We start from the raw sequence: 284,523 nt of genomic DNA, 5'->3' as shown, positions 1-284,523 counted from the left end.
GTGTACAAACTTCAGTCCATCAGTTAGTATGCTAACAAAGGGTGCCAAAAGTGATATTGTACAGATCACAGTAAAAACACCAAAACATTACCAAAATGCTAGTGGAGAGGGGAGATTTCCCCAAAATAACACTTCTGAATCCTGAGTGCATCTGAGAATATAACAATGAATGCTCTATTATGAGGCCCAGAAGTTCTCTACAGAGGCCACAAAGTTCCAAATATAGATGGACCTTTATCTGATATTGTACCCTCGAACTATTTAGTGGTCATTAAAAGTCTATATAAAGTTTTACATTTAGCACAAAGCACTACAGTTCCAAGCTGCTTGTGATGTAACAAATGAGCCAGACATACGGTACATTTTCTTTGAACCAAAAGCAAACATTGTAACAGATGTTACTTTGCACGTATACCTACACTATCAGTGTGTTTCTACACACTGGGAGTGTCAGCTTGACATGTCTGCAACGCTTGTCCGGACAAATAGAACAAAGACAATCTTCTAAATAAAGGGGCAGCTGGGTTCGAAACATCCCACTAATCTTTGCGGGGATTTAGCCGCCTGGAAACACAACACCAGGTTAAATGTGTGCGGATTTGCAGTGTCATATATAGACCCTCATCACTCGCCATGGCAGCAAACACAGACGGCGAAAACGACAGCTAGCAGGATCATCATCGTCAAGAGTGATTCAATGAGGTGACAAATCACCATGCTAACCCGTAGAAAAAATGCTCGGGGATGAAGCAGACTGTCTAGTGTCCAAATTAGGTATCAAAATACACAATTATTGCTTGACAAAATATAGATTTATTTAATTTTAAAAAAAGTATCTCTAGATGCAAAATGTGCAACCTCTTCAAGATGGATCAGCTATTTTGTAATCCAAATATTTTATGATACAAAAAGAAAAATAGTGATCTCAAGGCATCACCGGCAGATCATAGCGATCAGATTTTCTGATGTCATTCCCAACGCTGACCTTCGCTGTATGCCATCATCACTAAAGTCAAGAGTGGTTAATCGCTGTTAATGCTAAATACGTAAAAACAGTTTTTATGTTTTAGTATTAACAGTGGTTAACGTATTTTTACATTTGCCTATACACTTTTTACCACATTATTTATTTTTCTATTATTTGTATTTGCATTATTTCCTTACATTTTATTATTACAAATTGAAGGGTTCCTGTTCTGCTGTGTTCGTATGGAAGTGAAATTGCTATGCTGTGATGTCATAATGTTTTTTGTGTGTGTGTGTTTTTTTTTTTTTTTTTTACATAAGACAGTCCTTTAAAATCGAAGTTTTCTGGATTACAGTCGATAGATGACATGTTTTCCAGGATGAAGCCTAACCTTTTTTCTTAAAATCCCTTACACTTACTCTGGTATAAATTTCTTTATTGTCCAACTGAGTCAGAATTTCCCCATCAACTACATCCGGTGCGTGTTGGCAGACGACCAGTCATTTCTTACTTTTTCCTCTAATATTTGGGTCTCTCATGTGTCTCACATGTGAGACAACAAATGTCACATGGGAAAGACGGTCTGTAAATATGAGCCGGTACCTCCCTGTTTAAACAATTATTGTGCCAAGCCCTGCCTCCTGCATGCAGCGTAGTAAGTGTAAGTCTTAAAAGGCATGTGAGATGAACTGCAGCGCTGTCCTGTTGAAAAAGCCAAAGTCATTACCACACAGACGAGGGCCTTCAGTTTATGTTCCATAACCCCGAAAGTTGTCGCTGGATCAATAAATTCTGAGATTCTTTTTTTTGTGATCAACTAAGTTATTCTAGCGTTCATTCCTCATGACTCTCATAAGAGAATAGCCACTGTGTTATTATGTCTTTGAGAGGCTGTCTTGTGTACAGCATTATTGGATTATACAGTATAATAAACCAAATGATGTGCTGTGCTTCCTCATGTTGGATTCATTTTGGTTTGGAAAAATCATTAAGCTTGCTTGCTTTTTTTTATGTTTGGTAGGCTCCATGGGGAGATAAGTAGGAGTGTATCGGCAGTAGGCACGGGCCGGTTACCGGTTTCAAAACGTCACGGTTTGGAAACAGCTAAAATAGTCCGCCATACCGTCCTACGGTATGAGAGAAAGTGGAGGTCCAGCGGGGCCACCATGGGGAAATACTTTGCCATGTCCTCTGTTATTCCTCACAGTTGAAACTGGGTTTTAGTGTGCTGAAACCATGGGCATGAGATGCCAAAAGTCGTGCAACTTAACCGTAGCTAGCATAGCTAGCAGTGACATTAGCTGCCTGGTTCGCATCACGCGGCGCCGGTGTGACAAGACGTGAGCCCTAGTAGTTTTGCATCACGTAGCGTGTGGATTTAGTGTGTATTTCACATGGCTTTGCAGCTATCGAACTAATGTGTAACTAAACACATAGCGCTATGAAAGTACATTTTCGACATCTTAATATTAAAATCATAACCCAATAAGTCATTGTTTAATCACTTGCTGAGTAAACAAACACGTATTGACACTACACATAGCAGCTTAAACCATACAGTAAATAACAAAATACAGCATTATTAGGTGACAGCATTGTACTCATGTGAAAGATTCCTTCAAAGGGGTGCACATTTAGAAGATTTACGCCATGAACAAAAGGTTTCCTTGTTTTAAGCATGCGCAGTTGTGCTCGTTATCCCACCAGTACTGCTGCGCTGTTGTCGGTCGACATATTACTCGCGCTGACGGTCACCAAATGTGGAGGTGTGATTCAGAAGTCGAGGGTACGTGGTATGCACTGTTTACTCTCCGCTGAACAACAAGCAACAACCGCTTAGCAACAGTTGCTAACAACGATCACAACACCCGGAAGCGGAAGTGAAACTTCGTGACGCAAGCAAATGAATAAAAACTCAGCAAAGTACACAATCCCACAATTCCAAAACAATTGTGGACAAGTTGTGACCTGCACATTCACCACGCTATGAAATAATAATAACATTCTGACTTTTAAAAACTTTGCCACCGCAGACTGCATTTTATTAATTTAGAAAGTTTGTTTTTTCTTCCGTCATGTTCTGTCACATTGTCTAAAAATTGCTGTTCAACAGAAAAGTATTTTTCCTCTTCCTTTCAATAAAGATATTTCAAAATAACACATTTTATAGACGTCATTATAACACCGTGAAACTGTGATATCTTTGCTCAAGGTGCCCAAGGTTATCATATCGTCGGAATCGACAGATATAAAGTGTACTCAACCTGATTAATTATGGGCACCTTAAAACATTCCTGCTCCACTTGCTAAGCTGGTCCCTTCTCTCGTGGGGGAGGGAGCTCAAAATGATTCCTTCCTCTCCATCAGATACAGTTGCTGTTTTGAGACCTTCGCTTTGGCGCCAAATTCGACTGCCGGGATCTATTTCAACCAAAGACTTCTTCTGGATGATCACGTTGGATCTTGGATGACCCACAGAAATTCCAGCACAATTGGTTGCTGGGGCATAAATGATTGAAGGTCCAAAAAGTGATGACGGGGTCCGTCTTTCCTGACCTTTCCAGCCAGACTCTTTGGCAGCACAAGTACGCGCCGAGCTGAAGCATCAGGAGAGACCTTCGCCATGCCCATGACAGCTGCAGTTTTATCCCCTTGGACTGCACAGCTGAGCCGGTCGACGAGGCTTATAATGGGAGGGGGTCACCGTGGGCCAGATGAATGGCTCCGCACTGAATGGACAGCGTGTTGAGACAACTGATCCTGGCTGCTGGTGGCAGGTACAACAGCTTCCAGATTTTGTCAAAGAAATATTGTATTGCGGTCAAACGTAGTTGCTGTTGACACGGGCGCCACTAAGAACTCTGGGCCCCATGAAAAGAAATCACCTTGCCCCTAGCTGTTGTCACCACATCTCTAGAACCTTAACTGATCCAACAAGAGCTGAAGGTGTGCAAATGTCTTGCTTTTTATTGTTCAATACTAGCAGTGTGATATTTCCTGCTAGCGAGTTGTCCACGCAACCGTCTGCATGCAGTGTGGTATAGGATTCACTATTTGATGCTAAAGACCAGAGCAGATATGCTAAAGGCCGTCTTTTACAGTCATTTTAATTGTAAAATTCCAAAAATGTTTTTAACATTCACTGGGACAGGGAGGGGTAAAGTCACGGGCAGTGTTGCCAGCACGGTGACTTTGTCGCTAAATCTGCCGACGTTCCCAACCCTCTTGGCGACATATTTTCTCAAAAGCGACGAGCGACAAATTGAGCAACTTTTTCTGGCATCATTGGAGAGTTTTCTGGTGTCTGTTTGTAGTTCTAAACATAATTAAGGTGTTTTTACGTCTCACTTTTCTGTCTTTCCGACGAGGCTATGCTTTTGCCTACAGCATCGCTTACATCATATGCAAATAATATGCAAATTAGCCAAGGCATCATGCAGCTGCTTCTAGCGACTTCTAGGACAGCCAATAGCTACGTTTCTCACGAGGAGCTGGCATGAGCTGGTTTTGGGGAGACAGGGCTGCTGCTGATTTAATAACACATGCTCAACTTGACCTGCGCTGATTAAATGTTGCTTTAATAAGGAGTGAGATGGACGCCAGCGGTTCCCAAACTTTTTACAGTGGCTTATCCCTTCAGGCATTTCACCTGCACGCTGCACCCTTAAAAAACATAGACCTCTTTATCTTCATGAACTTGAAATACCGAGCATAATTAATGGGTTCATTCATTTTATAGTAATTCCTGGTCAAAATGTTGTATTTTGCATGGTTGCATTTTTGATCAGGTTTGACACGAGCACTGATAACTAGCTAAGTAATCATCCTACGTACCTTTTATTCCCGTCTGATGTTGGCTTCCTTACGTTTGAATGGCTTCAATTCGAGCATCACATTTTTTGTCCGCTCATGATGACTGTGGTTTAAGTCTGCATGTTGATATAACATCAAATTGAAGGGGAAGGTTTAATAATCATGATAAAGAAGTATCTGAAGTACAAAAATACATACAAGCAACGATAAAGCCTCATTTTCGGGGGAATCCCCGCTCACAGTGAGAGCTGGTTTTCCCCGCCGATTGGAACACCAGTATAAACTAGTGAATGCCTGAAATGCAGAACTGTAAATTTACTGGGGCCCCTGGCAGCCATGGACCTTTGGAATTGTCCTAACTTCTCCCCTCTTTATGGTGCCCCTGGTTGTTGGACCTCACACTCCCCATTAAACACCAAGCCCCTTCCTTTAGGTTCTATGGACACTGCAAAGCATCAATCTAGGTCAAAGGTGGAGATCACAGCTTGGTTAAACATGTTAAACACACAAAAACCCTCGTGATCGCTTTTGACCTTGAAGTTAAGATCTCGCCTACGGTCAAAGTTCATTAGTAACTCAGTGAAAACGTTTTCAAAACAAACCGTATTGAATCACACCTCAAATCTATCATTACTGTGTCAACACGCCTCCGTCACGTCAGTACAGCGTATCATTAAAAATACCCTGTCGGTTTCCTGTTTACCAGAAACCACATGAACATACAGTATGCATGGGAATGATGCCCCATGCCACTTAAAGGCACAGTAATCCAATCTGTTACTAGTCATGTTCTCCCGAACAAACACAATATGTTTCTCTGTCTACTGTTTAACCGCATGTCATCAGACTTAAATTAGCCAAATGGAGACAAAGAACAGAACATCCTGTTTGTCAGGGGTGCAAACGTCACTCAGATTTGTTGTTGTTTTTTATTCGGTTTATTTGGCTCGTGGTAGATGGCTAACAATGCAGTGTTTTATTTATAGCATTAGTAGATCTTTAAATATATTTGTAATAAAAAAACTGCCCACTCGACTCGATTTGTGCTTTCGCACCACACACGTCCGAGCAGCATTTGTGGCCCCTGCTTTGCCACCGTCACGCATGCTGCAACAGAAAGGAGACTTCATGACAATAATACGATTTAAATTTAATTCAAATAGAAAGATTGACCCATCCTTGATTGATGAAATAATCGAGTAACCACGAACTATATCTGAAATACGCCATGTGCCTCACTATGTGGCGGTCGAATAATGATAACGTGACAGGATGCAAAATGTTGATGTGATTCACGTTAACAAGTCTTGTAAAGTATGACCGTTTTTTGTACAGTTTGGAATTTTCAAGCATCGTATTTCATCAAATAGTGCTCGGCTGCGGGGCGCTTATTTACTCGGCTGTAAACGTTTACTTAAGAAGGAGGAGAAATTACGACTTTATTCTCATGAGATTAAAATGTTCTCGTAAAGCGACTTTTTAAATCTCGTAAAATGGCAATTTTATTCTCAAAGGATCGCAACTTTATTCGCATCACCTGACGACTTTTTTCGTAGCATTATGACTTAATTCTTGTGGACAATTTTTTTATTCTTGGAAAGTTGGAACTTTTTTTTCCCTCAGTAAAATAAACCTTTTCCTGAAATTATGACTTTTTAGTAACACTGCAGTTTGATTCTTGTGTACGTGTTTTTTGACACTTTGTGTACTTTTTATTCTGGTATTCTGGTATTTTATTCTGTCAGGTTCATTTTATATTAAAAATTATATATTAAAGAAAATATATAAAATATATATATAATATATTATATAAAATATATTATTATATTATATATTATATATAATATATATATAATATAATATATATAAAAATATATATATATATTTTTTTTATTTTTATTTTTTTTTGCTTTTGTTTTTTTTAAGGAAAGGGGAGGAGAAAAAAATAAAGTAAAAAAAAAAACTGTTTCTTTATTCATATTTAATTTATATATACATTTTTTTTCTTGGTCTTACTGTCATCTTTTATGTATTAGTATCCTGATTATCACAGAAAACAAGACATGGAACGCAGGAAGTGAATAACAAGTGTTGTACTAGATGTGGAATAGACGGGGGGTAGGATTAAATAAGCTTTGCTTCTTCCTACTCCTTTTGGACATGTGGAACTGTGAAAGGATGATTCATGAGATGTATTCCATTGGAACCTTCATGTTCAAATAAACTAAACCAAACCAAACCAAACCAAAATTACACAATACATCTTTGTTCTTGCAAATGTATAAATGTATTCTCATACGATTGGAACTTTTTGTCGTAATGTTGGAAGGTAATTCTTGTCACATTACTCCCACATTGCAACAGTATGACTTTATTCTCATCAAACTGCAGCTGTTTCGCAACATTACAACTTAAGTCTGGCGTAGAATTTTTTGGAATTCTTGTAAAAATTACAATTTTTATTCTCATAAAATTCAGAACTTTATTCCTGTAAATTTTTTTCTCTGAATATGACTTTTTCCTAACATTATGACTTTATTATTGTATACATTTTTTGGTATTATTCCCCCAACATTACCACTTTATTCACATCAGGTCATGATTTTTTTTTTCTGGAAAAACAGTTTCGATGTATAAATACAAGTTTTCTCACCATATCACAACATTTTCGGTAACATTACGACTTTACTCTTCCATATTGCCCTAATACTCCTTCGTACGAAATATCTGCATATTAGCATGTTGCTGCGCTGCCATGCCATGCCATGCAAGGTGCTAATGCTATTGAGCAGTAGCCATAACAAGAGTCAGCGTTGGTTCAAAAGAGTAACGCATGCAAAGACTCCCCTCATTTTTTTCTCCCCCCCCCCCATACAAACTAATCTCTTCATGGTTGTGCCACAAATAGAGCACTCGGGGCTTAGTGAAGCACTGCTGACGTGTTTCTCGCTGGAGGGAGTCCAGGGACCATTGGGTCAGGAAAAACCTGAGAGAGAGCGAGGCTTTGGATGAAAGAACGATGCGCTCTGTGTGTGTGCGTCTGTGTGTGTGTGTGTGTGAGGGGGAAGAAAATAGCGCTAGAATTTGGCACCATGCGGGTGTCCGTCATCAGCACGTCTGGATACAATATCCAGTACGACGGAGGTTTGGGATTGTATGCGTCTTCCCCAGCGAGTAGAAGTATGAGACACGCGAGTGGCCGGGGAAGACAATCGTCTTGGACACGTGACCCTTCTACACAACAAATATTGTGATGTTATGTAACTTGTGTTTGTGTCAGTCACTCCTGAGCGGGTTGGGGGAAACCAAACAAAAAATATGCCATTAAATTAACGGGAGGTAATGAACGGCATGATGTGGTGGTCAACATAAACCCCCCATGAGTGACCGTAAAAGGCTACGTGGTGAGTGAGTGAATGGGGAGCCTCCGGGGTTATCTCTGAGAAGCACTGCTTTATTTATAGAGCTAAAAAAAACACCCACCCTTTTTAATGTTGCCCCTCCTCCATTTTCAATTAGCCCCTCATGGGTGGAGTAACGCAATCAGGGGTGACTACTACTGATCTCCCGAAGAGTATCGCCTCAGTCTGATCCAGACTCCGCACAGGCGCAAACTCCTCACACAGGAAGGTAAGACCAGACTGCGTTCAACTATCCATCCACCATCATCCTTCCTCCCAATCCATTCTTTCACCAACCCCCCACTTGCCATCTTCCCATCTCCAGAGTTCTCCTCACCTTTCCACCCACCTTCTCCTCCACCAAACATCCCAAAAGAGGCTGCAGGCCCGCAGGCTGCAGCCTCTTTGGCTCTTCTATCCTAAATGCACGCCCAATGAGCCTCGAGACCGTCTCCATTCCACCTTGATTTATTTCCGTTTCAGCTCCTGATGGCGTCACGGTTGTCTTTGGTGGTACTAATGATGCCTGGTGACCGATCCAGGATGTAGTCATATTCAGCTGGGATAGGCTCCGTCTTTTAACAAGACTGAACAGGATAAAAAAAGCTTAGAAAAGAAATAGCTGAGTGATTCAATTGATTGAAAGCATGGCATTGTTGAGCTGCACAGACATGCATACTGGACGGAAACAGTTCATTTCCTGGATTTGGAAGGTTTTTGCAACATTAAATTGTTGGTCGGCTGAAAATATTGTTTAACTCTGCTCATTGGCATGAGCCAATTCCTTAAAATGCTTCCCAGCTGGTACGAGAAGTAAAAAGTCTGACAACATTGATGTGTGACTGACGTTTCATTTATTCATTGCATTTTCTTCATTGGGTGCGTTCGGCTCGGATGACTGGCAGTAGTATTAACACTATACTGCAAGTACCACCTCAAACGAGTATCACCACCCCCATCATCACCATGTCGGTTCAGGAGTGCGGCTTGTGGAGGTGAATAGTCAAATAATAAATAGTAATGCTTCAGCAAAGGAAAATGCCATTTGAATTCCAGGGAATCTTAGGTTGATACATTTCAATGTTTATTTCATACATATTTCTAATATCATTTTATGTTGTTTTTTTTAATCTGGTCTTCTTGGCTGCCACTACCATGCCGGAGGTACCGTTACGCAGTTCCAGAATCAGCACATGACACCGTAGCATCGAAATAGTTCTTGCTACGCACCTTTTTTCTAGCATATTCTCCGTCTCTACCTTCCATCTCTCCATCCTAACCCAACCGGTCAAGGCAGCCCCACAGGGACTCTCGGGTCTATTCCAGATTCTTTTCTTTAAAAAGGGAATTATCCCTCGCCTCTGTCGCCAGCGGGCCTGCCCCAAGCGGGGTTCCATTCAGAATACAGTCGGATGTTTGATGTATTCTCTTGGCCGCCGGTTTTCAACCTGTGGTACGAGCACCACGGGTGGTACGTGGGCTTCATTTCGTGGCACTCAGGAACACCGAAGGTCTTTTTTTTTTTCTTTTTCTCAATACATATTTCATATTTAACTAACGTCATACACCACAAACCAATTACCTGCGGGTACAAGTCACATATTCGAAACTGAGGTAGCAAAAACGGTGGCACATGCAACATTTCAGGTGATGTGTGGTGTAAAAAGTTTGGGCACTGTTGATGTACATGTGGATTTCATTTATTTGTTGCCTTTTCTTTAGGTTTCTCACATAAATATGCAAGAATCCTTGTTAGCAGCAGCACCACACCACAGTGTTACTTCCATCAGTGATACAATTCTCGTTATACGGCTTTTTCCCTTTTTGTTGTCTCTTCCTGATGAGCGATGTGCAGTTAATCTCATGGGAGTTTTTCCTTGCCTCCTTCTTTGACGTACGAGGAGCGTGGTTCTAGACCTGCTGATCTTGAAATGCTCAGTAAAAAGTCCTGAAAAGATAGCTGCCATCTTTGCAAAAAGATAGCACGGTTATTTGCAGGGACGGGTTGGGGGGGCGGGGGAGTCTTGCTCCTCCGGCCAGTATCTGGGAAAACAGCTGCAGCGGCATGTTGGGCTCGGTCGAGATTGTATTATGTGGCAGTTCAAATGAGCGCGTTTTTATTTTTAGGGGGCAGATAAACCCTTATATAAGCTAGGTGAGTCACGGCGGCAGAAACAGACAATGGGGGAATGTGGGTGGGCACAGTCGGGGTCGGAAAGATTAAACCTTTGAGTTTTGAGCCTAATAAGAAATGTCAAAAGGAGTGGGACATATCTGGAATGGACATTTGGAAACATAGTGAAGAGTTTTGGACGGGAAACAACCGGGGGTTGGGGGGTCTTGCTATGCAGACTGCAGACTTCAATCAGCTGCAGCAGTGGGCAGCCATTATCATGATTATGAATATTATTATAAGCGACCACGTCTATGTACACACACTGACAGGGGATACCGTGGTGCTGACAGCTGGAGGCCAGGTGATGGATGCGTACAGTAGCAGGGTGACGCTTGGTATGCACACATCTCCCGCCTCTCAAAACCCCCCCCTCACACGTCAACTAGACTGATAGGTGGTATTTATAGCCTCCTCATTTGGCGACTTAGAAACCTGCTGCAAGATGGAGGAATGATGTCGCACTTTCAAGCATGCTAAACATGTACAGTAGTGTTCGTACTTTTTGGCCAGGACTCTAGCTGTGCATCATCGATAGCAACAATTCACCTGTGTGCTGTCTTTCTGGTGTCATGTGATCAGCTGCGAGCCAAAATGACAGAGCGCTACGACTGCCACTACTGCAAGGAGTCCCTGTTTGGGAAGAAGTACGTCCTGCGAGAGGAGAATCCTTACTGTGTGAAATGTTACGAAAGCCTGTACTCCAACACCTGCGAGGACTGCAAGAAGTCCATTGGCTGCAATACCAGAGTGAGCGCGCACTCATACACGCACACACACACGCACACACACACACACACACACACATTGCGACAAAGAGCGCCGTACTAACCAGACGGCCCTTATACAGGGCGAGGGATCAGTGGGAGAAGTTATTGATGATAATAAGGGTTGGGCATTGTTTGAATTTGAACGATTCCAGTTCCGATTCCAACTCCTCGTTTCGAATCCGGTTCCTAAGGATTCTCGATTTCGATCCTAAGGAACTTCGATTCTGATGCTTTCAAAAGGGTCCTAAAGGTCTGCGTGGTTTCAATGAGGACGCGTTTAATGAAATGTCTGCTATTTTTATTTTTATGACACCCTTATTTTGTTAAAGGGATAGTTCGGATTTTGTGGCATGAAGCTGTAAGACGTCCCCATCAGCAGTGTAGTGCATCAACGGTGACTTACCCCCCCCCCACTCGTCTCATGAGCCAAGTTTTGGTTGGACCACGGTGATGAGGAACGCAATTCTGGTAAGTTGGTGGGGGCCACTTAAGTCGAGAGTTTGGCTTCTCAAAAAGAGTGATACATTTGCATCACAAAAATGCCTCCTTGAAAAAAAAAAAAACGGACCTCACAATCGCTCGCCATTACTTTCTCCCCCATCGTATCACCATGCGCCGTCGCCTGTCCATTGCTGTGCACGTGTTCCAGTGTTTACATGCGTGGATGAAGGCCGCAGTGCGATGAATCTTGAACGCATCTTGTTTTGAGAAGCCGAACTCTTTACTTAAGTGGCCCCCACCAACTAACCGGAACTGCGTTCCTCATCACCAAAATCCGACCAGATCTCATCTCACGGGACAAAGTGGGGGGGTATGCACTACACTGCTGATGGGGATGTCATCCAGCTTCATGTAAAAAAAAAACAACTATCCTTTTAACACAAGTAAACAGGATATAGCCCACAGCGCTCTTATTTTGAAGGCCGGAAGTGTGTTGCGTGAGTTGAGGAGGTCTCTTGACTGTTGCTAACAAGAGACGGACTGTGCAAATGATAAACATGCCGTATCTCCTTCCTTTTATTCACACCAAACCTCCACATCAGCTAGCATCCCGAAACCCCAGCTTACATTAGCATCAGACGTCATTCATCGCTTGGCTTCCCTGCTTCTGATTGCTTCCAGGAAGTCTGACACAGCACGTCGTTATTTCTACACCATGAACGCGTGAACATGAATCATGTTGGTCGCGCATCCTCCTTTGCATGATATCATTGTGTTGCAAACGGTGCACTGAGCCGACCGCTTTTTTTTAGGAGGTTAAGACAAACTTTTTAGGCACTTCTTCGTCACTGCTGCTCGCTGGCGTCTACTTCAAGTGCGCATTGAGACTTGGAATCAAAAGACAAACATTTGAACGACCCCGGGAGGATGGGAATGTTAGTCCCGGTTCCCATCGATGCCCAACCCTACATAAGTAGAACACTCTGATACGTATATGTATGTGGGAAATGCTAATCAATTTCAAAAATTGTGCTGGGTATAAATTTTAGGGTTAAACAGTTGGTGCTTCAATGAGTTCCCTGTGAAAGCGTTTAAATGAGTCACACCATGCCCACATGCGTGAAATATATTATTTCTATGTTGACTTGCTATCTTTGATCTGGAAATTAAAGAGGATAAGGTCAAACACTGAAAGTAAGTGTTATGAAATATTTCAAAGGCTAGTTTCGATTTTTTTAATATGACAAAAAGTTTACTAACACTTTTTCTCAATACCAAAACTGCGTTCTCAAAATTGTGAGAGATATGACTAATTTTTATATGTAAAAAAAAAAACGTCATCTTATATTTGTTGTCTTATATTTGCAAATTTAAAGGTCCTGGCAATGAATGAAGCAGCCATCAAACAACTATCCAGCAGCTAAGAAATATATCAAATAAAACATCATTACAATAGTTTGATGGGCCATCTTACGTGCATTCAGGCCAGTACTGCATGCAAGAATAAAAGATACACAGCGCTCCCTGCTGGAGCACCACCACCTGCAATGAGTGTACATATGCGCTCCCTCCTTGTCTCTGGCCAAGCATCTCTGTCCATTTTAGGACTTGTCTTACAAAGACCGCCACTGGCATGAGGAGTGCTTTAAGTGCTTCCAGTGCAAGCGCTCGCTGGTGGACAAGCCGTTCTCCACCAAGGATGAGCAGCTTCTGTGCACCGAGTGCTACTCCAACGAATACTCCTCCAAGTGCCACGAGTGCAAGAAAACAATCATGCCAGGTAGGGAACCCCTCAGACCGTCCGTGAAAGCTCCATTCTTTGTCTGACCTTCGCTCTCTGTGTGCGTGGCCTGCGAAGGCTCCAGGAAGATGGAGCACAAGGGCAACAGCTGGCATGAGACCTGCTTCACTTGCCAGAGGTGTCAGCAGCCCATCGGCACCAAGAGCTTCATCCCCAAGGACAACCACAACTTTTGTGTGCCCTGCTATGAGAAGCAGTTTGCCATGCAGTGTGTGCACTGCAAGAAGGTAGGGGGCGCCGAAAGGATGTTCAGCAATAAAGTTGGCACTTTGTGGTTCAAATCTCGCAGCTTCACTCCATCACGGTATTTCAAAAATATATCATCAATAATCATGCTGTTTCGTGGTGGAATATTGTCCTCTTCTTAGTCAAAACAAATGCATATTTAAGCAAAGGTTGTGTATTTTTTTGCCTAAACGAAGCATGTTCAAGCATAAAAATGGCTAAAATACAAAGAGGAGGCGCTAAGACGTTGAGGATACGTAGTATTGTACACTGGTCACTAGGTGTCAGTAATGTTACTGTCGTGTTCGGTGACACACAGGCATGAAACAAGAGGCTTTTTTTTTGCAGGTTTGAATGATCTCACAAGAAGCCCGATAATCTCGAAGAAACATTCCTGATAAAAACACGGGCTACTGTTGCGGCCGTGACCCATGCCAGGCTGGAACTCGACTCTGAACCCCCATTGTCACTTTCTGTCCACCCCACACTCAGCTCCCCTGGGGAACATTTACAGTAACACACAAGAGCACGAGTCTTTTTCATGTCTTAAATGGCTTATTTACTCTTTTTATGTCTACTGTATTGGGTAATACGAGTGTAAAGGTGACTGTAGGGGTGTTAGCTCATGTCTAGAGGGCTCTAATGTTAAAAAAACATATTTGGAAGGTCCTAAACAGGTTTTCTATATTCTAACTATGAAAATATTTCATTTAGAAATAAGGAATCCTACTTTGCGGAAATGTGCTCATCACAGTCGCATGCACAACCAATCAACCGCGATAAACAAAGGATTACTGTAGACTGTACACACAAATATATTCATATTTTATACATGTTTCAAGCTAATTGTATGAAACATGACGCTCTCTACTGCAAGTCGTTTAGCAGCTAATGTCAACCGGGCCACACCCACTCGGGCACAGCTTTTTATCGTTTGTTAAAATATGTTTTCACGTGGCAACAAAAAAAAACTGTCGACTGCTGTGTTATGAAATATTTGACTTTTCTTACGCATTTTTCCATTCTTTTTTAATTTTTTAAATAAAAGTTCAATTTCATGCATTTCCTCAAAATTGGGAAGGATATGAGGAATTTTCAAATGGCAAAAAAACCCAATGAAGATGGTGAATTTTTTGTATTACTTAAAAAAAAATATATAAATGTTTTATTATATTTTTTGCCAACTGTGGTAGAGGCACGGCAGCTTGAGAAAAATAAAGAAAAATTCAGAAACGCCTAATAATTACTATATCACCACATTGTTGTGTAAAAAATATTTATTTATTTTTTTACACTTTTATGAGACAGACCGTTGTGGGACCTAAGGGTGTTTTAATTACTGTTCTACTCCAGCCCATCACTACTGGCGGGGTGACCTACCGTGACCAGCCCTGGCACAAGGATTGCTTCCTGTGCACGAGCTGCAAGCAGCAGCTGTCTGGACAGAGGTTCACCTCCAGAGATGACTTTGCCTACTGCCTCAACTGCTTCTGCAACCTCTACGCCAAGAAGTGTGCCTCCTGCACCACACCCATCAGCGGTAAAGAATTCCCTCTTTTTAAATGGTCAAATTTGGACTTCAGTAGCAAACGGGTGGAAAAATCCCAGTATTTTGGAGGAAAATTGTCCATGTTTGTCTTCTAAGACAACCTGAACAGTCCAGTTGCGATCAATTCAGCGCCCTGAGAATCATTTTCCAGTACATCCCCATGCTTTGTCATAGAATGCTTCCATTCTTGGGCTTTGTGTGTCCGTGTGTCAGGTCTGGGAGGCAGCAAGTACATTTCCTTTGAGGAGCGCCAGTGGCACAATGACTGCTTCAACTGTAAGAAGTGCTCCGTGTCCTTGGTCGGCCGCGGCTTCCTCACCGAGCGCGACGACATCCTTTGCCCAGAGTGTGGCAAGGACATCTGAAGCAGATGAAAGCCAATCAAAACATCCGATTGATCAGCCATGCTAGAGCACAAACTGTAGTGTCTTTTACGCCCTTATAAGCGGTGACTGTACGTTGTTGTACACCACAGCTACTATTTTTGACTTTGGAATGTTAAAATGCTAACAGACTGCAGTACTTGCATGAATGTAGAGGACATGTTTGCAGATATATTGTTACCCAATCTACATATATGCACATTGTATGCGTCTTTAACTTGACTAACTCCTGTATTGTGCATGGATTCGCTTCTGTGGAACTCTGGTGTAAACTGTAGATGTGCATGGATTCTTCTAGCATAAATAAAAGCTGCACACATTCACCACAGGAATCCATCTTATTTATCAATTAAATTCATTTATTTTGTAACCTGAATGACGTGGAGTGCCTGACGAAGTGGAAAGGAAAACGTAGCTCTCTGTGAGCAAGTCGTCACATTTCGCCTCTCATCCCAGCATATGGTATGTTGCACAACACAGCAGCATCAGAGCCAATGTTGTAATAGCGCTGAGCAGCATACAGTTCAGCTAGCATTAATATTGCTGATGAGCTCAATGTAAAAAAAAAAAACAGTACTGCAACAAAACCAATATTTTAAAAGCGCAAGCAGAGGTAGATAAAGTTGCTGGATGCGAACACTCATGGTACTTCAAATGCAGCTACTGCTTTCTTGTGGAGGTAATTTAAACAAACATCGGGAGGTTGCCTACAGCCGCAGCTGTTGCCGGTGTTATTTAACCTGCCGCTAATCAGAGAACTCAGCGGTTGTTTTCTTTTGTGAGCAAGCCAACTGAATAGAAATGCTAACTGGAACATTTACAGTAACAACAAAGTTTAGATCTTCTATACACAAGAAGGGTCTCACAAGTTTGTTTGCAGATTTTTTTCCCGCAGTTGTAAGACGGACTTGCAGGCCTATCAAATCAGTCATCCGTCATCCAGGGGCCGAAGCTGGCCCGTGTGCAACGAGCTGAATACACCTGGTTAGGATTGCCACTCATTTGAAACAGATAAGTTGAGGAGTATTATTCGACTGATTCCATACTGCAATAAAAGCAACAGTAGTGATCATTTGAATTGACACACTTTATTTATAAAAGCAGCAGGTACAAATAGAATATTGCCATCTCCGATTTGGAAAAGATCCCAAGTCAAAAGACCACAAAAACTAAAAACAGGGACCAACTTTTAAAGTTCATGTTTTCTGTCTGTTTTATATCCATTCATCTCTGTGATGTACTTTGCTTCATTGATATCGTATGCACTATATAGTACAAAAAACATTTATAACCAGTTAACCTCACTGAGGTTGAAGTAGAAAGAAAATGAATTAAGTGAACAGGTTTTCGTTCTAGAAAAGACGATACACACCTGAAAGTAAAGTTTGTATGACTGTAAACGGCTACTAAACGCTTGCTAGCCTTGTATAAAACACTTTATTTGAGAAAATACTGTGATGGGAGCACAACACTTAGCGTTGCTTTGAAAGGATTGCTGATGCTCTCTGCAGGGTTCCTACGGATTTGACTTTTTCCAGACTCACTAAATAGATCCCAATTAATCGATGTCTAATCAACATTAATCCACAACTATTTTGATATTTGATTAATCGTTTTCTTTATTTTAAAATGTAAATATCCTCTGATTTGAGCCTCTCAAATGTGAATACGTATTTCATCCATGAAAGCAGACGTATTACCTTTGTGTCTTCGGCAAAACAAGATAATTACACACTTTGGAAAATGGTCATCAACGTTTTTGCCTCTTTTCTGATATGTCGTGGACCAAACCATGGCTGCAGCTATCGAATATTTCAGTAACCGAGTATTCAACTGAAAAGTAATCGGGGAAAACACATTTTTGCTTGTTTAAATACGCAAGAGAAAATCAGACATTTCACAATTGCTTTATTTTTTTAGACAATTAACAGTTGTATTTCTTAAATTCACCTTGTGCATGGGTACGAACTGTATTTATCCACTATGCTCAGTACGCACGTGTCTTGGACTATCATGTTTGTTTGTTTGTAGATACATGTATCCATCCGAGACCGTATTGATTTACTGGAAAAGGAGAGAAATAGTCATTTGTTAATTGACATTAGTAAGACTAAATGACATATTACACTATGTTGATGGCTGTGCCATTTATGAACTATAAACTCAGCCCGGCTGGCTAGAAATAGGACACATATACTGTATATATATATATATTTTTTTATAAGATTTTGAGTTTTTGCTGTGATCAAACTAAAATTAAGACCCCTACTGTAGTGGAACACAGTAGGATATTTTATCCACCAACCAAACGAGTGAGACACACACTTCCTTGTTCCATTAGACAGCATTGTCTGCTAGAAATCACCAACTACTAATTAATGAGCTAAAATGCTTTTATTTTCCTTCTTCTTTACTCAAACGCTGTCTTTTTGCAGATGAAATAAACCCTGTATGAAGTCATGTTACCGTCGTAATAAACTGGCCACACGTTCGACAGCCATAGTTAAGAGAAAGCTAGGACCTAGCCTTCCACACGGCTAACGTTATGTTAGTAGGGTGCATTAACGTTATGAGCGTTAATGTCATTGAATTGCGCTACGTTAAATTTACTTTGTCGCGGGTCTTCCGCGTCATTCTGGGTGTCTCCGGAGATGATGCAACATCGAAGATGTGCTTTTGTGCTATGTAAGTGCCCCCTCACGTCGAATAACCGTCAGTGTTCAACTTGCAGCTTAGCCTGAAATGCTCCCGCACTTCCACATTTTGTGTTGTTTTCCTTCTCTTTCATTGCCTTGTCGTTTTCTCCCGCCTCGTCAATCTTCCTGCTCCTTCAACTAAAACAGTCGCTTCTTCTCCGTGGGTGACGTAAGTGCGTGAGTGATTCCTCAAAGCAGTACTAAAATGTCCTCTATTGTTTTTTGTAATCAAAGTAGTGTAATTACTCAAGGAATCGTTTCAACCCAGACCAAACCACTAACTGTTTGTGTTGGTTCATGTTGATTTTGTCCATCTAGGGCCCAACCGATTACTCAGTCAATCAAAAATAACAAGCTTCAGATGAATTGACTAAGAAAATAATCGTTAGTTGCATGTAAATAAATTATGAAATGAATAGTGTGTTTTCATGATTGGGAATAGGGATGCCACTCTGTCAGCATACTGGATCATTTCCAGGACATTACAGCTACGTAGGTACTGTAGCTCATACGAAGGGTTGGAGGAGGATGGCCATTCAACTTGTTTAACTTATCTTCTCCAATGTTTTCCAGGATGTGTCGCCCACTGTGTGACACAAAAATCTTAGCTGTCCTAGCAAGCGCCTGAGAAAAACATTTATTCATTTTCTATGCTGCCTCTCCTCACTAGGGTCACAGGGGCTTGCTGGAGTCTATCCCAGCTGACTTTGGGCGAGAGGCGGGGTACACCCTGGACTGGTCATCAGCCAATCGCAGGACACATACAGACGACGACCATTCACACACGCATTTACACCTTAGAAAAACAAATAAATCATTTTTTTTTTTTTTTTAAGTTATTCATAATTTTATCTTTTACAAAACAGACCAGTGGTAACAGTCTTGGAATCATGAATTTTTTCCATACTTGAGTTTCCATTTGCCATACTTTTCCAGACCTGGAAATGAGTAAAATCAAATTCCATACTTTTCCATACTTGCGAAGGACGCCTCTCTCTGTTTCTTTAATGAGTAGGGGTCAGAGGTCACGGCCAAGTCACATGCTGGATCTTTTTCTTCACATCTGGAGACTTCAGAACACCCTGAAGATAAGGAGAAGAAACATGGAGGTTGAAAAATGATACTGCACGGGCGTATTACGAATAAAAGGTGCCACATTTCAATAGTCGAGAGGAGCAATGCAAGGTAACGTAGCAGACTGCAGTATATTATTTGAGTTTTTATATTTTTTCATTGTACGTTTCTTAAAAGTAAAGTTAAAACCCATCTTGTCTCATCCTAGTAGACCCACTCTTGTGTATGGTCTCATCTCGCGACACCCCAACTGATAGCCCATAATGACATTAAATGAAATATTTAATTTAATATTATTACGTTTTCTGTCGCCCTATCAAGATATTATCGTTATTGTGAGCCATGTATTGCAAATCGTATCGCATCGTGAGGTATCCTGAGATTCTCAGCCCTCGTTAAAAAGTCACATTTGCAAAATAAGGGACCTACCGGTATGTCAAATTGTGTGAAGGAATTTGCAATAGTGTAAAAACGTCTGATTCCTACCGAGCTGTTTGCCTCCCGTTTGAGGCTTGTTGTGTCAGTGCTGCGTGAAGAGATCAGGCTGGAAGAGGAAGCTGATGATGTCGTTGATGATGATGATGACGATGATGAACTTCCAGGAAGTCTGCGTATAGGGTTGGACAAGTTTACAGCCGGGGGAGGTTTTAGTCTATCGGTCACTCCTGAAGACACTGTGGCCGTCTCCGCTTTCTTTGGTTGTAGTAATCCAGAGGAATTCAAGTGGTCCCTAGAGGCAACAACACATTGAGAAGTAACATAACTTAGCAAAAATAGTAAGAATATAATCAGTGACATGCAGTCAGCAGAGGCTCATGATGCCTTCCGATGAAAAAAAAAATAATAAAAATACAGTGGTGTGGAAAAAATTGTTTGCCTCCTTACTGATTTCCTTTGTTTTTTTTGCTTGTCACACTTAAACGTTGTGTTACTTAAATGTTGTGTTGTCACTGACTAATATTTAGTCTTTGAAAGTCTTTCATACATTTTTAAATTTTCATTCAGTTATCAATTATTAGTAAATAGTTGCTTCCAACTATTTACTAATCCGGCAGTGTGGATGTGACTTCTCAACCTGCCAAAAAAAACACTCCGGTGTAATAAATTGTGGCATTTTTCTTCATCGTAGATTGACAAACTAGGCCCCCCGCCCAAAGGTAGAAATAGCCCTGCTCACCTTTCTGCCCTCGCGTTAGGCGGTGTCAATTTCCCTCGGGCTTTCGCCATCCTCTTTCCCCATCGATTGTTGGGCAACGTCCGCTGGGGTCGGGGGATAACATGTCGTATGTAGAGGTCTACGAGTTGGTCCCGACCCCCACAATCTCTGGTGCTGACCCTTTTCTGCAGCAGAAACAAGGATAGATAACCCAACAGAGTCGACATAGTATGCGAACATCATAGCCTATTTCCTCTACATATTTTATGAAAATACACCCTAAATGTGTATTTTGGAAATATATGACTCACCTCACTTAAAATGAGCTGGAGGAAATCATGAGATAGCAACTCAGGGTGCAATAACACATCCACTTCTGAGGCAGAAGTAGTTTTCTTGGCTAACTCACTGGAGGCCGCCATGTTTGCTATTCCCCAACATATTCTTCTTCTTCTTCTTCGTTTTCTTCTTCGTTTAACGGTGGATGCAAACTATGTACAGCAATACCGCCACCCTCCGGATGTAAGTTATCTCAATGGCTTACAGGCTATATCAATACAGACATTTGGAATTTTAAGGAGGAAGGAAAAGAATACATGCATACATACAAATAAAAATATATTATACTCCGTTAAGTTTGGTGGCTTTTAAAATTCTAACAGATACTTTATGACCATGCACTGATGATTTACTTAGGATGTCTTTTATGCTAAATGTCTCTCCCATATCCATGTCCCATTTTACTCTTCATTTCTTTCTCTGTCAAGCGGTTTGGAAAATGGATGGATGGGTAGAGTGGCCACGAGTCATCTCCATTGACGTGAACACCAGTCTTTCGTATCTCAGCAACAATCTATTCATACCGCGTGACCTTAATTCTGTTTACATTGTGGAAAAAATTGAGAACCCCCGCAAGACCATTGTTTTAAAAATTGTGTTTATTTATCTTTTTTTTTTTAATCCTTGTGTGATTATGATTATGGATGCAAATATGTTTACTCACTCACTAATCAAATGTCTGAGAACATCACTGGACAACAATAGCATTTCCCCCCCATCGTTCTCAGAAGAAACATGGCTGACCTAATGATCACCACTAGGGATGGGCATTTTATTCCATTCATTAATAATAATTGTTAAGAATTTGGTCTGTTGTGTAAAACGGATTAATCATGTCTTCTTGAAGCAGTTGAGCAGTACTTGGCTGCTACTGATTGGTTGCTGAGAACAATGATGGGACTTTTGGCTACCTCCACAAACACTTCTGCTATGACATAACCCCTGCCCTTCTCCTTTTTCTGCTCAATACAACGTTGGCATGGAAACAGGGGTTCAAAACATCCAGAGAGGAATCCTCCCGACGCATCAAAAATCACCGTTAATTGAAATGGTTGGCCTTTAATAATTCTGTCATTTGTGTGGAATTGATTGTTGATTAATCGCATCTTCATGAGGCAATTTTGTCAAAATGGAGTGCACCGCTTGGCTGCAACCAGCAGAGGCACTGCTGATTCCGTCTCAGCTGGTTTGACGTGTAAAGAATGACGGCATGACATCAGATATGCGCTACAGTACATCCATGAAGACTTCTGCTGTGGCACAACTTCTCCTTTCCTCCTCACTCTGCTCATTAAACACTGTCATCGAAACAGGAGTGCAGAACATTCAGTGAAAATTTCTCGACAACAATAATTCATTCATCTACTGCTCATAATTCTGTGAGTCTTGTGGAATTGGTTGTTGTTTGTTTATGGCCTCTGACAGCAATTGAGTGGACGATGGCGTGCGCTACTGCAACCAGCAGCGGCGCTGTTGGTTCAGTTGTACCAGGTTGGCTGTCTCATGATAGGACAATATGTCTACAGTAACTACTATGTCTAACTGTCTAACTACATCCACGCAGACCTTCGCTGTGGCAATATTGTTCCGCTCGATACGATACAGGCATAGAAATAGGAGTCCAGGACATTCAGAGAGGGATTCAATAATGAATTGTTAATTTTCCGCATAGTAGATTCAGGACTTTTTGTGAAATGCCCATCCCAGTCACCACTGAGACCCACTGTTGATAAACGGAGTCAAAAACAACACATCACCAATGATGGAAATATCACAAGCGGGAGGGAGAAAGTTGGCATGGGCGACATGTGGTGGTTTTCACTGTCAGGTTAAAGACAATCAGGAGCCATCTTGTGTCTTTCACACAGCAGACTGTGTCTCGCTGCAGATGTAAATGTTGCTGGGTCGCACCCTCCTTCTGCTCCGTCCCGCCACCCTCGGGCACAGGCGGCAGCTCTTCGGGACGAACTCCTGACAGGCCTCTCGGAACTTTCGGATCCTCCAGCAGTAGATGATGGGGTTGAAAACTGTCTTCAAGTAGCTGAGCCACAGGGCGCCTATGCTGATGGGATAGAAGGCCGGGCTGTAGTAGAAGCGGCGGCTGAAGACGGCCAGCAGGCTCACCACAGTGTACGGCAGCCAGCATGCCGAGAAGCCCACAAAGAGGATGAGGATGGTGGTGAAGGCCCTGGTCTTGAAGCTCATGTCCACTTTAATGTGGGGGTGTCTCTGCAGCCCGATGAGTCTCCTTTTGCTGACCTGGTTGAGAGCCGGCAGGCAAGAGGGCTCGCTGCCGTGGCTGTGGACGCGCAGGGTATTGTGGCGTACCGTGTTGAGGATGCACAAGTAAGAGTAGAGCATGACGGAAAAGGGAGCAAAGAAGACCGCCGCCGCTAAGAGGACAGCATAGGCTCGGTCAGCCGCGGACTCACTGTAACCCAGAACGCACTGCGGTGCCCAGGCGTCCCCTATGTCCGCAGCGCCTGTCCTCCAGCCCACGACAGAGGGCAAGGAGATGCATAAACTCAACAGCCATGAACCTCCAATCAAGACCTTAGCTCTGTGTGGCGTCAATTTATCCTGGCGCTGTACGATGATGAGGAAGCGATCCACGCTGATGATGAGGAGTATGGACACGCCCTCCAAGACAAAGAGCCAGTAGAGCATGATGGAGGCACGGCAGAATCCAGTCCCGAGGCTCCAGTCGCTGCTCCCTAGTGTGGCGGCAGTGAAGGGCATGCAGAGGAGCGACAGCATGATGTCCGAGAAGGCCAGGGTGGCGAGGAGGAGGTTGATGGCAGAGCGCATGGCCGGCTTCTGGTAGACAATCAGGCACACGATGGAGTTGCCCAGGAAACCGATGGTGATCATGAAGATCATGACGGCAGCCAAAGTCACACGCAACGTGACTGATATGAGAGGAGCCCCGGCATCGGATGGGGGGCTTTTTGCCGTTTCAATGACGTCATCCGGCTCCATGAGGTCGCACCCCTCCAACAGGCTTTCATTGCAAAAATCCATGACGGTGCTTTACCCGAGGATATTGGCGCGGAAGAGATATTTGATCACCGTCAAAGGCTGCTGCCATCTGAAACATAAACATAGCATGTATTGCACTCACATTCACGTTATCAGGCAGGTGACACCAGTCAATGACGAGAAATTTCATAGCCTGCTGTAATTTACTGACAAGGGCTGACATTGTTCTTTGAAAAGCATGTATCTCCACATTTTTGTTGATTCCCACAGCACATTAAAAAAAAAAACAGAAAAATGACCTTTGCAAAAAATAAAGTACAAATTGCAAGAAGTGTTTAGCCTCATAATTTGAATTGTAAAACAATGACAAAATAATATGAAAGAACAAAATAATGACTGCCTTATGAGGGGTTAAATATCAACAGCAACTTACATATTGCTACAATTAACGCCTCTATTCAACCACAGTCTCCAGTGATTGTCGGGTGCGTGGTCTACAAAAGCAAACACGTCTCTAATTAGTTCCGGGTCAAAAGACATTGGCATAAGCAACCTCCTGATGTCGTTTTTCATTAATTCCGCAAGATGATCTACATTTTAAGTATTACGAGATGTCAACATCTAACAGCTTTATCTACCTCTACATGTTCTTTAAAATGTCACGTGCGCTACCCAACTCATACGTGTTACACTTGCCGTACCGTTGTTACCAATGAACTCCTCAGCGGTAATGTTGGCTGCGCTGTTTGCCTCTTACTCCTGTTACAACGTTGTTTTTGTTGCGGCTGTGTTTGTGCAATACACTTGTTCATAAATGACCATGTGATCAAAGTGAAATCCGTTCCGCCTCAATTCTACTGTCCCAAAGTGAGAGGTGTGCGAGGTCCACCCAAGTCGCCAAATAAAGTTCCCTGTCCAGTAGCGCAGTGGTTCCCAACCAGTGGTATGCGAGCAAATTGCAGCAGCTATGCGGAAACATTTCATTCCCAAGATGATCAGTAAATATTCTCAGGCAGGTTCACATTAAGCCGGACGATAAAATGGAACGCGTGCACTACAACTAGTTTCCCCAGGGAGGCAATAACCTGCGGCACAGCTGCGCCAAGATGATAACAGTCGTGTTACATTCTACTTTTTGAGAATTATCTCTTACAAGAAAGGTTGGTAAACACTGCAGTAGAGTGACATCACAACTAACTCTAACTTAGCATTTACCAAAAATAGTACAACCCCAACCAGCCACCGAAAACGACAGCAGAGCTATCGAGCACAATTATATCAAGGAGAGTGCAGGCTGAAGGTACCAGAGTCTACTTACAAATGCAGGCACATTCAGGCCTGCGTGTAGTTGATGATTAACAAGTGCGCACTTACACCACCACCATTGATCTGACTATATGTACTAAGCATATTATTATGTTTGTTGACTGCACCGCTTTATACTATATATACTGTAGTGTCCACATCAGCACACGTTTAAGGTCATTTAACCCACAAAAATTCTAATAGGATGTGAACAACAGGGCTGAGTGAGCATGGTCTCTGGCTTGAGGGGATGTATGGCTTGTTGCATGTCCCTCAGCCATACGGGAATGACTGCAGTATATTCCTGAGGGTTCTAATCTGCAGCTATTTATTTCATATCCCGTACTAGGATATAGGCCGAAGGTATTGTCTGCAAAACTGTGACTCCATGCATGTATCGGTATTATGTAATACATGAATCACTATTGCATTTATTTCTGAGTGTGCACAAGGAGGCCGCATCTATCTATATACATTCAAACTATATGAGGAATAGTGCTTTTTTTAGCAGTGGTTCATCAACGGGGGTGCCATTCTTTCACATAACCGAGAGCGCTGCATAGTTTTGCTCGCTGTTGCTATGGCAACAAGGGGTTAGTGGCTCCATGGCAACAAGCATCTATAGCTCTGTCCTCCTTGAAGAAATATATTCTCTCTAGCATACGAAATACTGCAATGTTTTGTTTTACACACAAGGTCACCTGATCTTTATTTGAATATTACAATTCTAGATACAATTCTAGATCTAAAGACAGCACACTTGTTATGTGACATTACTTTTAAATTATATTATATCATAATAAACTGACATAAATTGACACATTAGATGTAAATTGAATTAAACATGCATGGGGATTAAATGAAATGTAGCCAAAATCATAGGTTCTAATCATTTTTTTAATACTGAAACAGTGCCTTCAACATTGCTCGTGTTTATTTATCAGAATAATAATTAGAATCATAATTCTGATTCTGTTTGTATCATTTCGCCTGTCATCGAGCAGACGTGATAGCAGTTCAATGGAGAAATCCAATGGACCCACCTTGCAGCTCACACATTTGGAGCATCATACTGGCATCAGCATTCTGGTCTCACGTCGCCCCCATCACGCGTGATACCTTCACGGGTTCCCCTCATCCGCCACAGCATGGCATGCCACAACATATAGAAGCTAATAACTAAAATAGAAATCAATATCGATTTGAATATTCCATAGCGGACTCGGTCGTCACTGTGCCGCCTGGAGACGCCGTAATGACGCCACAAGAAGCAGGTGGAAGCGATTTAAAGGAGCAGTACGTTTGTCATCAAAACAAAAAACAAGAGAGAAAGAAAATGTTCTTCAACATTTGATTTGATTATATATTGTATTCACCATCATACATTTGCATGTGTATGGAAAACACGAAATTGTAAATAAATGAAATGTGCCTTTCCAAAAATACTAAAACTCAGTTTTGATTGACACAGTCAAATTAATTTCTATTGAACAGTATGTATATTATCGTGATGGTATTGTGAAGTAGTATTGGTTTATTTAGATGTGTATTTTATTGTTTAAGTGAAAATAATGATTTTAAAATAATATTGTACACAATATACACTGTAATTACCATTACTAAAAAAAAAACAACTGAAAAAAATAGGGGCAGTTCAAAACAACACTGTATACTACTACTTATACCACTACCACTACTACTACTACTAATACTTTTCTACATTTCCGAGCTTATCTTAAAAATATACATTGTTTTTTTGTAAAGACATTGCTCTATAGTGTACTGTCACATAGTGAGGCGTCCAAAAAAAAAAGAGTAGTAGTAGTAGGAGTAGTAGTAGTAGTAGTAGTAGCAGCAGCAGCAGCAGCAGCAGCAGCAGCAGCAGCAGCAGCAGCAGTAGTAGTAGTAGTAGCAGTAGCAGTAGTAGTAGTAGTGGCAGTAGCAGTAGCAACAACACATTTCCTAAAGTAACACACTCTATATAGTTTGTCCACAAGATGGCAGCATTTCACCATATATTTTGTTATTTTTGTTATTTGAACGTGCCCGCCTTGGTTCCACTCCACTGATCCGACACCGGCATGCACATCACGTCCACCGGCACCCAACACTGGCAAAGAATTAATTTCTTTTATTCAGCACATCTGCCGGGACGCCGCCACTCCATCAATTCCGCTAAAAAGCAAACAAACCCGCATGAAAAATGTTCCTCTTGTTCAATCAGAATATCGAGAGAGAGCAGCACAAGGAATAGAGAGTTACATTTAGCGCACAACAGTAAACAGCTAATACCGAGCCTTGTATTGACACTGCTATGACTCCTCCGGCTGTGCGGTTCTGAGTCTCAGTTGTGGCTCAATGAGGAAGGGGCCACGTGTTAATCAGTGGTAGGACACTCTCGGTGGTTAACTAATCTGTGCAAAGTGAAAATAATTAACACCACACATTTGGGAATGTGCAGACCTCCGTGGAACCTGACTTCGACGTGTCTCTAAGTGTAGCTAGCTAATAAAACTATCGAAAATGCAACACTTAACATAAATGATGAACGGTTCGTTAGGTAAACCTGCACAGTTTAATTCAGGGGTCAATTTACAAAATAAAAATATGATGCAACTATCAAATCTTTTTTTTCTGGGTTAAATCCTTTTGGGAAGCTCGTAGATGGGTTTCTTTGTTTTGTGTTTAGATTACAGCTGTAATCTAGTTAGAACCAAAATTAGAACCAAACCAAGAGCGGCATCACACACACAGCAACAGAATCACTGTCGTAATCAACCTGCTCAGCCAGCATTAACACGGCTGATGAGTTCAAGCGGAACATGCATAAGTTTCACACCAACAGCCGAGCAGCAACATTTTAAAGTCCATTTAAAGTGACCCTCATTGGGGTCGCGTGGGTATGCTGGAGCCTATCCCAGCTGCCTTCGGGCGAGAGGCGGGATACACCCTGGACTGGTTGCCAGCCAATCGCAGGGCACCATTCATACTCACGAACAACTTAGCCTCCAATGAAGCTAACATGCACGTTTTTGGAATGTGGGAGGAAACCGGAGTACCTGGAGAAAACCCACGCATGCACGGGGAGAACATGCAAACGGCACACAGGGATGCCCAAGGGAGATTCGAACCCTCGATCTCCTGACAGTGTGGCCAACATGCTAACCACAAGGCCACAGTGTGGCCGTTGACCACTCTTGATAGAAATTCAAATTAAGCTATACAATAAGCCCTCTTTCATCGCGGGTAATTGGTTCCAGAATGGTGAAGTGAATTTCTGCGAAGTAGGATTCTGTCTTTACAAATGGAATATTTTCGTATTTATGGCATAGAAAACATGTTTACAATGTTTTTTTTAACATTATTAAAGCCCTCTAGACATGAAATAACAGCCATATAGTCACCTTTGCATTCGTATTACCCAAAATAGTAGCTATAATCACAGACAATAAGGCATTTCATGAGCCAGTGCTTGTGTGTCTGGAGCTAGAGCTCGTCTGAACAAACAATTACTGACACCTAGTGACCAATGTAGAATACTACATTCACAATTTGAATGCGTCTTCTTAATGGTATTTATTTTATTTGTATTTTAGTTCATTTAGCCATTTTTATGCTTGAAAATGCAAACGTTAGGCAAAAAAACTACATACAATTTGCTTAAATTTGCATCTTTTTTTGCTAATAATGGCTTCACTCAACCACGAAACAGCATGATTGATTATTAATTCACGTATGTTTAAAAAACTGTGAAAGAATGAAGCTGCAAACTTTGAACTGGAAGGTGGCAAAACCAGGATGTTGCCTACAGCCATAACTGCTAATGCCAATGTATTTTGACCGGGCGCTAATTAGAAACCCGGGCGGGTATTTACTTCTGTAGACCATGCACCTGGCCACCAAAGGAGAGTGGGCAGTAAACTGAATAGAGGGAAACAACGATAAAGTTAGCAAAGATGTTTATTTTCATATCTCCGTATGAGTTAGCATGACATTTTAAGTGAAATATTAACATACTGTGTTTTTTTTTGTTGTTTTTTTACTTCTCTGTGGCCTCAGCCTCAACCTTTGACTTGCTTTGTTGGCACTCTCCACAACTTAGTAATTAGTCATTTTTGTTTTCACTTTGTTGCGATGACGACAATAAACAAATGCTGCCATCATCCATTGTCTACGCCTCTGCCCGGTGTCGCCTCTGCTAAATGACTTTCAGTGTTTTAGCTTTACAAAATACTACAGTATAGAAAGTAAACTGAGATATACTTTAGAGTGGTCCATATAGATCCTGTATACTAGTATACATTTACTATCCACTGAGAATGACTTATCCATTACTGTCAGACAAGTAGCGATGTGTAACACCACTGATTTGCTTTCCCGTCCGAGTAAAAGGAAGTGACGTTGGGGGTTCCCAGTTGAGTTTTTGCTTGTCGTGGGTTATGGCCGCAACAGTAGCCTGTGTTATTATTGTTAATATTGTTATTGTGCCTGTTGTGAGATCATTTACACCTGCAATAAAAGCTTGTTGTCTTACTGAACAGTTATTGACACCTATGACTAATGTGGAATACTACATTCACAATTTCAAACATCATCTGATTGGCTTATGTTTGTATTGTAGTTCATTTAGCCATTTTTATTCTTGAAAATGCTTAATTTTGGCAAAATGTACATACAATTTGCTTAAATAGCCATTTTTGACTAACAACAGCCTGTATTCAACCACAAAACAGCATAATTCATTAATTAATATATGTTTGAAAAACTGCAATAGAATGAAGCCGTGAAATTTGAACCACAATGTGGTGAGGGACGACCGTACCTCTTTCATAAACAAAGATATGTCTTATGTCTGACGTTATAATAAGGTCCAGACTATCAACCTTGACAAACAAAGAATATAAATGTTTTAACTGCTTTAACGTCATTGTGAATTGTAAATTATCGCATTTCTCCGCCACAGGACACACAGAAATGATCTTCTGCTATTTAGCTAGTTTTGCATCCTAAATGCGTGTTTGTGGACGGTGATTGGAGCATAAGCAACGCTTTTTGCATGCGGGTGAAATTTTAACATTTCAGCATGTCATTTTTGTGCTCTAGGCAGCAAAGTGTATTATTAGTATCAACATTTTAACATTTCCTGCTTACATTATGTTTGTATTTTTTACTCCTTTGTTTAATTGTTTTTTGACTGTGCCCCCAGGCTGCACTTTGGACACCCCTGCTGTAGTATAATGTCCAAGGAAAGCAGACATCCGTGGAACTGCAGCAACACAGTACATGTTTCATGATGATTTAACGTGTGAGTTTATCTGCTTACTGCAATTCAGGTCTGAGTTGAGTCACAAACAAATAAACCCCGCACATGAATACAGCACATTTCTCAGAACAATAAAGAATAAATTATGGTAGGATTCAATAAACTCTGTTTCTTCCTGTACTCCTTTTCGGACAGTTGAATTGTGCAAGTGTTAACGTGTGATGTGCTCGTGTGTCATTTTGTGAAGCATGCTTGAGATATGATTAGCAGTGGTTAATATCATCAAAACCCCTCCGTGTGTGTTCAATAATGATGTCGTCATCTTTCATGTTATGTCCAGTTTATTAAATAAATCATTGCTTCACTGAAAATAAGCATGAGAAGGAAATAAATAGTGCAAACCATCAGACAATACACACTTCACTTGTACATGTAGAGGGAAGGGCTATGACTTTTTTAAAGCATGTTTTAATCATGAAAAATGAATACTGGAACACTTGCTTGAATCGTCATCTACGGGCACGAACACAATCGTAAGAAACACCGTGAAGGGGGAGAAATTCATTATTGCTTTCTGGAACAAGGCAGTGCTAAATGAAATCAAGTCAGTGTCTTAATTATGTTTTAAGAAAAGAATGCATAAAACTTGACCTTGACCTGCTGCTTTGAAATGACAACACGCACACACACCACGTTCTAGTGGATAACAGGACACGCACCGAAGTTCATCCTAAAGCTAGTGACACGAAGACGAAAAAAGTTTGTGGTGGTGGTGCCTTCACGTGTCGCTGTACATCCTCTTGCAGTCAATGGAGGGTGACGGGGTGTCGGCGCCCATGCTGCCCACCTGCGAGTACGTGTTGTCCGGGCTGCGCGGAAGCCCCGGCGGCGTCATGCGTTTCTCCTTCTGCCTGCGGTTGCAGAACCAGACGCGCACCACCTCCTTCTCGAGCTGCAGCGTGTCCGCCAGGCTGTTGATCTCCTGCGCGGACGGCTTGGGGCACTTGAGGAAGTGGCTCTCCAGCGCGCCCTTGACGCTCACCTCAATGGACGTGCGCTTCTTCCTCTTGCGCCCCTGCGTCGCTATCTTGTCGATGCTGGCGGGACTGCCGGTGCTGGAGTCTGCCTCCTCCAGCCACTTATTGAGCAGCGGCTTCAGCTTGCACATGTTCTTGAAGCTCAGTTGCAGCGCCTCGAACCTGCAGATGGTGGTCTGTGAGAAGACGTTACCGTAGAGGGTGCCCAAGGCCAGACCCACGTCCGCCTGGGTGAATCCCAGCTTGATGCGACGCTGCTTGAACTGCTTGGCAAAGTGCTCCAAGTCATCCGAGGTCGGCGTGTCCTCATCCGAATGCGCCTCTTGGTGGTGATGGTGATGATGCTGGTGCTGATGGTGCTGGTGAGCATGATGATGATGGTGATGGGGATGGTGGTGATGATGAGGGTGCTCCAGCTCAGGGGAGTCCCCACGCACCAGCGCACCGGGGTGCATGAGGCTCTGGGTGCTGAGCATCCCGTTGACAGTGAAGGCAGCAGACTGGGAGTAAACGAGGTTCTGCTGCTGCTGCTGCTGGTGGTGCTGCTGCTGACCCTCACTAATGCTGATGGCTCCCCCCCAGCCTCCAGGGTGCGCTTGATGGCCCCCCAAATGAGAGCTCCTGTGGTGCAGAGCAGCCGAGTGGAGGTCCTCCCTCCCTCCACCACCGCCTCTCTTCACGTCCTGGGGCTGAGAGCTGGTCGGCCACGGAGCACCGGCCTCCGCAGCAGCGGCTGCCGCCGCCGCTGCCGCTGCTGCTGCGGCTGCAGCGTGAGGTAGCGACGTGACCCACTGGTGAGCATGACTTAGCATGTGCCCCCCGTTGCTCGACACCATGGTGGCCCCTTGCATGAAGTCACTCTGAACCATTTTGACCGAGGGGTCCCCCCTGAACGCACTGGAAGACACCGAGGTCACTGCAGCGTTGGCCGGCTGAATGCCACCGACTCTTCGGTCAGCGTGCGAGACCGGGCCGGATAAAATCCTGCTGCTGGCAAGGTACGGACTGGAGGTGGCTGTAGCCATCCCCCAAATCATAAATTTTGACTTCTTGTTTCTTGATATTAACTTTAAAATCCCGTTTAACTCGAATTCACTCACAGCATCTGCGCACAAACTGTGCTCAAAAGCAGTCCAGAGAGAAAAGCAGCCAGAAAAATATGACTAAAACCGTGCAGAAAACGGAAGTTAACAGTTTAACAACAAGTTTAGCCAGTCGTAAATAATCCACAGAACAAATCCGTGCCAGCCTGGAATTGTTTTGCGTGCGTAAAAGATACCCCTTTTTTTCCTCTAATTTATGAAATGGTAGCTGTTAAAAATTCTCTTGTGATGTCCCGGCGCATCCTCCACGGAGCGAAGGAGGCGAACATGTGTTTACACTGTGTCCACCACCGAGCTTCCCTCTCCCATCTCCGGCCAATTAGGAGCAAATAAATCCTCAGAGCCCTCTCTGATTGGGCGTTCAGCCTGAGAGGAGCGTCTTTGCTAGTGTGTGCTAGCGCGTGTGTGTGCTTGCTTGTGTGTGTGTTAGAGAGAGAGGCACTAACGTTGTTAACGTCATACGAATGAAAAGTGTGATAGTATATGCTGACTCCATACAATATTCACTTTAATCCGATGATAAACACCAATAAATATACTATAACCATCAGAGCGGTATTACTTTAACCTGTGTGTTATCGTAGCTGTAGCATCAAATAAGTAGTTAAATAAAGTTATCAAAGTGCAGTGGAACCTCGGTTTTTGAACGATGTCCAATGATTCGGTTTTTGAAGAAAACCTTTGCCAAAAACCTTTGGTTTTTGTATACAGTCTCGGTTAGCGCACAATATTGTGCATAACAAACTGTTGCTGAGATACCCTTTGGTACGTTGCTGTACATTTTGCTTGTTTATTCAGACATCTTGGATCACACACTCAACACCACTCATACTTTACACAATACTACTCGTTTAAAACAATACTACTAGTTTACACAATACTACAGCATCCTGTAAGACACATTCATTTGGCAGTGACCTTGTGTGCTTTTTTTTTTTTTTTTTTTTTTAATTAAGTAAGACTGCTAAATAACCCGCCATGGAGCCAAAGAGAGCTGCGAGTGGCAGCAATTTGATACAGAAAGTGAGAAGCACTATTGAATTCAAGAAAGAACTCGTCGCAATGCACGAAGATGGCGTCCACGTGGCCGTCTCGCCAGGATGCACAGGAAGTTTCATTGCGGCAAAGAAAGAAGAAATCAAGGAAGCGAATGCAGTGCAAGGGTCCAAGGTGTTAATGAAACAAGAGAACACAAACCTTTGAAGATGTTCGTTGCATACTGTCGTGCTGTCACGACAGGGTGGCCTGATGTGCCGTAAAGCGGCGTTTTGCTTGCCGTAAGCACTTATAGCACGTGTGTGTGACTGCATCAGTTGATGTAAATAAAGACACGCGAGCTCACCGTCGCTGGTAAAATTTATGTTAAATGTTAATTCATGAATTTGATTCATCATTTATTATTATTTTGCATTTTCATGCATGTAAGAGTACAATTATTCTTTATAAAGTGTGCTTTCTGGTAATATTTTTGGGTGTCTCGAACAGATTCATTGGATTTACATGATTTCTTATGGGAAAATGTAGTTTTCATACAGTTTGGTTTTCCACGGACCATTTGGAACGGATTACTAACAAAAAATGTGGCACCATTCCAAACACTTTTATGGATGATGAATTATGATAACGTTCCAAAGGCAGAAATGAATTGAGACCTTTACAAAGCAGCATATCATATCATATCCATCCCCAGGTACCATATTAGAAATATGTCCCCGACGGGCTGTGAACAGCATATTTAATTGAGAGCAGTCTTATTGGACACTTAGAGAGTTTGTGGCAATGCCAGGACATCAATCTTGCAGAAAAATATACTCACATGTTTCTGGGCTGAGAAAAAGAATCTCCTGAATGATTGGAACATTTCTTCCTTACAGGCACATGTAAATATACCCCCTAGTGGCTGGGGGCAGCATAGCGGTAACATCAGAGCAATATACAACAAACAAATTAAGAATTGCCAAGAATTGTCAATTGAGTGAATTGATTATAGTCAGGTAGTCTAAAATTGAGTACACTACTTGACTGCAACCAGAACACGCGCTGTTGACTCTCAACTAGTTTGTATTGCATTATTTTTATATTAATACAATGCTGGATTTGACTTAATTTAAAAAAAATCTTCTTAAAAATAAAAATGAATCGATTAAAATATGTAAATGTTCAAATAATCACTCAAGATAATTTATTGAGCAACCATCCTATTGTGAGACATACTGTATTTCCTGCCTTTCTCTCCATGATATTCTTCAGGAAAAAGACTCAAAATATTTTGAGACAGATGAGTTTAAGGGTATGCAGAATAATAAAAAAAAAAACTCTTTTTGACGCACACTATCAAAGGAGTGAATGTTCATTTCCCAGCATTCCCACAATGAGTAAGTATCTATACAGTACTGATAGCATAATAGCTGGAACCTCTCTCTATAGGATCCCCAGCTTTGGATACAAATAGGGTGTGTACGCCTTTTGCATGTTAATGCGCTCTGCCTCTCAAGTGGTAAAGAAAGAACTGTATGACAGTGGGGCGCAAAAAAAGTCTGCCGCCGTGGACTTTCCAAGCCAAATTTCTTGAGAGTTGCATTACCGGGTCACCTTACGGATGGTCATACCAAATACTTTCTCCCACTTGTTTGCCTCAGTTTTGATCTCAGACAACCAGAAGCAGCACATATCGCAGGTGCTGTTCATGTTCTACGGGGTCTTGGGTCCACTTTACAAAGGGACTGATAGACTTTGCTTTGTTGTAAAACCTTGTTTTCAGCTCTATAAAAATGCACATTTGTTCATGGCGTCAATAGAAGCATTGAAGTTCATCTCATGTAGACACAAATAACTGGGATCCAATAGGAAAGCTTTATCAAAAAGTCTGCTTATGCAAAAATAATAACGCTCAGTTTGCATGCACTACCTTATACTAGGTGTGTGCAAATAAATTACATTAATAGACTCGCTAATTGAAATCATTTGAATTTATTCCATTTTTGTAAGTGGACACTGTAATTCCTGTAAATGAAATTAACACAAAATTGCAAAACTAGAAATACTGTAATATTGTTGTGCAACGTTGTTTCCATGGGGATTGTACCACCCTTTTACATGAAAATAAAGAAATGCAGGATATACTGTACACTCTAAGAAACAATAATTCCACTCTAAAAGTACACATTTTAGAATTGTTAAGTATAATTAGGTACATGTATATATTCTGTGAATTTTTTTCAAAATATTTTTCATAGCCCGATTTGGCGTTTCTGCCCATTCAAGTCTTTTTCATTTCCATTTATTTATATAATCACAAAACAAGTTTAACAGCAATTACAAGCATATAGTATGATAACAAATACATAAATTTACGTGCATTTTTATGGTTGTACAACTACAAGACAAATAAATGTCTATTTCATCGCATACGACACGATTATGTCAGTGCTTGAAAAGGACAAATTGGCAAATTTGTATAAAGCAGTGAATTGCTAATAATGTCCCGTAAAAGGTCAGTTATTAATATCAAGAATGCTGCAGTTTATAAATGAAAATGTAACTAAAAATACTTTTTAAAAAAATCCTGTTTTGTTGTGCTTAATTGGTTCCAGACTCGACCGTGATAAGTGAAAGTACGACTCCTTCTTTATAAATGGAACATTTTCGTAGTTATCTAATAAATAAATCTACTAAATACGACAAAATGTAAAAATCATTAGTCCTCTAGACATGAAATTACACCCATATAGTCACCTTTACATTTGTATTACCCAATATAGTAGATATAATCAGAGAAAATAAGCCATTTAAAACATAAATAAGAATAGTGCTTGTGTGTGTTGCAATAAATGTCTTCCCGATATGTGAACAGGAAGTGACATCAGGGGTTCAGAGTTGCGTGTTAGCTGGATTACGTCCACTACGGTAGCCTGTGTTGTTATTATTAGGATTATTATGTTATTATCATTATTGCTGTCTTATGTAAACCTGCAATAAAAGCACCAATCAAGTCTGGTGCTTGTTTCACCTAACAATTACTGACCCAGTGTCCTATGTAGAATACATTCACACTTTTCATGCAGCTTCTTAATTCCTTGTATTTGTATTTTCGTTCATTTAGCCATTTTAATGCTTGACAATGCTTAATTTGGGAAAAATACACTTAACATTTGCTTCAATATGCATTTTTTTTTTTACTAATAATAGACCGTATTCACCCACAAAATAGCATGATTTATGAATTAACATATGTTAGGAAAACCGTCATGGAGCAAAGTGTCAAAATTTGAACGGCAATGTGGCCAGGGGCGACAGTATAAAAGTATTTTATCTTACACTACATTTGCAAATTTTGCAGTACATTTAATTAATTAAATAAATAAAAGGTTCTAAACCGCTGAATCAACTAAAACAACAGTTGTGAAGTGCATGTGCCAGGGTTGTCCAAACCTTTGAGGGCCACATATAGAAAAACGAAAGAATGCAGAGGGCTACTTGACACACTTTGAACATTAAAGATTCCAATCCGGTGTAGGTCAGCATATGCTAAGCTACAGTATCTGAAAAACATTCACATCTTAGCTTTGTGTTATATAGTAGGTGACAAAACAAATGAGTGTAATATTTACACTATCTATAACATATTGACTTAATAATGAATTAATTTTATTTTTAGAATATGCTGAGGGATTTTTTTAAATTATTAACTAGCTGCGTATGAATATCCCTGGTGTAGTTTGCATTTGCTTTTTACAAGAAGTCTGCATAGTTAAATATTCACCAAAAATCACTCAAACAATTTTCATCTACCTACTTTGCAATTCTTCAACCTGAATGATTGATTGCGCTGTGAAAGTGTCCAAATAACAACTAACTTGTTAAAAAAATCTGTATAATAAAAATACATTTAAAAAAAAAAAACAGCATGGCTCGGCTGAGTCCAAAAGCAACAGAGCACGTTTCAAGTCCAGCGGCACAACGTGGAGGACGCCAGATGAGCGTGGAGGGACGCAGTAATGTTTTGCATGTGTTGTGTGGCTGCTCGTCTTATTTGTTATTCATGAAGGAAGCTGGGTGAAGAGGCCGTCATCTTATGATGCACATTTCCCTCTCCTTCTTTCAGCCATGTGTTTTAGTTGCAGTGACTTTGGCTGTTCAGCTGTGTGCTGGAAGCATGACACTAGCAGCTAATTGGAAAACACTGTTTCTACTGAATCATCCTCTAATCATTTCAACTCTCTCGTCCTTTCCCTCTCTCTTCAATCGTCACTATGCAGATTGGCCACTGTTTATATCTCCGAGCTATATATTTATTTGGGGGGTAGACTTTTGAAATATGCAAAGCAAAGGAGGAAAGGCCAGCCTCCCGTCCAAAAAACCTGTATTTTTCCTGTTTATGGGTACGTCTAAATAACATGTAAACAATAACCAGACATAACAAAATATTACGGGGGCGATCATTACAGTAGCTGAAATTTATAAAAACCTAACTTTCAGACACGTTAGGAGTGCCACTCATTAGTTGTGTGAATACTGAAGTGCATTCACACATACTGTATGTTATTCCGCACCAAAATTGTTCAATTCATGATTTTTATTTCACCCTATTTTTTGATGCTCAACTACCACAGCTCAGCTTCAACTCTTCAGCATTCACACAGTCATTTGAGCAGTAATTGCCTTCTGTAGTTATGTAATATTACACTAATAACATGAATTATGTTTTATTTATTCACAATTTTTACATTGACTCAGCCAACTATCTCTTGCAAAAAAAGTTGCAACTTTCACCTTCTTTCTTCCATCTGAACGGCAAGCATTTTTTGCTGTTTTTGGTTGAATGTGTTTACTTCTGGTTGGTTGTATCGTATTTGTCTGTGTGGAGATTGTTCTTGCAAGAATTAAGTGGGATATCCCACAAAAATGAACTGTGTTTAGCAGAAACCTAACATAGTCTCAGCAGTACCTCATGATTTTACCCACAAGTACTTTTAAAAATGATACGGTCACTGTAAATGTGTACTCCATTTTGTTTTGTTTTGTCCTGATTATTATTTTTTTATTTCGATTGACTGTTGCATTTGTTTGTGTGGAGCACAAGGATTTAGTAGGACGTCCCGCATAAATGAACCGTATTCAGTAGAAACCTGAAATCTCTAGAGCAAGTTTTTAATCTTAATGTGGAGTCTATTGCTGCAAGAATTTAGTAGAATATACCACACAAATTAACTGTAATTCATAGCGCTTCATGATTTTATTAAAAAAATGCACAAAATTTTTTTTTTAAATCTGTTCCTGGCATTATTTGCAAACGCGTACGCTCTGTAGTTGTTTCTTTCGGGGCAATTTTTAAGATTTTGTTTGATTGTATTACATTTGTGTGACAATCCTCACAATAATTTAGCAGGATATCCCACAAAAATGAACTGTAATTAGTAGAAAAATGACATATTCTTAGCGCTACTTTAAAAAAGCTTTGTGAGTTAATTCACAAATCTTGCAAAAATGCGTCTTTTGGATGCTATTGCCACTCTCGGCGTTTGCTGTTTGTTTATGCTGAGCAATTTCTGAAAATTTAGCTTGATTGTTTTTAAATATGTTAGTGTGGATGCTGTTGTCCCAATCATTCAGTGGGATATCCCACATAAATGAACTGTAATTAGTACAAAACTCAGAAAAACAAGAAAGTATTTTGCGTGCTATTGCCACGGTTACCGCCATTATTAGTAAAGACGTATGCTGTTTTTTTTGTTTGTTTGTGACACTATTATTATTATTCCTTTGACTTACGTTTCAGTGGGGATTGTTCTCACAAGAATTTAGCAGGATGCCCCACAAAAATGAACTGAAAATAGTCGAAAACTGACATATTCCTAAAGCAACTTTGAATGAAGCGTTTATTGCCACAAGAATTTTTCGAGTATCCTGCAAAAATGAACAGTAATTGCAATAAAGCGCTCACATTTTTAAAGCCACAGCGAACTCTAATGTCCAACGATTTGCAGCTCCAAAAATGATATCGTCTTGTAGTGTGTTTTCGCTTTGGAATGCAAAAATCCCTGAAATGATCTAGAGTTTAAAGCTGGAAATTATGGAAAAATATGCTAACGTGTACAGCCAAATATAATTTTATATATTGGAATTATAGTATATGTTTTGGTTATAGTGTGTTCGTAGCGCTTTTAACTTTTTGTACTTGTAATGTGCATGTGTGCATGTGTGTGTGTTTGTGTGTGTGAGTGTATGTTAGCAGCCAATAACCAAAATAGTGTCATTGTGTCTTACAATGTGGGGTTATACCTACGTACAGTACAGTATATGTTGCATGCTTAGCTTTACAGCGTGAACTTTACTGAAGACCGCAGAGGGAACTCCCGGGTTTCGTCTGTTAATTCCCCCCGCTTTTAGCGTCATCCCGCCATTCTGATCGTGAGTGTGTTTGACCTTCAGCTGCAGAGCTCCTTCACAGCGTGAGTCCCTACCCACAACCCCCTCCCGCTGGGCTCTTTAAATCAGAAGCAGGCCCAGTCGCGGAGCTCCAGAGATGAGCTCAGCGGGACTAGTCGAGCTCAGGATGGAGGGTACGGTGGAATGGGTCAAAATAGATGCAAATGCCAAGTCCTTATTTGCAGAAAATGCTGCACAAATACTACAAGATGATAAAAATGCAGCATTTCGCTGTGTATTTTACACATTTGTCGGTTTTCCTCAGACCTCATAGAGCACACAAAGTACAATTTCCAACTAAAACCTGTCATATTGTTTTTATGTTTCATCATTAACAGTGGCTAACTTCTTTTTGCGCTTCTACACATGTGACTTTGAACAGTTACGAATAGTGACAGTTTGACCCTGGAACAGATTGCAGTGGAACCTCGGTTAGGGTACAATATGGCACGCATCTTGTGGTGTTATTAATACTACTGCGTGAGTCCAACTGCATTTGTTTTTTATCACAAGATGTGATAAGCGGCCTGTTAGCGTGGAACCCAGAACTGGAAGTCACTGTCCCTCAGCTCCGTCGCCTGCCTATGATGTCATCAGCAGTTGACTCATTACTAACTAACACAGTTACGTCATGGATTCTGCTTTTCTTATTGATCACGGCTGCAAAATAACCCATAATGAGGCCAGTGCCAGCACTCAAAACATGCAAGCTGTGCGGATCTTTGCGCGCCGCTGCCTCATCGCCGTGTTTTTCCACAATCTAGTCATTTATATAAATATGCATTTCAAATTGTTTTCTGCATGAAAAACTATAATCGTAAAAAATTATAAAAAGTTTTTTGTTAACATTTTTGAGTGTCCAGAACGGATTAATTAGGTTTGCATGATTTCTTATGGGAAACATTTATTCATTTGGGTATGGGTTTGAGTCGGACCGTCTGGAATGGATTAATGACGCTAACAGAGGTTCTAGTGTAGCTAGAGAGTTAGAGGACAGGCAAAAAAAGGGGCGGGGTGTGGGGGTGCAATCATGTTTGCTAATGAGGAACAATTGTCAATTACATGCCAGTGCTGGGTTGGAAGTAATGACACCCAATGGACAGATGTATGGCACCAACACATTCACTAGTACCCCCTCATTATGCATGAAAGGCGGGAGTTAATGCATCAAAATTGCGACCATCAATTCCCAGAGATAATTTGAGAAGGCCCAAATGGACAAGAAAAAGCAAGGAGGATATTCACAGGGACATGCAAGATGCAGACAGAACTTTCACTCTACTGCATGTCTGTACCTGTCAGGTGTTTATTAACATAATGGTGGAACCAAAGGATGGAAAGAACGGCGGCTTAGAAGTCTGCATGAATATTGATGCTGACCTGGTAGAATTCAAGGAGGTGAGAGCAACATCTGGGCCATCATAGAAGTTGAGTGCAGACCTCCTCCAAGGCCGAACTCTACTTCCCAAAAGTGGACTCCTCACTTGTAGCTTAGCGGCTAATTAAATACTGCGCATTAGAGAAAAAGACAAATATGCAGTCAAGATGTTTGTAAACTTTACCTACTCTTAATTGTGGTCAATACAGTTCCAGGCGCTACAAATGTCATTGACAGTCATGTGAAAAATGTAGGACACCCCATGGCCGAATATACATGGAAGCTGGACAGGAAGTTATGTTGAAATCACATTGTGACTCCATCCTTCTCTAATGACTGCTTATCCACATTTCCTCCTCTTGCCATCTCTCACTTAACTAGCATCAGCGTGTGACAGAGAAATGTAGTTCAGGAAATACCTGCAGCTCTGCAGCTCATGCCCGCAGACAACTGCAGGCCTGTATAGCAGGGTAGAGCAGACGGCCAAGTCAAACAGCAGGTGTCCCCCAGGGGCCAGGCGGTCTGGCGCACTCAGCGCCTTTCATGAATGGACGGGATTCTCTGTGAAGCTCCCCACTGAGGTCCGTGTGGTTATAAAGGCCCTCTGTAGTTCACATGGTTCCTCAGGTGAGTTCCTTCAGGGTTAAAAAAAAAAGGAAGCCATAGATAGCAGAATATTAAGTGAGCTCTGGTATGCTTGGTGGCATTTGGAATCATCATCATCATGGTGTGTTGTCACAATGAGACATAAAATACATGGAAGTCCCTTGTGTTGCGTTTGTTTTTTTTATTAGTAGCCGCACACTGAAAAGCAACCAAAATAATACTAGTTTTCCAATATATGCCCATCACGACAGACTAGCATGGATGACATGAGCATAGCAACATAGGTTGTGCCTATAGTGTGTCTATCTTCTCTAGTTGTCCACAGATCTCTGCCAATGTTGTGTCCAGTGTATCTTCCTTCTTGTGCAACACAGCGAGTCCAATGTCCATCCATCCATCCATCCATCCATCCATCCATCCATCCATCCATCCATCCATCCATCCATCCATCCATCCATCCATCCATTCATTTTCTTCCGCTTATCTGGGTCCGGGTCGTGGGGGCAGCAGTCTCAGTAGGGAAGTCCAGACTTCCCGGTCCCTGGACACCTCGTCCAGTTCCACCGGGAGGACATCAGTACCCTCCAGTACCCTAAACCCTAACTACGCCAACCCTCATATCGATGCCATTTATTTAGTCTGTTCATGGTTTGATTAAGTGGCAGCAGCACTGCAACACTCATTTGATGCAAGAATAACAACATAGTGTAGATAGCAGGATAATGCTTCTCTTTGTCTGCAGCTTTGTGCAAATTTTAGGTTCAATGTTGTTTTTTCTTCCTCCTGTGTTCAGCAAGGCATACCAACAATCATGGACTGTCTTGAATATATACGTTTATTTACATAAACTTACGACTATGCAATGTGAAGTAAACGTGTAACACCAACTAGCCTGACTTGTATCTACTCCTTCCACAATTTGATCATATTGTATTTGTCGGTTGGGTTTAGCACATTTTACTTCAAAATTAAATTAGGATTTTTTCAAAAATATTCCTATCATCACCAACCCAAAGCAGAACGAATATGTTGAGGCACACTACGTGCAGGAAAGACAATACAGTTCCCGGTAGGTTACTTTAACGCCTGCCTGGTGTGGTCCCCCACTTAATGTGTACTGCATGACACCACACCTGATGGAAGCCCTGAGCTTTATCCAAGGATCAACGCCTCATGTCAGGTCCTCGCTGTCTTCGTTTGACTTGACCAATCTACGAGGACCCTGCTGCTCACCTTCCACCATGAGGCCGGCCGGAGCCCAAAGTGCGAGCGGCACACAAGCATGATGAGAGACGACCTTGGCATGCAGGCGGTGGAAAAAAAAAACAAAACACACGGTCCGATTCATCGTCTTTCTTTGATGTGCATCATCAAAGAGCATCCTCCTGCTCTACTCCTTGGACCAAAGGCTACTGTTGTTTTTGTTGTTGTTATTGATATTGTTTTCCAGCTGTACCATACAAAGGAGTCTGACCATGACTCTGATGCTAAAGCGGAGATGGAGAGGGTGTTTTAATTAGCTGCATAATAGATCAGAGGGGCTCAGAGGGGGTTAGAGTAGGTAGCAGCCGACATCAAAACACGGTGTGAGCGCATGTTTTTCTCAAGCCATGACCTCTCTCCGTACATCAGCAGCTTCAACATACAACATGGAAAAGTTCTGCCACAAGATTAGGAGATCAAACCTATGGGGGCGAAATTTAATTGATGCTTTAATTGAGAAGAAGCAAAACATCTATCCATCCACCCGACTACGGAAAACTACTTTTTGGGAAAATAAGGGGAAGAAAAGTGTTCTCATTTTTCAGTTTTTAGTTTTTCCTCCAAAGGGAACCATAAAAAAAAAATCCAATCCAATCCCTCAGTACATCCATCCATTTTCTATGCCACTTATCCTCATTAGGGTTGCGGGGATATGCCCAGCTGGCTTCGGGCGAGCGGCGGGGTACACTCTGGACTGGTCGCCAGCCAATCGCAGGGTACATATAGACAAACAACCATTCACACTCACATTCATACCTATGGACAATTTAGAGTCTCCAATGAAGCTAACATGCATGCTTTTGGAATGTGGGAGGAAACCGGAGTACCCGGAGAAAACCCACACACGCACGGGGAGAACATGCAAACTCCACAGAGATTTGAACCCAGATCTTCCCAATCTCGTGACTGTGTGGCCAACATGCTAACCACTCGGCCACCGTGCGGCACCATACAGCACATGTGTAAATAAATAAATAAATAAATAGAAAAACACAAATAAAAAAACTAAAACTAGGATCCTCACCCAAGTCTGTCAAAAAAAAAAGTTTAAAGAATGATGTGGTAAAAATTGTTATAAAAATTAATTGCTTGGCAAAAAATGTGGAGCCTACCTGAGTAATGATGATTTGATGCTTTTGTAACCTTAAGCCATATTGCTCCACTTTACTGTAAATGCTAACATTAGGATAGTGACATACACACAATTACAGGTGTTATTTCAGTTTACCTTTCCACCCTTTCAGAAGAGTGCGTTTGCATTTAGTAATCGTCACTGAAAGACAATGTAAAAAAGGAAATATTTTAGCGATTAATGCTAATGCTAAAAACAATTCCAATTCACCATAAGGCAGATGTAAATATGCAGATGCAATCATGAGTCGTTGAGCCACATTAGGGCCAAAGTGTTGGACTGAATGGACTGGAACTTATGTCAGCATACAAGCAGAAAATTGGCAAAAAGTGACCTGTGGTCTTTGAAGTTCAATCCAAAAAGTGTACTTGCTAGAGGCCGTGCAACAAAAAAAAGACTTGTTTACCTTTGCTCCCCTTCTCAGAGGAAGAAGAGTGGGGAAGGTGGGGGGGATTCATTAGCGGCTGTGTAAATCAATCTGCTTCTCCTTAAAGACCTGTCAATTTGCGCCTGATGTCTGGCAGCCTGACACCACTCACTGGATATTTAACTTGAAAGCCAATTAATCATCATGATTAATTCACTGACAAACCACACGGAACCATTCAACTTAACCTTACGGAACAAGAACAAGGGAGAAGTCTCATAGCTTCTGTATAATACAATACAATACGCAAAATCTGAAACGCATTCACACGTGGTTCAATTCTATGGTCTGGACCAAAAATAAAAATAAGATACTTGGTGCACAATTTAGTGTGGTTCAAGCATTTGCGTCAAAGAGTAATCAGGGACCAAAGACTGCACAGTAAAGAACATACGCATAAAGTAAGGACTTGATTGAAAAAAAAAGTGATTTTCATTGATTATTCGCTGTGCTGGAATAAAAATAGGATACTTGGAAGTGTGAATATATATTCTCACTCAGCATCATTATCTTCCTTGAAGTGTGCTGAGTGATGAGAGAGGACGTTTTGTTAGCTCTAAAAGAAAAGATGTCATCCCTGCTAATCGTTCAATCATCAAACAGTACTTCTTAATTCATAGAAGCAAGTGGAATTTCATCCACTCTCTTAGTGCTCTGCTACAGTCCATATTTGACAATTCCACACCTTGTCATGTACACCCAGTGGTAATATTCCATGCAAACACAAGCATAACTGCTCCCAGTTCATACATCCCAGTGGAAAGTTATGAATTTCATAAAGTCAAAGACTAATAGTTAAATATACTGCACTGTATTTGCTTGGACCACTGTTTTACTCAACTTAGCCACTCTAACTGTACGCTGTCATCCATAACCTTTTTAAATGGTTTATACAGTAACTTTAGTAACATGCAAGAACCATTATGACCACAATGGAAATATATATTACAGTTAATAAATAACAAGAATTCCATCAATTATGTGGAAATGTAAAATAATCAATAATCTTAAAGCAATTGAGGCAAAATGAAGTGTCCTACCAGGAGTGGACTGGGACAAAAATTCAGCCGTGGACTTCTTGGTTCAGACTGACACCCAACCTGACCCCACATTATGAGCCTCATCTGGTTTATAAAAAAATGGTCTAGAGTTGGGTTAAAACCTGCTCCTTCTGCCTTGACTTGGAGCAACATGTACCATTAAACCAACACAGCGAGTGGAATTAGAATTATTATTTCGGGACACCTCCTCGCACTGACTCAACGCTGCATGCACGTGTCACGGCAGCGATGCGTATCCTTTGTGCATATGGCCCCCTTGCACAAAATGGGGTCATTTCGCGGGGCCCTACGTACAGCTCTTGTTCTGCGCATAGGGACGGGTGGCTCTGACTGCTCTGTTGTGTTGTGTCATGCAGGGAACATGCATGCAGAGAACCAACCCACGGTAACCCGTAGTTAACAAGGCAAGGCGCAGCAAAAATAGCAAAAAATAAAAGTAACTTTTGCTCTTTCCAGGCAGACATGCCAAAAATACAAACTTAAGTTGAATAATTATAGTGCTGGTTAATACGAGTCAGTGAGGAAATAGTAGCTCTTTCTTTGCAGTAGCCAATCACAACAAGTGCACTCACAACAAGCTTGTCAACCCATTGCACATTGCAGGAGGTTGTTATATATAACGGTATAACAATGTAACAGTCTGACTAATGGTGTTATATTACTAAGAACACATTACTAACAAAACTAAATTCACTACACACAACTTAACACTCAAACGGTGTACGTGACAAATATAAAAATGTACCAATATGAGTTTCAAATGAAAAAAACAACTCTTTTAAAGTTGTCCCATAATCCATTGCGTCTGAGCAACCCATTCATTGGGGCGCTGCAATGATGTCAACCTCCCTCTGGGCTCTGTGTCATCTGGCACCCTCTAGTGGACAGAGGCAGCATTGGAGCGCCATCCATCATTTTTTATGCTGCTTGTCCTCCAATGAACTACTCTTCCAGCACTAATGCATTATGGGTAGATTTTAAAATAGCTGCTGTTTGTTATTTTAAACTTGTGTTGGTACTTGTATATTTCCTAGGTGCCTTTCGAGTGTTAAGTTGCTGTGTGATGAGTTTAATGTTGTTTATAAGATGACACCGTGAGTCAGACTGTTGTATTGAGCACTGACCTCCTACAATTTGCAGTGGGTTGACAATCTCGTTGTGAGTTTTTTCATAGGTCATGATGAGCTCCTGTCAAATAAAGAGCTGACTGGTCCTCACAGGTGCGGCTTATACATCGAAATTTATGGTACTTTTGATCTCCTTGCAAAAAAACACTTTTAAAATGTTGTTTATTACACATAATATAAAAGGTGAAATAATAGACTAGAATAAAAATATATTAAATAAAAACTTAAATAAAATAAATTGAAATGTAAATTGAACCTATACTTAAAAATACAATTAAGAAATGATTTAAAAATAAAACAATTTTTTTTTTTTTTTTTAAAAAGACCCCCTCCAATGAGCTCACCATATAGGAAGGGCCAAAGGGGTCGGGTGCCGAGTGAACTGGGGGGGCAGCTGAAAGCGAGAACCTTGACGAAGAAGAAGCTAGCGCTTGTGAATGTTGAAAGTTACTTCTCTGGTAGGGAAGGAGCCTAAGCTGGTGCACAAGGCGGAGAAGTTCCGGCTAGATATAGTCAGACACACCTCGATGCACGCCAAGGGCTCTGGAACCAGTCCTCTCGAGAAGGGTTGGACGTTATTCTACTCTGGACTTGCCAGCAGTGAGAGACGACGGGCAGGAGTGGCAATCCTTGTTGCTCATCGGCTCAAGGTCTGTACGTTGAAGTTTAACCCGGTGAACGGGAGGGTAGTCTCCCTCTGCCTTCAGGTGGGGGGACGGGGCCTGACTACGATCTGCGCTTATGCGACAAACAACAGTTCTGAGTACCCGGCCTTTTTGGATTCCCTAGAGGGAGTATTGGAGAATGCTCCCTTGGGGGATTCACTTGTTCTGTTGAGAGACTTCAGTGCTCACTTTGGCAGCGACAGCAAGACCTGCAGAGGTGTGATTGACCGGAATGGCCCCCCTGATCTGAACCCGAACAATGCTTTGTAATTGGACTTCTGTGCTTGTCACAGATTGTCCATAACGAACACCATGTGCATGCACCATCAACATAAGGGTGTCCACATGTGTACTTGGCCCCAGGACACCCTGCGCCGCAATTTGATGATCAACTTTGTGGTTGTGTTGTCAGACTTGGGATCTCCACCTGGTGGTGAGTTGGCTCTGATGGTGGGGGAGGATGCCAGTCACATCTGGCAGGCCCAAACATATTCTGAGGGTCTGCAGGGAACGTCTGGCTGAACCTCCCGTCAGAAGGAGTCTCAACTCCCACCTCCGGGAGAGCTTTAACCATGTTCTGAGGGAGGCAGCAGACACTGAATCCGAGTGGGCCATGTTCCGTGCCTCAACTGTCGAGGCAGCTGATCGGAGCTGTGGCTGTAAGGTGGTCAGCAGAGGTGGGAGCAAGTCAGTGTTTTGCAAGTCTCAAGTAAGTCTCATGCCTTTAATCTCAAATCTCAAGTACAGACGTCAAAGGCTTTACATTTTTGAGCCCTTACAAGTCATAAGATCTGCTCAGTATCTCCCAAGTAAAATGCCATTTTAACAATGTAACAATATATTGAATTTGGCAAATGCATTAAATGCATTTTGAATTGTTTTATTTTTTATATCAAATAAACCTTGTGTGACAAGACTTAGTCACAAAAAAGAGTGCTGATAAGCAGTCAGGATTTATGTACTTAAACAAACATTGGATGTTAATTAATGAAATGACATAATAACGATCACATTAGTAACTAATGTGATCGTTATTATGTAAAATTATGTAAAACGTTCTTATGTAAAATGTGTCCCCATGATTAGTTGAATACTTTGAGTGGGGACACATTTTACTCAACACATTCACTGAAAATTTCAAGTACTTCCAAGTCATCAGACTAAAGTCCGAGTCAGTTCCCAGGTCATTGATGTCAAGTCCTAGTCAGCTTGCAATAATACTGATAATATTGTCAAGTTGCCTCCAAGTCATGAAAATTGTGACTTGAGTCTGACATGAGTCCAAGTCACGTGACTATTCTATGTCTATTCAGGGGCTCTGGAGGTGATAGTCTGCTGGATAGTTGAATCTCGGATTCAGAAGGAGTAGTGAGGTTTTCTTCCTGGTCATGGACCTGTGGACAGGATCCCTGAGGGTGCATGGGAGTTTGCCAAACCAGTCTACATGTGTTTTGTGGACTTGGAAAAGGCATTCAACCGTGTTCCTTGAGGAATCCTGTGGGGAGTACTATGGGAATATGGGGTACCGGATCACTTAATTTGGGAAGTTCGCTCCCTGTATGACCGGTATCAGAGCTTGGTCTGCTTTTCTGGCAATAAGTCAGACTCGTTTCCAGTGACGGTTGGACTCTGTCAGGGCTGCCCTTTGTCACCAATTCTGTTCATAACCGTTATGGACAGAATTTCAGAGCGTTGAGGCGATCCGGTTTGATAGCTACAGTTTTGGGGCTCTGCTATTTGCAGATGATGTGGTTATGCTGGCTTCATCGAGCTGTGATCTACAGCTCTCACTGGATCAGCTGAGTTTGAAGTGACTGGGATGAGAATGAGCACCTCCAAGTCAGAGTCCATGGTCCTCGTCCAGAAAAGGGTAGAGTGGCATCTCCAGGTCGGGGATGAGATCCTGCCCCAAGTGGGGGAGGTCAAGTACCTCGGGGTCTTGTTCATGAGTGAGGGAAAAATGGAAATCAACATCGACTGGCAGATTGTTGCGTCATCTCTGGATCGGTCCGGTGTGGTGAAGAGGGAGCTGAGTCGAAAGGCAAAGTTCTCAATTTACATTTCTACCCTCACCTATGGTCATGAGCTTTGGGGTAGTGACCGGAAGGACAAGGTCGCAAGTACAAGCACCCAAAATGGGTTCTTTTAGGGTGGCTGGGCTCTCCCTTAGAGATAAGGTAAGAAGCACTGTCATTCGGAGAAACTCATAATAGAGTTGCTGCTCCGCACTGAGAGAAGCCAGATGAGGTGGCTCATGCATCTGGTTAGGATGCCTCCCGGACGCCTCTCTGGGGAGGTGTTCAGGGCACGTCCGACCGGTGGGAGGCCGGGGGGAAGACCCAGGGCATGTTGGAGAGACTATGAACGTCTCAGGATCCGGCAGGAGGAGCAGTCCGGGAGAGGGAAACCTGGGCTTCTCGTTTTAGGCTGCTGCCCCCGCCCTCTGACCTTGGATAAGTGGAAGAAGATGGATGGATGGCTGAATTGAAAAAAAAAATTTAACAATTATTAAAAAATAAAATGAAACAATTATTTAAAAAATAAAATTGTAAAATTATTTTTAAATAAAATTAAAACAAAATAAGCATCTTACTATTGTAATCTGCAAAAATTAGATTCCCAGAATTAAATAAATACAAAATCCTGTCCAAGCCTGTTTCGTGTTTGTCCATTTCGCGCTTGTCCTAATCCATTCAGCGCCATTGGAGAAAGGCTGACTCAACAAAGAAATAAAGTCAAAGGTTGAATGATTCATGGCCACCGATGGCTGACTGAAGACTTCCTGTCGTGTACAGGCCGTTCAGCAAAAGCAAGTCTGCGAGGACATAAGCAGACGATCAATCAATCAATCATATTATCTCTGACGGGAGATTTCCACTGAGAGGAACATTTAGTTGCTGTCTAATCACTTTCAAGGCGACGAATGATCACTGTCACTGCAGAGTGACGATAGACGCTGACAGCTGACTCTGCACTTTACACTCTGCCTGTGCACCAAAGGAGATACTTTTTTGTGTGAATGTGTTTGTGGGCTGCGGCAGTGCAGGTGCACGTTAGTGGTCATATAAATTCATCAATTTGCATCAAAAGTAGCACTAGACATAATTCGGATGAGAAAAAGGTGAAATGGAGACCACCAGGGTCTCCAATTAGCGCTGTCCAAAAACATTAGCGTTAGCAGCTATAGTTATAGTTATAGTAGGCAACCTCCTGATGTACGTATTTTTTATTAATGTCACAAGATGGTGATGCTCATAAACAGGCGATACAGTAGGGACACATTCCTGTTATAATATCATCAAAATGTCCATTTTGCTTAATACGGGACTTCATCACTGAGCCAAACTTTGTACCTTCATGTCGTTCGCGGTGCTAGCGTGGGCTTCAACTTGAAGACCAGCACATAAAAGCAACCCTCCACGTGAGCTCCTATCGGATCTTAATTAAAAAGCCTTGCATATTATTTGCTGTAACAAAAGGACATTTGGAAGTGGGGGGGGGTCATTTAAATCCAATTAGACCTGTGCTGATGCCTCGGGAGATGAGAGAGTAATTTGCTGTTTGAACATGAAAGTCTTTGTTCGGGGGCTACAATAGACGGAGCAAGAAGGGCCGACCTATGTGAAGAGTTCTTACACACTCTTAACATGACCATGTGTAGCAAGTGAAAGTTTATTTGGGTAAAAACTTGACTAACTCGCACTTCATTACCGATTCTGCTTTAAAATGTTGGCAGCAGCTCTTCCCTCAAACTAATGAACACATTACGCTTATTTTACTGTGATGCCACTGGATGCGTTTCATGAATAAACACTGTTAAAACCGCACTGCAAAATAAGACAAATACTGAAATATGCAATACACGTTATAGAAAAATGTCATATTTATTTAAGACATTTTGTCTCAACACACTACTCATTAAAAAAAAATGACCAATCATCAACAAATCATGACTTTCAACAGCAACAATACAATTTGGAAAGGTGCACAAACATCTAAAAGCAAATTAAAGTGCAAAGTATGAAAATATACATTATAAAGTGGATACAAATAGCTTTTTTTAATGTACCACTGGTCGCTTCTTATGATTATTTTGCTGCATCTTGACGACAAGTGGTTTTCCTGAGCCCTAAGGTGTGACATTAGATTAGAAGTATTAAAGGAAGTCACCTTACCCCCTCCCCAAACACATACAAACACAACATAAATAGTGTTGAACAGTCATTGCAAATTGCATATTTACAGTCCGAAGCCCAAACCTGGAAATAAGTCCAGAACACGGACAAACTGAACTAACAAGCTTTGTTGCTCTGTGGAGCACAGCATTGATGAGGTCTTACTCGTGCATTGATAGCCAAATATCAGCAGAAAAAATGATACTAATATGATTTGATATCTCATTTTTATGCCATTATCAGCCCGCCAATATTATTAGACATCTCTATTTATTAGTTAACTTTTTGCACGTCATTATGTCTCCCAAGCGGCAGTGCGCCAAAGAAAAAATGAAATCACCATGGAAGTGAAAATGAACAGCAGTGAGCACAAATGAATGGAGAAGTTTCTGATACACAACCAACACCAGCCCACACTGTTCTACCAGATTTCAACCATGTGCTCCAGATGGAACAAGTGATCAGTTCAGAGGCTGCTTGAGACCACAAAAACACCAATAGCCCAGCACAGAGGTATCAAAAAGGTTAAGAGCTGTAAGAAACTCTCTGCGACTACTGAGCTGGCAAACGAGGCAATCAAGCGACATTGCAGAGGAGAACATCTTAACCTAACCGAGATCAATCATCTCCTGTATGCAGCGGCTGTTGCAGGTGAGCAACAGCCCGACAAGCTTACAAAGTGTAATCCTGGTTAAGTTTCCAAATGGAAACAACACATCCATCAGCCAAAAGACAACCTGATAGGCCAACTAGCCATTTTACAACAGCTGCCCAAAGGAGTTGCTGCAAAGTTCCATTCTCAGGCAACTTAAATCTTTAGAGCAGGGGTGTCAAACTTGTGCCATGGAGGGCTGAGACACTGCAGGTTTTCTTTCCAGCCAGTCACTAAAGCAGGTGATTTTAATGATCAACACCTTCAGTTTGAGGGAAGGAGCTCATCAATTAAATCACCTGCTGAAGAAACTGGTTGGAGAGAAAACCTGCAGCGTCTCGGCCCTCCAGGGCTTGAGTTTGACACATGTGCTTTAGAGTGTGGCCGATGGGATCAGACCAGCTCGTGCAACTCATCCAAACATTGCAGTACACGCCCAGCATCTGAGGAGGTTTGAAAAAAAAAAAAGCAGGCCGTACCACCAGAACAAACTCTTCTTTGAGAAGCAAAGATCCTGTACAAAACGACTGAACACTTGAGCAAAGCAGTGTGTCTGAGCCCCCTGGCAAGCAGTGGCTGAGCCTCTGGAGAGGCATTTGTTTTAGAATATTTTTAGAGGATCGTGTTCAGTCGGCACACAGAATGACACAGACACATCAAGGTATTTTAGCCTAAACAAGGGCGTATTTATTTAAGCATCAACACACAAGATATATGATTGCAGCGAAAAAGCCTCTTACCTACGCCAACAGGGTGGAGAGCCAACACCCGTGGAAGAGTTCGCATCAATCGGCTGGGCGTTCGATCACAACCCGCAGCAGACTCCGTCTAGGTGTTTTCGCTCTCCCCTCTTTATACCAGTCTGTTCGTGCGAGCGTGAGAACGGGGTGGCCGGCCCCGAAACTCAGGCATTCGCACGCAGAGTTACTATTTTTTAACAAGCACCTGGTAGGCAAGGTCAGCAGATATACAGTGGGAAGTGAATATTCAGAACAACATAAACCCTTTCTCACATTCGTATCAAGCACCTGGTAGGCAAGGTCAGCAGATATACAGTGGGAAGTGAATATTCAGAACAACACAAACCCTTTCTCATATTCGTATCAAGACAATAATAAGATACAGTGGGAAGTGAATATTCAGAACAACACAAACCCTTTCTCACATTCGTATCCTGGGAAATGAATGTTCAGAACAACACAAACCCATCACCCTTTCACATTCCACTCTTGATGTTCTGAACATCATTTTCCTCAATTCATAAAATCTTCATTATTCATCATGTTCCCCTCCCAATTATTCCAATTAACCAGATCGTGTTGCACCCTCTCAAGTAAATCCGCCCGTGTGTCAGACAAATTCACCCCACATCATATTCCCCGCAACATGAAAATTCCAAACATAAATATCCGGTCCCCCGCTTTCCACAATTACCTCAATTTTGGTAAGCCCAAAAGGGGCATCGCTTTCACACAGCAATTCGCATACTACTACCACTGATTAAAAATTATTCTCTCAAGCTGTCTTTTAGCTCGTCTAACATACAAGCAAGTGAATACGTTACATAAGGTTAATATAATTAAGCATCCTGCCAAAATAAACAAGGGTGGCAGTATGGTTTTCCTGGCAGTTACAGACATTCCAGATAAAATATCCCACCAATGATGGGCGGAACTCTGCTGCACTAGCCTCGCTACATGTTTCACTTCATCCCCAGCTATTAATGTGGACACCCACAACCGCGTGACATTGTACCTATGTCTTTGTATCAGATCCTTCAATTCTGTGGACCGGTCCAATGCGCATTTGAACCGGTCCAGAGACACAGTCCAGGGGTGGCGCAAAACCTCCCACTGCACCGCTGACAATCTGGACTCCTGGGAGTAATTGGTGAGATAGTACGTTTGATTATTCCAATGCCACAGGTGTACATCATTAAGACAGCCAACGAATGGAGCTGAAGGTAACTGTGGGTGTTGTCTCATGGTAGCTACGCATAGGTATTGTGGCCCTACCTGCCATAGCATGTCTCGTGGTGTCTCAACACTCCAATCACATAATGTTACCTGACTATCACTCAAACATAGATTAGCGTGACCCATCTCTAAAGTACATACCATCCCTTGATCAGTTTTATCACATAAATCAGTGTCATAAGTCGTATTTGTTGCGGCTTCAAACCACTCTCCACTCACATGCAGATAATGATATCCATGTATTGATATTACCGGAAGTACTTCATATCGGCATACAGTTTTCACTTGAGTTACATTGTATTGATACCAATAACCTTTGCATTGGGTGTTATTGCAAACAGTTTGTTCCGGAAATAGTTGGAGCCATAGTTTCTGACTAATATTCCAAGTATTTCTCCACTGATGATAATTCCCTGTATAAACTCCAGTTATAAACCTTTCCTTCTGAATGCGTGCATGTAACATTTGCATATTGCAAGCAGTCCAATTGGCAATTTGGGTCAGATTCATTAAGGAGCGATAAGTTTTGTTAAACATAGTCAATTGCCAATTGTACTGATGCGTCCATAAATTGACATTACTCAATTGTGTACCTATCCCGTTAGGTAACCACTCCCCAACTTGGTGTAACGCCCGTGATGTATACTGTCCAGTGGTCGACAGCACTGTACGCGTGACCTCCCCGTCGATGGTGTTGGACACCCCCAACACCGTTCCAGTCCCTCCAAGCAGCGTGTCATACCACTCTCGACGTCGTCGATGACATGTTGGGAGATTTGGAAACTTGATTGTCCATGACACCACAGTCCTCTGAGTAGCTTGGGCCATTCGGACGTGAAGAGTTTGTGCCAGGCATGTGTAACAGACGTAGATGTTACAGTCACTGGTGATGTTGGCCATCAGACATGCTTGACCTGCCGGACAGCTCACGTGGTCCTGCACTCGTTCCAGGTCGTTTCTTGGGTTGTTCCCCAATAGTGGGCCACCATGACACCAAGAGCAAGGAGGCGCTTGACCAAAGAGCCGGCACCACCAGGTCCGCGGTCCCCAGCCATCTTGTCGATGTCGAGCCCTCCTTGGCACTCCAGTAAAGCGTTTCCAGTTGATCATTTACCTGCACAAAGAAGCCCAGTTGGACATAGCATCCTACACTTTCTAATCTTCCCTTAAGTAACATTTTGACACAGGTACATTGACCCATTTCTCCTGTCCTGAATACATGACACTCACGGTAGCATCATTTCCCTGTGCTATAATTTCAGCGGGTTGTGGAGGACCATCCCGCTGCTTCACCCACACTTTAGCTCCCACCTTATCTGTTGAACCAAAACCTTTAGTACTTCTAAAAGTAACAACCTCAGGTGGAGTAATCTCCTGTACTGGGGTCATATTGCATGGTTTAATTATTAACTGTGCAATTTTGTCATCCTTTTGTACAACCACGGGTTGTTCCCCCATAATCTACAAAGTACCCCAATTTCTCCTTATCTTTTATTGTTTTAGTAATCTCCTCCTGACCCCCACGGATTCTATATTGTTTCATGGAGATTAACGTCGTCGCTTCAGGTATGGGGAATGGTGCCATGTGCACTTTTCCCACCAAAACAGACTTTATTTTCCTAAGATCTCCAAACATAAACTTCCCGTGTCTTAAATGCAAAGTCATTCCTGTCAAAATGTCCATTCCCACTATCCACTCCTTTATGGGAGTGACTACAATGGTATACTTTTTAATGGGCGTTTGTCCGATTTTTGGTGGTAGTGTTATACTTTTACACTACTTGTCCCCCAATTCCCGTTAGGGGCACGATTTTTCCTTTAATTTTGTCCGGATTTCCACTAATCAACGAGGCCTCAGCCCCTGTGTCCACCAACGCTGTTACCTTTTGTACAGATTTCTTCCAATAAATTTCTAATTCTACATGAGGCCGTATATCCGTGGCGGACCAGGTAGTCTTAAGGACTTGGGCTTGGCCTTCATCCTATTCATCCTCCTCCTCAAACTTAACTCGCCTCTTCTTCCCTTTGTTTATATCTCGACAAAATCAGAGTCCCTCATCTTGTGTAAAGTCCTCCTTAATCAACCGCTGTTCCTGCACCTCAAGCACAGGCTCCATCACAGGCCGCCCGTGTTCTCCTATCACAGGCTGCCCCTGTGCGTCCACCATCTGCCTCATATCTGCTATGCCTTGCACCTGATGTCGTCGTGTAACAGGTTGCATTTTCTTAAATTGCTTTAATGATGGATAAATACTTCGAACCGGGGGCGGATCGGGGAGAGGTCCCAACCTCTCGTCTGGGTCATCTCCCCATATGTCCCCATCCCAACCCCCGGGATCCCAATCTTCACTCATCCCGGCCACAAAGGAGCGAACTTGCTTCGCATCAACTTTACGGGATGAACGATTTTGGGCGGCACAAATCAATTGCGACAGGCACATAACGGTCTTATCCATTATGCACTGCATTCGCCTTAACTCTTTTTCCTTATCCTGCAGCTGCTTGGTCTGTTGCGCCGTCTGAGCGTTGGCCTTCGCCACCGCTAGATTACGCTCCTTCCATGCCTCTGCACAGATCCACAAACTCTCCTGTGTTCCCCTCAAGGGTGCCTCCTCGTTATATTCAACCTTGTTCAACATTCGTAACAGCGCCTCCGCGCTTGCTACAGGGATATCGCCAGCCCACGGCCCAGGGCGTCCCCCGCGTTGTCGTAAGACGGCGCCTATCCCTTTCACCTCGTCAGGGGCTACCCACCCTGACGACACTTCCTCCATGGTGAGGACATCTGTATTCTTCACTTTTCTCATACAGCACAAAGCCATTCTGCATGCAGCTGAACGTGATCCTGCCGACAACGCCAAAAATGTTTTAGAATATTTTTAGAGGATCGTGTTCAGTCGGCACACAGAATGACACAGACACATCAAGGTATTTTAGCCTAAACAAGGGCGTATTTATTTAAGCATCAACACACAAGATATATGATTGCAGCGAAAAAGCCTCTTACCTACGCCAACAGGGTGGAGAGCCAACACCCGTGGAAGAGTTCGCATCAATCGGCTGGGCGTTCGATCACAACCCGCAGCAGACTCCGTCTAGGTGTTTTCGCTCTCCCCTCTTTATACCAGTCTGTTCGTGCGAGCGTGAGAACGGGGTGGCCGGCCCCGAAACTCAGGCATTCGCACGCAGAGTTACTATTTTTTAACAAGCACCTGGTAGGCAAGGTCAGCAGATATACAGTGGGAAGTGAATATTCAGAACAACATAAACCCTTTCTCACATTCGTATCAAGCACCTGGTAGGCAAGGTCAGCAGATATACAGTGGGAAGTGAATATTCAGAACAACACAAACCCTTTCTCATATTCGTATCAAGACAATAATAAGATACAGTGGGAAGTGAATATTCAGAACAACACAAACCCTTTCTCACATTCGTATCCTGGGAAATGAATGTTCAGAACAACACAAACCCATCACCCTTTCACAGCATTCTATCAAATGAAGTGGAGCACAACAGGAGCACGACCTGGACTGAGACCGAGACTAAGAAGTTCGCTAGCAGTCGTTCTGCATGAAATGAAAGCTCATGTTATTATAAGACTAATACCATTAGGCCGCTAATTGTAACATCACTACCACTGACCAACTTGCATCCTATTAGATGTAATTGCCTTCACATTCATTTGAATTATCTTAAGCTCCCCCCCTTCTTTTTTCTTTTTTACAAGATATTTATTTGACTCAAGCAGGCGTCACATCTGGCTCCATTCTTGGGCACGCATGACGAAGGTCGAAGGTCATCTTTCTGGCTTTAGGCCAAAGTCGAGATGGCAGAGGTCAGCGTCTTGACACGTCAGCCTCATCCCGCCCTTGGCCTTCAGCTGATCAATGAGAGCATGCTCTCTGCTTGCCTCAGCCAAACAATCAATTACATCTAGTGTGGTCTCCGACGCAGAGCTAGCTGCTAACTTTAGCCTTACCTTACACTACGCTTTGAAAGGACCAGTAGAAGAAAAAACGTGGGTCTACAGTATTGCTAGGTTTCAACCATATGACCTCGAGGCAGCTCCGGTGAGCAGACGGGGAGCAAGCATAAGCTACCGCCACATACACACTCAGTATGTACCATCCATCCATCTTCCATGCCGCTTATCCTCACTAGGACCGTGGGCATGCTGGAGCCTATCCCAGCTGAGAGCAAGAGGCGGGGTACAACCTGGACTGGTCGCCTACCAATCACAGGGCACATATAGACAAACAACCATTCACACTTACATTCATACTTATGGACAATTTAGAGTCGCTAATGAAGCTAACATGCATGTTTTTGGAATGTGGGAGGAAACCGGAGTACCCAGAGAAAACCCGCGCACGCACGGGAGAACATGCAAACTCCACACAGAAATGCCCAACGGCAATTTGAACCCAGATCTTCCCGATCTCCTTACTGTGTAGCCAACATGCTAACCACTAGGACCAGGACAGCAACAGCTGGTTAGCAAACGCAGAAAAAGTTTGCGTCTCTGCATTTCCTGAACTTTTTTCCCGTTATGATGGACTGTCTTAGTAATCGTGTTTTGCAGTATATACTGTATATTGGAACGATTTCCACATGCGAGAACGGTGCATTTATCCAGTATTTTTGCTCTGATTTTACATGAGTTCTAGTTACGAATACGCTTGTTTGCCCCGAATCTCTTGGAAGCGGAACTGCCAAAAAACGGATGTGACGTCACATTAAACTCAGCAGTTGTGTTTTCCAGCAATTGTCTTCGCAGTCCTTCCACAGCAATTATACACATGACTACACAAAGAACTCTAGCAGTGTTTATCACCAGCCAAGGAGCATCAGGACACACGAGTCCACAAGTCAAAACTGAATATTGCTCTGTTCTTTTAGGCTGCGTTCACACTTGTGGTTCAGTACCCTAGTCCGGACCAAAAAAAAACCAAAAACGCTGGCATTTTTGTTGCGACCAAAGGCTTAGCAGTAAAGAACATATAAAGTAAGGGCTTGTTTGGGCAGCTTTCGCAACTAATGATGAACAGCCTACAGTATTTCAGTTTAATGGTTGTTTGCAGTAAATTGCTTACTCCAAAAAAAATTGTCTCACTCTCATTTCTTCTTTTTGTATTTTGAAGCTCTACTTAGAATGTCCTTAAGATCCAACAGTGCAAAATGTCCAGACCCTCCTGCTTGCTTGACATTCTTTGACTTCGGATCAACAGTCGCAATAAAAGGGGCTGTTGTAATTAGGACTGTCCCGATCCGATATTGATATCAGATATTGGGCCGATATCAGCAACAAAACCCATCTGCATCTCAAATCTCCAATAGTGTAGTCGATTCTAGACTCCGCCCCTGCATGTCCATCGTCTATCCAGTGACCGGATGGAGCCCATGTTATCACAGCAATAGTGTTTGCTAGCGTGTTAACAAAGTAGCAAGGGGCAGGAGTAATGTCAGCTGTGTGGCAGTAAAAAGACGTAGCTGAGCGCAAAATTTTTATCATGCACAAGTTTCCGGCAATGGCACAGAACTGGGGAAGTTTACTATGTCGAACCTCATCGTGTTTATGAAGTGGCATCACACGGGAAACTCCCACGGCAAAACGTCTTCAACTATAACAGAAAAGAGCGACCCCGGGTCTGTGGTGAGTAACGTCGACTTTAAGCGCTTCATTGAACACCTCGGACATCACTATATTACACCTATCTGCCACAGCGTTGTGGATAAAAGTATTCCCCACATGCATAAAGAAGTACATGGGTGAGTTTTTCTCATACCTACTGTTGCGGACTATTGTTCTTTGTGTAATATCACTTGATCTAGCCTTTACCAACATTCCACACTACAAAGTACGTTCTACATGTATTATTATGTGTTATTCGTGCTTTGCCAACATTCCACACCTCAAAATGAATAATCAAATTATGTATGATTTGTGTTTCGGCCGATAGTCAAGGCTGCAATATCGCGATCATATTGGAAAAGAAAAAGTTGTATCAGGACACCGCTTGTAGAAATTATTAGATTAGATTCAGCTCCAGAACACTCCACTTCTCTCTTCAATTGCCATTGTTCACTGGCGAAACAATTCCGATTCAAACTCTAAATTTGCCCCACATACTGCCTCACACTTAAATCATAAAATGTACAGGTACTTAGCGCTAAAGAATGGAGATGTAAGTTGATCGATAGAATCGGAGTCACATTGTAGCCAGTCACAGCACGCAGCTATGGTGCGTTCAAGGATCGGCGAACAACGTACGAAATCTCAATACTTGACAAAAGAAATCAGTCAAGCGTAAAGACATAATTTTGGGTATTTTTGACAAAAAATATTGTAATTTGCGGGGCTGTAAACGCTGAATTTGAATCCACTGTATAACATGGGCCCTTTAAGATGTACGAGCAATACAGTCATGTAAATATGGAAACCTCTGACTTGGCTTAGGTTTACCTTTACTTAATCCTGGCTATGGAAAATGCTACCACTTTATGAACATGTGTTCTTGTATCTTAACCAACTAGGTAATTAGCGAGCACAAATGCATACTTCTAAAAAAAAAATCAAATGCGAATCGTATGTAAATGTTAAACATCCTCTGTGCGCGCGTGATTATTCATGTCTCTCGGAAGACTTGATTAAATATTCCTTATACCCTCAGAGCGGCGGAACAAATGAACCACGGCGGCGTCCTAACAGGAGCTGACACTTCTTTTAAATAATGTTTATTTATCACCGGTAACATTTAACCAGCCCTTTGCGTAGTGGTGCCTCTGGCTTGTGATCGCCGTTTCTTCAAGCTTTTACTCACTAAAACTTTGGAGAACTTTTTTTTACAAGGGTGAAATAAGGAAAAGGAGTCTTCTTGAGTTTCTTGGACTTCTCCCACTATCAGGTAGCCATACATGTGAAGTCAGTTGCAAGAGTTAAAGGTATAAAGGCAAGCTAGATTACTGTACGATAAGTATAAATGAATACATGAATACGTGAGCGTTCACCATCTGCATGGAGATACATTATTCACCGTGTCCCCCTCGTTCTCGGCCTCCATGCTAGGGATATCATTATACTTCAATTAATACAAAGTATACTTTTACCATTGCAAAACTCAGCGCAGGATCTTACTTTCAGAGAATGTCAGCACCACTCGGGGTCAAAGGTATAATTTTGTGCGTGGAAAGCCGTATATAAAAAGCACACAGCAGCAGACGGTGATGCCAGATGAGCGGGAAGCCTCCGACGTTGGAATAACCTCCTGTTTGGAGGGGAAGGTCAGCAAAAGAGGATTTTTAAAGGAGGAATCTGCAGGTTTGTGTTGATTAAGAGCTTGTTTTGTAGACTTTTATGGATTCTATTGCATGTATTCTCTTGAATGTTACTTTTTTAGTGTATCAAGGCATGTGTTTTAACTCTGATGTGTTAGATTTTGTATAACCTTGAGCCACGGAGAGGGTTCAGCTCCTTGTCAGTGTTGTTTGCGTAAGCAGCAGCAGCGTAGGAAGTAACTTTACCCACACGTCACCTACATTACTGACCAGGCGATGTGACTCAAATGTCAGGACCGGTGTAGTTCAATTGTTAATAATAGGCCCCCCGTATTTGCTTTGCAATCATTTAAAAGCCTAATACGTCATTTTCATAAATGTGGCTCTAATGAAGTCTCTTATGAATACACATGAAGAGCAACAGACAAAGGGAGCACGAGTCATTTGAATAGTTACATTAGAGTTGTACATAATTCCTCTCTATTAAATATGGTAAGCTGCTTTAGTTTTTATAAAGGCATCTATACGCAGCGACATGCGTAAGACAAGCGGATATGACAGTGCCCTTTTGTTTAAATGGCATTAATAAACATCACAATCGGCCGCTTTGGGCTTTTTGGGTTCAACTCGGTGGAAGATCTTAGCTAACATATTAATTTAACTTTAGACTGTTTATCTCAGTTTGTTATTACTAATTTCCTATATAAAGCACGTTACATTTTATATTATAATATATTTAATGCACAAGTTATTTCATTGTTAGTTATTGGCTGTAAGAACATAAATGCTTATACACAGAGTTATAAAGAACAACTCTTGAAATAATATGTCATTGTTTACTGTACTTGTTTTGTATTAAATCAAACAAAAATAGTAGGCTTTAAAAAAAAATCTGACCGATTTTCCAAAATGTATGTGGAAACAGCAAGCTATTTTTAATGACACTTTGTATGTACTGTACTGTATTTAAATCATATCTCCCAGATTTAAGCATACAAAAAAATAGAATACAATCATTTTTGAAATAGTCTATTGGTGCGGCAAATATTTTTGATAAATACATGAGAACATTTGGTAATAGATAAAGAAATCATGAAAAAACCATTGGCATAACTTCACAGCCGTATTAAATCCACAATTCATTTGTAAATTATATTTCATAACTAGATAACCAAGGGCTTTTTTTGTTGTACAAAATTCAACTATAGAAAATTAATAATTAATTACATCATTTAACTTCACTATTTAACATGAAATCTACTATTTTTAAATAAATATATGACCAATTGAATATTTTGCAACAAATAAGAAAACAATGACAAACACACCAGAAAATACAAATAATTTAACAGCTATAAGTACATCCAATTCTCTAATTAATTATGAAATATATTGTGGATAATCATATGACCACAACAATATTTGTAATGAAGTTCAATATTTTGCTTACTTAGGTTGTGGTAAGTAAATTGTAATGGTTTATCTGTTTCGGACATTTCGAACATCATGTTTACACTCTTTACAATTCAACATATCTGAAAAGGAGTAGGAAGAAGCAGGTTTTATTCGAACCTAACTAGATGAATGAAAGTCATTATAAATGATATCAGACAGTATGGTTCTTAGAGTTCTTCTCCTTCTGAGTAGATGAAATATTTAATAGACGTGAAATATATGTTTGAGAAATATATGACCAACAGAATATTTTGTAAAACATAAGTAAATAACAAAACAATTATAAACTTTAAAAGAGTCGGATGATTTAAAAGCATGATTAAATATTGACTACACAAAATAAGCAAATGAGACGATGTCATCTAGTTTCGGATGCTTGCTGTTTAGACATACATAGTTTAAGGCCGCATAAGAAATGATATGCAAGAGGTGTATTTGAATATTCATGACAGAATCCATCAGCTGTTTGGACTGCGGCATTAATTCATTGCCCAAGGTGAGGCTGCACCCAAATAAGGACGACGGGGCACTAATGCTGCCTTATCGCCCCCCAAAACTGTTTGTAAGAAGTGAGAACTGCGTAACATTGTGTGCTTCTTTCAAACAACTTGGCTAAAACTGCATTTAACGTGACAACAAAGTAAGCTGTCAACTCTTTTTTGCAGCAAAACAGCCCCTCACTTTTAAATGAGGCAAGTTTTTTTGGGAGAATGGGGGTGCTGTTGTTGAGCATTTGTGGCTAAATATTAAGAAGTGAATGAATATGCAAGCGAAAAGCCGGTTGAAGAGTCCCAATCAACTCCTACACTAAAAGAGAAAGACATTAGCATGCCTTTGAAACAAGAGACCTTGACTATGAACAAGAGCCATCCATGCACACTTTGGAATGTCATTTATATGCACAAAGTGAAGCATGAGGCCAGAGGATGTGAGGGTGCATGGGGGGAGGGGGGGTGTCGAATGCAGGTGGAGTTCTCAATGGCTGAAATGGAAGTTTGAACACATCAAGGAGTTGCTGTGAACTTCAACACTGTGCAAAAAGGACACAAAGGCATAACGTACAGCAAAAAGCATGTCTCTATACAACGTGTCAGGTTACTTTTTGTCAAGTTTTAAAATCTACTTTTTGTTAAGTTTTTAAGTTTACTTTTTTATCTCAGAAACTTAAAGGAAAATTGAACTTTTGGGGGGAATTTTGCCCATCATGCACGACCCTTATGTGAGACAGAAACACACGTCTTTCTCTTTTCTGTGAGTTCTAACGATCTAAAAACAGATAAAAAGAGACAGCTCGTTAATGCACATAATGGGACACACCTATTTCACCTACAAAGACCGTGATTACAACACCTCCAAAACTAACATGGTTTTATGGTTTTATACACATGCTGTGACCATGTAGTAACAGCTACACTCATGATAACATGTAATACTTACAGCATTTTGCTGTACTTTGGCTGTTTTAAGCATTCCTGCAACTTCCTTCCTGGGCACATTGACTTCACATGGCAACACAGAAATGAACGCCTACACCTAACATTTACTTTCCCAAAAACAAAAACACAGCAGCAGTGGCAGCAGCTCCAAAATGTTGCATTACCTTTCGGTGGTGGCCAGAGGCATTGTGAGCGTGGCGCTGACACACTGCCAGTGAGTGTGCGGTGAAGCTAGCTGCTAGCCGGCTAGTAGCTAGCCAGTGTGGTGTGGTGAGGTGTCACTATGCCACTAAAGTAGTTCTTTGGCGTAACAATGTTAATAACAATAACAATATCGCTGTAGCTTGGTTAATAAGGTTAAATGGTTCATATGCTTGGTTACATTGTGCAAATGGAGCGTTGTTGGTGGTCTTTGGAGGTTTTTCAGAAGGCGGAGTAGGTGTGTCCCGTTACATGCATTCTTTTTATTTGTTTTTATATCTTTAGAACGCACAGAAAAGACAAAGACGTGTGTTCGTGTCTCACATAAGGATTGTGGATGGGCAAAATAAAAAAAAAATACAATTACAAAATAAAAGGGGGAGGGAGTCACAAAATTAAAAAAAATAAATTAGATTTTGATTGTCAGATGAAGATATAATAATAATAATCACAAAATAAAAACAAACAAAATGGAAACATTCTTAAAAATATGAGAAAAACTGATAAAGAGAAAGAAAACAAAATTTAAAAAAGTAAAAATGACTTTTATTGGTTACGCACAAAAAACAGGTGCCAAATGAAACCTTTTGACTCATATTTGTTTTTCAGATCATAATTTAAAAACTCAAGGGGAAAAAAAATCCACATACTTTCATATCAATGTCTTTGAATGCATCTTTTGAATGCATTATGTTTGTATGTTAGTTCATTTGGACGTTTTTGTGCTTGAAAATGCTAAATTTACGCAAAAAATATGTGACATTTGCTTAAATATGAATATGTTTTGACTAATAACAGGCCGTATCCAACCACAAAACATGATTTGTTAATATTAATATATGATTATTATATTAGTAATACATTTTTGAAACAACGCAAAATTCAAAGTGCGAAGTGGCGAGGGACGCCTGTGTTCCATTTTTTCCACATTTCATTTTTTCAATGTTTTTTATTTAACTTACAAAGACATTGTTCACGATAGTTTGAAAAACACAAAGAGCGACTTCTCTGTTCAATGGACGGAAGGAAAACAATTTCAATAAAGCGACAATGCCACTCATCGTTTTACACAACTGAACGAAAAGGTGGCAAAATTCAGAACAAAGCAAAAATGTACTTTCATTTGTATTTCAGATATAAACAAACAGCTGACACCTGCTTTTCACTGGACACTGGTATGCTGACAGTTTATCTGCACATTTGATCTCTTCTTTTGCACTAATTAAAGTGTTGATTTCCACATGCTTGTTGATGACCAGAGTTTCTTTTTTGGGGAGGAGTTCTGTGTGGGGGGGGTCCATGCGTGCCCTCGTGCTCCTCTCTCTGAATTATGCATGGTGATTACATGATGATGGAGTTCTCTGAATTGTAAATCCCCACAATTATACAGCCCATTGTCTATTCATTATTTCAGAACCAATGGGGAATTATGTTAAACTATCTCCAAAGAGGACGGCGGCGTGTAATGTGACTTGCCATACTGTTCATGCAATGCAAATACTTAGTGTGTTTGCCGAGAGTTGAACGTACGATGGTATTTAAATGGAGGCTGACCTGTGTGTGCGTCGTGTTGGATTAGGACACATTTGAAAGATGAGTTATGATAACTGCGAACGCACCAGGCGACGAGTGTATCATCCTGGAGTCAAACCTTACAAATGTATGCTGTTTTAAGTTAATCAGGACACAGGTCTACAGGTCTGTTCAATACATTCGTATTCTGTGAAGTAAGCAGGACAGATTTCTCTTTATGAAATATACTTAATTTATACTGTTAATTTTATGGTTTGCACTAAAAAAAATACTTTACTGAACAAGTCAATCTAAATAAGGCAAAAAAAAAAGCCCAATAAGGATCTTATAGGCAGGTAAGATAATCCAATATATGTTTTATTTATAAAAAATATATATTTTGTAGAGGAAGTGTTTTTTCTCTTTGACAACTAAACGTGATAAGTAGTGTGTGAGTTTTCATTGACAAGACGAGACTGGACGAAAACACCAGTAACAACATCAAATTAAAGGCACAAAACGAATGCAGACCCACTATCCACCAGCACAAGCCTGGAGTTTGTTTTTCAGAAAGAAGATTATTACGTTGCTGTTTGATGTGTGTGGTTAAAGGCAGTGCGCGAACATGAATTAACTTGAGGTTGTGCACCAACAAATTAGCACTCAATAATGTCATCTAAAACTTACCTTGATGTATTCCCAAATAGTACCAGGATTTGGGACCAAGTATAAGGTGAAAGAAAAACGGAAAAAATACAGTATAGTAGTCTATCTGTGCAGCATGGGAGAAAGTTATGTAAAGGGATATCAATTTAGGAAATATGGGCCATTCTTTTATTCAAAAAATAATATACATTTAAAAATTCCCCCCGTTTTACATGTTTAATGCGAGCCGCGCTTTGTCCCATTTGTTTAACGGTCCTTGAATGCACCATGCAACTTCATCCCACACTGTACTGACTATACTGTATTTTTACCCTTTTTCTTTCACTTCATATTTGGTCCCAAATGCTGATACCATGTGGGAATGCATAAAGGTAACATTTGCTGACTTTATAGAGTGGTAATGTGCATATTTGTTCGGTACCCAACCTCCCTGAAAAACAATAACATTGAAAGTCCATGCTCATACTTGTGGATGGTGGGTCTATATTCATTTCTTGCCTTTACTGCTTTTAATTTGATGTTGTCTCTATCATAGTTTTACACAATACATAATACAAAAGATAAATTAGATCGCTATAAAGGACATACGTTTTACTGATTTTCTTTCCCGGTGACTAGCTAGTCAGCAGCTATGGCGACATTGACATAAGCCCCTAACAGTTGTCCTCGGCTATGCCCGCGTTAAATAGCAGCTTGTACTCAAATTTCATCTCGCAGTTCAAAGCAAAAACATTAGTCGAGAGACGACTCGCATATAAAAAAAACACTCGTTAGTTGGTACACTCGTATGCCAAGATACCACTGCATGGATGACAATAAAAAAATACCGGCAATGCTTGAGTACCTTCTTGCAGCTCACCTTCTCTCTAGCAGGTCGACGTAGTCCGTGACAATTCAAATCTCAGCGACAGTAGATACAAATAACTTTGGTCGTGTTGCGAGAGCCATCTGCCAGGACTTTGAAGCTAAATTTACCAATCAAAATACTCTTTTCTGAGTCCATTTCTGCTCAACATTTTTTCCCGCTTGTGGCTCTATTGCCACAGATACTTCCTCAAACTATGGTGTAGGAAGAGGGTCAAACAGGATGTGCGCAGGTTAATCGAATATTAAAAAAAATAGTGCCGTTAAACGAAATCTCCATTAACGCGTCATTAAAGCCTTAACTTTGACAGCTCTAATAATAACACTGTTTTGAAATACATTTCAACCTTTTTACAAAATAAAAAAATCATGTAACCATCACAGTGGACCCCTGCAACTTTTAATTTTGGTCACCTCGGTGGAAAAACTTTGGACACCCCTGATTTCAACTGTAGATACAACACTTTTAAAAAATAACTACTATAAATGCTCCAATTAAAGCCTCTATTCAGTTAACCACAACGTCCGCTATTGTCGCCGGGCGCATGGTCTACAAAAGAAACGAACCACCAGAGTCTCTAATTAGGTAAAAGAATACTGGCTTTATCAACTGCATTTGAAGTATCATTAGCTTCATCTACCTCTGCAAGCGCTTTAAAATGTCGGTTGCGCTACTCAGCTGTTGGTTTGAAAATCATGCGTGTTCCACTTGCCATAGGGTTGTTTAAAATAAACTCATCAGCGGTATTAATGCTGTCTGAATAGTGTGTTCCTTGCCACCACATTTCTGTTGTTACCAGGTTGTGCAATATACTGTACTTAAATGACCACGCGGTCAAAGAAAGCTACCTTCTTTTCACATTGTCATGCACTACAAATCATTATTAAAGTTGAAAAACTGGGTTGTTGAATATGAGTTTTCACATTGCAGAAATATCAGCCTCTGTCCAAGTAACATGCCAATTAACGTCTTTGGGCTTTAGGTAAACAAATGCTCAGGCTATAATTAGAGCACTTACGCCAAAGTCCAGTATTTTAGCGCTTGACTAGTCAGAGTTTTAAGTCATATGTTATGACTGTTAAAATGTGTGAAAAATGTAAAAAGAATTTAACAGCTGTTAATATTAAGATGTACAACATAGCAAAAAAGGAGCATTAATACATTAATACCGGTGATGACTTCATTGTAAACAGTACGGTAAGTGTAACTAACACACATGAGTTTCACCAAAAACTGAGTAGCAACATTTTAAAGCACATGCAGAGGTAGATAAAGGTAGATGCCGACCAAAATAGATGCTGACCACTCATTGTACTTCCAAAGCAGCTACTGTCACCTTGTGGAGTTGACAGAAACTACATCAGGAGGTTGCCTGTAGTCCCAGATTACAGTTACTACAGTAATGGTGTTACTTTTTTTAATCCTTTGCTGAAGTCTCACCATGCATGTCGATATCCCTGACCTTCAAGTTTTGCTTGCACTGTATTGTAAACTACTGTATGAGTCTTCATGCTTGCCATCCCTCCTCGTGTGTTTCATCATCTCATCCTCTATTCTCCTCCTCGCATCCTTCAGGTCGCCTCTGCCACCGTCTTGCACAGGTATTTGTTTAGGAATCTCTCGGTGGAAATTACACTCCATCTCCGGTGCTCCCTATCAACACACAATTATCACGGGCAATCATGCAGAACAGTGTTCAATTCAGCTGGAACTCCCGCTCTGATGACATTACCAAGTCGAAGGCTGCATGCTAGCTCCACACCTGCATTAAAAGCTGCTGGGTAGTGGCACTTTCTTTTTTTCATCTTATTTGGATTTCATTCAAACCAGGAAGTCAACCAGATAAGAAATAGCATTCCTGGGAGACTGCAGGTAGAGCCCGGACTAATCATGTGATCTTATCTTACTTATATTATCCTTGGTAGCCTTATTGTGTTGTCACTTCTCTCTACTATATGCTACTATACGTTTCGACTGCACATCCTTTATGTAAGTGGAGCTGTTAATGTCCATTTGTGCAGGTGTATAAAAAATATAGTAAAAAGAGGCACATGAGAGTCAATGTCATTTCCATCCCAAATCAAATGCCCCACTCAGGAGGTAAAATCTGTTTGCTTTTTCTGATTTTTTATTTTTATCTGATGAACAAAAGTTTAAAAGAGTTTAAAAGTTTAAAAACAAAGTTTTTTTAAATTTTTTTCACATTTTTTTCATTTTGAAAACACAAAAATGTGTGTTTGTTTTTAGTCTTTGGTCTTGGGTCTTTCTCTGAATTTTGTGAGTTGTTTCTTTTTTGTGAAGAACATTGTTTTGTCAATGTTGTTTTTTCTGAATTTAATTTTGTCTTTTTATGTAAAAAAAAAAACAACCAACAAATTGTTTTTCTATCTTACAAAAAAATGTTAAATGCTGTTTTTTATTTTTAGTTTTTTTCTTTTTATCTGAAAAAGGGTTGTTTTTCTTTTATTTTGTTGTTTTTTTTAAATACAAAAAACAACAACAAAATACATATTTATATATTTTTTAATAAGTTAAATAAACAGAAACAGTTCACAAAATTAAATCCAAAATTTAAAACAAGTAGTTTTTTTTCTGGGAAAAAAACTCCCCCAAAATAAAATGTAAAAAGTTATCTTTGTTTATCAAATGAAAACGCTTTAAACCCCTCTTCCCCGCATAATTCCTTAAAACAAAAGTGGATGTTCTTTATTTTTCACACAAAGAAACAATTTTCCAAAATGTATATTTTGAAGGTGTGAATCCCCATTTGTGCAGGCAATCTCGCTGCACTGAGTTATGTATTTCTGAGTTATGTATTTTTAAGAAGTGCATTATTAAGCTGAAAGAGAGGCACACAGTTGATTGAGACGCATGAGATACAACGACGGAAGAGTCCATTGACGTTCTGCATCAAATGCTCCATTCATGAGTGAAATTACCATCCGTCTGTCAGCCAGGAGGTGTGAATTCTTTCATCTTCTTCTCAGGCTGCCTCTCAACTTGTGATGAGATGAATAACACCACATGCACTCCACATGGAGGCTGCATAAGCAAAATAGGACTCCTGCCTCTTTAGAAGAAAGATTTGTGTGGCTCAAAACTGCTCTCTTGTGGCGCTTTGGGGAAATGGTTGCAGAGAAAAGATGCTAACCACAGGAATATACAGTACATGTTGTTAAATTAATACTGATTTACATCCAGGTTTTTCAAAGTTTTCAACCATTTTCTTGTAAGAAATTCTGTAAAGTGAGCTGTGATAAAGCCTTTATTAACTGTACATTTTAACATTTTTAACATGACAGAACAACAAAGATAGTTAACTACTACATATCAAACGTTAAATAAAACCAAAAGTAAAACCACTCACCCTTTGAAGATGCCTGACTAATGGGGAGGGAGAGTGTTTGCAGAGTCATCCTGACACCATGGGGGCCCAACACAATATAGGCGTTACTGGACGTGGTGATGCGTGGAACGCCAAAGTTTTGTTTGACTTTTGAGGCACATTTTGCTTTTTTCCCTAATTGTACCACTTCTGAGACATTCGACTTTGCTAGTTCCGTTATAGAATATAAAAACACACACACACATGCTAATATTGAGACTAATGTAATGTAACGGGGTTTTAGCCCTTTTACAAATGTTGTAATGTCGTTGTGGTATTGCATTGTGATGTTATTCATTTGATATAATTACACAAAATACGTGAGTTTGAAAAATACCCGATGTATTCTCCTTTCTGCTGTGTAACTATGTGGAATGTTAATGACAGCTACACTAATCAATGTGACGCCCCCCCACAATGAGTTTGGGTCTAGGATCGTTGTTTGTGCTGATTTCGGCAGGTACTGCAATAAAAGAGTGCAACTGCGAAGCAACTCTGGTGTGCGTCATCAAGCAAACCTGACACAACGCAGAGGAAAACACCGGCGGTTACATTTAGATGCAGTCATTAGTTATCAGTTATTGTAGGGTGCGATGATGACTGATGCGGTACTGTGCAAAAGTCTTGGGCCACCTCTAGAGTTCTTGTTGTGACTTTTTTTTGTTACAGCAGCAGGAAAAAATATAAATATTTTTTATGAACAGAGCGAGGCCACTGCATTTTGGTGAGGATCTGGGTTAAGGTGAATTCATAATGCATTCATACCGCCGCCTGTTAGTCACCTTCCATGAACCAGGAAGCAGCCTCAACATTAGTGAATGCTTGCTATTGCTCTTGAGTGAAATTCTAGTTACCGTAAATGCTCAAATGAATGCCTCAATTTCAATAACCACATAGTCTCCTGTAGTCGCAGAGTGTATCATAACAGAAGGGCTCTCTAATGACATTAGAAGGTGTGTCTGTAATTTTTATACTATGCTTGTTACACTTGCTGTACTGGTGTTTACAATAAACGAATTATTACAGCATTGGTAATAATAAATGATCACGTGGTCACTGAGCACCAAATCATTATTAAAGTTGAAAAATTAAGTTGTTACGCAGAATGAGTTTTGTTTTATCGCCTGCATCTAAAAATGCTTTATTCTCTTTGCAGTTTAGTTAAATAAACACCCCGGCGGCGGTTAGAGCATTTACAGTACACTAGTCCAGCATATGGTACATACGGTATAGCATTGCTCAAACAACACATCTAATGGTGTCCTCGAAGACTTTAACATCTCCATGTGTGTTTCCCTTATGATTTCAGTTAGTGGTAGTGGATCTTAATGGTTCGGCCAATGAGGAGGAAGAGGAGGCCAGCCAGGAGAGAGAAGAAGATGCCAACAGGAGCAAACATGAAGGAGAGGCCATAGTTGAGGGTCAAGTGAAAGTTTGAACACACGACGGTGCGCTGGTATTCCAGGTAGACATCCACCACGTCCAGCATCTCAATCCAAAGCACGAACATCACCACCACGCACAGCAGGAAGAAACCTGGGAGGACATGAATTATGATATTTGTATCATATCAACAAAAAGAGTCATTGAGTCATTTTACCTGATGCCAGGAAGAGGCCACCACCCGTTTTGTACAAGCAGTGGTTGGCAAAGGGAGCTGCGCAGATGATGATGAAGCCGCCAAGAATCACAGCTGCCACGCCAATGAGCATGAAGATGCTCCAGAAGCCTCTGTAGACTAAATACAACTGTGAGCCATGGAATTATCATCATCAACAAGGCCAGGTACACTGAGACACTCACTTATGGCAGATTCATAAGCTGTGGCGTTGTGGGTGTGATGGGACACCGGGAATGGGAAGAGGTAGGAGTGCATGCATACTTTGAAGTGTGGCTGGTTGGCTGAAGAGAAAACAATATTATTCATCAATCATAGCATAAAAACATGTTTTCTGTCATGTTTTCTTAGTGCTGTAGCCTTCCAGCATTTAAAATTCCACAGCTCCTCACAAGGTTCTCCTTCACAGTGCTGGAGGGGCCACCATCCAAGTCCGCATAAAATAGCGTCATATGACACAGCTGCCCAAAGACTCACACGTGTGGGATTCTAGCACCATAGTGTTGAGGGGGTTTTTTTCAGTTAAAAAATAGAAGTCATTTGAATTAAACAGAAGTGCTGCTGAGGCCAGAAATAAGAGAAAATAGTCTCAGCCATGCTTTTTAAAAAATGTGTTCAAGCAATGCTTCATGTGAATTACTTCATTAGAATTACCCGTCCATCCGTTTTCTATGCTTATCGTGGGTAAGCTGGAGCCTATCCCAGCTGACACGCGAGACTGGACTGATGACATGTTTTTTCCCTTTGAACAACAGCAACGTTTTAGACAATATGTTCCTTATTTTTTTGGTTTCCTCAAGTTTTTGGTTTCTTACTTTGTCCATCTTCCCAAACTCCATTTTTACCCCTTTCATAATTTTAGAATAAATAATTGGAGGCTAACTAGTTACCTCAGTATGCTGTGGCCATCTCGTGTCCCTGCAGTGATCCCGTAGCCTGCGCATTAGCAATATGGTGTAAAAAAAGAATAATGGGAGTGTAAAGGTGACTATAGGGGTGTGATTTCACCTCTAGGGGGCTGTAATAATGGTAAAAAAAAACATGTTTAGAAGGTCATAAATGGATTTTCAATGCTCTAACTACAATAATATTCCATTTATTAATATTGAATCCTACTTTGCGGGAATTCACTTATTATCTGGAATTAATGACCTTCTATTTAAATCCAAAATATTTGTTAATACTGTATATATATGTGATTTTACCTTGAATCATTAAAAATGTCATTTTTTCACTGAACAACCATTTTCTCATTGATATGCCAAATGTCCTGACAGAAATAACCCATTTGCCCTGGCTCACTTACTGAACCAAAGCTTCCATAGCAGGTCATCATCCTGCGCGTTGCCCCCAAAGGAACACCTCCAGAAGAAGCCCTCGTGGTACAGGGTGACCTCACTAGTGGCATTCTGCACTGTTGTGTCTCCAGGCTGCAAGAGAAAAGGAAATTAATCATCAACTGTTGTGGGTTCTGTTAAGTCTTCAATTGTAATCGCAATTAGAATTAGGGTGATGACAGGCAGTGTCACCATGGTGGCCATGAGGGACAACCTCAGTGGAGTCAAAGGTTGAGCAGAGCATGGCTCCTGCTGCTGACCTCGTGCTCACACATGGTCACTATTTTTACCTCAGAGCCACAAATAAATCTGATTTATTGATGGATTAGTAAAAAAACAGATATCCAGCCATTTTTCTTCTATACACTGTAAAACACTACTGACCGTTTTAGTTACGTCAAATTAATCATTCTTGTTAACTCAAAGAGCTCTGACAAGTTTTGTATTTTAAACTTGAGTTTGCACCATTTCTGAAGTTAAACTTAAGTTTATGCGTGGTGTTAACGTCAGGTTGATCAGGGTGCGTTCACTTAACTAGAATAAGTCATGATTTAAAGCAAAGGGGGACTGCTGTGCTTTGTGGATGGGTAATATGAAGCGCTACCTGATAACAACCTGTGAATCAAGTAATGTTCTCATCCAGTTGGACTAAGACATTCATGAAGGGCTCAAAGGGACATTTGGTTTTCGGCTTTCCCCCTCGGCTGTCTGGTGTTCGGTCGCTTGTTTGAGTCATTTGTATGTCTTTTTGCACCACCAATTCCGCAGGCTATGACGCGGGAGACTGTGTTCGGCAAGTTGCCATTCCGGACGACAACATCGATCTAACATCGTTTAAAAGGTAATCAATCGATTGCATCGATGCTAGGATGTAAGGCGTTGGGTTTAAGTACGTCAGGTTTTATTTGGATGTGTGTGTTTTTTTAGCACTTTTAATGATAAAGACGTTAAACGTTACTCGATTCAGTTTGCCTGTCTGTGACGTCATCCATTTTGTGGAAACACCTTGGCTTTTGCAAAGAGGGAGACTTTCTAAATAAGTCGTTTGTAGGATATGTAAAGGTCAAGTAAAATACCACAGCAACACGACAAATCTATGCAACCACCTGCCAGGGCGCCACGGGATTTCACACAACGCTGACCGTCCAGGCACCTCTTGCAGTCGCAAGTAGCAGGTAAACCTACTGATAATTTAACCTGAACAAATGTTGGTTGCACTTTATTTTTTATATTAATGTTGTATTTTTATTATTTTTATGTTGAAAACAAAAGTAAAACAGGTAAAGGCAGGTAAACCTACTGTCAATTCACCGCTGAAGAGATGTTAGTTGCACTTTATTTTGATATTAATATTGTGTTATTTTATGTTGGAAAAAGAGAAACAGAAGTAGCAGGTAAACCTACTGTTGAAATGTTGGCTGCACTTACTGCACTTTTATTGAAAATGTATTGAATATTGAAAATGAGAGCAGAAAAGGTTAACCTCCTGTTAAATCAACCTGAAGTGATGGTTGCACTTTATTCAAATAGAACTAACATACTAACATGGGTGCAGGATATCAAACAAGCAACTTGTAGAAGATTTGTCTATGTAAAGTACAGTACATAGGCTCATGTTAGGTGGATATTTGAGTTGTGCTACTGTATTAGCACTCGTATACTTTGTTTGCTGCCTCAATGTTGATGTAAGCTATTTTTTATGACGCCCTTATTTTATTACAAGTAAACAGGATACAGCCCACAGCGCTCTTACTCTGAAGGCCGGAGGTGACTTGTGTGGGTTGAGACAGTATCTTGACTGTTGCTAAACGAGACTAGCTGTGCAAATTAATACAAATGAATACTTATTGTAGTTGTAGCTCCCGTCCTTTATTTACACCGAACTTCCACATCAGTGGGCATCCTGAAACCCTCGGTTACATTGGCATGAGACGGGGGTCATTTATTGTTTGCCGATTGCAGGGCGAATTAAAATGACATACAATCATTTTATTTCTATACATTAATTTAATTAAAAACATTTTATAAATACTCAATTATGATAAAACTCTCATATTTAACAATATGTGGTTATAGTTCACATTGCTGACAGCTTACAACTGTGCTACATCATAGTGGTGGGGGGGGGGATATTAGAAACATTAGAAATATTAAAAACATATATTAAATATTAAAAGCTAATTAAAAATGTACAACCTCAATCACAGTGTTCAAAATATTCACAAATATGGTTAACAATAATAATGATAATTGCACACCGCTGTATTAGAGCTCATCAGGTCGTCCAGGTGTTCCTAATGGTTTGCATGTTGAGTGAGTGTTCCATTGAGTAACGAATAGCAGCAACTGTGCATTTAGTGTACAGCATTTGGCCATCTTTATTTAGATATAACAGAAAGCAACAAGTTGGACTCACTCATGTTGCTCTGTGTAAAGCTCGTCAGTGATATTTAATCCGGCCATCATGCCACACATGGGACCACTGGTATTTTGTTTTGGTGTCTCCACATATAGCTGCACACACTTTAGTCCAATGTGCACTTCATCTCCTAGCAGAAACAACTGTTTCAGTTGAAACAGCCTTCTGCTTCTCCACCTACCTCTAACGTGGTGTCAGTCTTAGGATCACAGTTCTCCGCGGCCAGCAGCCAGTAATCTGTTCCAAACGAGAGGAGGACAAAGACGACTGCCAGGGCCCCAAAAAGTCCTGCAAAAAACAACGCCACGCTTAGCTTCATGGCTGGTGTGGAGGAATGAGCAGCTCGTCTCTAGGAGTGGACACCTATAGGACAATACTGACACACGGGTGTGCATCCAACACAGGAGCTGTCCCTCTTGTCAAGCTGCTCTACATATGACTGGGGTTGAGGTTGTTGCACATGACTCCTCTGGAACCCCCCACCTTCCACCACCCACCCAAAAAGCCTGTGGGCTATTTTTGAGGTCTGACTGACTTCGACTGACTAGTGCGGGAGTGTGCAGGGATGGGATTCTGGCTGAAATAAGTAGCAGCAACTGGACACCCAGTGTGGCACGGGAATGTCAGGGTGTGAGACAAACAGGACGCAATACTGAGCAGCATAGCACACGCAGTAATGCAGATGGTCACTTTTGTCTACATGGTATTGAGTCATCTTTTGATGTGCATTTACGTTGAAAAAGCACATGACGCCGTGAACCAGCGGCTCTGCTGGCTTGCTAGCGTGTAAGAGGCATATTTAGCAGTGAACCTATACATAGGTGCCAAGCTAATTTACACACTGATGTCACCCCATGCAGGCCACAGAGCAACCCCACCCATATGCTCACTGTTTGTATTTGAAAAATGAATAATTCAATATTTCACTTTAAAACACACTTTATTCACAAGTTTCAAAGTTTTGTGGTTATAAATTCCTAAAATATCACAGAGTGTTTAAAGTTGACAACAATCGGGATGAAACTTAATGTAAAGTACTGATCTGGTTACTATCTTAAAGGTGCTATACTGCAGGGGTCACCAACGTTTTTCCTTGTGAGAGCTACTTTTACAAAATGAAAATGGCCAAGAGCGACTCATTTTTGTAACATTTATTTTCACAGTTTATTTTAAACCCAAACAAAGCGAATATGCTTGTTTTACCAGAACATTAACAAAATGCTGGTGTCCACAACTCACATTTTGTATTTCAGAATGCATTTCTTTCTACTGTTCTTTCATTATTAACTGAAAACCTGAATGAAAAGCAGGCTTGCGGGCACCTCGTGTGGTCGTGGGGGGCACCACGTTGGTGACCCCTGCTATACTGTACTGTATATCCCGCCTTGGCTACAAATGACACATTTTTCACCAAAAAATATAAGAACACCACCCCCAGCAAGTATATGTTATCAGTAGTGGTTTCACAGAACAGGTTGTCTGGAAAATTAAACTGAATGTCCCCAAAAGGTAGAGTGGCGTTCATGGCACGTGCTCGCAGTGTACATACATTCTCAGAGATGGTTTTCACAATTAGCAGTCATGTTTGAGCAGGAAGATGGCGGGATATAGTACGTTTGAATGCTAGCACCCCTATTTCAGTATCTAACCATGACAGCATTTAACACAAGACTGTATATTAAATTTTTTTTACAAAGACAATTGTTGTTTCTGTTTTGTATGACATTGTTTTGGCCAGTAGGTGGTGCTACATTCTCACCCCACAACAACATCCAAAGAAATGCAGGCCTCACTTGCCTCAGTTAAAGACACTGGGCAAAAACGGCCTGCATGGCAGAGTTCCAAGACGAAAACCACTGTTGAACAAAAACTATGTTAAGGCTTGTCTCAATTTTGCCAGAAAACATCTTGATGATCCTCCAGACCTTTGGGAAAATACTCTTGTTGTCTGACGAGACAAAAGTTGAACTTTTTGGAAGGAGTGTGTCCCATTACATCTGGCATAAATGTAATGCCGCATTTCAGAAAAAGAACATCATAGCAAAGGCAAAATATGGTGGTTGTTTGGTGGGTTTAGTTTAATTTGAACATGCATGAAGGTTACAATGGATTACATCTCATGAATCATCCTTTCACAGTTCCACATGTCCAAAAGGAGTAGGAAGAAGCAAAGCTTATTTAATCCTACCCCCATCCATTCCACATCTTGTACAGTACATATTATTGGTGATAAATGGATAAATGGAGCCATGAATTTTGCTGTCTACCAAAAAATCCTGAAGGAGCAGCCATCTGTTGGTGACCTCAAGCTGAAACGTTTGGCAGAATTACAACAATTTGCAAAGATGAGGGGGCCAAAATTCCTCCACAGTGCTGTAAGAGACTCATTGCAAGTTATCACAAACACTTGATTGCAGTTGTTGCTGCTAAGAGGGGCCCATCCAGTTGTTAGGTTTAGGGGGCAATCACTTTTTCACACTGGGCCATGTAGGTTTGGATTTACAGTATTTTCTCCTTTAATAACAAAAAGTTTAATTTAAAAACTGCATTTTGTGTTCAATTGTTTTGCCATTAACTAATATTTAAGCTTGTTTGATGATCTGAAACATTTAAGCGTGACAAACATGCAAAAAAAAAAAAATTAGGAAGGGGGTAAACCATTCACACCACTGTATATCCCAGCTGACTTTGGGCGAGAGGCGCCAGCCAATCTTTTTGTATTACATATATATGGGCAAACAACCATTCACATTCACATTCATACCTACTGACAATTTAGAGACTCCAATTGACCTAACTTGCATACTTTTTTAAATTTGGGAGGAAGCCATGGAGTGTTGTCATTTAAATTACTTTTATAATTTTAGAATATTAATTATTGATGTTTAAAAAAAATAATTATAATGTTTTTTCTATTTCTATAGATAATGGCTGTACTTTAACTTACTTTTTTATTTTTTGAATATTAATTATTGTTGTTACAAAAACTAATGTTAATATGGTTTTATAGCAAAAAAGCTAACTATAGTAATTTAATCGACTTTTATATTGTTGGAATATAATTATTGAGGTTTAAAAAAGTTAAAGCAAGACGGATTTAATGTAACGATTAATATTCATCCTTGCTTAAATGAAATGCATTTGTTTGCGAATGAAAAGACTTCCGCCTTTTTGGTGACGTCTCTGGGCGATACCAACAGTCCCCGCAATACGGGGGTGAGTCGGACCGCTCTCATCAGGGGTTTCACACTTTAAAGAACAAACCAGGACACCTTCGTCTCACTGAGTGAACATAGTTTACACCGCTGTAAACGCCGCTTCTTTTTCAGCGTATCTCTCTTTAAAAGTTGCTAAAACCGTATACCTTATATTTGCACCCCCTTTTCTGAGCGACCTCCGCCGGTTTTGAGTCGTGTTTGGGTCATCGGCTTCGAGTCGCTTCCGTGTTGCCGGCAGGCGTGCGGTGACAACGGGAGGATGAACAACCATAAATGTAACACTTTGAATCATAGAACCAGGGGACGGGCGAGGATTATTCAGTGTATCTATGTGGTTGGCTTCATGGTGAGTAAAGTACAATGAGCGCTTTGTGGACGCACACTTAACCAGTCTGGCTTGTTCAGTAATGACTGGGAAAAGTGCAACTTGACTTATTATGATAACAGTATGCGTGGACACGAGTCAATACCACTCGGTGAAACAAACGGCGTTAAAAGTGTACTTTAGGCACTGTGTGAATAGGCATGGTCACCCTGACCAGCAAGGTCATACTATATATTGTGCATATTACAGGTTGTCATGGAAACGCACACTCAAAGCATCACTGTCACTAAAATGTGTTGCAAAGTGGTGCTGGCTCTCCCTTGTTTGACGTAATCATTCAATGTCATTCTGCAGTTAATCTTTGGCTGAACTTTCAAATGCAGGCCTGCACAGTTTGTGCTCATTTGACTAAAAGTGGTGAAGTAAGGCAGAGATGGGTCCCTGCAGACGCTAGCACTGATAAACAGAGTTGAAAAGATTTAATGAGTTTCCGTGAGGCTTCAATCAAGAGTTTGGTAGCAGTTTCTCTGATATCAGCAATGTGGCCAGGATGAATGGAAACATGGCCGTGCTTGTTTTTCCCCAAAGAATGACAATTTGCCTGTGTTTAATAGTATATTTAAAATTGACGCTTTAAAGGAGCAAAATGATGAAAAGGATCGGATTATATCATAAATAATGTGCAAGATTGATGATTTGCAACGGAACACATGTATGAAGTATATGATTGTGTTTGGGCTCCACGTTACACCAGGGCAGCTGATAACAGAGGAGGAGAACAAGATAATGTTGTATCAACAAAGCAACAGGTGGCCAATTTTGGTGGATTTGGAAGTCAACAACATCTCTACATCCATTCCAATGTATGGCAAAAATAAGAGCACGACACTTTTCATCATCATAGTTCACCAGTAAAAAAAACAGGCGACACTGCTAAAGCAGGGAAGCAAGCTGAACGGAACACACATACATCAGTCACCAGCTGACAAAAATGCAACACTGTCATTGCCAAAAAAGGAAAAGACTCACAAAGACTTGACGCAGCCAGCTTGAAGGCATTAACAATCGATAATAACAACTCTGCAATAACAACGCAAATTATGCCAAATTCTTCCCAACTGTTCCAAACTGTTGCCAAAGACACAGAGCGAGATCTCTTCAACACCATTTCCTGTTTCGCCATAAGTTCTGTCTTGAATTCAATAGTTTTCTCACCTCAGTGACCCAAAATTGAGCCAAAGAAAGTTGCAAGTGCCAACATTCTGATAAAGAAGGTGAGAAACACAAAGGAATTCAAGAAGCATCTCATGACAAGATAGGAAGGTGGTTTTGAAGAGGAATGTGTTCATCTTGCTGCCACATCAAGTCTTTGGGAACAGGCACATCTTCAGTGAAAATAAAAGTAACCTTAGATGTTCATTTATCCCTTTAATTCGACATTTATATGTATTTAAAATAGTTTTAGACAGGTAAAACTATAATTATAAAACTACAAAAATGTGTTTTGTGTTAACATTTTTGAGAGTCACCCACTGATGACATCATAGACGGGCGACTTCGGGTTCCATTTTGTTAGCAAGCAAACCAAGGCAAAATTTTGACATACATTTTTGACATAACCGAAAAACACACAAAGCGGGGCGGTCACGAAGAGAGGTTCCACGGTAATCTGTTAAAGAAAGCTGAAAAAAAGTTTTTTTTAGTTTTACAGTTATATTTTTATATGCAGAAAACAGCTCAAAATGCATTTACAGGATGAATGAAAAGAATAAATGAACATTTAACTTGGATTGAAGACATGGCTGTTGGCAAAGACGACGATAGGGCAGCGAGATCCACTTGGACGCCACCTTTGTGTTTTGCCAGTTATTTCTTGAATTCAGTAGTGTTCCTTATCAAAATGCTGACTTGCTACTTTCTTTGGCTCCACTGTGGGTTATTTTATAGTCGTGATCAAAAGAAAAGCAGAGGCTTGTGGCGTAACTGCGTTAGTTTGCAAAGAACTACAGCGTCAACCGATGATGACATCATAGACAGGTGACGGCGCTGACTCCACTTCCAAAGCATTTATATTTTCTCAGTGTCTTGGCTTTACTTGTCTTTACTTTAATGTCTCCACTTATTCAAACTTATTTCTTTTCTATTTATTATTGACAATTTATTCCTACACTCCACTTTTATTTTGCTCCTTTTTTTTTATCTTATTCATCTATCCAATCCTTAGTTATCCATCCAGTTTATTCTCTCCTTATTGAAGTTATTTATCCATTGCTACATATCCTCTATTCTTTTCTCTTTAATTACAAAATGATGGTGACAGTAAAACATAGGGAATTGTCTCTTTAGCCACGTAGTAGCAATGAGCAGCCAGGAGATAAGTTCGGCTCACGATAAGTTACTTTTCCTGTTCTACAGTCATTATCACGCTTCCTCTTCGGCAATCACGGGCATTGCAAAAAAAAACAACAACAAAAACACACATACTTGTGACGTTAATCCTCGTTGAGCTGAAGTCTCGCGGTGACACACGGTGATGATGACGATGATTGTTTGTTCTTGTAGGACTTGTTTGGGGTGAGCATGATCATCCCGCTGCTGAGTCATCACGTCAAATCTTTGGGAGCCAGTCCTACCGTTGCTGGTATTGTAGGTAAGACATTCATACATTCACAGTGATGTAGCTAAAACATGTAGCAAGCTTTTTCTCTTCTCAAGGGACAATACTATAGAAAGTAAACTTGGATATACTTCAATGTAGTCCGTGTACATCTCGTATGGCAGTATAGATTTACTATCAACCAGGGCTGTCTTGGAATGATAGACTATTGGACGATTTGATTTGGAGGAGTCTGATTCAACTTTTAACAATGAAAATGGGCCTCATTAACGAACCGTTCTCAAGAACCAATTTGCTCTGAAGTCCTTACAAAGATTGTGGCATTCTTGAATATTTTCTTATCTAGGATCTGTTCTTTGGTAGGAACAAATCTTATGAACACTGATGAGTACCCTTACGTACATTTCAGCGCCGCATGTTGGCACACTGGTTGTGTAGTCTGCTTTTGTGCAGCTCATTAAAATACGATTTTACAGTGATTGTGCCAACTATCCATCCATCTTCTATTCCGCTTGTCCTCCGCTTGTCGCAGGGGTATGCTGGAGTCTAGACTAACAACCATGCACACTCACATTCATACCTATGGACAATGTAGAGTCTCCAATTAACCTAACATGCATGTTTTTGGAGAAAACCAACGCGCCCACGGGGAGAACATGCAAACTCCACACAGAGATGCCCAAATGGAGATTCGAACCCAGGTCTTCCCGGCCCCCTGACAGACCTCCTCCACTAGCACACCGTGCGCTGTGATATGGTGTTTTTTTGCATTTTATTTTTTTGTACCCTTTATTTTAAATTAAATGAAGTGCACCAACACTTCAACATCAATCAAGTGACTGCACTACATCGCTATGAAGTGTGGTGTGCCACTTCCCCCTCAGCCACTACACCACCAGGATGTGCGTCCTGACACAATGATGGCACCAGACCGCAGGCTCACTGTTCAAGTGTGGGCGCAATTACTTGCCCGTTTGCGAATAAAGTTGCATTATTACAATTTGAATGTAACAGTCTGATTTCTTAAACTAAGTGTATCACTTAAAAAGTGAGGTCAGGCCGCTTTCTGTATACATCTTGTATTTTTTAAACTTGTCATTGATTTCTTTAAGAATATATATATATATATATATATATATATATATACACACACACACACACACACACACACACACATACACAGACCTGACCAAAATCTTAAGACCAGTTGAAAAATTGCTAGAATTTACATTTTGCACATTTGGGTTTTTATTGTCTAAATAGCTGGCAACACAAGGGAGTACACCTCACAGTGAACATGTCCACGTTGGGTCCAAAGAGTCGATATTTAGTGTGAGTGCCATTGTTATCTAGCACTGCCTTAATCCTCTTGGGCATGGGATTCACCAGAGCTGCACAGGTTGTGAATGGAATCCTCTTCCACTCCTCCATGATGACATCACTGGTGGAGCTAGTGGATTTCCTCCACTTTCCTTCCTTCTACTTGAGGATGTCCCACAATTGGGTTCAGGTCTGCAGGAGACGTACTTGGTCACTCCATCTCCTTCAGCTTCCTCATCAAGGCCGTCTTTCCATCTTGGAGGTATGTTTCAGAATCAGATTGTCACTCTACATGTTGGAATTCATCTTTCCCCCAATAAACCACAGTTGCTGGCAGCACTCATGCAGCCTCAAACCATGACTGTGCCACCACCATGCTATTGGTACTCACTTCTGTTGCCACTTATTTAGACAATAACGTCAGTGTTGGCTCATTGTCAGTGTACAGTAAATGTGTACTGCTATCCAAGCTGTAAACTACTACTCTAAAGTTGACTTTCTATGTTCTTGTCCCTCGAGAAGATACACTGTCTTAAAAACGCTGCTCACTTTTTTGGATTTATTGTAAATGAACTAGTAAAACACAAATAAAACAATAAAGTAGTATCTTTCATGTGTATTTTATTTGTTGTGGGCCGTCTTATTGTATTATTCTTTACTGCCTTTTCTTACACAGCATTCAGTATAATTTAGCTAAACTGGTGACTTCTCAACTCCTAGGATCCACATATGGCGTCTTGCAGCTGTTCTCAAGCACAGTCGTAGTAAGTATCAACCTTTTTTTTTTTTAGTGTGTGTGCGTCAGCTTAACCAGACATGGTCCCAGTTTGCCCCCAAAATGGTTGCACACGCTGTCATCTGCAGTGTTTCACGACAACAATAAACAGAGGTCGAAGGATGACTGGGGTCACACGATGCACATGCACACTCCACTTTAGTGGCCGCGTGCTAGTCAGCCTTCCATGCACGGAATACACATTTTTCTTGGCTTTCTTTGACTTGTAAAACCTGGAAAAAAAGACACCGGTTAAGTAGAAGTATGGTGTACATCTGATGGGAGATTCTCAGCACCTCACCCATCAGCTTTCGACATGCACGCCGTAATTCTCTTCTGTGGGGTCATGCGACCAATTAGGCAAGATAAGGAGGCGTCTGTTGGGCCAGCGGAATCTGGATAAATGTAGAAGAGTTGGTCCTAATTACATTATTTCATCAGCTGTCTGTGTGTGTGCGTGTGTGCGTGTGTGAGAGAGAGAGGAACAGGGTGAAAATCCAATCAAGCATGTACGACAGTTGCTTTATAGGAAATGTAGGGTCTCCCGTCAAAGACCTTATCCACGTTTCTTCGTCTTTCTCAATTGTACCTGATCACACACATGTCAAATGTGCACACGTGAGCGTACACTTGAAGGCCACAGCGTGACGTCCGGTGCAAGAGTCAAGCATGCCTTTTAAAAGCTAACAAAATAGCGCTTTGTAGAGCGCAAACCCAGCAGGATTCCTTATTTATAAATGGAATATTTCCGTAGTTACAGCCTAGGAAACCTGTTTAAGACCTTCTAAATATGGTTTATAGCAGTGGTTCCCAAACGTTTTACAGTCCCTTCAGACCCCTTCAGACGTTTGACCTGAAGCCACGTACCCCCCCACTCATGCACACTAAAAAACATAAACGTTTTTATCTGAATTAACTTGAAATAGTGAATAATCCGTTGTTTAACACATTTTATAGTAATTCCGGGTCAAAAATGTGTATTTTGCATGGTCACATTTTGATCAAGTTTGACATGAGCACTGATCAACAGATACGTAATCATCCTACATATCGTTTATTCCCGTCTGATGTTGGCATCCTTCCGTTTGAATGAATCACTTTTTTTGTCCACTGACGATGGCTATGCTTTTAATCTGCATGTTCATTTAACACCAAATTGAAGGGCAAAGTTTAACAATCACGATAAAGTAGTATCTGAAGTACAAAAATACCTGCAACCAACGATAAAGCCTCATTTTCAGGGGAATCCCCACTCAGGGACAGGCTTTCACCGCTGCGCCGTGCGGGGATTGGAACACCAATATAAACGAAATGTTCTAGGTTAATAATTCACAAAATAATTCTAGAACTGGCAACATTGAAACTGTACTTTATTTACGCAGAACATTTCCATTCAAACAGTTTGGTCATTTCTTATTAGATAGAAGCATTGCGTCTCATTTGAGCTACTAGTAGCTGTTGAGGTAGCGCTTGGAGACCACTTGTTTGGAGTTCATACTTGAGAGTAGTCAGTGTACAACCGGTATAGAAAGTGTCATGTCCATCGTGATGTCCCTTGAGAGTATTTGCTTTGTTTAGTCAACTTCATCATACATGACTTTGAACTTTTTGAGTTTATTTCGTTTTTGTCACGTGAAGGCTAAAATGAAGCATATTTTTCCTGAAATCCTGTGCGTGATGTTGAAACATTGATAAGAAGTTCATCAAATCACAATCTGCTCAACTCAATTGTTAGTGTTTTACTAGTTTTCAGGACACATGGAGTCCTTTATTTGAACATGTCTTTCAGCGTTTTTGGTTGTTTGCTAATTCTGGCCATGCACCAAGCATACAGGTACTGTTAGCCAGCGTCTGTCTCATGTGTAGTTACCTATGAAATCTGTCTTATTTGTTCCCAAATAACATTTACATATGATATACATATAATTGTTGGGATTATCAGGGCAGCTGGAGTGACGTGGTGGGTCGTCGTCAGTCTCTGTTGACGTGCTTGCTGCTCAGCGCTCTGGGCTACAGTCTCCTGGGAACCTCCACCAGCATCGCTTTGTTCGTGCTCTCGCGGATCCCTGTAGGTAAGACAGGATCACTTCCTCGATATCAAGGGTTCTTAACGTTTTTGACCTCGGGGGGGCCCAAACTGTCCTGTGCAAAGTGGCCCGAGGCCCATTCAACACTGTCGCTTTGATATGTATTCAGTTTGTATTCAAACCCACTTCGAGTTTAACAAGCAAAACGCCAAACACATGTCAAAGATCCTCTACTTTCAGGAGCACTCTGCTGGTTTTAAGGACGAGTCAAAGATTCATCAGGGGTGCTCATACTTTCTCAGCCTGTCAGCTACTTTTAAATTGACCAAGCCCCAAAGATCTACCTCCTTCCCCTTCTAAATACTAATGAGTAGTATTTCACAACTTCAAGGTTTACAGGTGATCAAAGTAGTTGATATCATTCAATAATTCACAGTTCAATTCAGTATGGCAGTAAAGGTCATGACACTTAATTCTCCAATAGTTGTGTCCGTAACCTGAGTAGTATGTCAGTGAAAATAGCGAAGTAGCCTTTATTATACGTACAGGTCATGTACGACGTCCAGTTAGCATTTGCTATGAAACAAAGAAACGAAAATGATGATGCAAAAGACAATGCAGCCCAAGTCAAGCCCAAGTCAACATACTGGGCACATCTTCCAATTAATCATGAAATCATAGTTTCACAAACGGAAGGGTAGAAAACACACATTTCTATAGTGGAGTTCAGGACGCAAAGTCACCAAACAATTTCTTTCTTTTTTTTTTTTTTACATGCGTAGCCTCTTATCAGTAAACATAACTTTTGTTATGATATCGGCATCTGAATCACTTTCATCAAATAATAAAGATGAAAGTCGCATCCCCATGTGTAGCTTGAGAAATACCGTATGTTCACCACTTAATCTTAGCCGTGGGGGCGCCACAGCAAATCAGGAGGGGAGCTTAATGCCATCTGACTGATGTCACATGACATTTACAAAGTGACGTTTCTGCGATCACCCCAAACTACCTTCCCGACCGACGAAATGGGCGCCCCTGCTTTGTCTGAAAGAGCGCTCTCAGCGCTAGTCAAAGATCCTCTAAATAACAGGAGCACTCTGCTGTTTTTGTTTTTAAGGACCTACGTTAAAAACACTCTACAGCAGTGATCCCCAACCCCCGGGCTACGGTACTGTTTTATTTTGAAAAGCGGCCAGATTCTCTCTGTTCCATCCGTCTCGATTGACGCACGTCCATTGTGGGTGTGCTAACTTTGTCTCATGCCGCACAGATAGACTACCACTGTATTTTTACCATTTTTCTTTCACCTCATATTTGGTGTCAAATGCTGATACTATGTGGGAATGCATAAAGGTAAGTTTGGATGACTTATTGAGTGCTAATGTGTACATTTGTCTCAAGTTAATTCATGCTAGCACACTGCCTTGTACCACACACGTCAAACAGCCATGTAATAATAATAACAGCCACGTGATAATAATAACAGCCATGTGATAATAATAACAGCCATGTAATGATAATAACAGCCATGTGATAATAATAACAGCCATGTAATAATAATAACAGCCATGTGATAATAACAGCCATGTAATAATAGTAACAGCCATGTAATAATAAAAACAGCCATGTGATAATAATAACAGCCATGTAATAATAATAACAGCCATGTGATAATAACAGCCATGTAATAATAAAAACAGCCATGTGATAATAATAACAGCCATGTAATAATAATAACAGCCATGTGATAATAACAGCCATGTAATAATAATAACAGCCATGTGATAATAATAACAGCCATGTAATAATAATAACAGCCATGGAATAATAATAACAGCCATGTAATGATAATAACAGCCATGTAATAATAAAAACAGCCATGTAATAATAATAACAGCCATGGAATAATAATAACAGCCATGTGATAATAATAACAGCCATGTAATAATAATAACAGCCATGTGATAATAACAGCCATGTAATAATAATAACAGCCATGTGATAATAATAACAGCCATGTAATAATAATAACAGCCATGGAATAATAATAACAGCCATGTAATGATAATAACAGCCATGTAATAATAAAAACAGCCATGTGATAATAATAACAGCCATGTAATAATAATAACAGCCATGTGATAATAATAACAGCCATGTGATAATAACAGCCATGTAATAATAAAAACAGCCATGTGATAATAATAACAGCCATGTAATAATAATAACAGCCATGTGATAATAACAGCCATGTAATAATAGTAACAGCCATGTAATAATAAAAACAGCCATGTGATAATAATAACAGCCATGTGATAATAATAACAGCCATGTAATGATAATAACAGCCATGTAATAATAATAACAGCCATGTGATAATAACAGCCATGTAATGATAATAACAGCCATGTAATAATAAAAACAGCCATGTAATAATAATAACAGCCATGTGATAATAAAAACAGCCATGTGATAATAATAACAGCCATGTGATAATAACAGCCATGGAATAATAATAACAGCCATGTAATAATAAAAACAGCCATGTGATAATAATAACAGCCATGTGATAATAAAAACAGCCATGTGATAATAATAACAGCCATGTGATAATAACAGCCATGGAATAATAATAACAGCCATGTAATAATAAAAACAGCCATGTGATAATAATAACAGCCATGTGATAATAAAAACAGCCATGTGATAATAATAACAGCCATGTAATAATAAAAACAGCCATGTGATAATAATAACAGCCATGTGATAATAAAAACAGCCATGTGATGATAATAACAGCCATGTGATAATAACAGCCATGGAATAATAATAACAGCCATGTAATAATAATAACAGCCATGTAATAATAATAACAGCCATGTGATAATAATAACAGCCATGTGATAATAACAGCCATGTAATGATAATAACAGCCATGTAATAATAAAAACAGCCATGTGATAATAATAACAGCCATGTGATAATAAAAACAGCCATGTGATAATAATAACAGCCATGTGATAATAACAGCCATGGAATAATAATAACAGCCATGTAATGATAATAACAGCCATGTAATAATAATAACAGCCATGTGATAATAATAACAGCCATGTGATAATAACAGCCATGTAATAATAATAACAGCCATGTGATAATAATAACAGCCATGTAATAATGATGGGTCGGCATTCAGATGTTGTTCATGTCTTCGTTTTCCACAATACATAATAAATAAGATAAATTAGATCGCTGTAACGTACGAACCTAAGCAACCACACACTGGTGGGCATCATGAAAAACATTCTCACCTTCACCACAATACTGAAATAGTTGAAATTGTCGTCATTTGTTCACATGTAGAGAAATATTAGCAGACACACACACATGCTTTGGAAACATTTATTTTATTTTATTTGTCACCAAACGATCAGTGCAACACAACATATGCACAGCAGACATACTTACATTGGAGTGAACTCAAATATGCTCACCAAAAAACAATCAACTGAAAAAGAAAATGGCAGAAAATATGTACTTGGAAAAAAAGGCAAGAAAACCACAACGCCTCGTCTACATCGCAGGCAATATCTTCCCTTGGCAGACATGGCGGTAAAGAAGCACCTTGACTGCCTTATCCGTCCCTAAATGGCACCCACATGGATATCGTCACATGCCTCTTCCTTACACTGAACGACACACATGCGCATTAAAGGCTGCCAGGCGTGTTGCTTCGAGCACCATGCCCAAAAGAACTCACCTTTGGTCGTTTCATCGTGCTTTCATGGCTACTTCCTCATGGACGAGCTAACAAGTAAGCATTGAGCTGTTGGGCAGGCCGTGTGGTGCATGTGCGCATATTTCAGGTTGTTGTTTCTTATGCAGAGAACCGGCGCATTTAAAAAGTTACATTGATTTTAAAAATTGCATTTTGAACTACAAAATGCGTGTAAAATGTGTTTAGACATTTGGAGGCTTGAGAAGAGGTTTTACTCTCTGTGGGTCACTTTATGAATTTGTGCTATGCAAGTCATTTTAGTGTGTTAGCAACTGGAAAAAACTTAAATTGTCCCCGTTTTGTCTCAGGGTTGTTCAAGCACTCGCTGTCCATCTGCAGAGCTCTGCTCTCCGACCTGGCGTCCGAGGCGGAGCGCCCCCTGGTGATGGGACACTTCAACGCTGCCTCCAGCGTGGGCTTCATTCTGGGCCCCATGGTGGGCGGCTACCTCACGGAGCACGAGGGCGGCTTCTACACCTCGGCCTTCGTTTGCGCCGCCATCTTCCTCGTCAATGCAGGTGGGCGACTGGATGGGCTTTGACATAATCTACTGTACACATGCTAATAATCGTGTCTTACCAGGTCTCGTATGGATGCTTCCATGGAGGGACATCCTTCTTCACTGTAATGGAACTAGCAAGTTTGTAAGCAATGGGTCCTCTGCAAATAGCCACGCCCCCGCACACACAGACCCCACCCTAGAAGTGCAAAGGAAACTGGCTGGGGATGGCCGGTGGTGGCAGGAGGCGTCCTCGCTGCAGCCCGCCTGGAGACAGCTGGCCTCCGTGGGGTCCCGGATTCGCATGGTGGCCTCATCCGACATGTGGGACCTCTTCCTGGTGCGCCTGCTGATGGCCGTCGCCATCATGCTCTACTACAGCAACTTCTCCCTTGCAATGGAGGAGCGCTTCTCTCTCAAGCCCAAGACCACGGGCTACCTCATCAGCTACAGCAGCACGCTGGGGGCACTGGCAGGCTTCCTGGTGGGGCCCGTCACCAAGCTGTACGGTAACAACATGGCCGCCCTGCTGCTTCACTCCACGCTCCTCACCTGCCTCCTCATCTTCCTGTACGCCGCCGCCCCCAGCGTGTGGCAGGTGCTGCTCACCTCCACCTTCTTTGCCATCTCCACCACCATCGGGCGCACCAGCATCACAGACCTGGAGCTGCAGAGGGGAGGGGTGCGGGCCAGCGGGACCCTGATCGGAGCAGGACAGTCGGTGACCGCCGTGGGTCGCGTGCTCGCTCCTCTTCTCTCGGGCGTCACCCAGGAGTTCAGCCCCTGCGGCCCCCCCAGCTTAGGGGTGCTGCTGGCTCTGGCGGCGGTAGGCGTGCTCCTCGTTAGGATCCCCAAATGGAACAAGAAGTCAACTAAACTGGCGTGAAAAGTCAATGGACACTGCGCCGAACTCTTCCTGCTGTGGACTTGCATTTTATTATTTAAAACTTTTGTATCATTCTTATTGTGTTTTTTAAAAGGTGTCTTCTAAGCACCCCTAATGGCTCAGGATGACATCACTGAATCTGCAACACAATCAATAAATGGGTTTTTCTATCTAATACATATTAGTATTATATTGACGCACACAAAATCAATAGCTTTGGTACAGAATTGTGGCTAGCAGAGCAAAATCGAAGAAGCACTCTGGCAATTGACCTTTGACCCCAGATAACTAGCAATACATTCAAAAGCAATAGCCTTCTCAAGTGGCACAGATTTTTTAAAATTACCTTTGAGATGCTCTCAGCTAGGGCCGCACGGTGGTCCAGTGGTTAGCATCCGGGTAAATTGTCCATAGGTATGAATGTGAGTGTGAATGGTTGTTTGTCTATATGTGCCCTGCCATTAGCTGGCCACCAGTCCAGGGTGTACCCCGCCTGTTGCCCCAAGTCAGCTGGGATAGGCTCTAGCATCTCCCCCGCGACCCTAATGAGAAGCGGAACAGAAAACGGATGGATGATACTTTGCTATAGTGCATCATATTCAAAATCAATGGCTGTGGTACAGCAGAGAGTTATGACATCATGTCCTAAAAACTTCATACTATACGTCTTATATGGCTTAAAAAACATCATGCTGTGCATCATGTCCTATCCTATCATGTCCTATACGTCATATCCTAAAAAAAAATACTTTTCATAATGTCAAAAGTCATGCTATACACGTGTCTAAAAAAAAAAAAAGATAATTTACATCATGTCCTGAAAAACATCATACTATAAGTCATGTCCTAAAAAATGTCATGCCCTAAATATAGAAACTTTACATCACGCCCTAAAAGAAGTCCTACTGTACCCACGCTTTAAAAAACAATGTACCTCTACCGACTATACGTACATCATGTCCAAAGAGACACCATACGTCATATCCTTAAAAACTACCTGTATTGAAAATCGTGACTGGTTAAGAGTGCTAGCAGTGAGCATGTACTAATTTGACCTTTGACCTCCACTACCTGGCAATGTGTGATACGATTAACAAAAAAAAAAAAGAGAGAGAGAGGGTTCCTGCTTGAATTAAAAACATTGTTTACTTGTATAAAGAACAAAGAGTGACAATAGAAAAGTTGACATGATAAAAATCCTAGCGGCTGATCAAGATATTGATCTGAAATTGATTAGACCATCAGTCTTCATGTGGCTCACAACAAGTCTAGTCTTTATGTCTTCTTCACGTTCCACTGAGGTCTCCTGAGCAGAGGGTTTCGTGACGTGTTGTCTCGAGGTTCTGCAGCCCAGCTCGGCGGTGCAGAGGAGCTGTTGTCGTCATTTTCAGAGGGGTCGGGCAGGCGGCGAGGAGCATGTAGGCGTGGTTCGCTGGACGAGGAATGGCTTCTGGGTAAGACACGGTCCTGTGCGCTTCTCCGCGTCTGTCTTTCATCCAGGATGTCCACAGAGGGTACCTCCTCCAGGGTGTCCAGCCTGCGCAGAGGAACCGCGGCCGTAGATGAGGAGTGTGTGGGCGGTGTGAACCGAGAGCGTCTGGCGGGAAAGGACACCTCTGACATGGTCTCATCTGGAAAGAAAACAAGAAGACATATGTTCAATTTTACCTTCAATACTTGTTTTTAAAGCAACTTTTACATTTCACCTTGCCTTTTATGCTTCAAGTACAAACAAAACGACACATTTACTGTACATTTCAGTGAACACAAGCAAACTTAAATACAGTAAGAAAAAAGGGTAAATGATTACTGGACCTACAAACTCTTTCATGCATTTATTATTACCTCTGCAAAGCATGAGCGTGACAATAATAATGAATGGAAAAACTCATATACCGTAATAAAGAAAAAATATAACGTCCCCATAGCGATAACTCAAGAATAGTACATTTCACTTCTGGGGATTAATTAATTATACAAAAGATATTTAAACAAAATCATTTCATCTAATTTAGTAAGTTTCCTTTTGTCTTTATTTCTGCACTATGCTGGGCCACAGCAGATGGCTCCCTCCCTTCTATACTGGTTCTCCTGGGAGTAGTGATGTGGAAGTAGTAATGCTATTGGATGAGGACAGATCAAAAGGTACATTTGGTCAAATCAGAGTCCTTCTCACCTCAACTACAGTTAAATCTAAAGAAAGAAACCATCCGTATCATATTCTTTATTTTCAGGATTATTTACATTTTAGATTGTCAAAACTCTGAATGAACATAAATTAAAACATAACCTAACTGAGATTAATTGAGATCTATCCATCTGGAAAAGTTTATAAAGCCGTTTCTAAAACTTTGGGACCCCAGCAAACCACAGTGAGAGCCACTATCCACAACATGGAAAAGTGGTGAACTTTTCCCTTCCCCGAATAATAAAAAGTGTCATTCAAAAACTGCATTTTGTGTTCATTTGTGTTGTCATTGACTAATATTTACATTTGTTTGATCTGAAAGATTTAAGTGTGACAAAAAAAAAAAAAAAGAAATCAGGATGGGGGCAAACACTTGTATGTACACGTGTGCGTATAAAATTCCCTTCTATTACAAAAAAGTGGAATAGTAAAATACATTGAAAAAAGTACATTTGATTTAATTACACTATTTTTTTCTCATTAAGAAATTAGGATTTTCTTCCTAGGAAAGTATTACATATCACAAAAGAGAATTTACCCTCTGTGAGATTAATAAAGTAGATAATAGTTCATGGAATTCAAGAAATTATAAGGGAATAATAAAGTATTATATAATAAGTTTTTTTGTTTTTTTTAAAAAGAGCTTTTATGTATATATTTTTTATTCTGTCTTTTTTTAAGATTTTGCTTTTGTCTCCAAAAGGCCCAAAGCCAATTTGACAGTGACAACACGGCCAAATAAAATAATACCGAGTAATAAAGAGTAAAATGAAGTAAAAGTAAGTAGATAGTAGTAGCAGTATTTGACGTGAACTATGAAGGCACACATTTACGAAAAACAAAAGATGACACAAAGGAACAATTTACCTGTGTAGCTCCATCTCCCAGGTGGCAGGCTGGTGTCTAGGCTCCTCCCAGCAGGAAGTGAGAAGTACTTGTGAGATTTGGGCGCTACCTTCAAAAGCCACAAAGATGGTTTTAAAGACCTTTTCGCCCACTTCCGGGACATGCGTGCTTACCGTGGTCTGGAAGCTTCCGGGGCGGAGGCTGCGTCGGATGCTGGAGTGACGTCTGATGAGAATCTCTTTGGTGCGGCTGTCATTGGGCAGCGCGTGCTTGCTTGTGTATGAGACAGTCTGATGGATGAAGACAACATGAAACCTTTTTTACATTGTCTGCATCTTATCACACCCGCCACCACTAAAACAAACGCGCCCTGTACAACAAATGTCCATTTATAGAGACGGACTTCAAAACTACAGGTGTTAAGTCATATGATTGCCCACCAGATGGCGCCGTTTCTCCCTTTCGTCGCTGTGTATATACTGTATGTGATCGATTTTTAATTGCCAAATCATTCCTTTCAGTGTGTGCCTGACTTCCTGTTCCTCTGTCATTATACCTGCCTAGTGGCACTGATTATGAAGTCTGACTACCAACAACTGCTTTCACAAACCTGCGGTGTCACCAAGCAAAAAAAAAAAAAAAGATATATTTTAGCGGTCCCATATACTGAATATATTTGTGTGCTTTTTAGCACACACACACACACACACACACACACACACACACACACACACACACACACACACACACACACACACACACACACACACACACACACACACACACACTCCTTTATTTGCCTGCATGCCAGTTGGTGCTTATGAAAAACATATTTCTGCAAACTTGTGAGAAAAACAAAATAATGACATGACTGAAAGTATTTTAAATATGGAGGAATTTTCTCCAGTAAGACAAAAGGCAGACAAAATGCAAGTATTTACATTTTTGTTATGCAGAATTATTTGAAACACTTGAATACCCTTATGATAATATTTATGATTTGTATTATTATTACTATTATATACTTTTAAAAAGTACACCATACTGGTACATAAGTATTCAAACTGTTTCAAGCAGTTACAAAAGTCTCAAAAAAGGGATCGTAACGTACCACAATCATTTTCTGTAGCTACTTTTTTTTTTACTGCAGTATTGAAATGCGTGCATGATAGAGGGTTCTAATAGTATAATAAAAGAAAAAAAGGGCTTACCCGCTGCCTGATCTTGTACATGTTCTTGGCCAGAATGTCGTGCATGCTCCTCAGGTCGGCAGCCAAGAACCTCTTCTTAGGTTTAACAGGGCCTTTCTTCTCCTCACTGCAATACATTGAAGACTCATGAGTCCTCCAGAGTACACAGACACGAAGAAAAAAAAGATGTCAAAATTCGTCATACTGCAGGGAGCCGATGGACGGTGCAGCGCTGATGTCGCCAGACACCGTGTCCAGAATCTCCATGGCGTTCTGCAGCTCCAGCTTCTTGTACAGCGCCACGATGCTGGACTCTGCCCGGTTGTCTCGGATGAGGATACGACGCATGATGCGATTGTTGAACTTCATGAACCTGACGGCAAAAGTCACGTTAGCTTCTGGAATGAGTCGGCATCCTTTCTTTTTTTTTAATATGCTGGAGTATAAAATATAGTATAAAAATCTCCTTTTAAATCTACAAACAAAAACGTTTCTTTGATTTTGTGAAAAAGTACAAAGCCGGCCAGTTAAATTAGCATCATACGTCTTGCACATTTAAATAAATAACAAATAAAATCCATTAAATTATCCAATAAATCCAATAAACCACATTTAAAAATACAATCAAATACACAAACAACATGCACAGGTTATTAATCAGCTATGAATAATATTGTTAAATTAATAAAATACAATCAAAACAAGCAATGTGGAAATAATAAATTAAATGAAAAATATTTATTTTAAAAATTGTGTTTTGTTTTAATCTGAAAAATATTTTTTTGTGAATTTTACATAAGAGGAAGAAAAAGACAAATTAAAATTACTAACAAACAACTAAACACTTTTTATACTGTAAACATTTTCATGGCAACATTTTCATGTATTTTAACGTTTTAATCATGACAACAAAAAAAGTCAAATGAATGTACTGTATGTTTTATTATTATTGTTAAATATACTGTACAAATAAATGCATATTATATGAATATATAAATATATAATATGTGAAATATGAGTACAGTACTAAGTAAAATATTTAAGTTAAATTCTTGATACTTATGTTCAATACTTAAGTTGAATGTCACACGTTTTGTTCTGGTAAAAAAAAAAAAAAAACAAACAAACAAGTGGTATAAGATGTTACAATTCAGAGGCAGTATTATTGTTTTGGTTTTGCAAGCAACGTGTCCACCATCAATGACTAGTTTGGTCCATTTCTACGGGTAATTTCCAGTAAAAGAGCCCACCACTGATGAGGAACTTTATGCAAAAGGCAAAAGACAAAAACCAGTCTGGCAGCTGAACATGACACCTCTGTCCAAACTTCCCACAGGGGCAGACAATAGCAGAAACCATTCAATAAAAGCCACCAAAAGAGGAAAAGCATCTGCCAGTAAGTTTCACTCGTGTGTGTCCACTAAATGAGACTCACTTGTCCTTCCAGTAGAAATGACTCCACTGTCCACAGAGGTCCTCAATGCCAGCGATGGTGTGCTCCATGAGCTGACAGCAGAGACAGAACAGTTCAATACAATAGAAAACAACAACACAACTGTAAGCTACGCCGTACCCTGCAGTGGATTTCAACATTGATGGTCTCCAGATTGCGGTTGGTTCTGCGCACATTGATAAACTCGATCAGAGGCCGGATGCTGATGCCCTGCAAGCAATTTTTGTATATTATATTATTTCTGGCATTCATTTTCTTTCATTTGTTGTGATTCTTTACATCCAAATGATTCATAAATAACTTTAGTCAGTTAGGTTGTTCAGTCCGCTTCACTGAGCACCCAAGTAGGACAGCAACCCACACACAAAAAAAAAAGCTTAATGTTTGTGTTTTTATCCACTCTATATTGTGCATTACACCCACCTACTGGACTGGAGTGGAACCTCATGTCTAAAGCTGTCTATGTGGTGCCATTCCAGTTGAATATGTTCATTATTGTGTAGTTTAAAAGGTTGGTTAGCCTAATTACACACGTGAAAGGGGCAAAATATTAAAGACAGCTCTCAGCATAGAGTTGATGTTAAATAGAGTACTCAAAACTGAGCACTGTTGTGTTTTTCTAAATAGAATTGTAAATAACTGCAAAAAAACAGGAAAACACGCCTAAATGTCAACAAAAATGCAAAAAATGGCGGCTGCCTACCTGGAGAAAGACAGTGAAGATGATGATGGCGATGGTGGCGGTGACGAAGAGCTTCTTGCGACCGATGTTATCGGGCAGAGTAAAGGCCAGGGCGAATGAAATCGCACCTCGCAGGCCACCGTAGGCCAGGCCAAACTGATCCTTCAGGTTGAAGGGAATGGTGCGGAAGGGGTTAATGATTTGTGTCAGCACCAGGACACCTGCCAGGGAGGAAAGGAGGAAGAAGAGATGAAGACAAATGACAGGAAGTGAACTTTTAGGTGGTCGCTTCCTCACCGAGGCCTCTCCACAGGAAGGCAAAGAGCAGCGTGAACAGGATGTAGCCCCAGTTCCACTCGTGCTCTGTCGTTATGGCGACCATGCCCAGGAAGAAGAAGATGAGCGTTTCCGAGATGGAGCCCAGCATCTTCACCACGTGGCGGATGGTAGTGCACGAGCGCTGCGACACGTTCTCCTCCACGTAGTACTTCATGGTGAGGGCGCATGTCACGATACTGCCAAAGTATTGGAAGACGCCATTAAAACCTGAACGACTGGTGTGGCTGTTTTCACTGTCGTCGTCTACTCACGCCATGATGGACGAGATGGCGAAGAGCTCAGCCACCAGGTAGGCCAGGTAGCTGTACATGAAGATGAAGAGCGGCTCGATTTCCCGCACCTTGGAGGTGAACCTGGTGGTGAAAGCCGCCACGAAGCCGAAGAGGACACCAAAGCCCATCCCGCCCAGGCCCACTATGAAGAAGCGGGCAACGCCCAGGAAGACGTCCACCGGCTCCACCACTGGCATATCTGCCACAAAGTTGAACATGTTGTACAACACCTGGAAGTAAACGTGTGTTTTAAGGGTGGGGGACCATGGAGGAACTTGCGATACAATTTTATCACAATATTTTGAGGATACCGCAATACAGCGATTGTGCGATAATGGACACTTGGAAGAACATCGCAGATCCAACACAGCATCTATGTAACTAAACAAAAACAAAAAGTCGCAGAGTAATTTGTGATATGATATTTTGATGATATAAACATCTGTGATATATCCACAGACAGAACCCAAACACTGTGGATGGCATTCGCAATGTAAATTGCCTCGTCTCGATATTTTGCCAGTGATATCACAATAGTCGCGATATAACGATTTTGCAGTAATCGCTACAAATCTTGCACGGTATATCATAACATCTATGTAAATAACGTGTGGTATGAGTGGGAATTGGAGAGTAGTTTGTGATACAACATTGGATTTCTGTCAGTGAGACCGATGATATCACAATGCGGTTGTCCCTCGCCACATAACGGTTAAAATTTCACAGCTTCACTCTAACACAACTTTTCAAAAATATAAAAATTAATAAATCAGGCTGTTTGGGGGTTGAATAGGCCCTAGAAAAAAAATGCATACTTAAGCAAATGTTATGTACTCAAGCATAAAAATGGCTAAATGAACTAAAATACAAATATAAGGCATACAAAAGACGCATTCAAAGAGGTTGATGAAATGCAGCATTCTACGCTGGTCACTAGGTGTCAATAGTGTTACTGTAATGTTTGGTGAGACACACAAGGACCGGACTTGATCGCCACAACAATTGCAGGTTTAAATGATTTTACAAAAGCCACAATCCCTAATGAAAAAACAAGCTACTTTTGCGGCCGTTAAACACGCAAAGCTAAAACGCAACTCTGAAGCCCTGAGATCACTTCCTTCCACACACACCAGCAGGAGTCTTATTTATGTCTTAAATGGCTTATCTACTCTTATTTTGTCTACTATATCATGTACAGAAAACCTTTATAGACACTTTTTGTTCAAATTATTTGTGGATAAAAACATATTGTTTCTGAAATGATCGTGAAACTTGTTTTGTGCGAGCACACATTGGACCCTCGGTTAGCATCCGTCCCGGTTAGCGTGTTTTTTGGTTAACGTCAAAAACTTACGCCACAATTTTGCCTCTCTGTTTACGTGCATTATCCGGTTGCCGTACAATACGACGCGTGTATTGTTGTGTTATCAATACACTGGACAAAATTAAATATTATAATTGATTGACAGGCCTCGTTTCAAAGTCAGCGCCCTCTAGGCAACAGCACAACTGTTGCAAATAGTCCCTTTATGTTTAAATACATTAATTTAATTTATTAAATAAATAAGATATTTGAGAAGTTTGCTTTAAAAAATGTCCACGATTTGGGTCGCCGCTTGTCTTTGAAGGGTAATGCTGGGTCCCACAGCTAAACATGTTGAGAACCACTGGTTTGGAGGTTAGCATGGACCACAGGAAGCCTTGGAGCAATTGAAACCAGGTCATATATACGTAAGAATATGAAACTGCTTATTGCTTAAAAACAGAAATGTTGTAATGTGTTTTTGAATCCAGCACTTGTTTTGGATCTCATGTGTAGGTGTACTTCATAAAGTGTCCACTATGTGTCTATTTCACTGCTGCTTTCACGTTTGTCTTGAGCAGTTGGGACTGCTGTGTAGTAAACACAAGGGTGGCCACGCCACAGCAGGTTAAATGTAGGTGGGAACGTAGGGTGTTGTGGACTACAATAAGACATGGGAAGGGTGTGTGTGTTTGTGTGTGTGGTTGTGGGGTATGGGAGGGTCTCGTCTCTTTTAAGTGCCAGCAGTCCAGTTTCGGATGATGGCGCACACATGATAACTCCTCCTATCACATTTGCAAGAGTGACCTCAGACAAACTGGTTTGGCGACATCTGATCAAATAAACTCCCAACTGAACTTCAAATGTCCCGTAACACTTGTGGATTGGTGAATTTTTCCTGCTAATCTTGTTTCAAATGCTGTGAAACTTGGGCTAATCTTTGAGGAGAAAGAACACAATAGCTCTTCTAGCCTATGGAACTGACAGTAAAAAAGTGAGGGGGGTCTGGGGGGGGGATTGGATCATAAATGGAGGGTGGAGTTGGTCTAGTAGAAGACAATGCTGTGTTCTTCTGACTGGTGTTCAGCAAAACATTCAGGTTATGTTTACACCACAAGTTCCGCAATAACCCTGTTGAAATGGAAATGCTGTAATATGCATGCCAAGCCATGAGTTGGCGACGGCGATGTAACTTCGTATAAAGTGTCTTAAACAGTCTTGAAGAGGTTTCAAATGTGACGTATGTATGTAAGTAATACGACCCCACTCCACAGTAGTGAAAAATCTGATAAACACAAAAGCCACTGCACTGTTGTGGTCCACCATTTTTGTTGAACATCTGTTCATCAAGGCCGCACGGTGGTCTGCGCTACATGGAACTGAGCATGGTGAACTGCCACACCTTAAAAATTAGTATTATTGTTATTTTTTTACGTGAAAACAATGTTAAGTCATTAGGGCTGTCAAATGATAAATTTTTTAAAATCAGATTAATCACAGTTTTCAAATTAATCACAATTAATCACCATTGGAAACTAGGTCTGAAGTATGCCCATTTTTACTGTATTTTATTGAAAGAAAGATAAAAGACAGGACAGGATTATACATATTTGTATGTATTAACAGCTCCAAATGAACTGGAATCAAGCTAAAAGATAACACCAGTCTAAACATCTACTTGTCTAACAGTAGTCTCTTAATAGTATAGCAGGACATTTGAATCACACTTTAAACCGTGGTTTTCTGGGCAATGAGGGGTTGCGTTCAAAGACACCACGGAACTTAAGATGAATTCACGTTTTGAGTTCATTTTCTGGCATTTCCGAGCATACTTAAATGCAGCAAATTGTACTTTCGCATTAAGAGTTGCAAAGTGAGCAATAAGAATATCCACTTGTTGTTTTTCTTTGTCTTTCTGTTCATTTAGACCACACATACACGCATGGTAAATACGTCGTTGTGGTGTTCGAATGCATCTCGCGATAATAGCATGACAATGAGGAAGTGTCGTTCCGGATTAGAGACGTGTTTGTTTGGCGTTGGAGATACATATATGGTGTTGGAATTGCACTGCTGTTGATGTGTTGAGGCCCGAATAAAGTTTGCTCTCGCATCTGCAGCAAAGCAAGCGAAGAACAGATGTCCGCAGCTACGGATAATGCTACTTTCATCTTTATTATTCCGATTACGGATAAACTCAGCTGTAAGACGCCTATATCCATAACAAAAGTTATCCGTTCACTTGTAACTGCTAGTTATGTATGAAAAAAGTCAATTATTTCATGGCTGCGCTTCACGTAATGAACTCCACTATAGAAATGTGTGTTTTCTACGAATTCCTTTGTCAAACTACTACTTCATGATTAAGTAGAAAATGTGACCACTGCTGAAATCTGTGTTGTCTTGACATCGGATGCAGTGTCTTTTGCATAATCACTGTGATTTTGTGTATAGTAAATTTAAATATTTTTTTAAAATGCAGCAGTGGCACGACACAGCGGCAGCAGCCCACCACCACAGCTTCAAAAAATCCTAGGAGAAACCCTGGATAATATCACATATTTCTTACACACAAACATTGAGTCTGAGTTGTTTAAAATCTCTACTCTGGCCGGAATTTTGTGTCATGAGCAATAACGCTAATTGGCCGATAATGTCATCAGCCCCCCACCCCTGCAAACAAGCAGACGCAACAAATAGATGGAAATCCTGTGGGAAACATCACTGTATTGTATTGTCGATTTCTACAAATGACTACAAAACAAGCGCTTTCTTAAAGTGAAGACAAAAAAAAAACTCACGACAGTGACGGCGTCGTTGAAGAGACACTCTCCAAACACCACGATGTACAGCTGCTCGTTGACCGACACATCCTCAAACACGCTCAGCACCGCCACGGGGTCCACGGCCGAGATGATGGCGGCAAAAAGCAAGTTCTCCTGGAGGTTGATGTCCTGTACTCCAAATGCCTCGATCTGGCATATGGCGAAGAGCGACATACCGATGCCGATGCTGTTCCACAAGGTGCCCACCACGGCGAACCACAACACCGTGCCAATGTTTTCAAAGAAAGGCCGGGTGGGCATGAAGTAGCCTGAGTCCAGGACAATCGGGGGAAGCATGTACAGAAAAAAGACGTTGCTGGTGAGCACAGCAGGGGGCTCCTCGTTGACTGAGTGCATGATGGCGCCCACGATGAGGCCAATGCTGATCAGGAGGCACGACTCAGGCACCCAGATGGTTATTTTGTTGTACACGTGAAAGCCTAGAGCAGGACACAATGGTCAAAGAAATAAGGACAGTGGTCCAAATGAGACAAAATGCCTCAATATACTGGACTGGTAGACCCAGGAACATTAGTGTAGATTGCACAAATGGGACACATTTTTGCGCATTTATTTTTAAGACCTCCTTAAATTAAACAAAAAACATGAAAATTTGCCAACTACAGTAAATGTGGTCAGATAGATCATTTAAATTTAATATAAATAGTGTATTCATTACAACCACTAACCTTTGAGTGGCTTTTTTTTGGCCAAACACTCATTGAAGTACGTACTTTATTGTACTTTTAGGGGTACAATGACTTGCAACAGGTGTTATTCCCTTTAGTAATGTTCACTTGACAATTAAGTTTTACAGTTTGGGGACATTTTTGTAGCTTTTTGGCTCTGGAAAAATACAATGGAGCACAATAAATAGCCCTACAGTGTATAAAATATATACTGTACTACTATCCTTTTTTTGGGGCCAAAATGCACAGAAAGAAGTTTTTGTTGTACTTTTAAAGTACAATGACTTGTCATCGGGTTGTAAACGCTGCTTAAGCTTGATTTTTCCAATTCGAGAACATTTGTAGTCCAATAATTAGCCCTATGTTGTATACTACAAACTTTTACGACCGCTTAACCCATGGCTCTCCTATTTTGGGACACATATTTGGTACTTTTTTGGGCCACTGTATTTTTTATTACTATTTTTGGCCACATTCGGAACATCTAAACAAAACAACCAACTAGCTTAAATGCAATATTTAGCACAAAATGGCCTGCTACAGTTGTTTTATTTAGTGAAGGCAGACTTACCAATCTTCGCAAAAGAGGCCAGCAGCACCCACAGAGTGACCTCAAAGGGTATTTGTATTCTCGGATAGTCCATAGTAAAAACGGGTAAATTGTCCTTTTCGGGCTCCGGGTAGGCTTGTGGCCCATCGGGGTTGACCGGGGGAAGCACCGTGACACCACCAGTGGGTCTGGGTGGGATCTCTCCTCCACAGGCATGGAGGAGACATAAAGCGGTGCATATGACGATTAAAAAGTCCGTCTGTTTGCAAAGTTTAAAATCCATTGTAGGGGATGACAATAATAACACTAATCCAACGTGAAATGAAAATGATAAATTACTTTTTATACGCGTGATGTCATTTACTTTTCTTAATCTTTGTCTCCGCTGAAACACCCAAAAGTGATGGCAACATGTTCTTTTAGGATAAGAGTTGATCTAAAAGTTACCGCTACTTGCCAGGAACACACCTGTGTGCTCGTCTGCTCGATACCTGAGGGGCGTGCATGAGTTCGCATACGGAGTCGCGAGGTCCCCGCCCCAGCTCCAAATTGATTGGATGTCACGTGACCCGGGTGTAATGTGTGGTGATGTGGCTGAGGGGAACACAGTTTCGACCAAAGTTTCAATTGGTTGTAAGTTTAGTCTTGCAACCTATTCAATATATTTCAAACATATTTATTATACTTTTGGTATGACAAATGATTGAATACATTTTTAAAATGTTTTGTCTTACAATCATTTTTGAATGTTTATAGTATATATGTATATACTGTATGTACGGCATAGAAAATGGATGGATGGATGTAATCTTTCAAATTATTGAATACATTTTATGTATTTATTTTTAAATACAACTTTTTTGTCCTACAAATGATTGAATATATTCAAATTAGGGCTGTCAAATGACAAAATATTTTAATCAGATGAATCAATGTTCAAATTAATTAATCATGACTAATCACCATTCGCAACTGTGTCTGAAATATGTCCATTTTTACTGTATTTTATTGAAAGACAGTTAAAAGACGGGACAGGATTATATATATTTGTATATATTAACAGCGCCAAATTAACTGGAATTTTAAATCAAGCTAAAAGATAGCACACACGAAATTTTATTTAACTAACACTGGTTTCTTTAATAGTAGCAGAACATTTGAATTACACATTAATAACATTAACCATGTTATTAATGGCAATGGGGGATTGTGTTCAAAGAAACCACAACATTTAATTTAAATTCACCTTTTGAGATCATTTTTTTGGATTTCCGAGCATACTTAAATGCAGCAAATTGTACTTCCACGTTCAGAGTTACAAAGTGAGTGATAAGAATATTCACCGATTGTTTTTCTTTGTCTTTCTTTTTATTTAGAACACATACACGAATAGTATACGTTGTGTTGTGTTCGGAGTGTCCCTGAATGCATCTCGCTGTTGTCCAGTGACGATGAGGAAGTGTCGTTCCGAGGTTGATCGACTAGACTAGTGTCGAGTAGTACTAGTGTTTGTGAGTTGGAGATACAGTTAATATATGGTGTTGGAATTGCACTGCTGTTGATGTGTTCAGGTGAGAATAAAGTTATAAAAGAGCGCCTGACTCTGTGTGTCTCTACTGCCGCCATAACAAAGAGGCGTGGTTTGCCATGATGCTATGCGTTCATTAAGCTAACAAAACGAGTTCAGCACTTTGCCGCCATTAATGCGTTATTTTGACAACCCTAATTAAAATACAATTTTAGTATTACTAATGATTACTTTCTTCCAAATTATGACGTCCAGTTAATTATTTTTCTTTACAAATCAATCAGTTTTACAAATTTTGTTCTAGCATGTTCATGGCCTCACTGTCCAGAGATGGAGGGTTTGATTTCCCGCCTGTGTGAAGTTTGCAGGTTCTCTCTGTGTGTGCGTGGGTTTTCTCTGAGTACACTTTCTCCCACATCCCAAAATATGCATATTAGGCTAACTGGAGACTCTAAATTGACCATAGGCGACCATACAAGTGTGAATGGTTGCTTGTCTATATGGACCATGCAGTCCATGTTGTACCTCTTCCCTCACCCCAGGTCAGCTGGCTAGGCTCCAGCTCACCCTTGCCCCGAATGAGGACAAGCAGTATAGAAAATGAATGGATGGATTTGATTCCGAATTCTGAAATACTTATTAAATACTAAATATTGAATTCGCTTATCCCCACATTAGTTGTTGATGTTAACTTTGGTCTTTGCATATGAAATTATAATTGTGTGGGTTTAGTTTAGTTTAATAGTGTTTGGTTTTTTAAATTAATTTTGGTTATGTTTTTTTTTCAGGAAGGCTAAATAATTATGTTGATAAATCAGGTTCTGCACTGTAGTGGAAAACTGTATATGTATCACAGTTACGTTTTACAAAGACTGTAAAAATAATAATGACAATATCAATGTTATCTGGAGCGTTTATTTCCATTTTCCAAATCTTCCAAGCGTTTGTCGCCCTCTAGTGGATATGTGGTGTCAGTGCAGCGTGTCAGAGTGAGTCAGGGCGAGTCTCGCGCAGACGTCGAGCAGGATGAGAACAGCATCAAGAAGACAAGACGTCTTATTCTTGCATCTACAGAAGGTTTGTTGTTTTTATTTCCACATTTCACTTTCTAAGCATAGACTGCTATGGCTGATGATGTCACGCACACATAGCAGGAAGGGCTTATTGTCAACAATAATGTCGATGTGTGTTTTGTTGTCATCTAGTGCCCACCCTTCCTATTTTCCTCCTGTTTGTATTAAATGCACCACTCAGCATCATCACACACATGACGCAAATGTATATTACGGTGGAATGTGTCTGATGGCGTCGTGCAGCCACTACACAAGCAGTGGATGTAAACAGACGGGATGACAGCATGTATCATGCGGGATTAAAATACAGGCCATTGGTTGTGGATTATGAAAAGGAATAAGATGTTTTTATTGGACACTGCACATTTATAACCGGACGTGAGGCGTTTGAGGGCTCCAACATGAGCAAAAAAGGGCTTGACTTGACATATTTAAAGGAAGTGACTTGCTTAATTGTTGTCCATAACTCTAATATCATGAGGATAATTGATTATTGGCTCCAAGGTAACTGTAGCAGTATGTTTACTCTTTAAACGTATTCAATTTATTTTCAGTCATTTTATTTATACCAATTATTCTTACTTGGCCGATTTTCTTTTTCAAATTTAAGTCTTAAAAATCATTTAATAATATATAATATTATATATATATACACGGTATATAATCCAAATTCTAATAAAAAAATATTCATTTTTTTCTCTTACAAATGATTAAATATTTTAAGAATATTTTTGTTTTGATTTGATTTGGTTATTTTCTAAGCCAGTCCTTAGTATTATAATGTAATTGCTTTTCCTTTACTAATTTTACTGTAGAATAATATTTATTAATTTCTAAACGTAATTTTAATGTATAACATTATTAAATATTTGGAAAATCATTTTTGGTCTTGCCAATTATTGAATATGTTTCAACCAACCTTAGTGATACAAATTATTAATTAAAAAAGGTTGGTACACAAAACAAATCTTTGTTTACAAGTCACAGTTATTATTATTGTTATTTTTGGTCTTGCAAATTATTGAATACATTTAATGCATTTTTCAAACCAATTTTAATGTCATATTAGCAAATGAATTTATTGCAAATTTCAGTCTTACGCATTTAAAAAGAATAATTTTGAATGATATTATTTGCATTTTACCCCTTAAGAGGTACAGTAATGTAGGACACATCTGCAAGGTAATGGTGCAGCATCAGGACCAGGAAGCAGTACTAAAGCAGTACTGTATGATGCTGATGACGTCAGGCATGTTCTGTTAGGAATCGACTGCTTTGCACATCCTCTTCCTTCTCCTCTTCCCATGTGACAGAGGCATTTATCGGCTCATGCCCGGCGTGGGTGGGGTCAGCTTCCTTGCATCTGAGTTGTGTCCATCAATAGATGATAGCAAAGAGAGACACAGGCGGGTACATTGAGAAAAACGTGGGGGGAAAAAGGCGACTGAACATTTTTGGTTTATAGGCCAAAGTTTTGTTGAAGAGATAAGGAGGCCCAGCTGGTTCTGACAGCATCTGCAGGGCTGCAGCTGTGAGCTTTGTAACTGAACATGCACTCACTAGCCATTAGCATGTGCATGTTTGCTAATGTGCCTGAAAAAAGACATGAATTGAGCACCACAATCTCCTGACACCATGCAAATTTGCCCCACCAGTGGATGTGAGTCGTGACACAGTAATCTGATTGGATGCTCATGTCATTTTACCTACTTGCTAAAAAGGTACTAGGAGGTACTTTTTCTAGCACCAGGTTATCCAAATTTGTGGATACGTGGCTAGAAATGACCAAAATAAACGCACATGCTAGCATTAGCTTACCCTGCTGCTGCGCTATTATACTCCACAGTCTGCACTTTGCTGCAACGGCCCGTTTTCATGCTGCCCTCAGTCTCCTCTTGGATAAACTTTGCCTCACTGTTGGAGACTCTCTTCAATTTTTGCTGGAGTATCTCCTTCCTGACAGGTATGTTCACTGCAACTTGGTTTTTGCAGCTTCTTACACTGAGATTCTTCTCACTGTGGAGCTCAAATGTCATAAAAAGGCATAGGTTAGGGAGTGTAGCTTTAGTTGTAAGCACGGTATGTTATTACTTAATGAGCTCAAAGATGAAGAAGCTCGCCACATGCAGTTATGATGACGATGATGACAACTGTCAAGCACATGTAGCCATGACAATGATCTGTGACCACCTGTGTCGTTGCACCAAACGGTGCACCACGGTGCCTTGGGCGCACACACACACGCACACGCACACGCACACAAATGCGCACATACACTAAGTCTAATGTGGCGTAGCGGGCAGGATGTGTTTGTCATCTGTGACTGTGCAGCGAGAAGCAGCAGCATTTATTAGATTGGGGGTGTTACGTCAAAACAGACTCACAAGTAAAAATAGAGCGCCATGGTGGAGCTCCTTACGCATGAATAGACAGGTCTTTCCTTTTTTGTTAGTGCAGCATCACATGACCAACTGGACACACACACACAAGATACAAACTGAAGAAATGTGCTGTACATTGGAAGAAAGTAGAGAAGAAACAGAAGAAAATACCTGCAATTATAACATACCATACTATTTTATTTACAGTACTGTTATTTTTATTTACACTTTTGCACATAAACCTTTAAATTATAACTATCACACTACATTTTTACAGTGCAGGATATTTTCCAATACATGTATTTATTTTCTATATATATTTTTCATTGATTTGTAATATGTGTTTCTTTTACTTCATTATACAGTATGTTTATATTTTTAAGCATATATTGAGCAATTAACTTGGTTTTAGACTGTGAATGAGTGTATTTAAATGTCATCTTGCCTGTTACATTGTGTGATGATTATATGATATAAAGTTATAAAGTTTCTAGTGGCAAGTATCTTGTTGTATTTATTTTGTTGTATTTATTATATGAATACAATAAGTTGCTATGATTTATTATTTGACCTGTACATTTCTATTAAATAGTTTCTTATTCATTTGCATATTTCTATTATTTTTGTTTTTTTTGTTGTACTGTATATTTGTTACTTATTTTATATAACTTTTTTCCCACCAATGCTTTTTGTTGTCTTTTGTTTCGCGAAGCGCTTTACGACCGTACTTACTGTACAAGATACTAAATACAACCTTGCTACTTTGAAGCTTCTTGATACCCTCCCGTGATGTTTGTATGATTTTGTTTTTAAGTATTTTCTAACATATAATAATAACAATAATAATATACATCAATTTAAAAGCATAGATACATAATATGGGCAAAATTGGGACACATTATTCAAGTACAGGTTGTCTAAATACTTTTGTCCATATGGTATAGTGCAGAAACAGTAGTTTTGCGTGTGTCGCCCAAGTGACACGCCATTGTAAGCCTGACAGGGCCAATTAAAAGTGTGTCTGGAAGCATCCTCAGGTAGCAGCTAGCAGGTGTATATTTAGCTGTTTCTCACCGCCTGCATTAGCACGTTAACAGAGGCACGGAAGCCACTAATTGCATGTGAATGCTGCCAGCTGTTGGAAGGAATGACGTCAGCATCGTTTGCCGTCTGGTCTGTCTCATCTGTTCCCATGGTGACAGCGGACTAATTCTTGATTTCCTCCCATTAGTGACTCGTGCGTAACAGCTGAGATCGAGCCGCACATATTCCAAAGAGGTTCAGGGTCTGGTCGACGTCGGTTCCACTTGCTTCTAGAAATAAATAAATAATGCATCCTCAGCCACGCCGTGACCCCTCCATGTCAGGGAAAGAGCGCAGCCCCCGTCACAGGCCGTGGTCAGTCTACCGGGCCAACACGTTTGATCTCTCAGCGGAGATGATGGGGCTGGCGCTGTCAGGTAACCTCGGTGACTGTAACCGTGGTAACCAGTGTCCTCTACTGATGATGAAAAGCTATTCTAATGAAGCTTCTCTTTCTTTCTGATCTACAGGGAACAGTCAGGATCCAGATGAGCCTGTGTTAGAGTTCAGTTTGGGTAAGTCCAACACAACGCAACACATGTGAAAGACTTGAGACCCAGAGACATTGCATTGGTTCGCATATGAGACTTCTGGTCCAAATAACCGAGGTAATTAGGGACTCATCTAAGACTTACATCAGAGGGCTTGGGAGTTGCTCAAACTAAAACTAAAAGTAACTTGAAAACTCCCTTTAATTTTATATCTGGGGATTTCATCAACGCCTGCACCAAATGTCTTGGCATTTTGACCACAGAACTCACTTTGTTCTTGTACCTGGACCAAATACCTTATCACTTACTTGTTTGAGTCTTCTTTCAAAGGACTCAGAACTTGCTGAACTCTTAGACCAGAAGACTCAAGATATGGACCAAGTGATGTTGATTTGGGATTTGATAGAAACTTGAGATTTGGTGTTTCCAGCAACATCCTAAAGCATCATATGCGAAGGGACAGTGATCTTCTATCTGACTTCCTGTTTCTTCCAGTATGCAGTGAGCTGGTCACTGCCACTGTGGACCGTCAGCCCAGCAGCTTTGTGGCTGTGAGCTGCACCACACCCCCTCAGGCCTTCTGGACCAAACACTCTCAAACTGAAATCATTGAGGTATAGTACTACGCATTCCTTCCTGTGTGCCATGAGAGGGAGAACCAACTTGGACTTTCCTCCGTTTTGCCTTCAGGGCACCAGTAACCCCATCTTCTTGAGCAGCGTCGCCTTCTTCCAGGACTCTCTGATAACTCAGCAGACCCAGGTCAAGCTGTCGGTCTACGATGTTAAGGATCGCTCTCAGGGCACCGTAAGTCACATCCAGAACTGACTCATTCTTGGTGACATCCTCCAGAACCTCATTGTGTCTTTGTCTCACACAGATGTACATGCTCGGCTCGGCCATGTTTTCCTTGAAGGAGCTCCTGCAAGACAAACACCACCGCCTGCACCTGACTCTTAGGTAGACCACCTTCCTCCTTGGCAGAGACCTCCAGGTGGATCATTGAACTTACTTCCTGTCTGACGGCAGGTCGGCTGAAAACGAGAGAGTGGGCAACATCACGGTGATCGCCTGGCAGATTGAGGAGAAACGCGAGCAGAGAGCTCCCGTTGCACGACTACAACGAGGAGACACCATCAATGGAAGGGTGAGGACAAATTCCGAGTAAGGGTTAGTTGAATTGGTATTCCCTAGTTTGTTTCCGGACAAGGTCAATACAAAGCAGTATAAAATCACAAATGCATGACCATGGTGGCGTTTCAGATGGTTCTTCCTGTGGATGAAAGTTTAACTGAATCTAAAGGCATCAAGTCCAAGTCTTCTTCACTGTGTAAAGATCCCCTCCTGAAGGCTGGTGCGTTTCATGACCAAGTAACTGGACTTCTTTCTACGGGATCTTGCTGAGGTCACACAAGTATGTTTCTATATGCGTTTTAGTCTTTGGGGGCGTCATGTCACAGACTTACCGTTTCCCCATCACGGACGGCAACCACCTTCGAGTCCTGGAGCAGATGGCTGAGAGCGTTCTCTCGCTGCACATCCCTCGACAGTTTGTCAAGCTGCTGCTGGAGGAAGACGCCGTCAGGCAAGCAAACTTTTCATGTGTTTCTAAACCACCCGAAACGAAACAGAAGCTTCTTCCTAAACATTTATCACATTTGAAATGTTGGACTTTTCGGCTAAAAGCTTCAGGACGAGAAACGCAGTTACCGTAAATGCTCCAATTAAGTCAATTAACTGGTGAGTCTCCTATAGTTGCTGCGTGGTCAACACAAGCAAACAAAAAAGTGTGTATATGATCAGCGCTGGGACAAAAAAGGCCGATCAACCTCCTGATGTAGTGTTTTTAATGAAGTCCACATGATGGCAGAAGCTGCATTTGAAGTATCATGAGTGGTCAGCGTTCAGACGATGTGCAGTTGAGGTACGCTGTTGTTATTTACAGCATTTTGATGTTTTCACAAGTACCAAAATGACTGCTTGACCTTGGACTGATGCACATATTCCTCTTTTAACGTTATTGCTAACTTATTGTTGATAGCCATGTTGTACTGAGCAGCCAGGACAAGAGGCTAGTGCCATTTTTCCTTGCTATATTATCACATACTAAGTCATCACGCTTTTCCTCTTTGCCATCACTAGCATCCTGCTCTGGTGACAATGCAAAAAAACGCACAAAAGGCCAAAAAAGCACAAATAATGCTAAAATGATCAACTATAATTGCAGAGCCACTTTCAGTGGGTCGCCTCACTTGCCTATGATTATTAAACTTACATGCAAGTTAATCAGAAAAAAAGTTCTTTTGAATATTTAAATCTTTTTGAATTGTACTTTTTGTTAATCTACGCAGGCCTGCTTTTCCCCGAAAGTTATTGTGCCACTTCAGCAAGTAGTTTAATGGCTGCTGACATGCTATGATATGCTATGATGTATGGAATGCTTTGAACAATGAATGTCCGCTTCAGTTTGCATACTGGTAGATAACATGATGCATTGTGCTTGACAGGGGTTGTCTTGTTTGTATACGCGCTACATACTTATAGGGTGTGTGAGCTGGAAGAACTGGGTGAGCTGTCTCCATGCTGGGAGAACCTCCGGAGGCAGATCATCACACAGTACCAGACCATCATCCTCACCTACCAGGAGACCATCAGTGACCTGCACGAGTACAAAGGTCAGAACCACAAGTTTAACATTTCCAAATACACAGCCCATTTACACTCTATATACTGTAGAAGATGTTTATGTGGTTTTCTTCCCTTTCAGGTCCTTCTTTTAAATCGAGCACACTAAAAGCGGAGCGAAAGTTGGAGTTTATCCCGACAAACCTGCACATACAGAGAATGAGAGTTCAGGGAGAGACCGGCTACGGTAACTTGGTTTTAACTTGGCATTAACACTAACCAACCACAACATTAGGTAGTAGAGGTACATACTGTATATTTCTTATATTATATTTCTGTTAAGGTACAGTTTCTCGTGTCACATGTCTACTCTGTACTAAAAACAATGTAGCTCAGTCTTTGGCTAGCAGGAGTCATCGCTAGCAATATTGCTAAGGAGCTTGAAAACTCTCTTCCATCGTTAAAGTCTCCTTTTTGGGGACAAATGGCCTTCTCGGTGAAATACGCACTGCAAATGGACAAAGACAAATGGGTAAGACGAAAGCAGTGTGTCGCCTGTGTTCAGTAGCGATGGGGGACAGGGCTACAAGCTGGAACTACACTCAACAAAAATATAAACGTAACACTGTTTTTGCTCCCATTTTCATGAGTTCCAGCGATGAATAGTAACAGGCAGAACAATTCAATGCTTTTCTACTAGATAGCAAAAGGTATACTGTATAATTAACCTGGGTAGCAACTTATCATTCTTAAAAGATTTTTGTTTGGAGATGTGTCCTGAGATGTTCCCTCAGGCATAATGTAAAACACGTATGTGCCTTGGCTCAATAAAGGTAGGAAAACACTGCCTTATTGTACTGAAAATCAACCGAACCGTGACCTTAAAACCGAGGTAGGTATCGAATGATTGTGGCGTACCATTACACCTCTATTCGGAAGCTCTATCGTTGCTATTGTAGTTATTTTCTAACTTGTGCTATTTCATCAGACCACACATACGACGTGGTGACCATTGGTGCCCCTGCAGCACATCATCAAGGCTTTAAAGGCTGCGGCCTGCGCAAACTGCTGCACAATCTCGAAGAAGCCAGAAAGCAGTAAGTAGAACACATTTCTTTTCTGGTGTACCGTGAATCATGACTGATAAACTGCTTCTCTCTCGCTCTGTTTTTTGGACCATCAGCACTTACGAGGACGAGAGGTCAGAATAACTGATGGCAGCCGGTACGTTTTTCTTATTTATGCCGCACATTAAAACCCCCCAATCCCCCTTTTTTTAATACAAAGCTCTGCTGGCTCGAGAGCAATGGCGTACCAGCCGCAGGATGTGGTCAGAGCGAAGGAGCTGATTGGACAAATTAACACGCTGAAGACGCAAGTGTGCTACTACATCGAGCGTCTGGCTCGAGCGGCCAAGGAGCGCTCGGCTAACGCTCTGGAGAGAACCTTGGCCATCCTCAAAGAGAAGGTGAACAGAAGAATGATGTTTAGGGCAATGTAGTCATGTTTTAGGTTCACTAATGCCATGAATTTTGAGATTATTATTATTATTAGAGATTATATTATTTTATATGGATTTACTGTATGGCCTGCAAATGGCTGGTGACCAGTCCAGGATGTACCCTGCCTCTCGCCCAGCGTCAGCTGGGATAGGCTCCAGCATACCCGTGACCCTGGTGAGGATGATGGATGGATGGATGGATGGATGGATGGATGGATGGATGGATTTATTTATTGACATTTTTTCTTGGGTGTAACTTCCTCACAGGTTGTAGTAATCATACTCCACTCTTTATAAAAATAAAACGGTCACACTTTACAAAAAGGTACACTTAGGAACTAATGAAGAACTAATGAGGAACTCCTGACTAAGGCACATACATTTAGACTAGTTACTGAGGAACTAGTAAGGAACTAATGAGGAACTATTGAGTAGAGTAGTTACTGAGGAACTAAGGCACATAACTTTAGAGTAGTTACTGAGGAACTAATGAGGAACTAATGAGTAGAGTAGTTACTGAGGAACTAAGGCACATAACTTTAGACTAGTTACTGAGGAACTAATTAAGAACTAATGAGGAACTAATGAGTAGAGTAGTTACTGAGGAACTAAGGCACATAACTTTAGACTAGTTACTGAGGAACTAATAAAGAACTAATGAGGAACTAATGAGTAGAGTATTTACTGAGGAACTAAGGCACATAACTTTAGACTAGTTACTGAGGAACTAATGAGTAGAGTAGTTACTGAGGAACTAAGGCACATAACTTTAGACTAGTTACTAAGGAACTAATGAAGAACTAATGAGGAACTAATGAGTAGAGTAGTTACTGAGGAACTAAGGCACATAACTTTAGACTAGTTACTGAGGAACTAATAAAGAACTAATGAGGAACTAATGAGCAGAGTAGTTACTGAGGAACTAATGAAGAACTAATGAGGAACTAATGAGTAGTGGTTAGGGTTAGGTAGGTTCGTTACTCATTAACTACTGTAATTTGGTGTGCCTATTTAAAAGTCATTTTTTCAAAAATGGTAAAAAATAAACTGAATGATAGTTTTTCATGTAACCACTAGTAGATTGTGGTTGGTGCACTAAATAGGCAATTGAATTAAATAAGTAATAGAAAAATGTAAAAGAGAAATGGAATTACATCAAATTAATTTCATTTTATTTCACTTAATTTATATTTTTTGTTGACACTGTATTCCTCTTATGACATAAAATTAAAAAGTATAATACATACAAATAAATACAAATGATGAAAAATCCATGAAAACTAGTGTATGAGGATGATCACATTACGTAATGGAGACCTTAGTGGTAAACAAAGTTAGATAAAATGTTATTTTAGAATACATCTTGCTGTTGCAAGGTTCCTTCTTTCTTCTCAACAAATGTGTAAAATTGAGTATAATAATAAAATTGCTGTCTGGACTCTTTCAGACTCGTCAGTTAGTGAGCGTGTGCGACTCCAAGCTCTTATCCTCCGCCATCATCGCCCTGGCTGCTGCCCGCCCGGAGCCCGCCCTGCAAGGCACACCGTCCCCGTCCTCTTCCTCCCTCTCGCCCTCCTCCCGCTCACCATCCCGCTCGCCCTCCCACCACCCGACGTCCCCGTTGAGAGCTGCGACCTCGCCCTCTCGCCACCCCACTCCCCCTGAGTGCGGCGAAGGGAGTAAAAGCAAGCGTGCCTCCTTGCAGGCCGACTTGCATGAAGAGGAGTGGGTATGAAATAGTCCACGATAGACTCTTGGCATACTACATGTCTTCAGGGAGACATTATGAAAAATATGTGTATGTGTGTGTGTGTGCGCAGAAGAAGGTGTGGCTGAATGTTGACAAGAGTCTGGAGTGTGTGATCCAGAAGGTGGACAGGTTGCTGCAGAGAGACCAGCTGCAGAGCGACAGCAGCTCTGATGATGTGTTCGCTCTGGCCAGCGAGGAGCCCAAAAACACCAAAAAAGGTCAACACACACCTAAACTAATCTATTCATGATAGAGGAGGAAAAGAATAGACATGGATGACCTCACTGCTAACTGGGCTAAGTGACATCTCGATTCAGAATCTCATATAGTAGTACTGGTTGTGTAGTCTACAAAGGCAAATACCCGCCGGGTTCTCTAATTAGTGCCAGATCAGAAAAAAGCACCCTGACAACCCGGTGGCTCCTGATGTAGGTTTTATGAATTCCACAAGATGGCAGTAGCTGCATTTGAAGTATCATGCAGCATCTGGCAGGTCTGTTTACCTCTGCATGTATTTTAAAATGTTGGTGGCGCTACTCAGGCACCGGTGTGAAACTCAGGCGTGTTGCACTCATGAAGTCATCAGCTTTATTATTGCTGGCTGAACAATTTGCCCCTAACCGCTATTAAAATATGACTTCTGTCGCGCATCAGTTACATCAGTTGCTGTGTTGTGCAATACTCTTGTGGATATATGACCATGTGGTTATGTTGTGTTTTTCTTCCACTTTCTCATGCACTCCAAAGCATGGTTAAAGTAAAAAAAAAAAAAAAAAAGTTTATATAGTTTTCAGACTTCTCTCTATTATCTTGTTGTCATCCTGGCTTGAATTAGCGCATGTGCGGGGGAGGCACGAGAACCAGACAAGACGAGATGTTTACTTTAGTTTCAAGAAAAGTGCGATGAAAAACTATTTTTATTTCTGTGTGTATGCTACCGGCCCCGCCTCCACCCACCGAGACAAAGAGACCGCCTGACTGGTGAAAGGGCTCACTCCGTTCATGCCGTTGTTCAACGGAACAAACGCGCCAAGGTGCTGAAACCCATGCACAAAGTGAACTCTGGGGCTGGCAAAATTATCCAGTTGATTTTCGTTTATTGTGTGATTAATTCATTCATGTATTATCGTCCCAGGCCGAGTGCTAACGAGACAGTGTTTTTATGAATGGCAAATGTTGTCACGTTTCAATCTCACAAGATCTTGTGACACGAGGTCTTGTGACACCCCTAATTACGAGGTATCCACGGTAACCGAGACACTTCTAATCTTTATCTTTATCCTTAATGACGGGTCCAATGTTTAATACCAAAAGTGCAACTATTGTGGGTGTTGCTCCTCTCTCAGCATAATGATGTTCATTTTCACTTCCATGGTTGTGGCTTTTATTTTCCTTGGTGCCTTTCCACCACAAAAGGCTGCCTTATGCTTGGGAATACATAATGAAGTGCAAAAAGTTCATTAATAAGTGATCTTATCCTGTCCGTGCAGTTTGGCATGAGACTGTATTCATCTGCGGTGTGCCAGATGAGGCATACACTGCACCTGTACAGCCATAAGCGGGAGGAGTGAGCTAAGCAAATAGCTTCAAAGCAAAATGGCTGACTTCCTGTTTTTATTCAGGCATGGGTCCTGGAGACTATTTTTTTTGTCTTATATTTCTTTCTCTCTCACTGTTAGGCAACAGTCCAGAGGTGGAAAAAAAATCACCAGGTGAGAATTGAATCAATCAATTTCTCATATGCTGTTGGTATTTTCTGTTTGTGCGACATTTTTGCTCATCTAAGGGTTTTGTTTTCATCCCAGGTCACCGCGCGGTCTGAATAATGTAGTGTTGCATCTCCTACCTCAGTTTTGACGAATGTGTGACATTTTGCATCAAGTCATTGACAAAACTGTAATTTATCAACACTAAGTGGAGTTACACTCTCATTGAAATACATGAGGAACATTTTCAAGTTGTCCAGTGGGATACACTGTGCTGGTCTACCACCGTTTGCAGTTTTAACTGGAACTTACTCCTATTGCAGGTGAGTGGAGCGAGGCTCTACACCCTCTGCTGGCCACACTGAGCGACTGCACCTCACTGATGAGCGACAAGGCCAAGAAGGCCATGGTGTTCCTCCTCATGCAGGACAGTGCCCCCACCATTGCTATGAGCCTGACACTGCAGTACCGCCGTGACGTTGTATTCTGCCAGACAGTCAGTCCACACACAAGCTGCAATTGGACTTTGATGATGCTTTTCATTGATGATTTCATTGCGTTTGTGTGCTTCCAGCTCACAGCTCTGATCTGTGGCTTTGTCCTCAAGCTGAGGAACAGCCTCTGTGATTCGGGCTTCCTCAGGCAGCTCCACACCATCGGCCTCCTGGTGCAGTATGAGAGCTTACTCAGCACCTACGGTAATGTGTGTGTGTCTGTGCGTACCCTAAAAAAAGTTATTTTTCACTGGAATGTTTTGTTTTGACCAACAAAATGCCGTCTGTGGAACTTACACAAGAACATGTCATCGATATGTTCATATAGCGCAATTCATTGCAGACATCAATACATCGTTGCAAAGGTCACGTATGCGTGAGTTGGCATATTATTAACAGGAATTCGGTCAGATATTGTACAAAAAGTAATAAGCATTAGTAGAAAACACTTTTTAAAGCAGGGGTGTCCAAATGTTTTCCACCGAGGGCCACATGCAGAAAATTGAAGGATGCGGAGGCCGCTTTGTTACATTTTGTCTGTTAAAGATGCTAAAATGAATGTACTGTAGGTGAAGCTATCTTAACTAAATATCAACATCTCAGTTTTGTACTTTTGTGTTATAGATGACGAAGCAAATTAGTTTCGTCCATCCACTTTCTATGCCGCATTAATCCTATTAGGGTCGCAGGAGTATGCTGGAGCCTATCCCAGCTGACTTTGGGCAGGAGGCGGGGTACACCCTGGACTGGTCGCCAGTCAATCGCAGGGCACATATAGACTAACAACCTTTGACATACCTAAGGACAATTTAGAGTCGCCAAATAACCTAACATGCATGTTTTTGGAACGGAGGAAGCCGGAGTACCCGGAGAAAACCCACGCACACACGGGGAGAACATGCAAACTCCACACAGAGATGTCTGTGTGGCCAACATGCTAACCACTAGGCCATTGTGCAGCCAAATTTAATTTGGATAAATGTAAATTTGTTTCATATCTAATAATATATAATTAATGATAATTCATTTTATTGATAGAATATGGCAGAGTCCAATAAAAAAAGCTGTGGGATGAAAACGGCTCCTGTGCCACCCTTTGGACACCCCCTGTTTAAGGGGGTAGGAGTTACAGTTTTTGATAAAGCTTGACTTTTATTTTGCTATGATGAATAACATAATGTTGGGGCACCAAAACTAGTCAATTTTGGGTTGGCACAAAACTCAATATAATCATTCTTGTGATTTTTTTCTTGCTTGTTCCGGAATTTGGGTCAATTTACGGTCATTTCATTGAAATAAGCTCAACTAAAAGACAAATTGATCAGTTTGGTGGAGTTTATTGTGTGCATGCCTACCTTTTAACCAAAGACGACGGGGGACGGCTTTATTTCTCAACTGCAGCACCTGCAATGATAAAGTCATCATTTCAAAACACATTTTCCACAATGAAATGTGTAAATGATGTGAATTAAATCACATTCACATCATAGATTACAATAAAATGAGTTTCACATATATTATTATATTTTTATGACAGGTTTGTGTTACTTTCTGGACACTTTTCGGTTGCGTTTGTCCCACATGGAATAAAAATTCCTTGCAAATAATTTTCCTTAGTTTTTTTTTTGCCACCCTGAAATATTTAGCAGCTTTCTCTTTAAACTCCACTGTAAACATCAGCTTTACAGATGCCACGTCGGCTGTATTAGATACGTCTACCGCGACTACAGTGGTATCAGTCAAAGTAAAAGTAAATACTAGTAGCAGCTATTTGGGGTGTGGTGTTTATTTATTAAACTACATGATGAATAGGGGACAAAGCACCATACATATTTATATTTATTGCACCATATCACCGTCACAATCATTGATACCTAATTCTTCTTGATGTCTAAAGGTGAGGAGCTTGCTATGCTGGAGGATATGAGTGTGGGGGTGAACGACCTGAGGAACGTCACCTTTAAAATCACGCAAGCAAGCACAGCTTTCAGCCCCGACATGCTGCCCGTGATCACGGGAAACAGGAGCGGCTTTAACGTCCGGGTACCGATACCAGCCGCAATATTTGACACTCTTCCACGGGATATCCAGAACGGGATGCTGCTACGCGTGCAGCCGGTTCTCTTCAACGTGGGTATCAACGAGCAACAAACGCTGGCTGAGAAGTAAGTAACGGGAATGGAAGGTAGGGACGACCACAACTGTGAACACAAGTGAAACTAAATCCTAATAACAGCTGACTAATGTCATATGACTTCTATGAAGTGACGTTGATGCGATCGACCGGTCGATGTAATGGGCAGCCTTGGTTTAAGTGATCGCCTGATAACAATTAAGCTTCCCTGACCACGACCAATCCCGTCAAAGAGAAACTTCACTTGTATGAAGACCTACTTCCTGTTATTGGTGACACTCCGAAACAGACAACCTCATCATTCTTGGTGATTTCAACGCTAGAGTTGGAACTGATCATGAGGCACGGAGTGGTGTTCTCGGAGCACACGTTATCGAGAAATGGCCTGTCGCGTTTCCGCAACCTGTGCTGAACATGAACCTCTCCTCACCAACACAGTTTTTCCAAATACCAAAGCGTAAAAAGACCACAAGGAAGCGTGCGGGATCTGGCCGCTGGCATATTATTGACTATGTAATTGTACGAAGAAGAGACAAGAAATATGACCTTGGAACGGAAGACATCCGCTCGCGGCCTCCAAGGTGTCCACAAGGCACAATGACCTCCAAAGAGCTACATCTTAACAGTCGTCTGAAAAGCCTTCCTTGATTATGGAAACACTGAGGATGACTTGAAAGCTTTACGATCCACAATCAATGCAACCTCTCACGGCTGGTTTGACGCAATGTTTTTAGCAGGTAACTAAAGTAAACACAATAACACATTTTTATAACGCTTACTTCATTAAATTTAGAATTTGCTAGTATCGTATCCCATGAAATAAAACTCTCAGCTTCACTTTAATACTTCAGAAAAATAGTCAAATCGCACATGGACTTGGTGCAGTACTGTGTATGGAACAACGGCACTCTTTGAAAGTAGATTTTAGAACCTTTTTTTTTTAAATTTGGCTGGTAAATATATCAGGAGATAAAGTAACCTACGTATTCCACCCAGCAGACTGTTTTGCTGTGGAATATTTGAGTTACATCACATAATATGTCATGAAAGCTGTCCAATCAAGTCCTTACTTCATGCATATGCTCTTTACTGCACAGCCTTCAGTCTCATGACATGAAAAGCAGTGTGAACACTGAGCGAACCGCACCAAAGTGTGCACCAAGTATCTTTTAAAAAGCATCTTTCTGGTCTGGACCAGAGTACCGAACATGTGAACGCAGCCTACGCGTCTTATTTCTGTGCTTGTGCAGGTTTGGAGACACGTCCTTGCAGGAGGTGATCAATATAGAGAGCACGGCACGTCTCAGCTTGTACTATGACCACTTTAAAGAGGTTCTGCCTGAGGACTGTGAGTCCAAAAAACTTCAGGAGATGTTAAGAGTCCCCTGATGTTGTCTCATTTCACTCATCTCCCCGTTGTTGTTGTCTCAGGTCTGCCTCGCTCTCGCAGCAACACCGGTCTGCCTGATCTACTCAGGCTGCTCAGCCAGAACGTCAACGCCAAGAAGAGCAAGAACGTGGAGATTCTTTGGCAGGCGGCTGAGGTGCGCTTTTGGGTTTTTTGGTTTGTTCTCTAGTTGGCTGCATGTACCATTCTACCGCGCAGCGGCTTTTGTTTCTCTTTCATTCCTGTCATTCTTGCATTGAAGAGCGTTCATGCAGTCATTGGCCGGTCCACATGTCAGTCATGACCCACCCCACCTGGTGTTTTGTTACAGGCGCATAAATTAAGCAGCAACTAAATGAACTGTAAATGTTTTTTTTTTTTTTTTAGAAATGAACATTGCAATGTGAGTGAGTATGAATGTGGTTGTTTGTCTATACTGTACTGAGTGTCTGTACTGAGTGGAGTGGCGTCAGGGCCAGTAAAGCCTCCTCTGCTGGTCTACACCCTATCAGACGCACTGGCGTACAACTTCAAATCTAGTATTTGTTCATTAAATTGTATTAATTTATTCCCAACAGTCTATTATCGTCATTTTGTAGCGTGTCTCTTGGTAGTGCAGATTTTTTTTGTCCAATCAGCTTTCAGCTTCCATGTGTTGCTGTGTCCAGGGCCTTCATAATCAGTAGCACTGGTCTATGTCTCATACACGCTGTTAGCAAAGGGGCTGTTTTCTGTCAGATATCACATTCACTGCCCACAGTGACGTCAGCGTTTTTCCATTCTCTGATTGGTTGATGTATGAAAGCCTATTCCCTAACACACAAAGTTACCACTTCCCTTGAAGGCATCATCACATGAACAGCCCAGCGCTTAAGTCGTTGGTCATCGTTCTGTGTGCGTTATGTGAACATATATGGGAGTATACATATGTTTTTATATATAAGTGAGCCTGGGAAAGGGTTTGTTTGCCGCTTAAAACGTGGTTACATCATCAATTTACAATCAGCCTCTGAAGCTACGATACTCAGTCCATCTGTTATAATCTTATATTCACCTCTCCTGGTATTTTTTATGCTCCTTAAAGGCATGCCGGCGCTTGAACGGCGTGCGTTTCACCAGTTGCAAAAGCGCCAAGGATCGTACGGCCATGTCCCTGACCCTGGAGCAGTGTCACATCCTGCAGCAGGAGCACGCCCTGGCCCCACAGGTCTTCTACCAGGCCTTGGACTGCATGCGCAGGTGGCTTAATCACCAAATGTGCATGATGAAACATTCTGTCACATTTGCCATCCTCTTCTCCTCTCCACAGTGAGGGTTGCAGACGAGAGAACACCATGAAGAATGTGGGATGTCGCAAATATGCCTTTAACTCTCTCCAGCTCAAGGCTTTTCCCAGACAGTATCGCCCTCCAGAGGGCACGTATGGGAAAGTGGAATCCTAACTCCAGCAAAAAGGACTGAAGAGAGCACCCCCCCCCCACACACACACACGCACACACAAACAACAACAACAAACAAAACACCTACAACGTGCAGCAGTTGTTGTGTTTCGTCACTGATAAGGAAATATATTTATGTCCAAGTACTACCATAGGTTGTTTTATAGTGGTTTTGCCTCTTCTCGGTTATACCAGAACTGCCAATGAGTGTGTCATTTATTGCTCTTTATTGGGAAAATGGCAGGAAATGATAAATGAGAGTCTAAAGCCAGTCGGCTACACGAAATGTTACAAGTGCTGCAGTGTGTTAATGTGCAGCTAAGTACAAATATTCTGTTTACTTATGCTTAAAATCTCTTTATTTGCTCACCCATTAAGGAAATTACTGAGCCCCTTAAGCAGGATAAAACCAGACCAGTGGGGGTGAAGATATGCTAAGCAATCGAATACATTTAAACAAAAAAACAACCTACCTCTCAGCTTTGTGGTACAGTGTTCCCTCGTTTATCGCGAGGAATAGGTTCCAGAATAGCCCGCAATACGTGAAATCAGCGAAGTAGCCAACTTCATTCATTTCTACAAATGTTTTAAGGCTGTAAATCCCCTCAACATACACTTTATACACTTTTCTCAGACAGACAATAACATTTTATTACATTTCTCTTTTGTTTAAGCATTCAAAAAAGTTCAAACCTTCATTTGAATTTTAATGATCAACCTACAGGCCGGACACAATAAATTATTCAGTCGCTCGCACGTATTTCACTCCCGTGGCCGTGCCTTTTTGCCCTGGCGCCGTTCCGCTGTGCTGTAGCGTTTTTGTATCCTTGTTAAAACGTACTGTATTGCTGCAGTCCTCCTCCTTCGCACCGAGGATTCATTTACAAGCTAGCAAGCAATTCTACTTAAAGGCCTGTAACAGCATTCATGCTGTAATAAAAAAAAGAAGAAGCACTAAAAAAAAATTAAGTGGAACAGTGAATCCACAAAAAGTGAACCGCGATGCAGCGAGGCAACACTGTATAGCTGAAAAAGGGACCCTCTTATTCTTTACTAAAGTATTATTATTGCTCTTCCAGCAACTAAATTGCCTTTTTGAGGGCTTTAACATCCTTAAAAATGTCCCAAATCTTGGCAGCATCCAGTATCCAGAGAGTATATTTACTGCTCAGCCGTGCCCACGTGTCCAGTTTTTCTTTTTTTTTTTCAGTGTAATGTTCTAATCTGCATCATGTTTAATTTTATCTGCAAAATAAGCAGTGGGTCACTCTAGACGAGCTGTGGGCCAACCATGATCCAGGGCCACACTTTGGACACCCCTGTGTTCAACAAAAATTAAACTAATATGCAACGCGACTAGTGATTGATAGATTTTTGTGTTTGTGTATTTTATTTTAATCATGCAATCCTAAAATATGACAAGCTAATCTCGATCATATCATAAATTGGCCCAAATTCAACACAATTGATGAACATGTGTAAACGTAAGGTACCTACTTCACTTGCACCCTCCGTGCTGGTTGGCCACTTAGGTGAAAAAGATTTTTTTTTTTTTATTAGCAATAGATCTCTCTAAATGTGCAACAGCACTTTGTCATACATTAGATTTTGTTACTGTGCACAGAAAGTTGCATAGGGTTGAGCATTTGTTCATGTTGGAACATACAAAAGACTGGTTTATGTGGGATTTGAATGATTCAGCATGTATCTGTTTGATTCATATGCAGAATGTTGCACTAAAAAAATGTAAAAATGCATGGGGATTTTTTTTTCATGTGGAGAAAAAAGTACAAATGAGCGCTAATATATAGTATTCACAGCAGACACCTACTGTACAATATTCACAGACACTCACAATTTTATTTTACAAATGTTATTTTGCTTCCAGCTCTTTATGTCTGTATGTATGTTCATTATGAAAGCTTCCGTTACTGCGTAAGTTACACACACAGGGGTGGAAGAATGGTGGTGTTCATGAGATGGATGGGACCTCAAATAAAAGATCATCAGCTCGAAATAAGTGTGGCTTTAATGGTTGTATGTTTAATTGTATGTTTAAATATTTAAAATATTTTCAAGGTATAAAACGTAAAAACCTTAGGTAAACCAAACGCGCGGGTCGGTCCTTACAAAAGGCAGAACCGGAAGTGACGCCAGTTTGGACACAGCTCGTGTGGTATTAAAAGAGATGAGCGTTACGCCCAACCCCGACACCCCCCCCCCCCCCAAAAAAAAAAAAACCTCGTCAACATTGATACTTATAGAATTTATAAACAGTCCTGCGATGTTTTTAAGTTGACTATGAACATTTGTATACGATTTGTTGAATATAATTCGTCCTGTCCTATCGCTGCTATTTAAAGACGCAAACGTCACTCGGCCAATTTACGTGACAGAGTAAGACCTCTTCCTCTGTGCAACCTCCTTAGCAGGAGGTGCTCTCCATTTCATTTGTTCATTAATCGATGCGTGGACTTTGTATGCACTTTATAATAGAGTACCCAACGGCGGGAGGTGTACGTTAGGAATATTGTGTCTCTATTTGAGTCGAAGAACACCAGCAGCAGACTTGAGTTTATCCTTCTCAGACTCAATAGGTGAGGTGCACGTTGGTGAACGCTGATAAAATCCTGTTAAAATCAGCAAATTATTTGCTCTCCTCGGGGTTCAGAATGAGGAAGAAGCTGCTGGTGGATGCAGATTGTGGCGTGGATGACGCCCAGGGCATCATGTTGGTCCTGGCAGCCCCAAACGTGGACCTGCTGGGGGTGACCTGCGTGCATGGAAACACCACTCTGGAGAACGTGTGCAGGAACACGCTGCGTGTCCTGCAAGCCTGCAATAGACTCGACGTGAGTAAGCTGAATTTTACATGCTGTTTTTTTTTTTATTAGTTTATGCAGGCTGTCGCACAACGAGCTGGAATTTATTGAATTTATTACTATCGTGTGACTTTCAGGGACAGTCGGACAATGAGGTGTTTGTTCAAGAAGCAGGAACGGTCAGTTGCTTCTCAAATAGTGGGGCGGACGTAAGCGAGTACTTTTAATGTTACTGCAGATCTGGCAACATGTACACAATTTTATATTTTCTGCGGAAAAAAACGGCCTATGTTCGGAGAGATTTTTAAATTTTTATTTTTTACAGGCCAGTGAAAGCTGAATGGTGAATGTGTGGTGAGCCACTGTATTGGGGGGGAGAATTATTGACCTGTTGTCTGTTAGGATAAAGTTGTAGACAGAAAAAACTATTGTGAGAATAATAAATAAAATAAAGGCATTCCTGTACGTTATGACTTTTCCCCATAATATTACATCTCATGAGAAGTCTTTATACTTTTATATTTTTGGAATATTTATTCTCACACGACTACAATATTCTTGAAAAGAAACCTTGATTTTTATTAGATTTTCATTTGTTTTATGATGTAAAAGTGCAACAGTATTCCCGTAGGCAGCTCTATGAGGAAAATGTACTCACTGCATTAAGTGGTAATTTTATGGGAATAAAGTCAGGATATCTACAAATATTTCATATTTTTTCTATATAACATATTTCCTGTGCTTACAAGTCATTTTTATAACATTACGCGTTTATACTTGTAAATGTACAACTTAAAAAAAAAAGACTTTTTAAAAATCATTCTGGCTTTTCTGCCATAATATTACAACTATATTGTTAAGAATGTTTTTCGGTGATTGCATTTTCTTCTTTATTTAAAAAGTTATTTTTAAAAATATACAGTATTATGTTATCTGTGTTATTAAAAATAAAAATACTCATTTTTTCCAACCTTACACTTTCCTGCCTGCAGTAAATGCTTAACAATAAAGCAGTGACTCATTTCTAGCTCATTTCTGAATGATTCTCTAAATACGACTTTTTCAGATCTGATGAGTTGTTTAGTAGTTTGCTTAATACACTTTAAAACAGGGGTGTCCAAACTTTTTCAACCGAGCGCTGCATACTGAAAAAATCAAACGATGCCATATTTCCACTTAGTTTTAAGAAAAAGACATGATCGATATTTACGGACAAAACTTAGTGTTGTTGGCGACATATCGTAGAATTATTAGGATCAACATTTCAATGTTTTCTTGTTACATTCTTTTTTTTTTCTCCCCATTTTCACATTTTTGAAAAATTTTTAATTTGACTTCTACGCTGTCCTGTGGGCCAATAAAAAAACAAGCGCCGGACACCCCTGCTTTAAAACATTGCTTTTAACTGTTTAACATAGCGCACTAAATGCCAATTTCCTGTGCTAGATTCCGGTGTTTAAAGGTGCTGCTAAGCCCCTCCTCGGCAACACGATGAACGCGGGAGACTTTCACGGCCAGGACGGGCTGGGAGACGCCCCCGACCCAAACGCTCCAAGTCTGGACCTGGTGCAGCAGGAAGATGCCGTGTCGGCTATGATCAGAATAGTCAAAGAGAACCCAGGAGAGGTGTGGCGACCCAAACATGAATTATTCAAGTAGATAACCACAATGTATTCCATGGGCATCCACCAATTGTTTATGATACTGTATGATAAATCAGTCAGGTTCCAAAAATAAGTTAGAAACAGTTGCTTGATTTGACGTGTCTCAGGTATCTCTGGTTGCCACGGCGCCCCTCACCAACCTGGCTTTGGCTGTGAGGATGGATCCGTCTCTGCCGAGCAAGCTGCGAGGGCTCTACATCATGGGGGGCAACACGGAATGTTCGTTCAGTGGAACCTGCTCAAGTCGGTCCCGCTTATGTCGACCAACTCATCAAATCCTCGCACGCCGTGTTGTTGTGATTACTAAAAAAAAAAAGTTCACATACGTCAACGTCGACATCAAATTTGCGATTGAAAAGGTGTCATTTGGGTGAAAAATGGGTCCGTTTATGTTGACGTGTTGAGGGATTGTAAACTCCGTTATCGGTGAGCAGCATGAAATGACAGCAGCTGCTGTCTCGTTTCACAGCATTAAAATATGCAAGCGGTGACTTTGTGTTCAGTGCAAAGTAAGCTTCAAAATAAAAGCATGCCAGCGTTAATCTGGATTCATCGACTAACAAAATACAACCATTACATTTTCTTTTAGCTTGTTAGCCACCAGAAGAAAGATCTGTGCATGTATGGAAGCTTTATTTTCATTGCCGTCAAACATGAGAAAATGGCAGAGTGTGAAGTGAAAACGGAATAATTCATTCATTTAAAAAGCCTTCATCATCATCTATCGCTGGGAAACGTCGCCAGTAAATGTGCGAGCAATGGCTAGTTTCGTTTTTGATTTCGGTTACGCTGACGACCGCTTACGTCGATGTCGGTTAGCCAGTTTGGAGGCGGCGGGTGCGGGGGGGTCGATATAAGCGGGTTCCGCTGTCCAATCTGATGTGGATTCATATGGGGAACGAGTGGATGTCCATGTTTTTCCTTGATGTAATTGTGCAGCTCGAGGAAACACCACCGTGTGCGGCGAGTTCAACTTTGCAGCGGATCCAGAGGCAGCGTACATTGTGCTGAGTGACTACCAGTGCCCGACCTACTTGGCATGCTGGGAGTTTACTTGCTACAGCAAACTCTCCTGGGTGAGCCGCCTTCGATGCTACATGTCAAAATATATCAGCACACACGATTCACAAGATGAACTGGCCCCGTATTATCCAATGACTAACCTGCCTTTACAAAGATAACAACATTGCCAGGTGGGATGGCACCGCTGCGGACGTAAACGGTAGTAACCGGACCGAAAATCTAAGTAGATGTCAGTGCCTCATTTCGGTGCTAATAGTGCACCACTAACCGCCGCCTAATTCCGGAGTCAACTGTTGGACTCACCCTAGGAGGGTGAAGAGCTCGGTCGTCCGGGACGAGCTCGGAGTAGAGCCGCTGCTCCTTCACATCAGGGAAGCCAGTAGAGGTGGCTCGGTCATCTGGTACAGATGCCTCCTGAACGCCTCCCTGGCGAGGTGCTCCAGGCATGCCCTGGCGAGAGGAGGCCCCGGGGCAGACCTAGCACACGCTGGAGGGGATTATGTCTCACAGCTGGCCTGGGACTGCCTTGGTGTCCGCCAGGTGGGACTGGAAAAGGTGGCCGGAGACCGGGAAGTCTGGACGTCTGGACGTCCCTACTGAGACCGCTGCCCCTTTGACCCGGACCCGGATAAGCAGAAGATGATGGATGGATGTCAAATTTAACAGTAAAATAGCTTCATAGGATGAACAAGTTCATCTTTACCACATCAGAGAGACGTTCTTAAAGGTTGAAAAAGAGTAGAAGAGTAATACTTACTCTGTTGTACGACATTTCTATCCAAAAATATTTTGTTAAATCTTGAAGATCATGTGCCTGGAGGAATGGTCATTTGGCGTACTTGAGGGGATATGCAACAGGGGCACAGTCAACGCATGTTTTAAAGCATTCAAAACTTATTAATATAACATTTGTTTTCCGAAAGTTGCCAAATAACGCTGCATAACAATAACTGAAAATATAGAAATAGTTGAATTTGTATTATTTTTTGCTGGGTTTGACATGATGTCACATCTGATTGTTGTCAATCTCGGTCGGGCTCAAAGAGATGGAGGACAAATAAGCGTATTCCTAACTAGAGGTCATGTAAAGCGCAAAAATGCTGCACACACGGGCTGTTCTCACATGTGGAAATCATTCAAATATGTATTTCGGAAAAGGTTATTGCTCGGATAGCCCATCATAAAAAGGAAAGATGTTCAGGAAACTACCAAAAAAACGCAGGGAAGCCACCATTCTCGGCGTTTGCTAACCCCGCTGCTGTCGTTGAGTGGAGTATGGACACGCGGTAGTTTGCAGTGACCAACAACAAGCAAAATTCATACTGAAATCAACACCACCTTCCTGTTTTGCCATGAGTTATTTCTTGAGTCCAGTAGTGTTTCTTATCTCAAGCCTCTGTTTGTCTTTGGAGCATGGCTGCAAAATAAGCCAAAACGGAAGCAAAGGAAGTTGCAAGTACCAGCATTTGATGAAGAAGGTAAGAAACACTATTGAATTCATGAAATAACTCAAGGGTGGCAAAACACGAAGGCGGGGTCTGTTTTGACTTTGCTGCCATCATGTCTTTGTCAACAATGATGACATCGTAGACCGGCGGCGGAGCTGACTCCAGTCTTCAAAAACAGGGGCCTTCTGATATTTGGGTCAATACTCTTCATATGATTCTTTATTGTAGTATAACATTATTATCAAAAAACAACAAAACAAAACCAAGACTTAAACCAGTGTTCATTTGAATGCAGAGTGCTGGCGTCATTTCTTATTGGGCTGTATTGAGGTATTGGAGGTGAGGTGTTTTTTTCAAGAGACGGTGATTTGAGGACCTGAGTCTACTTGGATGAAATACATTTGTTACGTCTTCACAGGAGTTCTGCGACGCCTGGTTGGCACAGGACACGCACAAAGCTCGCTTCATGACGCGCATCTTCCGCCACAGCATCGAGGCGTCACACAGCGAGCGCTTCCAGAAGGAGTTTGTGGCCGGCACCGGCTTCATCTCCTGCGACTCGTACGCCATGGCGGCAGCCGTGGACGACTCGTTCGTCACCGAGAGCGACCATTACGCGGTTAGCGTGGAGCTAGCGGGCACGCACACAAGAGGCATGATGGTGGTGGATACGACAGGCTTGCTAAAGAAGACTCACAAGGCCTTCATCATAAAGAAGGTGGATATGGAGAAGTTTGAGGAGATGATGATGGCGGCGTTGAAATAGAGCGCTGATTCCCAAGAGATGCTACATGTTTTCTTCTTCTAATTGTTCTTAATTCTCTCCGCCAAGGAGGTTATGTTTTCCCCTGCATTTATCTGTTTGTTTGTGTTCAAAATAACTTGAAAAGTCCTGAATGGATTTGGATGAAATTTTCAGGAATTGTCGGAAATGGGATATGGAAGAACTGATTTTGGGGGCGATCCGGATCACCATCTGGATCCAGGGATTTTTTTTTAAAAGATCCTTTAACATTGTGAGATGGGCCCATTTTTGCCATTTGTGCATATAACTCCACAAAAACTGCTCAGAGAACTTGGACACTCGGGTTGAAAAGCAAACAAGAAAAACGCTGCAAACTGAAAAAAAAACCCAAACGCACACAAAAAAGGAAAAAGATAAATTCTAAATCAAAAACGAACCTCCAAATTAGACTAGGCTTAAGTGCGTGAGTACTGTACAAAATAGCCGTCGGCCCTTGGCTAACGTGCATACACCAAAAGGTCAATTTGTCTTACTGAGACAGAACACTCACGAGATGAAATTGAGAGAGACTCTTGGACGTACATAACGAGGCGCAACAAGGTATAACAGGGCATACGCAGCAGTGGCTCTCTTTACTGCGTTCCGCCACGGCTCCAACAGGGCAGAAGACGCGATCAGCACCTCTCCATTGTCAGTGACACGCCACTAACGAACAATGGACCCGCATAGTTTTGAAACAAACTACGGTAATTAGCGGAGCTGTGCACTGTGGCTGCCAGTGATGCATTCATGGGAATGCCGACTGTAGGACTTTTGCCCTTTCAATTGAAACAGTGAACTAAACCACCCCACTACACACTATATTGAATGTAAATTGATACATACCACGCACTAAGACCAAGCGGAAAACGGCCGCTCAACGGTGGCTCTTTCCGTTCGGCATCTATCTTAACCTGTGATTGGCCGTGCTCGCTGTCACTCCATGAGCGCTTGGACGTGCTCCATGGTGTTTTGCTAGTTGGCCAGGAGTTGGCGTTCATCTCACTCTGTAAGATGTGTTGTCCGTTTGTTCTGCCTGAGTCACGTAAACTGAACAAATGTTAATATCAGACGTTTTATTTACATTAATATTTGAATCTGTGTGCATCCGTGTGTTTGGTTGGGAAAACCGAGCTACCGCTGTAAATGGTTCAGAACGCTTTCTTATGACTGTCTGTGAACTTTACTTGACATAAGACATAGCAAACATGGAGTGTCTGTTATCGCTAAATCTACTTATCTAAAGTATTGAAAAACAAGAATACTATAATGATTCAACGATGAGTACTTAAGTGATGCGTTCATCAAAGGATGCAACATTGGACATCTCCAAGTCACATGTTGCAATATGATGTGTTTTGAGCATGTACATATGCTATTTTTACACTTTGTAAACATTTCTACCTGTATTGGCATCCCCCCCAATCACGTCACCTGCAGGGTTCAAGTGTTTAAAGTGTCAAATGTGCTCCGATTTCAGTGCCTACAGTCAAATTTGCATCATGAAAGACATTGACGTAACAATTTAAACAATATCCATGCTTAACATATTTTTTCTCAGTGTTTATGGTCCTTGATAGTTACAATAATAAAAGAAAATCAGATGGTTATATTATTGTCTTCCATACGTCAAAGTTCTGATTGCATGCAGACTTTTTTTTGCGCATAATCTTGTTCAGAACTCTTCCACATTATTCCTATGCTTTTAATGCCCAGATTTGTGATCTCCTGTGGACATAGGATATGCCTTTATTAGACCCACAGCTATTTACAGCTATGTACATGATCTCAGCAGAGGCCCAGCATAAATGGTTTCACTCAAATTTATGTATTCACAACTCCAGAATATTCAGTCGAGGGATATTGTGTAGTATAGCGGTGTTATTAAGGAGTTGCGTGTTTGTATGTACATCAATGGGGCGAGTTGGCACAGTATATGCGCGCGGATTGTACTGGCCCAGTCTGGACCAAAAAGTCCAGGACCAAATTTTTGTCCCAGTCCATCCCCGTTTATAGTAAGAGAGTGATCATGTCGACTTGTAACTTGCATGCTGAAAAAGTGCATGCACCCCTGATATACATGTACAACATACATAAATCTGTAAATATAGTAAATATACACTCATGATCAAAATCTTAAGACCAGTTGAAAAATTGCTCGAATTTGCATTTTGCACATTTGGATCTTAATGAGGTTTTAAGTAGAGCTACAATATGCAAAAGCAAGAAGGGGGAGTGAGACAAAAACATTTGGAACTTATCATTTAAACAAAACAAAAACTGAAATAGGTTGTTTATCACCTGATCAAAAGTTTAAGACCACAGGCTATAGAAGCCAAAATCTGCTGAAAATGTTCATTTTCTGTCAGGCATTCACACGGTCATGCCCTCCTGATGGTAAAGCTAAGAAGCTTTCTCTTTTTCAACGTGGCGGGATTGTTGAGCTGCATAAGCAGTCTTGGCTGTATTGTTGTTTATTCACCAAAAATGCCGGGTTGTTGTGCATTTGGATGCACAAATAGACACGACAAGGGTTTCAAGCTGTACAGATTCCCTTCAGATATCAACAGACGGACAATTTGGGAGAATAAAATGAACCGTTTGGGCTGGAAGCCGAACTCGTCTTCAAAGCTGTGCGAGGTAGGTCAATTGAGAGTGTTCGGTCTCATGTGTTGTATTTGGTGTTGTGAATTTCTGTTAAATGTGAATGGTCCTTGTGTGAATCACCTCTGGTTGCAAATAAAGTAATCCATTATCTCGAGCAAATTTACCATGGCAACGCTTTGTCCGACAAACAAAAAAACATGTCTTGCACATCTTCATGTCAATGTCCTCATTTACCCTAAGTTTCATTTAAAATGCTTCAAAACTGTAGAAGGAATTCGCAATGTTAGATGTGAAGTGCAATAATGATAAAAAAAAATCGTATTATACTGTTTATAATCTGGCCCAATTTTGGATTTATTTTGATCTGTATGGTCGGGGAACCTCATTTCGTGCACTTAATCTGCAGTAAAACTGCAGTTATTTTATGGATATTACATTGAATACCTTAATATTCTTTATACCACTTTTTACATGCATTGTCGTACTGTGCACGCTTGAATTGGCCCCAACATGGCGGCGTAATCTCAGTTGTCGTAACTCTCTCTATCAAGGGACTCTACCCAAACTGTACCGATACTGACACCTGCTGGATCTTAAGGGATAGGCACCGCTGCCCTGACACGTCAGACACCGTTTAAAATCTCTGTTGGCGGCGCAGGTTCCATTCCAATCCAAAACAGCTTTTTTTTATACAAACAAGAAGAGGTTCGTAATGGGAGATGGGTTGGGGCCAGTCTGAACCACAAATCTGAAGCCGAAGTCACAGTCCAACTCTGATTGCAGGCAACAGTTGACTCAACTGACAAACTGAGTCAATGATTATATACACAATAGTATTTCAATGATTGTATTTTATATCTTAAACCGAGGTCAATAGCTGTTACATCTTTAAATTATACAGTCAATTAATAATGTGAACGTGTGGCATAACATGCAAATCAAAATGAAAGTGTTGTGAATGTAATGTTCCTCATTGTCTTTAAGACAAGGAATTTCTTTTGGATTTTTAGATTTTTTTTTATTCAAGAAAATACGTTTTTCCAGTGTCTTGGCATTCAAACAAAGTAAAACCAAAAGCAAATAAATACTGTATATTGCAATAAAGTATTCATTTAATAACTACGTCTGAGGAAGTAGTAAAATGTTTGCATACTGTACCTACGTGTATTGATGAGGTGCTTTTCTTTACGTACTGTAGGTCGCTGCAGTAAAACAAATACAATGAATGCATATAATGTCATAGGGACTGAAATGGCACCAAACTGTAGGAATGACCCAGTTATTAAGCAAAACACACACATTCATAAGTTCACACTGATCATTTCTCCCAATAAAACTGAGGACATTAGATGGCCAAGCACAAATATCTCCCCTTTTATTTGCTGCTGATGTGATAATCCAGAGTGGTATTTCATATTTGGCAGTCATTTTTTTCTACCTGATGTCTTGATGTGTGCATTTCATTACATCGGGAGGTGAAGCACACGACGAACAGTCGGTCATCCAGTCTTCAGCATGTGACGCCATTTTGGGTTTTTAATATCCCTTTCTTCCCCTGAATCTTGACCTCGTGTCAAGCTGTGTAAAGATAAGATGTATTGTGAATCAGCAATCATTTCCAAACTGTCTTCACAAGAATGTGTGTGGTGTCAAAGATAAGGACCACTTCATTTTGTATTGTCGTTTTTGTCGTTCACACCAAATATATGCTTATCGACTGGGCCAGTTCAATTCAATGTTTACTCACAGGAGGGGGGAACTTAAACTAGTTCCTTAACTTACCATGGATCTCTTGCACTCAAAGAACAACGTCTGTAGGGCTTTGCAGTGGCCTTCTCTCAGACATTCACTTGGCATCTTCCCCTCCTAAGAAAATAAAAATCAACATACACACAAAGAAAACGTAATCTGCCATTTGACAATAGCACGTCAAGACCTCGAGATTCAGGTAAACGCTACCTTAATGACGCAGTCATGTTGAAGGAGACATGCCTTAAAGTCCTCCTTGACACCGGCACAGGCTGTGTTGTCTTCTTCTTTATCTTCGTAATATTTCGGCATAGTGAAGACTGCTGGCAACGCCAATATTATTTAACTGTAATAAACTCACCAGTGAGCGAATAAAAAGATAATAGCAATAACTTACATCTATTTGTTGTGAAAGGGTTCGGACGCCATTTTTTACGGAAGATTGCATGATGGGAACCCGGAAATACTAGCCGAAACGGAAATGCATCATGGGAACGTTTGTAGTGTAGATGTGTACTTTCGTTTTCATTCCAAGCAAGTTAGTCATATTTTTCGTTATAAGTCTATTCAAATAGGGTGACCATATTTTGTTACCGAAAACCAGGACATTTGGCCCGGCAATTAGATGCTGATATTTACTCAAAGATTCCTTATAATTTAAAACTAATTGTAAATGTGCCAACATATTCGCACCCTCAATATTCCCATGAATAAGTTTTGGAATGTAACCAATATTTTTGAGGAAAAATGTTCCCATGTAAAGACTCGAAAACTTTGAATTTGAGCTGCTGTTCTTCATGACGTCACCACTTTTACGCGACTTCAACTTGGCAAGAGTCGCAGGGTGACAGGTGCTGCTCAATAAATTAGAATATGACCAAAAAGTTTTATTTCCGTAATTTCATTCAAAGAGTGAAAACTTGTATATTATAGACATTTATTACACACAGACTGCTATATTTCAAATGTTAATTTTTTTATTTTCATGATTAAACTGAAAACTAATGAAAATCCCGAATTCAGCATCTGAGAATATTTGAATATTATTTATGAACAATAAAAAAATAAGAAATGAAATCTGCATCTCCACAAAGTTGGTCAGCAGCAGGAAGCATGAAGTGCTCTGCTCTGTGCCCCAAACCATCACATGGAAATCAAGGTCCCAGAGTCTGGAGGAACAGAGGAGAGGCACAGAATCCCCGTTGCTTGAGGTCCAGTGTAAAGCTTCCACAGTCAGTGATGGTTTGGGGTGCCATGTCATCTGCTGGTGTTGGTCCACTGTGTTTTCTGAGGTCCAAGGTCAGTGCAGCTGCCTACCAGGAAGTTTAGAGCACTTCAGGCTTCCCGCTGCTGACCAACTTTATGGAGATGCAGATTTCATTTTCCAACAGGACTTGACACCTGCACACAGAGCCACAACTACCAGTACCTGCTTTAAGGACCATGGTATCCCCGTCCTGAATTAGCCAGCAAACTCTATGGGGTATTGTCAAGAGGAAAGTGCGATACGCCAGACCCAACAATGCAAAAGAGCTGACGGCCACAATCAGAGCAACCTGGGCTCTCATAACACCTGAGTGCCACAGACTGATAGACTCCATGCCACGCTGTACAGCATTGCTGCTGTAATTCAGGTAAAAGGAGTCCTAACCAAATATTGAGTGCTGTACATGTTCATACTTTTCAGTTGGCCAACATTTCTAAAATCCCTTTTTAGTGGTCATAAGTAAAATTCTAATTTTCTGAGATACTGAGCATGGGATTTTCATTCGTTTTCAGATATAATCATCTAAATTAAAACAAACATTTGAAATATATCAGTCCGTGTGTAATGAATGTCTATAATATACAAGTTTCACTTTCAATGAAATTACCAAAATAAATCAACTTTTTGGTCATATTTTAATTCATTGAGCAGCACCTGTAACTCCATGCAAATATTTTGTTTTTTGTCTGAGTTTTTGGCAACGCTTATATAAAAAGCCGCCCACACGGCAGCCTCTCGGGGAATACTTCACATGCAGCAGAGTGGCCAAATGCCTTCATGGCCCAATGAAAAAAAATGAAAACCAGGGACATTTTCATCACTTCAAAAAAAATCCAAAAACAAAACAGGATAACCAGAACAGGAGGTGAAAAAAGGGCATTTCGTGGGAAAACAGTATGTTTGGTGAACGCAATTAGAATGTAGTTAGATAATTCTAATGATTAACACAGCAAGTTACTAATTTACCAATAGCCACTACATCTGTGATCATCAGCATAATTCTAAGTAAATGGCTCTCCCACAGTGAAGAAATTCATTATAAAGCTCAAATCTTTCTGTTCATACTGAATCTCATAAGAAATTTGTCATTGTCAGGATGTGGCCTTTGATGAAAACCAGTGATGTGGATGGTATTGGCAACAAAATCATGGCATGGCAATGACACAAAGCAACTTTATTTTTTACTATTTATTCAAAACATGTCCATGAAAAATGATGTCCCAAACAAAATCAGATCAGCAGAGGCAGGCAATATGCATGTACAAGATGAAGGCATGAAGGCACACAAACTGATGGGTTGACTGGGTGGGGGGGGGTTCTGTCTGCTGTCCATATTGATGCACATTCACTTGGTGTAAGAGACAATCCGGGTAAATGTTGACGTCATCTTCTTCCAGAGTAAGCGCACCTTATCAAGATCCACACTTCTCGGAACACTTCAAGCATTTAGATGGTTTAATCAAGAAGCCTGCTCTGGTCGGCAGAACAGCAAAAAATACTCCTCAGGTACTGTATGTACAAATGTGCGTGTAAAACATCTGTTCCATTAGAAAGGCACTTCACTACCCCCATTAATTAAAAAAAAAAAGCCACACAAAGTTAATAGCGCTATCAAGTAAGGTGGAAAGGTGACAGCTTTGTATATATCATATTAACAAAGTACTGGGAGAAACCAAAAAGGTGCATTCCTCAAACGATCAGTAGTCAAGACATTCCATTCCAAAACAAAATCAAATTGTGTGTGAGTGCATTTTAAGTGGATTAGGAGATGCAAAATAATGGTACAAAGGAGTACAAGGGCCACACTCAAAGAAAAGGGAATTCTAAATATTTAGAATTTTTTAAAAAATCATTACCACTTTACTCTCCTAACAATGTTTATTGTACAATTATGACTGTATTGTAGTAACATTTGCAGTCTCAGACAAAAATGTAACTTTCTAAGATTCTTCTAATATTAAACGTAGTTTCCGGTGTATAAGTGAATACTTTGAACCCTGCGCCTTATACATCGGTGCGGCTAACATGTGGTCATGTTCTAATCGCGTGACATCTCGCATACTTCAGAACTACTACTAATCGTAAAATTGTTAAAATATGCGTAATGGCAAAAACAAGTTCAGGAAACCAAAAGAAGCGTAGAGAAGCCACCTCTCTTGGCATTTACTAACCCTGTCGCTGTAGAGTGGAGCCGGGTATGCACACGCTGCATTTTACAGCGAGCAACAACAAGCACAATTTATACTAAAATCAAATGTAAAACATTGTTGGATTTGGATTAGTCAATAAACGCCGTAAGTAAGATTGCAAAGCCTGTTGTTGAATGAAAACAAAAAAACGAGGGAACGTATTAGAATTTGTGCAGCCGTCTCGTTGACACGTACCTGCACTCGCCGGGGACTCCACGCACTATGATAACTCAAAGACGGCCACTGTACTGTGGTTCTAATGAAGTCCAGAGCGATGTGTAATATCCACCAATTCCCCAACTGACCATACGTAAAATGTGTCGCGCCACAGGCGTAAACGTCATATCTGCTCACGTACGCTATACATCAGTAAATTAGAGACATACAATAAACCATATACAACAAAACATAAAATGCCATGTTGTTCTTGGAGATAAATAAAGTTGCTACAGGATGTAGACGCAGTCTTCTTCTGGCGGGTTGCAACCAACGTTTAAGTGCATATTGCCACCAACCGTATGGGAATGTAGACGCGTTGTGCACATATGCAGCGACAACCCAGTAGTCACAATCTTCCATCAAAGAAAACACACAAAGAAATGGATATGCCGCCGTTCTCAAGTTAAAGGCGATGGCAAGGAACTGTGCAACTCTTACATTCACTATTCGGCACTGGACTGTTCTGCACTGTTCCAATAGCCGTGTTGCACCACTGTTTGGAAAAGAAAACAAGCATTTATTTGATCAAAAGTTTAAAAAATCTATTTGTAAATGTCCCACTTGATGACTTGGACACCTGCGGATTATAGTCCAGTGTGGCTCGTCTAAATGCAGTGGGTGAGGCTTATAAGTAGTTCTTTACTCTGACAACTATTTTTCCTCATGAAAACTGTGACATTGTGACAAGTAAGATCACAACTTCTTTACACAAAGCATCTGTGTAGGCTCTCAGTCGTACAAGAGTTGTCCATCGAGGGAAAGGCTTCTTGAGACGTCATCTGTACTTCTGTGAAGAAGGTGTCGGACGTTTCGCTCCTCATCCGAAGAGCTTCGTCAGCGAACTAATAAGTGCTGGTAGCCTAGGCCTTAAATACAGTAAGAGTGGGCGGAATTGGTGTGCCTCCCACCATTAGCACCTCCGATAAAAGGGCAGCAGGTTACTGAGACCGAAACCCACAGCTCTTAGTCTTGCAAATGAGGTAGAGCCAGGGCCGAGCCAGAACAATGGATGCTAACGAGCCAGTATCAGAGTCGTTCATACCCAACTCAGGGAGCGACACTTCCCTTTTATCGGCACTTATTAGTTCGCTGACGAAGCTCTTCGGATGAGGAGCGAAACGTCCGACACCTTCTTCACAGCAGTACAGATGACGTCTCAAGAAGCACTTCCCTCGATGGACAACTCCTGTACGACTGAGAGCCTACACAGACGCATTGCTACCAACTTTGGAAGAGACATCCTTCTGCTGGTACATAGCTTAAAAAAGACCACTCTTAAATTAGCAGATTTAAGGAACCACCTCAGATTCAATCTTAGATGCAGGCAGAGTAGGTTAATCCCCAAATGCATGAGGCAAGCGTCCCTTGAGCAAGGACACTTGGCAAGGAAAATGCAACTAAACTACATCAGAAAAATACAGAATTTGAGAATTAGGAGACTTAACATAGAGATAAGAAATAAACAGTCTGAAGTAGAAACCTTCTATCAGAGATTGCAAACCAAGCTTACGCACGAAACCTATCAGGAGGTTTGTGAATTTATTAAATCGGGTTATATGAAGCACCATAGCAAAACCAAAGAAAGGCATAAAGGAAAATTCCAGAAACTTCTATTGGAAAATCGACCACAGCTTGTCGTAAACACTAAGGAGGGGGGGGAATCAGACCAATACTAAAGAAGATTGGATCAAAAATCTGTCAGACAGAAGCCTCTCGGAGACAGAGAAGGCAGTATTAACCAAGGGTCTCAACTTCTCAGTGACTCCTAAAACAATACCCACAGTAGACTATATCACAACAGCTGAATCGGCCATCAGGAACAATAACCTTTCTAGAACAGAGGCAGGGGACCTTCGTCTGAGAATATCGGCCCTTCTCAGTAGAGCTAAACCACCACCGTCCAATATCACGGTAGGTGAGAGGAAAGCATTAGCGGCTCTGCAGAAAGATGAGAGCATCACCATCTTACCAGCTGATAAGGGCATATGCACAGTGGTTCTCAACACATTGGACTATGAAGAAAAAATAAAAAGCCTAATTAGTGATGCCAACACATATGAGCAACTTAAAAGGGACCCATCCAGTAGGTATAAGAAAGAAATCATAGACTGTCTCCAAAAGTTAGAGAAGGAAGAACTAATTGACAGACAGATGTATCACAGGTTATACCCTGGGGAGGCTACACCATGTACTGTATCTATGGCCTTCCAAAAATTCACAAGGAAGGGTTTCCCCTCAGACCCATTGTCTGTAGCATTGACTCTACCACGTACAATGTAGCTAAATATGTAAAACCAGTCTTATCCCCATTGGTAGGCAACACTGATCATCATATAGAAAACACAAAAGGGTTTGTGGCGAGTATCAAAGACCTCAGATTGGAGCCAGAGGAAACTTTGGTATCTTATGATGTGACTTCACTTTTCACATCTGTCCCCACCTCAGCAGCAATCTCGGTGGTGAGGAAGAGACTGCTCGAGGACTCAACTCTGCATCGGAGAACAAAACTTAGTGCTGACCACATCTGCCAATTATTGGAAATTTGCCTTAACACTACATATTTTCAGTTTAGAGGGAAATTTTACAGACAAATTCATGGTTGTGCTATGGGCTCACCAGTCTCACCCATAGTGGTGAATCTGTACATGGAAGAGATGGAGAAACAGGCTCTCACATCCTTCTCAGGGACAAAACCAAGGTGCTGGTTTAGATACGTGGATGACACCTTTGTCATACTCAAAAATCAGGAAATTCAGTCTTTCACAGATCATATCAATGCGGTGGACACCAATATCAAATTTACTCGCGAGGACACTAAAGAGAACCAACTAGCCTTCTTAGACTGCAAGGTAATTTATAGGAGAGGACAGACAGCTACTTACAGAGGTCTTTAGAAAGGCCACACACACTGACCAATACCTGCTTTTTGAATCAAACCATCCACTACAACATAAACTAGGGGTTATTAGGACCCTCCAACATAGAGCGGAACAAATACCAACTAGTGCTGAGGGAAGGAAAAAGGAGACACAACATGTCCAGAGAGCGCTCTCAACCTGTGGGTACCCGTGGTGGGCCTCAAATGTCAAAAGAAGAGAGTAGGAAAAGAAACCCAAAAGCCCACAGAAGCAAAAAGGAGAGGAGTGGTAGTCCCTTATGTAGCTGGGGTCTCCGAAAAACTCCAGAGGATCTTATGGCAACACAAAATTCCTACCTATTTCAAACCAGTAAATACCCTGAGACAAAAATTAGTGCATCCTAAAGACAAGGCTCCAAACCAAAAACAGAGCAATGTGGTCTATTCCATCCACTGTAAAGATGAGGAATGCAAAGAGCACTACATTGGGGAAACTAAGCAAATGCTCCAAAAAAGGCTTTATCAAAATCGCAGGGACAATTCTAGCGGTCCTCAATCAGCAGTACATCTACACCTTAAAGCAACCAATCACTCTTTTGAGGACAGCGAGGTAAAGATTTTGGCCAAAGAAAACAGATGGTTTGAAAGAGGAGTAAAGGAAGCTATTTTTGTCAAACAACAGAACCCATCATTGAATCGGAATGGTGGTTTGAGGTTTAATTTGGACCCTGTGTTCAGCAGGTTACTGAGACCGAAACCCACAGCTCTTAGTCTTGCAAATGAGGTGAAGCCAGGGCCAAGCCAGAACAATAGATGCTAACGAGCCAGTATCAGAGTCGTTCATACCCAACTCAGGGAGCGACACTTCCCTTTTATCGGAGGTGCTAATGGCGGGAGAGGATAAGACCTACTCCGCCCAGGCTTAGTGTAAGGAACCAATAGGAGGAGGGTGTTGGCACACCAATTCCGCCCACTCTTACTGTATTTAAGGCCTAGGCTACCAGCACTTATTAGTTCGCTGACGAAGCTCTTCGGATGAGGAGCGAAACGTCCGACACCTTCTTCACAGAAGTACAGATGACGTCTCAAGAAGCCTTTCCCTCGTTCTTTACACAAATACGTCTACAAAAAAAAAAAAAATCGTACAAATTTTGAAAATCTTCTATCTAAAAAAAAAAAAAAGCTGACCTCATGGTACCACCACATTACTAAGTCCTTCTCATAACATTGCCATGCACATCATGCAAGATTGACTTTATTCTAGAAAAAAATCAGACTTATCTCGGAAAAAAAATTTTCTTGCAAAAACTGCCTTTTGGCAAAGTAGTAACTTTTTTTCCAGTGTGGCCCTTACACTCCTTGGTACCGTGCAAAAAGGGTGGTCACGGTGGTGATGTAACAAACAAGCAGTGCAAGGCTAACAGTTTTAAGATGCAATGTGATGTCAAGTTCACATTTGGAGTCACATCCGGACACTGATTTAACTGTCTTATTTTCACAATAATAATAATACTGTATATCCAGCAAGTGAGGCATTGGCAAGTGTGATTGAAATCGCTGATACACAATGAGGGGACCTGATATAAGGCACATTTCTCCACATTTGATGCACAAAACTTTTAAGTCTATTCCAGCCCCTCCTATCATCTAGCATTTGTGAGCGCTATTGTTGACAAAGTGAAAAGAAGCAGGGGGCAACGTTGAGGACAGCCCCAAAAATCATGAGAATCCACAATAAAAACAAAACACTACTGTAAACATCTCAATAGATTAAAAATATATTTACTTTTTGTACAAATTAGATTTATTTCAAATAAATTAAAGTCACCTTCATATCGGTAATCATAGATCAATATATTCCTTCTAAAAACTGATTGGTTTTGTATACAGATCTTCGTCAGACACACGCTGAAGAAGACTTTCTGGGTGGGTTTTCGAGGAACTTGGTAAGATATCTTTAGAAGGTAAGGGAACACGTGTGATTTTAGGCTGGTGTCAATCTTTTTGTTTAAAACCCAAGAAAAAATGGCGAGGCTGAACATTCTCGATGGCAGCTCAGTTGCTGGCACGAGTGACAGTGCAATGCCCCCAGCTTGCCTAAGGGTGGCAGCAGGGAGGGAGGGATTTGGCAGCATAGAAAGTGGCCAGTTGACTGGTGCCATGATTTATCTTCATTAAATCAAGAATTATTTGTTTTTCCCAAAGCTGCTTGCTGGGTGGGGTGGGGGGTCAGATTTCGGCTCACGGAGCTGTTTTTTGTAGACAGTAGTATTCACATTCTCACTATAGGAGGTAAGACCACAAGAGTGACAGACGCAGAAAGTAACGAGTGATCGAGAAAAAAAAAAAGGATGTTCTTCAAACGAGCAGCTCTTAGCGGGCTTCACTGGTGCGCAGTCTTTCCAAATTTTTGGTCTCCCAAGGGGCGCAGCCATTCAAGTCAGCCTGCTATCCTCTTTATATGTATCTGGAGAAAACGAGAAAGACGACTCAGCATTTGACCACAAAGGAGATTTGCAATAATGTGTTGCAGTTGGCATACTTCACTGATGATGGCCCACACAGCCGAGTCTTTGATCACAGACAGCCGCAAGGCCAGGATGGGATTGAAGGAGGGAGCTACTGCCCCCTCGGCCACGCCCTTCTCAAAATGACCTGTGTGTTTAAACGCATTGCACATGAGAAAGAGCAGGGTAAGTGATCACCTATGCAGCTGCCTCTTGTACTTGTCTGTCTGTATGTGCAAGGGAGGGATTGATTCAGTTATCACAGGGATTTAAGGGCAAAACCACACTTTTATGCCTGAAATACAGTGGAACCACTAAGGTCAAAAACACAATGCGTCCCCATTCAGATTTCAAAACATTCCTCCAACTGATTTTGAAATATAAAAGTGACTTTTTAATGATGTTCTAACAGTAATGTGTTAATAGGCTGTTTGTGAGAACCAAATGGGCTCCCTCACTTACAAAGTTACGCCTTCTTGTGGCATCACAAAGGGGGAAAATAAAGCTAGGGACGAGCCCGCTGTGTGGACAGCCACCACTTCACGTGTGCTCAAATGTTGAAATATTTACCCTATTTTTACACTTTTCATCACTGAAACCAGTCTCTGGATGGAATACCGTAAAGCACCATGTATAAACCGCACCTGTGGATTAACCGCACCCCCATTTTCAGGCTCACGGTGGAGAAAAAAACGTTTAGTTCATAAATGCTTGCCAACTCTTTCATCTCAAATCAACATGCGTAAAGGTAATAAGCAATTTCAAAAAGAAGGAGAAATCTGCCGTCCATCAATTCATCTGCAATGGAATTAATGTAAGAAAAGTTTGCCGTCAACTTGCCGATGATGTCCGCTCTCCAACGCCGGATGACTGACTCGTCCACACTGTGCTGCAGTCCTGCTGCCCGGTTCCCAAACTCTTCTGCATACCGGCAGACGGAGAGTTTGAACGCTGCGGTGAAAGATCGTCGGCATTTTGAGAGGGTACAGAGGGTACAGGCCCGGTCACACCGCCCAAACTTTGCTGTAGCGTCCCTTGAACGGTAGGAAGAGGGGGCCGAATTTCGACAACGCTCGTCACAAAATGGGGGGAAAAAAAAACAAAAAAACACAAGTGTTGTCCTAGCGGTGCACCGCTGAAGCCAGCGGTGCTTTAGCCTTGATTTAACGGTAGCGAATGTTGGTTTAGCGGTGACGCGAGCGATGATAGCGGCGTTCTGCGCATGCCGATCAGTTATCCATGTATTGTACATAACACAGCATTGCTTCAGTGTGAATTTGAATAAACTCCAACGTTGTATTGTATTTTACATTTGCAATGTTTTAATGGAAGCTTAGGTTAGCTTCAGTGTATATAGGTAGAGATCGTTTCACTGTGAAAATACAAACAGCCGTCAGATAAGTTAGTTGCATACACTAGCATTTTCAGCAACTGTACAGCGGAGGGCGCTAAAGTCAAAGCAACTGTCTGACCCACAAACGGCTATTCTAAAATGGGCTTGTAGTCAATTTCTGCGTCTGGTCACAGACCTGTCATCGTGTATAAACCACACCCCGATTTTTTGCTTCTTACCAGTGGAAAAAAAGTGCGGTGTATACACGGTGCTTTACGGTACATTGATTTCATATTGTTGTGGCACAGTTTGGTTCAATTTCTGTTATATTTTTTTGATATTATGCCCGCTCGTTGTGTGGCAGGTTTTTGCTCAAACACTCGAGCAGACGGAGGAAGCCTCTTGACATTTCCAAAAGACGCCATTCGCGGCATCAGCTTCTTTGGTAAGTACATTTCGAGAACAGTTGTTTTGATACTGCGCCTCAGATCAAATAAAGTTTGGGACTGAATGTGTATTACCGGAGAGTGCTTCTACCATCAGCTCTCCCAACTATCTTTCTTCAATTCAGACCGGGGAACACATAAGCATGGGATGGGAATAAAGAAAAAGTCAAAAGTGCCAGTTACAGCTCATTAGCATGAATCTACATACACACAAATGGTGTTTCCCCAATAGGGCTTGCTAATAGCACTTTTAAACTGTCTAAATTCCAGCATCAAGGCTTCAAATACATGGTTCAGGTGGTGCAGGTGTTGTAGAGCCTGACAGCGGTTGGTATGAAGGACCTGCGGAACCTCTCCTTCTTACACCGTGGGTGTAACAGTCTTCTGCTGAAGGAGCTGCTAAGGGAACCAACAGTGTCATGTAGCGGGTGAGAGGTGTTGTCCATGATGGATGTCAGCTTAGCCAACATCCTTCTCTCCCCCACTTCCTCAACGGAGTCCAGAGGACCGTCCAGGACAGAGCTCGCTCTCCTGATCAGCCTATTGATCCTGCTCCTGTCCCTGTCCGTGCTGCCCCCTCTCCAGCAGCCCACAGCATAGAAGATGGCTGAGGCCACCACAGAGTCATAAAAGGTCCGTAAAAGAGTCCTGCACACACCAAAGGACCTCAGTCTCCTCAGCAGGTGGAGGCGACTCTGGCCCTTCTTGTAGAGGGCGTGGGTGTTGACGGACCAGTCCAGTTTGTTGTTAAGGTGAACACCCAGGAATTTGTAGCTGTCTACCAACTCTATGTCCGCTCCCTGGATGTTCACCGGTGTAAAGTGAGATGTTTTCTTCTGGACATTAATGATCATCTCCTTTGTCTTGCTGGTGTTGAGTTGCAGCTGGTTAAGCTCACTCCAGCTGACAAAGTCCCTGATGACCGTCCTGTATTCCAGATCATTCCCCTCTGAAACACAACCAACAATGGCTGTGTCGTCGAAGAAGTGATAATGTTTAAAGAAGTTAACACCCCTAGTTTTGTTTTCAGTCTTGGTACACTGTCTTTATTATTGTATGGGCAAACAAATGTGCCTAACAAACTAGTCCATGAAGTCGAGTGCCCAAACAAAGCATCCACACGGTTACTCAGTTTCTCTTAAGAATGGATAGTGGCTTTTGTCCCGAGTTGGGACACCTATAGACAGATTCTTTTAATCATCTTTATTGTGTGTGTGTGTGTGGTTTATCAATTCTACATACATGGACCGATGGCAAACTTGGCTCGATTTCCTTTCTTTCTCCTAACAAGCAGTGTGCACTGATGAGGCAGGTACGGCAAGCACTGCGTATTTTTGATCTGTGCTTTGTAAAATTTACACAGCTGCAAAAACTTAACCAGTGCCAGAACTTTGATAAAGGTGACAAACACGATTGAATTCAAGGCACAAGTTCTAGTCAAGTACAAAGGCAGCGTCTGTTACAATGGGATTGCAATATAAAGGTTCCTTACTTAACACCGGTTGCAGGGGAATGCTTTAACACACACCTGATCAAAATTTTAAGACCAGTTGAAAAATTGAAATACTTTTACATACATTTTGCACTGTTGGATCTTAAGGAGGTATTAAATGGAGCTTCAAAATCTACAAAGAAATGGGAGTGACAAAAAATGTTTTGAGTAAACCATTTACTGTTCATGAGCTGATCAAAAGTTTAAGACCTCAGCCTTTAAAAATCAAAATCTTTGCAAAAATGTGGATTCAGTGTCATTAGGTATTCACACTGTCATGATCTCTTGATGGCCAAGGCAAAAAAAGCCTTCTTCCATGAGTGCGGTCGGATTATTGAGCTGCAGACGCAGCGCGCCATTGCTGCTGGAGTTGGATGCAGTAAGACAGTACTTTTAAACTTCTTAAAAGATCCTGAGGGTTATGGAAGAAGAAAAGTCAAGTGATAGACATAAAAAATGTCACCAGTTCTCAGCCAGTAGATCTGATTGGCTGTCAAGACATGGGGGCTGATATTGGTGCCGAGTGCAGTCCAATAACCATCAGACGGCATCTGCAAGGGTTTTAAGAACAACTTCTTCAAAGGTCTCATCTCTTTTAATGTCACAAAATTACCCATCTGGAATTTCCTGGAGAGCACTAAGGTGGAACAAAGTTTTATTCTCTGATGAGAAATAATGGAAGCTTGACTGTCCTGACGGATTCCAACGTTACTGGCATGACAAGGAGATCCACCTGAGATGTTTTCCACACAGCACAGTTGAGGGGGCACCATCATGATCTGGGGTGCTTTTTCCTTCAATGGAACAATGAAGCTTCAGGTCGTGCAGGGGAATGAAACGGCAGCTGGCTTTGTGGACATGTTGCAGGGGGCATCCCTCCTGGTGATGACTGGCTTTTTCAACAGGACAACGCTGCAGGTCACAGTGCCCGCCTGGCAAAGGACTTCTTCCAGAGGAATAAGCTCACTCTTTTGGACCATCCTGCCTGTTCCCCTGATCTAAATCCAATTGAGAACATTTGGGGATGGATGGCAAAGTTGACAAAAATGGACATTAGTTCCAGACAGTGGATGCCCTCCGTGAAGCCATCATCACCAACTGGAGCAACATTCCCACTGGCCTCCTGGAAACACTGGCATCAAGCATGCACAAACCAATTTTTTAGTTGATTAACAAAAACGTAGAGTTATTTTTTTTTTACATTTTATTTCTGTTTTAGGTGGGTTTCTGGGTTTTTTAGCTATGGTCTTACACTTCTGATCAGCTAACGAACAGCCTATTCCAGTTTAATGCTTGTTTGCAATAAACTGCTTATTCAAAACATTTTTGTCTCGCTCACACTTCTTTTTGCACTTTGAAGCTCTACTTAGAATCTCAGGGCCAAATGCAAATTCTTGCAATTTTTCAACTGGTCTTAAAATTTTGATCAGGAGTGTATGACAGAAAGTGAGTCAGGCTAGTGTGTCATGAAGATTGAAGATTGTACCTGCTACTTAGGTTTGCGATAAAGTTCAAGAGAACAAGTATAACTCTAACCGTCCACTATTTACATCTGTAACTGACTAGAGAGAAACAGCATCAGTGTGGCTCTTCCGTCCCCTGCCCTCCACTCAACACTGTGTCCACCAACAGGTCTTCATGAAAGTAAAAATAATGGATGTAAAATGTTCATTCATCCATTTATTTTGTGTATTTCATAGTTTTCTGCATGTTAAACTACAATTCTCTGGAAAATGTGTTTTATGCTCATATTTCAGGCGTTTATATTTATGGGAAAAATGCCAGTTTTCGTCTGTTTTTCGGTTTCTGTCTGGCATATTGGAATGGATTAATGACAAAAGCCGAGGTTCCGCTGCATTTCATACTCTTTATTTTCTTGTTCAGTCGTCTGTTGCAACTGAAGTTTAAAGGTGCTTTCTGTCTTGGTTGGGTACTGCAGTGGAGGCTCTAGTGTGCTCAGAGCATGCAAGCCACACCCCACATAAAACACACTTGCTCAGGAAAAGATGAAGCAATCAGTGACATTAAAACACAGTAATCCCTCATTTATCGCAGTTAATTGGTTCCAGACCCGGCCATAAGTCGATTTCCGCAAAGTAGGATTCCTTATTTATAAATGCAATATTTTCGTAGTTCCAGCATAGAAAACCTGTTTACCATCATTTAAATCCGGGTTTAAATATTAGAGCCCTCTAAACATGAAATAGCACACCTAACGTCACATTTACATTCATATTACCCAATGTAGTCAATATAATAACAGTAAATAAGCTCCATAAGACAAAAACAACACTCATGCTCGTGTGTGTTACTATAAATGTGTTCCCTGGGGAAGCTGAGTGACGGGCGGGCAGGAAGTGATGTTAAGGGTTCAGAGTTGAGTTTCAGCTTTATGTGGGTAACGGCCGCAACAGTAGCCCATGTTTTTATTAGGGATTATGGTGCCTAATTCAAACCTGCAATAAAAGCCTGTTGTTCCGGCAATCAAATCTGTTGATTGTGTCGTACCAAACATTACAATAACATGACTGACACCTAGTGACCAGTGTAGAATAATACAACGTCTTTTGAATGCCTTATATTTGTATCGTAGTTCATTTAGTCATTTTAATGCCTGGAAATGCTTCATTTAGGTAAAACATATGTAACATTAGCTTAAACATGCATTTTTTTTTTTACTAATAGGCCGTATTCAACCACGATACAGCATGATTTATTATTATTATTAGTATACTTTTGACAAAATGTGATTGAGTCAAACAACAACATTTGAAGCACAAAGTGGCGAGGGATGACTGTACATCAATCAAACATTTTGCAAAATAAAACATGACACATACAATGCCAGTAGAAATTATTAGTTAGTAGCTGGTGTTGGCTACACTATGCAACGCGTGCCTGAGGTTGTTGGAGAAATAAAAAAACATTGAAAGACATAAGAACATACACATTGGAGCAAAGGAGGGATAGCACCTTTAAGTGGAGTGATCTTTTTTGAAAAGAATCCACCATATTTAGGAGGTACTTTTTTTCCAACTCTGATCCATGTGTGTCATCTGACCCTGGTGTTAATGTGTGATTGCATACACTCACCGATCCTGTAAAAGCGGTCTTCGGTTCTCTTGTACATCTCTTTGGTCTGCAGTCCGGTCTCCTAAAAAAAGGCAAAGTTAAATTATGCAACAGTTGAGTGATTCAAAGCAAGTGTTAATGATTTGTCGTTTGAGCGGAGGCTGCCGTCACTGTGTCCACAGCACAATATGTGGACTGGCTACGTGAGTGTGTGTTGCCTCGGGCGGCGCAAATGATGTCACGCGCTTACACTTGCTGCTTAAAATCATTACGCTGCATCGCTCAATGCAACCAGGCCAGTGAAATCTAATGATCGATGTCATTTGGTATGTGCGTGCATGATAGTGTGTGTGTGTCCTTACGGAGACGGGCAGTATTTCCACTGTGGTGTTTTGCATCTTGTCCCCCGGGTGCTCCGGATTACCGCTACGGAACAGGAACCTGCCAATAAAAATCATCTAGCACTTAAATAATATTCGTATGGATGCGAATTTCCACTTAAATTCATAAAAAACATTTTTTTTAAATAAATGAATTTCACTTACTATTTATGTATTTATTGAGTATTTCCCTGGCCTCATATTCAAGTCAAAGCAATTGGATTTGAAAAAATCAAGTGCAGTGGAACTTACACAACCCACATCCAATCGTTTCAAAACAATACACTCCATCAAAATTTTAAGACAACTTGAAAAATTGCAAGAATTTACATTTTGCACTGTTGGATCTTAAGAAGGTTCTAACTTGAGCAAAATGCAAAAAAAAATAAATGGGAGTGAGGCAAAAAAAAAATCCAGTAAAGTGAAATACGCTGCTCATCAGCTGATCAAAAGTTTCAGACCAGCCTTAACTCCTGATGGTTATGGAAAAAAAAAAGTGATAGAGCCAAAAAAAAAAATGTCACCGGCATTGAGCCGGATGATCCGATTGGCTGTCCGTAAAAATGAAGGTTGTTACTGGTGCCGAGTGCAGTCCAATAACCATCAGATGGCATTTTCGAGAGAAGGGTTTTAACAACAAAAAACGTCTTCGAAGGCCTTAGCTCCTTCAATGGAATTTGCACGAGAGAACCAAACATGGGACCTTGTTGTATTCTGATTAGAAAAAATTTACCCTTGACGGTCCTGATGGCTTCCAACGTTACTGGCATGACCAAATCCCACCTGTTTTGCACATGGCACAGTGGAGGGGGCACCATCATGATCTGGGGTGCTTCGTCCTTCAATGGAACAATGGAGCTTCAGGTTGTGCAGGGGTGTCAAACGGTAGAAGGCCATGTGGAGAAATTGCAGGGGACATCCCTCATGACTGAAGACCCTCGACCCTCGACCCTCGTCTGTGTGGTAATGACTGGGGGTTTCAACAGGACACTTCACAATGCCCACGTGACAAAGGACTTCTTCCAGAGGAATAACCTCACTGTTTTGGACCATCCTGTGCATTCTCCTGATCTAAATTCAATTGACAATATTTGGGGAAGGATGGCAAAAATGGCCATCAGTTCTGGACAGTGGATGCCGTGAGTGAAGCCATCTCCACCACCTGGAGCAACATTCCCACTAGCATCCTGGAAACACTGGCATCAAGCATGCCAAAAACATTTTTTGAGGTAATTAACAAGAATGGCACAGCTACTCATTCCTGAGTCCGTGTTTGAACATTCTATTTCTGTTTTAGGAGGGTTTGAGGTTTTTTTGAGTTATGGTCAAACTTATGATCAACTAAAGCCTATTTCAGTTTAACGCTTGTTTGCATTACATTTTTTGCCTCACTCCCATTTCTTCTTTTTGCATTTTGAAGCTCGACTTAGAAATTAGAACTACTTAAGAACTACTTATAAATTCCTGCAATTTTTCAAGTGGTCTTAAAATTTTAATCAGGAGTGTATTATCCATAGGATCCAAACTGCTGCAATCGTGAACTTTTATTACTTACGACAGGCAATGTTTTAAGTTTCAATTGAACAATTTTACCTGTCCTACAAGTGCAAATAGAGGTTCAGTGTTGTGTAATACTAAAACTAAAATAAAGCAAAACTACTCCCCTTTTCAGACATAATGGATAGCAAACATGGTGTCTGATACGATCACCTATTGCAGTTTTACAGGTTTTACTGGAAATAAGTGTTGTGTTGGTGGAATAATTGCATGTGCGTTAGCATCTGCTTGGTAAAAATCATCTGTGTAGATAATTTATGATGAAGCTGGATTGCTAATTTTGTATGAAGTAGCTATTCCCTTTCCTCTCTTGCTTTCCATTTTTGGTTTGCACTCTTTCTCAATGTTATCTATGCCATGTGTGGAGGCATCACAGAAAACCCCCCACAAAAAAGCCCAAGAAAAAGAAAAACACACGTAAGGGTGTTGAACTGCAGATTTTGTTTTGACAGTCTACTGTAGGCATATACTGCATGAGAGCAAACAACCTCCTTTTCTTACCTCTCTATACTGACAGGTCTATCGAATTTAAAAAGCATGTAATCGCCCGCTTTGGGAGTGATGGCCCAGAAGAAATCCTCCCCGAGGTACGTCTTCTCCAGTGTGTGACCCTGATACACCTAACAGACAACATACACTTTTAAACAACTCTACTTTTGGCCATACTATGAGTTTGGCAAGAAGTCTACCTTCATGGAGGTGGACACCTCAGCAGGGGGATTAACATGCATCTTATGAAGAAGCGGTTTCAGGAAGTCTTTGTCCTGCAGATGCAGGCAGAGAGCAACATTCGCTACAATGAACGGCTACGGCGACTGACTGACTGCTCGGGCACAAGACTCACGGTGAGCTTTTGGATCTTTCCAGCCAGAGAAGAATGGAGGCCCACGTGTTGAAACAAGGAGGGCCTGAAACGCACGCGAAGGCTTGACTTCTGTCGCTCGCAGTGTTTCTGGAAATTCAGAAAAAGAGTGGACAGAGAATACAGAAAAGAATGCATCTATTGTCATTGTACAGTAACCTCAACATTTGACTGCCTCAAAGGCAGTATCTAATACAAGATTTGGGGAAAATACTCTTCAACGGTCATTATGCGTAAGTATAAAATGAGTATAACGCTACAGTCTGTGAGAATCAAAAGTAGAGAGTTTCAAAGAGGCGAACCTTCCAGTCTTCAGAGGAGGCAAAACAGCTTGAAAAAAGTAAATTTATATTTTTCAAACCTGCTAAACTAACCTCATTTATGTCCAAAGCTAAATTAATAGTTTTTTAGCTCCTATTGTGAGACAGTAAACAGAAGCCACCACAGAAAGGTCCTAGTGATGGCAGAGAGGAAAAGTGTGTGCGATAATGAGTGTGAAGTGGCTGCGAACCGACCTAGTGATAACCATTGAACCAGAAAGAGCCCTTATTGCAACAAAAGCAGTACTCATATCCTGGCTGTTCAGACCGTACAGCCTGTCCGAATTCATGGTGAGCACAGTTTGTACGTTTACACAGCAGTTTATCTATTTCTACACTTACTATGGCATTTAAGAAGGTTATGCATTAGTGTACATTGCCTGTTCATAAAGTCATATAGTGGTGACACCCTGGAAAAGAACCCTGACCCGTTTCCCATAGAAAAGATTGCATCTTATAATTAAAATCTTGCAATATTTGCTTACTTCAGTAAGGTGCAGAGTTCAACTAAATGTTTGCAACACCTGATCTGAACATACCGCATCTTTCTCAGGATTGCAAACTTTAACCCAGAGAATGTGGTCCAGCAGCCAGTCGATGGGCTTCTCCTTGTAGAACATAAAGATGAACTCGACAATAAAATTCAGGTCTGGTGCCTGGAACATCTTTCCTGCAAGGGAGCAGTTAACTTTAATGAGTGTCCATAGTACTGGCACAGATGCTCATTAGCAAACAGCAAGGAGCTCGATTAACAAGTCTTTGGGGATGTGTAAACAGGAGAACATGACCAATTGGGGCCAGAAATACTATAGCGACAAAACAAAGTTAGTGAAGCACTTCTTCAGAGAACCTGTCATCATTTTTTGTGTAAACATGTCATACCGATGAATCCCAACTGCGAGAACTCCAGGACCATCCAGTCCTCTGACGCGAGCTGGAGGGCAAAGTTCTTCATGGTGGCAAAGTAGTTGGGCTTGGCCACAATGTCGTCTTCCAACTGAGATGTACAGAAAGGGAGTTAGACACGCAACAAGTTTGCATTACGATAACACAAAAAGGGTGCTGTTTTGGGACTAAGGGCAATGAAAACACTGCAGAACTGCACCAAACTAGGGCAGCAAGAAATACCTCTTCCCTCCAGGTGAGAGCAGGGAATGGAAAACGACACACGGCATGCATTAGATGTGAAATTGACAATCAAATACGCATGGCAGAAATACTACAGTGGAACCTCTACATGCGAATGCCGCCGTAGTTGTACCATTTGAAATTTGACCTACATTTTCAAGAACAAAAAAAGCCAAAAAGCATGACATTGTACCAAATATTACTTCAGCGAATATCAAATGGTGAACTTTGGGAGTGCGTTTTGCTTTTTCTTTGTCTTTTTGTGGCTGCTTTTGTGCAATAAGAGTTGACTGCTAACATTAGCTACTAGCAGTAGCTGCCGATTGACTGGCTAAATGATATATGCGTCGTCACTTCTTATGTGTTGACCGCTTTATTGTTTTTAACAGTGGTTAACTCCTTTTTGCACTTGAAAGTCGGACGTAGAATGATATGGAGCCAAAACACTACCATTAGGTTTTGGCATTGAAAATACAGTGGAACCTTGGTTAGCGTCATTCCAGTAGATCTTGCAAGGGGCCCATCAACACGAACAAGCCCGTATGCCGAATTTCTTCTAAGTAGTGCAAACAAAATGAAATTGCCCACTTCTAACATATCAACCCATCGGGGAGGGGGGAAACACCGACAGTCAGCACTCTTTGAGATGTTTGATCAGCAAAGTAAATGCAAACAGAACAGCGCAAAATTGTGTGCGTTCAGAGAGTGTACTTTAATACACTGCCGCATAAAGTTTGTTTGGGCAGTCATATTTGTACTTCTCTTAAAATTGATGCTATAATCTTGTCTCGTCCTCGTAGACCAATCTCGTGCATCATCTCGTTTTGTGAGTTGGATGTCTTGTGACACCTCTAACCGATGTATGCTAACCGAAAAATGTACACAGAGGCAAAATTTTGGCATAATTTTTCTAGAGCAGTGCCTTTATTACTTTTCTCCCCCCCCCCCCCCCCCAGTGTGTAATTTTTTCAAATGTCAACTTCCTGGTCACATTCAATTTACTGTTTCTGACTTTCAATTTAATGGCAGTTTTTTGGCACGTAGGGTAAGGGCTAGGCACATGAGCGGCTTCTGTTGTCCATCCCCTTTCTTGTTTCACAGTTGAAGTTACAATGTTGATTAACTGTTGGTTGTACGGTTAATAAAGGATTAATGACGGTGACAGTTTGACACTGAAATCCATCCATCTTCTATGCCGCTTACCCTCACTAGGACCCTGGAATAACTATTTATATTTGATTTATTTGTTATGGGTAAAAAAAAGACACACTGGCGTTCTCGAGTGGACAATGCTAGAGGTTCCACTGTACGGTGACACATTTTCCAAACATTTCCAGATCGGAGCACTAAAAAGACAGATGAGTGTGGCAGAAGTCTAAGAGGATTAAGCCGAGAGTGAACGAAACAGACGATGGTTTTAATGAGGGGGAAAAACAGACTGATGGATTGCAGCAACAACAGTTTACTTTGCGGACACCACAGGTTAGTTGCATGCGACATGTCAGACTGAAGGCACCATTTACCTTAATTTAAGGGCATACCTGAACATAATAAACCCCTTTGCTCACGGCATACATCATGAGGAAGGAATAGTCCAGGTTCTGCTTGGTTCGCCATCTAAACAATTGAAAAAATTAAGGTGCTTGCTGGGAAGTATTACGACTGCTTGGAGACCAACATTACGAACAGGCCCAATTAGTTTTTATCCCTGCATGCTATTATGTAATATGCTGTTCAGTCACATGCACACACAACCACATTAATCTATAGAATATCGACATGTCAAACAAGACACATGGCTTATATTACTCTGAGACGCATCAGTGCTGCAAACAAACACCCACCTCTACACAAACAAGTGTCCGAGGCCTATTATATGTGTACATACAAACTGCTCCATAGACAGATTTCTATTAAGCCGCTGGTTCGCTGACTATAAAGAAAACATCAGCGACAAAAGCTTGTTGAGTGCGAGGGAAGGCTCCACCGAGCAGGAGACAGAGGCTGCCGCACTGATGACCTTGATCTGACATTGATAAATGCCTGTAGAATACTAAGTAGCAACCCGGTCTAAATAAAAAAAAGGAAGCTCTGGTACGCTTGCTCTCCTCTCACTGACTCATCCTTCTGGTTCTGCAGTCGTCTCACAGCTCATTTTCTCCCAATTAGATAAAAAGACACAGAAGTGGCACAGGTATTCCACTGTCTTACCGGACTCTGTCTTTGGAGTCTCCAAAAGTCTCTTTCAGGTTCGTGAGTTCGGGGTAAAATGCGGCAGGTGGTGAGATGACCTCGAGCAAGCCTGAATTCAGCTCCGTTGAGAACCTGAAGAAGAATTAACATTGATGAGGAACCGTGAACTAGCAAACACTCATATGGCACAGTCCACGTACTCTTTCTGCAGGTCGGCAACCACACTTTGCACGTAGTCCAGGTCAGTCTGCAGGAGAAGGATGCACCATTTTGAGTATCAGCTACTGTAAGTTTTTGCATCGTGTGTCGACTGACTTGAACTTGACCTCTCACCTCCCCAACAAAAACTATAATCACACAGTCGAGTTTCTCCTCCGGGGACAGCTTATCTATGAGCGAACGCAGCGTCTTCGACAGATACGACTTCACCTTCCGCTTCACTGTGGGGATCCCCATCACTATGGTAACTGAGGAGAACAAATCCAAAATGGCAAATGAGCACTGCTGTTGGGACATTTAGCAGATTACATTGGCTGTCATCCACAAAGCTACCAACTGAAGTAGGCATAGCAATGGTTGACACAGAAAGGCATCTATGTAGTCTACGACATCTTACAACACTGAAAACATCCCTCACGGTTCAGCAATACATTTTATTCTTTAAGGGACAGTACTATAGAAATTTAACTTGGATACACTTTAGAGTAGACGGTGTACAAATTGTTTACTGTCCACACAATGCCATTATTTCTAAACAGCTGGCAACGCAAGAGTACACCTCACAGTAAACATGTCCAAATTGTGTCCATGTTTAGTGTGAGAACAACTGTTATCGAGCGCTGTCTTGATACTTTTGGGTATGGAATTCACCAAAGCCGCACAGGTTGTTATTGAAATCCTCCTTCACTGCCCGTCAGTGACACCATTGGTGGGACACCTTGCGCTAACCCACCTTCTTTCTGTACTTCCGCTTGCTCGGAAAGGTACTTGTCATCTTGGAGGTGCTTTATGTTGGACAGGTACCTTGCTTTGCTTCCCAATGTCACAGTACATGTTGGAATGCATGTTCCCCCTCAACGAACCACAGCTCCCAGCGCCGGCAGCACTCATGCAGCCCTAAATCGTTACGTTACCACCAGCATGCTAGACAAGACACACTTATCTTGGTACTCACTTGTGGTGCCAGCTATTTAGCGTGCGTTGAGTCATTAGAAGTGGATAATAAATCTATGCTGCTATACAAGCTGTACACTACTGACTCTGTGGTGGCCTCAGCCATCTTCTATGCTGTGGGCTGCTGGAGAGGGGGCAGCACGGACAGGGACAGGAGCAGGATCAATAGGCTGATCAGGAGAGCGAGCTCTGTCCTGGACGGTCCTTTGGACTCCGTGGAGGAAGTGGGGGAGAGAAGGATGTTGGCTAAGCTGACATCCATCATGGACAACACCTCTCACCCGCTACATGACACTGTGGGTTCCCTTAGCAGCTCCTTCAGTAGCAGACTGTTACACCCACGGTGTAAGAAGGAGAGGTTCCGCAGGTCCTTCATACCGACCGCTATCAGGCTCTACAACACCTGAACCATTTTGTATTCACTATGTCACTATGCATTCTTTACTTGTGTATCTTGCTTGCTGCTGTACCAAGTGAATTTCCCTGCTGTGGGATTAATAAAGTACTACTACTACTACTACTAAGTTGTATCAAAGTTTACTTTAGTATTGCACCTTGAGAAGGCATACAGCAATAAAAAAGCTTGCTGAAATGTGAGGGGTCACTTTTATCGTTCATGACAAAACATTTCAATTAACAAGTGCAAGAGGCGGGCCACCAGTGACAAAAGAAAACAGACGCAGCAGCAGAGTGATGCTATTTGGCTTCAACTAAAACAGTGACATTCACGTCATTGCAAATACAGTAGCTGCTGAATTTATTCATGAGCTTCTGCTAAAGACGGACAAGCTGAACCTGCTGTGGCAATGATAAAGACCCTTGACAGAAGGGCAGAGAATTGCTCAGATTATCCTAATTATTCCCCTGCCCATTTATGGCCCAATCAAGTATTATAAAACCAAAAAAGGCAAAAAGATGTACGAAGATGAGGATTTGCTAGTTGAAGGAAATCAAGAGGAGACAGGAAGTGATAACAGCCAGTGATGGGCTGTTATCGGGGTTTGTTCCTTTTATGATACAGAAAAATTCCCACCAAAAGTCTATCAGAATCAAAAGTGGACAACAGACTGCTCGAGACAGGACAAAACCAGGCTGTGCAGAGCAGGGATGGGCATGGTTTATTATGGCTTAAGAATTTTAAACAAGGAAATGTTTTGTTGGATTATACAGCCATTCAGGCCCAACTACTTGGCTGCCTAACAGGTTTCCAGGCAAATGTAGGCTGTGTTTGGTTGACGTTAAAACGGACATTGGTGCAAATGCACAGCTCGTGTGGTTTGCTTGGTCGAGTGTGAATGCTATGACCTAGTGGTCGACCGAGCCAATAATCGGGGCCGATACTTGGAATTTTAAGTATATCGGTACCGGCCTTTATTGATGAGATGGGCCGAAATAAAAACAAATAACTGGGTTATTTCGGCTTAGATGCAGCCGCGCCTCGCTCTCTCTCTCCTGCCACTTCTGTCTCCAGCATTGCTCCACCTACGGTGCCATCTGATTAGTTAAGCAACGTCCTGAGAGCAAACAAGAGCGGAGTAAACATTAGTGGCAGCTCTGCTAGCTCGTAGTACATCCCGATGTTCTGTAAATCACTTGAAACAATGCTGTTGGTGATATCAATGGACAAAGCCAGTGATTGTAGAAGCCCGTGTAAGAAATTCAATTCAGTCTTGTTGCAGGGATGTACGCCAAGATGAAGGCTGACTACCTTTTAGCATAACATTAGCTTGCCTGCTCTAAATGCTCCGCAGACTCAATGGGAGAATGTCTTAGTAGAAAATAGTGTGGGATTGCGTGAAAGACACATGAAAAAATCTACAAATCACGACCACTAACGTTGCTGTGAGCTTTCTGGTCCTATGGTCTGAAAATTCAAGTGAAGATGAGATGCTATCCCTTGCAACAAGTCTGCTCATAGTGTTGATGGAAATCGTGATTGTAGTGAGAAGTGTGTGTCTGTGTGTGAGAGAGTAAAATTCAGGAGTGATTTATCTAACAATATTGTGCAACATTTTAAATCCTGTGTGAACTCATTAAAGCCCTAAAGGCTGTTTGTGTTCTGCCAGGAGTTTTATTGCACTCATGGCAACTATAGTACTTGTTATGTAGCTTTTGTCATATTAATCATTAACAATGTAGCTTTATATAATCATAAATAATGTACTCGGCACTTTTTGTTCCGACTTAAAACAAAGTTCAAAGTCATTTCAGTTATTGTGAAATTTGACCACTGTGAAAAACAATTCAAGGAGCTATTATAAAAGTTTTCATTTAACTTTACAAGCGTTACCGCTTTTTCTATTTGGTTAAATAATCAAGCTTTAGGCAGTGAAACCAAGTTAAGTGTTTGCATTATTCAACATTTTTACGCCAATTTTTACAATTTCACTGCAAATGAATATCAGCTCCAAATATCAGTTATCTGCCTCCTTAACTACTAATAATCGGTATCGGCCCAGAAAACTCATATCGGTCGATCTCTACTATGATCCTAAATTATTTTTTAAATACAAATTTTAAACCCTGACTGTGAAATCTCGTTGGATAGAGAAACCCGCAATTGATGACACAAAAATCATTTTAAGGGCTCTTTTACTCGCTTGACATGATTGAAAACACAAACTCTGTGCCATCACTAAACCAACTCAGTTTTTATTCACTGCAACTATCATGTATTATGACTTGAATTACACACAAACTAAAAATGCCAAGTATAGCACATGAGATCACAGGGAGAAAAAACTTGATGGTACCCACTGTGACATTGAAGTAGTGCCCCTTGTAATCAGGGCCTACTAAAGGTCATCCAAAATTCTTAAACACAGTCAGGAAATAGCGCACATTTTTTTGCATAAAATACATACACATTTCATAAAAAGTCCATTTTCAAGATAAATTTTAAAGACAGCGTATGCTCTGTAGCCTCTTGAGCTGTGACATCATCCCAGTGAGTGTTCTAATTTGGTCTAAATTGTTAAAAAAATAATGTCACATGACTGTAGGTGTATTCATCAAAGAGAATGACTACTCTTATGACAATTATGATGCTAATGATGACTTGTTTAATACAATACCTACCTACAACACCTACCTATGTAACTCTGACACACATTATGATCCTAGGTGGCTGTACAAAGTAAACAATTGGTAAAGGGTTGTAACAAGAGAAGACTGGAGACCACTGGTATGCAACAACCAGGCCTGTCATGATAATCGATAAAACGATTAATCGAACAATAGAAAAAAAAACGAGGTCGATAATTTGGACGCCTTGATAAATTGACGTGCGACATGTACGTATGCCTGTTCCATTGACTCGTCTTGCTGAAGCATACAAGCGGCATGACAAGAGGGTTTACTCTGTGTCTGAGTGCAATGGTTGTATAATCAAATTAAGGGAAAGAGCGAGCTTCCTGTCAGCTATTCAGCATCTTTGTCACAGTACGTGGAGGCGCTGTACAACATTTTGGAACATGTTTACATACAGTACAAAAGGCTAAAACTCAGCTAAACATGGCTGAGGCTATAAAATGAAGTTGGCATATTAGCCTTAACAGTTTTCAATGATGATCCAATGATACTGGCTGTGATATGTAACAAGACAAGTTGTGCTTCACTTTCTGGATCTTTCACCTTTTCAAAATACTTCCACGCTTTGGATGATTTTTGCATGGCCATTTTGATGCCAATAAGTCCGTCAACTAAGTCCGTCAAGCTAGCGTTCACCTCAGCTCCTTTGGATTGTGCCACTGAAGCAGATAATTTTGTTGATAAACATTTTAAATTTTTAACGAAAATTAGGCTGCTTTTCTATCAAAATACGCTATAAACAACAACAAAGACACTTTGTATAAATGTAAGCTCAACAGCAGATGTTGCCACCCCCTATGTAGTCAGAATGGTATAATCTTTATCACATGACATTTTTATACAATTCGATGGCTAAATTGATAGTCAAATCAGACTCCTCCGAATCGAATCGTCTTCGTTGACTTTTCTAAGACACCCTTATACTTTACACGTCCCCGGTATGTGTTTAAAGAAAAAAATCCTGAACCCTGTTTGGGATAACCTTTAAAGGGTACAAAGACAAACTTGAGACACACGCATGCACACACTCGCACACACTCAGTGGACTTGCGAAAAGGGGGCCTACAATCTGCGCAGTGTGGAGAATCTGTCCCAGTTTTGCTTGTTTCTCACACCGATCTCCACATTGTGTGGTAACGCCCACCAGCAAAAAGAAAGAAAAAAAACTAGGTCGAAGATGAAAGGAGAGCGTGGGAGGCAGGAAAAGAGAGAGTGACAGAATGCGAGACGGTACTAGACAGTGAGTGAGTGATAAGGCACGCAAGTACTGCATGAGCAGGGCTCGGCCCCCCCGAACCCGCCTGGAACCTGTTGCACCACTCACCCTCCTTCCTGTATACTTTACCCATCATGATAAGTATGATTTGATCCTGAGCCAAGTTACAATGATTGACCTTTTACATGGACATACAGTTGTCCCTCGCTACATCGCGGTTTGAACATTGCTCCCTCACTCAATTGCAGTTTTTATAAATAAATGACTGCTGTTTCATGGCTGCCTATGGCCTACCACGTCAAAAAATATTGAAAGACAAATGATATGTATTATATGTGTATTCTGATAACACTGATGTGACGTAACATTATATTGACATTATATGACATATTATTACATCTGTTTGAAACCCTTTCTGAAATTTTGAATAAGTACATTGGAGAGGCTAACTGCTTAGAATAATTTGGGTGTGGGTGTAAGAGGGACTATATGGGGATAATTTCATGTCTACGGGGCTGTAATAATGTTAAAACCTGTATTTACAAAGTCAAACAGGTTTTCTATGTTCTAACTACAAAAATATGCTTAAATTAATATTGAATCCTACTTTGCAAAATTCACTTATCGCGGTCGGATCTGGAACCAATTAACCACGAAAAACGAGGCTCTTTTCAGCCTTGTTTTGTTTGTGCATGTGCATCAAAACTGTTTGGGGGGAAGCTTCTAAATTCATGCATGACATGCATAGTGGGCATCTGCGCTTTCCACATGACGCACATAGCCACAGAGGCGTACTACTGATGGCAAAGGCGGCAATGACAACCATGGAACTGGAAATGGAGCTTTAACATCGTGACGTACAACATGGCGCACAAGTCTCTGTTCAGGCTGCTAAGCACAATATGGATGAATTGACAATAATAATGAAAGATAGGTTTCAGTTTCAGTCTTTAAGCGAGAAGTACTTCACCTCTCAGGCAGTGATCTTCCCCGTGCACCATAATGCCCAAAAGTACAAAATGTAGTGTTTTTAAGTTTTACTACTCAAAGCGGTTAACTTGTTTTGGCACTGAAAATGTTAAACATTGCCTGTACAGCTAACAAATGTTTTATGAGGTCTTGCTGTGAAGGACTTCTTTTTCTACTATTTCCTTTGTCAACTTCTAGAGATTGAGTGCAACAGCTTTGATATACGATACTTGGATTTGTGCAAATTTATCTTTGGACATGGGTAAACACTCCCTTATCAGGTGCATATTTACAGTATAAGGTCAAGCTCTGAAGGGAATTCTGCTTTTCCGCTAACACGGTTGTGTCACCATCAAACGGCCATAATGGATGCCAGTGCTGATTTAAAATATGAAATATATAATATTTATTCTAAAAAGGACACCTCTCATTTACAAGAGGCATGGAATTTGAGACGCCACTGCAAACTGCAACCTCTTCAAAAACGTTGAGCTACATTAATGGCTCTGTAATGCATTATTTCTGCAACGACAGGTAATACAGTTAACCCCCATTCAATTGGTTCCCGCCCAGACCGTGATAAGTGAGTTTAAGAAGGAAGGACTCATTTATAAATTGAATAATTTCCCAGAGCATAGAAAACCTGTTTACGACCTTCTAAATACAAGTTTTACTATTCTTAGAGCCCTCCAGACATGAAATAACACCCCGGTAGTCACCTTTACATTTGTATTACCCAGCATAGTAGATATAATCAGAGGAAATAAAACTTGTGCTCGTATGTTTTGCAGTAAATGTATCCCGGCTATAACAACACCACCAGCACCAGTGACCAGTGTAGAATACTACATACCACAATTTCAATGAGTCTTTTTAAAGTCTTACATTTGTATTTTAGTTCATTTAAACATTTGATAAAAATATTTATTTGTATTATTTTATTCTGTTAATGTTCTTGAACTAAAAAAATGATTAACAATTTATTTCCCATGTATTCATATACCGGTAACTCCAAAACATGCATCAAATTAAATTCAGGTTTGTGTCAAAGAAGTACAAAAATGGTTTCACACACATAATTGGTGCAAATAATTACCTACTTGCCAGGGGCCCTTGGAATTGTCTAACTTTTCCCCCCATACGGCGCCCCTGGCCAACTCATCATAAAATAAATCGAAAACCGTACAACTAATCCACGTGATTGGTATTGGCCGATCTTACATATGGATGATTGGTATCGAAATCGGCAGCATAAAACTCTGATCGGCGCATCCGTAATTTTTAAGATGGAAAATAAGTTTGACAAAAAATATGTAAGAGGCCGCATTTAACAGCAGGATTTATTACTATACTGATGAAAAACCACGTTGAAGCCGTAAAATTCAAACCGCGATGTAGTGAGGGCCAACTATTACAACAGTGCGCCCCCACCAAAGGGGCCTCCAAGCTAAAATGATCAGATCTGATCACTGTATTGTATTTAAGGTACACAATGTATCTGCAAAGACATGCACTGTTTACCCGTGCAAAGTTCAGCCAATAGTACATGGAATAATAAAACAACCTGCTATGATGCTGTGTGAGTGAAAATGAGTTTATTAAAGAATTAGCAAGTTGGCCAATGATGTGATTGCAGAGCCGTTGGCAGTTCTAGTTCAGTAATCATGTGTGCATCGTAAATACTGTGTGTTCATTAGTTACGTCTGACCTCCGGTGCGTCCGAGGCCAATTTGCATGGCGGGGTGCAGGCTGCCCTCATTGTTAAGCAGGTGAGGCAGGTGGTGGAAGATGTTTGGCACTTGGAGAGGTTTCCTACTGGCCAGCTCCTTCAGTAGTTTCTGTGTCTCATCTAAACAAAAAAGAAATTTGACTAAAATTAAGTACAACAGTGATAATTCAACCAACAAATGTGATTTTCTTATTGGACTGATACGTAATCTACCATATTCTAGGCATGGGCATAATAATTGGTTGAATGTCCCAACCTCTGTAAACTGTGTGAAACTGATTGTATCTTGAGGCATAACTTGGCTACAACCAGCTGAAATGTGATGTCAGTGATGCAGTTTTTATAGCACATTTAGGCCCTGTCCACACGGGACGTTCTTGGGATTTTTTTTTTTTTAGCGGGTTGAAAAACGTTGAGTCCACACTGTGTCGGAGGCGCTGTGAACTGGCACGCACACAGAACCAGGTGACACTCCAAACCATAGAACAAGAAAGAACGAATGTGCATTAGTCTCATCTTCTGCTTGCGAGAAGCGTATCACTTTTGCGAGACATTATGGAGTATAAGACAGGAGAATGTCGACTGGGGAGCATTATGTCTGTCAGAATATTCAGAAATTATGTCTGCTTGTCATCAAAGCTCACTTCTGGTCACGTGCCCGCGACGAGTTGGTCAATGACATCATCGTTCTCGTATTGCCTGTCTACTCGGCAACGACAAGCCGGTGGTTTCAGATTTTCTCACTCTGGAAGCAGTTTTCAAAAACTACCGTTTCAGTTCACCCAGAACACCATACCCATGCGGATGAGGGGTTGAAACAACAAAATACTTAGCTGTTTTGACCTGAAAACCTTTCCGTGTGGATAGCCCCTTAATCTTTAATTGTTAAAACAATGGAAAACAAGCTTATCCTCAAAATAAATGTGGAACAACACTCAGCACTCATAATATTTCCTTCCATCTAAAATGGATAAAAAAACCCCAAAGGAGAAAACAGTACACTGCACTATTCAATAAACTAGAATAATTCTTTAACAAACCAATAATATCTTTGTGAAGAAAAGGTACATGCCTGCTGCATTCAAGCCTGGCCCACCAAGTACACTAAGGGTTTGTCCAAATGGGAAAGTTTTCAGGTAAAAACAGTAAAGTATTTTATTGTTTCAGCCTTCCAGCCACAGGGCAACGTCGCTCTGGGTGGCCTGAAAATGTATTTTTTTAAAATTTCTGCCAGAGTGAGAAAATCAGATAATACAATCCCACCTTGTCATTGCTGTGTGCACAAGTAAACTTGTCCGCCCTGTCGCCGTCACGTGACTGTGTCTAGTTGTGTACTGCTGTGAAGAAGCCAACAATGATTTTAGGAAATATTTCTTAAATTTTAACACATCTAACATGGTGAGAGAAAATATCCTGTTTAGTCAAAAAATAAGCATTTTCAGATGTTTAATTCCCTTTTCAGTTTTTACAGCGTAAAAGAGCTGCGCTAAAAGATGTACTGTATTTATTATGTTGGTTGTTTGCATTTATGTAGAAATTCACTACATCATACTGAGAGCCAACTAGTATTTTGGTCTCCTTATTTAGCTGTAGTACATGGGAGAGGAAAATATTAATATATATACTATATACTCTCTCATGAGGAAACACCACTGCAATAATAAACATACAGTAATAGTTAAATGAATGCTTTGCTGACAGTGTCAAGCATCGCCTGGTGCCCTGCTTATTCCGGACCCTACCTTGTTTATGCGACAAAGAAAACAGGCAATTCATTTTGAGAGCGCTACAATAATGGTGTGTCTTTTTTTTTTTTGTTCAGATGAAAGTCACCTGAGAAGGTCGTGAGGGTATCTTTGCTGCTGTTGGTTTCGGCGATGGCCCGCTTGAACTGCTCGAGGATGTTGTTGAGTTCCGATGAGCGTTGCAGTGTCCTGTGCTCTGCCACATGAAGGCGCTCTTTCAAGGCATGGAACTCCCGCTGGTATGCTATCAGTTTCTCTACAGGAAGGAATTACAAAAAGATTGATTGAGAAATGCAGCTAGTTTGCATGAGACATTTTATGTACAAAAGTCACCCGTGATCGACATCTGAGCGACTGGCAAATAAATCTCAATGGAGTGAAGAGTCAAATAAGGCTTTAACTGCTCCCCAGCAATGAAGTTCATCCTGCTGTCTCGACAAACACAAATTTGGGCAACCACGCTTGTCGTCTTTATGACAACGATTTTGCGGAAATGAGCCTTGATTACAGGTCAAGATCAGGTAGCTAAATTAGCCAACAAGATAAGCAATGGTTCCACTACTTTTTCAAATGGCTGAGCATACACACAAACGACCTGAGCGCCATCAGACATGCACACTTGTAGCAACACACCTGTCCAAAACCTGAGAACTTCAGGTCGTCCAACTTCCATTCTGTGGTGTTTTGTATATGATTGGGTTTAAAAGGTCAGCAACACAATGTACGTAGCTTTCTTTTTTTGTCCAACTCAGACAAAACAAGCCGTGGAAATACCTCATCCAATTAATGATCTGATTCTTGTAGGAAACAGTTTAATTTCCTTATTTCCCTTCTGTTATGCAGCAGCCTGTTCTGGCACTGTTTAATTCTGGACATTTACTTGAAAGTGAAACCTCATTTGCTGTATATGTTTACTTTTGTCTAAATAAAAAATAAAAATAAAAAAAAAAAACTACCTTTCGGTCCTTTTGGCATCACTCGACTCAGCTTAACACTTCCTGTATCCGGCAAGTCCGGCCATCAAAATAAAAGCAGGCCAGTACCACATGCACGGTTACGCCACTCATTTAGTCCCCCCATATTAAACTCTCGTTCTTCTGTTCCCACTTTTTTTTTTTTACTTTAGCTTGGTGAGTGGCTGTGACACTGCCTGTTCGTTTCACCATAATATGGTAAAGGTTAGCAAGCAGCATTTAACTCCCCTGCACCAGTAATATACGTAAACCTGCAAAAAAACAGCGGCATGTACTATGTGATGGTTTGTTGCGTAAGTAAATACGTACTAACAGGATCTCACCAATGGCTGGACAGTGTGTTGATCCTGCTTGTCGCCGGTCACTCACGGCGTTGCATTGCAAAATGGTACAGAATAAATTGAATAAATAATCTGTTTATTTTATTTACAGTTCAGGTTGGATTTTATTTTGTTGCAAAGCAAGCATTTGTTATGCACTGAGAACACAAGATCAGTGTGCGACTGTGCACGCGCAGAGGGAACATTGAAGATATGGTATACACTGCATGTCAGCTAAAGCTTCTGTTTTACACGTCTTTTCAAAACTAAATAAATAAATGATCAGTAGTAGCAGCTACAAAGATCAAAAGTAACAAGCTGAGAGGTTACATTTATACACGCCAAATATGTGCTGCTGATAAAAATGCTAATGTGATATAAACCAGTCATCTATGCCAGCAACAACAGAATCTATTTCAGTCTAAGAAGTCACACATAAGGATGACATTTGATTTTTTTCTAGGAAGTCAAATGGCCAATCTGTTTTTAGTTGTTTGTTTGCTCGATGTGTTATCACATGACTCACACTCTTATGGCTCCAGGCGTTGACAACCTCCCCGCAAAGTCATTTTGCTACATTTTTCTCAAGTTTTGCATGCCAAAAATCTTAAACGTTGCAGGGCAAATTCAAAAATTGTACATCCTAGATGGATGTTCCATTTTAGTATCGTGTCTCTCTTGCACCGATCTTGTCAGTGCTCATATATTTGTGTTCTTTTGGAAAGCTCAATAAAAATAACTGGCTTTCCTTTATCTCTGACTGAGCTAGTCCATCCACTTCTATCCCCCTTGAAACACAGATGCTGCCATTTGGGCCAAATCCCTGTGAAAAGGGCAGCTTCAAACACCCATAACAGACTTTCATCTTCACAACGGCGCTTTGATTGCGGCACACCAGACCTGTTGTGGAGGTGAAGCCACACCTGCAATCCCATGGTGCAAAGACAGCAGATAAGGTTTCTATTTAGCTGTATTTGTTGCTCACGTGTATTAGGCAATATCACACATTCTTTCCAAGAAGAGCTGTTCTCATTAACTAAACAGTAAAAAAGCAGAACCTCCTAACCTCCTTTCTTAAGTCAAGAAATTGTCACTTTGGCACAAAATGTGTACCTTATGAGAAATATGCCTCTGAACATGGTGGAACAGCAAGAGACCACTGAACAATCTTGCTGACAAGACCAAAAGCCATCGTGCTTCTGAATGCAAAGCCACAATCCTCGGCACCTGTCATCACTTTTCAAAGCCCTACAACATTTTCTCTGCAGTACATTTAACAATTGCAGTTGAGGCCACAATGAGAAGTGTTGATTGCCTTCCTGATATCTACTGTGGAAAAATGACTGCATTGGAACTGGCTCAAGACTGGCTGGGAATACGGTAGATGATGTCATTGTCCAATTTTCATAACTGCTCATGATGTATGTGCATGTCATTTTTATGGATTCCCCTCTCCCTTGGACAAGTGCCATAGAAAAAGTGTTTATGATGAGGGCTAACATGTAGTATTATCCATCTTCTTAACTCACAGAACTGTCTTTTTGCAGATTAAATAAACCCTGTATGCAGTCATGTTAACCTTGAAGGAAAATGGCACTTGTGAGACATAGAACACAGGAGTTTTTCCCATTTCTGTAAAAGGTAAAGAGTCTGTCACTTGTACAGTCGTATAGTCGCTTTTCCACCTCCAAGAAGCTCAAAACGCTTTGACACTGTTAGCACATTTACCTACTGATGACGCAGCATCAGGAGCAACTGGAGCTTCAATATCTTTCTCAAGGATACTTTGACATGATCACAGGAGGGCGGAGGATCGAAGCCGCAACCTTCAGGTTGGGAGACGACCACTCTACCACCTGTCCCATGCCCCCTCGTGCATTCTAGATTGTGAAAAACATAATGGACGTAATGGGGGTCACCTATTTTACTTATAATGAAAAATTAAAAACACAAGCAACGCTATATCATTCATAACGTGACCTGCAGATTAACCAAGCTATAGCAACATTGTTATAGTAGGAGCTAACAGAGTAACACATTTTCTGGTGTAGTGTATCGGCTAGACACGCCCGACCGGTAGGAGGCCTCGGGGAACACCCAGGACACGTTGGAGAGACTATGTCTCTCAACTGGCCTGGGAACGCCTCGGGATCTGCTGGGAAGAGCTGGACGAAGTGGCCAGGGAGCGGGAAGGTGGTATTTTCTCTTGTATTTATAATTGGTCTTATCCATGCAAAATTGTTTTATCCGTTTACTCAAAAGGAATTTTCAGTAGAATACCTGATAACTAAAGTATTTGATAGCTGCAGCCCTAATATGGTGTGTAGTTTTACTGACAATAGCCATAATGTAAAGAGGCTCGAGGTGCTCAATGAAGCTTTTAAACCTGAGATTACTCACCACCGATAGAGGCTGGCTCTTGAGTTTTTGCCGTCTCATGGGATTTTCTCACACTTTGCAAATGTGTCAAACAGTGGTGGATGTTTGAAGGTGTGTTTTTTCTGATTTCTTTTTTTTTTTTGCATGTTTGTCACACTTTAATGTTTCAGATCATCAAACAAATTTAAATATTAGTCAATGACATCACAACACAACACAAAATGCAGTTTTTAAATGAAACTTTTTATTATTTCCAAACCTACATGACCCTGTGTGAAAAAGTGATTGCTCCTTAAACCTATTAACTGGTTGGGCCACCATTAGCAGCAACAACTGCAATGAAACGTTTGTGATAACTTGCAATGAGTCTCTTACAGCGCTGGGGAAGAATTTTGGCCCACTCATCTTTGCAGAATTATTGTAATTCAGCCACATTGGAGGGTTTTCAACTGCCTTTAGGATTATTTTCCCAAAAGCCTTTGATGTTTTCTGGCAAAATTGAGCCTTAACATAGTTTTTGTTCAGCAGTGGTTTTCATCTTGGAACTCTGCCATGCAGGCCATTTTTGCCCAGTGTTTTTTTTTATGGTGGAGTCATGAACACTGACCTTACCTGAGGCCTGCAGTTCTTTGGATGATGTTGTGGGGTATTTTGTGTCCTCTTGGATGAGTCGTCGCTGCGCTCTTGTGGTAATTTTGGTTGGGGTGATGAACCACAGTTAAGTTACGTTTTAGCAGGGGGGCAATCACTTTTTCACACGGGACATGTAGGTTTGGTTATTTTGTCCTTTAATAATAAAAAGTTCATTCAAAACTGAATTTTGTGTTCAGTTGTGTTGTCATTGATATATTTACATTTGTTTGATGATCTGAAACGTATGACAAACATGCAAAATAACAAATCAGGAAGGGGGCACTTTTTCACACCCCCTGTGCAGTTTGAAACCTCTTGACATTTGCATTATCGCATCTCTTTGGACAATAGTTTCTTGTACAAGTGTGCTTCAGTGTCAAAAATGAAATTAAAAGGTCAAATAAAACATATATATGGGTGGACTTGTGTCGTGTCACTCTCAGGAGCCATCATAATAGCGTGAATATACCCATTAAACAATCAGACTGACCCATCTCTTCACAAGCTCATTATTCTTCTCCATTTCCCCAGGAGTTATCGGGGCGAGGGGCCAAGCTCTACCTCTGGCATGACAGCCTCTCTTTACCTTACTGCTCTTCGCATTGCCTTCCCCCCTCAAGCTAACATTTTCACAAAATTGTTGTACCTACACATGTTTAACCATGTGTAGCCAAATTCGCTGATGTGCAATTTTTTTGTGTGTCCTGTGACAGTTCTCATTTCCCTTTTATGACATTCTGCCATGACCGTGCTCTTCTAGAAAACACTGCCATATTTATTTATATATTTATTAATGGAGGCATGTAGTAGGAAAAGGGCAGTAGAAATGTGCAATAGATTCAATGAATGCATAAGAGGTTTGCATTACCAAGAAGTTTCTAGTTCTGTTTGTTGTATTTAAATGTGCCTTTCTGTTCTGTTTGTTATTTAGCTTTATACTGTTTTTATCTACCATTGTAAAGCGTCTTTGAGTACCTTGAAAAGCGCTATACAAATAAACTGTACAGTCAAACCTGTCTTAGCGGCCACTTTTATAGAAGGGCCACCTGCCTATAGCAGCCACTGAAAAATCCCCCGCAGCAAATTTACATGTTATAGACCCTGTGTATAGCAATCACCTGTCCAACGCGGCCAGCGGCCACCCATTTTGTCTCCCTTGGTCAATATCTGACTGCATATAGCGGCCAAATTACCGACTCAAGTAGAAGCTTTATGCACGAAAAAGTTTTGTTTTTTGAATCAATGAAGCCGTCGTGTGTAGACTTTAATTACTGAGTCCTAGCTCAGTCACAATCATTCACAAGATCCACACTAACTGTCAGTTGTTCCACATAAAAAAGCCGTCTTCTTCTAAGCTTGCTATTTCCTGGTCAAACATGTAACTTTAAGAGCATTTGCACCAAAACATTACCACAAAGTAGACTGGGAACAGGACGTGCTCCCAGCGACACACACACATCTCTCAACATCGTCTCTCCTTCCTGCTTGCCCACAAGGCAAGTTAAAGAAGCCCCACGACATAGCTGTACCGGCAATGCCTGTAAGAAATGACACCGTTTATTTCCTGGTGTGCACTGGTCAATGCTGTAATGCCCCTTGTTGTGGGGAAGGAGAGACTCACGTCGCCGATGCACTTTAATGGCTTTATTAACAGCGGCGAACACTGCAGGACTTTACATCCACGCCAACATGAACACACTTCCCAACTCTCTCGCAACTCACAGCTAGCACTGAGCCTAGCTCTCCTGCTCGGGACGCCCACCGTCACTTCCCGTCACTTCCTGATGAACTAAAGCTGTAAAAAGTAAAATATTAAAAACAACCATAAGACATTACTAGCACAGCTTTGTTCTGTGGGTCGTGGATATATTCTATCAGTTATTATTAAGCCTCTAGCTTCCTTTTAGTAAGTAAAAACCTTGGCTATGATTGCACTACATTGTCATGTAGACCTACAAAGTACACTTGGAAGAATAAGAGGTGAATAAATGTATTGCAACTGATGTGAAACTGATGAGGGGTAGGATTAAATAAGCTTTGCTTCTTCCTACTCCTTTTTGAACATGCAAAACTACTGTTTGACTCATATGCATGTTCAGGATGAATTAAAACCATGAACCATGATAATAACAAGCCTAGTAGTGCTGTACAACTTTTATCTGCAGTGCCCTCTACTGGTCAACATTATTATTTTTTCCCCTTTTTTTTCTTTTTTCCTCTCTACTGGTCAACATTCAAACTGGACGCCAACCTGTCTATAGAGGCCACCTGTCTATAGCGGCCACTTTTGCAGACTCCCTCTAGTGGCCGCTATAGACAAGTTTGACTGTATTTGTATTATTATTATTATTATTATTATAGTTTATTATAGTATAGTTTTTTTTTATAGTTTTTGTATGTTCATTTATTTAATTTACTTTGTTTTTTACATTGTATATTCGTAACAAATGTCTAGTTTTATTTTTTTTTTGCACTGATGATTTTAAGCTGACAGGTTAGAAACAATATTTTAAAATTGTGATAATAATTGAGCTCTGACGATTGAAAAAATATATTGTGAACCTTTTTTTTGGCCATAGACACAGACAGACTCAACCCCCCAGCACAGATGTTAATGAGAGCCACATGTATGCAAAACATGCTTGTGCATTATGCATGAGGAAGCCCCCTCCAGTGGTGCACCTGTCAGCCAAGTTGGTTCCACATTTGCAGCTGTCACATGGGACACAAAACATTCAAAAAGGCTCTTATCTCTTTAAGTGGGGACAAATGAGAAAAATAATGTCATAATATTATGAGTGGGGGAAATAATCTATTCTTAGGTGCATCACGATACGGACATTGACAATTAATCGATTCATAAATGTCAATAATCAATGCTGACGGAACAACAACAAAACAGAACAAAAAGACGGAAAGTGGAAGTGTCGCCCGGACAGTTTATGGTGGTGCACCTAAGTGTAAAATGCTACCAAAATGGCTGAAAGACCGACCCACACCCACTGGATTTGAAGCGAGCATTGAAGCACTTTTGCTTTCACGTAATTGAAGATAAAATGAGCTGGACAACAGCAAGACGATATGCAAGCTTTGTCATACAAGCTTAAAATACTTTGGGAACATGACAAATATGAAAAACCACATAGCACGTTTCCACCCGAACCAAGAGGAACAACAGCCAGCTGAAGCTGCTGTCAACCAGAGAACCATCGAGCAGGTGATAACAATTCGGAAAAGGCTAAGGGAATCACGAAGTCAATTGCAACTTTTATTGCCAAGGATTTGTGGCCGTATTCAATTATTGAAAAGCAGGGCTTTTGTGCTTTTGTTGCGCACCTTGGAACCCAGATACAACGTCCCATCGCAATGTTATTTCACTGATACTGCAATTGTGAATTAGGGCAGCCTAGTTTTTTGGGTTATTCATAATATACTGACAACCACATGCATTATTCCTGTATGAGAGTTACTGGCACAGAAATCTATATTTTGTATAAAAGCTGTATTTGACTTTGCTATACAGCAAAAATATTATAGATTCTCTCCTCAGGATTTTAGTTTGTGAAGTCTACTAGAAGTCTACTGAGAAGTGAGAAGTCTACTATTTGTGAATAATGGCATTTTTTTATGTTGGTTACTCAGAATATGCTGACGTTTGTTAATTTTACACATGCTGCTGCTGGTGCACTTTACTTTTCCTGCTGGTTCTGTGCAATGGGAAATATGTTGGTTGATGTAACCTTCTAATTATTAAAAGATAATGGAATGAAATGAATCTGTTTCATGTTTATTTTAATTGTGGAAAATTACAAATATGCTTTGTTTTAGTAGTACACAGTGAGTAAAAGAAGTTATATAGAGAAAAAAAATTATGCATGAAAAAACTGACAAACTATTGATCACAAAAAAAGATGCATCGATAATTGTTTTATCATCGCATCACATGCATCCGAATCGCATCGAATCGTGAGATTCCCATCCAAGTAGTATCATGTTGCTTTGACACCACCACTTCACAGACACAGCTGACAAATTAGCAGAAAAAGTTTTTTTTTCCGTTATTGGTGGCCTTCAACAGTCATGAAGCACAAGTTACTTTTTTAGGTCACTGTGGCAAGTCCAGCAATACTTCTGGTCGGATGTCCCTGACTTCAGGTTGCACAATATAAACACGGCGCGCTCGCCCATTGTACGCTAATTCTGGCGTAAATTTTCACAGTTAACAAAAAACACGCTAACCTGGGGCGGACGCTAACTGAGGTTCCATTGTGTTTTATTTTAAGATGCAAATTGGTTAGAAAATAACAAATGCTATGCTATTTGCTATGTCACGCTTTTGGTCGCCCTTTCAGCAGAATAGCCGGTAACCATTTAACAAAACAATAGCTTTTGTACCGTTAAATGGTCCACCGTTATGAAAAAGTGACTTTAATTATAACAGTAATGTGTGTCCCTAGAGCCTGTTTATAAGCATCACATGTGAGAACAGTCTATATCTCCCGAACTTGTTTACTCCACTTTTTAGAGATGAGGCACTCAACCCTCGCTTTTGAAGTTTAGGCTTTTCAGCACGTCTTAAAAAAACCTCCCTCCTCATTGACTTGATACTGCCTATCACCGGTTCTTAGCCAGCTGATTTACTGATGCAATACATTTTTGCAATTCTCGCAGGCAATATGGCTGCAAGGTCAAGGCAGTCAATCAGTACAACAAAAAGCCAGACTAGTATTGGTCTCTCTGGCATCGTTCCAACCCAGATTCTACATTTTACTTCCTCGCTGTGAGCTCATTGTTTTTCCTGACCTCCACCCACTCTTGAGGTCCTACAGCCTGCTGCGAGCGTCACTGGCAGAGCAAACTGGCACCCCCGAGCTGGGCAAAAAATATCTAATTTCCGGATTATTTCTTTTAGGACAGTGCCTACTTTGTTATAAGAGGGATACTAAAGTTGGGCCCTATGATTTCTGCTTAACAGAATTGCGGGCGGAATCGCGTGATTGGTGAATAAAAATTGAATCTCCTGTTAAACATGAAATCTTGGGAGAAATTGACATAATGTGAATGAAATGCTGTCATCGTGAGGAGAAAGAACGTTTGTGTGGGGAAATATTTCCCCAGCAGACCGGCGGCATCTCATAAACATGACCCATCCAGAACTAAAAATGTTGACGCACAGCCTAAAACACTGGCTAAGTCAACAAAAAACTTTGAAACTCATTCCTTACTTGTTTCGGAGCGAGAGTGGAAGATGGCGTGGTTAGCTTAGTTTACCAGAGAATGCTAGTGTGTCCGTGTGTGGGCGACTCAGGCTGTGTGAGTGTGCTTTACACAAGTGCTGTGTTTTACCTTGTTGATGTAACCAAGTGTTTTAGGATGCCCGCTGACGTCGTACAAGTTCTGAGTGAATTACGGCCAAGATCCACGGCGACAGGAGGCATGTTTATTCTTCACGTTATTCAGCTGGCCTCATCAGCAACAGTCAAGGGACATTCTCGACAGACACACACAACACACTTCCGGTCTTCAAAATAAGAGCACTGTGTGCCACATCATGTCTAATCGTGCTAACAAAATAAATAAATAATAAATAATACTAATAATTCCGAGGATTTTGTACCAATATGGGCAGAGGCTGACATCTCATAAGGTTAGCCAAGCCACATCCATTTCTGAAATATCAGTATCAATATCAATTGTCCAATGATGTACTACATCAACAAATCTAAGAATTTTTGCATTTAATTGATTTTATTCACGGCCACAAAACGCACACTCTATGGTGGCAATATAATTGCAAAAGGTAAAACACTATATTCTAAAAAAAATTCAAACAAAATTTGGTAAAAACATTAAATGGAATTCATAGGGCCCTACTTTTACATCCAATGGAAATAAGAGCTTCAAGTCCTCTACAAAAACTATTTATAGTGCTGAAAAGATCTACTGGTCCTGAAGAAATTAATGCCCTGAATAATTTAATAAGCAACAATATCAAGAGCAAGGACAGAACATAAATGTTTGTATGAATGCAGGAGTGTGTTGTCCTCAAAACAGTAGTTGTTTAATTAACATAAACGGTAATTTCTCATGTTTTTAGCATGACAAATGTTGATTTTTCTATTTAGTTGCTAAATATTTCCACTGTCCAATTTTTTAAAAATCCTGTTTACATTTATGTAGCACAAAAACATTGCCACTGTTTTTGCATTATTGCAGTTTGTATTATGCTGCAAACTATAAACTATGAATACTTAATATATTTTTTAAATTCCCCCTCCCTCTCAACCTCCATTCCTCATACTCTTCCAATCGCTAGTCAGACCTCAGCCAGGATGCATTCAGTGTCTTACAGAAAGTCAGATATTTTTCTTTTCAAAAATGCGCATTTTCCACACAGTGATGTAAAAAAAAAATATTACAGGACAGGAAAGGGAGACATATGCGGCTCCAGAGCCATGGGTTGCCGACCCTTGCCCTAGACGCACCAAATGAATATGAACCAAAAACAAAGTTAGTGGTTTGGTCTGGAACATGTCAGAAAAAAGTAAAAAATGTCATCACTTTTTTCCAAAGTCAAAGGTGGTGTGCAAATATCTTGTTTTGCCTAAAACACAATGATAAGAGGCCCAGGATTAAATTCAATTCCCATTTGAGAGGCTGAAATCAGAGGATGTTTGCATTTTGAAATCAAAATCTGATGAATCAAATACCAAAATAGTTGTCGATTAATTGGATCATTGATTAATCATCGGTTCATCGATTAATTGTTGTACCGCTAGCATGTAGATATAATCGCATATACTTTTGAGAGAACAATGTCAACAGCATGCCTTTCTCTAAATGAAGGGAAATTTGCTGAGGAATTCTGTGGTGAACTAGATAAAACTGGGTGAGAAGCAGCGTGGGACACAGGATGTTGTTAGCAGAGTAGGAGGGTGACTATAATGAGATAACAGAGCAAGATGCCCAATCCTGTTTCCGACAGTGTAAGACCGCCTTGAGGAACAGGAGGTGGATGTGTGCATGTGCGCGTGTGAGAGAGTGAGAGAGTGAGAGAGACAAAGGCAAGGCAGGACACATGCAACAAAGAAGGATCCCACTTGTCTCAATGCCTTGTCAGCATACTGGTGCCTTCACATACAGCAGCCTACCTCAGGCATTTCCCATCCTCCTTGCCTCTTTTAGAATTTGGCCCGCTCCGCTCATCCTTCCAGGCCACTGAGGATTTGTCTGGCAGACCACCCCTTCTTTAACAGCACAGAATCCAAATGCACCATGCATGATATGGGCAGACAACAAGTAATGACAAATTGTAATCGTATGAAGACGACACATACCTACAGTGTGCGTGCGTGTGTGTGTGTGCACGTGCGTGCGTGTATACATGGGCCATGCTATTTTTGGCCTATTGTGCTTGTAACCTTGTGACTGAGGAGGAAAATTATCTATGAGGAAGGGTGGATGGGAAGGTTCAAGGACAGTGGGGAGGAAGTGGCAATTACACAACGTCTACTCTTTGAGAAAAAAATATCATAGATATTCACAATTTGATTTTTTTTTGTTTTTAAACAATTACACTTCATTCAACTCATTGAGCATCTAAATGATTCATTCCACCTAAATGATTCATTCCACAAGTGTGTTATGTGTTTTCTTTGGCTTCTTTTTGGTTTTTCAGTCACATCACGAGGGGAAAATGTAATGATGACCATAGAATCGGATATGTAACTTATTTTGATGTAGCGTAGGGAAGGGGAGAAAACATTACACGCATCGCTGCTCAGTACAATATGGCTGAAGTCACAATAATGACCTGCACAGTAGTCTAGCTCTAAGGCACACCACATAATCTCTCTACATCAGTGGTCAACCAACTTTTTGAGACGATCCCTGGTCTTGACCGTGAACCTGCATCCAGACATTCAGGGAACCTCCACAAGGGAGTGTGCATTCCCACCGCCGTGAATGGACAGGTGTGAAAACATGCACACCTCCACAAGCATGCAACCCAACCTTTGATTAGCCAGAGTAAGGCCAAAGGAGAGGTGTGGAAGAATGCATAACACCCCCACAAGCATAACCATTCACACTGTTCAAACTCTTACTGTACTTGCCTGTGTAAATTATGATATAGTATATCATAGTTATTGTTTATTCAACAATTTTATTCATGGCTATGGTTTGTATTTTTACCGGTACTGTACCGCAAAGGAACCAGTCCATGACCTTAATACTGAGGTACATATTGAACCATGAGGATGCTGTACCATTACCCCTATGCATTCCTATTTGATAAATACCTGACTAATTTACTCTACACTCTACACAGAAGTAACATTTCGTACGTGCTTTTATGCGGACGCAGTGCGCCACTCATGTTCTTGGGTTTTTTTGTTTGTTTTTTTTTAAACACAACCAGTTGACATTGTTGAGATGCATCACGATGTTTCCCCATGTGATGCAACCAGACAAGAGACGAGCGATGCATGAGAGTCACGATGAAGTGTTTGTACAGCTGACTGACATCAGGCCCTCTTTTCTGCGCGTCACATGTCCATGGAAAGTCTTCAGATGTCAAGAGGGGAGGAATAAAACTCCTTTAAGCTCAAAAACTGAGCTGTGTGTGTGATAGTTGCGAAACAATCTTGAGAGAATATCTTTAGATTAGGCATGGGCTGGTTAGTGGTTTCAAGGTATACTAAGATATGAAAAAGTTAGTTTCAAAACAGGTGAGCTTAACCAACTTAACCATCGCAGCATAGATAGCACTGACTTTAGCTGCCTCGTTAGCATCGAGTGGCGCCGGTACGACCACGCTGTTGGCACCGTTGTCCATCGACATATTACTCATGTTAAAGTCACCAAATGTGGAGATCAGAATGAGACGAGTTGACGATAAGTGGTATAAGCTGTTTATCCTCCACTGAACAACAAGCAACAACCAAATACCAACGGCTCAGTTGCTACACCACCACGACCGGCAAAAGGAAGTGAAATTTGTGAATATTTTAACTACAGTGTTCCCTCGCCACTTCAGTGCATCGCGGGTTTTTCCAAAATATTCATTAAAAATATAAATAAAAATCATCAAAAAATAAAAATGGAAAAAAATACAGCCATATCGGCAGCCATATTGCGGAAAAAGGCGTTGTTTCATGTTGATGCGTGAGAGAGAAGGTTTCCCTGCATGCCAAACAAAGAGATGAGTTGACTCAGAGGCTTTGTACATGCCTGTACTGTACATGCCACAGGCACTCTGACAAGGCGTGTGATTGGTTTCCGGCGTGACATCCACCAATGAGAGCACGAGTGGATTTATCCCATGAGCTGACAGGCTGCGCGTCATCGCAGCATCACCCAGCATCTTCCCTTGTTGTCTCGCCAGTCTCCTCCACGCTGTTGACTGTCTAGCATACTGTGTCTTGGAGTTGTGTTCGCGATAACTTTTTTTTTTTTTTTTTTATTAGTTAAGCCCTTCTAATGCCGCCTCAGCGCTGTGCCCCTGCAAAAGCTTCCTCCGGGGCGCCCAAGAGAAACAAGATGACCATCAGAGGAAAAGTGAAACTTTTAGATGTGATCAAAGAGGGCAGAAGTTATGCATCTGTGGCTCGCCATTATGGCGTAAATGAATCTACAGTGATGTACATCAAGAAAGAGGAAGCAAAATGCTTCAATAACCTTCAATACGGAAGCGAAACGTGTGGCGAAACGTGTGGTAACTCCGCGTAACAAGAGAATTGTGAAAATGGAAGCTGCATTGGCATTGTGAATTGCTGATTGCAAGAAAAAGTTTGGACACTAATATGATCAGGACAAAGGCGAAAGCTCTCTACAACCAAATCTTGCCTGATGACGACAATGAAGAGCCTGAAGAAGGTGCTGACGAACCTGACGAACCTCAAGCCAGTACTACCACTGCCTGGAGTGATTCGCCTCCTCGAGTCTGAGTGAACCTAAAGCCTCTACGAGTAAAGTGAGAACGTCTCCTCCGCCACCAACACAAGCCTGTTCACCTCTCTCAGAAGGCATTGTTGATGAATGTTAATTTCTGTATAAGGTTTTATAGTTAAAGATTTAAGTAAAAACATGTACTGTTGTAATGTTTGTCTCAAATATGTAAAATATAAATACTGTTTACATATTTTAAACAATCATACATACATAAAAATTCCTGGGGGGCGGCAAATCCTACTTCGCGGTTTTTCATTAACCGCGAAAAACGAGGGATTGCTGTATATTAAAAGGTCACCACACAAGCAAAATCAAAACTCAGAAAATGCAAAATCCAACAACTCCAAAACACTCTTGTGACTTGCACATTCATCACGCTAAGAAATATTACGATTCTTTTTCTATATTTATGTTGTGACCTTCTCCAGCCAATTACCTTAAGCCTAGCTTACACTTGCACGCATTTTTACCCCGGTAAGCAATTTTGCGTGCCAATGAGTGAACTGGTCGTAAACAGGTGTGATTTCAAGTAATTTCTGTAGCCTCTTGGCTCTTCCTCGTAAAGTTCTCTAATCGTAATACTCAAAGCGATGTCTTGTAGTCAGCAATTCCCGCTCTCCACTGTTTCTTTTTTCTAGTTTATGTTTTCTTCCTGCTCTTTCTGCATTCTTTCTGCAAGCTTTTCCTTTCTGCAATGAGAGCTTGTTCTTTGTTGAGTTCAACATCTTGTAGGTCCCTTGCAAATAGAGGAATTAATGAAGCTGGGGTGATGCCCACTATACAGTAGCGTGGCGTCACGTGGGACAAAGCAGGACCCAATAATGCCACGACTGCTTCACAGGTGCGGGAAGAGGTGGTGACAATGCATACCCATGCAGGAACAAGGTGCATCCTGCGTACTATGTCGTTCACAAGATGTGAACATTACTTGACGTGCGGGAGTGTGGCATTTCATACCAATGCGCACCATTTTCAGGCACAAACTGCCTGCCATATGCGTAACTTATGCGCAAACTAGTCTTCATGCTAAATGACACGCATTGCCACAGCGAATTGCGGGACAATGCGGAGGCAAAATGCGTGCGTGATTGACATTTATTTACTAATTACTATACATTGAGAAATAATTAAGTTATGCGCTTTATTTTAAGTGTTAAATGTTCCACTTCCATCATGTTCTATTATATATTTTTTTAATTACTGTTCAACATAATTTTTTTTTTCTCTTCTTTTCAATAAAAGGTACTTCAAAATAACATTTTAGAGCTGTAATTATAATAGCGAATCGTGAAACTAATATTTTTGTCCAAGGTTATCATACCGGCCCATGCCTACTTTTGATTAAAGTCACCCAGGTCCATCGTTTTCCTCCACTACTATAAACGCTCAAAGACGATGAAATAAAAATCACACTGGATGGCAAACTTCTTTTCCATTCTACCACTACAACACCATTTTCCTCAGCTCTAGGGATGTTAGCTTTGCTCTGGGGTGTTAGCTTCGCTCTAGCTCAGCCTTCAGGTGATCTGCTATTTGTGTTACTTGCACTACATGTTATTTGCATTGCCTTGTTCATTCGCGCTACATGCAAAGCATCTTCACAAGGAGGCGTGCACTTTTGTCTTTATCCACCTAAAACTGCCAGCAGAACATCACTACACTAACAACTAGGTGAAGGTGACGAGTGAAATGACAGCACAATGACTAAGGGGAAGGGAAGGTGGGGGCACGCTATTGGATTGTCGTATGTGTCAGATGTACATCACATTTCAGTTTCACATTTGCAACCTGATCAGTGCCATCTTGACAATCCTTATTCTATGTCTAGCTTTTGATGTGTTGTGGGGATCTCACGAGACACTCAGTTCAGGAGACGAGACTGAATCTACAAGAACAAGACGAGATTTTAACATTGACTTTCAGAAAAGTAGAGTGAAAAAATATAATATGTGACAATATATTGCAATCTACTCATCCCAGGTCTAGTGCCCACAAAACTTTTTTTCCCTCAAGATATCTTGTCACGTTTGAATATCACGAGATCTTGTGTATTGTGTTCCATGCCTTGTTGTTAACATACATGACACATGCAAGATGAAAGCATGGTTAACAGCAATTCACGGCACACGCATTGTTTTGTTTGTAACTATCTGGAATACAAGTGGAAAAATAAGTTAACTGTAGCATAATAACTATTTTGTATTCACAGAAAGACTTACTGTGTGTGTACCTAGTAGGTGAGTACTGAGCTGCCAGGAAAACAGAACGCACTCGTGGCATTATCAAAAAAAAAAATCACAAAATTGTCATCTGAGCATTCAGTTTTGGAGGATGCTCTACAATGTAAAGACCTTATCTGCTTTTAAAGTTTGAGTTTTTGAGTAGAAGTGCTCAACACTTTGATTTAATTCCACTCAAATTCTAAAGAAAACCCATTGAAGTATGAGTAAAAAGACAACCATGATAACTTGGGTAAATACTGTATTCTACTTGCAGCTATTCTATTTTCTAAGAAAAAGTCACTATTTGAATTATCAAGGAGGGTGTGTGCATGTCAGCCGTTAACACTTCAAACACGCCTAACAGGCTACAACTGCTTGATTTTCAATCATTTGGAAAATTCCTCTAATTCTGCATACCTAGGGCTGATGAAGCCACCCATTTGCCTTTTCCATGAGACTCCACAGTGACTGGCGCATGCGTAGAAGGCTCGCTCTGATTGAAGTGTATACATATAGAACATGTTCTGTTGCATGGAGCCCATGTTTTGTTGCATGGAGCCTATATTTTTTGCACGGGATCCAGTTTCATTACCTTCTCGTCAGTATGCTCCAGCTTCGTGTCGAGTTTCAGTAACATTTGCACTAGGGTAGCTTCTTGCTTTTGCGCTATGCTATTTTCTTGATTTTTCCCAATCTGTATTTGTATTTGTATTTGTACTTTATTTATCCCACAGCGGGGAATTTCACTTGTTACAGCAGCAAGCAAGATACGCAAGTAAAGAGTACAGTGTAAAAATGCATATTGACTACAACATGGTTCAGGTGGTGCAGGTGTTATAGAGCCTGACAGCGGTCGGTATGAAGGACCTGCGGAACTTCTTACACCGTGGGTGTAACAGTCTGCTGCTGAAGGAGCTGCCCAGGGAAACAACAGTGTCATGTAGCGGGTGAGAGGTGTTGTCCATGATGGATGTCAGCTTAGCCAACATCCTTCTCTCCCCCACTTCCTCCACGGAGTCCAGAGGACCGTCCAGGACAGACCTCGCTCCTGATCAGCCTATTGATCCTGCTCCTGTCCCTGTCCGTGCTGCCCCCTCTCCAGCAGCCCACAGCATAGAAGATGGCTGAGGCCACCACAGAGTCATAAAAGGTCCGTAAAAGAGTCCTGCACACACCAAAGGACCTCAGTCTCCTCAGCAGGTGGAGACGACTCTGGCCCTTCTTGTAGAGGGCGTGGGTGTTGACGGACCAGTCCAGTTTGTTGTTAAGGTGAACACCCAGGAATTTGTAGCTGTCTACCAACTCTATGTCCGCTCCCTGGATGTTCACCGGTGTAAAGTGAGATGTTTTCCTCTAGAAGTTCATGATCATCTCCTTTGTCTTGCTGGTGTTGAGTTGCAGCTGGTTAAGCTCACTCCAGCTGACAAAGTCCCTGATGACCGTCCTGTATTCCAGATCATTCCCCTCTGAAACACAACCCACAATGACTGTGTCGTCGGAGAACTTCTGAATGTGACACTTTGTGGAGTTGTGTGTGAAGTCCAAAGTGCAGAGGGTGAAGAGGGGAGAAGGGGAGAGCACCGTACCCTGAGGGGCACCTGTGCTGCAGAGTACCATGTCAGACACACAGTGACGGAGCCTCACATACTGTGGTCTGTTGTTGAGGTAGTCTATAACCCATGCAGTCAGGTGTTGGTCTACTCCTACACTCTCCATCTTCACTCTGAGTAGTGACGGCTGGATGGTGTTAAAGGCACTGGAGAAGTAAAAAACATGACCCTCACAGCGCTCCCGCTGTCCTCCAGGTGTAGCAGTGATCTGTGCAGCAGGTAGATCACTGCGTCTACTCCGATCCGAGGCCGGTAAGCAAACTGCAGGGGGTCCAGCTGAGTGCCCACCAGGGGTCGCAGGTGCTGCAGGATAATCCTTTCCATGGTCTTCATCAGGTGAGATGATCTCCTGTAACTTCTCGTAACTTTCCCCATTTGCACATCCACATCAGGCCCGTAACCAGATATTTTTCGGGGGGTGCAAAAATCTGAGTAAACAGACCTTTTGCGATGGAGCGAAGCGACTGAGTGTGTGTGAGGGGGGTATCCCCCCTCCCAGAGCATGGAAAATTTTGTATTTGGAGCCCGAAAAAACTGTTTTCTGATGCATATTTTGGACAGACATAACAATGTTATTTCCTCCAAATTACAAGCTTAAGGGCAAAATTACAACATTAAGCTTGCCCCATTTAGATAAGTTAATCAGTTTACGGGCGACTGATCATGCCATGGCTTCAGTTGTGGATGCTATTTACACAGGCCTACACAATATGACTCACTACAATGTGTTTCAGCCTTACCTATCGCTAATTCAGCATCATCTTTCTTGGATGTGTCGTGGAAAATGTCCACCACTTCCTCCAGGTTGATAACCTTTTCGAAGTGAATGGGGAGAAGTGCCAGCGAGGTCAGCCGCTGTTGCGTCATACTGGCCCTCATGTAGGTGTTCATACGCTTCAAGGTACTGGCACTTCGCTCACATTCACACGATGTTACTGGGATGGTACAGGCCAACTAAAGGAGGACCCTGATGTTGGGGAAGTGAACGGGATTGTGTTACGGTCCACAACTTTAATGCAGGTGACCAATGCAGGACAGGTGAGCGTCGACTTTGGTCACGGGATAATCATGTCTCATTCCTCTGAGCACTTTCTACAGCAATTTGGATTCCATTTTACAAAACAAAAAGTGTTCCAATTGGTTGTGATCGTGTAGTATATTGGTTGGCTAACCCTTTCTAATTCCCCTTAAAATTATTATCTTCACATTTTATAATTTGTCTCACAGGTGCGCTGATATTAATACAAAGAAATATTTTGTGATCCAATTTACAATACAGGACAAGATAACACATTCAAACTTCTTTTGCATGACGTCCCTGAACACATCTCACGTGGCCAACATGGCTGCTGCTGCACAGCGTGCAATACTAAATGAGGCCCAGCAATTAGCATTAGCAAAGTAGCAACAAGTAGAAACAGCATATTGAAAACAACATAGTCACAATGACATAGATTACCTGTAACAACAGTTTTAAAGAGGAATGACAGGTGAGCGTCGACTTTGGTCACGGGAAAATCTACACTGCACATAAATGATTCCAAGTTAGTTCAACAAAGAAACTGCATTAAAGTCTATAAAACTTCACTCAAAAGTGCAGACTGGCTCTTTCCAATTAGTGAACACTATCAAATGCACATTACATTGTATATGACAAAATATAAACACACAGTAAACATTAAACCACCAAATATTGGTTACGGGCCTGCACATGATTACTCAGTCCACATCTTCAGGTCTCGGCGGAGGGGTTGGTACAAAACTCGCACCTCTGGATATGGGCAACTGCGGGGTGGGCACAGAACCGGCATCTTCCATGCTTTTAACACTCGGTCTACCAGAATTCTGCAACTACTAGAATGACCATAGCAGTCATTTTGACTCTTTGTATATAATTTGGATTAACATTAAAAAGATCTAAGAATAAATTGGTGAAATAGGTAAAACACACATCAGGACACTAAATGAAAACTATAATGATTGAGTGTTTCATTTAATTGACACAACATAACTTCTCTGCAATTACACATGCAAACTCGAACTGCAACCATTTTCTCTGTGAAATAAAAACAAATGTATCCTGCTTTCAAAATAGGTTGGGTGTCATCATTAGACCTTAACAATTAAAATTATTAACTATTATGAACATTCCAAAATGCTGTGGTGGCTGCCAGCCAGCTGAAGACGCTCTTCTGTTACAATGCCAAGTTGCTTTGCTTATGGCTCACAATCACTTAGTCAACACAGGTAACCTCTACCTTCCATGTGCAGCTCCCACAAACTACCTTGTGACATTTGACAGTTATGTATCCTTTGCTTTGTTTTTCTTACACTTTCTTTGCACTTGGCACTGCCTTCTCCTCTCCATCTTCTGCTGCTCCAACTGGGGCTCTCGCACCATCATTTGTCTGGCTTTTGCTGTCATGTGTCCGAAGCTAAGTTCATTTGCGAGTCGCATTATGAAGTTCCTCCGTGACATCATCCTTTTCCTTGGTTTGCATTGATAGACTGTTAGGTTTGCACTGTCACATTTCAGCACCTCTGTAGTGTGCAGCCCTTTGCTCCTTTACAGATGGAGGAAGTTCTCGACTGCTCTTATTTACCGTACCAACCAGGCTGGTTTTCTGGGCCTTTAATGCCTTAGCAAGTTCAAGGGAAGTAAAGAAGTTATCAGTGGTGATGTTTCTCCCCTTCCCCAGGAAAGGCTCAGCCAATTTCAACACCACACTGTCTCCCAGTCGCTGTCCTGGCCTCCGTGTCTCATCTTTGGTACGGTGCTCTCCCCTTTCCACTTCACCCTCTGCACTTTGGACTTCACACACAACTCCACACAGTGTCACATCCAGAAGTTCTCCGATGACACAGCCATTGTTGGTTGTGTTTCAGAGGGGAATGAGCTGGAATACAGGACGGTCATCAGGGACTTTGTCAGCTGGAGTGAGCTTAACCAGCTGCAACTCAACACCAGCAAGACAAAGGAGATGATCATTAACTTCCAGAGGAAAACTTCTCACTTCACACCGGTGAACATCCAGGGAGCGGACATAGAGTTGGTAGACAGCTACAAATTCCTGGGTGTTCACCTTAACAACAAACTGGACTGGTCCGTCAACACCCACGCCCTCTACAAGAAGGGCCAGAGTCGTCTCCACCTGCTGAGGAGACTGAGGTCCTTTGGTGTGTGCAGGACTCTTTTACGGACCTTTTATGACTCTGTGGTGGCCTCAGCCATCTTCTATGCTGTGGGCTGCTGTAGAGGGGGCAGCACGGACAGGGACAGGAGCAGGATCAATAGGCTGATCAGGAGCGAGCTCTGTCCTGGACGGTCCTCTGGACTCCGTGGAGGAAGTGGGGGAGAGAAGGATGTTGGCTAAGCTGACATCCATCATGGACAACACCTCTCACCCGCTACATGACACTGTTGTTTCCCTGGGCAGCTCCTTCAGCAGCAGACTGTTACACCCACGGTGTAAGAAGGAGAGGTTCCGCAGGTCCTTCATACCGACCGCTGTCAGGCTCTACAACACCTGCACCACCTGAACCATGTTGTAGTCAATATGTATTCTTTACACTGTATTCTTTACTTGCGTATCTTGCTTGCTGCTGTAACAAGTGAATTTCCCCGCTGTGGGATAAATAAAGTACAAATACAATACAAATTTTGAAAACAGTCAAAATGACTGCCTCGGGAGTTCTAGTGTTAACCGAATCCTGAGTGCTTGGACCTTAACTTCTCGAGCCACCGCTAGATCCGCTTCTTTTGTATTTTATCTTTGGCATTATTGCGGTTGCTTAGCAACGCCGTCTTGAGTGTTGTCAATTAGCCATTACCTTGTTTTACACTGCCTTTGGTGTTTAATATTCCTTGTAACAGCATGTTTGTATCTCTCATTGTTAGCCGTTAGCTATCTCCTCAAGAAGACTCCAAGATGTACTAAGAGTCCGGCTTCGTGAGCAGCCTTCAAAGCCGCGGCTAGCTTGATAGCTTGCCTATAACGGCTGTCGGCTCAAATCGTTTGTTTTGGTGACTTTAGTCCACTCGCTGGTCCGAATTAAGGCAGAAATCTCAGCACTCACTTGCAGAGTTGTAATCACAAGCTATGTGTAACCCGCCCTGTTTCGCACCTGCCTGCACCGGGGCTCAGACACAGGACCTTCTTAATGGGAGGAGAGGGCGCTGACCACACGACTAAAATCCCGGACTGTCGGTCGCGTGTTCAGCGCAGCTCTTGAGGCAGAGGGACTGAGGTTTACCAACGTACACTTGCACAGCCTCACAGGCTGGCATCCGTTACATATGGTTACAAGAATAGTCACATTTTAACTTAGTTGCTTCTTGATATTTATTTTTCACACCATCCATTACTTTCATCCAGGAAGTGAACAAAAATGACAAACGTAGGGAAAGTAAAATATTTAAGTGTCAACAAGTAAGAGTTATGATGCGAATGAATTATCAGTAATATACATGGGGAAGGGGGAGGATTAAATAGAAGCTCTGCTTCTTCGCACTCCTTTTCAGCATGTTGAATTGTGCAAATGTAACCATGTGATGTTACGCTATGTTACTTGTTAACAAATAACACACCATACCAAAGCTGACTCCTCCAAGAAACTCTTCAGGAAGGAACACTTAAAGAAGTAGGGGGAATTTCAAGGCACAAGGAGGACCGGAGTAAACCAAAATACATATAAAATACATATATACCACGCCATGCCATTGTTGTGGTAGCCTACCTTTGCCATTCTGCCAGGCTGTGTACCAGGACAAGCTGAGGAAAGACGTGAAGAAGATAATCGCAGTGGCCACAGTTCCATTTCTGAGCCTCATTTCATTTCACCGAAGCCTCGCTTGTGTTGCGGCTGCCCTCCGGTGCCTACAAACGTGCGGAGGCTCGGCCAGGCAGGGCGTCGATGGCTACTGAAGCTCCCTCCGAATGTGTGCCCCCCACTTCGGACTTGGGAGCAAGGGCGTCGCGGCTGACTCCTCCTGCAGCGTCGTCTTCGTTACGAGTCAAAGATCCTCCGTTTCAAAGGTGGCTCTTTTACATGGCGTGTTAGATAGGTGACGGTTAGCTGCCTGTGTTGTCTATTTCTTCCAGGAGGAACTCCTTTGGTCTACGAGTCAGGCGCAATACGGCTACGTGTGTGTGTGTGTGTGTGTGTTTGATGGGCAGTTGATGACGAAACCTCCCCCTATAGGCTGCTAGAGCTCTTTTTTGATCGGCTACGCCCCAAAGTCACGTCAGTGCTGCTACAATAAGCAACAGATGACTAAAACCGAAAGCTGTCGTTACCTGTATTTTTCCTTTATAATAAATTCTGTTCGACGTTTATTAGCCAGCTCGCTAGCCGTCTAGCTAACATCAATACATGGCAACTGTAACCAAGAATGTAAAATAAAAGCACTTCATTCACCATGTAACGCCTAGTTTACTTTGATAAACTCCATAAATGTCAACTTCACAGGTTAGTATTCCGTTTAAAACCGAAATTGGTGCATTTGCCCCTAAACCTGAACTGTTTGGCTTCCTAGCGTTGATTACCTTCCGTATATGCACCCGTTTCCGGTATCGCCTTTCCAAAATAAAGTATCAGTACAGCCGCATCTGGAGCAGTAAGAAACCTTATTTCACTGAATGAACTTGGTGTTTCTAGATTTTTATTTTGTTTTAAATCATGAATGCATAAAGAACAGCGACGAAAGTGTATATTTTTGAGTTAGCATCAAGCTCTTATGCATTACCGTATATACTAAAGTGTAACTAAGTGCAACTTTTGTGACTCATAAACAATGTAAAATCAAAATTGCCATCTAGTGGCTTTTTGATGTTGTGCAGGCCTTGCTAGCCAACCAGTTAAACAGTTCCCGAAAGGAGATGAAAGAGGCAGGTCTTTCTTCTTTAGCCTTTATAGGATTTTGTGAAACTGTAATACAATACAGAACTTAAATAAGAACAGAACAATAAAACTCTCTTGAATCTTGAATCACAAAGGTTGGCCGCATGTAGAATTAACAACAAGAATAAAGTTAAAGCTCCATAGGCAAAGATACCAAAGGGAAAGCTGGCTTAGCCTACTAGGGGTACACCAGCTACCATTGCACAAGACTACTTAATATGAAAAAACACAAACTGCACTTACAGACGTTGCTTTAGCTGTAGGAACAAGGAAAGACAGGGTAGTGTAACTGGAAACCGAACATGAAGGGCAGGAGTGGAAGTATTCACTGAGAAAAAGTCAATGAGAGCAGCGATAGGAATAGACAACTGACGAGTCACGTTAACGTAATGTTGAGAAAAAAGAGAAAATGACCCGTATGTACAATAGGGACCATTGCTTAATACGTCCACAAGGGGGTGCCATTACACAAGAAAACATAGGCTCTGCTCAGGAGACTGAACACTCCCCGCATGGGGTCTTTAGAGATCCCACACTAAACAGTCTTTGTGGAAAGAAGCAGCACCAGGTTGACGACAGGTCGAAAGAAAGTCTTTCTGATTCCATCTTTGACGACCGCTACCTCGACTTTCCGGACCAATCCATCTTCTCCTGGAAAAGTCTTAGTGACAATGCCCACAGGCCATTCGTTCCTCTTTGCCTGATTGTCCTTCAGGAGGATGACATCACCTTCATGAATATTAGGCCTTTTGTCTTGCCATTTGTTGCGAAGCTGCAACGTTTTGAGGTATTCGCACTTCCACCTGTTCCAAAAGGTGTCGGCCAGGCTCTGCACTTGCTTCCACTCTTCTTTGAAAAGATCTGCTTCCTCAAGATTGCAAGGGGGAGGAGGAGTGGAGCCTGTTTTTTGGGTCAAAAGCATTGCTGGTGTGAGGATGAGGGGATATTCGGGATCTGATGACACTGGGATGAGGGGTCTTGCATTCATGACTGCCATGACCTCCGCCATGAGGGTGGTGAGGACTTCATGGGTAAGCTGAGATTTCTTCTGTTCAAGCAGCATGAAGTCTAGAATGCGGCGGGCGATGCCAATCATGCGCTCCCATGCGCCACCCGTGTGAGACGCGTGGGGAGTATTGAAGACCCAGGAGCAGCTCTGGGTGCTGAGGAATTTCTCTACTGCATCGGCGCTCTGAATTGGTTTGTCCATATTCAGTTCTCGAGAGGCACCGACGAAATTGGTCCCACGGTCAGACCGTATTTGTTTGACGGGGCCCCTAACAGCGAAGAACCTCCGCAAGGCGTTGATGAAGCTGCTGGAACTCATGGCCTCGATCACTTCAATATGTACTGCCCTTGAAGACATGCATGAAAACATTACAGCCCATCTTTTGGAGTTGGAAAGTCCCCCTCTTGTGCGTCGTGAGATGACGTCCCATGGTCCGAAGATGTCAACGCCGACATAGGTGAAGGGAGGTGCTACCTGCAGACGTTCAGCTGGTAAGTTCGCCATTTGTTGAAGTTCTGTGTTTCCTCGTAACCTTCTACAGATGACACACTTGAAAAGTATGCTGGTGATGCAGCGTCTTCCCCCGACTAGCCAAAATCCAGCAGCTCGGACAGCTCCTTCGGTGAAGTGTCTTCCTTGATGTTTCACAACTTTGTGATAGTGGCGCACCAGCAGGGTTGCCAGGTGATTGCGCCCAGGGATGATGATGGGTTGAGTCTCGTCAGTGCTCAGGCCTGACTGCCGTATACGGCCTCCGACCCTCAAAAGTCCGTTTGAGTCTATCACAGGGTGAAGCTTCTTTAGATTGCTGGACGATGGGATGTTAAGTCCCGAATACACACACTCGAGCTCTTCTTCATAGCAGTTATTCTGGACACTCTTCAAGATGCACACCTTCGCCCTAGACAACTCTTCCTCCGTTGGGCGACAGAAGTGCCAGCCCTGGCACTTGCCTTGGATGGAGTGGGAGAAAGACCGAGCCACATGGATCAAGTGTGCTACTGCGGTGACAAGGTTGTTGAACTCAGAGAAGCGTTCAAAGCGTAGCGGGTTGATCGCATTTCCAGTGGCACAGGTGAGACTTGTGGTCACTTGGGGACGTATCTCCGAGTCGGACGCGGGATCGATTAGGTCAAAAGTCTGTTGTAGTTCAGATGAGTGCGCTGGAGTATTTTGTAGAAAAGTGGGTCCTGTGAACCATATCGTGCTGTTCAGGACAGCTGGAGTCACAGATCTCGATCCAATATCGGCTGGGTTGAGGTCAGTGTGAACATACTTCCACTGGCCAGAGCATGGTGACTGGAGGATTCGCTGGACTCTATTGTGGACATAGACATAGAACCTCCTTGATTGGTTGTGGATGTACCCTAGTACAACTTTGCTATCAGTATAGTATGTTATGTCGTCAAATGTCTCGTCCATCTCTGCGACTATCATCTCGGCTATCTCTACTGCGAGTACAGCGGCACACAGTTCGAGCCTGGGAATAGTAAGATCGGGCTGTGGAGCCAGCTTTGTCTTGCCGAACACGAAGCCAACCGCAGTTTGTTCATCTTTGTTTGTCACCCTAATGTAGGCTACAGCTGCTATTGCTTTCACTGATGCGTCTGCAAAGACACAGAGTTCTCTTGTTTGGGCCCCTGCTGTGGAGAAGGGTGTGTAGCAGCGTGGTATCTGTAATTTTGTTAGGTCGTGGAGAGACTCTCTCCAGCTGGTCCACTCAGTCTCCATGTCTCTTGGAAGTGGCGAGTCCCAATCTTCTGCTTGAGTGGTGAGGGCTCTCAGTATCAGTCTTCCTCGAACAGTGACAGGTGCGAGGAAGCCTAGGGGATCATAGAGACTGTTCACTGTGGACAACACCCCTCTGCGAGTAAATGGCTTCTGGCTCTCTGCAATCTGGAAGGTGAAGGAGTCTGTGCACATATTCCACGACAAACCCAGGCTACGTTGGACGGGTAGGTCATCGACAAAGAGGTCCAAGTCTCCGACATCCTTGCTGCGGTCCTCTGGGGGGAATGCATCTATGACAGCAGGGCGATTTGATGCAATTTTGTGCAGTCTGAGGTTGGAGGCCGCAAGCATCTCCTGAGCTCGCCGGAGAACACTAACAGCTTCTTCTTCAGTGTTGAAGGACTTGAGTGCATCATCCACGTAGAACTCGCGGTCGATCAGTTCTCTTGCATCACTGCCATAGTCCGCTTCTGCTTTTTTGGCAGCTCTCCGTAGGCCGTACACAGCCACGGCCGGGGACGGGCTGTTGCCAAAAAGGTGGACCCTCATTCTGTAGTCCACAATGTCGGAGTTAAGGTCATTGTTCCTGAACCATAGGAAGCGGAGAAAGTCCCTGTGGTCTTCCCTCACAATGAAGCAGTGGAACATGTGCTCGATGTCTGCAGTGATGGCTACCTGCTCTTTCCTGAACCTTATGAGTACGCCCAGCAGACTGTTGTTAAGGTCGGGGCCTTTGAGCAGGACGTCGTTGAGTGACACCCCTTCACATGGTGCACTTGAGTCGAAGACTACACGGATCCTGTCAGGCTTTTTGGGATGGTATACTCCAAAGAGCGGTAGATACCAGCGCTCTTGTCCGTCTCGTAGGGGCGGTGCGGCCTCCGCATGTTCTCTCCTGAACAGGTTCTCCATGAACTCTAGAAAGTGAGCCTTCATCTGAGGACGTTTTTCCAGGGTGCGTCTGAGTGAGAGCAGGCGGTCTTGTGCTTGTTTCCTATTGTCAGGCAGCCGTGGTCTTGGAGAACGGAAAGGTAAGGGCCCCACCCAGCTGTTGGAGCTATCTTGATGGAACTCACTGTCCATGATCTGGAGGAATCTGATGTCTTCTAATGATGGTGCGAGGTGATGGTCATTGGCTGTTTGTGCAAAGACGTTCTGCCCCAAGCTGTTTCTGCTGAACAGTGTGGAGGTGGGTGCGGGTCGGTATTGCGGTGTAGATGAGTGACTGAACTTCTCCTTGACCCTGATATGGTTAGTGCATGGCTGCAGATGGCTTGTGCGACCATTCTCTAGGATGCATGTCTTGTAGCTGCTCACCTGAGATGGTCTGTGGGCACCGCGGAGACATACATCACCAATGATGACCCAGCCTAGGTCCAGCCTTTGGGCGAATGGAGCATTGCCTAGACCGCTGATCTGGTCGCGGACTTTGTGCACCCTCAATATATCTCTGCCTAGCAAGAGGAGTATGTTGGCATTCGGATCAAGTGGAGGTATTTTGTTGGCGATCCGCTTCAGGTGGGTGTGGTGGTAGGCTGCATCTGGAGTAGGTATCTCAGAGCGGTTGTTGGGGAGTTGGTTGCACTCGAGAAGCGTTGGCAGGGGAATGCTCAAACTTTGATCTATTGACTCCACCATGTAACCTTTGGCTCTCCTCCCCGCAGTCTCTTTAAGCCCAGCGCACGTTTTTAGTGTGTATGGGTAGGAGCACCCTGAAACCTTGAAGAGGTCAAAAAACTGAGAGCGTACGAGGGAGCGGTTGCTCTGTTCGTCGAGTACTGCATACATTTTCCTGGACTTCTCTCTGTGTCCAGTTGGGTAAACGTTGACAAGGCATATTTTGGCACATGCTCTCGCGCTGAGTCCTTCGCCACACACCTGAGTGCAAGCTGAAGTGATGTCTTGCCTAGAAATGTGATCCTGTACATCCACTTTGTCTTCTTCCTCCCAGTGCTCTGAAGTCGGGGTTGACATTTTAGACCTCCGGGCAGAGAGTCCAGGGTGGAGGGCTGCAACATGGTTTATGCTCTCACATTCTGAGCACCTTATGTCGGCTGAGCAGTTCCTGGCAAGGTGCTGAGTGGAGGAGCAGCATCGGAAGCAGATGGAGTGTTCCTTTAGAAGCTGTTGACGTTCTTCCAAACTCCTTTCTCTAAAGCCTCTACATTTCGCCAAAGGATGAGGTTTGTTGTGAATGGGGCAATATTTGTTTGGGTCACCACTTTCGTTGTCTTCTCCATCTACTGCTGGGGAAGCTTGAGTCTTGTGAACATGCACGGATGTTTTCGGAGATCTCTCCCATGCATTCTTTCCTCCAGTAGAGTAATGGCTGAAGTTGAAGCTGGGGTCTGTACGAGTTTTTGCCTCCGTACGGATGAGGTCTACAAACACAGAAAAGGGTGGGAAGCTGACTTGATGTTCACGCTTGTACTTTGAACCGAGTGATATCCACTTCTCTTGTATGTTGTGTGGGAGTTTCTCCACGATAGGATTAATTCCTCTTGAGGTGTCCAGGTAAGATAGGCCTGGGAGATGTCCGTCTCGTTTCGCGGCTTCCATCTCTGACAGCAGATCTGCAAGATCCCGTAGCTTCTGTGGATCCTTCATGGTAATTCTAGGGAAGCTTTCTAGTTTACTGAAGAGAGCGTGCTCGACGGCCTCAGGTGAGCCGAACGTTTCATCAAGCCGTTCCCATGCCATCACCAGTCCAAGGGGTGGATTTCTGACGTTTACTGCTGCTATTCTTTTCACCTGCTCGGCTGACTCCTTTCCGAGGTACTTACTTAGCAGGTTTAGTTCTTCCCTCTCAGTTAGGTCCAAGTCGATGATTGCACTTCGGAAAGAGATTTTCCAGGCCCAGTAGTTTAGTGGCTGCTCGTCATATGTTGTGAGCCCCGAGGTCACCAGCCTACTGCGGGCAAGATATCTGGCAAGATCGTTTGTGATTTCAGGTTTGCTCTGTCTAGTTTCATGGAGCATCTCATGCGGTGACTGCTGGATGTGGATCAGTGGCTGCCGATCAGTGTTCCGGCAGCTGGGTTTGTAGGAGATTCCATCTACTAACTGCTGAATGGGAGATGATGGGCCACTCTTCTGTGGAGAGGGAGCCTGAGATGTGTAATGAGGCACATTGCAGGTAGAGGTGGCAGCTTGCTCGTTCTTCGGGTTACATTTTGTTGATTCAACAGCTTTATTTCTGTCAATAACAAATGGTAGCTCACACATGCTGAGTGGCACTGAGTGTAAGCTGGATTGCTCTGACACATAGGCGGCAGTGCGTTGATATTGTCTGTTTGAAAGAACTTGACTGTTGGCTTCGCTGCATATTTCTAATTTTTCAAAATCTGATGCCACGTCCATTAACCCTGCTTGCAATGTGTTTGCCTCTGCTAGGGCTGCGTCCATTTCTTTCTCTTCTTTAAGTGCATCAAGAGTAGCTTGGATGCGAGCCTGCTCAACTTTCAGTTCAATTTCCTTTTTTGAATGAGCTACTCTAGCCTGTGCCGCTTCGGCTTTTGCTTTTGCTATGGCGACGGCAAGATTAGCTTTTGTTGAGCCGCTTGATGAACGGGATGCATGTGAGCTCGTAGATTGCCCATCTTCATTTTTAGATGTGTTAGTTCTTTCCATGTTGCCTTAATAAATCGGTAGTCAAAGGGTCAATATGACGTGGGTATAAGGGGGTTAGCCACTTAGCTCTTCTTGGCGGTGTAGTTGGAGGGCTGTCTTCTTCACCGTTAGCTGAGTAGCCGTCTTTTCACTGTGCAGGCCTTGCTAGCCAACCAGTTAAACAGTTCCCGAAAGGAGATGAAAGAGGCAGGTCTTTCTTCTTTAGCCTTTATAGGATTTTGTGAAACTGTAATACAATACAGAACTTAAATAAGAACAGAACAATAAAACTCTCTTGAATCTTGAATCACAAAGGTTGGCCGCATGTAGAATTAACAACAAGAATAAAGTTAAAGCTCCATAGGCAAAGATACCAAAGGGAAAGCTGGCTTAGCCTACTAGGGGTACACCAGCTACCATTGCACAAGACTACTTAATATGAAAAAACACAAACTGCACTTACAGACGTTGCTTTAGCTGTAGGAACAAGGAAAGACAGGGTAGTGTAACTGGAAACCGAACATGAAGGGCAGGAGTGGAAGTATTCACTGAGAAAAAGTCAATGAGAGCAGCGATAGGAATAGACAACTGACGAGTCACGTTAACGTAATGTTGAGAAAAAAGAGAAAATGACCCGTATGTACAATAGGGACCATTGCTTAATACGTCCACAAGGGGGTGCCATTACACAAGAAAACATAGGCTCTGCTCAGGAGACTGAACAGATGTAGCACAAAACCTACCACAAAAAAACAATCATGACAATCATCCTGTATGCAAACATCAAGGATGCATACACCTCATCCCCCCTCCCCCCGCTGGGTCGTTCTGATCACAACCTCGTCCATCTCGTCACAGACTATACTCCAGTAGTGAATAGAATAGGCCTGTGAAGAGGCCTGTGAAGCAGTGGTCTGAGGAGAGCAGTGCTAGGCTCAGAGACTGCTTCCAGACAACAGACTGGGAAGCGCTCTGTAGTCCCCATGGCAATGACGTTGACAGCATGACACACTGCATCACAGACTATATCACAGCTATATAAACTTCTGTGTGGAGAACACTGTGCCCTCCAAGTTGGTGCCGTGTTTTCCCAACAACAAACCCTGGGTGACCTCTGAGATTAAGGCCCTGCTGAATAAGAAGAAGAGGGTCTTCAACTCGGGGGACAAGGAGGAGCTGTGCAGAGTCCAGAGGGAACTCCGGCATAAGATCAGGAAGGGGAAGGACTGCTACAGGAGGAAACTGGAGAAGCGGCTGGAGGAGAATAATGCCAGGGAAGTCTGGAGAGGCCTGCAGACCATCACAGGCCATGGTAAAGGAATGGGGAGAGACCAAGCCAGTGGGGACAAGATCTGGGCAGATGAACTCAATCTGTTTTTCAACTGATTTGAGTCTGCCCCCCCTCCCTCCCCTACCAACTCACCACTCTTCACCCCCACATCCCTATCCCAGCCATCCTCTACCCCCCTCTCCATAACTGATGATCAGGTGAGGAGTCAGCTGAAGATCAAGGCAAGGAAGGCCCTGGGACCAGACGGCATCAGCCCTAGAATCCTCAAAGACTGTGCTGACCAGCTCTGTGGAGTTCTCAGGCACTTGTTCAACCTCAGCCTGAGCCTGGAGAAAGTCCTGGCCCTGTGGAAGACCTCCTGTGTGGTCCCGATACCAAAGACACCGTGTCCCAAGGAGCCTAACCACTTCAGGCCTGTTGCCTTGACCTCTCACCTGATGAAGACCATGGAGAGGATTATCCTGCAGCACCTGCGACCCCTGGTGGGCACTCAGCTGGACCCCCTGCAGTTTGCTTACCAGCCTCGGATTGGAGTGGACAATGGATGGGCGGGTAAAGCCTCTTGAAGCTTTGAGGCTTCCCCTCAAATTGTGCCAGAACAGATTCTGAGCTTTGGTGAAAACAAACTATGTCACTAAATGGAGTGAAACACTGGTCACCATTGCTAAATTGCATTGAAAAACTTGCCAGTACTCTCTTCTTATAAATCCATATTGTTCAATAGCATGGTGGTTATTTGCCAAAACAACCTGACTTATTCATGTCAAGCGGTTTTGTGATGCAAATGTGTTACTCTTTTGAACACATATTGTTTTGAGAAGCAAACCATTTTACTTTGGTGTGCCCACCAACTGGCCGGAACTACTTTCTTCAACACCAAAAACTGACCTGAAAGTCACTGTTGATGCACTACTCTGCTGATAATGATGTCAGACAACCTCATGTCAAAAAATTCGAACTATCCCTCTAAAGCAGTGGTTCTTAACCTTGTTGGAGGTAGCGAACCCTTCTTTAGTGAAAAATAAAATATATATTTTTTTAAAAATTCAAGACATAGCTATATGTTTGTTTACTGGTGCACAAAATGAAAGAGACAGGACGCTGACTCCCATCACGGTCCGTGATACATGTGAATCCATGCTGTACATGTTTGTCTGACCACTTTCTTTTTTTGCTCAACAGTTAGTATGGATTCAAATATTAAGAAGGAAATCACACGACGTGCTACCACATCAGTCGCACGTTGACTACTTGATGGTGCGTTTCATTTGTACTTGGAACTGGGAAGTCGGAGTGAGAGTGACGTGATCTCCGAGTTAAAAGCGTTCCAGATGCCAAGTCAGAAAAACTTCACACTATAGCAATATTTTTTATAAATTGTTTATTGATTATTTACCGTTTACACACGAGGCAGCCATCATTGATTGTTAACTCAGAGGTGGTGTGGATGCTCTGACTTCCAAGTTGAACATTCCGACTTCGGGGGGCGTTTCAGTCGGGTGTTCCAGCTAGGAACTCGGAAATTCCGACTTCCAAGTACAAATGGAACACACCATGAGTGCGCTAAATTCTTCGCAGCACTGATTGGCTAAGGCACGCAATGTAATGTGATTATCTGCAGCCAGTGATGGCTAAGCGGGGCGTGTCATCACGTATTGACACGATGGGTCCGGTGTGTCTTAACCTCCGTGGCGGAGGCTCTGCCGAACCCCTAGGGTTCGATCGAACCCAGGTTAAGAACCACTGCTCTAAAGAGTTGGAGTCCCTCTCACTGTAGATGCCCGTAAGGCGCATTGCTAATGGCTGTGTTGCTCTCCACAGGTGACCCTAGTTTGAAACCCTGCAATGGTGCATATTTAATATGATTATTATTGTTTTGGTTTTTGATACTGGCTCTCACCGTGTCTGGCAAAAAAAAATTCTGGCCAGCCCACTGAAGGCCCAGGTATCAAATGCACTACCCGCCACTGGTGTTAAGTGTGTTCAAAACAAGAATATGCAAGCCTTCTTTAATTAAGAAGAATTAAGAAAAAAAACCCACACAGAATTGAAGGTGAACATACACTCGCAATACATTACATGACTCACTTTCCGGCAGCACGTCTGTATAGTGGTTGGCACTTCTGCCTCACAGTCAGGAGACTGAGTCGGATCTCCTCTGTGTGGACTTTGCATGTTCAGAGGGTACCCCACCTCTCAGCTGGGATAGGCTCCAGCCCAGCTGTGACCCTACTATGGCAAGCGGTACATCAGATCGGTGCACTTTTTACGCAAACGGTGATGTCGCATACCATTCAGTTAGCTAGTTTGCTTGCCTTACACACCGCATTAAATCAGTAATCAATTAAAACCACTTATTCATAGCTTCACTTGGAATCCACTAGACACATCTATGATGTTTTAGGCTGACTGATGCGATGATGCTGAGGAAGCGGTATCCTCAGAAGGGTAAAGCTTTGAAATATTCCTCCAGCGGAATGAGCTGTGTGCCTCCGAGCCAGTCCTGCAGCCAGACTTGAATCAGCTCCAGCTTCATGAAGAACCACTTGTGTCCCGCAGGCCACTTTGCCATCTCGGGATGCCTGTAAAACAAAAACAGAGCGCTATATTAAGACGCTGCAAGTGTTGTTTTGATTCCCAGCCAGCAAACATTCCCTCTCCTACCTGGAGAACATTGCCTCCTTGGCAAAGGCGAGCTCCTCTGGAGCTACCTCCACCATCTTGCCTGTCAGCGTGAGTCGGGCACACCTGGGATCTTCTGGATCATACACCATTTGTCTTGAGACACATAAGGGAATGTTATAATTGGAGGACAAACAAAAAAGGCAATCTAATAGGATCCAAGACATCAACAGTTCTGTGTGTTATTTTACACTTGCCTGCAGAAAGGCCCCTCTGCCTCTGAAAATGTGATGGAAGCAAAGGGGTTCTCTTTCAAGTCTACCACTGTGATATCCTTGGGGGTCATATAAAAGTAGATGACTCCGGTGCTGTTGTCCACTGGTCCATCACTGACAGAGAAAATGTTCCCAAAAGGGACACCTTTGATCTGAACACACACACACAAATAAACAGGTCTCATTATCAATTTCAAAAATTAGTAAGAGCATAAAAATAATTCAGTGTAACAACAGGAAAAGAGTAAAGTATATATAGAATGTTACAGCATTGTCTGTACAGCTCATAAATGTTTATGAAGGTGACAGTTTGACCCTGGAACAGACTATTTACATCATTTCCCACGGGTAATCGTTTCCTTTTAAGAAACTGTCAAAGGCATGTACAGCGGTACCGGCAGTCTCTTGGCTGATTTTTTGTTTTAAATTGTGAGATGAAATTTGGGTTACAAGCCACAAGTTACCGGCAGGCATTGCCGAAGACAGTTATTTGGAGGGCTTGTGTGACCTCTGTCCTTTGTAAGTGGCCGAGGACAAATACGGAAGTGCGAGCTGCCTTCTTTTTTTGTAAAGACGCTTACAAATCTAGTGAGACGTGGGTTGCGTTTTTTTGGGCTTGAATTTGAATCTGTAGTTGCATATTTGGGCTTGCTTCTCAGTCTGTGTGAACCTCCCGATTATCTCCCAGCTCTCCACGATAAAGCAAAACATGAGTGCAGTAAGTAATAAGCCTTTCTGTTCAATGAGGCTAACCCCAAGACAAGACAAAAATAATTAGCTAAAAATAGCCACTGATGTAGCCTGTCAAACACTAATCTTGGTTTAATATTTTAAAATTCAAATAATGATCATATCTAGCAAGTAGAAACCTATCTGCACAAACAGGAATTTGACAGTCGTCCTACTTGCTCTGCTGAAGTCTCACAAGGCTCACTACTTGGCCCAATCCTATTCAGACTCTACATCAATAGCAGACCAGTATGGTCATCAATTGTATCAAAATACAATTATGGTAAAGCCTCATTCATTACACTTAATTGGTTCCAGACCCGACCATAAGTGAATTTCCGCGGAGTAGGATTCTTCTTTTATAAATGCTTTGGACAGAGAAATTGAGACGCCTCCTCTTTGACCCTTTAACAAGCGGTCTGTCCTTCGCAATGTGGTGGGTTGCCAGTTGGGCTACCTTTCAGAGAGCTCGTCGCTTTTTGGATGGGCTTATTTTCAGAGAGCTGGTTGTTTGTGAATTTAGCCAGACTTGGCAATACTGAGCTAGCGATAGTGGCTTCGATGAGAGTAGACCGGTTAGAGAAGGAAAGTTCCGCCGATTTATTAGCGTTTGTTTGTTAAAGATTGCATGTTGCAACACCCGTTTTGTCATACTTCCACGCTGTTGAATTCGACATAATGCGCCAATTGACAAGATTATATTGCATTGTTTTTATACAATTGGTTATTTATAAGTATGTTTTTGTTGGCGGGTCTGTTGGTGTCTTTATTCATGCATGAACGAAGCAAATACGAACTATGTCACGTAACGAATTAAACATGTACGTCAAAGTACCACTGTACATCACTTCTTTTGTGATGTAGTATTGAATATGATATCCAACCAGGTAAAGCTGCACCATTCCCACCTTGTCTTGAGTAGAAATGGTGGCCAGGCATCCCCAATCGCTGCTATGGACGATATACCGAGCAGTCCTGGCGGTCTCCTGGTGCGGGGGAGGGCCGTTTCCACCACCTGCCTTTGCATTCTTCTCCCGCTTGTAAGAGAAAAGGCGAGAACGACGCTGGACGGTGGTAGAGTCGACCTCAGCCTCCATTTGCTCCTCAGGACTCTCCATGCTGCTGTCCCGGAGGACGTTCTGGGAGGGATACGCCTGCTTCCATAAACCGCCACCATTCACTAGCAAAGCCGGGGCGACCTCCTCCGACAGGTCGGCGTCTCCCACCACATCGCTGGCGGAGACCATCCAGGAGACCGAGTTCTTCAGGGTGTAGCCCCGACATACAGTTGCCAAAACTGGCAAGATGAAATAGAAAGTTAACCTCATGAGTTCTTACAATGGCGGCCTTCTCTGTTGTGTTTATATTAGCTTGTTTTCGTCACATGGGATGAAGCTGGACGCGGGGACCAATCGCCTTCGTATTCCACGACCAATCAGCGGGGGCAGTCTCTGAAGAGGGTTCAAACATTTGACCAATCACTGACTTTCACCAATCACCGCCTTTCACAAACTTTCACTTAGTACAAAAAACAAGCCGTGGATCTACTATATAATTAATGTTCTGAATCTCATAGAAAACCCCTAGTTTATTGATAATTTTTTTTATTTCGTTCATTTATTGCTTATCATTTATCTTATTATGTATATTTCATTTTTTATTTGTCTTTTACATTTTCTACAACAGCCTGTTCTGGCATTATTTCTTTCTGGAAATTGACTTGAAGTTTATTCCACACTTGTATGTATGCACGTTGCATGTTGTCTATTATAATTTTTTAATTAAAAAAAAAACTCGAACCCAGGCTGTTACTGTATTGGCCAACATGCTAACCACTAGACCACCGTGCGGCGTCATGAGACCCATTTTTCTTTAATAAGCCACTCACTCACACTGTTTATAACTACTTTTGAATGCAATAAAAGTGATTTAACTCACAACAGCAGATATCAAAATTTAAGTTACAACCAAACATGCAATTTTCAATGCAATTATAGCTATTTTCCATTTTTGGTTGTGTTATTGTTGCAATACTACTAATATGTTCTTCCCTCAGAATGATAATGCAACCAAAGTCGTGGAACTCTAAAGATAAGTTACAAAGAGTACAGTTATAGACAGGCAGTTATGGACTGTATTATGCCTTATAAAGATGATTAAATATGCCATGTCCCAAAGGCTTCATCTCCACACTGACACAGAAAGTACACATTAAATATTTGTTTTATTATATAACCACAATATTGAAATTACATCCAGAAATATTTATCTTAAAGTGGTGGAGTGGAATTTTTTTTTTTAATTCACATTGTAATAATTAACATGGCAAATGTACAGTATATTACAGTTCAATACACAAGCCTTTTGGACAGCCTTAAAAATGTGTTGAAAGGTTAAACCCTGTGTGTTTTTAGGTGTTGTTTCGCCAAACAGACATGCCGTAAATAAATCAAGAACTTTTAACATCCAGTTATTAGCGACACCTGTTTCGGTAATTCACATAATAATGTATTATACAATATATCGCAAACGTGATTCAGCAGCCATTTAATATATTTTTAATATATTTTAAGTGACAGTATTATAGTAAGTCAACTTGGATATACTTTAGAGTAGTCAGTGTACAGCTTGTGTAGCCGTATAGATTTACTATCCACTGAAAATAAGTCAGCACATTGCCATTATTGTCTAAATAGCTGGCAAAACAAGTGAGTATCAAGATAATTGTGTCTTGCCTCCAGTCTAGCATGGTGGTGGTTATGGTCATGGTCCGGGGCTGCATGAGTGTTGCAGTTCATTGAGCGAAACATGAATTCCAACATGTACTGTAAATTGTGAAGCAGAAATTGGGCCACGTGGCAGTTTTCCAACATGACACAGAGCCAGTGGCGGTCCTGGCTTGAATGACGCCCTGGGCGGACTGATGCTGCGGCGCTTGGTCTGCGATATAATGAAATCTGAAATATGAAATATGAATATATGATATTAAAAATGAAATATGTTCGATTTTTGAGCAATTACTGTTGTAATTTACTTTTTTTTAACTGTATAATTAACCTCAGGGCTGAGGCACATTGGTGAAGTGAGCCCCCCGTACTGTTTGGTTTGGTCACATGGTGGACATTTGATGGCTTCTGAGCAGCATCTGCCACACATCCTGACTTGATGAGCACTGAACACAAATAAATTGGTTCTCCCTCCTCGCATCGCCCCCCCAGGAGAATGCCGCTCTGGGCAATTGCCCATATGGCCCATAGCTAGAACCGCCACTGCACAGAGCCCAAAGACACCTCCAAGATGAAGAGCCTTGTTGAGGAAGCTGAAGGTGAAGGTCATGGAGTGGCTGAGTATGTCTCCTCCAGACATAAACCCAATTGAGCACATGCGGCGCCGTAAACCTATACTGATATAAAACCTGTACACTGACTCCTATAAAGTATATGTAAATGTACTGACTATAGTATGGTCCCTTAACAATAAAATGAGTTGCTAAAACGTGAGGGGTGTGTTTACTTTCGTGAGAAACTATGTTTCTCCCCTCAGTCCATGGTCTTGTCACTCCATGCCATGGACTTCCTCTTGGCCAGTTCCATCCAGGAAGGCTGGTCACTGTCAGGCATAGACCTCAGTGCAGGTGGAAGTATGGGTGACGAAGAAGGCGACAAGGACCCTAGGTTTTTCCTCTTCCACTTCTCCTCAAGAGGAACTCTGGTGGGGCTCTGGGTCTCTGGAAGACAACACGTCGTGACCTTGCTGCGATTCACATTTGGGATTGCGTGAAATGCAATGCACCTGTGACTTTAAACCCTTCTCTCCCTTGGGGTTTTGTCTCAGCGAGGGGTTCACCTGATGTCTTTGATGCTTCCATTTGGGGTTTCCTAAGAGGATCCACCTAAGGGGATCATAAAAAGATGTTGCAGTTTCTGGTGAAAAGACAGAAGGATGACAGTAGCAAAGAAGTACAAACCCCCTTAGCTCCAGTAGTCCACTCTGCCCGTCTCTCTAGAAATGCAGCCTTCTCGCTGACGGATCCAGCCCATCCCGTCCTCTTCCCTAGCAGTGATGGACTCTCTTTTTCCAACAATGTCCTTTTCTCTTCGTCTACTGGAGGTGATGTGACAGAGCACGTTTGGGCAGATGTTGTATATTTGGGCAAAGTGGGGACTTGCTGGAGACCTCGGTTGCTCCAGGAGGGTGAGACTGAGGTAGTGTAAGACTGCGCAAGGAATGGAGTGACTGGTCCACATGAAGTTGGGGTTTCTGATCGGGGAGAAGCATGCAAGGGGGATTGGATAGCACATTGATTTGCCAGCACAGATGGATGGGAAACAACATGTGGGACAGACTGTGCTCGCGGTGCTTCTGGTTCTGTCCAAGTCTTGATTGTCTTCTTACTTCGTTCAGTTTCACCTTTACCACCGTCAACCTGTACTGGCCTCACACATTCTCGCAGACTTACAGTGTGAGATTTGAGTTGTTTCCCATTTAGAACGTCATCAGGGTTTGGTGGTTGTGCTGGTGTTTGTGGACACATCGCGGATTGCCCTCCTGTCAAGTCCTTGGGAAACCTTCTTGCAAAAAGCTGCTGGAGACTTCTGGTCTTTTCCATTGCCAGACTCACCCAGGACACCTCGGATGAAGTGGTCTGTGGTGCAGGCTGAGACTCCGGAGACGGGTTTGAGGAAGTGGTTGTTTGGGTTTCTGCTGGCAAGGCGGCAGCATCGCTTGGAGGGGCTGGATCTGTGGATAGAACATAGAAGCATTGTTTCAGTCTTTCACATGCGCGACGTTCACACTGCAGTGTATGATGCCCAGTTCGTTTTTTTTGTTTTTTATGTGGTCGTTCACGTTACCAAAACAATGCGACTTGTTAATGTGAACGCAGAACGTCCAGAAAGTGACGTGCATATGCACAACGTCACACGCATTTTTCTGTGTGTTTACGGAAGTAAAGATCGCTGCAGTGTGTGCTCCAGTGATGTCCGACATCACTGATTTCATTTCCGATCCCATACTGGGTAAAATTTTAACTGGTATCAGTGATACCAATCCGAAACTGTGTGCAAATATACCCGATGTGTCTGGTAAATTAAAAAAAAGTAGAGTACAGTATTTCAGATTACAACGTAAAGAATCAAGACATCACAGTAATTTATTGATTTACTTTAAACCCTGAAGTATATTGCGGCAGCGGGGTGATTTACAATGTATCCAAGCTAACATACGACATCAGAAAAAACAAAGGACAAAATCATATACACTCCCCTCCAAAAGGTTGGGAACACCTGCTGAAGTATCAACATTGTGATTTGAGAATAGACTTTAGAGCATGAAGAACTGGTATCAGAAGTATCGATATTTCAGTATCAATCCGCACGTCACTAGCTTGCTCTCCTTAAAGCATTTGTGGCAAATTCAAGGATTTTGTGCAACGAGAGTCAATATTTTCTTCATGTAGGAGATTAAGAAGAATTTTGGCTATGGCAGCCCGTAGACAACTTGCTGCCACGTCTGTTCCAAGGAGCGTGTGGGTGGATGTCGGAGGCAGGAGTGGTTTGATGAGAGCTGCTTCAATAACACCTTTTTAAAAAAAAAGGATTAAAAAAAACCTTTTGCTTACACCGCTGAGTACCTTTGTCCAAGTCTTGCACAATAAACCACGCCTTTCAATGACGTGCATGTCGGATATATGCGACCTGGCCGTTCACAATGCAGTAGCTTCGGGTACATGTTGGTTTTATATCGCATCATATTTTATATTGTATTATATATTATCATATATATTTATATTGCATCATATTTTTTATGTACAAACAAGGCCCGGGTCACATTTGCAAAAATCTGAATTGTACTGTTCACGGTGACATAAAACAGGTTAAAAAAAATACCAGAAATGACCTGCAGTGTGAATAAAGCCATGGAAATCAAGATTTTAAATATCAAAGCCATAAAAGAAGATCCGGCATTTATCCAACTTTGCCTTTCACACAGAATTCCTCACAGAGTGATATTGCTACAACCCCTCGCGCTGCTTCTGCTTACTCCTGCTTCTGTTACGACTCTTGTCCTACCTCTGAAAGCGTAAAATTGCCAGATCGATTTCGTTCCCCCTGTTCTGTGTCGGTGCTGTTCACACAGAAGTGGTGGGGAAAAAAAACGCCAGATTTTAAAATTCTGGAATGCCCTTACACACAAGTGGCGCCCTGCCTTGGTTACAGGTCTGATACTACCTGAGAGCCAATAAGAGATTATCATCACAAGTTGACACCTCTGTCAAATGTCAACGTATACAAGGAAGTGAGGACGTGAGTGCGTGAGTGGGTTTCACAAAGGGCGCCATTGAAGCTGGAACCGCCACTGCCTGAACCACGGCACACAAAAAGGTGAAAATGTGTCCAAACATGCACCCCTACTGTGTTGCCTGAATCATCCCACACCTTTACGGAACTGCCAAACACATGTCTGTAAAATTTGAACAAGACTGGTGGAAAAGCATGGCTGCTTGCCAGGACACGGGTGGAACCTAACAACTAATTGTCCATAAGTCATTGACCATGGACAAGTCCAGCATGTCTTCCAAAGCATTTTGTGCACGACTCATAGGAGGTGCCTCAAATGTCCTGTATGGGACGTATTGTATTATGGTTGATACCCTTAATACCCATAGATGGGTACCAAATGCTAACGTAAACTCACCTGTCAGTGGGAAATCTCCTGCGGTGGTATTTTTACATAAGTTGACGCCGTTATCACTACTTTCTTGTCTCTCCAGTCCATCACTTTTCTCCTCCGACGGCTTGGAATGACGCCTGGAAGAGCCATCGGACCAAAATCTCATGGAGTTAGACGTTGAGCGGAGTTTAAAGCCAAACACCGTCTTTCCTTCTTCTTCCGGAACTTCTTCCTTGGTCTCTGCCGCCTCTGATGGACTGATGGTTTTAGATACTGTCTCAGATTCCACATTTCTCAGACTGTTCTGCCTTTCCCATGGAAGAACTGAGCTTTTCTGCTCTTGTCGAAGTCTTCCCATGGCGAAGGGTCTCTCTCTGGGTTGTGTATCTTTATGTTCCTCCAGGCTTGAAGGAGCTATACACTCAGCTCCTACCTTGTGTCTACTTCCGCCCGCAAAACTGCCCGATCGGGGTCTGTCCTCAATGCGGCTTTTGGCAGACGTGATGGCGAAATGGAAGGATCCAGACCCGGGTCTTTTTATCCCTCTTAAGTTATCTGCTTCAGCATGATCCTGTGGACAAACAGGTGAGGACTTGGACACCACTGATTCGCAGCTAGTGGAGACATTCTTTAAATCAGATGGTTCAGTCTTCCGTAGGCTATAGCTCTTGTTGTGGGTCTTGACCTGAAACCCGCAATCCCCTGTGATTCCCTTCATTTCTAAGGAGGAATCTGGTCTCTCGCTTGATGTTCCAACTCCATGTCTCTGAAGCTTCACTTGAAGAACCTGGGAGGATATAGGGGATAGTCCAAGTAAGGCTTGGTCTGGTACGGTAGAGGATTTAGGTGCTGCCTCTAATGAGAGTGGATCCAGCTTGGAGGATTTGGGTAGAAAGTGTTGAGACGTTATAGAAACATTGGTTACATCCTGTCGTTCTTCCAATGCTTCCTCCTTGGGTCTAAGATCCATCACAGGTACAGTATGGTTGTTTAGGTCGTCCACCTTACAATCAGGCTGCCGAAAATAGACCAAAGAAGTCCATGTAAGATAAAAATACTTATTTGTAAACATCCTACGATTGGGTTCACTCACTTCCACCACCCGCCTCTTGGTGCTGGCCCTCTGGTTTCGGGGCTTGACAGACATCCGGTGTCGGGCCGCGGACGTGTCCAAGCAACGGACATACTGGACAGAAGAGCTGAAGTCCAGCGGGGACTCACAAGATGGGGTGGCAGTCGGGGTGGAGCGGGTGAACGTCGGTGATGGGGTGGTGGGTCTGGATATGGAGGCTGGAGGTTTGAAGATGGGCAAGAGTGAGCATGAGCTTGGCTGGGATGTAGCCTGAGGAGTAAAGCACAAGGAAATATTCATGTAATACTACATCTCAAAAGGAACTCACAGTACAAATTACATTATTGGATGCTATAAAACCCTTGCTCATCGGGATTACAGTAGCATAAGGCTAACCAAGGACTATGACTGTGTTTCAATTCGTGCAACTTCAGTATATAGCTACATTATGTGCATTGCGTAAAGTCTGGCAGTGTAGCACAGTCCCAAATCAATTACTGTTGTTCCACACTTACCGGAAATGACCATCACAATATTCATGCGCTTCTTCTTCACTTCTTTTAAATTGTGATTTGCAACCACTCAAGTTAGTCCCTCCCCTTCCACAACATAACGAAGATGGCGAGGATTGAGGTCAATGGTCAGGACCCACGGATGCACACTAACCATTTAGGGTGCATCCAGGTACTAACGGGGTACTGTGTTTTCAGTTAGTACGCACGTATACACTAACAGTGGGTGTAAGTGTAAGTACGGAAGTGCACGAAAAGTATTATTTAAAAAAAAAAGCATTATTAATTTTGTAAAGGCAGACTTTTTGACAGAGCTCTTGTACTGGTTCTCATTAGTTACTGGGAGTTAAAATAGTTGACTATTCGACGATTTCATTTGGAGGAGTCTGATTCGACTATCAATCTCGCCGTCTAGTCATATGAAAATGTCATGTGATCAAGATTGTACAATTGGAGTGCTCACAACTGTGACTGAGCATACATTTTTACATTGAACGTCTGTTTTGGTTATAAATAGCCTATTTTGATACAAATTCAGCCTCATTTGTGTTACTAAATAATTGAAAATGATGTGTGTCTTTAACAGAAGACCGATACTTACGCAAGATGGCGTAAGTATAGGTTGTTTACGACGGAATGTGAGCAAAGGCCTGGAAACGCGATCCGTTCTGTGCATGTGCGAGATCTACGTCACTTCCTCCTTTAGCTAAATTTTATGACAGCGCCTCTGCGACATCATGTGCTGTGATAGTCATTAAGTCTCTAATGAGACTCTTACAGCGCTGTGGAGGAATTTTGTCCCACTCATCTTTGCAGAATTGTTGTATTGAATTGTTGTTGGCAAGTGAGGCCTGCATTTCTTTGGATGTTGTTGTGGGGTCTTTTGTGACCTCTTGGATGAGTCAACGCTGTGCTCTTTGGGTAATTTTGGTTGCCCAGTCACTCCTGGGAAGGTTCACCACTGTTCCATGTTTTAGCCATTTGTGTATAATGGCTCTCACTGTGGTTCGCTGGAGTCCCAAAGCTTTAGAAATGGCTTGATAACCTTTTCCAGACTGATAGATCTCAATTAATCTCGGGTTGGGGTTTGGGGAGGACTAACCTTTTCACACAGAGCCATGTAGGTTTGGATTTTTTTTCCTCCCTTAATAATAACAAGTTTCATTTAAAAACTGCATTTTGTGTTGAGTTGTGTTGTCATTAACTAATATTTACATTTGTTTGATGGTCTGAAGCATTTAAGTGTGACAAACATGCAAAAAAAAAGAAAGGAGACAAACACTTTAAAAAAATATATTTATATTAAACTTTTAGTTGACTATGAACAAAATCTAACAAATCAGATTCGACTATGAAAACTCTGTGAAAATGTTTGACTCTGCAATTAATTTATTTGACTTTTAGTATTTCCTATGGTCAGGGATTGAATTGTCCGTCCATCCATTCATCCATAAATTACCTTGCTGAGGGGTCCAAGGGCTGTAACGTCCCCCGCTGCTGAAATCTCAGGGAGCTTAAGTGAAGAAATGCTGTCCTCCATGTGGCCTCCTACGCTGTCTTGTTGCCTGACTGGCAGAATCAGGGGAGGGGGCCCCAGGTGCATCTTCTGCTGCTGAAGCTTCATCTGTGAAAAACACCATCTTAGATGTGACACAGGTATATTTAACAATAGTGTATACACGGTACCAAGTCTTCCAGTCACTCACAAACACCAGAGATCTGGCGACCCGAAGACGGTGGAAAAAAGTGTCTCAGAGGTTGTTAGCAAACAACAGAGGAGGACTAAGGATGCTAATTTGAACAAAATGGCGACCAGTCAACAAAAACAAAGCAAATACATCAAACAACCATCTGGCAACTACTGTAAGAAATATGAAATCCTTTTTTACTGTCATCTACCAGTTGAAAAGAGGAAACATTGGTACATTGGTCATGGTAATGGCTTCATGAACATGCACACGTTACATTGGAATACATCACATATGACTGGGGTCATATTGGGGTCAATGTGGGTAACTCACATTCCATGTTGCCTGCAAGGACAAGTGGCATAGTGGATGGATGGACGTTACCTGCAAAGCTTTAATTTTGCTATGAACGTTCTCCTGGGATAAAACTCTCATCGGCTCCTCATCCGTCAGGACCTGGTCGGCCCCGAAGATGCTGTCATGGGACAGCGCCCGCGATCCCATCGTCCCTTGGGGGCATCTGTTAAAAGAGGCGAAGGTAGGAAAAGTAAAGGGCAAACTTTGCTAAACTGTAGCACCTTTAAGGGTGTGTTCACACTCGTCATGTTTGGTTCAGTTAAAAGGAACTCTGGTACGTTTTCTCTGCTAGTGCGGTTCGTTTGGTCAAGCGTGAGCGCCGTCCTCTGAGACAGATGTTTCTCTCTTTGCTGATAAATCTGGTGCGATTCGGTTCGCTTGACCTCAAATGTGAACAGCACACTGACCGAAGCAACAGAGGCGTGTGAAAATGACAGCAAAAAGCATGTAAAAACGACAAATATGTAAGAGAAAATGTTCTCTCTCTGCTCTGTTCCCTCCTTTTGTGTGTGTGACAATAGCGTTCTTTAAAAGTATATTTTATAAGCTTTAATATCATGTATTAAGTCACGAAAGCACCTGAACAGCATTTTGTTCTGGAATATTTGAGTTATGTCACACATTAAGTCACTAAAGTGCTTTAAAAGTTATTTTATAAGCTTTTTGTGACATAAATGCTGGCAAACATAGCAACATATAAAAACAAGCTACATATTCAACCCGGTAGATGACATTTTGGTTTGGGATATTTGTTTTACGTCACTTAATAAGTCATGAAAGCTGCCAATCAAGTCTACATTATGCATACTATGTTCTTCACTGTGCAGCCTTGACTAAAATGACAAAAATTCCAGTGTGAATGCAAAGAAACCGCATGTGTGCACCAAGTATCTTTTTTTTTTTTTTTTTGGTCCGGACCAGAGTACTGAATCACACGTGTAAATGCATGCTCACACTAAGTCTTCATCTGATCCAAGCGCCTTTGCCGCGTAGATGTCACTGGCCGATTGGCTGTGTTTGGGGTCAAATTCCTCGCCGGTTCTTTTACTTTTCCCAAAAAGACGAGACCTCAGACCTATTTTGGACTTCCCGGGTCCTATCAGACACACGTGCACACATTATACGTCAGATCATCTGTTCATTGTCGCTAACATGCTATACTACCAAACCTGAGATGTCCTCAGTGCCATCCTCTGTATCTCCACAGAAGGCCTCCATCCCTGGAAGCACAGAAAACATCAAGGAGCATTTTGAGGACAAGTTCACACACTGTTCTGAGCAGGCACACGTGTTGTTTGCACATAAAAAAGTTGTGCAATAGCCTGAAGATGTGACACATGGACTTGAGTGTCAAAGGTTTATTGGTTTTATCGGGACAAACTGTTACTGTGGAAAGGTAAGGTCTGCTCCATTTTATCACCTGCTTACAATAATATGATCACTACAAGAACTGCGCCTATTTTATGGAGCTAAATAACCAGAAGATTGGAAACATCTCTCAGTATGATACAAACTATGTTGGATTAACATCAACATAACAGATTAATACTCTACCTATTACTGTGAAACATTACTCTGCATTTTTAGCATTTCCATACAGGCCTTGCATTGGATCCTAGTACACAATTTTTAAGAAAAAAACACTCAAATCTGCGTGCCGCCCAGCTAAATGTCAATCAAAATCCCAAGTGGCTTTCCCTTGTTTAAGTCCAGTCATGTCCTTATGTTAATAATGCAAGTGCAAAGAGTCTGCTCTCTAATTAAAAATACAGTGGAACCTCTCAAGTTGAAGGCCCATAGAGTTGAACAAGACGTAAAAAGCTGCCAAACTAAACCACTAAAGTGACTTTTTTAATGATGTTCGAACAGTAACGTACCATTTATGTGCACCGTATGGAAGACAACTTGTTGGATCTTCCACGTAAAGAGAACAGCTTTGTAAAAATAACAAAAAAAAGCCGGCTTTGCTACACACCTTCAAAATAAAGCTCTGTCAACGATCCGTCAGTCAGCTACAGACATGGGAGCAATAAGTTTGATCGTTTTGTTTTTCTTCAGCGAATAGGCTCACATGGCGTTAAGTTGCTGTTGACATGTGTTAGTAATGTTAGCGCTGTAGCTCACGTAGCTCTTCTAGTGTTGCTAACGTTTGTGTCCTCATGTCCTACTCCTTCAAAGTTATGTTGTTGTATGTGATATATACAGTATCTGACGTGTTACAGTGTACACTAAGTCCCCAACTTACGAACATCCAACATGCAAACATTCGGAGATACGAACGCAAGCTGACTGGTCTATATTTTCATGTGTTTTGCCTTTTGGAACTCCATATTTATACTGGTAATGCTTGACCAGTAGAGGGCACTGTGACACTGCTAATGGGACCAACAGGTAGAGGAAGATGAGAGAGAGAGGAAGGCTAAGTTGTAGGTGTATGATACAACCGGGACAGAGCGTGTGATTAAAGTTTATGAAGAGTTAATAGGTCTGCTTAATTCTACACCACCCACAGAACACTACCTCTTTTAGAAGAGTCTAATGACCATTTGTCCTTTTTTTCAATAACTCCTCCTCCTCCTCCACCACAACGACGTATGCTCGACGACCCCTCTTCAAAGGTAAATAACATTTATCATTACGTATTATTATATCACTTTTATTATTGTTTTTTTCATTAATTATCCTTGTTTAATATTACTACTGCATCCAAACTCATATTTACATACTGTACATATGCATATACTGTATATGTATACACGTACATGTAGTACCTATGTCATTGGTAATATTACCTTTTCCCCAACTTAATAACAATTTGACTTAAGAACGGTCGTCTGGAACCAATTGTGTTCGTAAGTTGGGGACTTAGTGTATATGTCAAAACTGGTGCTTCCTAGAGGCATGCATGTCAGAGACGGTGGTGGACAAAAACAGCTCATTTTCATTAAAGCTACAGACACACAAAATGGTGTGTTCCCAGTAGGGTTTACTAAAAGCTCTTTTAAACTGTCGAAATTCAAGCATTATTGCAAGATTTTGGACGACACACTTCCAATACACGATTGTGGGGCCTCTGACATTTATTTATTTACCGTCCTTCGTGAAGTGGTGGTCTCACCTAGCTAGGGCCGAGTCAGTGACGGTATCATGTCCATGACAAAGGAGGTTTTTCTTTCCTGACGTCACACAAAAACCCGGAACTTCAAAAGCAAGCGTTTGAAAGCCTTTTCTCTCAAAGGTGGAGCAAACAAGTGAGGGAAACAGGCTGTCGGGACACATATTACTGTTAGAGAGTCCTTAAAAACTCACTTTTGTATAATAGGGGACATTTTTACCCCGAATGACACTATTTTGCAGTATTTCCATCCAGCTACCCATCCTTCCATTTTCTAGATCCCTTGTCCTCATTTAGGGTCGCGGGGTAGGCTGGGTATGCTGGACTTTGGGCAAGAGGACAGGTCGCTGGCCAATGGCAGGGCACGCATAGACAAACAACCATTCATGCTCACATTCACACCTACGGACAATTTAGAATTCCAGTATTTCCTACGGCAAAAACCGGTCTTGCGTCCAAACAAATGAGAGGTCAACTGCGCCATGAATACACGTTCCAGTGCATTTAGGTGTTTAACAAGCAGAAAAGTAGCTGTCTAATCATAACAATATGCTGTTGTCCAGCTGAAACACTGATGATCCTAATCAAGCCATCACGATGGCTCCTCATCATCATCATCATCATCATCATGAACATCTTGCCTGCAGCTTGCAGTTGTCAACAAAGTGCTGCTCGTACGGCTGCTGCACGATAAAGACGACATGTGTCAGCTCATGGATGCAAAGTCCAGACTGCACCTCTCATATCAGCCCACCATCCTGCTCCCTCACTGACATGTAAGGCCTTGATGGAAAAATAGGGCTGAAAGTGCATTTAATAATATAAATATACTGCTGTTTCTTCTCTGCTCCTCCATTGCTTGTGTGTTTCTTTCCTCCTGCCAACGCATGGCGCTTTAGCCTTCAACAAAAACTGGAGGATAATTTCATGAGAGCCATGTAAGACAGAACACATGACAAACTTCGTACACGTCACACAATAACAGCGACAAAAAAAAAAGTACCTCAAGCTGTCCCGAGACCCCCTCTTGGTGTGTTTTGTCCCCACCCCCGAGTTGTCCTGTCACCGTCCTAATGTTTGAACCTGCAGGCTTGTCGTCCACATCTGCAGAGAGAGGCAGGAGGGAGGGGGTGAGCGGAAGGAGAGAGAGAGAAGGTCATTCCATGGCAGGACGAGGACAACATGCACAATAGGAGAAAAGAGGACAGAAGAGACAGAGAGACAGAGAGAGAGAGAGAGAGACCCTATTACATTAGTAGCACACTGTGGCCCTCTGCGCTAAGCTCCTTATAAAACACTAACCTGATTTTAGGCACAGAAATGAGAGTAACAGAGGGAGGCAGGGAGGGAGGGAGGGAGGGAGGGAGGGAATAAAAAAAAACAGCTCTAGTTGGAAAGAGGACAGGAATGAGCGTTCACACAAGAAGTGTTGCACACAGGCTTACGTTCAATGATTCAAACAATGAAGCAACAAAAGGTAAAAGTCACCTTGGACATTTTTAACTGTCATTCAAGTGTAAAAAGAAATGAACCACTGAGCAAACTACACATAACAGCGAGCAACATGACGTCATTTGCATAGCGATACTAGTGGCCTTGTATTGGCATTGCTCGTTATTAGCCGTTATGCTAGATTCTATTCTATTACACATACATCTATCATAGATTCTGTATTAGAAACCTGCTCTGTAAAATTCATTTGTGTATCAAGTGGATATTTGACTTAATTGCATGGCTCATGTTGCACTGAGCAGACAGACCCCTTCCTTATATGTTGCAATGTTTTATATTGGCTTCTATGGTTATCGTCATCTTTTTTTCTGAAAAAAAGCCAAATTAAACAGCAAAACATGAGAGGTCACACATTTGACTTATTTGACACATTTTTCCAGAATTAGTATAAAGTGTAAAGTATGAAGTTTATTATAATACATATTATAAATTAAAATTGTTTTCCACAATTGTTTGTTTTTCTATGTATTTTATTATTTTATTTGTTCTTATTGGGTATTATCATAGAAACGGATCTGTGCATTTAAAGAAATTGCCCTGAATAAACTTCCTGTCTCGAATAGATGCCTGGTACTCTTTGCAGTTGAGTAACTATGGGTCTGGCCACTACGTTTGGAGCCAGTAATATATAATAACATACATTACTGTATTATACAGGTACAATGTATTCAATGAAAGCCACACAGACACTCCCTTTCAGCTCAAAGGGCAGACTTCGGGGGGGACGCCACAGTGTCGGTCTGGCCAGGGGGTCATTCAAGCCAGAACCGCCACTGCAGGAAGGCACATACTTTGAAAGTGAAAGTAAAGCAGGAAATGAAACATGACACCGCCTGCCAATTGGTGGAAAAACGCTCATCATCAAACAAAAGAAGCATGAGCAGCCGTTTGGTTGCAGTGAGACATGGAGCAATGTAAGACAACACTGCCGCCAAGTGGCCAACCGATGCAAAGACACACATCACGGCTTCGAAAGTCCTGCACAGGATTTTTCCCACTGTGTGATCCATTGTGTTCTCATATTCAGCTTTGACTAAAACATCTTTGGAATGGGACACATTATTTGTTGTGTGTGTAGTTAGTAAATAGTAACTGATTGAGGCTGTGAAGGGCTTTGAAGGTTATTACAATAAGTATTTTACTACATGTAACTTTATTTGCTACATTTGCATGAGTTTGTTAAATATACGTTTTACATTGTATTTGTATTCTAAGTCATAAGATTCATCACAAGTTAGAAAATGTCAAAAAAATATATAAAAAGTCACACATTTTCCTCCTCAGATTTTAGGCCCAATGTGTTAATACACTGTCAAAACACATGTGAAGACGTGCTGAAAAAAAGAACCGACCGAGGGAGGATAAACAATTTTTAATTTGAGCTATAAACGCAAACACAAAAGTACATAAAACGGCTAAAAGCCTGCCTGGACTCCACAGGGTTAATTGTAATACAGTATTTTATTTGGCATTACAGTATTATTAAAAATGCCTTACCTCGAATAGATCCGTGGAACGCACAGCAGAGATGGGAAGCACTATGTAGGCCACTAGGTTTGCAGTCAACGAGGAGGAGGTAGCAAGCCGGAAGTGGGAAGCTTTTTTTTCTAGTATATTGGTATTTGTCTTCCCCAATGAGGCTCGTCGTCACACAAATCCCCCCCCCATACCAGCTGTTGGTGTGTTTTACCCCATGAAGCATGTGCATTGAGGCCTGCATGCAAGGATAAACTGCATGTAATCTGCACCTAAAGATAACATGTAAACCTTGCACTATTATCTTTTTTTTTTTTTGCACTATTATCACCAAAACTGTCGCGCATGCACACACCGAAATATAGAGTTTGTAAACAAGAATTCAGAATTATGTGGTGATGCATGTGCCTCTCTTTTGGATTATTATATTCCCTCGTGGGCATGCAGATGAGAACTGTGCATCTCGAGATTAAGGTCGATAGATAATCCGATCATAGTTTGAACTCACACGGGTCATAAATCATTCAAACAATTTCTCAACATTTTGGCTCTCTGGAAGTTTATACTCACAGGCCACAACATAAGGCACACCTCCACAGAGTTAACACGCAATTGTGCCTTTAAAATCTAATAATGCTCATGATAATATACTGTAATTCTGATACTGATAGATTGTGTGGATTACTACTTGAATTAGTGAGCCAATCAAAATCAGCCCTACCACACTTGACCACGCCCCCAATGACCGCTGACAGCCAGCAGTTAAGCTAATTTAGCTACCTTGCCTTGTTAAGGAATACAACTACTGAAGTTGGACAGTCATTTCATTAATTAACTTTTCTTTAATGTGCTGCTTTAATTAATTAGTGGAAAATGTGGAAAATGTAAACTAAAACAACGAGAAGTGGAAAAAAACGGCTGTAATCTTACGAGAATAAAGTCAAAATATTAAGAGGAAAAAATATTGTATTCCAATGAGAAAAAAAGGCAAAATTTTACACAAATAACCTTGTAACAAGACAAAAAAAATGTACTTTTAGTATAGTTGAAATATTTAAAAAATATACATTTTTGTGAAGTCATAATCCATCCATCCATCCATCTTCTACCGCTTATCCGAGGTCGGCACACGGGGGCAGCAGCCTAAGCAGGGAGGGCAAGACTTCCCTTGACTGCATTTGACTGCAGGTTGTTTTGTTTTTGGAATCATTTTCCATTTTCAGTTTTAGAACACTCTTCCTTTGGAATTTGTGTCAATTTCCTATCCATACATAGGAGGCATACTTTAGATGTACTGATTCGATAAGGCCACCTTTAGGAAACTTCGAGTATCATTTGTGTATGTCATTACCGGGCTGAGTGCCTTGGTTTACACATTTCACATTTTTGTGTGTTATTTTTTTGCATGATCTGCATCGTTCTACCTTTAAAAATTTCTGTATTTATGTAATAAAACAGTAATTTTACACGACTGAAGTGTAGACGTGCACTGAATTGGCATAAAATATGAATAACAATAGTACAAATAAGAATAATACATTCATTCTACATTGCTCCAAAGACATTCAAATAATAAAGACATTTTATTACAATACTTCGCCAACAGATAAAAACAACTAACCACCACCCAGTTTCCCACTTTCAAGAGCATCCAATGAAAAAATATCTCAACAGATATTGTAAAATTTGTATAGGAGATGACATTATTGTTACACATTACAACTGTTAAGACAGATCAATATGACATTTTAAAAATGAGGATGTCTTCCTCATAGGGTTTTGGTGTGTTTTGTGTGGAAAATGTCTATTGTGGTCTCGTAGCACTGCCTCAGGTCATGGTCACAATATCCAACGGAGAATCGTCCCTGTGAGTCGGTCAGAGGTCACTTTAAAGTGCAAATTATGAATATGTAAAATATTAAATGTATGAAAACTCACTTTGGGTCTTTTGAAGTAATCCAGCCCTCTTCCAATTTTGATGATCCAACCGTTATCAAACCTGGAAGTATTTCCATTTTAAATCAATGCCACCAGTCTAGTGTTGAACCTCAAAAATGTTGGGAAAAACACGTGAGTCCATCACAGAAGGGTAGCGGTGAAAGCAGTACACGCGTCTCTGTCCTGGCTGCTCAGTACAGTATGGCTAAAGCAACAACAAACTGACTGTAATGACAAGAGTCTCCTCCCAGGTACACGCACTAGTCCCCTTCAGGACGCTTCTCAATGTGTCATCACAATTAATGGTGAGTACTGAATTTCCCGTTTTTAAAATAGTTTTAACATACATAGCTTAACTTCCTTTTACACTTGCACGACAGTTAGGAATGTTAAAAAGTGTGACTCCGTTTCAGCAAGTGTTCCTCCACACTTCCTTAAACAACGCCACTTCATAACACTTTTTGTTTGCTTTGTGTCATTGCTAGTTTTAATATCAACAGAAGTGAACTTGTTTTTACACATGCATGACACTTAAGAAAGTTAAACAAGGGCAATGCATGAAGTGGACTCGCCTTCAGCAAGCCTCTTTCTATACACTTCCTGAAATATGTCGACAATCGTAAAACAAACATTGCCATCCAGTTAATAAAGGTTTTATGACTGTGACGGTTTGACTCAAAAGCGATTTAAATCAGTCAATTTACATGATTTCCTATGGGGAATTTTGTTTGAATGCAAAAATTGTACCACCGTACTTTCCTTCACAATACACACCATTGATGAAGCGTGTGTGTCGTGTACGTGTGAGGCTGCTGTACCTGATTTCCCTGTCATGGATGGTGGAAGAGTACTGCAGGTCCAGAGCGACACCATGAGCATTGAGGCTGTCCTTCAGCTCGGCCAGAGCGCTTCTCTGTTGGCTAGCGTCAGCCTGCAGAAGTGTATGTTGATGGGAGGGATGGGAAATAACTCCAAAATTCTATGACTGTGTCAGAACTACCACCAAAAGGAGTATAATAAATCATTAGGAGTTGATCAACTTTGATAGATCTATAAAGTCCAGATGCAGAAAGAAGTAAATGGGTCCGTTTTTCTCATACCAACTGTTGCTGACTACTGTCCTCTGTGTGAGTAATATCACTTGATCAATCCTTTTCTAACATTCCACATTCCAAAATAGGAAATAACAGTATGTACGATTTGTGCTGATATCACATTGATATTCAAGGCAGCAATATCGGTATCGAATCGGAAGTGAAAAGTCTCGAATCACAAGATCTCACAGGATTAAAACATGCCAAGGTTTCCCGTTCAGAAAAAAAACTTTCGCACAAGCACTAGGTCCGGGACGATAATAAATAGATTAATCACACATTAAATTAAAATCACCTCGATAATTTTGCCGGCCTCAATATATTGACATGTGCATGCGTGTCTGTTTTCCTCATCTCCCGCCTCCAAACGGGTCGGACGAGGGTTCACTGGTTTTAGCACCTGGGCGTGAACTGGTGTGAGCCCTCTTCTCAGACATACAGTCTCTTTGTCTCGGTGGGTGGAGGCGGAGGCGGGGCCGGTAGCATACACACAGAGTGCAGAAGAGTGTAGCCTCGTGAGATGCAATGCAAAGTAACGTAGCAGAAATTAAACTAGTAGCAAGTACTGCATGGACAAGCACTATTCTAGTTCAACTGGGATCTACTGTATACTTTTCTTTCAATATATTACAATATTATATTATATATAACATTATAATATATTATATTATTAATTCCAAGTTGAAGTTACCAAATATGATTCTTGCCCATACAATCATGATTAAACACTTATCTCATAAACTCCTGTTGATGCCGACTCTCCCTGTCTTTTCCCTGCGGTGTGGGAAGGAAACCCCACAAGTTTCCAGGGAACCCGTGATTGAATATGCCAATTTTTTTTCTCTGCCTAACAACAAGCCTTTGTGACAAAAGAGAAAGACCTACTTCGTCTGATGATGTGAGGAGATGGATGGTTTTCACCTTGCAGGGCGCTTTGAGCAACATCTCGCAGAACCTCAGGATGTTGTACAGCTGCGGCGCACACAAACACACACTTTGTGTATGAGTGCTTTGTGTTGATGTTGTCAAAAAACCCAAAATATCAGACACAACAACATGCAGTACCTACAGTAAGTGTAATTTCTTTTGTCTGACCTGGTGAGTGTTACGTATGTATGGGTCTTCCACCCAGACTTCTGTGAGTGTGCCGCTGATGTATGGCTTGAAAACGGCTTCATAGCTGTAACCTGTGGCATCCTCTGCTATCTTGATCTGCTCGTGGTACTTCCCGTCTGAAGACCAAGACATCAACAATAGGCATATTTGACTGTTGGTTCGTACATTTTATGATATCTACCTTCTTTCATTTGGTTCACATGCGCTTTGATTTGCTCTGCCCTGTCAATGTAGCCCTTGATCTTCTCCCTGTAGTGTCCTTTCTTGGACTCATCGTTCACGGCTGCTGACAAGACAGACATGATTTTAGAAAATGTGTCCACATATATGCATGTGGCCAAAACACAGATGATGCGGAGACCTTTCAAGACGTCTATAAGCAGCTGGACACCCTCTTGATAGCAGACAAGAGACTCCAGGAAGCGGCCACTCTGGTCCAACTCCACCGCCCTCTTCAGTACAGAGACGGCAGACGTCTCCATGCCTGACAGATGATTTTGAGTCATGTTTCCGAGTCTGATGTCACTGCTTACAATAATCTTAACGTAGATACATAACGGTGGTGATATCAGATGAATAGACCGTCACTGTCAACATAATTACGTGTCTCCTCTCTGGTTTGCCAGGGGTACGCCGCCAAAATAAATCCCCTCGGAAACGTTATCATTGCATTCAGTTCTGTTGTTACACGCAAGCTAAATTGTGGCACGAAAACCCACCAAAGCTTACGCCAATACTATATTATGTACTTGTACTGTTTTACATTTTTAATAGAAGGCGTAGAATATATAAAATGAGACGAAAGTAGCTGTAAGCATAGCGAAATGTGATCCCCCGGAACATTCGTGGCTGCGTTTACCGTATTTCGAACAGTTACATGGAAACTAAATTGTAATTTCTAAATAATATTAAAGCACGTGGTAAATGTTTTTATTAAATCATTGTAAAATTTAAAAATATACGTATTTATATTGTTTTTTACCGTACCATTTTGTATGAAAATGTAGAAAAGGCACTTCTGACGCGTCTCTTCTTCGATAGGCATGATATTACATGACACAGCAGGTGGCAGCATAGACGAAGAAGACGAAGAAGACGAAGAAGACGAAGAAGACGAAGAAGACGAAGAAGACGAAGAAGACGAAGAAGACGAAGAAGACGAGGAAGACGAGGAAGAAGACGACTTTTACTGGGTACATTCACTGAGCTGTATAATATAGCTGGATAGCTCATACGTCGCACGCCGGAGTGCAAGCCGCTGAAGCCAAAGAGACGCCATCTTACTACTCACATCGCGACTACATTGGCACATCGTACATAGTGTACAAAGCAGATGAAGAGGCTCGCAGAACATCTATATTTTAAATTAAAAAGCGGGGAGATTCTCCCATTCCTTCAAGTAACGCAACCTTCTTCCCTTAAAAACGATTTGACACGTTATTGTCTATCTTTTGGCTATATTAAATGTACTTTCCCCCTTCCAATTTTCATTGCCTTTGGGACAAAATTCTACTCTGCACCCTGGCTCAGCACTCCCATATAGCAATGCATAGTTTTACTCCTCTAGAAAGAGATTTTAATTTTAACTGCATATCCCATCCCATATCCCATGTCATGATCCTTTACTTTTTTTCTTACTTTAATACAATTCACTATGCTCTCGTCTGTACAAAATATGAATCATAAAAGAGAGTGACTTTGGACAAGTTTTAAAATTATTTAACATTTTGCTGATTTTTATTTTTTTGTTTGTGTTATGAAATACAAATAACCTCTTTTCTGATATAGAAATATATTTGAACAAAACCCACAGGAATAATATGTGATAACCATAATGTGTAATAACCATAAACACATACACCCACACACACACAGAAAAAACAACACTGAAACAAAACCATATGCTTTGGGTAAGACAATACGTTGTTTGCAATCTCAAACATACCGGTATGCATGTTCAGTAATATTATTTTCCAGAACATATCATATGAATGAATCGTTTTACGTCAGTCATTCAGCAAAAAAAAAAATTGTTTATCCAAATGAAGGGTCATGCCGGGTCTATTGTATGCAAACTGGCTTGCTAACTGCACTGAATACAATGCCTGGTAACCATCATGGAAGCACTGAGATTCTCCCATTCCTTCAAGTAACGCAACTTCGTCCCTTAAAAAAATACATATATCATGATACAACAAAAAAGTATGTAATTTCCTCTTAGCTATTATAGAGCTATATAAACGTATCAATTCTGGACATACATTTATTCAGAGGAATTTTATACGATCGAAAATATCTGAGAGATGGACAGTGTAAAACCCTTGAATTATCAATCATAAATCTACATTTCAATCATACGTACACGTGGAATGTTCGTCCACCGCCTTTGAACTGGCGATTTGTGCTGTTAATAGCTGCACATGCAGGCATCTTAAGTCAAAATTTGTGTCCAATCCGAATTAATAAAAATAAGTTCACCACGAATGCAAAAGCTTTCCCGAGAAGTGTTTCTTGCGAGTAGCAATATGGCGGCCGTTTGCCTTCACAAGTCATCGCCAATGAGCTATCCAGATATATTATACAGATCAGTGGGTACATTTCCGGCTCCGGTTTACAATCGGCTCAACGGTGGACAATCATGTGTCTTTTGTTGTTTTCCTTTTAGGTATTTGAGTCATTATTTAGTAAAATACTGTATCAACGTATGTTATTTTGCTTTTATTTTCATACTATTAAAGGACGCTGGAGTTTATACACACATTTACGCTGTTTTTGACGCCGTAACCTTGGCCTGCATGTGGGTCAGATAACACCAGTGAATGGATGTATTACGGAATTAAATACAACATGTCAGCACTCGCTTTAAAGTCGTCAACAGTCAAGGTAAGAACATTGCTGGGGTGGACAAAAACGCCATGTTTGATCAAAATACTTAAAACTTGATATTGGAAAGCGTTTTTGACACAACGACCATGCTAACATTGGGAAAATGTCTCTGTGGACAGACGCTAACAGCAGCCGCACTTTCGCGTTGTCTCACGTTTGTGTCTTCACGCAGCAAGTTTGGCAAAGCAAGAATTCCGCAAGAGGTAAAAACTTAAAAACTATGTATATACTGTATATAGTCATTACTGTACTGTATATACAGTGTATGTGTGTGCGTGTATACACATACAGTATATACCAGAGGTGGGAGCAAGTCGGTATTTGCAAGTCTCAAGTCTCCAGTAAAGATGTCCAATCAAGTTTCAAGACCGAAGTCATAGGCTTGAAATTTTTGAGTCCTTGCAAATAAAATTCAGTTGTAACAATGCGACAAATATTACATTTTAAATTGGACAAATACAGTAAATTAACTTTGAATTGTTTTGTTTTTTTTTTTTTTATAAAATAAGACCAGTGGTGACACGACTTGGAGAAAAAGAGTGCTGACATAGCATTCAGGATTTAGTCATTGCAAGGAAATTTAATCCACACGTTTGTTCTTAAACCTGATTGGATGTCAATAGATACATTCAATGAGACAGATTCAAAGGGAAAATATGTTGTCTTGCTGGAAATGACATAACGATCATGTTAGTTGAATACTTTCAATTGGGACACGTTTTACTCTTAACACATTAACTTAAAATCAAGTATTCTCAAGTCATCAGACTTGTCAAAGTCGACTTGCAAGTCTTTTATGATATTGTCAAGTCGTGTCCAAGTCGCGTCACTTCAATTCACAGCTCTGGTATATACTATATATTTCTTCAAATATTCAGTCTACTTGTAGTGCTCTTTAACACTTTTTTTTGGGGGGGGGGGTCGTTCAGATATTTGCAGAGCGGTCACAAGAACATGAGAAGTACGGCGGTGACCCTAACCAGCCGCACAAACTGCACATAGTGACCAGAGTTAGAAGTGTGGTGAGAAGGCCATACTGGGAGAAAGACATGGTCAAGAGTTTTGGCCTTGAAAAGGTGAGGCAGTTCCTCCGATAACCTTTTTTTTTTTTTTTTTTAACTTCCTAAGGCACCAAAAGCAGATATATAAAAAAATACCCGCCTTGTGACATGCAGTGTTGTCTTATGTAGGCAAATGTCCCTGTCATCCACAAGAACATACCTGCGGTCAACAACCAACTAAAGTTCATCAAACATCTTATCAGGTAAGACACGACATTTGAAGTGACTTAAGATATATTTGCAGCAGTGTGACAGCCATTGGCATTTATGAACAAAATGTTCAATGCGTTAGGACAGACACTCATTTGATAATGTTCAATTTGCTTTCTTTTAAACTTATTTTCTCATTCGATGCCCTCCAATTTTTTTTTTTTTACTTTTGTCCTACAATTTTGCTCATTTACATTTTGTATTTTTATATTAAGATGCCTGTCAGTTTAGTTCAATGTATATATTTTTAGTAGATGCTCAACTGTTGAATAAAATTTTATTACATTCCCCCACTTTTTCACGTTTGCATTAATGCTCTAGGCATTTTTCATTGTTTTAGTATTGATGCCCTACAATTTATATATATATATATATATATATATATATGTTATAGTTATGTACACATTTTTATTAGACACCGGTTTATTATGCCTTAAAGTCGTGTTGAGTTAATTACTTTCATTACAATTTTGAGTCGGAAGTGTCATTAATTCATAACTGAAGAATGAGGACCTATCATAAACCATCCTCTTCATTGATTTGACTGCACCAGCACATCACCAAGATCACAATTGTCTGTCACAATACAGTTAATTGATCATAAATATTAACAAAGGAAAGCATGTCGGTGACAGCTGCAATCGAACCTGTGACCCAAAGTTTAAGAAAAAAAAAAACTACACTTGCACTGCGGTCTGCATCACTACGACACTGTACAGTGAGTTTATTCCAGTAGCGACATCAACACTTTTACTTAACATCTTACCTCACTTAGGACTTGTTCTGGATTGTACTTGCATTAGTGCAGTGGTTCTCGGTTATTTTGTCAGGAATGTGTCCGTGTAAAATACACGGGCCTGGATCGCTCCACTTTTGCACAGTAGAACAATATGACCACGAATATATATGCACACAAAGCTGAGAACCGGATTTGACAAGGCAAGTTGATAACCACCCCGTTGCGGTAACAGAATTTAAGATTTGTTGAGCTGCATCATGAGCACAAAGCCTGGGTTTGTTGAACCACTTTTGCAGTACAGGCCTCTGACCTTGTACTCGTGTCTTGTACGTGTGTCCCTTCAGAATCGAGCCACTGAGGACTCCGTACGGACTTCCTGCCGAGCAGGACATGGCCGACTCCTATATCAACAGCAAAGGGGAGCTGATTGTTCGACGCTTGCTTCAGTCTGTCGACACCAAGGCCATAAAGTCTTAGATTATAAAGATGCTAGTAGTTACACCTGGTGGATCCATAAAACATAAATTAAAACATCTGACAGCAAATGTAGTGTCTAAGATTCCATGAAGAGTCCTACAACACATTTGTTTTCAACCTCAGCTCGTAGTCAACCAGGGATTTTTTTATTTTTATTTTTTAAGTAAGAACTCTTCAATTTTGACAAGATGTTTTTGAGTTGTCAGGTGCTCATTCCATTACACAACTGCCACAACTTTATATACAATTGTTTTAAGGAATTCAGTCTCCATTGGTCAAACTTCCTACACGGAAATGAGTAAAAATGTTCTAAAGATGTCAAGAGGAATAACTTAGTCACCAAACAAAGCCACAAATTAACATCAGAGTAAGAATAGTAGAGAGCAGCTCAGTATTCATGAGCTACGCAGTCTTCCACATAAGTCATGTTCTTGTCTAATAATGAAAGCAAGCAGACATCCTGTCACCAAAGACAAATCAGTCATCTAACATGGAGACTTCAGGGCTGACTATGACTATAAAAACGAGGTAGCCCAGAGAAGAGAAACCAGACATCTGTCAGATGTTCCTCAGTCGTCGTCATCAGAGTCTGTGTCATAGCCCCGCCCTCGGATGCTTTTCTTCTCCACCTTGGTGAACTTGGAGTGTGACTTCTGTGTGGCTGTAGGTGGCTCCATCAGGTTACCACTACGACAAAAAAGTTACAATTCCCTCAGAAATTGTGTGTGAACAAAATGATATGATAGTTCCTAAGCTAAAAGGCCCAATAATGAAATGAACTGAGGAATATCATCAAAAACACTATTGCCATTTATAGGAACAAGAATCATAATTGGTCATTATGTCAAAATGCACACTTCACTAGAACACAGTCAAACCATGTGATTTCCCACAGCCAACCAGCAATAAAAAGTCATTTGAAAAAATGTTTTTAAAAAAATGTTATATTTTTAGAATGTGATGCTAAACATAATACCAATGACTTAAAAGTCTTATAACATACTACAATATTTTCTGGTATTTAACATTTAAAATTTATATAACATATATATCTTAGTGCCCTATAAAGCCAAATCTTTTTTTTGTGGTCATAACATTTTTAAAATAAGTAAAAAAAAAAAAAGAAAAAAAAAGTATATAATAAAATGAAAGTATATTTGATTAGTATTATTTTAGTTAAATTAACAGACATGATTTAAAATTAATCATCAAAAGGTATGGAAAAAATCTTTACAATAATTTTCTGGGTAATTAATTTTTTTTTTTTATAGTGGGCAGGAGTGAAAAAAAGATAAAAAAGATATTGTACCGTACCTATGACAATGCAATCATCTGGATAAATCTATAAAACAATTTTTTTCTTCAATCCAGAAAAAGCAAGATTTTGGGAAAATGGACCTCTTTGTGGCTGTGAAGATTACTGTTATCATATTAGTGGGGTTTTCCTGCACACTCCAAATGAATTTCTCTCACTGTTCAAAAGAAATATTTTTGACAAACCACACAACCAGCTGAGTGGGGGCGCACAGGAAGTGGCGTCGGGGTTCGGAGTTGTTATAGCTTGCCCTGAGTTACGGCTGCAACAGTAGCCCGTGTTAGGGATTACTGTGCCTGTTGTGAGAATTCAAACCTGGAATAAACGCCGTTGCTCCGGTGAGCAAGTCTAGTGCTTCCGAACATTTCATTAACATTACTGACACCTAGTAGCCAGTGTAGAATACCACATATCAAAGCATCTTTGAATGCTCATGTGTGCTGGAGCCTATGACTTTGGGTGAGAAGCGGGGTACACCCTGGACTGGTCACCAGCCAATCGCAGGGCACACATATAACCAACCAACCTTTCACTCTCGCATTCATAAGGACATTTTAGAGTCGCCAATCAACCTAACATGCATGTTTTTGGAATGCGAGAGGAAACCGGAATACCGGAGAGAACACGCAAACGCCACACAGAGATGCTCAATCTCGATTCAAACCCAGATCGTCCACATCTCCTGTGTGGCTAACATGCTAACGACCAGCCCAGCATGCGGCCTAATTACAGCCTATTATTACACTTCATGAAGCCATTTTCATGCTTTAAAATTCTTACTAGATATAAAATTTGATTCAATGCGAATATTTTTGGACTAATAGGCTGTATTCAACCACAAAACAGCGATTATTAATATCTTTTTGAAAATGAGTTTTAAGAATGAAGCTGCAAAATCTCAGCGTGAAGTGGGCATTACTGTGGTGGTAAATGAGAGTACAGACCTGTAGTTTATAACATCGGCACAGCCAAGTCGCCACTCCAGCATCTCTGTGCTGAACTCGTCTGTGTTACCCAGGTCGGTGAATCCGACCACGTAGTCCTTTGATTTCCCATCAATGAGCAGCGCCAGGGTAGGGATGACTTTAATGCGCAGCCGCTCTGTGAGGAAGGGCGCCTTTTCCACGTTGAGTTTGATGAATTTGGTCTCCACATGTTTCTTTGCCAGAAGGGACAAGTGTTTGTCCAGGATCTTACATCTACAGTGTATATGTTGACAGAGATAAAAGTCAACCTCTTCATTGTTGACTAGTTTCATACTGTAAGTGCACAATAAAAAGTGATGTCACCTGAAGGTAGAATTTCTGTAGAAATGGCAGACGACGTTCTTGCTCTCTTTGACCTCGCTGAAGAATTCCTTCTCACTCGGAATTTCACGATACTCTCCATGACCTTTAGATAACCATTCCTGAGACACAAAACATAAAAATATTGTCACTGTATATGTGCAGGGCAAAAGTGACGCGAAACTTGAAGGACGAGTCAAATGCATCGGCCATATTTCCCCTTGTGGTGGCTAATGGTCTTCAGGTAACAAAACTGCAGAGCGTTCCAGACATTCCTCATCAGTGTCATTTTTCCCAATCCCTGTTTTTTGGCTATGTTGAAATGTTTGGGAGATTTCACTCTGGATCACTTGTAAACTTAAGCTTTACAGATGCCATGTCTGCTCTGCGGGCGGCAAAGACATCTTCCACCACATGTCATCATCCTAAATGTAATTATAGCACTCAACTGGTGCCACCTGATTTTTTTTTTCCCCAAAGGGGGAAAAGTAGACATTTACGTACTTTGAGGTGCGTTACCGATTTCAGCTATTAGTTGGTGCACTGTGTCTATTATATATGACAAGTAGTTAAACATGCGTAAAACACACACACAAAACACACCTGTTTCTGTTTCTGCGCTTTTTTCAGCGCATCTAATCGTCTTTCTCTCATTCTCTCAAAATCATCTTCATCCATTTCATTGAGTTTGGTCAACTCCGCATCCACTTGGTCCTCTACCAGCTTGGCGGACTGCACCAGAACCTTTGTGATGTTCTCGATCATGTCGTTGGCCATGTTTTACTGCTCGGTGTGAACTGGAAGCGACAAGTGTTGGCTGAGACACGATACAAGTAATAAGAAGTAATAACACACAAAGTACAGTTTAAGAACTATTAGAAAGCAAATAAACCCCAAAGTGTCCAAACTTTTTCTGCCGAAGGACACATGGAAAAGCTAAAGGATGCGATGGCCATTTTGATACTTTCTATTTAATAATAAAAAAAAAAATTGAAATGTTTTTAAAGGCAAAACTTTGGGTTAGCTTTGTGTTTTAGGTGACAAAGACTATTAACACCTATTACTGCCTTTTTCTCTTTTTTCCCTCGTTATTGTTGTTTTTCTTGTTTAATATAATTTCTAGAATGTGCTGCAGGCCGCAAATTCAAATAAAGTAAAAAATAAATAAAGTAAAACACGACTATTGATTAAACACTATGACAATTGATTTTAATTGAACCACGACAGCGTTTACCTAAGTAACTGTCAACGATCAAGACAAAGTCAATAGCTGACTGGACACGCCTCAACCACAGCGGCTACCCAATGTTTGACGTATTTCGCTTCCACCATAAATAAGTATACTTGCTAGATAAACCAAAAGTCATAAAAATGTTGAATTGTTCCCTTAAAAGCGGGAAAATCATGCACTATGTAAGTTAACCGTTAGCCGGTGCTGGCTAGCTAAAGCTAAGTAGCTAGCATTAGCGTAGCGCGTTCGAAATGTAAACGGAAACGAGTCAAAGCCAGATATTGACCCAGTCATTTTCAAATATGTGGCATAAATGCAAAACGTAATTGTATATGCGTTTGACTTATAGAAAACATACACATTCCCACCCGTGTCTGCTCGTTACCTGATAGTCGCGGAGGCAGAAAGACTAACGTGTAACGGAAGTAATGTCAAAGCGTGGCGGAAAAGCCAATGCGGAAGTGTCTTGTAGGTTGAATATTGAATAAACACTATTTTATGACAAGAAACGTCACTTCGAATCATTTCCTTGTCTTTTATTCTCTATCGGTTCAAGGTAAGGAACCTCTTTGTGACGTGTATTACGTAAGATGGTACGTATCACACGGAGGTCACAATATTTGGTAAACCCGCAATTAAGTTATGAAATCCAATGCTCTGCTTTTACAGTTACCTAATTTTTATTCCACATCGTAAAAGGTCATCATTTTGCATTATATCAGTGTACTTTAAGTAACTTAGACCAGCAAAATTAAATATCAGTTGCAGTTTATTACTAACAAGCTTTAAAAATCGTTCACAGCTTCAGGTCTTCAGGCACAAGCCAGAATAGAGAAGATAAAACTTCACAAACACAGAAGGGGGGGGGGAGAGAGAAGCAACAACTCTTCTGAAACACATTGTCAAAAAGTTGCAAAAATGAGACTGATTTGTTTTGCATATAGAAATACAATTTTGGGCCAAGCACGTTTAGTGCGTCGTGAAATTACTTTTCATATCACTTCTTGCAAATGTTTTTTTCCAGCCAACGATGTAATTAAATGTGTTGTTATCCTTAAGAAGATGTCTCACTCTATTGCACAAAAAATGCATAGGCTGCTTACTGATCAGATTCCCAAGAGGAGTGACAATCTTTTAACAGTAACCTCAAGTGCTTTCTTTACAAACTCTGAAAAAGGTCCACAGTTTTTCAGACAGTTACTAAGCATGTGCTACATGTAAACAGTAACCCTTTACATACATATGAGACCCTATAAAACATTATTTACATACTTTACAAATGACAAACATTTGGCACTTTTTTTTGTAAAAGATGATTTAAAAAAGACTTTTAAAAAGCTTTTTAAGGGACATAAAGTCGTTAAAGAGGAAATTAAAATACATGTACATAATTGAAAAATTAACATGCACAATATTACAAGAGGATGATCACTTTTTTAGGCACATTTCTGCCATTCAGCTTGCCTTTAAAAGAGTGCATACACAAAATTCTGCAGTTACACAAACTGATTGAATACATGGCTTTTGCAGGTCTCATGCTATGTAAGAAATAAGCTGAGATTTCTGTGTTAGCCAAAGAGTAAGAAATACAAAAAGGTGAAAAAGAGTAATGTATGTTCATGTTATCTTCAGGGTGCTACCGTAAGTTTGTTGCACAACCACTTGCACATTGTCCACGATGAAGTCAAAGGCCATGCTCCACACGGACTCCAGCGACTGCTGCATGAGCCTGCAGACACAAGATGTTTGGTCTGAAAGAACTCAAATAAACAGAGGAACTTAATGCAACATACCTTTTCATGTATTTTATGATCAGATCCAGCTTCTCCAGATCTTTGTCCTCGATCAGATCAGTGCAATATTTTACCACCTGCAAGATGTCCTCCTCCATGGGGTCTAGTGCAAGAGTTCAATACATTCTTTTAACGAATCCGAACCATCAACTAACAGTGGAATCTTTGAAGTCAAACTCAACTTGATAGTTGCTACAGGGGGAGTGGCCTCATTAAGGGATGAAGAAAAGAAGAAGAATATACACTGGACGTTGTGTTTAATGGGGGTTAAAGCTCTTGACATTACAATTATAATGTTAAATACTCTTGAGAAATTTAAGTTGATTGCTTTTGATATGGTGAACTCACATTATTATACCATATAATATGTGATATATACCATATAATATGTGTGCTTTCAACAGAAAGCACACAAGAACTCATTAAAAAGGTCAAGGATGAAATGGTCAAATTAAAATCATGGTTTGACAGAAACAGATTATCCCTGAACTTAAGTAAAACAAAAATAATGCTATTTGGAAATAGCAGAAGAGAGATGTACGACCAAATACAAATTAATGGAGCGGACATTGAAAAAGTGGAAGAATATAAATTCCTGGGGGTCATAATAGACGAAAAAATGAGTTGGAAATCTCATATTAAATATATACAACAAAAGGTGGCGAGAAATATCTCTATATTGAATAAAGCAAAATATGTTCTTAATCAAAAATCACTCCACGCTCTGTAATATTCCTTAGTATTACCATATTTCATGTATTGTATGGAGATATGGGGTAATAATTACAAAAGCAATCTTCACTCACTCACTGTACTGCAAAAAAGATGGGTGAGGATCATTCATAATGCCAAGTATAGACAACATACAAACCCTTGATTTTTAAAATCGCAGATATTAAAATTTGAAGATTTAGTACCTTTTCAAACCGCCAGAATAATGCATAAAGTTAATAATAACTTGTTACCCAAAAACCTCATACAGTATTTTTCAATCAGAGAGGAGAAATACGATCTTAGAGGAAAATTAAACTTAAAACATTTTACATTAATGAAAAAATGGTCTCAAAATAATGTTGACAACAATATTGTTTATCGGCAATAATTTTGTCCAGCAAAATGTATCGTGACAGGCCTAGCAGCTAACCTTCACATTATTCCCTCATCATTTGTCTTCAAGTTTAAGAATGACATTTTTATTGTTTTCATGTTTTAAAACTAACAGCGATTAACTTCTTTTTACACTTGTATGACAGTTAAGAATGTTAAAACGTGACATGGAGTGAGATAATGCGGCTAACATTCAATTACGCCTTCCTTGTTTGTCACTAATTGTATTTGACCTCAGAGGTTCCACCGTATATAAAAATGAAGTGCCTACCTGTTATAGTGGTCACCCATTCACGTAAGAGTGTTTTTATATCTGGCAGCTCAGATGCTCCAGCCAGCGCTGGAGTAGGGCGAAGGATGGACTTTGGCAAAGACTCTGAGGTGTCTTGCTTTGAAGACGATGTGGAAGGACCTCCATTCTCAGTCTGTGGAAACAATCAGGTTATTTTCCAAATGTCACCCAAAAAACATTTTTTATTGAGAACCCACCTTTACGACATTCATTGGTTTCTTCAGTTTAGTAAAAGGCGGTGCAGTTATGGCAGGGCTGTTTGCTGGGCGGTACTTCTTCTGAGGGGATGGCCCGTTTTTGGCGGGGCTTATTGCGTTCTTCCTCTTGTTGCGCCGCTTCAGTCGTCCGACGCCAGCTCCGACTGGCTGCTTTAGCTGTAAAAGTGCATTCTTCTGCTCCACTGAAGGAAAAGGAGAAAGACATCATTAATGGTGGTGGCTGGGGGGCAAGAATATGTGCTCAAATGTAGGAGTCTTACATATTTTTGTCTCAGGCTGGTTATTTGTAAAACAGTTGTAGGCTGACTTCAGTTCCTCCTGGAGCTCTTTAGGAAGGGCAGCAAACACTTCTGGGTCGACCTGCCGTCAGAGATGACAGAACAAATGTTTTACGTTAAATGCAGTCAAGTATATTCAATGCCTCACCATTTTATTACTATTGATGCTATCAGGTATTAATCCGTACGTACCTGGGAGTAGTTGGGCAGCTCCAAAACGATTCCAAAACTGTCAGGATGGTTTGGAATCTGCAGCACCAATGCTCCGGCAGGCTGTTTGTTCAGTGCAGGTCCATAAGCAGCAGCAGCAGCAGCAGCAGCAGCAGGAGGAGGAGGAGGAGGACAAGAAGGAGAGACCACGCATGATTGAAGACTCGGTGGCTGTGGACTGGGTGTACAGCGGTGGTTTATTTGCCACGACTGCTCCACTTGTGCCCTCAGCTCTGCGGGCAGGGCCTCCAATACGGACCGATCCACCTTGGAATGCACATCAAAACACAGTGTAAATAGGGGAAACACTTGTTATACAGATCAGATTACTAGAGTCCCCTACCTGTGAGGGAGAGGGGACTAAAATGCTGAAGTCGAGGCGTGTTTTGGGATGTTTTGGTGTTTGTCTGCATGGTTGATGGTCTTTGCTTGTTCCTGGGACTGGGGACAAAGACTGGAGCCTGGGCGATGCAGCTCTGACAGGCAGCGTCTTTTCCTGTCTGTTGTCATCAGACTCTGTGACAAAGATATTCATCTTTTTGTTATTTTGCATAAAATCTAAAAGACTGAAACACAATGGTACATACCTCTGCTGCTGCTGCTTGTTGCCACCTGGCCGAGCAACATGTCTTTGATGGAGCGCATTCGAAGGCCGTTGGTGTTGGTGGGAACAGAGTGATTACCCTCAAGAAGCTGCACCTGGATGCCGACACCCCGGAGGTCCTGCACTGGTAACTTCATAGTGTGGAACATCTTGATGACTGTGGCCGCAATCAGCTGGCTACTATCAGTGCAATGTGCAAGCATCACTGTCCTGAACAAAGGATGGGAGATGAATAGTCGTGAAAAAATTAGGACCAGGCTTCCTATGGATTTGGCGCTTCAAAATTCCTTACTTTTTCCAGACTCAGTAAACAGATGTGTATCAGAAGAGCTGCAACAATTAATCAATGAATTGATGATTAATCGATTATCCAATTAACCGACAACTATTTTCAATCGGTCAATCGGTGTTGCTTCTTAAGTGGACAGTTAGATTTCACAGAAGTGTGATTGACATTGTGATTGATTTAAGTCCATTCATCCATCTTCCATGATGCTTATCCTCACTAGGGTCGCGGGTATGCTGGAGCCTATCCCAGCTGACTTTGGGCGAGAGGCAGGGTACACCCGCAGGGCTGATTGATTAAATGTTCCCTTTATTTTTGGAGCACTTTATATATAAGGCTCTTTTTTTATCCTGTTTACAAAACAACAACAAAATACATAAATATATGAAAGTGGCCCACCACCACCTTTGATTTCCAGGTGGACAAACACCCCTGGTCTTAATCAAAACAACAATCTTCAGATTCATCGAAAATAACCATAGCTGCAGCCAATTATGGAATTAATCATTTGTTTTCATTATTCAGAATATGTACATGTATGTCATTATGTCAGCATTTAATTTCCAGGAGATTATAGCTAGGTAATGTATCTCAACCACTGATGACATCACACATAGTCCAAAATACATTAAGAACACAGTTGGACTCACACAGTGCATTAACAACACTACAGCATGCATGCCATGTATTCTGTACTCTAACCAAATGCATGCGAACGATGCAAAACTGTGGCGTAAATTCTACCGAAAACCATGCTAACCGAGGTTCCACTGTACTGTGTTGCCGGTGTTAATACTTTTTTGACAAGTACGCCACATGATGGTGCTGTTATTTAAACGCGCAGGTTTGACATCATCAATTGGTTTGACTTGAAATTTCAAGCTCAATGCAGTCTACAAAACACTGTAACTTTATGGTGTTTGACAGAATCATCACAAAAAAAGACACCTTCAGGGGGCTGACAAGCACGTGTGTAAAATTTGGCCGCTAACAAGCAAAAGGTCGTTGCATGGGTGCGGGCCAGACTTAAGCCTTGTTTACACTTGCACACATTTTGTCCCTGCAGTGGTACATAATTATGCATGCCAATATAGCGTGCCAATGAGTAAATTGGTTGTAAACTAGTGTAAAGTATGTGTAAACTGTGCGAGGCTGCGTGCCAGTGCGAAAAGAAAACTTTGAAATGTTCAAAATTTGTGGCACGCATAATTTCTGTGAACTAGTCATGAATGCAACGTAAATGCACCGCAACCTATGCGCAAACAATGAGCATGTGCGTATCAAAGCGTCTCATTCGCATGAATGGGTTAACTTTTCCACCAGCCCTTGCAGCAAGTCGGGAGGGATTCTCAAGTAATTTCTGTAACGTCTTGGATGTTCTGAGAGATTCCCTCTCCCACACTGTCTTTGCGTCTTTTTTTCTAGTTAATTCCCCCTTCTTTCTCGTTCTCACTTTCTGCAGCTGCGAAATATAGACTTTTACCTCTCTTTTCTGCAATGACAGCTTCTTTTCTGGAGTTCAACATCTTGCACCCTTGCAAATAGAGGAATTAATTAAAATAGGGGCAATGCCTGCTGTTGCGTGACGTCACGCGGGACATAGCGGGACCAAATAATGCCACAGCTGCTTCACGGATGCGGGAAGCGGTGGTGACGATGCATACCCATGTGGGAACTATGCGCGTTGCGTGTACTGTTGTCAGGCACTAGACGTAAACAGTACTGAACAAGTTGAAAGTTGTGTGGGAGCGTGGTCATTTCGTGCCAAACACTGCTATAGTAACTAATTGTGCATAAATCACTGACCATTAGTCTAAAGATGATAAAACTTTGAGGATATCTGTGTATACTAGCCTAGTCTTACAAAACATTTTGACCACAATCCATCGGGCACGCAACAACACATTTACACAAAATAGGATGTCCTAATCTTTGACATGACGGTAGATAAGCCAATCACAGAAGAGACGAGAAGAGGCTCCGCAGAGAAGGCAGACACTTTCCGACACCCCTAATAGACATTTGGTCGTCTCTGTAGTTGAGTACATGAGGAAAGTGTAAGAAACACCCTCATACTTGGCAAAGTTGTCGCATATGCCATGGCCGCCGTATTTCGCCGACTCTTGTGGTGCACCCTCCTTGCGGACCATAACCTTCAGGGTCACTCTGCGTCCTTTCAGTCCAGCTTCTTGAAGACGTCTGTGCACCTCCATGGACAAGTTGGACAGAAAACTCTCTGCCTCGTCAACCTGATGGATATACACATTAAGAGGAGACTGTTAGAAAGGGCCATCAATACTAAACATATTAAATGAACACCTCTCTGAGAATGACTAAACTTTATTGTCTTTATAAGGCATCAGTTTTGACACAGCTCTTGTACTGGATCCTATTTATGTGTAGTGGGAGTCAGTCTTGCCTTTTTAAAGCGTATGTTGTAGTTCATCTCCGCTGACACCGACTTCCGCTCCTTCTCGTAGCGGACGGGACGCTCATCGATACCCCTACAGAAGCGGAACAGCGTTTGTCCTGAGCGAGGCCCAAACTTTTTCTGCAGCTGACTTAAAGACACCTGCCGCAGCTCCCCGCATGATTTAACACCGATAGCAGCAAGCTTTTTGCCCATAGCGGGGCCGACTCCTTGAAAGAATGAAAAGACATGTTGCATGTAGTCTGGGAGTGTAGGTATCATTTTCAACCTGCAGGGTAGTGCTGTATCAACCTGGCAAGCTGGTCACTGGCAGGTCCCTGATGAAATCGTCCACATCCTCTGACTTTAAGAAGTACTGCCCATCTGGCTTGGCTTTACGCGTCGAAAGCCGAGCCAATAGGATGTTGGACCCTAAGAAGATTGTGAGTTATATTACATTTAAAAGAAAAACCCTGGTTTCATTTATGTATTTTACAATACAAGGTGATCCTCTAATTAGGGGTGTCAAAGCATTAGTTGTGATTAATTAATTGCGGTCATATTTAGTGGGGGGTTTTTTTTAATCGCATTAATCACATTTTTAACCTCCAACTTTACTGTTTCTGTATGCGAGTTGCCTTTTTATAAAATTTGTTTTTATACACTGGGCTTCTTGTGCTTGAGTTTTTGGGGGTGGGAAACAACGGTCAGTCACGCCCTGAAGTAGACACTGATTGGCTGTCATTGTGGGCTTGTTTAGCATCAGCTGATCAGCTGCCACTGTAGTTGGGAGGGCAAGGTGAGGAGTGATGAGTTACGGAAAGTAGACGCGAAAATGGATGAGCACATGAGAGTTGTTGGCCCAATGAATGGGAAACTTACATTTCAAAAACACCCCGACGGCACCAAAAGTGAACTTGAGCTTCACTTTTGTCCACTTGCAATCATTATGATTTAAATCTGCATATTAATTGAAGAACTTCATGCCGTGTCTCCTTCCTTCTTTCTGCTATGTTGGTGCGCTCTGTGCTATGAGGTGTGACAATTAGCGTACTCCTGGGGGTACGCATAGCCCACTTTGGGAACTAGGGCCTACCACATTAAAAAGGCAATCAGTTATGAGTATAGCCACAGCTACCGTTAGAAGCAAAAACATTAGCAATTTAGCGAGCCATAGTAAAGCTCTTCACCAAACTAAACTCGAAGAGAACACCCCGTGTATGAGCAAGTTTGCGACTAACAAGCTAACGAATGCTCTTGCCAAATGGATAGCGATAAACTGCAGGCCAAGACGAGGGGTTAACAAAGGTGTTGCAAACTGCGTCCAATGACTCATCATACAAGCCACCGTGACAACGACTACAACCAAAGTCAGCGAGACGTACACCGGCAAAAAGAAAAACAAACTTAAGATTTTGGTGGAGGAGTCACCCAACTGTTGATATAACCAGAGATCATTGGACCTCAGCTGGTTCAGTGTTCAATACTTTTGCTCAGAAAAGTGTGGTTAATGTTTTTTGATGCGCTTTATATGGACCTGATGTTATATATAAAAAAAAAATATTATTATTGTTGTTGTTTTACTATTTTCAAATTATTTGGAGATTGAAAAAATAACACTGCAAAGGTTGCAGGCAGCACTTGAGACTGGTCTCAAATAAAATGGAATGTAAATGGCTAGGACTGAATCTATTCAAGTCTGTTAAAAACAAATGACTTTATAAAGCCACTGGTTTGTTACATATATCAACATTTTTGATTGGCCACTATAATGTAATGAATTTAAATGAAAATACCTGAAGGTGAGAACTTTTCTAAACGATTTTAGGTGAGATTAAAAAAGAGATGAATTAGATCAGTCAATTACAGATCATAATTAATTTCTCATTGCTTAAAATCTCTTGACAGCACTACCTCTAATACTAACCCATGCCAATGGAAGCAGAGCATCCTGTCTTCTCCTTGATGTCCGCTCGGATGGCCTTGGCCAGATCTTCTGGGTTTATACCCAACTCTGCTATCAGAGCAGAGGCATCCAACAGCACTTCATCACAGCTCAGAGCCTCAATGTCATGAGTGTAACTGCAAAACAAAAAGGTTTAAATATATTACAAAAAAATAACCGATTAGATGATTGATTGATAAGAATTCTGTCGCTTGTGTGGAATTAATCAATTAATCGCATCTTAAAGCCAAAAGACGTACACAACCAGGCTTTGACCAGCACAGGCGCTGATTTAGTCTCAACTAATTTGCCGTCTAATTTGCAAGAACTGTTTTCTTTTCATTTTTTACAAAAAACTTTTTACTCTTGAAATATAAATACCTTTCCTTTCTGCAGTGAATAAGTAATACAAACAAATATTGAATGGACTGTAATTATTCACATGGTCAATGATGGACATTTTGTTTCTGTTTAATTAATCTTTTTAATTTCTTTATTTTACAAATATATCCTGTAGATTCTCAAAACGGTTACTTTAAAGCGGGGGTCTCCAACCTTTTGTCTTCTGGGAGCTACTTTTACAAAATGAAAATGACCGAGAGCTACTACTTTTTGTACCATATATTTTCTTAACTTATTTCAACCCTCGAAACACTTACATGCGAGAACAACGCTAAAAACCCACAGCATTTCAGTATGTGGAATTAAATTATGGAATGGAATGAGTAAGGAACTCAAACAATGCACCAAGATGAGCGACTTGAAAAAACAATACAAGCAGTTGTTTGCAAAATACAAGGAAGAAGAGTCTTGAACTTGTTTTGTTATGCTTGTCTGTGTTTATTATTATTTATTTAGCATTAAACTGATTATTATATTTATTGTGAAAAAAATCTTAATAATTACATTGTCATATTGTTACATTACCTTATTATTGTATGTATTTAAAAAAATACAGGAAGTGAATACATGTACTGCAGAAGATGTGGAACGGATGGAGGGTAGGATTAAATAAGCTTTGCTTCTTCCTACTCCTTTTGGACATGTGGAACTGTGAATTGAATTATGTGATGTATTCCATTGTAACTTACATGCATGTTCAAATAAAATTAAACCATTACCATGAACATATCTGCATCTTGAATTTTAGTGTGCATTTCTTTCTAGTGCAAGGGTATCCAACTTTCTTCACCATTAGAGCTACTTTAACAAAAAGAAAGGAGAGGTGAGCCGTTTGTATTTTATTTATGTGACTGGCAATATTGAAATTATATTTTATTAACAAAGCAGATCTCCACATAAACAGTTCAGTCATTGCTATTTTGTGGTCATTTGTCACTAAATAGAGGCGTAGTGTCTGAATTAAATAGTTATACAAATACTTAGGCTTAATTATGCTCCTGGGCCACGATGCCAGCAAATGCAATGCCGGCTGCCCCCCCTCCAAAACCTCCAGTGAAGCTTGACGTGCTCCTCCAGAAAAATTCTAACTTTGCGTCAACGGCAACACAGGCCGCAGAGCTGTGATTGGTCAGCTTTGTTTTGTGCATCAAGTTGAAGAGCTGCTGAGCGAAAAAGTTTGAAAATAAGAACACCGATATAGCACTGAGTCAGATAGAGTCTGACGCTTTTCTTAAGTTTTGTTGCAAACCATAACGACAGTACCACTGCAGTTCCATCACAGCTCTCTCTCTCTCACACACACACACACACACACACACACACACACACACACAGGAATCTCTTCCTCTCCACACTTGCAACAACACACCAGTAACATTCACAGCCAGGTGCATTAATGAACATCGGCATTCACAACATGAATGTTAGAACACCAACATACACTACGCCAGTCATAATTGTTTACTACTTCACCAGAAGCTAGCTAGTCAAAAACTAAAAGAGTTGTGGTTGCTCACTCAAAAAAAACGCTGCCTCGAGTGTTTTCGTCAAGAATTGCAAGTTAAGTGCTCACCGCTCACAGGAGAGCTTCAGTATAAATGAATCAAGCCGTCAGAAGGTGGAGTAGTGACGTCGCTGTAACATAATTCAGCCTTAAGAGTTGAAGCAAATATTCTTTGACCCTTTGGTGAGCTACTCATAACCAGTTGGGGAGCTACTGGTAGATCCCGAGCTACTGGTTTTACAGTGTAATATTAGAAGAGATTGCCATAGGCTATACTGTAAACAAGCTTATCTCTACAGGGAGTTAAAAAAAGGAACACATAAATGTTTCATGCTCTTAGAACAGCCAAACTGTTCAGTAGTAATGATTTGGACACATTTTTTGTTTCATCCCAAAATCGGGAACTTTTAAACCTCAAACATGAAATAGTCTTCCAAATGAGAACATGGAAAGGCTTCGCTTACCCAGCCAACGTCTCATACATGGTGAGGGCCACCTCTTTGTAGGCGTCAAAGTCATATGGGACAGACCGCAGGGCGGGACATAGCTGTTTGGCTTTGCCAAAAAACATCCCATTCCTCACACCTGCTTGTCTGTGGGAGAAAGTTGACTCATGGGTCAATATGTGAATGTTGTTTGACACACAATAAAGCAGTGAGTGTGTCAGGGTTACCTTGCAGCATAGCTACAGGATGCGATCTCTGCCATGGAAAGAGCAGCATCCTTGTCGACTCCATTGGTATGTCTCTCTGGTGGCATCGCTTGTGGAGCAGCACCATGTAAACACTCCAATTCCTTACCTGGGAAGCAGAACAAAGTTTTCCTTTTTTTTCCCCTTCTTTTTCTTTAAAGGCAACTGGGGAGCTGAGTGTGCCTTAAATAGGACGTTTGCACACATCTAAAAACTAAGGCTCACCAGGTTGAGCCACACTCTGTTTCATCTGGTAGTATTGCTGCTCCAGCTGTGGGTTGACCCCTGGTCTTAAAGGCACGCGCGCATGTCCACGGTTACTAGTCACAGCGACAGGCTTATCTGTGAAAAAAACAAAACAAAAAGATGACACTGAATTAACAAGACTGTCTCACATTTATTTGACTTAAACACAATTTCAGTCACCAGAATCTAAAGAGCTTTTAGTTTAGAATATTTCAGTAACATTATATGGCCGCATAAGACCACAACTATGTTCTAGGTTAAATCTATACCTCTATGACAGTGTCAATCAAAACTGAGCATGATCACCATACAGAGAAGAAAGCCTAAAAAAGGACATATTTTTTTATTCTTATATTCGGGCTTTAGAGATTTATACATGCCAACCAAAAGGTGGTGCCAACAAGCAAATAAGAGCTTTTGTTCCAGTCACTCACACATACCAGCAACCTGGAGAGATGCACCAGTTGGGGAAAAGAAAAGTGTGTCAAAGGTTGTTAGCAAACAAGAGGAGTTATGATGCTAATTTTAAGATAATGGTTATCAATGACGCAGCATCACCAAACAAATGTCGAGCAGCTAAGAATTATGAGTAGATGATGTTGTTCTTGTAATCTACTAATTCTTATTTCACGGACATTGAACGCATTGAAAAAAATATTTAGTATTTAAATATAGTTTACAAAAACGTTTTTTTGATGAGATAAAAAAGGGGCTCGTCTTTCATTCTGGGTCATCTTATATGCAGATGAATATGCTGTCTTTGTACAAACCAGTAATACTATATATAACAATACAACACTTCCTGAGTCCCAACAGGCGTTGTGATGATGGAACCACTCTTGATTTATCCCGGTTTACCCCAGATTACTATCACAACAACACATCAGTAGACCATTAGCTTGTGCCTAAAGTGGCCGAAGAATGTATATTAAGACAGAAAAAAGAGGCCTCACCTTTGAGTTCCGGCAGATGTCGGATCCCAACGGAAACAAAGAAACAATCCATGTCCACATGAAGAATGCAGGATTTAACACTGAAACGTGTCTGTGTACCTGACAAATATTACAAATTAAACAAATGATCACAAAAGGTATTAAGTTATTATATTACTTATAAGGTAAGTGTAACAAAAACATGGCTATTTTCCTACATTGGCTTTCAAGCGCGCGCTGTGCCACCAATTTCCGAAGTCGCTCTTTCCCGGGAAATGAGGCACCACCAGTGGCTTTTCGCTTGCTGTGTAGTTCGTTGACGTATTCGGAGAAGTCGGTCCTCCACGTGGAGATCTGGTGTAAACGGGAGTGGGCGTAGAACTCAGAGATCAAACTGCCCGTCTGTGCTGACAGCTGGGCCGAAGACTCTGACTGCGGTGTTTTGGAATGAGGTTGGACAGTTGAGTTGCTTTCCGTGGCAGGGTGGGATGAAAAGGCATTGGGGTGACTACCATTTAGACGCACAGGAGAGTGTGGATGGGATAGTGGGGAATGAGACATTTTGTCAACGTTTGAGGCAACTTGACAAGAGATGTGCGGCGAGAGTCCGTGGCTTTCAGTGGACAGCGGGGGTTTAAGTCTCTGTTCGTCTTTTGAACATGGTTCCTCAACACAGGCAGACGACAGGTCGGATTGCTTTGGAGGGCTGCTGGGAAACTCATATGGGTCTGGTTTGGTCCTTGAAGGTTGATTTCCAGGGATTGTGATGCTGTTTGTATCTGTATCAGGGTCATTTGACTTCAAGGCACTGTTAATAAGATGAGTGTGTCCATTGGTGAGGTGGGAAGGGGCTTTGATGCAATCTGGCATTAAGCCTTCTGAGGTCTGCAATGATCCATTTCTGAAAATATAAATACATTCAAAAGTATTTGAATATAGTAAACAGACTATGCTTTAATCTATAAAGTTTACATGGTACAGTCACAAAGAACTATATTTACTATATGGCCTAGGTTCCCAAAGTAGGGTACACCAATTCTAATAGGAGGTATGTGAATGAAAATGAAAAACAATTAGCCCCTAACACAATTACAAGTGCGACTGAACCCCCCAGGACACAAGGAGTATGGCGCAGAAAGCAGAAAGGAGACAGAGCATGAAGTTGTTCATTGCTCTGTGTGCTTTACATGAACAACTAAGTAAGTTTGATGATTACTTTGTGCATTAAGAGTGTTTAATCTTGAAGATTTTATTTACAGTATATTGGTGTTCAAATCCCTGCATGGCACAGTGGTGCAAACCTGTCAGTGAGGGGGAATTCCCCCGAAAATGAGGCGTTATCATTGGTTGTATGTATTTTTGTACTTCGGATACTGCTTTGGTATGATTGTTAAACTTTCCTCTTCAATTTGGTAAATTAATATGCAGACATAAACCATAACCATCACCAGTGAACAAAAAAACTGAAGCTCATATTCAATCCATTCATACGGAAGGATGCCAACATCAGACTGGAATAAAGGATATGTAGGATCATTACTTAGCTATTTATCAGTGCTCATGTGAAACTATCAAAATGTGACCATGCAAAATACACATTTTTGACCTGTAATTACTATAAAATAAATTTTATGCATACAATTTTATGCATTCTTTTTTTAAACAATTTTTCGTAGACCAATATTGACAATCAAAAATATATATTTGGCCATATATACTTTAAAAATATAAAATGTAAAATGTATATTTAATATGACTAAATGATATATACATTATATTCAGTTTTCTAAAATACAAATAAAAATGACACAGAAAATAATGTATAAAAATATGCTTGCTATAACATTATATATAATAAATGATTTAAAGGGCCTGAATGAATAAAGTAATTATAAGCACCCTGTCAATTATTTTCTTGTGGGGAAAATGAGCTGTTGATTTGAGGTTTGGCATTTCTGTTCACCCAACAATTAACTGACATACTCACACTCTGAATTCCACTTCCTTGTGTCTACTCTGATGCATACTGCGGGAGGCGTTGGCCTGAGGCTGAGGTTGGTCTGCTCTTTGTGGGTGCTTAAAGGGGCTCTGGTTGGATGGCAAATGGGGGCTGAGCTCAGGGTTGATGGATGCTGAGGATGGGTGAGGTGAAGTGTTCTTCTGGTGGGAGCGAAGGTGGGAGCCTTTTTGTTTGCTGCTGGGTGTTGAGTTGTCCTGGTTAGAAACAGTGTGATGACTGGGTCCAGCAGTCTCTGAGGTCCGACGCAGCTTTATTCCAGGGAATAGTGAACCCTTGTGTTTAGCGTACAGTTGGTAGTGCAAGTAAGGGAGGAGACGCCCAGCTTTGATGCTGATTCAAACAATACAACACATTATTTTCATACAATCTGATAAGCACATACTCTGGTCTAACTGAACGCACCTGTCTGTGATCCAGTCGGGCTTGATGACTTTTTCTCCTTTCAGCTCCTGAATTTTGCTATTTGGCAAATTATTGGCAATGATGTGGGTGGTCTTGGAGCGAGAATAGTAGATGTGGAACTGGCCGCCGTGGAGCATCATCAGTCTGCGGAGTTCATCTGCACTTGGTTCTGCCAACATAGGAAAAAAAAACCTTCAGAAATTCAAATATCACTTTAATAAGTGTAAATGCACGGTGGCAGTAGATGGCCACAGCTTAGCTCACTAGGCATTGTCCATTTGAAGTTGTTTGAATCGTATAATAGCACCTGTGTATCCATTGACATAAATGGCCACCCCGGTGAAAATGTTGGTTGACCCTCCCCTTTGTTGCTCTCGGGGAGCGTCACTCTTGAACTGCTCATCCAATTTGGACACCTTGGCAGCCATGTAACCACCCTGCAAACAAGGAGGAGACCAGTGAGACTAGAAAAGATGCATCCAAAGTCAAACAGAAGCTGCTTTTTGACTTCCAAGTGTTTTAACATAAGAAATCATGTGAATTAATCTGTTACAGGGTCAAACTGACACCATTACACAACAGTTATTAACAATACAGGCAATCTGTGAGTTGTTACTCCTTAATCAAGTGCAACTACAAACATACTTGTACTCACCCTCTCTGCCCAACCATTGTCCCCACTGGCATTAGCTTTCTTCTTGGTCCATACATCTCGACTCATACTGAGCTACCTGGAAGCACAAAAACATTACATTACCGTTAACTTCAAAGTTTAGTTCAGATCTTAACATTGACAGTGAGAAGCAGTGTTTCTGAAATGAAATGGTAGATTACTACAAACAAAACATCATATGATAATTTATAGTGGTAAATTGGTTGATTTTATGGATTCGGGTTAATTTGAGTCACCTGCTAAAGTGATCTGGTTTCGAGTCAGTGAACCAATTCATATAAATCATCGGACTGTGCAGTGTTTCTGGTGAGGCTGAAGTCAGTGAAACAGTTCAACAAAGTCATCGGATCTTTATGCAAGTCTGCTATTATGTACTTGGCAACAGCCAACCAGAGGACTCATTTGACCCGGGTTCATGGAGACTCAGACTCATTTCAATACGCAGATTTGGATCATTAACGTGGATGAGTCATGAACCGACCACCTTATTTTATGTTAATACGAGCACGCTCAGTAGCATGACACATGACATACTTATGTTTGTTGCTGGCAACTCTGCTACGACAAAGCCAACATGTAATATACAATCCATATATATATGTATATATATATGGTGTATATATATATATATATATATATATACATACATATATATATATATATATATATATATATATATACACACACACACACACACACACACACACACACACACACACACAGCTATGTGAACTAACTGGAGGCATGTCTGGGCACGTCCACGGCTAAAAACGTAACAAGTAGAAGCTACAGCAAACATCTTGTTCACACTGTTAGCTACCGTTAGCTTGTAGCGCGAGGCGATAGTTAGCTTGAGTTCACGTCAGTTCACGGCATGATATAAAGAGCACGAGGAAGCAAATGGCTAACAACATTAACAATCAAACAAGTCTCTGGTGACAACACTGTGCTACGTGTGGAATGTCGTCTTTGCGCACACAAAAGTGTGACATTAAAAAGAAAGCGTCTGTCGTTTACCTTTCGTACTGTCAGATGAGGTTGTTGTTAGCCACAGGCAGACTTCCCTTTCCACATAAGCTTGTCCAAAAACAATCTTCCAGACCGTTGTCCGCCTATGTTGGCCGTCCTGGTCAGCCTCCGGTGACACGATGTCTTACTTATGCATGGTGTCACTAAAACACGTTTTTACATCCTTCAGCTCTCCAATATTACGGCTTCGCTTCTGAGCCCTTTTGATTTCCATCGTTGCAGTATCAATTGCAGAATGGGATACAATAAACACTTCCGGCGATCTTTCAGAATAAAACTATTGTTCATGAAACTAGATATGCTGAGCAGCGCAGATACATCTTATATAGCAGGACTATTCAACTACGACCGTTACCCCCCCGCCCCTCCGTCCCCCCAAAAAAGTTAAAGAGGCGCTATTTGTCGATCATTTATGGTAGAGAATAACGGAAGTGATATTTTTTCGTGCAAAGTCTAGCTATCTTGACTAAACTCGTCGCCTCTTCACCTGAATTGACTCTTGTTGGTTTGCGCCTGAGACTTCCTCGCCAATTAATTCAGAGGAAACGCCGAAAATGCATTGTGGGTGGTCAGTGTCCAATATTATTCTAAATAAAAGGTTAGTAGAGTTAACTTATGTTGTTTATGCCTCCACACGTCTCTCTGTCTTTCTGCAGACGTGTCTATGGCGGCGTCTGGGATTTTTTTTTATTTTTTATTTTTGTCCTCAAGTCGCAGAGGCACGTGCCCTGGTGATGGCGAGATATTTCGAAATGAAACAAGGTCAGTGCATTAAGCTCCCATCAGGGAATGGCGCCTCGTGCCACCTATAACACACACTGTGCTCCGTTTATCATTGCATCCAGCGACATTAAAAGAAAAAGATACATCTCTTGAGATGAGGGCGCTTTGACCTGGTGGCACGTGAGCGCCCTCATTGGCTGTTCGCTGTTGCCATGGCAGCAGACATGCTGAAGTTTCATCCACCTACAGTATGAACAGCAGGAGGTGTGAATGATGGAGAGGCTGACACATGCGGGTAAGACAATAAAATGCACGCACACACACACACACACACACACGCACACAAACACAGTGATATTATTTTTCCTGATAATACGTTATTGTCATAAAATTGCAACTTTTCCTCTTAATATTTTGACCAATTATAGTCTTTTTTCCCCCAATGACCGTATTCCAACTTTGTTCTCGTAATTAAAACTTTATTCCCATAATATTTTGACTTTATTTTGGTAACATTAGAACTTGTTCTGCAACCTAATTTTTTTCCAAAATTACACCTTTATTGTTGTTGTTTTGTTAGTTTTTCATAATGTTACGACTTTTAAAAAAACATAACGTCTTTGAGATTTAAACTTTAATGACGTTAAAATGACTTTATTTATCCTCATAATATTACAAAATTATTCCCGTAAAATTGAAACTTTTTTCTCGTTAGAATACAACTTTGTTCTCTTAATATTTTTACATTATTCTTGTAAAATTACAGCTGTTTTTCATTTCAGATGTTTTTGAAAAAAAAAATTTCTTCTCGTAATTATGACTATATTGCCATAATACTTTGACTTTATTTTCCTAACAGTTAAAATTTTTCAGCAACCTAATTTCAGCAATTATTAAATTTTTCCTCTCCTTTTGACTAAAATTATACATTAAAGTTTTGCTGATTTTTCTATTTTTGCTGTTGCTTTTTAGTTTTTTTGTAACCTAACCTAATTCATTGGCACAGGCCAATAAAAAAAATAGCTCCGGACCGCAGTTTGGACACCCCTGGTCTAAGGGTATGTTCAAACTTCTGGCAAATCGGATCTGCTCTCAAATCAGGTCTTTCATGGCAGAGAATATGCGCTGATATTTTTTAAGTGTTCAGATTGGCTTTATCTGTGTTGGTTGCTGTGATAATGACAGTCGTCCTCCGTTTGTGGTTAATTGGTTCCAGACGCAGCTGTGTTAAATGAATTTCTGCGATATAGAATTCAATGTTAATAAATTGAATATTTTTATAATTAGAGCATAGAAAACCTGTTTATAACTTTCTAAATAGTTAAAAAAAAAACTATTAGAGCCCTGTAGACATAAAATAACACCCCTACATTCATGACACTATTATTCTTTGTTTAAACCAGTGGTTATGAAATACAACATTTTAAAAAATACATTAGGTTGTCTGGAAATATTGACAACAATAAACAGTATGTATTTTTTTAAATCTTGCACAGCAACTTCAAATATTAGCAATAAGAGAGCCACAAGTTTGTATTTCTTTGTATTGTGCTGTATTTTTACTAGAACAATATATTATTGCACAGTAGAACAAATATTAAAAATATTAGATACCTAAAAAACTATCCAACAATGCAATTGAATGAGATTCCTTGTTTTGACCTTTGAAGACCATTTCCACATATGGAAGGCCTTTAAATAACAATGTGCAGACATTACAGTGATCAAGTCCTGTTTCTGTCACTGCTGGACATTTGGCAAAGGATTAGAGACTTCAAATTACAATGCACATCTCTCCAGGTTTATCCAAATGAGTCCAAAAATTGCTAATTTTCACCCAGATGACAAATCCGTCGGACAGATCAAGTGGAAAGTTCTTTGTATTAGTTAAGTTTGGCACTGATGCGTATCCACTGAAGAGCTTGCCTGGTGTACTGGACTGCATGAGCGATGCTACTGTGAAGCGTCAGTGGCCCCGACAGAGTATTCAAGTAATTGAAGAATTCTGTTAAAATAAAACAGTTGTTTGAATTTTTTTCATCACACAGTATGCAGTGTTTAATGCACTCTTGCATACCTTTGCTCTCCTTTGCAAGGTTGTCTGCTACCTCCCAGTACTCGTAGCTGTACAGGACACTGTTGGTGATGTTCAGGTGGTTTGCTGCCATCTGGTGGATACGTTGAGGAATGCTTATGAGTGACAGGGAGGCGTTGTCCCCATCTGAACCCCTCTTGAGGTGTTTGGCATTGGGTAGGAGTGTAGCAGGGGGTCCTTCCGTGTCCCTGTTTAAGAAAAACACACATGGACAGCAAAAAAAAAGAGTGGTCAGTGCAGCTTTTGTGGTATGAAGTGTTTCATTTCAGAGCACTAAACAGTCATCCACCGACTTGCCAGTGTCGTTCCAGCAGGATGGCAATGGAGGCACTTTGGGCGAAGTCTGCAATGATAACATGACAGAAAAAGACATAAAAAATAAATACAAAGTAAAAAACAACAACAACAACAACACGGTGGTTTATCAAAAACTGTACATGCACTCGTGGTCAAAATTTTAAGAGTTGAAAAATTGTAAGAACTTACATTTTGCACTGTTGGATCTTAAGAAGGTTCTAAGTAGAGCTTCAAAATGCAATAAGAAGAAATGGGAGTGAGACAAAAAAATTGAGGGAGCAAGGTTGTTCACCAGCTGATCATAAGTTTAAGACCATAGCTCCAAAAAATCTGGAACTGCCCTAAAATAGAAATAAAGTGTTCAAAAAAGGACTCTAATGAGTAGCAGCATCATTCTTGTTAATCACCTCAAAAATTGTTTGGGCATGTTTGATGCCAGTGTTCCCAGGAGGCTAGTGCTCCAGGTGGTGAAGATGGCTTCATGATGGGCATCCACTGTCTAGAACTGATTTTTTTTTCCATTTTTATAAACTTCCCTTGCCATCCATCCCCAAATGTTCTCAAATGGATTTAGATCAGGGGAATATGCCGGATGGTCCAAAAGAGTGAGATTAATCCCCTGGAAGAAGTCCTTTGTCAGGCATTGTGAGCTGCAGCGTTGTCCTGTTGAAAAATCCAGTCATGACCACACAGACGAGGGCCTTCAGTCATGAGGGATGCCCTCTGCAACATCTCCACATAGCCAGTTGCCATTTGACGCCCCTGCACAACCTGAAGCTCCATTGTTTCATTGAAGGAAAAATCACCCCAGATCATGGCAGCGCCTCCGCCACTGTGCCTTGTGGAAAACATCTCAGGCGGGATCTCCTTGTCATGCCAGTAACGTTGGAAGCCATCTAGATGGTCAAGGTTCCATTATTTCTCATCAGAGAATAAAACTTTCTTCCACCTTTCAATGTCCCGAGTTTGGTGCTCCCGTGCAAATTCCAAATAAGCAATTTTGTGGCATTAAAGAAGACAAGGCCTTTTGGGATTTTTTTGTTCTTAAAAGCCTTCTCTCACAGATGCCGTCTGATGGTTATTGGACTGCACTCAGCACCAGTACCAACCTTCACTTGGACCGAGGATCATTCCATGTCTTGGCGGACAGCCAGTCGGATCCTCCAGCTCAGGGCTGGTGACATTTTTTTTGGGTCTATCACTTGACTTTTTTGTTCCATAACCCTCAGGATCTTTGAAGAAGTTTCAAATGACTGTCTAGCCTTAGCAGCAGTGACACGCTGCAGGAGGCCTTACTTACTCTATGCAGCTCAACAATCCAACTGCGTTCAAAGAGAAAGCTTTTTTGTCTTTAGCATCAAGAGATCATGACAGTGTGAATGATAGAAAATGACACTAAATCCACGTTTTTGGCAAGATTTTGGCTTTTAAAGGCTGTGGTCCTAAACTTTAGATCAGCTGATGAACAGCCGATTTCAATGCTTTTTTCATGCTTATTTGCAATAAATTGCTTATTCATTTTTTTGTTGCATTTTGAAGCTCTATTTAGAACCTCCTTAAGATCCAACAGTATACAAAATGTAAATTCTTACCATTTTTTCAAATGGTCTTAAAATTTTGATCAGCAGTGTGTTGTATTTTTTACATTTGTTTTGGTTTTGGTTATTTTTGCTCTCTATGTGAATTGTATTTTGTATCTTATTTAAAAAAAATCATAATTATTTTTTACTTCATTTAAATGAGAGTTATGATTTTCTTATTTTTGATTGATTAATTGGAATGACTATTTCATTTCCTTGCATTTATATCTTAATTCAAATGTTCTTATTTATTGATTGATTATTTCATTCATCTGCTCCAGTTGATGGTCTGTTTTTATTTAATCAGAATTATTTTATTGCATTTATGATTCATTATCTTTGGCTTAATTTTATTTTTTTTATGGGATTTATGATTTTAATAATCCTTACGTTTTATTCTGAAAGATCACCGGAAATCTTTTATGTATCGCGTTCATCCTTGTTAAGTGAAGTTAGGTGAGTGATTTAAATAAAAATCAAGCGTAGTACAAAAATACAATTGAATATAAACAAAAGACTACTACTACATTTTACCTTAAAATAGTTGAGTAGTACTTTGGAGTATTTCAGTGCATGGTCCTTTTTTAAACGAAACATCTGCCAGTAAAGGAGGGCGAGACATCGAAAGCTGTGACACACAGGACAAAATCATCTTCAAAATTCATCTGCGGGGTGATTGTAAACATAGAGGAGGAGATCTACGTACCAGAGAACCGCCAGCTGTTTGTCTTCTTGCCGTGCTCCAGGGCCGGAGTGGCTCTTCAGCCTCATGGCGTACCTTCATCAAGATTCAAGATTCAAGATTCAAGAGTTTTATTGTCATATGCACAGTAAAACTGGTGGTTCTGCTATGCAATGAAATTCTTGTTCTGTTCATTCTCCCAAAAAAGAAAGAAAGAAAAACAGAAGAAAATGAATAAGAACAGAAGAAACATAAATTCCAATAAATTAAGCAACAACACAACAACAACATAAGAGACATTAATACAAATAAATAAATAAATAAAGTGCTATGAGTGTGCGCGTGTGTTACATGCGGCATGTGTGAGTGCTTCGTTGAGAAGCCTGATGGCCTGTGGGTAAAAGCTGTTTGCCAGCCTTGTGGTCCTGGACTTCAAACTGTAGCGTCTGCCTGACGGTAGGAGTGTGAATAATGAGTGTTGTGGATGTGTGCTGTCCTTGATGAGGTTGTGTGTTCTGCGTAGGACTCTAGATTTATAAATGTCTTGCAGTGAGGGGAGGGCTGCCCCAACAATGTTCTGTGAGGTCTTGATCACCCGCTGGAGGGCCTTCCTATCACGTGTTGTACAGTTACCGTACCAAACAGTGATGGAGGCTGTAAGGACACTTTCGATAGTGCATCTGTAGAAGCAACTCAGGATTTTGGTGGACATGCCAAATTTCCTCAGTCTTCTCAGGAAGTACAGTCTCCTTTTGGACTTCTTAATGATTTGTTGGGTGTTGTGAGACCAGGTGAGGTCCTCGCTGATGTGTGTGCCAAGGAACTTGAAGGTTTTCACCCTCTCCACCTCAGTCTCATCAATAAACAGGGGTCTATGCGGCTCCTTTTCCCTTGTTCTTGGGTCGATGATCATCTTTAGTCTTCTCTGTATTGAGATGGAGATTGTTATCGTGACACCAAGCTATGAGATCCGCCACCTGATGACTGTAGTGTCATCCGCAAATTTAATGATGCTGGTGTTGTTCTGGGAGGCCACGCAATCATAGATGAAGAGCGTGTAGAGGAGCGGACTCAGCAGACACCCCTGTGGGGTCCCAGTGCTCACAATTCTTGAGCTGGATGTGCGATTGTGGACTCTGACTGACTGGGGCCTGCCTGTTAGAAAGTTAAACACCCAGTTACAGAGGGAGGGTGACAGGCCAAGTGTGAGGAGCTTATTTGTGAGTTTGTGGGGGCTGACTGTATTAAAAGCAGAGCTATAGTCTATAAATAGCATTCGAACATGTGTCCTGGCCCTGTAGGTGCGAAAGGGCTGTGTGGATGGCAGTGTTGACTGCATCATCAGTGGACCGATTCTGGCGGTATGCAAACTGTAGAGGGTAATCAACACGATTACATCAACACTGTTAACTTGTGTTGAAGTCCTCAAGCAATGTCTGGCTTACCTTATAAGCTCCACCGTCTCCGTGTACATGGTGTAAGGGGATTTAGCCTCCAGTGGGCCTTCTTCCATTGCTTTACCACATTCCATGAACGACAGAGCGGCGTCCACGTAGTTCACGGCCTTCCCGAGCTTGTCCACCTGGAAAACATACAATACAAAACGTTAAAGCTAAATCAAACATAGCACGTGTCCTCCTGATGTTGTCTTTTGTTAAGCTTTCCATTTCTACGCTGATGACACTATCATATACTGTGCAGCACCCACTCCTGCTGAGGCCTTTCAGTATTTACAACTTGCATTAGTACAAGAACAACTTTGTCATCTGCAACTTGTTCTAAATGCAGAGAAGACAAAATGTATGTTCTTTACTACTTCAAAAGCTGCAAGATCAGCACTGTCTGAGAAAATCTTAACAAGAAATGGTCAACAAATTGAGTTGGTATCTACTTTTAAATATTTTGGATTTTTAATTGACGACCACTTGTCTTTTAAGGAGCACATTCAGTATTTGGTCATAAAAATGAAACTCTTATTAGGATTTTACTTCAGAAACAAATCTTGCTTTTCTTTTTGTGTGAAACGGAAATTGGTGGAAACAACCTTTTTGCCTGTTATTGACTATGGAGATGTGTTGTATATGAATGCTTCTGCTAACTGTCTTAGCAGGCTGGATAGTGTGTACCACAGGGCACTGAGGTTCATCACCAAATGTGGTCCCCTTACTCACCATTGTGTACTCTATTCCAAAGTTAACTGGACATCTTTATGTGCCCGACACCTCAGTCATTGGTATGTGTTTATTTACAGAAGCATTCTGGGTATTACTCCTTCCTATTTGTCTTGTCTTTTAACAAGGAAACATGGAAGTCACTATCTCCGATCTATGGATACTGTGCAATTTGTCGTCCCCAGAGTACGGTCTGAACTGGGCAAGAAAGCATTTAGGTTTTCAGCACCAAATGCTTGGAATAATTTACAATCTGAACTTTGATTTCAAGCCCTTGTTACACTGAATGAGTTTAAAGCTCTGGTGAAATCATTGCAGTCTACCTTGTCTGTGTGCCAGTGTTTTATGTGAGCAAGTGTTTTCATGTTGTGTTGTTTATTGTTTTTAATGTGACTATGCTGCTGCCCTCTTGGCCAGGTCTCCCTTGTAAAGGAGATCTTTGATCTCAATGGGACTAACCTGGTTAAATAAATGCTAAATAAATAAACAAAACGCCGCTTGCTACCTAGCTGTTGGTGTGAAAATCCTGCATGTTACACTTGCCGTGTTGTTTACAGTGCTGTTAATGTTAAACAAGAACCATTTTCATCCAAAAGACTAAGACTTGAGACCTGGCACAATGTCATTTTTCTTATTTTTCTACATTGCATAAAAAACATTGGCATGCTACTGAGTGCCTTTTTAGAGCCTTTCTAACGACTCACCATTGCATCGGCACGGTGTTTCATCCTTTTAGCTTCATGTAAGTAGTACTCGGCATGGTGAGGCCTGCAAAGATGGACGTACAAATAAGTAGCAGTAGTAGTAGTAGATGGATAAGACAGATGCACCACTAAAAGTAGTAGTTGGTTAATCCCAAATGGTAATGATGCCTTCCTCCCTATGAGTACTCACGTCTCTGGGTTAGGCATCGCCGCCCTGCGTCCTTCAGGGCCCCAGGACACTGATGAAGGATGCTTCGACACTTTTACACATTCCACCTCCATCTTGGGCTGTCAGTCCAGAAGAGGATTAAAGCCAACATGTTGCATCGCATACTGTACATCACTTTGTGTTACCTCTGGTGCTGAGTCACTGTTCTTATCTTTGTTCTTGTGAGTGTGACCAATATGATGCACATTGCCATTTTTTGTTTTGGATGAAGGACCGATGGACTCTGGGCCATCAGACAGTGGCGACAAAGGAGACAGTGGCCTCTTACTGTCTAAGTACTCCTCTAAATATCTAAAAACATACAATCAAACAGATACCACTCAATAGGATCCATGCAGGAAAACAACAGCAGGCACAGTACACTTGCAGAATCAAATATGATCCAATCCGAGAGCTGTATGAAAAATTACCCATTATGTGTGGTTTCGGTTGAAAAGCCATGCTCAGCTTGATGAAATGTCGAGTCTGTATGTCTGGGCACGTCTTTGGCGTGTGGCACATTCCTCTTGCTGTCTTTGTGCGACGCTCCATTCTCCAACTACACACACAGACATACACATATTTAAGGAGCAAGCCCAAAAACATACAGCAAACACCTAAATACACCCTTAAACCATGTCACACTTATCCTTTTATATAAATATAGTGTTCTCTCACTACATCGCGGTCCTCCTTTCGCGGAATTTTTTTGCACTTTTTTTTTTTTACAGTGTACGGACGTGCATTGTGTTCTGCGTCCTTATTGGCTAAGCAGGAACCCACGCGTTGTGTCTGCATCCTGATTGGCTAAGGGAGAACCAACACATTGTGTTCTGTGTCCTGATTCGCTAAGGGACTGTGGACCATTGTCAATCAATCTCCTCCGTGCCTTCCTGTGCAGTACAGAATGTGTTAAATGTTCGATCGCAAGCAGCGTGTCTCTGAAGTGCTGGATGTTTGCAAGTTTTATCCCCCACAACACCCGCGATGCTGGCGAAACGTTCTGCACCGTCAAAGTCACCCAAAAGGAAGAGGAGGATGCTAACCATCGCACAAAACGTTGGACTTATGGACATGCTGACGGAAAGTAGGTAGGGCGCTGTTACGGAATAAATGAATCTTCGGTTCGAGGAGGACGAGGAGGAGGAAAATACAACGACAGGAGCAACATGTTTTAGCAAGGATACAAAAATGCTTCAGGGCAGCGGCACGGCACCAGGACAAAGAGGCACGATCCGAGGAGTGAAATACGCGTGAGTCACTTTATAATTTCTTTTGTCCAACTTCGTAGGTTGATCATTAAAATTCAAATGAAGGTTTGAACTTTTTGGAGAGTATTTAAACGAGAGGAATGTGAAAAAATGTTAATGTCTGTCTGAGAAAAGTGTATAAAGTATATGGTGAGGGGTTTTTCAGAAGCATTTGCGGAAATTGCAACATTAACTGGCCTAAAATTTCATTTGCAGAAGCGCAATATTGCTCATTGCAAACTACATAGAAAAATAGAACTTAGCCAAAAAAAAAGAGAATGCCTACCTTCCGTTTCCTTTTGCTGTCTTTGGTGAGAGAGTCCGGCATGGAGAGATGTTTCATAGCCTCTCTTCGCTTGTCCTTTGAGGAGGAAGAAGGGGCTTTGGTGGTGAAATTAAGAGGAGTGTCTGGCACCCTCCTGAGGAGACAGAGGTCTATCTGCACCACCAAGTTCCTCAGTCCCCGCTGAGAAGATTCTGCGGCTTGGTCGCTTCGCCCAAACGGGACCAGAGTATAAAGTTTCTGCCTGGCCTTGCTCTCCTGCCCCTGATCTGTTCCTTGGGACTTGCTGGCGTCAGGTCTGCCAGGGCCGTGTTGGCCTCTCTTGCGGAGTGAAGTGGAGTCTGCTGGAACCTTGGCAACTTGAGGCTGGAATTCCGAATCTGAATGTGAAGAGGCAGAGGATGAAGGTGAAGGCAAAGGGTCTCGCTGGTTCTCGGTTCTTCTTTGGGGGTGTCTCTCTTTGCAGTGAATTTGTTGTTTCTCCTTTGTCCTCTCCTTCTCTCTCCTCCTCTGCCTCTCGATAGCCCCTGCGTCCTCCTCTTCCTTCTCCTCGTCTTCTGCGGAGCTCTCGATCCAGTGGCGTCTCAGCAGCTGCTCCTCCGCCAGCCTCCTATCTTTCCCTGCTTGTGACTCCCTGTGCCTGTCCTCCTTCTGTCTGTGTTTCCTCTCCTCACCTTCAGTGAGAAAAGCTTCTCGTTGGACCACCTCACGTTTCTTGGACTGGAGTTGCTGGTGTGATGTTTTGGAAGGATTTACATGCGGCTGAGCACTGAGGGCTTTGGCCTCCCAAGACTTGGCCCTTGGTTGCAGGTCAGGACTGGATCTCGGGTGATAATTGCTGGCAGCTTTTGACCTCAACTGAGAACAAGAACCTTGACCAAGGTTGGTTTCACAGCCAGTTGGAAAGTGGTGTTTTGTTTTGTGCTGGACTGGAGGTCTTGGAGTTTTGTGGTTGGAGCTGTGGCCGGGCCTGCCGCCCTGGATCTGCTCACCATGTGATGATGTGTGTTTGGCTAACCTTTTACTGCTTGGATGCAAATTGTTCTGAGGTCTCGGCTGTGGTTTGTGACTGTCGCTAGAGCTTAAAACTGCTTTGGATTTATTTTGTCTGTGGTCTTGGTCCCCTGTAGGCCTCGACTTGGGCCTGTGCTGGTGAGGAGGACGCTCTGTGCTATTCGACAATGGGCCAATCCCTGACCTACTTTTTGTCTGGTGGGGATTAGTCGTGAGGCTTTGAACTTCACGGTAATGATAACCCCGCAAAGGACTTCCTGGGGGATCTCTCTGCACTGGGCTATGCTGTGCTCTTGGGGTTCTGCTTGGACTAGGGAAAACAGTGGGAGCTGGACTCAGGATGGGACTGTACCCGGTACTATTGCTAGGACTTGGACAGGTGCTGGGAAGCGGGCTGGGACAGAAGCTGTATCCCGGACTTGGTAAGGGGCTGCTGGGCCTGTAGCTGAACTGCGGACTGGGAATGGGGCTTTGACTAGGGCTGTATTCCTGATTGCTGTCCCAGCATCTTGCTGGAGATGGGGCTCGTAGGGTGGGTGGCGAAGGTGGGTGTCCAGGAATGCTCTGTGTGGGATAACGTTCACTTCTTGCAGCTTTTTTCTGGGAGTTTTTCAGCCACTTATCCAGTTGCCATTGGGCGGACGGAGGGCGATCAGGCTGTAGAAACCATTGAAGAAAAATGCACATGGCAGCAGAAGTTCAGCATTTGAAACCAAACCCCCCCCCATTAGACATGCTAAGTCATAAAAACATGCAAATGCAAGTGTTAAGTTTAACTACCGTTATCTAAAGCGCAAAGAGGAGTGTTAATTTGAAGCAGGTGATCACTGGAGAGAGCAGTGGTCCTTAATCTTGTTGGAGGTACTGAACCCCACAAGTTTCATACGCACATTCACCCAACACTCCGGAACTGGAAAAATAACATGTGATTTTTTTTCAAATTCAAAATATAGGTACAGTATATGTTTTATTGGTGCACAAAATAAACCATGCATCAGTTGCACACAAGATCACTGCATTCATAAAATGAAACCAGCAAAACATGAATTTAACAGAAAAACAAAAAGATAAGAATGAATATTTACTATTTCATATGTAATATTTAACATTTATGCTCTGCTGAATGAATGAATTTGACTGCCAAGACAGAGGGTTACATACCCAGACTTTTACAGCTTACTATGAGAACGTTTCCTGAAGAAGGATAGGCTGCATGTACGGCACATTTGTACTTCATTTAAAGATAAAAGGTAAGACAACAAAAGTTTTTCATTTAATAAAAATAAAAATAAGTTAATTGGACTAATAAGTCTTTGAAAACAGCTTTAACCAAAGTGATTTATTCTCTTCTTTTTCTTGTTACCCTCTTAATGAGCAAAAAAAGACTCCAAGGGAGTCAGTGCCTCACCAGCCATAAACCTCACCACACGTGACTGCCTTTAAGTGAATGTTTGCTCTTAAAGATGCACATATAGTGGAAGCTATAAGGTTGAAAGTGTTTCCCACAAGAACTACTGAAATGGAACTAGAAATAGCCGGGGACGACGTGAAACTGTTGCAATTTTGATTCCTTGATGAACTCGACAGGCAATTTTGTGAGTGACACTTTAACATGCTTCGTGGTCATACAAGTATAAATATATAATATAAAATATATATATTTTACATTATATATATATATATATATATATATATATATATATATATATATATATATAACATAATATATAATATATAACATCTCACTCACTTTGTAACGTTCTTGTCACACAAGTTAACCCCGCCCCATAGTGGAACGTAAAAACAATACAACACACATAACGAAGCTCATGGTGTTTTTGGAATTAGTCTGTTCCAGGGTCAACCTGTTGCCATTCTGATGAACTATCCAGGCAACTTTTTAAGTAACATTTCAACATTGTCCGTGGGCATACACCTGTAACTATCATGTAACATAGTAAAACTCCTTACGCATCTCATCCACTTTTTAACATGATTACATGCCACACCAGTGGAATAAAAAGATACCCGCACGAATCGTAAAACATACAAAGAATAAAACACTTGTGACGTTGCAAATGGTGTCTTTTAAAATAGCCTGTTCGAGGGTCTAACTATTGCCATTGTGAAAGCTGAATGAACTCATTTATGAAGGCATTTTAAAGTAACATTTTAATATTCTTAGTTGTCATATAACTTAAATATGAGTTAATAAAGTCAAATGTAGAAGTGCCTCACACGTCTCACGCATTTTTAACAGTCTCACTTCAACTCTTGTGTGATAAGAAGTTAACCTGGATCAGTAGTAAAATGTGTCTTTTTGCTTTGAATATGAGTCTGTTTATTTCCCTTCTTGTTGAAACACCCTTCATTTGGAATGAGTGTCACAAAAATCCAAGGAAAAAGCAAAACACATGCCCAGAATGAACCCTTTTGACTTGCCTAACCAGGGTCTGAGATTTGAACTGCCAAATTCTAGGCAATTCTATTTTGCTTGAATTTCCAATGGTGTTTTTAAAGGCTGACATAACAGCGTCCTCCTTACGATACCATACACAGCGACACTGACACTTTTGAAAGTAAGTCAATAAGACTTAGGTCCCACTGACATCTGAGCTGGATTCCAAGTCCAGAGTGCTACCCATTCCACCGCAGAACCACGACGGCCGTGTAGTCTCCCTGCTGTTCTACACGTTCCACAACCTGACAGTTACACAACTGCTACACAACGAGTGGCTTTCTACCATGTGAAAGAACATCAGTGACAAGGACAAAGAGAAGAAGAAAAATACTCACAGCTGCCTTCTCGCCTTCCTTCTTCTTTGCCTTGGTGCTAAATTAAACCTCCTCTCTTCAAGTCAAACAGCGAGCGCCCCCCCCCCGCCACATCCCTCGACCTCTTTCCAGGGAAGACACTACATCTCTTGTGCCGTCTTGACTACCCTCCCCTATTTTTTTCTCTCTCCCCACTCGTGGTCACCCCCTCCTGCCCTTCCTACCTGTAGCTGCAGATTTGCTGCCTGAAGAACTCCAACCCCCGTCTTTGGGAGACACTGGAACAGTAAATGAAAAACACATGGTCCACCACCATCACTGCCACTACAGCCCCCCCACGCACCACCTCACATAAACTCCACTCCCCACTTTTGCAATAGAGGCCCAATGTTGTGCTTGCTTAGACATCTACAGGGCTTTCCATTCATGACGGAGGAGCAGGTTCCCCCCGTCACCCCCCTGCACATTCCAAACACCTCAGATCAGCCCATGAAGCTCCATAGGAGTCCATTACACCCATGCTATCCATCATATATCAACAGTACATTGGATATAATAATCATATCATCATATGTTACACTAAGAATTGTTGATTGTGCAGAACTGACTGGTGATGAACTGCTGAGGAAAAATTGAGTAATCCAGTCAGCTGTGGACCCCCCAGTGTCCTAGTGGTTGGCATGTTAGCATCACAGTCAGGAGATCCAGGGTTCCAATCTCCACTGGGGCATCTCTGTGTGGAGTTTGCACGTGTTTGCGTGCACGGGTGAGTCTCTCCTGCACACACGTATGAACGGTTGTTTTCCTGTATGTGCCCTGTGATTGACTGGCAACCACTTCAGAGTGTGCCATGCCTTTGCCTCAAGTCAGATGAGATAGGCCCCTGTCAATATGTGTCCTTACCTTTATTTATATATCTTTTTGTATTTATTTGTATTTTATTCATTATTATTCATGTTTTTTGTAAGCCGTGGGTGGCAGAATTTTTACAGTAGCTTTTTCTTTCTTTTCTTTTAAAACATCATGGCTGTAAAAGTCCATGTGACAGGACAGATAAGAATGTCCCTAAAATGCTACCTGTACATAAAACAATTTTATCATGGTGAACTATTCACCCTGGAACAAATGAATTAATGTTACATTATTTCTAAACATCTTGTGTTTGAATTCCGGGTGCCCTCCGTATTTGAGTTCAGACAGCCCAAGTTCGTTTGTGCTGTTAGTGTGTCTGATGTCAACACGACTTCCCCCTCCTGAGGGCTTTTGCTCTTTAAGCGTCAGCCTGTTGACATGACACCCAGCCACTAATTCCCCAAGCTATACCTCCTCCTTCTCCACTTCCACTTCCTCATTGCTCTGTCCCTCCCGCACCTGCCGTCTAATGCCTCCAGGCCCTCCACCCACATCCATCCATAGACCCAAACAACCAGACAGATAGCTCAGACATGGATGTAGGTTAAAAAAGCAAATGCTAAGGTTACCTCCTTGATGTTGCTCTCAGAGGGTGAAGCAGCAACTGGGCTGGAGCTGCGGGATTGGGGGCTGCCACTGACTCCTGACTGCACGCTAGAGTTGGATCGTGAGGAGTCTGAGCTGGAATGTCTCACCCTCCTGCCATGTCAGTTAACACACAGAATAAGACAGCACAAAAGAGGTCATGAAAATGATGGTTGCTGGCATGCAGCATCCACTACATGGAAATTTGGCTCATGTCAGCAATAACATGTGAAAAAGTCTTAGGCCACCGCGAGCTTGCTTTTTATCAGCCTTTTTCATTGCAATCATTAGTCCCTTTTCCCCAGCTGGAACTTTTCTCATTTACCTGGGATTTTGAAAAACCTTTCCACGTTTCCACCAACTTTACCGGGGTAAAACACCTTCCCCAGACCCAAAAGTTGCCTTGGAAAAGTACCTAGAAGCTAGATAAACTTTTGAGTTACAATATTTTTTTACTGCGATTTTACTTATTTTCACTTTAGTAAAAAAAAAAAAAAAAAAACTCATATCATCTGTTTATTTACATGGCATCAATGTGAAAATACAATATTTCCCCATACATCATCAGTCTGAATAATAGGTGGAAACGCAAACTACAGAGATTACCAATGATTATTTTAGCAGGATAAAACATTTCCTGCTAATAAAAATTCCTGGAAATGCTGGTTGAATAGTGGCTATGATGAAATAGTAAACGATAGGACGTGTAATAAGAATATATAACATGAGTCAAAAACGAACACGTTAGATCACAGGTGTCAACCTCAAGGTCCTTGGGCCGCATCTGGACCGTCATGTCATTTTATGAAAAACGCCCAAATGCACAATGGGCACCCATATTTCCTGCTAAATGCGTTAGTTCTTCAATTTTGGCAAAACAAAAAAAAAACATGAACCAGGACCTTGTTTGCTAACTAACAAACAAACAGAAATACAACAGTTTGTTAAGCGTGTGGCCTTGGCGAAGGTCTGGGCTCTATTGAGCGGCATTGTAGTTATAGACCACATTGACCCGAATATAATACATGTTTTTTACCTTGTAGAAAGTCTGAGAAAGTCAGGTTGTCTTATATTCAGCTAGAGATTTATACTTGCAAAGCAAACAAGGTGAGCCTTTTCAGTAGCTAAGCTAAATGATATCCTTTTTTTAATTGCAATCTACCAGTTGTGAATTCAATGATATTGAAAACATGCTTTTAATAGAACGGTCTTGAAAAAGACGGGTCATCTTATATTCATAGTCAGCTTATAGGCGGGTCAAAAACATCAATGATCATTACAGCACTGCTAAAACAGCGCATCTGTGGTGGCTAAGACTTTTGCACAGTGCTATATAATAGTACCTTTGTCCATCCCAGGAAGCTGATTCATGTGTTGCCTTTAGGAGCACAGAGCAAAAAAGCAGAAATTCACTTGCATGAATTAAGGTACGTTAATTTTTCCCAATGGGGGTTTGTGCATTTGTGTTGTTGTATAGTATTTGTTTGTGTAAACTCCTGAACCGCTGCACACAAAAGGGTGAACATGTATCAAAACATACACCCCTACCGTGTTGCCTGTGTTATTATATTCCTGACAAATACACCACATAGTGGTGGTAAACCCCATTTGTCAGACTGACTTGACATTTCTCACACCGCTCGTTGCACTCTGCAAAACAGCCACTGTATTTTTAGGGTGTTTAGCCGAATCCCAACAAAATTTGGCACACAACCATAGGGGACTAAAAAGCACATATTTGAACAAGATTGATGAAAAACACGGCTGGCATCAAACAAAATGGGGCACAGGTGGCCCTTAACTATTCTCCCATGTGTGGAAGGGGGAAAAGACGCTACCTAAGCCTGTCACTACGCACCTTCATTCACGATACCTGCTATGGGTGGAGCAACCCTAAAATGGGGGCCTTCAAATTTGGCGTTCACCCATCGACTTAAGTACTCTTGCCCGTGAGAACTTCTGAGGCTGTGATGAGTGCAGTACCCCGGGAAAGTGAAACATTATATTACACTTGAAGTTTGGTACTTGCTAATCTATAGCATGTCAAACTCCCACTGTCGCAAAGTTTTTTTCATTTTATTTCTTTTGTCCTTATTTTGTGGGCAATATTATAAACCTACAACATATTTCTTGTCTTTCCACTGCACCATTCATTCATCTGAATTGAACACCGATCGCTTCGAATTCTAGGTAAAGTGTGTACAATAAAACAAGTGAAATAAACTTTAATCTACAGAGTTACTATTCACATCCGGTCAGGAAGAAGACGCTCTGGTTGTAGCATACTGTATGTCCACGCACTCGCATCACCACGACAACACATACGCTCAAAAGCGCAGGCAAAGAGGCTATGCAACCGAGTACATTGTAGCCAAATATTCTTCTTGGTCAATGAAATCTGTTACATTCTACTTCAATGGACAAGGCCTTTTCAAATTTAAAGTGTGATTTATTTTCTTCCCAGATTTCTTTGACAATCACAAGTGTTAGGAAAACTCCATGTTCCATGAAATTCAGATGGCCCCCTCAAAAAATGCCGTCATGGTAAAGTCCGCCTCCTTTGACAATGAAATAAGGCCGCCTACATTCACAGCTTAGGCGCGGTGGCCGTGTCAGGAGTCTGGATGGAAGAGGCGTAAGGTAAGCATGCTTGACTGCAAGCACATATAAAAACACCAAGGGTATCTGTATTATATACAGTATATGTTAGTATATATGAAATACAGCATTTTGACCACAATCCATAGGGGTTCCACAAATGTCATTTTCTTCCCATGGGGTAATTTCTTTGCATGACTGTGTACTGCACTGTAATTTGTGCCTATAAAGGGTTAAAAAGACGGGGAGGGGTCATACCCTTTGGGTGTCATCCTCATCACTGCTCAGTTTTAGGTCATCGACAAGCATCCTACAGACAAAAAATACTATGAGAAAAAAACACACACATGCTCAAGGCTCTTATTTGGACAACTTCCTGTGTTTTTGTCCCTTTTAATTTTTTTATATTATTAACCCAAATGAAAGAAGAGAAGTAGTAGACGATGACTGTGTAGGCTATCCCAGCCTAATAATAATAATAATAATAATAATAATAATAATAATAATAATCAGGAATTAAACTAAAAAAGATCCGGGTTCGCATCTCCATTGGAACATCTCTTTGTGGAGTTTGCATGTTCTGCCCGTGCGTCCGTCCATCCGTGGGTACTCGGGCTTCTTCCCACATTTCAAGTTAGGTTAATTCAGTGCTTCTCAAATAGTGGGGGGGCGCGGTGAACCGTCGGAGGGGCATGAGAGGCAGGGAGGACTTTCAATGTTAGTGCAGACCTGCCAACACGTATGAATTTATCCTACTCAACATGCAATTTGACTCTTGAATACGCTTGTATGCTTCACTGCTCTCCATTTTGTTGCAAAAACATTTCTCTTCCCCAGTTGGGGGTATGACAGAAAATAATTGAGAACCACCGAGTTAACTGAAGACTCTAAATTGTCCAAAGGTGTGAATGGTTGTTTGTTTATATGTGCCCTACAATGGACCAGTCCAGGCTGTGCCCTGCCTCTCGCCTTAAGTCAGCTGGGATAGGCCCCAGCATACCAGCGACCTTAGTGAGGACAAGTGATGTAGAAAATGGATGGATGGACATAGGAAAATACTGTTAAAGTCAGAATTAAATAAGCATGATTATTTTATTAAAGCTGATGTTTTGATAGAGCTCTTGTATTGGATCCCACTGCCTAGAAGCTGTTTTGCAGTCTAGATAATAGGATGACTCCTGACTGCAGGGGTGTCCAAAGGGGTCATTTTCAGCCTGTAGTTCTTATTTTATTGGCACAGTCTAAAAATAAAATGAATTCCTTATTAATTACATATATTATTATTGTCACCTACAACAAAAAGCTGAGATGCTGATCTTTTGTTCAGATAGCATAGCATGAATTGACCTACACTGGATTGGTTTAGCATTTTTAATGCACAGAATGTATCAAAGTGGCTCCTACATCCTTCAATTTGCCTGTGTGTGGCCCTCTGTTGAAAAAGTTTGGACACAAGTGCTATTTTCTTTAAATGGGACAAAAACACCGGACACATGTTTTACATTGGAAAAAGACTTGTAATGTAAAGAATCTGCTTTTGCAGTCTTTTGCTGCTGCAGTCTTGAAAAAAGTGTCATGGGATGTTAAATATTTCCGTATCTACTGGGCCTGCTACTGTCTTTAATAGCTTGTGGCTGTGAAGACTTCCAGTTACACACAGACATCAATTTAATGGACTGTGTTCATGCCAGGCTTTCATGATCTGCTGTGACTCATGTTTCCTTGTGTGCTACTTACGACTTGTGGGGCGCCACGTGGGGGTGACGGGTCATTCGCTGCGGAGCGTCCCCCTGACCTGAAGAGGTGGACGCTGTATGTCAAAGTCATGAAAAGATACTAAAAAACAAACAAGGCATACCTTGCCTCTGTTGGGTCGTCGCCTGTTTTTCATCCTTCCAAGACAACAAATAGAACAAATTATAATGGAACGTAAATGCACACAAATAAAAGAAACATACCGCAGGGTTGAAGAGGATTCGCTGAGCCTGGTCACCCCATGAGGCTTGCTGGGACGGCCTGCAGGACTGAGTCATGTCCTGCAGGATCATAAATCACATTTAGCATGCAAAAAGCTCAGGAATCCTCATTAAAACTCTTATATATTTACTTGTGCATGTGCTATTAGCATACACTGTATGAGGCTCCCAGCCACCAGCGGGAGTCCATCAGAGTGTACAAGTTGAGTTGTTCTGCTACACTCCTGATCAAAATTTTAAGATTGAAATTTTAGGAATTTACATTTTGCACTGTTGAAGTAGAGCTTCAAAATGCAAAAAGAAGAAATGGGAGTGAGACAAAATATGTAGTAAGCATCCATCCATCTACTATACTGTATCCTCACTAGGGTTGCGGGTATGCTGGAGCCTATCCCAGCAAGAGGCGGGGTACACCCTGGACTGGTGGCCAGCCAATGGCAGGGCACATATAGACAAACAACCATTCACACTCACATTCATACCTATGGACAATTTAGAGTCTCCAATGAAGCTAACATGCATGTTTTTGGAATGTGGGAGGAAACCGGAGTACCCGGAGAAAACCCACACACACACGGGAAGAACATGCAAACTCCACACAGACTATGTGTGGCCAACCACCTTAAAAATTGTTTGGGTATGCTTAGTGCCAATGTTTCCAGGAGGCTAGTGGGAATGTTGCTCCAGGTGGTGAAGATGGCTTCACATTGGGCATCCTTCCCTCGCCATCCATCCCCAAATGTTCTTAAATGGATTTAGATCAGGGGAATACACCGGATGGTCCAAAAGAGTGACATTAATCCCCTGGAAGAAGTCCTTTGTCAGGCATTGTGAGCTGCAGCGTTGTCCTGTTGAAAAAGCCAGTCATGACCACACAGACGAGGGCCTTCAGTCATGAGGGATGCCCTCTGCAACATCTCCACATAGCCAGCTGCCATTTGACGCCCCTCCACAACCTGAAGCTCCATTGTTCCATTGAAGGAAAAAGCACCCCAGATCATGATGCCCCCCCCTCCACTGTGCCGGGTAGAAAACACCTCAGGTGGGATCTCCTTGTCATGCCAGTAACGTTGGAAGCCATCTAGATGGTCAAGGTTCCATTATTTCTCATCAGAGAATAAAACTTTCTTCCACCTTTCAATGTCCAACGTTTGTCGCAAATTCCAAATGAGCAATTTTGTGGTGTTGAAGGAGACAAGACCTTTGAAGACGTTTTTGTTCTTAAAATCCTTCTCTCACAGATGCCGTCTGATGGTTATTGGACTGCATTCGGCACCAGTACCAACCTTCATTTAGGACGAGGATGTCATGAGCTTGGGTGCTGCTCTGCTGCCATCTAACTGCTTGTTATTGCTCTCGTCTCATCTAGTATATCTTGTTCCCTAGCTTCTGGTCAACCCATTCTTCTATTGTAAGTACTACAGTCATCGAGCACTGAGCCGTACGTCAACGTCGCCTCCATATTGGAAGGGGCAAGGCTGCACTGTATGTGAATACAAGTAAATGTATCTCATAAAGAGCCTTTCTACAAAGAAATGTAAGTTAATGCCTCTCGTTTATGCATTCACACACGCACTAATATACTTGGGAAGCAGTTAGGCACTGAAAATAATGTACACAGTAGTAATTCACATTACATCAGCTATAGAGCACAAAGTAGTGCCAAAAAATGTAGTATATATATATATATATATATATATATATATATATATATGTATATGTATATGTGTGTGTGTGTAGTACTTTTAATGCAATAAAATAAAAATATAAAATAAGAACATGAAAGTTAATCAAAATAATAATCAGCAAATTCATGTAGTTTAAACGATACCCCTTTCACTAAAAATAAATTCGATCTTTCCACAAAGAAGATAAATCAAGAAATGTATTCTAATATAATGCGTGATACATGAATTATCTACGCAGACTGCTGGAGTAGCCAACAAAACGACTGTACTCATTTAAGAGTATTGTTACTTTACATCAACTTTACTCCAGAAAAAGATATGTGATGTTACACATATCGTTATCTGTATCGGTTGATATCGGAATTGGAAATTGAGAGTTGGACAATACCCGCATATCGGTTATCGGCTAAAAAGCAAATATCGGACATGCGTACTACATGTGTAGTAATAATAACAGCCACCACAGCAGTATATTATGTTATATTTCAACACAGGAAATATGCCTTTCGATGTCATCACGGCGGAAAAAACAAGATTATTGTGATTATCATGAGCACTTTAATCAAATTAAGACTGATCTTACTTATTATGTGTTGTGCAAAACTATGACAGGAAGAACATCAGATTAAAAGCACTAAATGAACACAGAGCCATCATTCGCCAGTACAAGCCTGCAGGACTTTTTTTTTTTTTAAAGGGATTTCATAGGGTCCTAAGCATGGTCCAGCGGTGGCAGAGAAAGAGACAACAAAAGAGAGAAAATGAGCATGGCTGAAAGTGGAGGAGAAGCGGAGAACAATTGTTGCTAAACGGGGAGGTACACTCTGCAATATGGAAGCGGTTTGGTTTCGATAGAGCGGGAGTGGAGCAAGAGACCACAATATGCTAAGCTACGGTGACGGCAAAAGGTGGGAACATGACAAATTTGTTCTACCATCTCAAGCGCAAACACAGAGTTGAGTATGAAGAGTGTGTCAAGAAGCGTGGGACAGAGTCCGCCAGCATGTCGACCTTACCCACTCAAAAATACAGAACGCTTAGTTTGGTAGACACTACTGTAAATGCACTTGCTGTGTTGCACACTTTGTTACCAATAAGTCAATAAATGTGCTTTACCATTTCAGACTAGTGTATTTACTTATATGGGTTAAGGTTTGTAGCTTTTTATACAAGACATCGCTCAATTTAATTAAATCGTCTATTAAATATTGTGATACATGCTAAGGTCCATATCAACCAACCCTAATTGGAACATTTGAACAATATGGCATTTGAAGTTTTCTATTGATTTTTTTGTCTTCGTCTTTTTACGAACAGTGTGCACTTTATTATTCATATAGAATCGATAGGTGCACAAGATTTACTCTAGCGTGCAGCTAATTTCCATCTGTAGTCCCAGTGGTTGACTTCTTTTTACACTTGTGTGGCAGTTAAAATGTTGAAATGTTACTTAAAAGTTTTTATGATGACAACCACTTCCCCCGCGGAACAGATTATTTCTATTTCCGTGATTTCCGGTGGGAAAAAAGGCTTTGCTATGAAAATATATTGGAGCTGACATAAAAGATTCCATTAAATCTATCGTAAAACCACTTTTACCACATGGAGCCTCTGTATTCTCAGTTTACTGGAGTGTGACAATGTATGCTATTCTCAACGGTGTTGAAGCAGCGCGAGACGTGTGTGATTCAAAAGACACGTTCAACTGAGTTACAAGGACACTCCGTGCAGGATGAATCATCAACTCATGAGAAAGTATCATCACCCTCCTTCTCCCATCTCTCTTTGGGTTTGTTAAAGGGAACATTTTAATCTTGAAATATGGTATGGAGGGATTCATTTAAAGGTCCCCTTTTTAATGTTCTATTCACAGTAATGTGTCTCCCCAGAGACTGTTAAATCTATTTTGTCCTCCCAGCTACAGACGTGGGCGCTGTAAGTTGGATTCTTTTGTTTTTATTCAGAAAATAAGCAAACCTAGCATGATGTTGCTGTCAAAATGTGAGTGTGATGATGGCACTGTAGCTCACATGCACTAGGCTCGTGTTGCTTACGTTTGTCCACTCCCGTCCCATGTTGCGTTGTTGTATGTATTACGTTGGACAAGTGCAGAGTTGCAGTGTATATGTAAAACGTGGATAAGGTGCATAATAACACCTCTTGGAGACGTGTTCTGTTCGAGACAGGCGTGGACAAACAGCCCATTGGCATCTGTGGCGACAGTGCACAGGAATACGGCGGGAGACAAATATAACGCTGAGTGTTTTGTGAGGTCTGATTTTTTGAGAAGGCATTTTTGTGATGCAAATGTTTAATCTTTTGAACGCATATTGTTTTGAGAAGCCAAACTCTTTACTTAATTGTCCCCAGCAACTAAGCGGAACTACGTTCTTCATCACAGAACTGGACTTAGTGGGGGGTAAGTCGCTGTTATTGGACTACAATGCTGATGGGGATGTCATACAACTTCTTGTCAAAAAAAAATATCCCTTTAAAGCTACAGACACACAAAATGATGTCTTCCCAGTAAGGCTTACTAAAAGTACTACATTCCAGCATCAAGACTAGATTTTGGACAGCACGCTTCCAATAAACTGTTGTGGGACCTCTGACACTTATTTAAAATGGTTAAAAAATACTATAATATGGGACCTTAAACAATATGTGGGTGTAGTTTGCACTGCGTCACACCGAAATCTGTACGTTGATTACCTAATATATTGGATACCTTATGTTGCAACATTAGATGAAATAATACAAAAGTATCGTTCAATCAAAAGTAGATTCTTACCCCCCAAATATCCTTGGCACAGCTGTGTTGGCCTCTTGTTACCTGCACGGGACAAACACAATGATAGTGAACAACTGAAGATCGTCATGTGCCAAGTTGAGTTAGCAATTCCACACAAACACAGGAACACAACACACTGCTGTGCACACATACAAAATATGAACGTCTACTCTACAATAAGTTGTGCTGTGTGAAAAAGGCACACTAATGCACATTGCAAACGTGCAGGTGAATGGTGAGTAAAAACAAGAGCCATTGTGAGAACTGATAGAAGGTTGCTGACTCATACATACGAAATCACAGCTGCAGATGAACGGGAGTGTGTGTGCATGGCAATCAACTTTCCATCCCTCCCCCACACGTTACTAGCACATCTAGCCCACATCTTTTTCTCAACCTGAAATCGAAATGTACCGTACAAAGTGTCAAAGCTTAGAGCCGTGTTGCATCAACACTGTTATTAGCTGCTCGGGATAGAAATAAGTATCGGCAAAATCGGTGCATCAGAGTTGTAGTGACTGTAGTAGATCCGGATTTCATCCCTCCATTTGGTGTGGGTGCTGTTTGTACAGTACAGGGACGGGGTAGACAGTGCCTTCAACTTACCAAACAACAAGCCTTAATAATGCAGTATTGTACAATAAATAATATTGCAGGTCCCATGTTATACTGTTTCTCAACAAATTTAAGTCTTATAGGTACCATAATAGTGTGTTGGAAGTGAAATTTAGACAGTTTGTATGACTGTACTGTAGCTTTAATGCTAATGAGCTGTGTTGGTCCGTGCAGTGTCCAGTGTGTGGCTCCTCTTTTTACATATACAATGTAACTCTGCACTTGTCCAACATAATAGATGCCATACCTCACATACAACAATGTTACATTAAGAGCGGGATTGAAGGACACAGACATTAGCAACACTAGCATAGCTAGCGTATGTAAGCTACAGTGCTAACTCACATTTTGGCAGCAACGTCATGCTAGGTTTGCCTATTCGCTGAACAAAGTCAATCAATCGTATAGCCTCCACAAATGTAGCTGACTGATGGATGGTTGACAGCGCTGCAGGCTTTTTTTTCAAGATGTGTAGCGAGGCCTGTTTCTTTTTTACAAACCTATCGCCCCTGTAGTGGTCGGCGTATACATGGGGAGGCCCCATCTTGCTATGAGTGGGTCAGAGGTGGTATCATGTCCATGAGGAAAGAAGTTTTTCTTTCAAGACTTCAAAATCAAGTGTTTGAGCACCTCTTCTCTCAAAAGTGGAGCAAACAAGCGATACATTTTTTGTGCTGATTGAGAGGCTGTGAGGACACATCGTAGTCTGAAGCCTTTTGACCCTCAAAAGCCACTTAGCGTACTTTGTAGTCAAGATGCTTACAAATTCAGCTATCCCCATGAAAAGGATAAGCAGTATAGAAGATGGATGTTTGTGTGATTTATTTTCCACTGTGTGCCATCTGTGCAGCGTGTGCACGTGTAAGGTCCAGACAAAATCTCTTCCATGCATGACTCACTAAGGTCACTATCACTTGGCGGGACTGGAAGCCTGCGGAGGGGCAAAGCGTGCAAGCGTGTGAAGTGTCTCGTGGTCGCAGACCTGCTTATGAAGCTTATAAACATCACAACCCGAGGCTTGTGGCGCAATACCCTGATGAATGAATGAAACCCTTAGGGGGCAACACAACCACAACCTTGCAAAAACACCTGCAACAACACATGTTGTTCACACATTTTGAACAAGCATTCTTCAAATAGCTCTAATTTAATCAATATCTCCCACAAACACACACTGCACTGTACACATACACACTTCAACCAGGGTCAATGTGCCATTTGCAATGTGGGATGCTATGCTGTGGTAGCATCATAGCAGACCCATCCATCCATCCGTTTTCTGTCCTGCTTGTCCTCACTAGGGTCGTGGGTGTGCTGGAGCCTATCCCAGCCGCCTTTGGGCGAGAGGTGTGGTACAGCCAGGGCTGGTCGCCAACTGATCGCATGGCGCGTTTAGACAAACAACCACATTCACTCCTCCGGACAGTTTAGAGTCATATGATCTAAGACCATCACTGCTAAAAGAAAGTTGCATCCACAAGGAACCAAGAGAATAAATAAGTACATAAATAAAATCCAAAACAAAAATCAGCAACTGTAAAAACAACTTACTTCATATGTTACTGTATATTGTTTTGCTACTTACGTAAAAACATACAAATATTAGGTTCATTGTGAGTAACTGAGAAAATAAAGTCAAAGTTGGACTTTTTAAGCGCTGAGAAGTTGGAATATTGTGTTAAATGGGGGGTTTGGAATTGTATTCACTTTGATTACTATTATGTTTTTTTTTGTTTCTTATAGTCGTCATGTGACTTTTTATAATATATCTTATTATAGATTATTACTAATGTTCAATAATACTATATATATAGATATATTTTTTTACTCACTATAAAATAAATCCCCATTTTTGACGTCATTAATGTGTGGCTATGCCAGCTAAATTGAAGGGGAACATTTCTAACCAGGAAGTTGCATACAAACAAACTACAGAGAACACAAGAGGAGTTGCAGCTCTCACCTGAGAAGAAAACGGGCATCGGTGCAGAAATCCAAAGGAAAGTTTCCCCCTGCCACTGGACAGGACAGTGGGCATGGTTCCTGGATGCTCAGTGCCCTCCGTGGGTGTCCATACCAGGCTGAAGTCGCGTGCCGCGATGTGGCTGTGATGCTGCTGCTGCTGCTGCTGCTGCTCCTGATGATGTCGGTGATGTATCTCCGTGTAGTTACGCAGGAGGGCAGATGGAAGCGAGCCGGTCGCGTCAGAAGTGACGTGAGGCCGATCACGACTCGATGAGTGGAGTCCGTGGATGCAGTACGTAGCACACACATGCGTGATGGTTGGAATGTGACGTACCTGGGGAAGATGTCACACAAGCAAGCAAGCAAGCACACGCAGATCACATTAGGTACCCGTGCACAATCTAATGACATCATCTTTATGCATCTGTTTATGTATCTATGTGAAACACTAGTTAGAGATACTCATATTAAATAATGACAGTATTTATTTATCGTCATGGAAATTAAAGGTTTCCACCGTACCCCCTGAAATTTGCTGGTGTGCCACTACACTACCCCTGGTTGGACATCACTGCTCTACATGACAGGAGCACTCTGACGTTTTTAAGGACCAACACAAATCAAAGATCGTCTACTAGCAGAAGCATGCTGCTGTGCTTCTGCTAAGGACTGATTACAAAAACGCTAGTCAAAGATCCTCTTTACATGACAGGAGCACTGCGCTTACTCTTACTCCAGTTAAAAAAATACATATATAAAAATACATTTAAATAATAAAAAGATTTTAAAATAAGCACAAAAATAGATTTTAAAATATTTTTATGAATATTTTGTAATATTTCATTGTACGAGTAAAAACTGGTCTGTCCTAAACTGAGCGAGGCTTCTGCAATCGAAAACCAGTCTGTTCAAAGTGGTTCTAACAACGTAACAGTGAAACAAGTTGCAATCCTTCGCCTCTTCTGTAGGGGGAGCTTCGCAAAGGCCGATTATGCTTTTCCTCTTTTCTGACCTATAAATCTTGTTACAGTGTTGTATTCTAGTGTTAAATGATGCCAACATGTCAGATAATGACGTTTGCGCATTTGGAAGTGAGCCCTGAAAGCAGCGTTTTTTTTAATACCGAGTTCCATTGACTTCAATGCAACCCGGACTTCCTTATATGCCCAGCACCCCTGCTCTGCATTGCTCTGTTCACAGTGTCGAGCAATGGTTCCCAGGAAATGTTTGTTCGGGTGTGCCTAAAGAGGCAAGCATCGGGCAGACGTGGTTGGAGTTGCTGATTCCCTGTCAGGGTTTGTGGTACAAATGGATCCCAGGATGCAGTGACACACTCCAGTATGCCATTTACAGTTTTTATTATACTGTATGATAGGAAAACAAAGACAAGATCACCGGCAGGGAGGCGAAAATAAAATGGACTGAAACTAGAGTACGCTCCTGCAACCACAAGCCGTGTGGACGCAGCTAAAATAGGGGAACTAATGAAGATTGCAAACAGGTGTGTCCAGTGGTGCCGCCCACGACAGGAAGTCAGGGATCTGGGGGAGAAACAAAATAAGGGTGAAACAAACAAGACCAAGAAGAATGTTACATTCCCGGCTAGGAAGAGTAAAATATGCTCATCTGTCAACGGCACTTCACGCGGGACAGTTTTGTGAACATGGGCCAATACGAAACTGGACTATCCGCCAAACTCTTGCCAAAGTCTGACGCCTTTCCAACGTTACTTTGTCAGGTCGAAGAGTCAGAAGAGCAAGCTGGAAGTAACAATTGATCAGTGTCCTACCTGTGTTTATTTTGTGTAAGTAATCGGACAATAGGGGTTCGGCGGAGTGGGCTCGGCGGGAGGCGTACCTGGAGGAGGGCCGGGGGTGGAGTAAATTACACACACCGTTTGGGCGGGAGCCAGGAAACCCAAGGAAACATTGCAGGAAGAGGTGCAGAGTCTGGAAGATCTAGAAAGCTTTCTGTGTGGGTTATTGTGTGTAGCTGCTCTATAGGAGTCCAGAACTCAATACAAAGGCCTGAAAATGAGTAGAATAGGTCCCGTAATAGTGAGGGTACACACAGTGTCTTCATATACAGTAGCTGGCACGTCACAGGCAAAACTCACCATGTCCTCCCACTGAGCTCAAATTGGACGGAGAAATAAAAAGTATATACAGATCAAATCTCCTCCGTTGCTTATCGTTTTGAATGTCTGTTGCCATGGCAGCAGGGGCTCCCTTGCTGCAATCAGATGGGTCTTGGTTCATACAGTAAAGTTATCAGACAAAAAAACCCATCAGGAAATTAAAGAAAAACAAAACTGTACATTTAACTATGATATTATGCACATCGCTATCAGGAATCCTCCATCAGAGGGATTATAGCAAACATATGTGTAATCATCTATCCCTAAACGCTGGCGTTGTCTACTTGCCAGGTTCATCCATTACTCCTGCTTCCGTGCTTCATGCATTGTGGCTGAATGGGTTTTTGCTTTGACAGGAAATAATATTTCACCTGTACAGCACAGAATCCAGCTGTAAAAACAATTCTATGCTGGAACTTTAAATGGAACTCATTTATCTTAAAGAAGAGAGATTAAAGTGGATTTCCTGTTGCTGATACAAGACTATACTTGCGTAGCATCTGCTACACGAATAGCACAACAGCAGCATTTCCCAGTGGATGAAGTGGAAATGTTGGAATTTGGTGTGAATGGAGGCATAAAAAATGCCTGGGGCTGGCCCCATGAGGCCTGATAAAGTGCCCGTGGTTACAGACATACCCATGGCGACGCCACCTCAAACGCACAACCGCATCCCCCGACGCCACCTTTGTCGAGCGGCTGGCGAACCCCCGAGAGTTAGACCTCCTGACAACACTTTCTTTCCCTAACATCCACCCACAGGAAGAGTGGGATCAAGAGGAGTCAGGTGGGAAGAAAAAGTATGTTGTCTCTACCTGCTTCTTGCGACTGTAACTATGGTGATCCTGAAGTAACACTTCTACTACAACTACACTGTCCTCGTTAGTAGCTTATGCGCATGATCCAAACATCATAACGCAGATCACTGGCATAGTGCCTTGCTTTGTCTGCAAGATTAGTGCGAATATGGGGTTCAATGTTTTTTTCCCCATGCACGCTGCATAAAGTAGCTCATTTCCACTATGACTATGAACACACGACGAGCACGCAGTGTGACATCCATCCAGCCTGACATTTATCTTGATCACGTGACATTAGCACGGCACTGCTAGTTGTATTCATTTAAAAAATATATATTTTGTCAAAATCTGAAAAAGATCCAGAAAGCAACCGCCAATGCTTAGATGACCGAACATAGCGACATTCATTACCCATTATTGACATTCACAGCTATTTTTCATTCTCATGGTAATAAGTGACAAGTAAGTGTCACTGCGATTGGCTGGCAACCAGTCCAGGGTGTACCCCGCCTCTCACCCGAAGCCCACTGGGATCGACTCCAGTGACGCTAGTGAGGACAAGCGGAATATAGAAAATGGATGGATGGATGGATGAACTCCTTTGTTGTTTGATAACTTGCTAACAACCTTTGACACACTTTTTTCCCCAGCGTGTCGCTGTGTAGCGGGTGCATCTCTCCAAGTCACTGGTGTGTGTCTGTGTGTGTGTGTGTCAGTGACAGCAAGAAAAGCTCACCTTGTTTGGTTTGCAAGTACAAATCTGTCGACCCTGAATAGAAGACGACCTGTCTTTCTCAGACTTTCTACAAGGTAAAAAAATACTGTATTATAACCAGGTCAATACGGTAAATAACTAAAATGTCACTCAGTAGAACGCAGACCTCCGCCAAGGCTACACTGTTAACAAACTGTTGAATTACTGTTTGTTTGTTAGTTAGCAAACTAGTTCCTGGTTCATGGAGAATAACGAACATGTGGGTGGTGCCATTATGACTCTGGGGATTCTGATGCCAATTTGTGTATCAATATCCATTATCCTGATCTCACTGTGAAACAATATACTTCGCCATTGTCATAGTTTTGAAATCATGCGTCAAAGGAACAACAGTGGCAAGTAGAATCAAATGTAGTCGTTGATTTCAAAAGGTTTCAGTAACTATAACATTTGCTTGAACAATTGTTTTTGCCCAAATTATTAGAACTAATGCATTTAGCAGGAAATAAGCGAGCCCTTTGTGCATTTGGGCGTTTCCATGGGTCCAGATGAGGTCCGAGGGCCTTGAGTTTGACACCCGTGATCTAATTGTGTTTGTTTTTTTACTCATGTTGTATATTTTCTGCCTGCTAACACTACATGTCCTATCATTTTCCGTCTCAACATTGCCCTTTTCATCCAACACTTTTATTTACCAGGAACTTTTTATCTGGGTAAAATAATTATTGGTAATCTTGCATTACCATTGTTTGTTTGCACCATTGTTTGCATTTTTACTGAACCTCAAAGTACTGATGATGTACTGAAGGGTACAAAGAAGTCAACCTGCATACTCGATCCCATCCCGTCCAGCCTCATCAAAGCCTGTCTATCCACTAGCGAACCACAGTGAGAGCCATTATCCACAAATGGCGAAAACATAAAACAGTGCTGAACCTTCTCAGGAGTGGCTGGCCAACCAAAATGACCCCAAGAGAGCAGCGACGACTAATCCCAGAGGTCGCAAAAGACCCCACAACAACATCCAAAGAACTGCAGGCCTCACTTGCCTCAGTTAAGGTCAGTGTTCATGACTCCACCATAAGAAATACACTGGGCATAAACAGCCTGCATGGCAGAGTTCCAAGATGAAAACCACTGCTGAACAAAAAAAACATTAGGGAAAATACTTGACGAGACAAAAGTTGAACTTTTTGGAAGGTATGTGTCCCATTACCTCTGGCGTAAAAGTAACGCTGCATTTCAGAAAAAGAACATCATACCAACAGGAAAATATGGTGGTGGTAGTGTGATGGTCTGGGGCTGTTTTGCTGCTTCAGGACCTGGAAGGCTTGCTGTGATAAATAGAACCATGAATTCTGCTGTCTACCAAAAAATCCTGAAGGAGAATGTCCGGCCATCTGGTCGTGACCTCAAGATGAAACCAACTTGGGTTCTGCAGCAGGACAATGATCCAAAACACACCAGCACGTCCACCTCTGAATGGCTGAAGAAAAACAAAATGAAGACTTTGGAGTGGCCTAGTCAAAGTCCTGACCTGAATCCTATTGAGATGCTGTGGCATGACCTTAAAAAGGGGCTTCATGCTGGAAAACCCTCCAATGTGGCTGAATTACAACAATTCTGCAAAGATGAGTGGGCCAAAATTCCTCCACAGCGCTGTAAGAGACTCATTGCAAGTTATCACAAACGCTTGATTGCAGTTGTTGCTGCTAAGGGGGGCAATCAGTTTTTCACACAGGACCATGTAGGTTTGGATTGTTCTCCCTTTACAATAAAAAGTTCAATAAAAAGGTCAATTTAAAAACTGCATTTTGTGTTCAGTTGTGTTGTCATTGACTAATATTTAAATTTGTTTGGTGATCTGAAACATATAAATGTGACAAACATGCAAAAAAAATAAGAAAAATAAGAAGGAAGGGGCCAAACACTTTTTCACACCACTGTAAATCTAATTCATTGTTATTATCATTGCTATGATGTGCTCTGATTAATCGGTGTTATAGTCCTCAATTTATTTGGCATTTTAGTTTAGCATACAGCATACCTCAGCATTTACTTGTTAAGTGTAATTTCTTGTTAACTGATGTTGTTTACTGAAGGTAACAGTTAAAAGAGCACATATTTCTTTGAAGTTATAATTGTGTATAATTAATTGTGCATCTACTGTATTGTGTATGTATTTACATGATTTAAGTCCTTTAAGTCACTGTTTACTATTCTTCTTAAGTCTTAGCTCAGTACAGATGCAGTATGCAGAGAGCCCCACCCGGTGGCTTGAAGTGAAGCCTCTTCTCCTTTTGCCACCAGATGGATGTAATGAATTCCTATCTAACAACACAATGCTATACAGTTTTTTTGGCGTACACATTGAGAAGACTATTTTTTCAACAGTGGAAGTCCTCACATTGGGAAAAAAACACGGGCGTGAATGAATAATAGAATGAGTGATGGCAGAATTCTATTTCGCTGCTTCCCTCCTGCTGCTGACTCACCGTCACACACTCACCATCATAGCTGACTCCAACAAAACCATTGTGGATGTGACTAATACCTGGGCAACAATAACAATAAGGCAAAAGTTCGTACATAACATGGAAATAACATGACAGTGCTTTCAGCATTATTGACAGTATAAAGACAACATCTTTGATACAGCACTTATTTGGAATTATCAGATTATGCAGGTGTGCCTAATGGTGTGTCCACTTGTAAGTATAGATGGACAATGGCGGGATGTACTCACCAATTAGTAAGAAGAGATGCACTTTCAGAGTGAATCTGTTTCCTGTCAGGGAGTGGAATGTTCTGCTCTGGTGCACTGAACACAGCAGATGCTGAAAGAAGGGACTTTCTTTTTTAGTCAGACAGTTCTGTTTTGACTAACTTTTTTTTTCTTAGTAGGCCAGAACTGACTGGATTCTGTGCGCTCTTGCTAAAAATAAAAACAAAAAACAAAGACGGTTGGAAAATTTGCTTGGATTTTGAAATATTCTTTTGAACAAATAATGCAAAAACGCATAATCTGTTCCAGGGTCAAATTGCTGACATAAAACCTTTAAAATTTTGGTCGAAGTTCAAATAATATGATTTTGACGTTCCACTGTCATGCCAAATAAGAGAGATTCCCTTAGCCTTGTGGAAGGAAATAGCTCAGGATTGTCTTGGAGGCTGGATGGACGGACCCGCATGTTGAAGACCCACATGTCATGGATGACAAAGCTGCTCAGGCCTCCCTTGCAACTCTGATCTCTTTCCATTAATGTCTGCATGTATTACACTGAATACAATAGAATTTCCCCTTAAGGGCCAAACAATAATTGTTGCCCTCCTTTTTAATGGTGGTTAATGCCTCTTCCAATAAACAGTAACGATATTGCAGAGCATAATGTGATGGGTTTTTTTTACACCACCTCTGGCCAAGTCAGATCATGACTCAATGTTTACACAAACGGACTGACGGATAGCATTTCAGCATGGCGATAGAAACTTTCTCAGTCTAATTTGCACTGCTGTTGCTACTGCTGCTCTTGAATCGAGGCCAGCTTACCAACGGATAACAACACACATACACAGCCTGCGGCGTGTTTGACGAATGGATAAAAGAGCACGACACGCGAGGCCATGCTTTAAAAACAAAGGCACTCAAGACGGAGTATAGATCTCCTCCAAGGATGGTCATCTGCACTTGACTTAAACATTTTGTCCATTTCAATCAAGAAAAAAAATATTTATTTGACTCAAATGCCACCTCCTTTTAGCAAAAGACAACAAATTAGAGGCTGGAGTAGTAAACATGTGAAGATGTTAGGCTGGGATTTTGCATGCTACATTATAGTCCTTCCTCACTACATCACGATTTGAACATCGCTCCCTCACTCAACCGCAGTTTTTTGAAAATTAATTAATTACTAAATGACCACTGTTTTGTGGTTGACTATGGACTATTATTAGTCAAAAATATTGAAAAACAAGTTACATGTAGTATTCTGGCCTCTGAGCGTCAGTAATGTTACATGACATTAGATTAGATTACCTTCACACTGCCTGTAGTCAGCCATGGCATGTCTGAAGCGACATAGTTCCCCTCCCATTCCGCACGGAAATGGTAAGCTTTTGGCATCTTATAAGTAAACTGGAGATGCTAAC

At 41.4% G+C, this 284,523-nt stretch overlaps 19 protein-coding genes across 39 annotated transcripts; 5 read left to right on the top strand and 14 right to left on the bottom strand.

Moving 5' to 3' along the window:
- The first annotated feature begins 7,772 nt into the window (after window positions 1–7,772).
- fhl2a (four and a half LIM domains 2a) lies at window positions 7,773–15,858 on the top strand. The gene is made up of 6 exons (XM_054787621.1): window positions 7,773–8,410; window positions 10,937–11,104; window positions 13,171–13,345; window positions 13,424–13,593; window positions 14,945–15,131; window positions 15,354–15,858. Exons 2-6 carry the CDS (start codon window positions 10,949–10,951, stop codon window positions 15,503–15,505), a joined length of 840 nt encoding a protein of 279 aa, XP_054643596.1. The 5' UTR covers window positions 7,773–8,410; window positions 10,937–10,948; the 3' UTR covers window positions 15,506–15,858.
- Window positions 15,604–21,007, bottom strand: c9h2orf49 (chromosome 9 C2orf49 homolog). The gene is made up of 4 exons (XM_054787622.1): window positions 20,761–21,007; window positions 20,471–20,634; window positions 19,780–20,023; window positions 15,604–19,301 (listed from the first exon to the last, which is right to left on the bottom strand). Exons 1-4 carry the CDS (start codon window positions 20,869–20,871, stop codon window positions 19,245–19,247), a joined length of 576 nt encoding a protein of 191 aa, XP_054643597.1. The 5' UTR covers window positions 20,872–21,007; the 3' UTR covers window positions 15,604–19,244.
- A 1,639-nt stretch (window positions 21,008–22,646) lies between these two features.
- On the bottom strand, window positions 22,647–26,318 carry gpr45 (G protein-coupled receptor 45). The gene is made up of 2 exons (XM_054787620.1): window positions 26,116–26,318; window positions 22,647–23,876 (listed from the first exon to the last, which is right to left on the bottom strand). Exon 2 carries the CDS (start codon window positions 23,807–23,809, stop codon window positions 22,649–22,651), a length of 1,161 nt encoding a protein of 386 aa, XP_054643595.1. The 5' UTR covers window positions 23,810–23,876; window positions 26,116–26,318; the 3' UTR covers window positions 22,647–22,648.
- A 4,362-nt stretch (window positions 26,319–30,680) lies between these two features.
- On the bottom strand, window positions 30,681–32,765 carry pou3f3a (POU class 3 homeobox 3a). The gene has a single exon (XM_054787243.1). It carries the CDS (start codon window positions 32,407–32,409, stop codon window positions 31,114–31,116), a length of 1,296 nt encoding a protein of 431 aa, XP_054643218.1. The 5' UTR covers window positions 32,410–32,765; the 3' UTR covers window positions 30,681–31,113.
- A 38,139-nt stretch (window positions 32,766–70,904) lies between these two features.
- On the bottom strand, window positions 70,905–76,859 carry tmem182a (transmembrane protein 182a). Its single transcript, XM_054787891.1, has 5 exons — window positions 76,719–76,859; window positions 74,088–74,211; window positions 72,967–73,065; window positions 72,764–72,901; window positions 70,905–72,699 (listed from the first exon to the last, which is right to left on the bottom strand). Exons 1-5 carry the CDS (start codon window positions 76,854–76,856, stop codon window positions 72,473–72,475), a joined length of 726 nt encoding a protein of 241 aa, XP_054643866.1. The 5' UTR covers window positions 76,857–76,859; the 3' UTR covers window positions 70,905–72,472.
- A 2,955-nt stretch (window positions 76,860–79,814) lies between these two features.
- Window positions 79,815–92,137, top strand: mfsd9 (major facilitator superfamily domain containing 9). The gene is made up of 6 exons (XM_054788099.1): window positions 79,815–80,101; window positions 82,643–82,730; window positions 84,738–84,781; window positions 86,735–86,864; window positions 90,909–91,118; window positions 91,183–92,137. The coding sequence occupies exons 1-6, from the start codon at window positions 80,015–80,017 to the stop codon at window positions 91,983–91,985; spliced, it is 1,362 nt and encodes a 453-aa protein (XP_054644074.1). The 5' UTR covers window positions 79,815–80,014; the 3' UTR covers window positions 91,986–92,137.
- A 918-nt stretch (window positions 92,138–93,055) lies between these two features.
- slc9a2 (solute carrier family 9 member 2) lies at window positions 93,056–104,789 on the bottom strand. The gene is made up of 12 exons (XM_054788098.1): window positions 104,344–104,789; window positions 103,060–103,523; window positions 98,935–99,185; window positions 98,642–98,859; window positions 98,366–98,565; window positions 97,783–97,872; window positions 97,645–97,715; window positions 96,415–96,582; window positions 96,231–96,336; window positions 95,193–95,309; window positions 95,041–95,128; window positions 93,056–93,616 (listed from the first exon to the last, which is right to left on the bottom strand). The coding sequence occupies exons 1-12, from the start codon at window positions 104,603–104,605 to the stop codon at window positions 93,261–93,263; spliced, it is 2,391 nt and encodes a 796-aa protein (XP_054644073.1). The 5' UTR covers window positions 104,606–104,789; the 3' UTR covers window positions 93,056–93,260.
- Window positions 104,790–106,814: 2,025 nt separating this feature from the next.
- inpp4aa (inositol polyphosphate-4-phosphatase type I Aa) lies at window positions 106,815–125,481 on the top strand. 2 transcript variants are annotated; one of them, XM_054786792.1, is made up of 25 exons: window positions 106,837–106,927; window positions 108,770–108,886; window positions 110,536–110,764; window positions 110,858–110,902; window positions 111,374–111,492; window positions 111,569–111,685; window positions 111,759–111,838; window positions 111,908–112,025; window positions 112,142–112,232; window positions 112,316–112,463; window positions 113,423–113,553; window positions 113,646–113,750; window positions 114,492–114,600; window positions 114,687–114,704; window positions 114,791–114,971; window positions 116,452–116,733; window positions 116,825–116,972; window positions 118,434–118,466; window positions 118,784–118,956; window positions 119,035–119,158; window positions 120,852–121,119; window positions 122,339–122,436; window positions 122,520–122,632; window positions 123,560–123,714; window positions 123,785–125,481. In XM_054786792.1, the coding sequence occupies exons 3-25, from the start codon at window positions 110,635–110,637 to the stop codon at window positions 123,915–123,917; spliced, it is 2,919 nt and encodes a 972-aa protein (XP_054642767.1). In that variant the 5' UTR covers window positions 106,837–106,927; window positions 108,770–108,886; window positions 110,536–110,634; the 3' UTR covers window positions 123,918–125,481. The 2 variants fall into 2 exon arrangements, with proteins under 2 accessions (XP_054642766.1, XP_054642767.1); XM_054786791.1 differs by lacking the exon at window positions 108,770–108,886 and having other exon boundaries at window positions 106,815–106,927.
- An 822-nt stretch (window positions 125,482–126,303) lies between these two features.
- On the top strand, window positions 126,304–134,598 carry si:dkey-4e7.3 (uncharacterized protein LOC402865 homolog). 2 transcript variants are annotated; one of them, XM_054786793.1, is made up of 6 exons: window positions 126,304–126,511; window positions 126,586–126,766; window positions 128,183–128,362; window positions 128,508–128,619; window positions 129,340–129,476; window positions 131,290–134,598. In XM_054786793.1, exons 2-6 carry the CDS (start codon window positions 126,587–126,589, stop codon window positions 131,635–131,637), a joined length of 957 nt encoding a protein of 318 aa, XP_054642768.1. In that variant the 5' UTR covers window positions 126,304–126,511; window position 126,586; the 3' UTR covers window positions 131,638–134,598. The 2 variants fall into 2 exon arrangements, with proteins under 2 accessions (XP_054642768.1, XP_054642769.1); XM_054786794.1 differs by having other exon boundaries at window positions 126,304–126,766.
- LOC129187460 (cytochrome c oxidase assembly factor 5) lies at window positions 127,588–136,944 on the bottom strand. Of its 5 annotated transcripts, XR_008572424.1 has the most exons (5): window positions 136,222–136,940; window positions 136,045–136,128; window positions 135,701–135,840; window positions 135,425–135,464; window positions 127,588–128,703 (listed from the first exon to the last, which is right to left on the bottom strand). XR_008572424.1 is itself a non-coding variant. In XM_054786799.1 (4 exons), the coding sequence occupies exons 2-4, from the start codon at window positions 136,321–136,323 to the stop codon at window positions 135,799–135,801; spliced, it is 228 nt and encodes a 75-aa protein (XP_054642774.1). In that variant the 5' UTR covers window positions 136,324–136,331; window positions 136,409–136,944; the 3' UTR covers window positions 135,096–135,798. The 5 variants fall into 5 exon arrangements, 3 of the variants coding, with proteins under 3 accessions (XP_054642774.1, XP_054642773.1, XP_054642772.1); XR_008572423.1 differs by lacking the exon at window positions 127,588–128,703 and having other exon boundaries at window positions 135,096–135,464; XM_054786799.1 differs by lacking the exon at window positions 127,588–128,703 and having other exon boundaries at window positions 135,096–135,840; window positions 136,222–136,331; window positions 136,409–136,944.
- Window positions 136,945–140,541: 3,597 nt separating this feature from the next.
- mgat4a (alpha-1,3-mannosyl-glycoprotein 4-beta-N-acetylglucosaminyltransferase A) lies at window positions 140,542–191,348 on the bottom strand. 3 transcript variants are annotated; one of them, XM_054786370.1, is made up of 16 exons: window positions 190,582–191,319; window positions 167,844–168,011; window positions 165,990–166,130; window positions 158,167–158,300; window positions 158,034–158,080; window positions 157,852–157,965; window positions 157,182–157,257; window positions 155,395–155,509; window positions 155,052–155,182; window positions 154,175–154,282; window positions 154,020–154,094; window positions 153,832–153,950; window positions 151,756–151,834; window positions 151,415–151,475; window positions 145,086–145,198; window positions 140,542–145,010 (listed from the first exon to the last, which is right to left on the bottom strand). In XM_054786370.1, exons 1-16 carry the CDS (start codon window positions 190,673–190,675, stop codon window positions 144,984–144,986), a joined length of 1,602 nt encoding a protein of 533 aa, XP_054642345.1. In that variant the 5' UTR covers window positions 190,676–191,319; the 3' UTR covers window positions 140,542–144,983. The 3 variants fall into 3 exon arrangements, with proteins under 3 accessions (XP_054642345.1, XP_054642344.1, XP_054642346.1); XM_054786369.1 differs by lacking the exons at window positions 140,542–145,010; window positions 145,086–145,198 and adding an exon at window positions 145,205–147,778 and having other exon boundaries at window positions 190,582–191,348; XM_054786371.1 differs by lacking the exons at window positions 140,542–145,010; window positions 145,086–145,198; window positions 157,182–157,257; ... (4 more) ...; window positions 167,844–168,011; window positions 190,582–191,319 and adding exons at window positions 145,205–147,778; window positions 155,641–156,572.
- Window positions 191,349–191,673: 325 nt separating this feature from the next.
- On the bottom strand, window positions 191,674–199,470 carry LOC129187303 (uncharacterized). 2 transcript variants are annotated; one of them, XR_008572381.1, is made up of 3 exons: window positions 198,558–199,470; window positions 191,989–198,341; window positions 191,674–191,772 (listed from the first exon to the last, which is right to left on the bottom strand). XR_008572381.1 is itself a non-coding variant. In XM_054786368.1 (2 exons), exon 2 carries the CDS (start codon window positions 198,113–198,115, stop codon window positions 192,281–192,283), a length of 5,835 nt encoding a protein of 1,944 aa, XP_054642343.1. In that variant the 5' UTR covers window positions 198,116–198,341; window positions 198,558–199,470; the 3' UTR covers window positions 191,784–192,280. The 2 variants fall into 2 exon arrangements, 1 of the variants encoding a protein (XP_054642343.1); XM_054786368.1 differs by lacking the exon at window positions 191,674–191,772 and having other exon boundaries at window positions 191,784–198,341.
- A 1,910-nt stretch (window positions 199,471–201,380) lies between these two features.
- On the bottom strand, window positions 201,381–204,390 carry creg2 (cellular repressor of E1A-stimulated genes 2). Its single transcript, XM_054787200.1, has 4 exons — window positions 203,920–204,390; window positions 202,265–202,434; window positions 202,050–202,163; window positions 201,381–201,967 (listed from the first exon to the last, which is right to left on the bottom strand). Exons 1-4 carry the CDS (start codon window positions 204,337–204,339, stop codon window positions 201,826–201,828), a joined length of 846 nt encoding a protein of 281 aa, XP_054643175.1. The 5' UTR covers window positions 204,340–204,390; the 3' UTR covers window positions 201,381–201,825.
- Window positions 204,391–205,216: 826 nt separating this feature from the next.
- On the bottom strand, window positions 205,217–219,580 carry cracdla (cracd like a). 3 transcript variants are annotated; one of them, XM_054787955.1, is made up of 11 exons: window positions 219,437–219,580; window positions 217,431–217,531; window positions 214,482–214,532; window positions 214,267–214,408; window positions 213,340–213,475; window positions 212,727–212,891; window positions 210,777–211,025; window positions 209,708–210,698; window positions 206,979–207,751; window positions 206,804–206,903; window positions 205,217–206,738 (listed from the first exon to the last, which is right to left on the bottom strand). In XM_054787955.1, exons 3-11 carry the CDS (start codon window positions 214,528–214,530, stop codon window positions 206,551–206,553), a joined length of 2,793 nt encoding a protein of 930 aa, XP_054643930.1. In that variant the 5' UTR covers window positions 214,531–214,532; window positions 217,431–217,531; window positions 219,437–219,580; the 3' UTR covers window positions 205,217–206,550. The 3 variants fall into 3 exon arrangements, with proteins under 3 accessions (XP_054643930.1, XP_054643931.1, XP_054643929.1); XM_054787956.1 differs by lacking the exons at window positions 214,267–214,408; window positions 219,437–219,580 and having other exon boundaries at window positions 217,431–217,730; XM_054787954.1 differs by lacking the exons at window positions 217,431–217,531; window positions 219,437–219,580 and having other exon boundaries at window positions 214,482–217,422.
- A 1,403-nt stretch (window positions 219,581–220,983) lies between these two features.
- mitd1 (MIT, microtubule interacting and transport, domain containing 1) lies at window positions 220,984–225,954 on the bottom strand. 4 transcript variants are annotated; one of them, XM_054787120.1, is made up of 8 exons: window positions 225,926–225,954; window positions 223,925–224,047; window positions 223,745–223,846; window positions 223,543–223,679; window positions 223,333–223,419; window positions 222,172–222,284; window positions 221,354–221,414; window positions 220,984–221,280 (listed from the first exon to the last, which is right to left on the bottom strand). In XM_054787120.1, exons 2-8 carry the CDS (start codon window positions 224,043–224,045, stop codon window positions 221,185–221,187), a joined length of 717 nt encoding a protein of 238 aa, XP_054643095.1. In that variant the 5' UTR covers window positions 224,046–224,047; window positions 225,926–225,954; the 3' UTR covers window positions 220,984–221,184. The 4 variants fall into 4 exon arrangements, with proteins under 4 accessions (XP_054643095.1, XP_054643092.1, XP_054643093.1 ...); XM_054787117.1 differs by lacking the exon at window positions 225,926–225,954 and adding an exon at window positions 224,551–224,664; XM_054787118.1 differs by lacking the exon at window positions 225,926–225,954 and adding an exon at window positions 224,551–224,664 and having other exon boundaries at window positions 223,369–223,419.
- mrpl30 (mitochondrial ribosomal protein L30) lies at window positions 224,658–229,004 on the top strand. 3 transcript variants are annotated; one of them, XM_054787124.1, is made up of 6 exons: window positions 224,658–224,756; window positions 226,302–226,446; window positions 226,569–226,652; window positions 227,379–227,525; window positions 227,640–227,713; window positions 228,804–229,004. In XM_054787124.1, the coding sequence occupies exons 2-6, from the start codon at window positions 226,387–226,389 to the stop codon at window positions 228,934–228,936; spliced, it is 498 nt and encodes a 165-aa protein (XP_054643099.1). In that variant the 5' UTR covers window positions 224,658–224,756; window positions 226,302–226,386; the 3' UTR covers window positions 228,937–229,004. The 3 variants fall into 3 exon arrangements, with proteins under 3 accessions (XP_054643099.1, XP_054643097.1, XP_054643100.1); XM_054787122.1 differs by lacking the exon at window positions 224,658–224,756 and adding an exon at window positions 226,140–226,228; XM_054787125.1 differs by lacking the exons at window positions 224,658–224,756; window positions 226,569–226,652 and having other exon boundaries at window positions 226,144–226,446.
- txndc9 (thioredoxin domain containing 9) lies at window positions 228,147–233,307 on the bottom strand. Its single transcript, XM_054787121.1, has 5 exons — window positions 233,154–233,307; window positions 232,141–232,334; window positions 231,541–231,659; window positions 231,196–231,450; window positions 228,147–229,623 (listed from the first exon to the last, which is right to left on the bottom strand). The coding sequence occupies exons 2-5, from the start codon at window positions 232,312–232,314 to the stop codon at window positions 229,506–229,508; spliced, it is 666 nt and encodes a 221-aa protein (XP_054643096.1). The 5' UTR covers window positions 232,315–232,334; window positions 233,154–233,307; the 3' UTR covers window positions 228,147–229,505.
- Window positions 233,308–233,449: 142 nt separating this feature from the next.
- On the bottom strand, window positions 233,450–250,060 carry rev1 (REV1 DNA directed polymerase). 2 transcript variants are annotated; one of them, XM_054787116.1, is made up of 22 exons: window positions 249,799–250,060; window positions 248,754–248,839; window positions 248,416–248,545; window positions 248,109–248,277; window positions 247,674–248,036; window positions 245,905–246,587; window positions 245,708–245,806; window positions 244,734–244,850; window positions 244,491–244,617; window positions 244,282–244,410; window positions 241,894–242,048; window positions 240,279–240,398; window positions 239,976–240,196; window positions 239,633–239,805; window positions 237,254–237,480; window positions 237,010–237,182; window positions 236,649–236,933; window positions 236,439–236,538; window positions 236,158–236,360; window positions 235,940–236,093; window positions 234,562–234,664; window positions 233,450–234,497 (listed from the first exon to the last, which is right to left on the bottom strand). In XM_054787116.1, exons 3-22 carry the CDS (start codon window positions 248,534–248,536, stop codon window positions 234,386–234,388), a joined length of 3,834 nt encoding a protein of 1,277 aa, XP_054643091.1. In that variant the 5' UTR covers window positions 248,537–248,545; window positions 248,754–248,839; window positions 249,799–250,060; the 3' UTR covers window positions 233,450–234,385. The 2 variants fall into 2 exon arrangements, with proteins under 2 accessions (XP_054643091.1, XP_054643090.1); XM_054787115.1 differs by having other exon boundaries at window positions 248,764–248,839.
- Window positions 250,061–252,090: 2,030 nt separating this feature from the next.
- On the bottom strand, window positions 252,091–277,575 carry aff3 (AF4/FMR2 family, member 3). Of its 4 annotated transcripts, none has more exons than XM_054787977.1 (20): window positions 277,245–277,574; window positions 276,721–277,056; window positions 274,143–274,184; window positions 269,646–269,723; window positions 269,546–269,579; window positions 269,425–269,482; window positions 267,946–267,997; window positions 266,433–266,467; window positions 265,074–265,203; window positions 259,807–261,474; window positions 258,702–258,829; window positions 258,417–258,582; window positions 258,253–258,350; window positions 258,063–258,126; window positions 256,633–256,769; window positions 255,212–255,283; window positions 255,040–255,133; window positions 252,922–252,971; window positions 252,611–252,816; window positions 252,091–252,538 (listed from the first exon to the last, which is right to left on the bottom strand). In XM_054787977.1, the coding sequence occupies exons 2-20, from the start codon at window positions 276,793–276,795 to the stop codon at window positions 252,417–252,419; spliced, it is 3,309 nt and encodes a 1,102-aa protein (XP_054643952.1). In that variant the 5' UTR covers window positions 276,796–277,056; window positions 277,245–277,574; the 3' UTR covers window positions 252,091–252,416. The 4 variants fall into 4 exon arrangements, 2 of the variants coding, with proteins under 2 accessions (XP_054643952.1, XP_054643953.1); XR_008572515.1 differs by having other exon boundaries at window positions 252,394–252,538; window positions 252,926–252,971; window positions 277,245–277,575; XR_008572516.1 differs by lacking the exon at window positions 252,091–252,538 and adding an exon at window positions 253,115–253,153 and having other exon boundaries at window positions 252,747–252,816; window positions 277,245–277,575.
- Window positions 277,576–284,523: the final 6,948 nt, after the last annotated feature.

Source organism: Dunckerocampus dactyliophorus, chromosome 9 (assembly GCF_027744805.1).
Source record: "Dunckerocampus dactyliophorus isolate RoL2022-P2 chromosome 9, RoL_Ddac_1.1, whole genome shotgun sequence".
Lineage (NCBI taxonomy): Eukaryota > Metazoa > Chordata > Actinopteri > Syngnathiformes > Syngnathidae > Dunckerocampus > Dunckerocampus dactyliophorus.
The sequence above is the reverse complement of the archived record's forward strand: the minus strand, read 5'-3'. Positions and strand labels throughout refer to the sequence as shown.

What these genes read in the sequence shown, in the direction of transcription:
- fhl2a (XM_054787621.1), top strand. Translation starts at nt 10,949, where the DNA reads ATGACAGAGCGCTACGACTGCCACTACTGCAAGGAGTCCCTGTTTGGG. An exon ending in CAAGAAAACAATCATGCCAG is followed by an intron (nt 13,346 to 13,423) that starts GTAGGGAACCCC and finishes TGGCCTGCGAAG; the next exon opens with GCTCCAGGAAGATGGAGCAC. An exon ending in CTGCACCACACCCATCAGCG is followed by an intron (nt 15,132 to 15,353) that starts GTAAAGAATTCC and finishes TCCGTGTGTCAG; the next exon opens with GTCTGGGAGGCAGCAAGTAC.
- c9h2orf49 (XM_054787622.1), bottom strand. Translation starts at nt 20,871, where the DNA reads ATGGCGGCCTCCAGTGAGTTAGCCAAGAAAACTACTTCTGCCTCAGAA. An exon ending in TCCAGCTCATTTTAAGTGAG is followed by an intron (nt 20,635 to 20,760) that starts GTGAGTCATATA and finishes TTTCTGCTGCAG; the next exon opens with AAAAGGGTCAGCACCAGAGA. An exon ending in CCTAACGCGAGGGCAGAAAG is followed by an intron (nt 20,024 to 20,470) that starts GTGAGCAGGGCT and finishes TGTTGCCTCTAG; the next exon opens with GGACCACTTGAATTCCTCTG.
- gpr45 (XM_054787620.1), bottom strand. Translation starts at nt 23,809, where the DNA reads ATGGATTTTTGCAATGAAAGCCTGTTGGAGGGGTGCGACCTCATGGAG.
- pou3f3a (XM_054787243.1), bottom strand. Translation starts at nt 32,409, where the DNA reads ATGATTTGGGGGATGGCTACAGCCACCTCCAGTCCGTACCTTGCCAGC.
- tmem182a (XM_054787891.1), bottom strand. Translation starts at nt 76,856, where the DNA reads ATGAAGCTAAGCGTGGCGTTGTTTTTTGCAGGACTTTTTGGGGCCCTG. An exon ending in GCTATGGAAGCTTTGGTTCA is followed by an intron (nt 73,066 to 74,087) that starts GTAAGTGAGCCA and finishes TTTTCTCTTCAG; the next exon opens with CCAACCAGCCACACTTCAAA. An exon ending in AGCTTATGAATCTGCCATAA is followed by an intron (nt 72,902 to 72,966) that starts GTGAGTGTCTCA and finishes AGTTGTATTTAG; the next exon opens with TCTACAGAGGCTTCTGGAGC.
- mfsd9 (XM_054788099.1), top strand. Translation starts at nt 80,015, where the DNA reads ATGAACAACCATAAATGTAACACTTTGAATCATAGAACCAGGGGACGG. An exon ending in TACCGTTGCTGGTATTGTAG is followed by an intron (nt 82,731 to 84,737) that starts GTAAGACATTCA and finishes CTCAACTCCTAG; the next exon opens with GATCCACATATGGCGTCTTG. An exon ending in TGTTCTCAAGCACAGTCGTA is followed by an intron (nt 84,782 to 86,734) that starts GTAAGTATCAAC and finishes TGGGATTATCAG; the next exon opens with GGCAGCTGGAGTGACGTGGT.
- slc9a2 (XM_054788098.1), bottom strand. Translation starts at nt 104,605, where the DNA reads ATGGATTTTAAACTTTGCAAACAGACGGACTTTTTAATCGTCATATGC. An exon ending in GGCCTCTTTTGCGAAGATTG is followed by an intron (nt 103,524 to 104,343) that starts GTAAGTCTGCCT and finishes GTCCTGCTCTAG; the next exon opens with GCTTTCACGTGTACAACAAA. An exon ending in CTTCCTGTGGAGAGGCCTCG is followed by an intron (nt 98,566 to 98,641) that starts GTGAGGAAGCGA and finishes CCTCCCTGGCAG; the next exon opens with GTGTCCTGGTGCTGACACAA.
- inpp4aa (XM_054786791.1), top strand. Translation starts at nt 110,635, where the DNA reads ATGCATCCTCAGCCACGCCGTGACCCCTCCATGTCAGGGAAAGAGCGC. An exon ending in TGTGTTAGAGTTCAGTTTGG is followed by an intron (nt 110,903 to 111,373) that starts GTAAGTCCAACA and finishes TGTTTCTTCCAG; the next exon opens with TATGCAGTGAGCTGGTCACT. An exon ending in ACGTTGTATTCTGCCAGACA is followed by an intron (nt 118,957 to 119,034) that starts GTCAGTCCACAC and finishes GTGTGCTTCCAG; the next exon opens with CTCACAGCTCTGATCTGTGG.
- si:dkey-4e7.3 (XM_054786793.1), top strand. Translation starts at nt 126,587, where the DNA reads ATGAGGAAGAAGCTGCTGGTGGATGCAGATTGTGGCGTGGATGACGCC. An exon ending in TCAAAGAGAACCCAGGAGAG is followed by an intron (nt 128,363 to 128,507) that starts GTGTGGCGACCC and finishes GACGTGTCTCAG; the next exon opens with GTATCTCTGGTTGCCACGGC. An exon ending in GCTACAGCAAACTCTCCTGG is followed by an intron (nt 129,477 to 131,289) that starts GTGAGCCGCCTT and finishes ACGTCTTCACAG; the next exon opens with GAGTTCTGCGACGCCTGGTT.
- LOC129187460 (XM_054786799.1), bottom strand. Translation starts at nt 136,323, where the DNA reads ATGCCGAAATATTACGAAGATAAAGAAGAAGACAACACAGCCTGTGCC. An exon ending in AACATGACTGCGTCATTAAG is followed by an intron (nt 136,129 to 136,221) that starts GTAGCGTTTACC and finishes TTATTTTCTTAG; the next exon opens with GAGGGGAAGATGCCAAGTGA. An exon ending in TTGAGTGCAAGAGATCCATG is followed by an intron (nt 135,841 to 136,044) that starts GTAAGTTAAGGA and finishes ATCTTTACACAG; the next exon opens with CTTGACACGAGGTCAAGATT.
- mgat4a (XM_054786369.1), bottom strand. Translation starts at nt 190,675, where the DNA reads ATGAGGCTCAGAAATGGAACTGTGGCCACTGCGATTATCTTCTTCACG. An exon ending in GCAATCCTGAGAAAGATGCG is followed by an intron (nt 154,283 to 155,051) that starts GTATGTTCAGAT and finishes CTGAATTTCCAG; the next exon opens with AAACACTGCGAGCGACAGAA. An exon ending in TGGAAATACTGCCCGTCTCC is followed by an intron (nt 151,476 to 151,755) that starts GTAAGGACACAC and finishes GCCTTTTTTTAG; the next exon opens with GAGACCGGACTGCAGACCAA.
- LOC129187303 (XM_054786368.1), bottom strand. Translation starts at nt 198,115, where the DNA reads ATGGAAAGAACTAACACATCTAAAAATGAAGATGGGCAATCTACGAGC.
- creg2 (XM_054787200.1), bottom strand. Translation starts at nt 204,339, where the DNA reads ATGAGGTTAACTTTCTATTTCATCTTGCCAGTTTTGGCAACTGTATGT. An exon ending in GCAGAGGGGCCTTTCTGCAG is followed by an intron (nt 202,164 to 202,264) that starts GCAAGTGTAAAA and finishes ATGTGTCTCAAG; the next exon opens with ACAAATGGTGTATGATCCAG. An exon ending in AAGGAGGCAATGTTCTCCAG is followed by an intron (nt 201,968 to 202,049) that starts GTAGGAGAGGGA and finishes TTTGTTTTACAG; the next exon opens with GCATCCCGAGATGGCAAAGT.
- cracdla (XM_054787954.1), bottom strand. Translation starts at nt 214,551, where the DNA reads ATGTTTTCTGTGCTTCCAGGGATGGAGGCCTTCTGTGGAGATACAGAG. An exon ending in CCAAGAGGCGGGTGGTGGAA is followed by an intron (nt 210,699 to 210,776) that starts GTGAGTGAACCC and finishes TATTTTCGGCAG; the next exon opens with CCTGATTGTAAGGTGGACGA. An exon ending in AGAAGGGTTTAAAGTCACAG is followed by an intron (nt 206,739 to 206,803) that starts GTGCATTGCATT and finishes GTTGTCTTCCAG; the next exon opens with AGACCCAGAGCCCCACCAGA.
- mitd1 (XM_054787117.1), bottom strand. Translation starts at nt 224,638, where the DNA reads ATGCTGCCACCTGCTGTGTCATGTAATATCATGCCTATCGAAGAAGAG. An exon ending in ACATACGTAACACTCACCAG is followed by an intron (nt 223,420 to 223,542) that starts GTCAGACAAAAG and finishes TGTGCGCCGCAG; the next exon opens with CTGTACAACATCCTGAGGTT. An exon ending in TCCTCACATCATCAGACGAA is followed by an intron (nt 222,285 to 223,332) that starts GTAGGTCTTTCT and finishes ACACTTCTGCAG; the next exon opens with GCTGACGCTAGCCAACAGAG.
- mrpl30 (XM_054787124.1), top strand. Translation starts at nt 226,387, where the DNA reads ATGTATTACGGAATTAAATACAACATGTCAGCACTCGCTTTAAAGTCG. An exon ending in TAAAGTCGTCAACAGTCAAG is followed by an intron (nt 226,447 to 226,568) that starts GTAAGAACATTG and finishes CTCTGTGGACAG; the next exon opens with ACGCTAACAGCAGCCGCACT. An exon ending in AGAGTTTTGGCCTTGAAAAG is followed by an intron (nt 227,526 to 227,639) that starts GTGAGGCAGTTC and finishes TGTCTTATGTAG; the next exon opens with GCAAATGTCCCTGTCATCCA.
- txndc9 (XM_054787121.1), bottom strand. Translation starts at nt 232,314, where the DNA reads ATGGCCAACGACATGATCGAGAACATCACAAAGGTTCTGGTGCAGTCC. An exon ending in AAGCGCAGAAACAGAAACAG is followed by an intron (nt 231,660 to 232,140) that starts GTGTGTTTTGTG and finishes TTTGTGTCTCAG; the next exon opens with GAATGGTTATCTAAAGGTCA. An exon ending in GCCGATGTTATAAACTACAG is followed by an intron (nt 229,624 to 231,195) that starts GTCTGTACTCTC and finishes TTTTTGTCGTAG; the next exon opens with TGGTAACCTGATGGAGCCAC.
- rev1 (XM_054787115.1), bottom strand. Translation starts at nt 248,829, where the DNA reads ATGAGTCGAGATGTATGGACCAAGAAGAAAGCTAATGCCAGTGGGGAC. An exon ending in ATGTATGAGACGTTGGCTGG is followed by an intron (nt 242,049 to 244,281) that starts GTAAGCGAAGCC and finishes TTTGTTTTGCAG; the next exon opens with TTACACTCATGACATTGAGG. An exon ending in ATGGGTGACCACTATAACAG is followed by an intron (nt 234,665 to 235,939) that starts GTAGGCACTTCA and finishes CTCTTGCACTAG; the next exon opens with ACCCCATGGAGGAGGACATC.
- aff3 (XM_054787977.1), bottom strand. Translation starts at nt 276,795, where the DNA reads ATGCCCACTGTCCTGTCCAGTGGCAGGGGGAAACTTTCCTTTGGATTT. An exon ending in ACAGTGACTCAGCACCAGAG is followed by an intron (nt 258,351 to 258,416) that starts GTAACACAAAGT and finishes CTGGACTGACAG; the next exon opens with CCCAAGATGGAGGTGGAATG. An exon ending in CCTTGCAAAGGAGAGCAAAG is followed by an intron (nt 252,539 to 252,610) that starts GTATGCAAGAGT and finishes TTATTTTAACAG; the next exon opens with AATTCTTCAATTACTTGAAT.